The sequence below is a fragment of the Lepidochelys olivacea genome, assembly GCF_965140295.1.
Source record: "Lepidochelys olivacea isolate rLepOli2 genome assembly, chromosome: 17".
NCBI lineage: Eukaryota > Metazoa > Chordata > Testudines > Cheloniidae > Lepidochelys > Lepidochelys olivacea.
Genome location: NC_140427.1, coordinates 12719916 through 12943052, shown reverse-complemented (window position 1 = coordinate 12943052; position 223137 = coordinate 12719916). Strand labels below are relative to the sequence as shown.

At 41.5% G+C, this 223137-nt stretch overlaps 4 protein-coding genes and 1 long non-coding RNA gene across 13 annotated transcripts; all 5 read left to right on the top strand.

Annotated features, from left to right (window-relative positions):
• Nucleotides 1-3940: 3940 nt before the first annotated feature.
• Nucleotides 3941-45144, top strand: CRCP (CGRP receptor component). The gene is made up of 6 exons (XM_084650667.1): nucleotides 3941-4244; nucleotides 9299-9335; nucleotides 15369-15467; nucleotides 18322-18416; nucleotides 36730-36787; nucleotides 44699-45144. The coding sequence occupies exons 1-6, from the start codon at nucleotides 3976-3978 to the stop codon at nucleotides 44843-44845; spliced, it is 705 nt and encodes a 234-aa protein (XP_084506793.1). The 5' UTR covers nucleotides 3941-3975; the 3' UTR covers nucleotides 44846-45144.
• A 10151-nt stretch (nucleotides 45145-55295) lies between these two features.
• Nucleotides 55296-78576, top strand: LOC311532570. The gene is made up of 8 exons (XR_014714406.1): nucleotides 55296-55414; nucleotides 56814-56944; nucleotides 57330-57461; nucleotides 63155-63240; nucleotides 69460-69522; nucleotides 74714-74879; nucleotides 75710-75763; nucleotides 76663-78576. It is a non-coding gene; the product is annotated as an uncharacterized lncRNA (long non-coding RNA).
• A 9034-nt stretch (nucleotides 78577-87610) lies between these two features.
• Nucleotides 87611-150778, top strand: TPST1 (tyrosylprotein sulfotransferase 1). Of its 5 annotated transcripts, none has more exons than XR_014714404.1 (7): nucleotides 87611-87807; nucleotides 105028-105968; nucleotides 120320-120518; nucleotides 140431-140481; nucleotides 145380-145439; nucleotides 149073-149120; nucleotides 150568-150778. XR_014714404.1 is itself a non-coding variant. In XM_084651139.1 (6 exons), exons 2-5 carry the CDS (start codon nucleotides 105124-105126, stop codon nucleotides 149088-149090), a joined length of 1113 nt encoding a protein of 370 aa, XP_084507265.1. In that variant the 5' UTR covers nucleotides 87611-87807; nucleotides 105028-105123; the 3' UTR covers nucleotides 149091-149120; nucleotides 150568-150778. The 5 variants fall into 5 exon arrangements, 3 of the variants coding, with proteins under 3 accessions (XP_084507265.1, XP_084507266.1, XP_084507267.1); XR_014714405.1 differs by having other exon boundaries at nucleotides 145380-145455; XM_084651139.1 differs by lacking the exon at nucleotides 145380-145439.
• A 5136-nt stretch (nucleotides 150779-155914) lies between these two features.
• Nucleotides 155915-183048, top strand: KCTD7 (potassium channel tetramerization domain containing 7). Of its 3 annotated transcripts, XM_084650884.1 has the most exons (8): nucleotides 155915-155990; nucleotides 158575-158716; nucleotides 166293-166476; nucleotides 167150-167319; nucleotides 170499-170677; nucleotides 171847-172219; nucleotides 173948-174076; nucleotides 175926-177566. In XM_084650884.1, the coding sequence occupies exons 3-7, from the start codon at nucleotides 166342-166344 to the stop codon at nucleotides 174030-174032; spliced, it is 942 nt and encodes a 313-aa protein (XP_084507010.1). In that variant the 5' UTR covers nucleotides 155915-155990; nucleotides 158575-158716; nucleotides 166293-166341; the 3' UTR covers nucleotides 174033-174076; nucleotides 175926-177566. The 3 variants fall into 3 exon arrangements, with proteins under 3 accessions (XP_084507010.1, XP_084507012.1, XP_084507011.1); XM_084650886.1 differs by lacking the exon at nucleotides 173948-174076 and having other exon boundaries at nucleotides 175926-176514; XM_084650885.1 differs by lacking the exons at nucleotides 158575-158716; nucleotides 175926-177566 and adding an exon at nucleotides 178880-183048 and having other exon boundaries at nucleotides 155932-155990.
• A 6688-nt stretch (nucleotides 183049-189736) lies between these two features.
• Nucleotides 189737-221681, top strand: RABGEF1 (RAB guanine nucleotide exchange factor 1). 3 transcript variants are annotated; one of them, XM_084651350.1, is made up of 10 exons: nucleotides 189737-189858; nucleotides 191391-191460; nucleotides 204053-204249; nucleotides 206127-206293; nucleotides 214703-214869; nucleotides 216561-216642; nucleotides 217881-218013; nucleotides 218437-218528; nucleotides 219292-219548; nucleotides 220791-221681. In XM_084651350.1, exons 3-10 carry the CDS (start codon nucleotides 204071-204073, stop codon nucleotides 221187-221189), a joined length of 1476 nt encoding a protein of 491 aa, XP_084507476.1. In that variant the 5' UTR covers nucleotides 189737-189858; nucleotides 191391-191460; nucleotides 204053-204070; the 3' UTR covers nucleotides 221190-221681. The 3 variants fall into 3 exon arrangements, with proteins under 3 accessions (XP_084507476.1, XP_084507474.1, XP_084507475.1); XM_084651348.1 differs by having other exon boundaries at nucleotides 214700-214869; XM_084651349.1 differs by lacking the exon at nucleotides 191391-191460 and having other exon boundaries at nucleotides 214700-214869.
• Nucleotides 221682-223137: the final 1456 nt, after the last annotated feature.

Here is a 223137-nt window from a genome sequence, read left to right as displayed (position 1 = left end):
AGCTAGTACAGAGTTTCCTTATGACAAGATGAGTCATGTAAAGAAGGCACCTTTTGTGTGCCCACACGTGTTGCACTGCCCCGGCACCGGCTATGTAGAATGTATACAACCCTTGCAAGGATAGTCCGATGCATCCGATGAAGTGAGCTGTAGCTCAAGAAAGCTCATGCTCAAATAAATTTGTTAGTCTCTAAGGTGCCACAAGTACTCCTTTTCTCTTTGCAAGGATAGTGTCTCCCTGCAGGAAGGTGATGTGGGAAAGGACTTTCCCAAAGTGAAAGGTAGACTGGTGATCACCCCCCCATATATGTCAACCAGGTACTGGTTATCCATTGACTTAATACTATATGTTTTCCATGAGTTATCAAGTGACTAGACCTGCTCCCACTTAAGTTAATACCAAAACTCCATTGACTTCAGATGGATCAGGACTGAGGCCAAATTGTAAATCACTTGAGTATTATCCACCATCTGCATTCTAACTGAATTTATTTTATGTTCTTTCTTCTCTTACATGCCTCAGCACAAAACCCAGGTGATCTAGTTTTGCAAGTAAAGTGCCTTTGGTGTATGTTATCATACAATATTTTTCTTATTGATCTCATCTTCACAGGCATTTACATGACATCCATCACTGGTGTCCAGGTGCCTGTGGGAGTGATGTTATTTCTGATTTATTACATTCATATACCTGCCTGTCTCTAGGAGCTGATTAATCCTCTGTCCTACTCTTCTGGATGGAACAGCTCAAAAACGGTCCTTTTCATAGTGATGAGAAACCAGGAAACTGCAGAAAACAGAAATGAAACTGGAGGTCAAAAGAGAAGTTTCAGGGATTGGGCCAGGCAATGAGCAAGGTCTTCTATGGAGTGCTTCTGAGCGAGGAAGTTAGAGCTCTGCAGCAGGCAGTTGCGAAATAGGACTACAAAATAGGGCTTGACCAGAAACTCGGATCTCAGTTATTTTTTTCATTCTGTTTTTTATTTTATTTCTCTTTCTGTTTTATTCTTTCAGTCTTTTACTTGCTTAAGTGACACAGAAGCATTTAAAAAAAAATTAAATACAAGGTACTTAATTATTTAATTAAATGCAAGGTACTTCTTTGGCCCTGATGGAATGGCAGTGCCAGAGCATAGCACTATGTGTCCCACACTGGGGAGGAAGAGTGGAGCATCACCCCTTTACTGATGTTTCCTGCTATACCCTTTTCCAAACTGATGTACTTGGGCAGCTCTGAAAGGGCATTTTGCACATTCAGCAGCATGGACGTGTTTAATTTCATTTCACTGCATTTCATTGCCCCTAGGTACTAGACATTTGAACCTTAACTGCGCTTGCTTTTGTAAATTAAGGTCACAAACTTACTATTTCTTAACTGTATTTTTTTGGCTGAGGAGTGTTTTTCTAGTGGTGTTCAACTTCTTTCAGTGTTTTGAGTGGTTTCCAGAAATATGCTACAATAATAATAGGCCTAACTGTAGAAGCTCGTTGACTCACAATGCAGAGCAGAGGTGAAGAAAAGTGCTACCTTTCAGCTTCTTCAGAAGGTTCTTTTTGAACAGTGACTTTGCTTTAAAAAAAAAAAAGGGTCCATTCGCGATATGGACTGAAACTGCTAGTCAAATGCACTTGTCAGCTGTAGTGGTGTGGAGCAGAGTTGACATTTTTGTTAAAAAAAAAAATTGCTTAATTTTGAATGCCAAAAAGACACTATAGGGTGATCAGCAAAATGCTGACTACGCCAAACATCTTTCATAACAAAGAATACAAACACTGCAGATCTGCTTTCAATAGCAGTTACAAGGCCCCCTGCTTTCAATAGTTAATACCAAGGCCCCCCTCTCACTGAGGCTTAGCAGTAACAATCAAAATCCTATGCTTAGAATGTTGACACACTGAGCACATTTCGAAAACCCCACATCTGTGTTCTCTATGGATGTTCTATTCTGTGTATCTCATACTCCTAGTCCAATCTAAAGTGTAGCATTTGGAAACGCTGAGCTAATCACTGCTTTTGTCGCCTCTCCTGAAAAGTTGTTTGCAAGACCCATAGTGGTAATTTTGGTAATGCATGAGCTCCTAGATTCAGCAACTGAAACAAAAAGAAGCTGGGGTAGGGTGTAGTTCCTAAAGGTCCATCAGCAAAGCCTTGGAGGGAAGTCATGGGAAACTGAAAATGCAGATGATTAGGAATAAAATGGAATTCTGGGGAGAGAGATAAAAAAGAGATGCCATGAGGAAAAATTAATATGTTGAAGATGTTGAATCCCAAATCTAATTGTATAGGAAAGGTGGAGGGCAGGGGTGAACAGATCAGTCGAAAAAACTTTGAGAAATGAATACAATCTGGAAGCACTGTATTCCCAAAAGAAACATGACATTCTTCGTCCCCTTCATCAAACTGGGAACAGATGAGCACTTAGGGTCGCAGGCAGAAATCCGGAGACTTGCTCCAACCAAGAAAGAAGTTACAAGGCATCTCTTTGCCTGTTTAGCATTATTATGACTTTTCGAGACCTCCATGACTTCTACAGCTGGCAGGTACGACTGACCACAGGGCCGCTGCAGTAGCTCGGGCAGCCCCAGGGTCAGCTGCACTGATTTCCCCCCACCCAAGCAAGAGTGGCGGTCCTGAGCTGCCCCCACCAGCAGCAGTGCATCGGTCCCAAGCTGGCGAGGCTGCCCCCCGCCAGCCGTGGAGGTCCCGGGCCGCCTGCTGCCAGCCGCAGCGGGGGTCCCAGGATGCCCTGCGCCACCAGCGGTGGCTGCCATGGTCCTGGGCTGGCAGGGCCATCCCCTGGTGTGCTACCCCTGCCCCCAGGCAGTGGGTGCCCCGGAGGCCCCCCCAGTGCACCAGCGGGTGCCCCAGAGGACCCCATCCAGCACAGCAGCTGAGCCCCCGGAGCCCTGCAAAACGCCAAAATTTAGTCAGGGGTTTATAGTAGAAGTCATGGACAGGTCACAGGGCCGTGAATTTTTGTTTATTGCCCCTGACCTGTCCATGACTTTTACTAAAAATGCCCATGACTAAATCTTATCCTTACTTATGAGTTTGAGTCAGTGCAAGACTGTGCATTCACTATGCAGCCCCCAGAAACAAGCACTTTGTGCCTGTTATGGGAGGAATCACTGATGTACTGTTTCTACATAGATTCCTGAATGGCAGATCAATAACAGAAGAAACTGTTTCTTGTATTCATCTACTCCTGCCTCTCAGCCAGTTTGGTCAAGGCAGAATTTTGCCTGCCCTAGCCAATGGGATTTTCAACTGAATCCACTCAGCAGAGTGTACAAAATATAATAAAATATATATACAAAGCGGTGCAAGAGGAGGGAGGGGAGAAAAGGGGATTGAGAGTGCTTATGACCTGGATGGTGAAATACACATAGAATTGGGCGGGTAGGTGGGAATAGGAACAGATTTTATATATTTGTTGCAGAACTAGCAAAATTTCCTTGCACGTAGTCAATAATTTTTTTGATGGACAAGTGAGATATGTTTCCCCCCCCCCCCCATTTTTATCCTGGTAAAAGGTAGCCAAGAGTTTTGGAACCAGAGCTAATGAAATTCCAGGACACTTTTGCAAGGCTTCTATATGTACCGAGTTCTCTGTCCACAGTGCCTAATTAATTTTTTTAATAGGCAAGTGGAATATTCTTCCCTCCCCTGCCCACCTTCCCCCAAAACTTGTGTCAGGCTAAAGGGCAGACAAGTACATTTTTAGGGCATTTGTGCAAGGCTTCTATAGGTTGGACTCTCTTGTTCAGTATATGTGGAAAAGAAATACAAAAAAAAATACTCATTTAATCTCTTTTAAATTAAGTACCTGGTAGTGAGCACTGTCATCATCACCTGCATTGGTGGTTCAGTGGTAGAATTCTCGCCTGCCACGCGGGAGGCCCGGGTTCGATTCCCGGCCAATGCAAGTCTCGCTTTTTTGGCCCCCGTTTTCCCCCCAGAATAACTTTGCCTCCATGCTTTTGCCTCGGCGATGGGGATGCGCCCCCGCCGAGGCCCACAACCACAGAAGGGCCCCAGGGCTGCGCGCCCTGAGTCAGGCGGCCTCAGCGCCGAGCTCCGTCAGGAGGCCCGGGCGTGCGGCAGCTCCGCCCAGAGGCCGGGCGGCCCCCGCGCGCGGCTCTGCCGGGACCAGAGCTCCAGGGGCGCGGGCGGCCTGGGCGTGCAGCTCCGCCAGCGGGCAGGCGGCGGCGGCGGCGAGGCGGCGGGTGCGCGAGATGGAGGTGTAAGGAGCCTCGGCGCGCGCGTAGGCCGCTCCTGGGGCGTCGCGTGGGCGCGGCTGAGGGACCCCCCCACTCCCGCGCCGGCCGAGTACCCAGCGAAAGGGGCGTCCCCTCGGGGGCGGGGGGGTCTGGCTGTGACGGGGGAGCCCCTCTGGGGGGGGTCTGGCCTCGGGGAGTGTTGGGGGAGGGGAGCCCCTCTTGGGGGGGGCGTCTGGCTGCGAGCGGGAGGGGAGCCCCTGGGGGGCGGTCTGGCTGTGAGCGGGAGCCCCTCTGGGGGGGTCTGGCCTCGGGGAGTGCTGGGGGAGGGGAGCCCCTCTTGGGGGGGGCGTCTGGCTGTGAGCGGGAGCCCCTCTGGGGGGGGGTCTGGCCTCGGAGAGTGCTGGGGGAGGGGAGCCCCTCTTGGGGGGGGGTCTGGCTGCGAGCGGGAGGGGAGCCCCTGGGGGGGGTCTGGCTGTGAGCGGGAGCCCCTCTGGGGGGCGGTCTGGCTGCGAGCGGGAGCCCCTCTGGGGGGGGTCTGGCCTCGGGGAGTGTTGGGGGAGGGGAGCCCCTCTTGGCGTGGGGTCTGGCTGTGAGCGGGAGGGGAGCCCCTGGGGGGGGTCTGGCTGTGAGCGGGAGGGGAGCCCCTGGGGGGGGTCTGGCTGTGAGCCGGAGGGGAGCCCCTGGGGGGGGTCTGGCCTCGGAGAGTGCTGGGGGAGGGGAGCCCCTCTTGGGGGGGGTCTGGCTGCGAGCGGGAGGGGAGCCCCTGGGGGGGGTCTGGCTGCGAGCGGGAGGGGAGCCCCTGGGGGGGGTCTGGCTGTGAGCGGGAGCCCCTCTGGCGGGGGGTCTGGCCTCGGGGAGTGCTGGGGGGGAGCTCCTCTTGGGGGGGTCTGGCTACGGGTGGGAGCTGGGAGAGGGGAGCCCCTGTCTGGGGGGGGGTCTGGCTACAGGAGTGGGATGTGGACTTTAGAAGTTATGGGGACCCCCCTATTGGTTGGGATCTGCCTGAAGGGGGAGCTGGGCATGGTATGTGAGGTGTTTGCAGGGGGCTTCCCTTTCAGTTGGGGCTGACTGAGAATCTTGTGTAGGAGGTGGGATCCTGACCCCACAGGGCTGCTGAGGTGAGGTGAAGTGAAATTGCCCCTTAAACCTGGGGGAGTGAGGGTTCCCCTTCACCCATTTGCCAGCTGCTTCCGTGGCCAACGTCAGGGTTGAAGAAGGTGGTGGTGTTTGCACTTTGACAGTGTTGTGTCCTAAAGTCGCAGGGGTCTGTACTCTCCCAACGCTGCACCTCGACATCTAGTGCTTCCCATCATGGTACCACATCAGAATAATTGTGTCTTCTCACCTCATTGGTGCTATGTAGTATCATCCTGTACTGATCCAGAATTGAGGTGGGATGCACGACATGGCTGCAAAGTACCATACGGACCCATGAAATACATGAAGGGTAGCGCAGTGCTTTGTTGCACCCCAAATCTAATCATTACTTCACTTTCTCCCTCTGTAAATTTAAGAGGAACATTGGGGAGGCAGGGAGGCTAAATACTTGGAATATGTTAAAAACTGTAATTATTTAGGTATTGATACTCCAGATCAGGCCAATACTCTTGGACAGTTTAAGAGCTTTCCAATGAGAAACTGCATTTTTGTTTGCTTAAAAAATATTGCTGAAGTTATTTGAGTAAAACACTGTGGGAACAGTTTTAACCCTCTAATAAAACCATCCTCTCTGGTCAGACGTGCATGGACATAATATTCTCCCCATCTTCTTTCTCTGTTCTTGCCATAAAGTAAAATCCAAAGCCTGCTTTTCGGGATCCTTGGGGACCTTTATGCCTGCTTGCAAGAATGGAGCAGACTGGCACAGAGAGGGTGGAAACATAATATGCATGCACCTACAATTCAAAACACAAGAGGCAAGTCAAATTCTTGCCTAGCCTACTAACCTTGAAAGCGATTAAGACAATCAATCAAACAAACAAAAATAAACAAACAAAAAATCAAACAAAATTAAACATCAAAACAAACAAACCAGGAAGTTACTACAGCAGAAGAGTGCTGGTTCACGGCAGCAGTGCTAGGAACTCCAGCAATTTGTTGTATATCTGGGTGCTGTGCATGTTATAAAACACAAACCTATGTATTTCTAAATCGACAGTAGTACACACTTCCAAAAAGTTAAATGAAAAATTAGATTGTGTGTCTCAGAGAGTTTAATCTATTTTGAATTTTAAAAATGAATTCTAGAGATAATAAACTATTATTTATAGAAAGCAAGTTTCATAAATGTTGACTTGTGCTGTTATCTATGTACGTACAGCACTGATTTCTGAGAAATATGGGTATTAGGTACTAGAACCTCAGCTGATGTATGTCAGCATAGCTTCTTCGCTGACATCACTGGAGCTAATGGTGTTCTATACCATCTGAGACGCTGTCTCTCCATTATTATAATTGAAGCTACTTATTGAAATTCAGAAGTTGATACTGAAGAGGGGTGTTGTTTTTATTACAAATATAGGATTGTATTCTGTCAGCCTTAAACCGAGTAGCAACTTTTAGAGTAAGGCCCCTGCCTTGCAAGCTACTGTGCTTGGAAGGACCTCTGTGTATGCATGAAGCAGTTAGCAGGATCAGGACATAAGTGGCAATTCAACATGTGACAGGATCTGGCTCATTGAAAAATTCCTACTCATTCCTTTGATGAGTAGGGCCTATCATAACTGAGGGTCTGATCCTGCAAACAAACACTTATGCACATGCTTAACTCTACAACCGAGCGTGGCCCCACTGATTTCAATGGGACTGCTCATGGTAGTAAAGTTAGGTATGTGTGTAAGTGGTTGCAGGATTTGGGGCCTAGGATCCTGATCCTGCAGTGAGCTCCGTGGGAGTGGACCTTTGCCCAGTGCTGAGCCCCACTGAATGTGGTGGGAATATTGTGCAGTCCACCCCACGTAGTACTCTCAGCCCTGTTGGGGCCTAGTGGACAAACACCCCCATCTTGTTCGTCAAGCAGTCCTCAGAAGAGGAAAATCTTCAAATAAAATTGTCACAGCGCTCTAGAGGTTCAAAGTGAAAATCTGTTTACCCCCCCCACACCCACCCTCCAAAAAAGTTCACAAAATGTTTTGGTTTAGAAATGGAATGTATTTTTCAGTGTTAAAAGCAGAAGGTGCCGATAATATTTTTTTTAAAAGAAGGGCTCCCATACAGTAATGTAAATAGTACTATATCAAGAAACATCTTTCAGTAATATTTCACTTAGGACAGCAATTAAAGCCATTAATATCTCTCTAAGGGACTCTAATACATTACAGAGTTGGTGTTAAAATCAAGTCAGTTTTCCTTTTCCATTAATCTCTGAGTCTCATTACAGTGGAGTGCTATATGTTTAGACATCTGATATGAAACTACATATTGAACTGATATAAAATAAGTTCTGGTATTTTATGTACATTCTTTTCTTTAAATCTTTTGGTTGTTTTTTAGTACCCATAAGAGGGCTGGGACTGACGTGAAAACTGAAATCTGTACTTTATAAACGGTGCCAGTTTTTCATAAAGATATAACTCAGCATGAATAAGCACACTAGCAATAATGTTTCTGTTGTTCAATTTAAAATCCTACTAGCCTGGCAAAATATAAAATGTTGAGATGATCCAAGGTCTGTATGGGTTTAGGTTTGGCACACGAAAAAAGTGAAAGCCCCTGAACTGTAGAGATATACAGTTTTTAAAACAAACCAATCCTTTGACTTAAATGTAGTTTAAAAAACTTATTCTCCACAGACTCATATCCTGTAAACCTTGTGTTTACTGCACATAATCATCTCACTTTTTTAATTGGATGACTTTATATGTGATTCTTCCATGGCATTATTATTATTATTTACAATAAAGAATGTCCTCATCCACAGGGATTTCTGTGGAGACTGACTGAATGCAAAGATTCTAAAGAACTGCATTTACCAAATAAACAAAAGTGATATGGTTCGTAAAACATGAATGAAAACTGATGTGTGTGAGCTTACTTACTGAAGTTTCTCTTGAGTCAGTTTAGGAGGTCCCTTTCATTTAAAAACAATAGTAGAACCTGTGGAAGTTTGTGGAAGGCATTTAGCTTGTTTGAATTTGATGAATGTGACAGTTCTATTCAAACAGTTGACTGCTTGACAATACATTCTACCTTTTTTATATGGTGCAACACAGACGTCCGAGAAAAGCCTTTTTTGTTGTTGTTTGTTTGTTTGTTTTGTATGTTAACTTTCTGTTGTTGTTACTACTGTCTGCTCAGCAGAACATATTGTTCTGATGAAGTATGGTGCTCTTGACTAGTTTTTCTACATAACATTTATTTAAAAAAATAAATTACAGTATTCTCTACTTAGTTAGGGCATGCTTAACTCAGAGCAAACCTGTTTAGCATAGTGAATGTCAATGATTCTTGGTTAATTGGGACAGAATTATTATATATTTCACTTAATAGGGAAGCATTTGGTTGGTGTTAAGTAATGGGAAGCTCTAAACTTCAGTCTGCTAGTATAGAACTTGTCAAATAAACATTAAAAGAACAAAATAAAGGTGAAGTGCAATGAATATTATTTTATTCTTTCATTTGTATTCTGTATTGTATATATTTTTCTTTTTTATAATGGTCTTCTGTCATGGTTCTGCTTATCACTCTTCACTCAGACAAAACTTCAGGGAGTTTTGTCTAATCCGGGAGTAATGGGGCAGATTCTTAATTAGGATGATAAGCCATTCAGTGGGGGTGTGCAAGTTAAACACTTCATGATGCTTTGTGTGCTGAGTTGTAGCCAAATATTCTTACACAGTTAGTTTGTGTAATGGCTGCATTTGAAGTGTGCAAAAATAAGTAACTCCTAAAGGCAGCAATAGCCAGAAATGATAGAGGATTTAACAGAATTTTGATCCTGAAGATTTTATAAAAAAAAAAAAAAAAATCTCTGCAATTAACAAAGTGTCCCCTTTTTTAGTGTAAACACATCAGCAAAGAATAGAGAATAGATTTCTGACAGTTTTGTTTGAGACACGCATAATTTTCTCTTTTTCAGGAAAGACGCAAATGCTGCCTTGCTGAGTAACTTTGAGGTAAGTTTATTTGTACCATGATTTTAAACTGACAACTTATCCTTTTGATGTCAGTGAGAGCATGTCCCGGTCCAAATACAAATAGTGTCTCCAGGGAGTTTTAAACAGGATATCAGGGAGATTTGTGTATGACTTGATTTTTCAAGTGTTGAATTTTTTGTTTTTATAAGTTTGGTAGAATGGTATTCCTGGCTTTAAAGGGGACCTAGAAATGCTGTTGTTTGTACTGTTTGCATGGTGAATGACAGCAAGGTTTGATCCCAAATCTGAAGATGAAGGAAAGTGTGGATCCACTACTTGGTGGGGAAGGAGAGTTAAGAATGCATGACATCAAGAAAGCTGAGGTGTTTAATGCCTATTATACTTCATTCTTTGCTATTGAGGTTAATAGTGACCAGATACTTCACACAATTAATATTAACAGCAAGGGGAAAGGTACACAAGCCTGAACTGTGAAAGAACAGGTTAAAGAATGTTTAGATAAGTTAGATGTATTCAAGTCAGCAGGGCCTGATGAAATTTACCCTAGGGTACTTAAGGAGCTAGCTGAAACAAACTCAGAACTGTTAACAATTATCTTTGGGAATTCTGGCGGACAGGTGAGGTCACAGATGTTCTGGAGAAGAATAAACACAGTACCTATCTTTAGAACGAGGAACAAAGAGGACCCAGGCAATTATAAAGCAATCACCATAATATCAATATGTGGAAAGATACTGGAACAAATTTTTAAACAATCAATTTGTAAGCACCTAGAGGATAATAAGGTAATAAATAGTAGCCAACATGGATTTTCAAGAATAGGTTGGTCTGGCATGATTTGTTTTCCTTCTTTGACTGAGTTAGTGACCTAGTAGATGGGAGGGAGCTGTAGATATGATATATCTTGATTTTAGTAATGCTTTTGACACAGTTCCACATGACATTCTTGTAAGCAAACTAGGGAAATGTGGTCTAGATGAAATTACTATATGGTTGGTGCATAATTGGTTGAAAGACCATACTCAAAGAGTATTTAATAATGGTTTACTGTCAGTCTGGGAGGATATATGTAGTGGGGTTGCATGAGGTCAGTCCTGGGTCCAGTTCTAGTCAATATTTTCATTAATGACTTGAATAATGGAATGGGAGTATGCTTATAAAATTTACAGATGGGAGGGATTGCAAGCACTTAGGACAGGATTGAAATTCAAAAGGATCTTGACAAATTGGAGAATTGGTCTGAATTCAGCAAGATGAAATTCAAGAAAGACAGTACTACACATGGGAGGGAAAAATCAAATGCACAACAACAAAATGGAATAACTGTCTAGGCAGTTGTTAAAAATGATCTGGGGTTTATGGTGGGAAAAGCTAATATTATTCTGTCGTGTCCTGTATGTGAAACATGGGAGATAATTGTCTCACAGTACTCAGCCCTGGTGAGGCCTCATCTAAAATATTGTGTCCTGTTCTGGCTGCACAGTTTAGGAAAGATGTGGACAAATTGGAGAGAAGAGGAGAAGAACAAAAACGACAAAAGGTTTAAAAAGAAAGTAGGCATATTTCATCTTGAAAAGAGAAGGCTGAGGGGAAACCTACTAAGAGTCTTCAATATAGTTGCTATAAGGAGGAGGATGATCAATTGTTCTTAATGTCCACTGAAAATAGGACAAGTAATACTGGGTTTAGTCTGAAGCAAGAGCCATTTAGGTTTGATATTGGGAACAACCTTTCAACTACAAGGATAGTTAAGTGGTGAAACAGGCTTCCAAGGGTCGTTTTGAACCCCTGTCATTGAAGGTTCTTAAAAACAGGTTAGACAAATACCTGTCAGGAATGGTCTTAGGTATACTTGTTCCTGCCTCAGCATGGGGCTGGACTAGATGACCTTTCAAGGTCCTTCCAGCCCTACATTTCTGTGATCAACTGCTGAATCCATTTTCATGTTGCAGAGAAAAACAGAATTAGAACTGGAGGAAATCTTTGCAAAAAAAAAAAAAAATCCAGATGTTTTCTGAAATGGCTGCTGATAGCAGGGTCACTATTTCATGCTTAACTTGAATGATCCTGCAGCTCAGAACTCTCAAATACCTACTGAAATTAAAATAAGTGCTTTAAGAAAAAAAGCGCTTTGTAAGTCTCTCACAGCTTGGTTTTAAAAGATCTTGGAGTAAGTCCACACTACAGAAAAAATGTGTTTTCTTAAGGTGGTAAAATCTTAGTAATGGCCAATAGTTTGTTGTTTGGAAATGTGTTAGTGGGTCCAGGTAAACTCTAGAGGGGAGCCTAGGGTTTACCTTGACCTGCTAACACATATTAGAACTACAACTGCCTTGTCTTCATAAAGTTTTTACCATGTTAGCTAAGAAAACACGTTTTTTCCTAGTGAAGAGAAGGCCTTACTGAGTCACCTCTTTTACAGTCTTCAGAGTGAAAATGCCTTTTTGGTGACGGTAAGATGGAAATGTGACATTAGTATGAGGTGTAAATTCAACCAGGTAACTTGAGGATTTCAGTGCTTTTTTTTTTTAAGGCTTTAAAAACCATACATCTTCCTTCAGATTATTTCCTTGCTGAAGTTTTGGGGTTACATATCCATTTCATCCTGACTTTGAGCTAAGTCTTGAAGTGTTTGACGAGGCCAGAGTATGCCACCTGGCAGTCATTAGAAGATCTTTAATTAAATATTTGGAAGGAATCTTACTGTCTAAGAAATAGAAAATAGCCTATGGTTTTATGTCAGAGGATGTAAGTGTGGTATTAAATGTCTATTTAAAAAATCTACCATTTCAGAATGGAAAGCAAGAAGTATTGAAAAGATTATTGCTTGCAGAATCAGACCTTTCTAATACTTCTCTGTATTCCTTTTCAACATGCAAGGATGTTATGGTAAAATTGGGTATGGATCCTGTCTTTCATGTACAAGAAGAATTCTTGCATTGTGTAAATCTTCTGGCACCCCAGAACAAGGGCCCAGTGCAGTGAGGTGCTGATCACTTTGCATGATCGGACCCTTAATTATAAGCACTAAATATCTACGTTTATTAAATCCACTTTCTGTCCCTAAGTCTGCACCATCATCATCTTAGCGTCAGTACCTCCCCACTATTGCCATATATACCCATATGTGCTGAGTGAGAAAGTGAAAGGAAGTGGAAAATGGAATTACTGATCAGACTGCTCATTCACCATTTCCCTTTCTCAGCATAGTTGTCTCAGCACATATAGCTTTTTAATTCTTTTCAGGAAGGGATTTGCAGTGTCTGCAGCTGTAGGCATTTTAAGCACATTTTTTCAGCACTCTCAGTTTACAGATTCCTCTAAAACTAGTATCCTATTTCCCATCGGCTGCTATTTGTGCCTTCTTTTCTCTGTATTGCAGTTTGGCGAGGGTGTCTAACTCAATCAGTGCCAAGCTAATATTTTGCTCTAAAAATGTTTGAATAAAGCACAGGTCTAAGAGTTAAGAGATCTGGGTTCTATCCCTGATTCTTTAAAAGATTTCCTTGGGCTAGTTGCTTCACCTGTTTGTGCCTCATTTTCATAATCTGCAGACAATACTTTCCCGTCTCAGTAGTGTATTGGTATGGTCTACAGTTAATGTGTACACAGTGCGTTGAGATCCTCAGGTGGCAGGTGCTATAGATGTGAAAAATTATAGGAAATGATATCTCACCTAGGATTAGGGCTAGTCATGTTTCTCCTGACCACAGTTAGAAAAATGCCAACTAGTGTTGACGGAACTGTGCTGACGAAGATGAAGGCAGGGGGACTCTTGCACAATATGCTTTCTTCCCTATCTCCTTTTAGAAGAGAAAATATTACAACAGAGTAGTGCATTGGTTAGAATAAGTAAAGTGTAAATACAGCTATAATTCACTTGCCCTCATTTAACCTGATACTTATTTGTATGTAGGTTTGTGGAATCAATGTCCTCTTTCAAGTCCCAGTTTGGTTATATTTATTTATACTCTATTTAGTATATAAAGACTGCATTTTGTTTGAAGATCTGTTATAGCAACATTTGCTGTAATGGCAGAGTTAGCATTAGTAAACTGGTAACATTGCTCATCAGATTTCACTGTAGTTTTATGAACCAGTAATTTTTACAAGGCCATGGGATTTATAAGTGGAACATGAGTGGGGCTTGTTAAAAATTAAGGAAGCAGAAATAGAAGGGTGTCCATTACTTAGATTTTGTTATCAGCTTTGGACATATTGTGAGGCATGAGGTGAAGGCATTCACAGTAATTGCACAAATAGCTAAGTTGTTCCCAAGCAATGCAGTTGTAGTTTAATATGGTTCTGTGGTTATGGATCCAGTATTTAAGGCAGCAAGTAGCATTGCTGTTATGCTCAAATAAATTTGTAAGTCTCTAAGGTGCCACAAGTACTCCTTTTCTTTTTGCGAATACAGACTAACACGGCTGCTACTCTGAAACCTGTCATTGCTGTTAAAGTAAGTTTAAAAATTACAACAGGCAATTCAGAAATGGGGCATATAAGCAGTATTTATTTTTGGTTTATTACAACCTTAAAAATAGTACCATCTGCTACTCTGGGCTCAAATATAGTGAGTACAGTATAAATGCTTAGATAGAGAAATACTGTTTTAACTAAATGTTTAGAGAATTCTTTTTAAAGTTTACTCCCTCTTCTGAGCTCATTAGTGACGCACCAGAATGCATTATTCCAGGACAACACATGCACCAGAAGAGTCGGTGCATGGAGACTTTTGGTATCAGCAATGACCCATAAGGATGCATTCTGGGGGGTCTCTGTGAACACAGAACCATCAGTGGACTTTCACAGTGTATAAAAGGAATTTTAAATAGATGATTTAAAACCTTTCTGTCCTGAATGCCTCCCACAGCCTGGCTGGGAGCACTTAAGCGCGTGAACCACTGAAGCCTAAGCGCTTTGCTGCATTGGAGCCGAAAAAAATAACAGAAGTTGTCTTTACATTTTACTATAGTTCTGGCTGTCATGCAAGAAGATGTAGCAACAGTGTAGTAGGTTTGTCAATACTGTATTTTAGAAACTGAAACATAATTTATTTTGAAAAATTCTTATTACATAAAACATTGAATAGTTAATTTCATTCCTACAGTTTTGAGTATTCAAAAACGTGGAGACATCTTTATTACCCCTTTTTCAACAATTTGCTGCTTGTATTTATTTTTTCTAAGGAACTTGTGTACTAATTAAATCTATTGAGGTTTTTATACCATACTTATCACTGTGGCATCCGAGCACACTGCTAAGCTGATCCCAGAAATGCTTACTGTTAAGCATAGTGCTTACTGCAAGCAGCCCCACTGAAGTGAATTTATAGTAGCACCGCTACACGTAGTCGTGTTTGCAGCATCAGGGCCTAATTTTGTAGGCTTGTTACAGAAACACAATTGTAGGGCACGCATTCTTCTTGCACCCGCAGCACACTTGAGTTTCTGTAAAACAGAATATTTTGAATATTTTTCTTTTAATATTGTAGGTTAATGTATACATACATTACACACTATAAGATAGGGCCATATCTTACAGCCCTTATTCCAGCAACACTCACATTGATTTCAGTGGGAGTTTCAATTAAGAACTGCAGGGTGTGGGACATAGGCAGCAGTTGCACAGAATAAAGTAAGTGGCTGATTCATTCTGGTAACCACTTTTTCCATTGGGGCTTTTGGGTAAGGCTTCAACAAGTGCTGATAGTCCATTCAAATATCTACAGGCTTTGGTCCAACACTTTCTACATCTTTTTGTTCAACATAATTCAAGACCAATAACCATAATTTAGAATGATCTGCTGTCTCATCATTTCTTGTATACAAATAATTTTTCCGTTACCAAAATAGAAATACCATTTCCGTTACCAAAATAAAAATACCATTTTAATCACCCAGTCAGTCTCCCAGTCAGGGCAATCTTTTGTATTTGATTGGTAATATTTTAATAACAAATGTTTAAAAAACAGCAGTAGAAAAAATGCTAAACTTGTTCAAAAAATCTTTTAAAGTATTTTAGTAATAAAATACTTTTTTTTTTTCCCAGGTGTTCCAGTTACTTACCGATCTTAAGCAGCAGCGCAAAGATAGTGGAAAACACAAACAGAGCTCTGGCCAGCAGAATCTGAACACTATCATGTACGAAGTGAGTAGAGTTATACATTCCCTTAGCACGTTAGCACAAGTCAGAGGCTGGACTGTATCACACTGTTCATCATTTACAATCACACATGCAAAATTAAGTCTTTGAATTTTCCTACTGATAAACGTTGTTTCAGTAAACACAGATTTTACTTTTGTAATATAACTTTCCTCCCCAAAAGAACAGCACAACTGAAATACAACCACCTAGGTGGAAAGTGCTGGCTAGCTGGTGCACACCATTATGGAGGAAAGGAGCAATTTTGGTCAAGGACAAAGTCCTGCTCTTATGAAAATTGCCAAAGGATTTTTAACGTTAGAGAGCAGACAGGCTGTGGCTCTGGTTTTGAGGTGTCATTCAAAAGACCTCAACACAGCAAACTACATTCAATATATTTTTTTAAGCCTGCCAGCACATGCTGCCGGTATTTGAATCTGTACTTCCAGGGAGTCTAGGCATTTCAGACCTGAGGTTTAGAACACACATGGTCTATCGATTTCTCTGTTAAAAACAAGTAAATTAAATTCTCCAACTAAAAAAGAAACTACTACCTGGGATTACACAGTGTAACTAAATTATACATATACATTCAGTCACTGGCAAATTCAGTGTTAAATGTTCGATGTGTTGTTGGAAAAATCTTTAAAACTATTATTTACTGATGGTTAATGTGGATGAGATGGTTTTGAGTATCTTAAATTAGCAGCTTTATCAAATGTAATTAATTTTAAAAATTGTCGTCTGACCTCTGGTGGCCGTGGAAGAGAACTGTCTTTAATATCACCATGGTTAATACTGGGCCAGTTCCAGCTTTCCTGGCCTGTATGAATAGTCCCATTGACTGCTGGGGAACTATTCATGCGAGCAAGATTTCGTCCAGGATTTCTTTTTTGTTTGTTTTTTGTCTGAAAGGACAAAATTGCAATTTATAAGCCTTAGATTTGATAAAACAGAAGTTTACAAAAATCTAGTTTAATTTTACATTGAAATTTACTATCTCATTCTCACGTGTTGCAAATATATGGGGGAAAAGATCATTCTGTGAATATATTTACATCTAAACATAATTTACAGTTTAACTCTTTAATCATATTGTTGCCTGTGTATGCAATGCTTTCCCATGCATTTTCCCATCTAGACATTTATTCTGTGCCAGTAGAGAGAGACTAATTCTAGGTGTACTTGCTTTAAGTAGTTGACTTAATAGAATTATTTCTGACCACCACACATAAACACTCATAAGTTTTGTGCACGCATGTACCCCCTGGTATTGTAGTCGCTGGATCTAGCTTAATAAACAGGAGCTGAATTTTGATGTGACCATAATATGACATTTTTGTACTTCTTAATTTTTTTTAATGGAAGAAGCAGCAGAGTTTTGAAAAGAAATCACTACAGAAGTGAAATAGCGCTGTGTTCCTCTAATAGAAAATGGTATTTTAATGGGGAAATTGGTAAATAATAGTAATGTTTAGTACATTTTTTATTTCAGAAAAATGCAAGAATTCTCTAGAATCCTGTTATGATCCCAATTCCTTATAGTGGGTGTTTTTCAAGCAACGTCCACAAAAGCTCATAAGTTATTGTCAAATTAAAAAGGGAGCTGTAAAGTGCAGTCTGCATATAGTTATTTAAAACTAAAGCAGGGATTCTTCACTAAGCCTTCCATTTAGTTAGGATGACAGGCTCAGATAAGTTGAAAGATGTATTATAATGTCATCTTGGATTCTCATTCATTTAAACAGAGAAACAAAACATAACATATCCTTTCAAGATTATTTTAGTGTAAAAGATAACAGAGCAGGGAAGTGAATTGTCTCACTGAGAATATCTGAATAAATTACTACAATGTCCTTGCAAAGTTTTTTTTAATTATGCTCTGCATAAATAACTTCTGAGCTCTTTGAGAAAGCACTGCCAAATATGCTGATTACAGCATGCTTTCAGCTGTAAAAGATGAAAACATCCTTATGCTGGAAGGCTTTGTTTCAGTTGTGGAGCTCAAATTAGCTATTTATGGCCTGGGAACGAGAGTACCACTGGCAATGAATTCATGAACACTTGGCAGAAAATAACTTTACATGGTCCCAAGGATGAATACCATAAGGTGGTTCTTCAGTTCAGTTTTAACAGCAACTGGATCCCTTTTTAAACAAGGTTTTGAAATCCTCTGTATTGTTAGAATTATACATATACAAAACATTCTAAATCTCTGATGTTGTTAAAAATATCTTGGTCCCAATTTGATCTTCCAGTTAAGATTAGTTCATTCAAATTAATAAAGAAAATGTGTTACAGGTGAATACCCTTTGAATTGCATGTGTTTAAATGCTTAGCACTAAAAAAGGACCTTTCATCCATACACTTCAGTGCACTTTCCAAATCTGGGTAGCTATTATCCCGATTTTACAGACGGGCAAGTGAAGTTACAGGGAGGTTAAGTGATTGTTCAACACTACAGAGGGAACCCTCAGAGTTGGGTTAGAACATAGGAGTTCCTGTCTTTCAGCATTAGACCGTGTCTCTCTGTATGGACCAACTTCAGCAGGGTTTCCTAGATAAGTGCTGGCATAATTTCCATCACATAATTACTTTTTTAGGTACTGCCTGTTGCTTATACTTTCAGAGCAGAAATGAATATGGTCTTCGTGAATCAAGGGAAATCCAGATGACTGTGCCAGTTATGACAGCACATTCCACCTTCTGAACGAGGTTAAAGAACTAAGTTCCCCATTCAGACTTCTCTCAAAAGGAGTGTGGAGATTTTTCACAAAATAACTTGTTTCATAGAGATCTCATATGACTCATAAAGCAAAAATAAATGTGGAGTAACTTGTTTTTTTCCAACTTTGTGCAGACATTGAAATACATATCCAAAACACCATGCAGATTCCAAAGTCCTGAGATTGTGAGAGATTTCCTCATAGCAATGAAAGGCCATAAACTAACCAAGTAAGTAAAGATCTCCTTTTGAGTATGTGTATATGAGTGCATGAGAATATGCAAAACCAGTTCTTCATAAAAATAATTTAATAATTTGTCTGCTTTTGCTTAACTTGTCTAACTCAGTTCACGGAAAAATGAAGGACAAAACTAAAATTCTCTGTCTAACCATCCTTTTTTTTCAGATGAACACCTACACACATGCACATTTGGTTTAATTTGATGCTGTTTGCCAAAATTTTCTCAAACTGTTTGCCTGTATTTACCTTATAGTGTTCAGCATGAGTTCTCATAGTCAAAATGCAAAGAAGTTTTAAAAAATATGTTTGCTGAGGTAGAAACTGTGTGAGGTGGATGGATTTTCAGCAAAATAAAAAGGGACACTAAGAGAAACCTCAGTGTGTTGAGTCACCTTGCTCATTTCTATCCTCAGAAAAATAAATCCATTCCTAAAAAAACCTGATGTCTCCCCGGCAAAGAATAGGCATAATAGTGTGACTGAAAATAAGGTCCCCAAAGAGATGTATGGGAAATGTGTAATCTGTTGAAGAAACTAATTCTTACCTGAGTCTGTGAGTTGTAGATGCTCAGCAGCTTCCCAGAATTGTACCCTCTAATTAATTAATGTTCAGCAAATTAAAATACTTCTTTTCCCCCTCTGTTTTCCTTGGACACTAAAGGTGTGTCTGCTGTGATTTTCAGGAAATGTGTTTTTGTTCACTTGAATCAACACCCAGACAACAGCCTTAGTCTCTTCTGGGGAATTCAGAGTGGAAGTTTGACTGGCTTCCCTCATACTTCCAACAAGCTTTAAAAACATTTTTTCTCTTAGGCATTAGTGTGAATGGGTGTTCCTAGTGCCTGAAATGCCTAGGTCTCCTGCACACCTCATCAAACTGTGAGTGAAGCCTGTCATACATTTTTAAGCCTGTCATACATTTTTAAGCTCATGAGAACTGGGAGGAGTGAGTCAATTTTCTCCCTCTGCATAGCTTTAATCTGTTCTCTTTTTCCATCCTTCCTTTTTCAAACACAGCTTTTCACAAAGGCTCAGTTGTTTCTAAACCACTCGCTTAACTCCACAAGTGAACAGTGTACTCCCCGTGGATTCTCTGACTACTTTTTTCTCCTCTGGAGATTCCGTAAAGAAATCTTGCTCTGGGGAGAAGACTAACTTGGTTCTGTCCCAAAAAGACACAAGTTAAGATTATCTGTCGTATACAGTACTACAAGGGAAATGCTTACTTCTCTGGAAACAGCAGTAACTTGGGCAGAAAGAAAATTCATTCAACCCATGTGTCTTGTGCCCAGAGTGTTAGTGACATTTTGCTGATCATTTAGCATCACTCTCAGTGTTGACATTGAGGTACTAGTACTGAGAACCCACCTAACTTAAACATTTCTGCTTTTATTCATTTCAATGGTAGTCAACATTAATTGCCCAGATACAATGCTGGCATACTATCTTACAATGGAGTACTTTACATAGATCCTGTAAACCACATTCATGCAACAAAATTGAAAGCACTCTAGGGATTTCTGAGCAAATTACATAATCTAGGAGGACAATTTCACCTTCAGGCATTCAGACAAGGTCTCCTAATCCCTTCCAGGTCTGACACTGAAGTATTAGTGTGTATGAGAAAAGTCTTTACTATAAAGAGCTGACACTGAAAGTGAGAGAGTTTTTCCTGAAATCCCCATGGCAGTCATTTTCTTGTGTAGGCAGCAAGTGACACTGAATTATATAGTGTACATTTCTCCCTGTGCTGAAATACAGTATTTCTCAGGTGGACTATGACTGTTTAACATGTGTTGAATGACAATCATGGCCCTTCTTGGCCTAGCTCCACCCTGCCTATCATCTTTCATTTGCTATCAAAAAATTGACTTCTGCCTCCAATCAACCCATGATGCCAGCTTCCATAACCCACTCGTTAAATTTTCAAACAAGTGATTTCTCCGATGCTGCCCCTCACACTTGGAGAAGCTCTGGATGAACATCAGCAAAGCTACTTCATTATCCTCCTTCAAATCCTGTCTCAAAACGCTCCTCTGTTGTGATGCCTACAAAAAACTTGACAGTGGTCAGGGTACTGGTGAGCTGAGACCACTGCCTGTCATGCTTACCAATATTGTTTCATTGTTTCCTTGTGCTCCCCCATCTGTCCGTATCCATCTGTTGTTGTCTCTTGTCCTGTACTTAGATTGTAAAGTTTGGAGGAGCTGTCCATCTGTTCTGTATTTGTACAGCGGGTAGCAAAATGGGGCCCTGGTCCGGGGCTGAGACTCCTAAGCACTTTGATAATACAAATAATATAATAATCTATGATAGGAAGAAAGAATGCTGTACCAAAAGGAAAATGCTGGGGAACTTTAGTAAGGCAGGATAGCTGGGATTTTCAAAAGCACCAGCATGAGCACAAGTCTCATTAAAAGTCAATGGGATTTTTGCTGCTAAATCACTTAGGCATTGTTGAGAATCCCACCCAGAATAATTGTCTGAGTTGGAATGTGAATAGGACTTCAGGGTTTACACTGCTACTCCTACAAAAAAAAGTCATTCAAGTTCTGTTTTTGCATGATCTTGGGACTTGTTTCCCCTCTGATCTTTTCTGTTCATTTTGTCCAGGCCAGATTTACCAGATCACATCTGGCAGCCACTTCTCCAACTTTCGCCAAAACATAGAAAGCATATGGTGATGTTGCACTTGTAAGAGAACGGATTCAATGTGATTAATCTTATCTCTTAACTTCCACGATTCTATAAATTAAGGAGAAATAACTTTGTTAAATATATTACTCTATTTAAAAAGAAATCCACAGTATTATTTTACTAGGATAGCATTTGCCTCTTTAACCATGTAACCATAGTGTTAATAACCAGTGAGCAACTAAGATTCCTTAACCGCATTTGCTGTTTTTTCACTCTCCTCAGTGCTATTTTTTCACTCTCCTTACAAGATACTTCTGATTGTACATCCCCAGTCAACTGCACTGGTTCCTGTTTTGGTAAAATTGAGCTATTCTTTACTCTCCCATCTGATCCTAATCCAGGAAGAGGATTGAAGAGTGAATGATTGACAGATTTTTATCTTGAAGACTTATTTTAAAAATCTTATATGTCGCAGCCTCTGTTACTAGTTCACAGGTTTAGTCAATAGTTCGTGTTTTGGGCCTTTAATATATCTGTTTAACATGAGGACAATAAAAAGGTGTCCGTGGCAATCTTGTGGCACTAGTTCTTTCACCTGTATTTTGTACCATTGCCAAAAAAGGGTGATCTTTACTTAATGTGTGAACTGAAGAGGTATTGTATTACTATCAATCCCTGGGAAAGTATCGACTACTGTCATGATGAATAGAATGAAGACCTCAGTGGATGAAATATTACGAGAAGAACAGGCTGGGTACTGTCCAGGTAGATTATGTTGTGAACAGGTATTCACTCTTCTGCAGATCATCGAAAAAGCTACTATTTGGTAAAAATGGATCTTAATCAACTGTATTGACTTTAAAAAGCATTTGATAGTGTCACAGAGAGACTCTGTGGAATATTGCTAGAAGCTGTGGGATATCAGACAAGCTGATCAACATAATGAGGAGTTTGTATGATGGAAGTAGATGTGCAGTAAGATCGGATAAGGCCCTGGGTGAGTAGTTTGATGTTGTGACTAGAGTTAGATAAGGGTGTGAGTTATCACCAATCCTCTTTGCATTAGCAATAAATTGAGTGACTAAACAGACAACACAAGGCATTGTGGATGGTGTAAAATGGGTTAGTGGAGATGAGTTATGTGATCTTGACTTTGCCAATGATATTGCTTTACTAAGTATGATGTGGAACAAGAATGATCTTACTTCAGAGGTAGAATAGGAAGCAACAAAAATGGGATTGAAAATAAATGCTGAGAAAATCAAGATTATGAAGGTAAGAAACTGGATAACAGATGCAAAAGTGTATGTGGATTGAAAAGAAATTAAACAGGTCAAAAGAGTTCTGCTATCTGGGCAGCGTGGTGATGTTTGAAGGTGTCTGTGATAAAGATATTCATACAAGATGAGGAAAAGCAAACATCATGTTTTGAAAGGATGAACAACATCTGGTCAAACAGAGGTCTCCCCATCAAACTAAAGAGAAGATGATACCATGTGATTGTACTGAGCATGCTACCGTATGGAGCAGAGACTTGGCCAATGACAGAGATTGGAGGCTTCTCATCACAGATGGCTGCGGAAGAGAGAATACATTTTATAGAAAAATAAAATAACAAACGTGAGAGGAAGGGAGATGACAGAGCAGGACATGTTAGAAAATATCATCAAAGAAAGAAGGCTCAGATGGTTGGGAGAGGTACATCGTATGGAAGTTGGGAGATGCACTAAGCAAACATTCAGCTGGGTATTAGAGGGAGGGAAGAGAAGGTGAGAAAGGATAAGGAAGATCTGACAGAAGACAGTGACAGGAGAATCTTGGATGTGCTGGTATCACCAGGGAAGAAGTAACATAACTGGCAAATGACTTAGTCAATGGAGGAACTGTACCGTCTGATGCGTCAATGGCACAGGAAGAACTAAGGTATGCAATTCAATAGAACTATGTGAGAATGAGAAACTTTTTCCATTTGTTGTTGCGCCCATTGAACACTAGGGGGAGCTGTTATATAGCAGAATTTTAGATAGGTTTGTTAGCTCAGTGACTGTCTATGGAGAACCACCTAACCTACTGCTTGAGGTAGCGCTGCATGAAGAAATAGGCCTCTATCAAGTAAATTATTTTTATTCTGCCTTCCCTCTGCAAACCAACAAGATGAGTAGCCATGGAAGCGCATTGCCCTTATGGCCAGTCATTGTGTCCTAATTTCTTGTAATAGTTTTATAGTTCAAAGCATTTTAATGCTGGCGTATGGTGTGATCCCAGTAAAATAACTGCCACAAGCCTTTTCTGATTCCTCATAGTGGCCTTGCGGGACTGGTGGTCTGATCTGATCTAAGTTTCTCATTATTGCTGCTGTGCTCAGTGATGTTGATGCATTTTCCAAAACACACTTGTTGGGCGTTTAGTGACCCCTGTAAGTTTATTTTTCAGTCCTCTCTTAAAGAGAGAACAAAGTAGTAAAATATACTAAAACAATTTAAAACCTCCAGTTTTTAGTGCTTTCAGCCAATTGGCTTGCCAACGGACAGTTTTTCAAAGCCATGCAAATACCTAACTCACTGATACAGTCTGACATGAGATGTAGCCATACTTGGGCCTCAGCAGCATTGGATGAAATTCAAGGCTTGGAACAGAGAATTTAAAAGTAAAAAAAGCTATAAGCTAACATCACAGTAAATTATATAACTACCTTGTTGAGGTCTTATGCTTTAATTAATTCATTAGTTCGTTAGCAAATCCAGAAGTGTTGTATTTGGAAATATGAGGTCTAGCCTGCTTGCTTGCTTTGTTATTTCCTTTCTTATGGGTTTGTTGATAATAGATTTATAGCTTTGTATTTGAGTATTTTGGCAGTAACTCAAGGAACCTACAGGCCACATCCAGTATGAGCTAAAGCAGGTTAGCATACATATGTTTGTAACCTTTGACATAGATAAGTGGCCTACCGATTGCCTTCTATGCACTTAATGGGTACACCACAAAGAACATGGAAATAACAACCACCGGTTCAGGCCAGAAATAACTGGATGTGAGAATGAGTTAATTGTTGTTAATACGTATGAATATGTCAGCCTATAGAGTAAGCATACCTCATAGTATGTGGGTGAGGAAATTAAATTTGGACATGGAAGGTGGGTACATAGTGGTCAGGCGCTAGAAGAGGGGCAAATCACCATGTTTAGTTAGGTTTTAATTTAGTTTTTCTTGGGTCTTCCTATAGCTTTCTAGCTCTCTAGCTTCTCCTAAGTCAGGAATGGACAAACTTTTTGGCCTTGAGGGCCACATCTGGGTATGGAAATTGTATGGCTGGCCATGAATGCTCATGAAATTGGGGGTTGGGGTGCAGGAGGGGGTGAGGGCTCCATCTGGGGGTGTGGGCTGTGGGGTGGGGCTGGGGATGAGGGGTTTAGGGTGTAGGGGGGGCTCAGGGCTGGGACGAGGGGTTCGGAGGGTGGGAGGGGGATCAGGGCTGGGGCAGAGAGTTGGGGCGTGGGAGCGGGGTCACGGGTGCAGACTCTGGGCAGCGCTTACCTCAAGCAGCTCCCGGAAGCAGTGGCATGTCCCTCCTCCAACTCCTACTCAGAGGCGCGGCCAGGCAGTTCCCAGCCAATGGGGTGGGGGCAGTGTGTGGAGCAGAGCTCCCTGGCTTCTCCTACACGTAGGAGCCGGAGGGGGGACATGCTGCTGCTTCCAGGAACTGTGCAGAGCTAAGGCACGTGGGAGCGCCAGAGCAGGGCAAGCCCTGGACCCCACTCCCCGGCGGGAGTTCGAGGGCTGGATTAAAACATCTGAAGGGCCAGATGTGGCTCCCGGGCTGTAGTTGGCCCACCCCTGTTCTAAGTTTTTCATCTTCCACTCGAGAATTGAGGAACCTGGACCATTGGACTCTTTTGGCATGCCACTGTCGAGGCTAGTCCTTTGCCACTTACTACCAGGTTATCAAGGAAAGGTGTGAGTATGTTAACCTAGGAAGTTTTATCGTAAATGATATCACATATACCTCTGAGAGAACGTATTATTTCCGTTTTAATTCTGATTGATTACTTTTCCATTTGATTACTATTCCATTTATGTCAATAAAAGTCTTTTATTGTATTTTGTTCCCAGCATGAGTGTCCTTGTCATACGTCCCGAGGGTCCTTGCAAGACTCTGTGTAGCCTGATTCTGGGACAAGAACCTTACTAAGTTCTGATCAGATCAATTGGCGAGCCTATAACCTTTATTAAAATAAACAATAATATTAATACCCTAAAATTAGGCAACAAGGGGAAGATACTGTGCGGCACTCTAGATTAATTTTCCAGGCCTAGTCCTCTTTAGAAGGATCTGATATTTTTCTATGTGGTTGTTAATGCCACTTCACTTAAAAGAGCATGTATCAATCTTACGGTTTGTAATTGAGCTTAAATCAAAACTGACTGTTCTCTCACTTTTTCTTGCCTGTATTACCTATGTAGCTTTTATTTTGGGAGAATCAATTTTTAGATATCAGGTGGACCTAAAGATTTGAAAGTATATTACGGTTAGGACCCAGACATTATCCTTTTAGTTTTTAAACCGACAAATTCAAAGAAATTTGGATCTGAAGATCAGTAGCACTTTAAAATGTATTTCATCCTGATTTTACTTTTCCCTTGTCGTTGACAAAAACTATAACAAAGCAAAACCCTTAAAATGTTTAAGGGCGGGCTGTGTGTTTTGTCACTGCTATCTCCTCCAGAGTTTTCAGAATGAAAACATTTCCTGGAAGACAAAATGGTACCACTTAAGTAACAGCATAATTTTCTAGCTTCCTGAAGAATATCCATTGTACTTCCCATGCTTCAGTGCAATTGTAATTGGGCATATTATCTATAGAGCAATTCCTGTAATCTTCATTCCAGCCAGAGGCCTACTGGGGAGTCTTGGCTGAAGTAGGAGGATTGGATTTAACCCTATGAGTTTGAAGCATGTGATAAAATATAAAGTAGTGGTAGCATATGCCACAATATGATTTTTCTTCTAGCAGCTAGAAAAATCATGTTCCTTAAGTATAAATCTGCCTCCATGCAGCGGGAGGAAATTCTGATTTTTAGCTCTGAGTGGTGGACCTTGGTGCTGTTAGGCTACTCTGCCCACTTGTGTAGATCTCCACCTGTGTTGCAAGAGGAGACTACCAGAGCTCAGACCTGCTGTACAACAGTTGTATTAGACTTTTTTTCCCATGAGAATGTGGAGAACTTGAAAAGGACAACCTAGGGTGGTTCTTCGAGTGATTGTTCATGTCCATTCCAAGCAGGTGTCCGCGTGCTAGGGGAAAAATCTTCTGGCTGGCGTGCACACGGCGTGCACCCAGGGTTTTGTCGACTCCTGCCCTGGTCCCCGGACCATCTGGTGGACATATAACCACCATTCAAGGCGGCAACAGACCTGATGCACCTCAAGGTGCCGTCCCCTCTCTCCTCCCCCCCAAAGGAGAGACAAATCTCCGGCGACCGTATGCCCCCTGTTCCACTCCAGGGGTAAGCCAACCATGATGGCCCGTCGGAAGTGCACCGCTCCCCAGAATTGGGTCATCGTTCGTTGGCCACCCAGGGGACTGCTCCTCTATGGTCTTCTTATTTGGAGACCTCTCAGTCGGAGGTGGACTCAGCTCGATCTATCAGATTGCGGAGCAGAAGGTCCAGGTCCCAGCACAGTCACCAACCATACCCGGCACCATGGCAGCAACAGTGGCAACCACCTGCTCAATGGCCCTTCTGGACACCCTGGTCCGCACTCCAGAACGGTGTTGGTGTCCTTGGCGTCGTTCGTGCCACAGTCAGCACCGGCACTGCCGATGATGGCATTTCCCTCGGGCAGAGTGGCCCCACCGACTCCCATGGTTTCGCCACTGATACCTCAGCCAGCTCCGGCACCGGCTCTCCAGGAAGCCTCAGTTCCGTCCCTACTGACGCCGATGGTCTCAGTCCCACCGGATTCATCTGCCCCGGCACCGGCTGTGGCGCAGAGTTCTTCATCGGTACCAGCTCCACAGCCCGAGTACCGCGTGCCAAGGGACCCCGGGGGGGCCAAAGGCAATGAACTTGGCCCTCTTCCTCACCCGATGAAGCAGTCGCAGGGACTTCGACGGCCCTAGCTTTGGAGGACAACTGGGTTCTTTAACAGCTTTTGAGGCAGGCCGCCCAAAGCCTGGGGATTCAGGCAGAGAAGGTGGAAGAGGATTTAGACCCTGTCATAGACATCCTGGCTCCCTCCGGCCCATCCAGGGTTGCATTGCCATTTATCAAGTGGATAACCGAAACATCTAAAAACTTGTGGCAAGGATCCACCCCATCTAAAAACAGGGATGCCAAGAAACTGGACCTGTTTGGCCGGAAGGTCTACTCGACAGGAAGCCTGCAACTTCGTATAGCCAAGGCACCCTGGTGGGGCTGAAGGCAGTGAACTGGGCCCTTGTCCTCATTCCAGGGGGCACCCAGGCCAATCCTACAGATGCTGCTAGGGGGAAAATCTTCCGCCTGGCGTGCACGCGGCATGCACACACCTGCTTGGAATGGACATGAACAACACATCTCGAAGAACAATAGTTACGAGAAAGTGAGTAACTGTTTTATTCTCACTACTTAAAATATCTGTATTAAAGTTAACGTTTGATTACAAGGAGTTGGTTAAAAGTGTAAATGTGCAAAATTCATTTGGTTTGCTATTGATCAAAGTTGGTGCTCCCACTTTAATTTTCACCATAATACTTACTTATTTGTATTTGTTGTTATTGTAGCATCCACAATAGGACTTAAATCTGCAGAGGCATTGCAACAGTGTGCTGTTAATTAGATATCTTAGTTAGGGCATGTGCTGCCTAAATTAGGTATGCTATAGGAAGTTAAAGATGGGTTGACCTGAGTTCCAAAGTTCCTGGCTCAAAGTTCTTGTCTGATATAACTAATCATGAGTTCAACTCAGACCCTAAATTCTTTGCTGTGTATTCATGTTCGTGCAAAGGCAGCATTAATTGTGGGCTCAGACTGAGACTGGCAACACTGGCCTCTTGTGAAGATTATTTTTGATCGAGTTTATAATAATCAAGTTCTCTGTGTGTGTGTGTGTGTGTGTATATATATATATATGCTAGCAAGGAACCCTACGTACACTTGTAGGGCATGATCCTATGTGAATGACATCTGTGAGAGTTTTTTGACATTGTCTTAGATGGGAGCAGATCAGTTTCTGAGCTCTTTGCTCTAAAACAACACAGTGGCTGTTCGCTCCCTGCTTATATAGTGAATAGGGGGTAGCCTACCTATTGCTAGTGTCATGGGGCTGTGGGTTCTTGTTCCGCCACGGCATACATGCATTTTTTTCTATCTTCCCTTGCATGCTGCAGGAGTGACATCATAGATACAGAAAGAAGCCACACTGTTAAAATTTTAGATCTTTGAACTGCTTTTTTAAAAGTCCAATCCTGCTTTTTATCCCTTGATGGAAATTTAAATCTTGGAAGCAATGTACAAGTGGAGAAGGAAGTGCTAATAGTTCCCCAGTCTTGCAGCAGCATGCAAGAGAAAAGGAGAGTTCTCCTCTGTTTGTACCACTCAGTTTGAGGAAAGGGAGGTCAGGGGCTTGCTGTTTATACAGAGGAAAGAGGAGCTTTCATATTTACAGCCCCTGTGGTGTTCTCACAGCTCACACTTAGGCTGGTCTACACCTAACTCTTAGGTCCACCTATCTTTGTCATGCACACTGTGAAAAATTTTGCCTCCCGAGCACTATAGTTAGGTCAACCTAACTTCCGGTGTATACAGAGACCTAGTTACCTCCTCTCAGAGAGGTGGATTACCTACGTCAGTGGAAAACCCCCTTCTGTCAATGTAGGGAGTGTTTGTACTACAGCAGCACAGCTGCAGGCTGTAGCTTTTCTACAGAAGCTGCTGTAGTGTAGACATACCCTTAGAGTACATCTGTGCAAACAGGAGAGGGAACTGCTAACGTGGACCTCCCATGCCATAAGATGCAGCTATATTTATTACACTTCTGTGCATGCTGATTATTTGTTAAACAAATCCCTGCCTCTGGATATTTCCTAAACAAAGAGTTATCAGAGAACATGTTCTCGCTGTAGGTTGCTGAATGAAAAATAACCATGGGAACAAATATTCATACTAATATCAACACACACGCAGCCTAGTTTTATGATCAACCCAACCAGTATCATCCGAAATGCTTCACCAACAGAAGATAACCTACAGTTCTGATGGTCAGAACAGTATTTAGGTCAATCAGTAAATAGATGACTAATTACCGGTAATCAAATAGCTATCTCTGTAACTTTTGATATTTTCCTTTGTGTCTCCGGTTGAAGCCCTGTATATTTTTTTCAAATGCATTGTTTGCAATCTTAAATATCCAGTGTTTGAAAGACATTAACACTCACGCCTGAGGTTTCTAATTTTTTTCAGTATAAATTAGTATTTGCAGTTTATAACCTGGTAGGACCTGTTCAGGCATCTTAGGATGAAAAAAGACATGCAAACTGTTCATGTTGCTTTTTGATTTTTGTAGCCTGCTGCTAATGCTTTTTTGATGCACTTAGTCATTTTTCTGCAAGGAAGCACTATGATCAAAAGCTCAATGAAATTGCCCAGATAAAACGTTTTTAATGACTTGCTACTTTTTCCTCTTGTAAATTATCCCCTCATTTTTCTGCACATAAATTTTGGAAACTGAGAACAGTCTGTATGATTTCATCTTTTGTTGAAGCATTTCTCATTGAGATTATATTGCATTGCTGATAAGCCTTCTAAAAAACTACATTACAGGTTATTATGTTTTCTATTGATGACATTTAAGTCAAAACACCCTTTGAGAGATGACATTGCTTTACACTCTTGGAACCTATATTCCTTGTCTCAAGGAATGATGAGTATTTCTGCTTACTGATCACATTAGATGGTTCTAGTTATGATGTACATTTGTCTATAGTTGTTGTTGTTGTTGCCTGTTCTGCCAATAACACGGTACTGTTAACTGGAGATCTGTGTCTTTTAAAATTGTTCTAGAAGAATCTAGATAAATAAGACTGAAATTTATAAAATCTTTAATATTCGAGATGACATAGCTTTGGTATGTGACCAATATTCAAGGCATAATTGGGGAAAAAACAAACAAAAACTATTATGATTATGTTCTCCTTAGTGAATAATTATTTGGTAAAAAGTGAGAAAAACCATACTAGGTTTTTCTTTTCCATAATGAATTATGTACCTCTGGGAAGAACTGATGAGGGATTTTTGTTTTTCACAGAATTTTCTTCAAACAGCTGTATTTTTAAAACATCCTTATTTCCTGACAGGTTCAAGGAGATGGAACTATTGCTCTGCATTGTTTGGGGGAATAAATAATTCTAAATGTTACAGATATCAATGTTAGTTGGAAAACCGACATGCTAAAGATGGTTTGTCAAAACCCAATCTCCCCATTAATAGAGTTTTTACTTGCGGAGCAAAAATCGCTTTCCAAAACAGCTTCTGCTTTCTGGTAATATTTTGATCCACCATTTTGTTTAGTTTTCATAAAATATATCCTCGTGCCATTCTGTTCGGTGCAGGGTACAACTTTTAGTGACTTCTTTTTGGCTAGATGCTATAAATTAGATTGTTAAACCTGTGTATTTTTCAGAATTATATGTTTACAATGGAAACCTTGACATCTTACTTACTCACCTGATCCCAGCTGTTGTTTTTTCTGTATTAAGTTCCTTGCCCCTTTTATTATAACTTTACTTTCTAGAATAAAACTTGTTCAGAAGCTAAAAGATGCTTTTAAATGCAACCTTGGCAACTAGCTCTCCCACCTCAAGGCAGCCATCTCATCCAAACTGGGGCTTAAACTGAGTTAAGAGACCATGTTGAAACATGGGTTCATCATTCTAAACCAGCTCCTAACACAACTGGATTGACAAATATGCACGCGGCCAGACCATGTTACAACTAATACATATATTTAAATATTCTAATCTAAGACCCTATGGCTAGCCAGCATTTTGTTAGGATTGGTTCTAGCTAGACATTTGTTTAAACACATTTTTCAAACTCATTTTGAAGTCGAACGCAGAGAGGGTCAAAATCCAAGGACATCTGCTCCTTCCAGCCTGAAAAACAAGAACAAGAGCCATTGTTTACGAATAAACAGTTTTTTCCCTTTATTTAGTCAAGGATTTTTTTCTTGATAAAGGTGATTGGGTCACCTGGATGGACTGAATAACATGCATCTTGCAGCAATGGGGGGAGGGGGAAACAGCTAAAAAGGCTCAGGTCTAAACATAGCCCGAGAGTGTAGTGTGAGGAACTTGCGGTTAGACTATTGTCATTTAATATAAAAAAATAATTTTAACTGGTACATAGAGCTTTTCTTTCTCAAAATGCTTTACAAATATGAATCTCTACAACTCTTCTGTGAGGGAGGCAAATGTTATCCCCATTTTACAGCTCTGGAAACCAAGGCACAGAGAAGTTTTGGCTTGCCAAAGCCACACATCAAGCCAAATTGAAAGCCAGGATTAGAACATGGTATCGCCCATCTCTCAGGCCTGTGCTCAAACCACTGGATCATCCATACTGCTTCCCAGCTCTGGAAAAATTCATCTTATATGATTACTCAGGTGAGCCATGGCCTAATCCAATACCAATTGAAGACACTGATTACCATCTTTTCCCCAAGCGAGCCAGGACTTCTTTTTTAGATTGGGTAGGGTTGTTTGTTTTTTGTTTTGCTTTTTTTATAGTATTATTTTCTGAGTGTAGGTTTTTTCCTTCTGTGATTGTTTTTCCTATTTAATTGTAGCATTAGAACATTTTATGCTAGTATCTTTAATCAGCATTCATTCTTACATGTCTGTGTCTTCAGCTGCACACAATAGTAATGAACTCCAACAGAAATAAATACTTTATCTTTTAGACAGAAAGCAGCCAGCAATGTGACCTCAGCTCAGTTCTAAATCCAGCTACATTCTTAACACACACTGTATTGTTGTAAACAAGTTTGGGATTATTGGTAGAGAAATCTTCATAAATGGCTAATATGGAAAAACAGTGGAGGTATATGCAGAGTTCCCAGAGGCTAGCATATTGGACTCTTATCCTTGACTTTCCAAAAACAAAGCAAAGTTATGGGTACAGGGAATGAGTCTAATACTGACTCCTGCATGTCTTTTGTAAACCATCATTTTCTTCTTGCGCAATCAGTCTGACTTTAGAATTAAAGAGGCTAAATGCTGTGCTGCAAAAAGGATTATTGATGGGAGGAAAAAACCCTGAACAATTACTCTGACAGAAGAGAGAGTATGTAGTTGCTGCAGTGGACAAACTGGGTTAGATACATTGGGTTAGATTGTGGCAAACCCTGCATGGGAGGACGTGGAGCAAAGAGATTTCTCTTCTTCACCCCGTGTAGAGACTGCCGTGGAAGGACAGGCCTTTTGGACAGGCTAGGGACACTAGCTGATCCCTATTTCAAGGGAGATGGTATCTTTGTTTGTTCTTAAAATATTCAAACAAAAAGCATACAAAAGAACTCTTGCCAATTAATCATTGAGTGCCTCAGTTTTCCTGTCTGTAAAATTGGGATTATGATCTTTACCTGTTTTGTAAAACGTTATGAGATATGCACCACCACTGTATAAGTAGTGAAACAATAACAGGCATTTCTAAAAACACTTTACCTTTCCTCTGAAGAACAAATCTTGGTAGTTGTACTTAAGGGGATGCATACATGTCCATGCTGTCATGGCAAGTGCTAAATTCAAAGGACACTGATGATTATAGAATGGAAGCAAGCATCTTGTTCCTTAAAACAAAAATAATTTTGTACATTTACAGAAGTTGATCCGGATGTCAGACATCTTTTATTCTAGATTCTTGCTTAAGGAATGGCGAATGTGTCTGTTTTGTGGGGGTAGCGGGGGAAATAAATTCTGTTCTTTGTAAATATGAGAGCAAATTAAAATGAAAGGGATGGTCAAAAAGTGGAGTAGAAATGGTTTCAATCAAAGATTGTCCTGATTTTTTTTTTTTTTTAAATTTCATCAAAATTTGAAAAATTTTGACTGGTTCTAGTAAATAGTGTTCAGCACATTATTCAAATATTAAGCAAATGTAGAGTTTTTTGTATGGTTAAATATAAAGTATTTCACAAGTGTATTATTATTAAAAACTGTATTGTGAATGTATTAAAGTTGAAACGTATTTTAGAACAGTTTCCAGTGCTTTTATAAAAATGGTAACTGAACGGCTTAAGGAATTAGGTAAGATAAGATAGTCTTTCTCCTTTAGGACATTGTTTTTGGCCAGATTTGAAATGAATATGACATTTCTTTGGAGGCTCCTGTGAAATAAGGAGGTAGTCTGAGTTCTTAATGGGTATGCATCCACATCACAAAAATCACCAAACCTAATTAACACTGTTGTTTCAGCCTCAGCAGCATGGTTCAGATTTGAATGAACCATGTTGTCTCTCATAGGAATACTCTGTTCATAGAATCATGGACATCAGAGATGGTAAAGACCTGTCAGGTCATCTTGTCTTTGGGAATGTGGGATTTTTCCTTCAGGTCAAAGTAGAGACATATTGGTGGAGCAGCCTGGAAAAGTTTGTACTACGGCTGCTTATGCTGTGTATGTTCTTTGGATAAACAGAGGGCTTCAGTCTCCAGGGCTGTCATTCAGGCTCCTTTCATGAGTATTAAGTTCACTCTTTTTGCACGCACACAAACCAGAGCAGCACATCGCTTGTCACTGTTTTCTCATGTAAATGCCTTGGCTGTTGAATGGTTACTAGGGTGCATACATAAGTGATAAGGCATTGAAGTGTCTTAAATATTATAAGGTGTTTGTCAGCCTTTGAAATCTGGTACTATGTCTGAGGACCATTTAAAACTGAAATGGTATCTGGAAGGGATGTAAATATAATTTTAAAAAGTACCTGTTTAAATTATTAAAATTTAATCGGTTAACTGGTTAACCAGTTTGGACCTCACGATGCCTAGGATGGTGCGTCTCTCCTCCCTCTTTGCCCCGGACAGACTGGGAAGGGCAGCTGAACTCATACTGGGGGTGACACAACAAGTCTAGCCAGGAGAGCCTGGGGCAGTTGAGTGATCCCAGCACCCCCCTCGCATCATCAGTACCCAGGGAAAGAGGCCCCAGGTATCTAGTTTGTCCCAGTGTGGCCTCTGCAGATGCTCTGTGCCACCCCAGCAGCAGCTTCCCTTCCCTTCAAATATCAGCTGAAGCCACAGCACCAGTGGCACAGGCAGAGGCGAGGGGCTACTTTACCCCCCGTTAATATCGACCCAGCCCTTTTAAGAGGGTGCTGGCCTCCCAGTGGCCTCTTGTGATGCCTGCCCCTTCCTGGCTGCCATAATTACCTCCTGCCAGCATCCCAAAAATGACATCTCTGCTTCAGGAAAACCTGTTCGAGACCTGGCACAGCCCCCAGCTGGACTTCTACCAGCTGATTGTCACCCGGAAGGAGGTGGGTGAACGAGAGAGGGTTAATGATAAGACTGGTACTTATCAGTCAACCGTTTAATATTTTATTTCCCTGGTATCTGGAGGGCATAGGCATGCAGACAATGACCAGCTGGTTGCAAAGGCCCAGACATCTGAGCACAGTTCTGTGAGTTTGGCATTTCTTTCCTCTTGAAGAATGTGAGGTTTCCTCTTTCTTGAAACCTCCTACAGTTCTGAGAAACTGATGAGAAGCTATTTGGAGTTGCTATAAATATACATTTAAATACTCTTTGGAATTCTATTAAATAACTTGGAAAGAAGCTTTAGTCCTTTTAAAATGGGAGGTTGCTCCTAGATGGCAAACTAGTAAAACCATAAATATTAACTGATTCTTTTTTATTCTAGTTTACTAATTAATAATAAGAACAATAATGAAATATTGGGCAAATACAGATTGCAATAAAGAAATGAGATTCCTCTAATTTTAAAATAGTTCTTGAACAATTACTTTTATTCAAAAGGGGGGTGAGGGTTAAAATTTTATCTTAACTCCCATTTTCATTGTATCTAAACTTACTAAATTACAACTACTGACCTTTTATTATAAGATGTCTTTATTACTGCTGCAGATTCCCTCACCAGTCGTACCAGTTCTATCTCTAGCAGTGTGATATAGCTGTGTGGTTCTCCCCTAAGCCATTAAGGCGGGCTCAGATCACTGCTACTTTGATATCGTGACCTGGTCAATAGGACCAGAGTGATAAAATATAGCTTTTGAGAGCAGTGAGAAACACATTCTGGCATATGACAGCACCTTTGGGCTTAGCTGTTGGGAAGATATGTATTTCACTAGGATGTAAAATAAATACTGAAATATGTTTTCTTCCATTCTTTCCACTTCAGTAATAAAGCTCTTAAAGGAGGAAAAATGTGTAATTTTTTTTTAATTTGTAGATTAATGAGTAGAATTATTATGGAGAGTGAATCCAAGGTATAGTAAGGCTTTATGGGTGCACTCTGTATTGAAGTCAGTGGGAGTTTTCCATTGACTTCAATAGAGGCATTTACATCAAGGCTAGACAGTTATGTGTTGATGGCCAATTAAGGACACTTCACTGTAACGATGGGCCATAGAAGAAACTTATCCTGCCCAGATAGCTCTCCCTGAGGATGCCTCAGACACTGAGTGGCCAATGGCCCACCCCTGTGATCCAGCCAACTATGTAAGGACATGTGATCCTGGACTCCATCTTTGGCCAGTCACTTTCCACAAACAGCGGCTGTGGGCTTTGATTGGGACAGTACAGTAAAATTCCAAGCACATGGCAGAGGATATAAAAAGACACCTGAGACATCTCCTTTTTGTCTTCATTTCCTATTTCATTTCTCTGGATTGGATTTTTAACAAGGAAGCTCTAAACAAGGACTGATGATCCCCAATCTACTTGGGTGATTCTAGAGAGACTTTTGCAAGCTAGCAGTTCATTCCATCACTGCTATGATCCTGATCTATGAACACTGAAAGTACTTGTATGTATATGATCTGTTAACCATTCAATAACACTCTTCTTTTAGATTATTAAACCTTTAGTTTTTAGCTACTAAAGGATTGGCATCGGCATGATTATTGGGTAAGATCTGAGTTATATATTGACCTCGCTAAGTGGCTGATGCCTTGGGATTGGAAGGATCCTATATCTGATTAAATTGGTTTTCAGTAACCACTCATCATAAAGTCCAGCGTCTGGGTGGTGCTTTCCTACCTCTCATGGATGTTGAGGCTTAATTTCACTGATTTTTGTAAAGTGTTTTAAAATCCTCAGGTGGAAAGTGCTATAGGAGTAGTCCAAAGTATTATTAATAAATTGAGGCAGAGACAAAGCATTGAAAATTCCAACTCAAAAGATTAATGCTTCAGTAAGTTATGCATGTGTGGAAACAAGGGATTGTAATGGAAGCTGCTTTGCCACGTTGGTCTACTAAATACCAGTTTGGGTAGATAGCCAAAGAAAAGACATCTACAGAATTATTGTGACAATCAAGGTCAGAGACCATGCATCAACTCTAGTGAAAATGACCTCTGGAAATAACTCTGTTATTAGGGAAGTGTTTGCATCTGACCATTCATTTGTTCAGAATTCTATGTAAATATATATATATATTTCTTTTCAACAGAGCAGAAAAGCTACAGTTGCTTAACCACAGGCCAATGACCGCAGTTGAGATACAGCTGGTAAGTTACAGTTCTCCTAACTGCGTAAATCCATATATTAATGCATCTTTAATCTTGCAGATCAATTGAATAATCGTTTGCTCATGGTCACTAACTGATAGGACCTCTGTACACATCTTTATATTCATGTTTTCTGATTTTGTTTTCTTTCCTCTCTGCTTCCCCTAAGAGACCTCTCTATAAGACTTACCCCTCTTCCTCTCAGAACCCACAGCAGGGGCAACTCTTCACTCTCACGTTTGTGTCAATGTTTCAGATGGAAAATAGCCATCAGAATTGTTAAATGGAGGTATAATATCATGTCCTAGGAATACATTTACCTAAGGGTTTCTTCTGTTGCTTTGTAAAGTCAAATACTTTGGAATATGAAATTTGATTTAGAAAACTACTGTGGTATATTCCTTTTCATTATTTTTCTAAGGTACAAGGAAGGCAAACATTTGGGAGAGAACAATAGTTAGCAATGTCTGCCGCTGTGCTTTTGAAGTGACCGTGTAGCATGAGAACTCTACAGTGGGAAGAAGAAAAGGAGTACTTGTGGCACCTTAGAGACTAACCAATTTATTTGAGCATAAGCTGGGAAGCTATCAGTTGGAAGTCATCCATTATCAATCTGCTGGAACATAACGTTTGGATAAAGGAATATTACAGATAAAAAGGGATAGATAGGTTAAATGTTCTCCAGAGCATCGTGTAAAGAACACAAATGCTGTATTAATAAGGAGATTATTGTAACAAGGCTATTCCTCTAATAAGGCTGTCTTGCATGGAGAACATCTGTTGATTGTGTAATAGCCGGATTGTATTCTGTTGCAAAAGTGTATGGGTTAGAAGTGGATGCTAATAGGACTGCATCCTTACTTCTCATATTCCTTGATAGCCAAGAACTAGCATTTCTAGCAGTGAAAACAGCTGATCTGATATCCCAGGAACTGCTATTGTCAAGTTTATCTACAAGTTAATGCCACTTTCTGCAGCTGCAAACAAGAGTATGAAGGCTTCACTCGTTTTGTTAGGCAGCTTTTCAGAAGAGATGAAGTAGAGCCTTCAAATGTTTTAGAATTTCTCTCTATTTCTGTTAGCTTCCTGTATTGCACTTACAATTCATTAGGTTTCAGCACAGTTCACATTCTATCTTCTCTTCTTCTTCTTAAAATGTACTCATCTTATTGTCACTTTCAAGACATCCTTTGTATTTGACTGCTTCCTCAGTCACTAATTCTCTTGTCTAGCCACATAACATGAATGCATCTGATGAAGTGAGCTGTAGCTCACGAAAGCTTATGCTCAAATAAATTTGTTAGTCTCTAAGGTGCCACAAGTACTCCTTTTCTTTTTGTGATAACATGGAGTGTATCTGTTTATGCTCCAATATCCAGCTATCAGTTTCAGCTTCAGGTCCATGAGGCAAGTTAAGCAAAATATGACTTTTGAGTTGGAGTAAAGTTACTGCACTGGTACATCATTTGTACCTCAATTCTTTCAAGGTTTAGCAATATAAAAGTTAAAATTGCTCTATTAAAACTGATGAGTTGCGGCAATAAAACAAGTTAAATGCGAATTCACCAATTTTGGTACGTAACCATTCTCTAAGTAACCCAAAGCAATCTGTTATATAATTAGAAATTGCTCTTAGGAGGTAATGTGATGTTACAGTTGGCAACTAATCTTGAGTTCATCCCCAAACTGTACCCCAGACTAGACAATAGAATGAATTATTGATGTATCTGTGCAAGTTTTTCCAACATCAGAATAGGTTAAGATGAGTGGATTGCTCATATGTACACATGGCATTGCCAAAGTAAGTCAGCAGAAAACTTAAACTACATAGATCCTTCATTAAACTAATCAATCTTTGGGGAGTAACAAATATTAGGCTGTCACAGGCCATTTTTGTGAAGGTTGCCTTTGGGATCTGTGTAATGAATGGCTGTTTACTGATATAATGGCAAGAGTTAGTGTTACAGCATCCTCAAGCAAGTAGAACCTCCATGTATTTATAAGGAATTTAATTCATAAAAACAGAAGCCACTGGGAGTTTTGTCATTCACTTTAGGAGGACAGGGATTGTCTATACACAAGTTTCCATGAAAGCAAGTCTGTTAGCTGGATTAGAGGATTTGAAAGGCAAAATATACAAGTAAATTAATATGAACTCTAAAATGATCTTGATTGCACTGTGAACTTTTTTTTCTTAAAAGCTTTGACTCATCCCTGGCTACAGATCTGCAGCAATAGATACAGAACATTTTTAACAATAAGTTTCACAAAAAGCAGGTGAATTAATTCAATTTTAAAAAGAGACACCTTCTGGAACTAGTTATAAAACAAACCATGTCCCCAAAAGTGTGTTTAAGTATGTGTGTGTATGTGTAATTTCCCCAATTTATTTTGAGTAATTTATGTAAAACGGTATTTAGTACTATTTGTTTTCTTTTTGGCTTCAAGTCTTTTTATCCTCTCCTGTACAATTCCTGCCCTGTAATAGTGCACAAGATATAAATCAGGGTAACTATATTTAATCTAAAAGACCTCTCCACAGAAAGATGCATCTTTTTTGGTTTAATTCAGGTCTTTTTTGTTTATGTCCTCCTCTTGCATAATCATTCCACTTTGTTTATAGTTGCCTTCTCCAGATTGTTGCTGAGATAGTTTTTAAACAATAACAACAAAAGCAGCATGAAATTCTAATCCTTATCCCACTGGATTAAACACTGTATGCAATACAGCTATCTTGACCTCTAGCTTTAATCTCAAACATATGTTGTTCATGGCTCAGTGACTCACACAGAGAAAGAAAAAAGAAAGACAGTAATGTTGATCTAACCATGACATGGGTTCCAACTTTATGTAACGCTTAACAATGATGTGGTAGAAGAGTGAGGAGCTTCTCTTTAAAGAACAGATTGTTCCATATCTGTCTCTCATTGGAGCAGTAGGTGTTAATTTTGCATATTTTAAAACTAGACTTCCACACCTGGGAGTTCACTGCCTCATGGTATCCACTCCAGGCAACCAAACTGGCAGATTGTCATTTATTGTTGACCAGAGAATAATAACACCTATTGCTCTGGAAAATGCAAAAAGCTGGAAGGTTTAAACATTTCATGTTCTCAACAATGTACTTTGCGTACTTGTCTAGTTTCCTATCACAAGGAGATGAATCCAGCCACTCAGTCTTTTGCTGTATTTCTTTTTCTTATGGTCTGTCTTATTTGTATGTTTGTGCTGAACATCTTGGAATTACTCTACATTTGAGGAAACTGCAAGTATTTCCTTGCTTAAAGTGTCTCCTACATTCGAACAAAAGAATATTGTGATTGGTAGCTCTGAGAAGTACCAAAATGCACCTTTTCTCTTTTTCGTTATTGATTTTTGCATTTAATAGTCTTGAAACTATTATCTACAAAAAAACAATAATGTGCAACCCACAAATTGTTCTCTTCACTGGCACTAAGTCTTATTAGCACATCAAAAATTGTTTACCAGTGCAGGGTATTTTAAAGTTCCTTGTATTGTTTATTCTCCAGCATTTGCAATATATATTTGTGGATCAAATGCCTAAGGAAACAGCCGTTTTTCAGCTGAAAATATTTTATTCAATCACATTACAGAACAGTGCTCACTTACAATATCTTTTCTCCGGACTCCTGCATTGAACCTATCATAGTGACCACTGCTGAGCAGGAGAAAAAAATCGTGACTGTTGCTCATAGTATTAACATATCACATTGGAATGTAATAATTGAATTGAAGTATTTGTCTATGTCAAATGGGAAGCATGATTGACTACAGCATGGCAATACATTTGATCTTGTTAGCCCCACAATTGCATTTTCCTGAAAAAAAAAACCAGACCCATGTATTCATATATATTGTGACAGGGTCGGGCCAGATGGCTATAGGAGAGTGATTTTTTTTTTTCTCACAAGAAAAGTTGATTTTTTATTTATTAGGCAGACAGTACAAAGAGATTCACTTAGATTTCTGACTCTGTGCTTGTGCCTTCAACACTTTCACAACAATCTCCTCTTCAATAAGGAAAGCTCATTTGATTCTGTCATGGACACATTTAGCACACATGGAACCGCCATGGGCTCTGCTAATATGCTTCTTTGTTTTTGACAACCTCATAAGGACTTTAGGGCACACAGCACGAACACCGCGAAGTCTTCCTGGACACACACCACATGCAGACTTCGGTGCCTTGCCAACTTTCTTAGTGTAAAGAAGGCAGATATATTAGCCCCAGGTTAAGTAGGTCTCTTTTCCCTGGGTAAGGTAACAGAGAAGGTTCCAGAACAATCAGGAACTTTCTGGAAACAATTGAGGCAGACAGGCTGATTACAACACCTGCAGCCAATCAAGAAGCTGCTAGAATCGATTAAGGCAGGCTAATCAGGGCACCTGGGTTTAAAAAGGAGCTCACTTCAGTTTGTGGTGTGCGTGTGAGGAGCTGGGAGCAAGAGGTGCAAGAAGCTGAGAGTGAGAAGGCGTACTACTGGAAGACTGAGAAGTACAAGCATTATCAGACATCAGGAGGAAGGTCCCGTGGTGAGAATAAAGAAGGTATTGGGAGGAGGCCATGGGGAAGTAGCCCAGGGAGTTGTAGCTGTCACACAGCTGTTACAGGAGCCACTGTAGACAGCTGCAATCAACAGGGCCCTGGACTGGATCCCGGAGTAGAGGGCGGGCCTGGGTTCCCCCCATCCTCCCAACTCCCTACTTGATACCGGAGGAGTTGACCTGGACTGTGGGTTCCACCAGAGGGGAAGGTCTCTGGCCTTTTCCCCGATCTACTAGGTGGATCAGCAGAGACTGTGGGGATTGTTCTTCTTCCTTTCCCCATGCTGGCCAGTGATGAGGCTAACTGAGTGAATGGCAGATTTGAGCCACGAAAGTGGCCAAACTGAGGGCTGCCGTGAGCCTCTGAGGTGAGAAAATCTGCCAATAAGTGCAGGAACCACCAAGGCAGAGGAGGAACTTTGTCACAATACAAATGCAACTCGTATGCTACAGCATCCGCAACAGAGAGATTTTACAATGATTTAGGGTAGCGAAAAGGTGAGTGCTGAAATGCAGCAGCATCTTTGGAATTATTTATTAGAACCAGTAGCATAGACACTATGATTTATTGCATTTCTTCCACTTTGATTTTAATTAGGTTCTTACTCTGAGCCTTGAGAGAGACACGTGTCTGTCTGGTTGTATTGGAGAGTGTTTTTTAACTTGTACCTTCTGTTACTGTAATGCCAGGTGCTTTACACTAGTCACATGAAGCTTTTTTAAAGCCCACCTGTATCTCCAAACACAATATAAACACGGAGAACATAGTAAACATTAAAAATGTCCAGTCCAATTGAAATGTTGGCTGACTATGCCATGCTGTCGACATGGCATCATTTGCTGAGGTAATCTATCTCCATTTGGATTGTGTGGTCCTGCCAATAAATACACTATATATAATCCATTGACCAAAAAAAATATTATTTTTCCCAGCGTGAAGTTTTGCATTCCCTTCTGCTTAGAGTTTGTATTTGTTGCTTTTACAACTTTAGCTAGTTGCAGGATAGAGGTTAGCAGGACTGCTTTATAATCCATAAATGATTTGGTATTTGTTCCTTTGTTTGTGAACCTTTAGATATAAATGTTAGTACTTAAAATGTTTGTTTCTTTCCCTCCTTTTGTGTTTTTCCTTCTATATTATTTTTTCTGCGAGGTTAGTGTTTCCTCGAGAGACTACTATACAGTAATCAGGGAGCATTTTGTCGTCTTGTAAATCAGGAGCCTGTGTGTAAATCAGAAGACTGTGTGCTAAAGTCTGGAGCACTTAGAATGAGCCACTGAATCTCCTTCTGTTTCCTTGGTTTGATGTTTTTATTTGACTCCTTTCCATTTGTCTCTTTGTCTGTATCTCGGTCATGCTTAATCTTTTGCATTTCTCCTTTAACATGTTACTTTGCTGTTTTCTAATTGCATAATACATTTCATGTCATTACACTTATGTTTTTTTTTTTTTGCTGGGGAGGAAATCTAATTTTCTAGTTTATTCTTTTGATCCTTGAACTCTTTGGTTATACTGCACCTCTGCAGAAGAATGGACCTCAATAGCAAGCGCTCAGCCCATCCCAAACACAAAGACTTTGTGTGTTGGCCCCATTCCAATATATAAGAACTTCTAAAGAAGAACGAGGGTGCATGCTTAAGTCACTGTTTGGAATCAACCAGTCCTACAAGATTTCCTTATTCAAGTATTATTATTAATGTCAGCATGACTATTCACATGAGGAGTTGCAGCAGGATTAAACACTACAGTTTACCAAATGAAACAACACTCTGGACAATTAATGCACTATCATTAGCACTGAGAAATTAATCATTCAGTCTTAACTAGCTCTAAGGAGCAAAAGATCTGTCTCTTTTTGTATGTTTGTACAGTGCCTAACACAATAGGGCTCTGGCCCTACAATAATACTTACTAATTGATAATGTAACACTATAATATGGTGCACAACCAGGTAGACCAATCTCTCTTTCTACAGCACTGTTAGTAATAGGATGACAGGTCAGTTGTTTGAATTCAAGCCTTTTCAGTTGCTTTAGCAAGGAAAAGTAAACTGAAAAAAGTTTCAAAGTTTTGAGGATCTTAATTTTGGATTTAGGTGCCTAAAATGGCAATTAGGTGCCTAAATCCCTTTGTGGATCTAGCTTATTGTGTCAACAGATATGAGTGGCCCCCAAGATATCATTTATAATTCCCATGGAAATTTTAACTTCAGAAAAAAAATCAAAAGTATGACAGTCTGGAAGTGAATAGTTAAGAGATGCAGCCATTTTCTTCCTGCCATATGTGTCTCCAAACTTGCTATCAACCCATGCAAGTTACACCCTCCCACGTTGCCAGTACTATATCCCCCTGTGTTGTGTTCTAAAATAATAATATGTTGTTGAATGCATGCAGGAGAATTAATATACTGCTCACTCCTTTAGAGCGAACTGTTTCAAAATTAAGTACTTAGCGGGCCTTAGCGTATGGCAGAGCTCCCTAAGTTTTCTGCTAGTGCAGTGTGTTGAATTAATAGTTAAACTTTTTATGAATAAAAAGAAAAACCGTAAAGGTGGGACTCTGCGAAGCATTCAGTGTTGGCCTAACTGTTCCCTTTGAAGCATGGCAAAGACTCCCATTGATTTCAGTCAGAACAGAGACCAGTGCTGAGCACTCTTAAAAATCCCCCCAAAATGTTTATTTAAAAATAACACCCCTAAAAACTAACAAATAAAACCTAAAAGGCATTTCTTTCCTCCACAGGCTAACAGGAAAAAAAAGAAATTTGGAATCTCTATACCAAAGACAACATTTGCAAAAGCACCTAAGTTCCTTTTTCAAAAATGATCTAAGCACTTAAGCGCTTACGCCTATTAACTTTAGGCACCTAAGTCACTCAGACATTTTTTGACAATGTTATGCCAAGTCACGTTAGGGAGGTCCTGAGCCCAAAGTCTTAGAAAAATGTCCAAAAGAAACTTCTGCCAAATGTTCATAACATTATAACTTTAAAACTGGCTCATTTTTAACACATTTTCTTTAAAAATACTAATGTACCCTGGGATGACATATGGAAAGCGACACTTTAGAAAATAAGTTTCTTTTTGGAGAAGATGGGGGTCTTACAAATCTGGCTTATAGTGTGGAGAGCTGGTTCCCATCATAACTATGGAGCAACTATCATTCCGCAGTACATTTTTTATCATCAAGATTCAGCTTTTTAAAAGCAAAAGTTTGCATAATGAGCTCAGACAATGTGTAATGTCCAGGTAATGCAGCACCTCCTAACTGGGTAAATCTTCCCTCTGGAGGTGAGGGAGGAAGTGTGGATTTTACAATGACAGTAGGTTGTTTTGGATTTGCAGATGGTAGAGGAAAGTGAAGAAAGACTAACAGAAGAGCAGATTGAGTCACTTCTTCAGACACTTTCCAGCATTCTTCCAGGAAACCCAGAGGAAGAGCTGCAGAGACAGGCGACAATGGCAGCTGAAGAAGAAGGTGACCCAGAATAGACAGCATCTGAACCTAAGTTGGCAACATCATCAAAAGCTTAATGAGAAAAGAACCAGCTAAACTTTCTGATTGCAAAGACCAGGTCTGGGGTTTTTCACCCAGGGCTTAATCTTGTGTGACATCGTTGTACAGTACGTTAATGTTTTGTTGTGTAAATCATAAGAGCAACAGTTGTTTATAAGAAACATAAATCAAAGGAGAGCTCTCATGTCAGCCTGTTTTGAGATGTGAGAAAGATAGTAACTGGCTTCATAATACAGCAGTTTGTGAAATAGTGAAAATAAACATTATGCTTGAATATTCTTTTTTTCCATTACCCATGTAACAGCTGTTCTTTTTTGAGGAGGGTATATGCAGCTGGCAGTGTTCTCATTATCATAGCAATACACTATAATTATAATTGATTTCATATGTTTTTGAATTACTCAACTGTTTTTCAGAGTGCAGTTTACAATGCAGTGCAAATTGTGTGTGGAAGAAGCCATTTCAGGGTATCAGTACACAGTTAGAATAAAGTTTAAAAACTGTTTAATATCCATATAAGATCAGTAGTAATAATAGATCCTTATAACTACTAATATCTTTAGGGTTATACCATGGAAGTGGAGGAATGTAAAGGCTGTATTGATATGGTAACTAGTCTCAAGGACACCTCTGATATGACCCTATGCTTATTTTAAATATAGGGCCAGATCCTCAGCTGATGTAAATGGACAGAATCCCATCAAAGTCAAGAGAGTGATGCTGATTCACACCAGTTGAGGATCTGGCCCATGAAGTTAGGGTTCTCAGTAATACAAACAAAAAAATTTATAAGTCTAAGGCTGCTGTTTTCCTTTGAAATCACCTGTTGTCTAGGTCTAACACAGGGGTGGGCAAACTTTTTGGGCCGAGGGCCACATCTGGGTGGGGAAATTGTATGCAGGGCTGGGGCAGAGGGTTGGGGTGTGGGGGGGGGGTGCAGTGTGCAGGAACGGGCTCAGGGCAAGGGATTGAAGCAGAGGTGGGGTACAGGGTGTATGAGGGGGCTCAGAAGGGGGTTGAGGTGCAGGAGGGGTGCAGACTGGGAGGGAGCTCAGGGCACGGGGTTGGGGTGCAGGAGAGGTGCGGGGTGCGACGGCTCAGGGCTGGGGGTTGGGGTGCAGGAGGGGTTCAGGGTGCGATAGGGCTCAGGACAGGGAGTTGGGGCGCAAGAGGCGTGTGGGGTGCGGCGGGGGCTCAGGGCAGGGGGTTGGGGTGCACAGTGCAGCAGGGGGCTGAGGGCAGGGAGGAGGGGTGCGAGGTGCAGGCAGGGGGCTCAAGGCAGGGGGTTGTGGGGGACGGGGTGCAGGAGGGGTTCGGGCTCCGGCTTGGCACCACTTACCTAAAGTGACTCCGGTGTGGCAGCGGCGCACACTGGGGCCAGGGGCAGGCTCCATGTCCCTGCGCGTCCCCTGGGGGAGTGGGGGGCACAGGGCTCTGCGTGCTGCCCTTGCCACGCCTCCAGGTACCTCCCCCGAAGCTCTCATTGGCTGTGGCTCCCTGTTCCCATTGGGGCCTGGAGGCAAGGGCAATGCATGGAGCCCTCTTCCCCTCCCTCCCCACCCAGGCCCCAGGGACATGGTGCCAGCTACTTCTGAGAGTGGTGTGGGGCCTGCGATACCATGGGGGGCAATCCTGCGGGCCGGATCCAAAGCTCTGAGGGGCCAGATCCAGCCTGCAGGCCGTAGTTTACCCACCCCCGGTCTAACATGTAGAAGATTGCACAGTCCACATGAGCTATGCTGTCATGGCACACCTGGGTGAGTTAATCATGACATGACAGCCTTAACTGTGAATTTCCCTATTTTGTTTTCAGAAGTTTAATGAGGCTCAGTCCTTGCTCAAGCAAAATCACTGAAGTCAATAGTTTTTTCTGACCACAGGATCAAGCACTTAATGTTGAAAGTGTTAAAGATCATTAAATCACAGATCGTACATATATGGTACAGGCAACGCTGTTTCTTCTTATGCTATGTCTGCAAACAAAAATTGTACCAGTCATTATAATATGTTAAAAACCGAAATAAAAAGTTTGAAAAAAACTCCTAGGAATTTTGTGGTTGATAGCAGTGGGAGTCAGAATATCTGATTTCTGTTTCCAGCTCTTTCACAGCCTGTGTTTGTGACATTGGGCAAATAATTTACCATTGCTCTGCCTCCGTTTTCCCTTATGTAAAGTAGAATGCTTCACAGGAGTGTCGTAATGCTCAGTTCATAAATATTTGTAAGATTCTCTGAGGTACTAAGATGGAAGGTGCTATTGAAGTAGAAATGACAACTACTGCTATCTTTAGGAAGTGTATAACTATAAGGTTAATAAATTCTAAGGCTGAAAGCCAAGGTGTGTGTTAGCACAAGGTACAGTGATTATGCTGTTAAAAAGAAAGTTCCGAGTTCTTTTTGTTAAATAAATGTAAATATTCATAGAGGGTGGAGGGGAAGCCCTCCAAAATGCTTAATGGACTATCAGACTACTGAAAGATACATTTTAAAATTTGTTTTAAAATTAACCTTTTTGGCTCTTATGGGTCATTACTGGTGCTCGGCAGCTTGCAGGGATGGGCCATGTCTTTTAGAATTTATTGTATTTTCTAAAAGCCAGCTCATGAAATGTCATTATAAAACTAACAGAGCAAACAGAAGCAAAATCACAAGTCCCTTTAAAATACAAGTGAGTATTTTAACCACTTTCTTAAGCTGGTTGTTCCACGTGGGAAATTGTTGATTTGTTATCATAATATATCTGTGCCAGAGTCAGTGTGGTTTTATGTTGAAAGTTGAAAATGTGTTGTTTGGATTTCTAATAAACTGCCCTTTTATTTAATGTACTTAACAATAAATCACTTCCAGGTGAATAAAAATATTTACTTTTGTACAAATACAAGAATAGACTACTTCTCTCAGTGAAGACACAAAAATGATAATTTTCTTGGAACTATTTTGCCAAATGATATTCTGTGAAAGATTATCTAGGGTTCCAACCTCTGCATTTTGTTTTAACCTGCTGCCTGTATTTTCTGAATGCACAAATACAGGCGGTGGATTCTGGAACTATAAATGGCTCTTGCTTCATGCTTGTTTTCACTCCGATTATTACTTGGAAGCCATGATCCTGAGACACAAATGGTTTATGGAAAACAAATATTACCTCATGTGTGATATCATCTTCTGGTGTGCTGTACGTTACATGAAAGAGCTGATCAGTATCTTATTTTTTTACTGCTAATCTGTTATCTAGTACTGCAAGTGTATGCTGGGTTATAAAACAGAGAGCAATACACATTCTCTGCCCCAAAGAACTTACACTCTGAGACCCTGATTCAGCAAAATACTTAAACATTTGCTTAACTGTAAGCATTTTTATAATCCTATTAACTTTAATGAGACTACCCACTTTTTTAAAGTTAGCAGCATGCTTAAGTACCTTGCTGACTCTGGGCCTGAGAGACCGGATGAAACATATCACAGAAGTTTAGGTAAAGGAGGGTGTCAGAAATACTGCTGCAGAAAATAAAGTAGGATTTCTGAAAGAGGAGGATTTTGAAGAAAGAAAAGAGAGAGCACACTTAATAGAGAAGAATTTGGTAGATGTTTCCAAGCAGAGGGGACAGCATGAAAAAAGGCATGAAAACAAGAGAGTGAGATGGTGAAAGAGATAGTAAAGGGAGAACTTGGCAGAGGAGTAAAAGGAAATTAAAGCAGAGGTGTAGGCTGGGTAAGGTTATGTAGGGTCTCAAAGGTGAGGATGGGTTTGATGTTGCTGTTAAAGACAGCAGGCTAGTGAAGGGATTCAAAGAGGGGGGCAAATTGTGAGGAGATGAAGTTAACTGTGGTCTAATGTTCTGGACAGACTGGAGATAGGATGGGACAGAGACTTACAGTAGTCAAAGTGAAAAATGAGCAAGGCCATGGACAAGAGCTTTAGGAGAGGGGCTAAAGAGAAAGTGGAATAAAAAATGACAGTGATCTTGTTTTAAGTATGTTTCTACAGAAACTGAGATATCAAGTAATAAGGTGTCTCAGGTAATGCATTTATGGCTCTACAGATAATTTACCTTCTAAACTGACCCATTCAAGTGCTACTAAATGTCAATTCAGAATGCTGCTGCAAAGATCATTTTTCTAGCCCAGTGCTTTGACCATGGCACCCCTCTCCATGCATCTCTTCACTGGCTCTCCCTTCTCATTGGGTCCAATGTAAGCTGCTTTTTTCCCCACTTTTCACCCTGAATATGCATCTCTCATTTGCTATTGAGATGCTGACTTTTGCTGCCAGTCAGCCTGTGATGCCTGCCACCACCCACTTGTTAAATTTAAAACAAAACACCTTTTGTGCTTTCTCTTCTGCTGCTCCTGATGCTTAGGAGCAGCCCCCTCTAAAGATCCCAAAAAGCTAATATCATCTTCCTTCAAAACCCTCCTCAAAATTGTCCTTTGCCATGATGCCTACAAAAATCGTAACGGTTAGATAGCTGCTATCCTGAGATCGCCTGTCATGCTGACCAATTGTTTCCTTGCACATTGTTTCCTTGTCATTGTTTCCTTGCATACCCCAATCTGTCTGTCAATCTTCTGTCTCTGCAACATGGTTGGCAGCCCACCTCTCGCAAGTTCCCCCTTCTGATGGGGCGTGTCTGCGTTCTTTAGGTTTGGAGACCCCTTTCAGTGGTTATCAGGTGGGTTTTCAGTGGCTCAGCCCTCTGGCTGAGTCACACGGTCTTCAAGTAGTCCAGCCCAGGTATGAGGCTGTATCCCCAGGGCTTCCTCCCTGGAAACACTATCTTTCTGTAGCCCTCCCCAGGCTCAGTCCTTACTCAGTCCCTAGCAGCCAGCCAGGAGCCTCTTGCTCCCCGAGTCCCCGCCAGCAGGCTTAGCTGCCTGGAGTCCTGCTGCTTGTCCAGGCAGCCAGCCTGCAGCCCATTTTTCTAGCTTGCTATGTGCATGTATACACAAAGCACACAACTGGACGAGGAGTTCTGAAAAATATGGTCCTTAATCTTGAAGGTGTAGGAAGCTATACATATTAAAGAAGCACATCCCATACCATTTCTAGCTTCTTCCCTTGCAATATTTTTTTTTTTTTGTATTCCTCATTTCTGTTCTTTATCTCACAAGTGGGCCTGGGAAGATTGAAAGCTTTGGTTGCGACAGCACTTGGGCTGTAGAAACCGCTCTCTTGGAGAGTTTACGATTTAACTGTCAAAAACCCTCTTGCATTTTGGTATTTTAAAATAGAAGAATAAAACCAGAAATCAGTTGACTGGTCACAAACCTTAGCATGTGTGCTGCGTGGGAGTTCCTGCTAGCCTTGTGACTTTCGTAGTTTATGTTCTGAGGGATGGTCTGAGGGAAAACAGCCAGGTTCATTTACGTGTCCATGCCCATCCAAAGGCTGAGCTGTGCATTTATCGCAACATTGCTATGAGAGACGGGAAGGGCTGAAATAAGATCAGTGTTTAGTCAATGTCTGTGTTGCTTCCCCTCCCCCATATCTGCACAATATCTTCCCTTACAGCTCTTTGACCCAGAGGTTGAAGGATGCTTTGCATTCCAGCTAGCAGTTGAATGGCAGCGTGGACTAATAGAGAGGGCATTGAATAGGCCACAGAAGACTTGGGTTCTAATTCTTGACCTGCTGTGTGATCTTGGGCAAATCACTTAACCCGTCTGTGCCTCTGTTTCCCCTTCCACCTTTTATCTGTGTTGTCAATTTAGACTATTTAAGTTTTTTGGGATGATCCTTTTCTTTGTGTTTGTACAGTGCCTTGTGCAACAGGCCACCAATCTCAGCTGGGTGCTCCAGGGACTACCGTAATACAACTAGCCAGGAGACAAAAAATTGTATTATTATTAGCAGGAATCCAGTGGAAAATCTTCTTTGGCATGAAGGACATTGAGAGGCTGGGATGCAGCAGAATCTTGCATTGTGTCATACATGCTGTCGCATCAGTAACTTGCAGCCTGAAATCACTGCAGGTATGTTGAAGCTGTCCTGTGTCAAAGTCTTCAGGCTTCGCATCTTTGATAATGGTTTGTCTTCCAAAGGAGGCTTGTATGAGATGCCAAGAGCATGACACAGACTTGGTTGACCTCATGAGTTACCGTATGATCACAGACTTGCACTCATGTTTTTTATTCCATTCAGTGGGCCAGATTCATCCCTGCTATCACTCTGCTGACTTTAACTTGGCCCAAAGTCTAGAACAGTTTGCCCATTTACATTGGTTGGGCCCAGTCCATTGGCGTCAATGGGAACAAGGTTGGAATCTTAGTTTAATGAGGTAAACTAAGCCCCATTCATGGCTGCGTATAATCTAGATACTGATTTGAAACCCTCACATTTATTCTGTATTGCATTTTCTGTGACTGCATTCTCTCTCTCTATTGTCTCTGTCTCCCTGAGGTAATACCTTTATCATGCCAGCTCTACGAACAGCACATTCTAATCCCAATAAATGTTTCACATTACACAAATGAAATATGCAGACTTGTATTTAAACACATGCTTTTTAAGAATTGATTTAACTGCAAACTGTTGTTTTTTTAATGCTATTTTCAAAACTGTTGATACATCCACATGCCCCTTGATGGATCCAGTTATAATCTGTAATTATTTTCCCTTTTAGGAGCAAGTAGTGTTCCCTAATGGTTAAAGCAGGTGACTCACTGGGAATAGGGATTGAGAGGTTTTGTTTCTGGATCTGTCACTGAGTCTTTGCAACTTGGGACAAGTCTCTCAATCTCCTTACTCCTCTGTTTTCCTTCTGTAAAATAAATATAAGAAGTCATTGGGCTTAATTAGCTTTAAGTGCTATGGGATCCTGCAGTGAAAGGTGTTATAGAAGGAATAACACTTAATCCAAATTGTACAAACTGTATCCTGTACCCAACCTGTTTAATACTTTTAGCCATAGTGTTTCAGCAGAGGGAGGTGGTGGTACTGAGGGGAAGTGCTAGGGTAGTATGCTCACCTAAAGCAGAGATTCTGAGCCTTTTTCTGATTTGTCATCCCAAATCTTCCTACGTGTAACTTTCAGCCACGCCCACAGGTCCTCAGATCAGGTGCTGGGTTCCATGGTGCTTCAAAGTGTGCAGCATAGAAATAGTGGATTTCTTTATGTGCTGTTGCTGGTAGCTAAAATGGACGGGTGGAATGGTTGCATGCAAGCGGCTGAGTGAATCCATTTAATCAGACACTGGCAATGGGAACAAACTCACAACTCCTCAGACAACAGCAGGTGACCCCCTCTTGACTATCTCTGGCCTACAGAGCACTGCTGAGAAAACTTCCTTTCAAAAACTGAACAAGTGTATATACACCATGACTCCTTGGAACTTTTATAGTGGGGGGCGGGAATAGAACTTAAATCCTCCTACTCCAAAAGTACAGGCCTCCAAATCTCGTTTCCAGTTTTCGGGTCTATGATGTATAATTGAGCAGTTTTAATTTCTCCAGTAGAGGGCAGCGGCAGAATGAGATTGGAGTGATGGAGAGACTGATTAGGGTGACCACTGCCCAGATGTCCTGATTTTACACAAACAGTCCTTGTTTTTGGGGCTTTGTCTTATGTAGGCACCTATTACCTTCCACCCCCTCCCGATTTTTTACACTTGCTATTTGGTTGCCCTAAGACTGATTGATTCCTAATAATGGAGGATGACCGTTGTGGCAGCATGTGGTATATCAGCTGATGCTTTGCTAGTAAGGCAAGATGACAAAGAGGAAGTTGAATCAATGTGTTTTGGAAATGAATGTTACTTCATGTTGGAATTGTATTTAACTATTATTATTAATTGTTATAGCACCCTATGAAGTGCTAATTATGTCTCAGAACAAACAGGAAGACACAATCACTGTCCCAGAGTTTGCCATCAAGTTTTAGGCATGACACAGCTAGTAAAGATAACCAATCATAGAAAGGTAGTGTTCTTTAGTGGTTAGAGCAAAAGACTGGGAGTCAGGAGACCTGAATTCTAGTATCAGCTCTGACAAAGACCTGCTAAGTGTCCTTAGGTAAGTCACTTCTCTCTCGGCCTCAGTTTCCACATCTGTACAATGGCATTCATACCATTTATCTTCTTTCTAACGCACTTTGAGTTCTATGTAAATGCGAAGAACTAGGATTGTTAAAGAGACGGTGCCAGGAAGGGCAGGGTCAGCAGCTGGGAGTCTGCACAGCCACTCATTTTAGACAATTGTGCATCCTGATGGCTGAATTAATTTTTTAACAATAACTGGCTCCCAACGATGTTGTGGCTTTATTGAAGTGTTTGGTTTTTCATGTTGTTTTGGGATTAGGGTGAAAAGTGTGCAGCATAGACCAGTCTGGTCATTTGGCAGCACTGTCGTGAACGAAGGCCTTGTCTCTACTGGCATTTTAGCCTATGCTGGTGGCTAAAAATCCAGCATACACAAGCCCCAAAATGGCTCTCAAGCTAAACAAAAACCAAGATGTTAATGTCCTGTTAATACTCTCGATGAGATTATGTACATTTTATTGATCTGTGAGGAGAGAGTTCATTACAAGGAAATTTATGTTAAAGTTATTGGAAAGTTAAGCTCCAGTCTTTATCAGCATTGGCGTTTGTGTTGCTGGGAATTACCTCCCGATACAGGCATGTTTTCCCCATGCTGGGAGTCATTTCAATCATTTGTAACAGAGGTAGCGCACAACTGAACTATGTGGTAAAATAACATTCTAAAGAAAACCCCGGCACTCTTGCTTCAGTTACAGGATCCAACCTTTTAAATTCAAGATGAGCCCGAGCCGTGGAGTCTGGGTCCAGAGCCAAACTGGAACTTTCACAAAATTATTGGGTGACCATCACAAGCTATTGAACTTGATAATATTCACTTAAACAGCAGGGAAGATCGAGTTCTTCCAATGCAAGGATTATGGGTGGAGTTCTACGGCCTGTGCTATGCAAGAGATCAGACTAGAAGATCATTGTACGTGGTTTCTGGCCATAAAAACCTGTGTTCGACAGCTCCTCAGCTGGTGACCTCAGTGGACGCTATGGTGCTTTACACCAGCTGAGTGGTTCCATCCATCTAGGGACATTCAAGAGGAGTGGGATTCTGGTGCTGCAGTTTCTCATTCGAGCAGATCTGTTTTGCTTATCTGGTGACATCAAAATTCAGTATCTCAGGGTAGGCTGGATCAGAGCTCTGTGAGGACAAAAGATTGGCATTTTTCCTCCTTAAACCAGTGGTCTGGTAGAATCCTAGAACTAATGTAAGAGGCTTGTGGTGACGTAGCGGAGACCTAGAGATGGAAGGTGGAAGGTCCTCAAGGTTCTTGGGTAGCTGGAGACAGCTAGGAAACTGGCACAGAGCAGGGACGGGCCTGTGAAGTGAAGGAAGCTGGTACCTGAAGCTCTGTGGAAAGGCTTGGATGTAATTATTCCCCACTAGTCTTACTACTGTCCCTACCCAAGAAGGTCTGCAGTGTCTTGCTGCTGTCATTTGGAAGGGCCGCTGAGAGCTTTTTGCTACTGGTTTCCCCTCAGTGGGTCCTTCAAAGCCAGTTTGGGGTGGTCGGTGGAGGAACTGGGGGGGTCGGAGGGATGCGAGAGCGAGAGAGAGATGCTGCTGCTGCCGTGTCCCTGTTTAAGATTGCCAGGACTGTTATTAACAAGGGGCTGATGGAAGCCAGGCAGCTTCGCTGCCATGTGGGAGCGTGAACCACAGCTAGTGGCCTTACGGTCCTGCAGACCCTAAACGTAACCGTTCATCGGGCAGATAACGCTCACAAGCCTGCATGTTCCCCAGGAGATTCTTGCCTGCTCTGCTCTGCATAGTACAGATTGATTTAATTAATGTTATGGGATTAATTTGTTATTAATTATTTGCAAAGCACTTTGGAAAGCAGCCAAGTGAGAGAGAAGTGGTATTCAGTCACCCCGCTCCGGCCCAGAAAGGGTTAAAGCCAGCCCTTGGAGAGGGCTGGGGCTGAGCGAAAAGCCTAGGCTGATTGGGAAGGCGGCCACGCCCCAGTCAGGCTGCAGCTGGCCCTATGAAAGGCCAGTGAGCCAGGAGCTGGCAGAGTCTCTCTCTAGCTTCTGAGAGAGGAGGACTGACTGACTGGAGAGAAAAGGGTACCTGGAGTGGGGCAGGGTTGGGGGAAGGCCAGAGGGGCTGGGGAGCTCCAGCCTGGAAAACCCGCAGGCTGCAGGCCTTGCTAAAGGCCAGAGAAAGGTACAGGGGCTGCAGAGGGGCAGCCTGGGAATAGGCAGAGGCAGCTGGTCCAACCCCACCTTGCCAATGATGAGTGGCCATGACAGACTGCAGTCTGCCCCAGTGAGTGGGGGCTAGAGGATGACTGGCAGTAGCCACTGAGGCAAGGTGGGGATAGAGGGTTGGGGGTTCCCCTGGGAGGGGAGACCCAGAATGTGGGGGCACTGCCAGGGGGCAGCACCCCAAGGTAAAGGGGCACCGGGGTCTGGGAGGGACACAGAGGCCAGCGGCAGGCAAGACACCGGCCTGCAGAGGGCGCTCTGGCTGGAGGAGCTAATTCCCGAGACAACCAGCAGGAGGCGCTGCATTGGTGAGTCATCGCCTTGCTACAGGTATCAATATTAGTACAATTATACATTACCAGACCTTCAGATTTGAAGCATTAAGCTTCTGTGTTTGCCTTTCAGCCCCAATCAAGTATATATATTTTTTCCTGATTGCCGAGGATAGATACCCACAGATGTTAATAGGGGTATTGCAGGTATGAAGTTGCAGGAGGGAAAGGGGTGTGGCTGAGAAGACAGCACTTTTGAGTTTCTCTGGAACAGTATTATGGTTTAATCTGTAGTGACAGTTTAGCCATGCGATATCATAACACAGCCCTCTTGGGCTAATAAGAATACTTTGCATGTACATAGCCTCTTTCTTCAAAGGAAGCCAGAACTCTTTACAAACATTAATTAAGCATTTCAGCACTCCTGTAAGGCAGGTAAGTGGCATCATCCCCATTTTAAAGATGGTGAAACAGAGGCCTGACATTAGTGATTTACCCAAGATTCCACAGCAAGTCAATGGCAATCTGTTTTTGGTTGGAACTGTGGTAAACCTCACAAGAGAAAATATTCTGTTACTGCGGAAAGATTTCAGACTACAAGAATTAACTGAGCTAACAGAGCTTCAGCCAAGTCGCTTTGGTTAAATGTTCAGTGCACTTAGAAGACATTATTAAACTCTTAAGTCCTTTGCATGCCAAAGCAATAGAATCTGTCTAAGCATATTGGTTGAATTAATTTCCTTACCTATTAAGAATCTTTATTATATTAATTTTACTGGTTTATAAAGTGACCTTCAAAGGTGTGTGAGATGATGTAAAAGTTTTAAGATAATAATTTGGAACAAAAGTGGCCCAGGAACCAGCCAAGCGGTGGGGGAAACTATCTGAAAGGAATATGGGAAGCCAAAAAGGATGAATAGCAAAGCCTTACTGAGCTTTGAAAATAGTCACAGCGGGGACTCCAGTTGACACACACAAGAAGAAGTCCCATAGATGGCCAACTCCCCAGTGTAACAGAAGTCACTGGAGTTGGTGGATACTGATGCCTGTCATGTACAGGACACTAACCTTTTGTAATGCTGAGCTACATCCGGTGACTGGGGTCCAGGAATAAAGAACATTCTCTTAACCTCACTCTTGACACACAGCCTGTGCCAGATTCAGCCTTGGGAAGAAGTTTAGAAACAAGTCCCGCTGTAGAGGGACATGAGAAGATAGGCACTCAGGTACATAGTTTAAGATTTTTTTTTCCTTTGGCTGTAACAAAGCCTCTTACATATTATTATCCTCTTCCCATCTAGCGTAGTGGTGCTGAGCTGGCCTTTTTCTGTGTTCACCCCAGTAGACGTGACTCCGCCTGTCTAAAAGATGTCTCAGTTCTCCTCAGGGCATCAAATATTCTGTTTTTAATTAAGTCTTGTTTTAATTCTATCAGTAAATTTTTCCTGCTGGTGGCACGTGTTGGATTGAAAGCCCTGGAGACCAAAGTGCCAGATGCAAAGAAAAAGGTAGCTGCAGTCTTCACTGACGTGCTTCAGCTCTGACTGGGAGGGGCCATGTCAATGGGTAAGACTCTCCTTGGCCTCTCTGCTGAGAACGCTACCCAGAGTGGCAGTAACTGCCCTGGTTCTGACTGATGGGGGCAGTTGTCCTCCAGGTCTGACTGAAGTCCCCTCCTCCCCCCACTTAATTTCACAGCGTTGAAAATACTCTTCTAAATAAATAACTAGGTAGAAGTAGCTACAGTGGGTTATGGATTTGCAGCGCTCTATGGCTGGATCACCCTTTCTCTCTAAACCAGGTAAGATTATCAGTGTAACCCTACCTGAACGCAAGGCAATGGGTATGATGAACCCGTTTCTTTTCCCAGCCTCTTGTCTGCAGCTCCCTGATTTGATACCATGCTTGTGAGCTTTGATACTCAGGTTGCTGTCTTGTGTTTGGATCCCAGGCATCTTCCCCAGTAAGAACCATCCGAGGCGTCTGGACGGTGGAGAACAAAATCCAGGCGGTAGCACAGCATCAGCCACCCTGGACGTGCTGCGGTTGTTCCTGGGGCTGGGCCAGATTAAACACCGCAAGGGTATGTTTGTCCCTGGCAGTCTGTGACTCGGGGTCATGGAGCGATGTCATCATGAACAGCCTGGAGAGCACATGAGGCAGATGGCCTGTCGGATAAAGCCCCACAAGGCACCCCACGTGCTCACAACAAGGCTGGGAAGACCTGTTTCTAGCTGATGACCTTCTGAGGGTGTGGGTGCATCTACAATTCGAGCTGGCGTGATTCCCAGCTCCAGGAAACATATCCATGCTAACGCCGATGGCTAAATATAGCATGTAGCCACATCGGCATGAGCCATGGGAGAGGCTAGCGGCCCTGAGTATGTGCCCATGAGTCTCAGGCAGATCATACGCCCAGGGTGGCTAGCTGCTCCTGCTGCAAATGCACTCTGTTTTTAGCGTGCAGACTCTCATTGAGCTAGTGCAAGCATGTCTCCTTGAGCTGGGAAGCGCTCCCCCAGTTTCCAGTTTAGACGTATCCTCTAGCCAGCTGGGCAGGGCTGCTGTTAGGGCAGCTGTGGGAGGGCTGCAAACCCAGCTGTCCCCGTGAAGCCAGCTACAAAGCACTGCCCCACTCTGCCAGCTGAAGAGGCAAGGTCCTGGCTGCTGCAATTGTCAGAGCAGCCAGGGAGGGGAACCGGCCATTCCCACTGCCCTGAACAAGGCCTGCTTTCCCAGCCCCTGGAGCAAGGGGCTCTGCGTGAAGTGGGCATGAGCCCTGCCCCTGAGGACAGCAGGCCAGGTGGGGCAGAGGGGTTGCTCAGGAGAGCAGAGGGCCCCACTAATCTGTTCTGCGCATTGACTTTTCCTTTATTTAACATTAAAATGATGACGACTGCATTATTTGCCACGGCAGAGCCACGGCTTCTCCCATTTCCTGCCACAGCAACTAGCTTTGCTCATCACCAGTCTCCAAAGCCATCCAGCCCCATGTACCCTCTCCCTCTGCTGAACTCACAACCCTATGGTGGCAGAATTGTTCCTCTAATGCTTGAAACCCGGTTGCTTTGATGTACTCTCTGTCTAGGCCGATGTGGTTTAAAATCCTTGTTTATAAATTCCAGTGCCAGTGCCTTATTTTAACAGACATCTTTGCTACAGACCAAGTATGTGTAATTAGTGACTTGGCCCAGCTGAGCTCTCTTCTGGACATCCTGCAGCACTCGGAGACCCGCTAAGGAGAAGCTGGCACAAATCAAATGGACCTTTTTATTTCATGGGGCCGGAGAACAGTTTCGTTGTTCATCATAACAGCAGCTCGCTGCAGTGGGAAAGTGTAGTTCAATGAAGCATTTTACCTTCCACCCCAGGCTTCCCTTAGAACAGACAGTTGGCCAGTGTGGGCCTCTCTGAGGCTCAAGGAAAGCTTAGAAGTGAATGTAAGGAACCTACTCTAGGCATGCAGCAAATCTCAGCTGATTCTTCCTGCTGTATGTGCTGCTTATGCACCAAATGCCTGACTCTCTCCTGTGAAGGATCTGAGTTGGGTATTCAAATACAGAGGGGACCCTCCTGAGGGGCCCGGGTATTTGCTTGCCCACTCTGGGCATGCTCCCGGTTCATCCCTACTTTTTCATTTAGGAAATTCAGCCTATTGCCCAGGTCCTGATCCTGCAAGGGGACAAGCACTCTGGTCCAGATCCAGCAAAGCATTGAATGACACACTTAACTGTAAGCATGTGAGTAGTTAAAGTTAAGCACGTGCTTAAACACTTTGGCCTTGATCCAACAAAGTGCTTCTCACCTTGCAGAATCAAGCACGTGTGGCATACCTAGAAGAACAGCCATGTTAGTCTGTATTCGCAAAAAGAAAAGGAGTACTTGTGGCACCTTAGAGACTAACCAATTTATTAGAGCATAAGCTTTCGTGAGCTACAGCTCACTTCATCAGATGCATATCGTGGAAACTGCAGCAGACTTTATATATACACAGAGAATATGAAACAATACCTCCTCCCACCCCACTGTCCTGCTGGTAATAGCTTATCTAAAGTGATCATCAGGTGGGCCATTTCCAGCACAAATCCAGGTTTTCTCACCCTCCACCCCCCCACACACAGATTCACTCTCCTGCTGGTGATAGCCCATCCAAAGTGACAACTCTTTACACAATGTGCATGATAATAAAGTTGGGCCATTTCCTGCACAAATCCAGGTTCTCTCACCCCCTCACCCTCCTCCCAAAAACCAGACACACAAACTCACTATCCTGCTGGTAATAGCTCATCCAAAGTGACCATTCTCCCTATAATGTGCATAATTGGATTTGTGCTGGAAATGGCCCACCTTAATTATGCACATTATAGGGAGAATGGTCACTTTGGATGAGCTATTACCAGCAGGATAGTGAGTTTGTGTGTCTGGTTTTTGGGAGGGGGGTGAGGGGGTGAGAGAACCTGGATTTGTGCAGGAAATGGCCCAACTTTATTATCATGCACATTGTGTAAAGAGTTGTCACTTTGGATGGGCTATCACCAGCAGGAGAGTGAATCTGTGTGTGGGGGGGTGGAGGGTGAGAAAACCTGGATTTGTGCTGGAAATGGCCCACCTGGTGATCACTTTAGATAAGCTATTACCAGCTAGACAGTGGGGTGGGAGGAGGTATTTTTTCATATTCTCTGTGTATATATAAAGTCTGCTACAGTTTCCACGGCATGCATCCGATGAAGTGAGCTGTAGCTCACGAAAGCTCATGCTCAAATAAATTGGTTAGTCTCTAAGGTGCCACAAGTACTCCTTTTCTTTTATCTCTCTGAAAGATGCCCATTTGGGTAAACCAAAGCATTTCCAGAGTTCAGGTTGATTTCGGAGAAACAAAAAATGATTTACTTTTTTAAATGTCAAAATAAACCATTTTAACAACACTGAAACAACCATTTTGATTTTTCAGGCTAGATTCACAAGGGGCTTTAGGTGCCATTCACAAAACTGGAGGAGGAGGGGGTGATGTCCCTATTATAGTCAATAGCTCAGTCACCTAGCGCACTCACCTGGCACGGGGGAGACGCCAGGTTTGAATTCCCACTCTGGAGCAAGGACTTGAACTTGCCTCTTCCCCCTCCCAGGTAGATGAGTGATCTAGTGACCAGGCTGTTGGGTACTTGGGTGGGAATCTTTCCTGTTGAAGCTGTTCCATGTGGTTTAAATTATTAACTGGGGCAGAGACTAAAACCTGAGTGTCGTCCGCCTCCCCCAATGAGCTATAGAGTCATTCTCACTTGCTCTCTGGCCCAACACCCATTCGAGTCTTTTATACAAAGTAGAGAGTCTTCAGTAGGAGAGAGGGAGAGCCCCCCACCCCAGAATAGCCGACATCCCAGTGGTGAGGGCGCTCACCTGCGATGGTAGGAGACTTGGATTCACATTCCTGCTCCCCAGCAAGGCGAGTGCCCTAACCACGGGAATATTGGGTATAAGGGGGTGCCACCACCAGTGGTTTTATGACTCTCAACCTTCATTTTCTTTACTTTTATTAAAGAAGGTTAAAAATGCCCCGAATCAAACTGTAACATTTCACCGCAGGTCAAATAGAACAATTTTTTTTCTTGTTTTCAGCTTCCCAAACGTTCCAGTTTCTGTTTGACCAGCGCTGGGTTTTTTTTTCCAGCTGGAACTGTGCCAGCGAACCAAAAAATCTGTTATTCACCCAGCACTTATTTCATGGGCTTATCGGCGCCCTCTCCTGGTGGCAGAATGGAAGATTAAGAAACACACAGCTGGGTGAATGAAACAGGAACAAACAAGAGTCCAGCTCCCTTTAGTATCTACTATCTGCCTTGCTCCTCCCAAGTGGCAGGGACAGCGTGGGAGAAAACACAAAGGGGCTTATTTTTTTTTAAATGTAACATGTGGGCATCGTGGGCCAATGAGAGGCCAGCTTGATTGTGAAAGAGAGACAATGGGGGTGGTGGAGACTGACCGTGAAGGGCCTGGAAAGTACAGACAAGGTAGTTGAGAAGCTATGACTCTGTGTGCCCTATTCAGCATTTCTGCAGTGTTAATCCCGTGTTTCTGACGTCCCCACCAAGGTAAATAAAAAGTCAGGATCTCTGTATTATTCATATAGCAATTTGGGCCTGAGTCTCATTCTGGCAGTGTACAGAGGTCTTAAAACAGGTATAAAGGTTTTAAGGCTCCTTTACATTTCCTTAGTCGTGTAAAGGAGCCTTATTGTAAATGACAGTATGGCCTTATAAATGCTTAGGGTGCTTTAATGATTAGAACTGGTTTAAATATTGGACCATAGGCGCCAACTTCTCCTGGTGCCAGTGGGTACTCCGCCCCCTCCCTGCCCCTATTGGACTCCTTCCCCAAATCCCCGCCCCAACCCCGCTTCCTCTCCAGCCCTGCCGTGTTCCCGCTCCTCCCTGCTCCCTTCCACAGCTTGTTATGCTGTGAAACAGTTGTTTTGCGGTGGCAAGTGCTGGGAGGAGAAGCAGGGACGAGGCATGCTCAGGGGAGGAGGTGGAGGTGAGCTGGGGCGGGGAGCTTGGCTGCTGGTGGGTGCAGAGTACCCACCAATTTTTCCCTGTGGGTGCTCCAGCCCCAGAGCACCCATGGAGTTGGCGCCTATGTTTATTGTTAATGACAGTATGGCCTTATAAATTCCTATGGTGCTTTAGTGATTCGAGCCAGTTTAAATTTTTGGACTGAAAAATGTTCCTATCAAAATCAATCTTGGTGGGGGCTTCACAAAGAATTTGCACATTGCTCTCTGCTGAAAGTATTGTTTTCTGTGGCTAATCATAGGTGATCACCACCTAAGAGCAACCTTCTGACACTCACACACAATACGATTCTCCAGTTTCAAAGCACTGTATCAACTTACCCAGGTGAAGAAAATTAGCATTTGCCACTTTTGAAAGCCAGACATTCATTCTTTGTTTCTTTATGCCATAATCTTTAATGTCTTCAGTTTGACATAATCCAGCTGTGCTTTCCAGCTCTGGGTTTGTGTGCTCTGTAAAGATGAGCACTAACAGGGCCTCAGTCCTTTAGGATCTTCTGTCATGAGACGTAGGGATTGGGGAGCTGATCCCTTTTGTTACAGACCAGGCGCTGTCAAAGAAAGAGCATCCAAAAATAGAAAGTCTGAACTGTTAAAACAACCCAGATATGTGGAGAACATTATATTTTTCGTTTCTTGTGCAGTTCATCCAGGAGAAGAATTGGATCCAAATCCTTGCAGTTGGGTGGCAGTAACAATCTTGAACCTGGAGCTGCTTTTCACTAGCTTTATCTTTGTAGTGGGCTGACCCAAAATTCTGGATCCAAACATCCCCGAACTTTGGAGAGTTCCAAATCCAGATCCAAACTTTGCCTCTTCGGCATCTCTCTGCTAGTTTATAGACACTAGTAAGAGGCATAAGGGCTATTAGCCACATTCTGTGATTTTTCTGTCTTTGTTCTCATTGCAAAGGCAGTTTGTACACTCTAAAAGTTGTGAAGTGCAGAAGGTCAGAGCTTTGGAGAAAAGATGGCAAGATATGCACATGCCTAATTCTAAAAAATGGGTGGCAAGAAAGAAACAGTATCGATTTCCGCAAAAGCATGTATTGCATGATGTTGCTTTAGTTCTTGTTCCAAGCCTTCCTTTCGTCACACTGCGATGGTCCTCACACCTGTGCAGCCAACCCAGTTTTAAGACCGTTCATTCTGCCTAACCTAGACCTAAGAACTGACACAATTGTACTTTCCTGTTTGTGTGTTTGGAAGGCAGCCTTCTGGGATCTGTGTGGATATCAAGGGAGCGAGGAACCCTGAGTACTTTCTCTGGAGCAAAGAGGATTAAGAATGAGAAGGTAAAACTCCAAACAAGGTTCTCTAATGAATCACAATAGTCTACCCAGCATCATAATAAAGTAGAGAACGGGTTCCTATTTGGCTCTGGGTGTGATTCAGGATGCTGATATTATTATTGCTTTATATAGTCATAAAGAGTGGGAGCCAGTGCAAAACCAGGGCTCCACTTGAATACCCAGAACAGGGGTTAAGTGGTGCATAGCCTCATGCAAGCCCTCTGTATGGAGGCAGATTTCACAGTGAGCCTCCAAGACCATTGTAGGTGCTATACAGACAATTTAAAAAGCTACAGTCCCATCACTAAAGAGTTTACAGTGTCAGGGCCCTGATCCTGTGGACACCAGGCACATGGGACCTCAGTGAAGAGGTAGCATGAAAAGAGGCAGCAAAAGAGAGGGAGGGGGGTGGGGGATAAGGGTGACCAATACAAACTGATGAGTTCTCTTAGTGGTAGGCATTCCTCAGTAGAAATCACAGAATGGAGTTGTGGGTCGTTCTTGGCAAAGGATTGGGGTCTGCATATCTATGCATGTGTGCTCATTGGTAGGGCAACACCCTGTATGCATCCCCCTAAAACAGCATTAGGAATAGATTATTTGAGGAGGGGGGTGCTCACTGGGCTCATCATGGTTGGTATTGGCCCATGTTAACCTTGCTCCCATTTGCGAGTGGTGACTCCTGTTTCCATATGCCAGCCCTTTAAGTGTTTGACCATTTTGGACGGACTATGGCTCCCTTCTAGAAATCCTGTAAAATGTGCCATAGCCTCTGTCTGAGCTTTACTTCTGAACTGGCTTGCACAGTGGAAATGATTTCAAGGAAAAGGAGTACGATTTTGTTTTTCTTTTTTAGACTACTCCTATTCAGTTGATTTTTCAGACAGTTCAGTTGTTTTTGATTAGCAAATTTAGTGTCAACTCGATGAGTTATAGACTAGATGACCCTTGTGGTCCCTTCTAGCCCTGTGATTCTATGAATTGTTGCTTGACATAGACTGTTGGATAGATTAAACAAGAATGCAAGCAAGCGTGCTCCAGCTAAAGCCTGAAGAGATTTCAGTGTTTTCCTTTCATCGGGATTGTTACGTCGTTACACAGTGAAAATTGTCAGACCCACCAAACTGTTTCAGCTTCCAGCTGCAGACACTGCAGAATTAATGAACTTCTCTGTAAACTAGTCGGGGCTGTTTCCAGGGGTGGGGGAAAAAAACAAACCCTTTAGGCCAGTCCTGGCTGGGGATGGTGGAGGGGGATAGTGGAATTTGTAATCCCGGCCAGTATAAACATTTAGCTTTTTCCTGTCCAAAGCCCTACCCCCAAGGGTCCACTTCAGGGTTCTGTGAAAATTAACCTCTTTGCACAACTTCCAGTCAGGGCTGCCGGGCTGCAGCAGGCATGGAGATGTTGCTCAGAGAAGGGACAGCCAGGCCAGGGCTATCCCTGCCAGATGTTGCAGTATTTTAAAGGCATCCTGGTGGCTTAAACATTCAGGAGAACTGAAAAAGGCACAAAACAAAAAAAACCCAAATTTGGGCCTTTGGTTATATTCAGGCCCCTTTATGCCTCTCTGGTACTAAAAAAGGCCTTAAAGTGAATGGAAACAGTCCCCTGAGAATACCCCTCAACAGAAGGCATTCCCAGGTGGCGCAGGGATGGCACCAGGCTTCTAGTGTGAGAGATGTGTTGGGAGAATTGTAGGACAGATATTCTCTGCTTTTCTAGACCCATAGGGGCCATGGGAGCCAGTGTGTAAGTTAGTGCAGTCCTGAGGCTGCTCTACCTTACACCGTGGACTAGGATGGGGCTTGCATGGCGCTGCACAAAGATGTTTTAAAGCCACCTTTTCCGCTCCGCCCTTCCCCTGTCCCAAGCACAGTAGCGGGGTCTCTGGAGAATCAGACCCCTTGTGTTCTTATTTACTAATTGGCTTTCAAATTCAGAATCTGGGGAGGATTTTAACTCTGCCATCTCTGGCGGTCCTTCATGATACCTTCACAGAAGCTCAGCCGTGCTAACCCTCCGCCTTACCCAGAGGTCTAACTCTGGCACCCACCTTTATAAAACAGGCCAATCCTAACAAAAAGCCTTTAACATCTGAAGAGCCACGTTGACACTAGCTGGATATGGCAAAGAGCCATGAAAATGAAACTGATTTATCATTCCGCAGAGCACATAAGGAGTTTATAATAAAAATCACAGTTAATACATCGAAATAGCTGCAGGTTATGATAGAAGCAGTATTATTTAGAGCTTGCAGAGAGATCTGGCAGGTGGAGTCTGCCAGCAGCTTCAGCAGAAGTCTGGGTCTAGAGATGTCATTGCCACCCACCCACATAATAATAATGTTTAGCACTTTTAATCTTCATAGCTCCTTGCAAGTATTAACTAATTGAACCTCACAACTCTCATGAGGGCTAGGGCTAGTAGTCAGCTAGCAGCTAACTGGTTGGGCTTCTGGCTCTGCCACTGGCCCCCTGCACCTTGGATAAGTCACCTGGGGGTGAACTTTTAATTTTGGGTGTCAAAATGTTTGGGTGCTCAGCCTCAGGTAAGATGGGTGTGCAGCCTACGGTAAAGCCTGATTTTCAGAGTGCTGAGCACCTGCAGTTCCCACTGGTTTCAACTGGAGTTTGTGTGAGTTCTCAGCACTTCTTCAAAGGGGCACCAAGAAAACCGAGGCCACTTTTGAAAATCGTCCCTTTGCCTTTCTGTGCCTCAGTTTCCCCACCATGGGGCTAATCCTACCCAACTCACTGAAGTATGTGGAGGCTTCATTCATTCATGTTTGTAAGGTGTTTTGAGATCGCCAGATGGAAGGTGCTATACAAGTGCAAATTATTATGTATTACCCTAGTGGATTTTTTTTTAGTTGTATCCTTAAGAACCCCGTACAAGAGTTAAGGTGGCTGATCAAAACTGGGAGATTTCTTTGAAGTCATCCACTCCAACTATGCAAGCGTTACTGTACTAGCAGGATTTTTCTGAATGTGTTTTCTGTTTTGAGGCGCTGCCAATAAGGTTAGACTGGCACAAGATGAAGGATAATTGTGTTTTATTCTGTAGTTTCCTTGGTGCGTTTTCTAGCTATAATTGATGTCAAAAGATATATTGCCTGTCCTAGTAATCATTGGATGTAGTGAACCGAAGGCTTTTGGCCTTTATATCCAGCCCAAATTGTGGCCTCAACTACCTTATTGCTAGGGCCCAACCAAATTCACAGTCCATTTTGGTCAATTTCATGGTCATAGGATTTTAAAAATCATAAATTTCATGATTTCAGCTATTTAAATCTGAAATTTCACGGTGTTGTAATTGTAGGAGTCCTGACCCAAAAAGGAGTTGGGAGGGGTCGCAAGGTTATTGTGGGGGGGTTGCAGTACTGCTACCCTTCTGCGCTGCTGCAGGGGGCAGTGCTGCCTTCAAAGTTGGGCAGCTGGAGAGCGGCAGCTTCCGGCCAGGAGCCCAGCTCTGAAGGCAGAGCCCCTGCCAGCAGCGGCGAAGTAAGGATGGCCTGGTATGGTATTGCCACCCTTACCTCTGTGCAGCTGCCTGCAGAACTGGGGCCTCAGTCAGCAGCCGCCGCTCTGCAGCTGCCCAGCTCTGAAGGCAGCACTGCAGAAGTAACGGTGGCCTGGTCTGGTATTGCCACCCTTACTTCTGCGCTGCTGGCGATGGGGTGTTGCTTTCAGAGCTGGGCGCCCAGCCAACAGCCACTGCTTTCCAGCCACCCAGCTCTGAAGATAGTGCAGAAGTAAGGGTGGCAATACCATGATCCCCCTAAAATAACCTTGTGACCCCCCCCCCACAACTCCCTTTTGGGTCAGGACTCCCAGTTTGAGAAACGCTGGTCTCCCCCGTGAAATCTGTATAGTATAGGGTAAAAGCAAACAAAAGACCAGATTTCATTGGTGGGGGGGACCAGATTTTACGGTCCATGACACAGTTTTCATGGCTGTGAATTTCATTTGGCTACTCATTGCCTTCACCTGGCCTTCATGGGGGTGACTGAAGGCAGAATGTGGGACAAGGCTTAAAACCCCACTGAAGGTAACAGATGCTGTATAGTCAACTATTTCCTCCTCTGCTGCTGAGCAAGGCGTTCCTGGAGGTTGGCCCAGCTTTTGAGAAATACAGAGAAACTGGAAACTGTTTATAAAAAAAAAAAAAGAGAAAGAAAAGGGTGGCTCATGACATCTGTGGAAAAAAGTAGTATGAAACCTGAACGCCACAGCAGGAGCGGCCTTCATCAGTTCCAGCCAACTAGAAGTAGGAAACTGTAGTCTAGGAAATGTGCCCAAGTGAGTCTCTGGGCCTGATTCACTGCTGTGTTACTCCACTTCTACCCCATTGGCACGACACTGATCTCAGTGGACTCACATTGGTGTAAAATGCACTGCGGAATTAGGCCCCTTGTGTTGGAAGGAAGAAGTGTCGAAGCTGTGCTCTGAGTTACATGGATGTAGCTCACACTGATCTCAGTGGGACCTAGACATGTAATTCTGGCCAGACTGAGCCTTTAAATTGTATCATTGCCAGCCCTGCAAAATGCTGTGGGATAGGTTCTGGTCTCATGTACCACTGAGGCAAATCCAGAGTAACCCCACTGAAGTCCGCAGGTTGCACTGGGGTAACTGAAAGGCAAAATATTGCCCTTGGTCACCCAGTTGCTAAAGAAGGATTTTTCATGTTTGTCAGAACAAAACTCTAAGGAAAATGTATTACCTTTTGAGTTAGCAGGCACCATGCCCGAGCCTTCTCTGAGTTACGGTGGCATGAATCCAAAGGAACTCTATTGACTTCAGCGGAACCGTTCTGGGTTTATTGCTTTACCAGCTAGTCCTCTGGCCGACAGACTTCTCTGTGTGTTGTTCACTGCACTATATACACAGAAAGCTGGTTTTTCACAATGTGGGTTGCACCAAACCGTTTTCTTATTTTTGTGTAGGCTCGTGTAAGGGAAAGAATGAATTGAAAAAATTAACAGAGTAAGGATTTATTTTGGGGAGGAAAAGGGGAATTGCAATAGGGCCAGCCCCTAAAATCATAAGTCAGACCCTAAAAAAGTCATGAAATGGTCTTAAAAAGTCATGAGATCAGGGGTGCTGGAACAATTGTTATAGTGGGGGTGCAGAGAACCATTGACCCAAACTGTAAACCCCGTGTATGATGAATCCACTTGAAGTCCGGGGGTGTGGCAGCACCCCTCGTTCCAGCATCTATGCATGAGATTAAAAAAAATAGGTTCTTTCTATTTGCCTTCTGGTTTTTAAGCTTTTAGGGTTTGTTTTCAAGCTTTTGTCCGCAATCACTGGCTTTAATGAAAGCTGAGACTAATCAAAGGATGCCAGGAACTGGAGCTTTAAGAAAAACACTAAATATTGCAAGTCTGGTGATAAAATTGTGAGACCTGGCAATGCTAGAAATGTGTGTGTATATCTTGGTGAGTTTCTATGTTTTGCATTTTTTTGCGGGCCCCTTAGTGAAGCGTAACACTTAATGATTAAAATGTGATTGTATCTAACTAATCTCTGAAAGACAATTAATTTAGAAATTACGTAAAACGGGTCAAATCAGACATAATATTGTCCAACCCAAGCATTCTTCCATTCAAACCAGTAAACCAGAAGACCCATGTTAAAGTGGAATACTAAGAGCTGGAAACACATAGGCCACAAATGATCAACGCGTGAGTGGAAAGATCGGGAAATGAACTCTGCTGTAGTTCAAATGTCAACAATCCCTGCAGCCACCTTTGGTGGCTCTGATATCTGGGAATGGGCAAGATCTGAACAAATCAAATGCTAAAGGTTGCATTGTGGCCTCTCTCCCTGGGTTCAGCTGCAGCTGATATTAACCAGAGTTTCATGCCAGAATGTGGGTGAGTTCACCCATGACATAATGGTGGTCCAAGTTACTCAGGTCAGGTGTGAGTGGATTAGAAAATGGGTGTGTATAGGAAAATAGTATAACTTGCATCAATGGATGTGCCATCTGAGTGCAGCTTACAACAAGTAAGTATTCGTTGGGGACTAAACTAAGCCTTGGCATAAATATTGAAGTCAGGAGCTGCATATGCTTCTTATAGCCTGGCTCAATTTGGCTCTGCAAGTGATGGCGATGGGGTAGGCATACATTAGATCAGGGAGGGACTGCTCTCCCTCTGTGAGTTAAATTATCTGCTGTAACAGCCTGTTTACTCTTCTGCTTTTGTTTGCACAGGTTAACTCTGCTTAACTCTAGAATAACTCCATTGAAATGAACAGAGTGACACTCCACGAAAAGGTTAGTGAGATTAGTATCAGGCCCCTAGTGTACAGATTATTTTTAGGGTACTGGTCCAGTTTCAGATCTCAGTTTCCCTGGTGTACATCTGCACTCATTCCAGCAGCTTCAGTGGAGTTACTCTGCATTTACACCAATGTTATTGAGATCAGAGCCTGGCCCACTGAGATTCACACCAGCACACTTTGGGTTTATTTATCCTACAGCCGGAAACTGTGTTGAACCAATTTGCAAACATGGCTCTTCCCAAGCACAGTTGCAGCCTGGTTTGCCACCACTTGCACCACACTGCTGCAACTCTGTTCGGAATCTGTGCTATGGAATCAGCAGAGGGAAAAGACACAGCACGGTTTCTGCTAACTTGGTTGTTTTCTTAAGAAACCTTGTCCACAGTAAACATGGACACTGCTCAAATAGTGTTGTGAACAATTGTCAGGTACAGGGTACTTGTGACTTCGCTGCATTGTTATTTATTTCCGCAGCTGTAGCAATGCGTGAAGATATGCCTGCCACTGAATTTTGTGATAGGAAGTTAATTATCTTGCCATCTCTATAGCTCAATCTCATTCATTTGCCTCTGGAAATCTGTGGAGATGCATGGAGCTTTGGGAACTGAGCTCCCAGCTTCTTCCATGAAAGAAAGATGCAAAAACTTATCTCACTCCATTCCAACAGAAGAATGAACATGAAACCATATGAGCTGAAACATCTGATGTTTCCACTCCCCTGAGTGCAAGTAAGCCTGGCATCCTGAAATGAACAGAAACATCAGCACTGAGGTTTAGCACATCATTCTTCCCTGACATCTGGATTATGACTGCGAGGAATGCAAGAAAATGGCAGGTCATGTGACAGTCCTTCCACAAGGGGTGGAGGAATTTAGCTCTGATTTACGTACAGTTTTTCATAGAAAGTATCTGAAGATGTGTGACTGCTATGAAATTCCTCTCCAGCTAGTATGCCTTTCCTTAAGGAACCTGCACAAAATAGACATCACATGGTGTTCTTCCAAACTAATCATTTGTCACATAGAGAACGCCAAGCTCAGCCTGCAGCCCGTGGTTCCTGTCAATTGTCAGGGCTTACGATCTAGCCCACAGGATTCTTTTCACTTTGTGGTTGCTTCCTGCTTTGCCAGAAAGATTGCTGTTTGCTTACTTGTTAACCGCCTTGCTAGGGTTGCCAGCTTTTGGAACAGGGCCTGAAGCGTCATAATGTAACGTCATGGCCTTGCGCCACAACATGAGGATGCTGTGCAAAATCATCATCGTGTCACAAGACAGTGTTGTGACTTGAAGAGATTTTGTTGGCCTGAAATAATTTTGCAGACAGTCAAATCATCAGGGTTGCCCTGGTTAAATAGGGACAATCCTCTAAAGCCAAAACAAGAGGCAATCCTCTTCTTTCTTAGTCCCACGGAGGGCAGGAGGAGAAGCAATCATCTTAGTTTGCAGCAAGGGAGATTTAAGTGAAACATTAGGAAAAACTTTCTAACTGAAAGGGTTGTTAAGCATTGGAACAGGGTACTTAGGGAGGTTTTGGAATCCACATCATTGGAGGATTTTAAGAACAGGCTAAGTGAACACCTGTCAGGGATGGTCTAGGTGTACTTACTCCTGCCTCAGCAAGCAGGGATGGATCAGATGACATGCCTCAAGATCCCTTTCAGCACTACTGTTTTTATGAGGCTATGATTATATGCTTCTGCCAATGGACATAGCCTGGAAGTCTATGGAGCTCCCTAGCTCAGGCTTCTTCTCACAGTTATGCTCTGTCAACCTGTTCCTCCCATGGAATGACACTGCCCTTTAGTGAAAGGAAGTAATCACTCTCCTTAAGAGGCTTCTGCATTTAAAAGCAAAGGCAGTTGCTATACCATCAATCATTAGCCAGGCAAGACACGCCAATTGTTCTGACCTATTTACCACGCTACAATGCTCATATTTTAAAAAGTGATATGTCAGCTGCTCTTCCATCTTGTGTGGTGTTTTCTGTCAGGTTTCAGAGTAACAACCGTGTTAGTCTGTATTCACAAAAAGAAAAGGAGTACTTGTGGCACCTTAGAGACTAACCAATTTATTTGAGCATGAGCTTTCGTGAGCTACAGCTCACTTCATCGGATGCATACCGTGGAAATTGCAGCAGATCAGCGGCACTGCTATGGGTACCCGCATGGCCCCACAGTATGCCAACATTTTTATGGCTGATTTAGAACAACGCTTCCTCAGCTCTCGTCCCCTAAAGCCCCTACTCTACTTGCGCTATATTGATGACATCTTCATCATCTGGACCCATGGAAAACAAGCCCTTGAGGAATTCCACCATGATTTCAACAACTTCCATCCCACCATCAACCTCAGCCTGGTCCAGTCCACACAAGAGATCCACTTCCTGGACACTACAGTGCTAATAAACAATGGTCACATAAACACCACCCTATACCGGAAACCTACTGACTGCTATTCCTACCTACATGCCTCCAGCTTTCACCCTGACCACACCACACGATCCATCGTCTACAGCCAAGCTCTGCGATACAACCGCATTTGCTCCAACCCCTCAGACAGAGACAAACACCTACAAGATCTCTGTCAAGCTTTCTTACAACTACAATACCCACCTGCGGAAGTGAAGAAACAGATTGATAGAGCCAGAAGAGTTCCCAGAAGTTACCTACTACAGGACAGGCCTAACAAAGAAAATAACAGAACGCCACTAGCCGTCACCTTCAGCCCCCAACTAAAACCCCTCCAACGCATTATTAAGGATCTACAACCTATCTTAAAGGATGACCCAACACTCTCACAAATCTTGGGAGACAGGCCAGTCCTTGCCTACAGACAGCCCCGCAACCTGAAGCAAATACTCATCAACAACCACATACCACACAACAGAACCACTAACCCAGGAACTTATCCTTGCAACAAAGCCCGTTGCCAACTGTGCCCGCATATCTATTCAGGGGACACCATCACAGGGCCTAATAACATCAGCCACACTATCAGAGGCTCGTTCACCTGCACATCCACCAATGTGATATATGCCATCATGTGCCAGCAATGCCCCTCTGCCATTTACATTGGTCAAACTGGACAGTCTCTACGTAAAAGAATAAATGGACACAAATCAGATGTCAAGAATTATAACATTCATAAACCAGTCGGAGAACACTTCAATCTTTCTGGTCACGCAATCACAGACATGAAGGTCGCTATCTTAAAACAAAAAAACTTCAAATCCAGACTCCAGCGAGAAACTGCTGAATTGGAATTCATTTGCAAATTGGATACTATTAATTTAGGCTTAAATAGAGACTGGGAGTGGCTAAGTCATTATGCAAGGTAGCCTATTTCCCCTTGTTTTTTCCTACCCCCCTACCCCCAGACGTTCTGGTTAAACTTGGATTTAAACTTGGAGAGTGGTCAGTTTGGATGAGCTATTGCCAGCAGGAGAGTGAGTTTGTGTGTGTGTGTGTGTCCCCGGGGAAAAAAAAAAAAAGAGGGGGGTGGGGTGGGGTGAGAGAGCCTGGATCTGTCCTGGACATGGCCCACCTTGATTACCATGCACATTGTAGGGAGAGTGGTCACTTTGGATGGGCCAGCAGGATAGTGAGTTTGTGTGTGTGTTTTTTGGAGGGAGGTGAGGGGGTGAGAGAACCTGGATTTGTGCAGGAAATGGCCCACCTTGATTATCATGCACATTGTGTAGAGAGTTGTCACTTTGGATGGGCTATTACCAGCAGGAGAGTGAGTTTGTGTGTGGGGGGGTGGAGGGTGAGAAAACCTGGATTTGTGCTGGAAATGGCCCAACTTGATGATCACTTTAGATAAGCTATTACCAGCAGGACAGTGGGGTGGGAGGAGGTATTGTTTCATATTCTCTGTGTATATATAAAGTCTGCTGCAGTTTCCATGATATGCATCTGATGAAGTGAGCTGTAGCTCACGAAAGCTTATGCTCAAATAAATTGGTTAGTCTCTAAGGTGCCACAAGTACTCCTTTTCTTTCTGTCAGGTTTGTGAACTAAGCAGAGTCGCACTGAGTCATTTCTTAGATGGGCGACTTCCACAGAACGCCTCGGTAGTGTGGTGGCAGTCCTTCCAACGAGTCAGTTTTGAACTAGTTTGGAGACTTTAAGATGCTGTCTTTCAAATTAAATGTACAACCGGCGCCTATGGCTAGTACAGATCTTATGGCAGCTTTTGTCAGAGTAAACCCAGTGCCTTGATGACATTACAACTTGAGTAATTATAGTCTGCAACCTGAGTTCCCCCGGGAGAGTCCCCCTTGGATGCAGCAGTCTTCTTTCTTTCTTGTTCTAATGGTTGTGCCATGCAATGTTGCTGTCAGCTGCTGAACAGCAGCTGCGGTCCAGAGGTGGTTGCATCTCACTGGTAGGTGAAGTGAGTTGCATATAAAGCTTGTATATCCATTTAAGTTTGTAAATTATTTGGGATGAACGATCAGTATTTAATTGTAAGGCTCTTTCATGGTGCACTGAGCTTCCAGGATGAGCTTTTCTCCCATATCTTGACTCTGATAGAAAACTGCAGGCTTATAATGACCTAACTGTGGAAGAGATTAATTCAAGGATAAAGCCCTTAGTAGTTTCTACTCCATTATACATACATATATATATATATATATATATATATATATATATATATATATATATATATATATATATATATATATATAAACGCCACTAAAGAAAGCATTCTGTGATTCTACCACAGATAATTTTAACATTAGTCAGTGCATCACAACTTGACTGAAAAAAAAGTAAAAATTTAAATTATAAACAGTTGATTTGTACTGGAAAATACATTATATAAACTCAACTTGTTTTTCCCCTTTGATCCATATTGTCTGTGCTTCTAAACTACAATATTTGTGAGATGTTTTGCAGGAGATACCCATCCTCACAATGGATAGTTGGCAACTGATCCGGAAAATAAAGAAGAATCTGTTTCCTGTTAAATGTTGCTGGTCATATTAATTTACATTGTTTGTCTCGTGTTTTACTGCTTCCGCATTGATGTTGCATTAAGATGGCTGTAGTTGAGGCAAGAAATCAAATGCAGGCACTGGCAAAGATTCTCTTACACTAATAAGGTTTTTCATGTCATCATTTTTTTTGTATGCATTGAAATACAAATACTGCAGCTGTCTCTCTAACTTCTTTAATTAGTGTGTGTTAATGCAGCGCTGGTGAAATTGCTGGATTGAAAAACCCTGGAGATTCAAGCCTCGGTACAACACAGGCGTTGGCCGTGCAAGCTTCTCCCGCTGTTGGACTTCACTTCCCTATGGGTTCATCTTTGGCCTTTCTGCTGTGGCTGTTGACAGTGGACTTAGTAAGTGCCAGTTGTGTTGATATTAGCTTTTGAGCCTGTCGTGTGTTTACTTGTCCCTGGGCAACTGAACTCTGACCTAAATTTCTCCCAAGCTATCAAACGGTGAATGGAACTTCCAATCGCTATCTGCCTTTCTGGATTTGAACCAGCATCCCACCATACGGGAAGTGTACAATATCTTATTAGCTGTCCTCTGAGTCTTCTGTCCCCCATAAGCAGTCTTGTTTGCCTTCAAACTGCAGCAACAAGTGATGGCATTGAAGGGGATTATTTCATCAGACACACCCTGCTATGTAACCACCGTTATGCGTCCTCCTACCCCAAATGGGACTGCTCACTCTGATTATTTAAAGGGAATTTAGAACGGGTGGAAGTTGCCAGTTTGACAATCCTGGAAACTAGAGGAGGCAGGTCAGTCCATGGAGCAGCTAAATGTTCATGTTTGACACTGAATGGACATTATATGCTGGGTCAAAAAATATGTGAGATAAAATTAAGTTGAGCACAGCGTCTTGTTGGGATAAAATCTGACAGGATCCAGTTCTTTTTTCTTCACTGTCAGCTTCTTTAGATTGCAGAGCTGCCTACAACCCTACCCCTGCATCTCAGGGTTCTTAAGATAAAGGCAAGATAAATTAAGCACATGGGGCAAATCCCGGTCCCATTGAAGTCAGAAGAAATTTTGACATTGACCCCTTTAAAAATGGGATCCTCGGGTTTTTAAATAAATAGGTCTTTGATCAAAATCGGCCTCTCCTCATGTGCCTGCCAGAGTCTGAATTGTCTAGTGTCCTCCAACAGCTAAACTGGTCCTTATTGTGCTGTCGTAGGTGGCTGCGGTGGCACTGGTTTGATGGGAAAACCCAGAACTCTGAACAGAACAGGTAAGTGAAAGAGAAGGACTTGCTTGTCTGTATGAATATGTATAGTGCAGATCGGGTCTATCTGGCTGTAGTTGTTCGGTGTGTTGCAGATTGGGGGCCCTGAGCTGTCTGATGTGATCATTCATGTTGGCCGACAGGATAAACTTCTGCAGACACGTCCAATAGATAATATCGCACCTGTGATATCTCTGTACATCACCAATAGCCTCATGCACCCACATCACCTCATTGTCTTCAGCAGAGCGTTGGGGCTTCAGCTGGTGTGGGTCGGGCCTGAGACATGCTGTACAAGCAGGCCCTTAAGTAGCCTAATGATGCCCTCCATCCCTCCCCCATCCTTCACTAGCCATCACCAGCGCTCTCCTTTGGTCCTCTTCCCTCGCCTCTCTCCTTGACTCCCCCCCCCCTTCAATCACTCCTGCTTCCTGCCCCTTCTTTTTTCTTCTTGCTGTTCCCTGGGGCTTTCTATTAGGACTCTTTTCCCGACGCTGCTCTTTCTTCTCCTATGGCTCCCCCTCTTGCTCAATTAGTCTCCTCCTTTGGCTCCTCCTCCATCCCCCTGGCTCCCTATCTTGCTCCTCATTTCCTCTGCTCTCTTCCCGGTCCCATTCACGGTTGCATTGGGTAGCAGAGCAGCACTCCCCATAGCCTTTCTCTGCGTGCATGTGCGAACGTGTGCACCCACTGGCAAACTAGCAAGTTCCATGTAAGGGGAAATGGTTAACAAATGCCAAAGGGAAAAGCAATCACCACTTGTCACTGATAAGTTGCATTGTACTGCCAAAATGGTTGCCGTAGTCTCCTGTCCATTTTTTCTCTTGATGGTCTGACTGACTCACCAGCACTTAATATAACTCAGGTCATATGAAATAATTAATTTAGCTCATGTCTGTCTCTAGCAACACGAGTGCTGCACCTGATACAGCTGCTAACTGCTGCCAGCGTTTGCTGTAGAGAACTGAGCTTCCATAAAGAATCAACTGCTTTCCACCAGGCCCAGGTTACCTGAAGGCTGTCTGCAGCAACCCTAGAAAAGGCAGCAGAGCAAAGCCGTGATCTTGGCCCCAACTGAGCCCAAGGACTTGGAATAAAAAGGCCGGAAATAAGGACAAAAGCTTCTCACAAGCCATATTCATAAAGAGCTTTACAAGAGCTGTCAGATAGCATTGGCTTGGAAGTGTTTCTATCATTTTAAAAACTATTTTTCCCTATGGCAACATTTTATAGATTTTAATGACAGGGTAGAAACCAGTGGGGTTCTATAGAAATCTCTCTAAATCACCTATAGCCAGGGGTTCTCAACCTTTTTCTGTCTGAGGCCCCCCACCCCAAAAAAACGTGCTATAAAAACTCCACGGCCCACCTGTGCCACAACAACTGGTTTTCTGCATATAAAGGCCAGGGCTGGCATTAAGGGGTAGCAAGCAGGGCAGTTGTCCAGGGCCCCATGCCACAGGGGGCACCACGAAGCTCAGCTGCTCAGGCTTCTGCTTCAGCCCCAGGAGGTGGGGCTTGGACCCCAGGCTTCAGCCCCACGCAGTGGGACTTCGGCTTTCTGCCCTGGGCCCCAGCAAGTCTAACACTGGTCCTGCTTGGTGGACCCCCTGAAACCTGCTAGCGCCTTCCAGGGGCCCCCGGAGCCCTGGTTGAGAACCACTGACCTATAGAATGTAACAGAGAAATTTCAGCTTTCGGCAGAATTCTTAAAACAACGTATGGAGTTTAAAAGGGATCCAGTGCACAGAATACTGGAGTCAGGAGACCTTGATACTGTTCCAGACCCTGCCACTGAGCTGCTGTGCAACTGTAGGCAAGTCACTTACCCTCTCTGTGCCTCAGTTTCCCCACCTGTAAAATGGAGATAATGCTCCTTACCTTCCGAAAATCTTTTGAAAAATGCTACCAAGAGCTAGATGATTATGTTGTTTTATTAATTATATCTCTTCTTATGGACTAAAAATTGTGCCTCTCAGCTCACGAAATCTAAGGACAGAAAGTAAAATATTTACCTCATTTATCCCTCCCTGATCCCCTTCCTGTGGTGTTGATGCCAAATTTAGCCAACAGATAAGATTTCAAGTATTCAGAAAAGCTCATTGGATGCAGTGTCCAAATGATCAGAGTTTCACAAGGATATCAACATTCACATCAGAGCAAAACAAAGATGAGGAAAGGATTTTTTAAAAAAATGGGTGTTCCTCTTCTCTATCTTGTCCTCTGCAGACTTCCTCTTGTTCTCTCAGGGGATGGCCCGTAGGCGAGAACCTCACTCATTACATCAACCAGTGTCCTCATGGTGTGCATTGAAGACCTGATTTAAATAGAAAAGGCAATAAACCCTTCTGGTAATTACTGAGAACTCAGCTATTCTCCCCAATGTGTATTTATTCCTGGGCAGATCACTCCCGGGTGAGGGATGCATACTCCATGTTGAGTCTTTTTCAGAAAACTGTATTTTTGGAAATATTGCTAGGGAGCATCAGGCTAACATCCTAACATCACCCCAGTGCTCAGGGCAAGGTGCAGTTACTGAAATGCCCGTACTTGCCATTAGCTATTCCACAAGCAGCAGAACAGGAATGGCAACATCTCTGGAAAGAGTCTGAATTTGATTCTTTCATTTAACACTTGAGCTCATTCAAAAAGAGAAAAAAACAGCCTCCCCTATAAACACTGGATGTTGCATTATGAGAGGAAAATAGTCTTTGCATGCAGTTTCATCCGCTCTTATTGTGCTAATTATAATCCAGCCAGAAACCAAGCCTATGTGTATGATCACTAGTGTTGCGAATAAAGACAATGTTGTTCTTTCAGTGCTTTAAAAAACCAACAATATGTTCACACTTTTACTGTTCCTCGAAAACTAGCCAGCTAATAAAAAGAAGAGTGACTCACTGGACACACATTGTACAGTCGCTGCTTTTAAAGGAACGTCTGTGCCTCGTAAGTGAGTTAGATGCCAGCGTATTTAGATGACAGGACGTTTTTGTTTTCAAATCTGCCTGAGTGGCAACTGGAAAGTGATAGTCTCTGATTTTTATGCTGGAGATGCTGGCACTGCAGAGTAATTCATCAGATGGCAAGCAAAGTGCAGCAGTAGGAAAAGGTTTTCACAGATGTTTCACTGCCATACTTGCAAACAGAGCTCAGTTGAATAGCGTTAAATTGATGCAAACAAAATTCCATTTCTTTGGCACTGAAGTTTTGAAACCCCAGAGCTGAGGGTGGGCCCCACTGACTAACACCCCCTCATGCCATTTCCAAGACTCAGCTGAGATCATTTCTGTATTACTGGCATTATAATTAAACTAATGGATACTTAGCTCATTAACTGGCCATTACATGTTCTACAACCCTCCATTCATCTTACATACTCAAGGCTTGTCCTGCAAAGTGCTGAGTATCCTCAGCTCCCAAAGAACCCATGGTGAACTTAGCATCTTGCAAGATGAGGCCCTTAGACAGCACGTAACTCATTTCCACCTTAGAAGGGCAGGATGGAGTGCTGGGCTGCTTCCCCTTGTGGTTAGCACTCTGCACTAGTAGATGAAAGACCCACATCAAATCTCTTGTCTCCTGGGCCAGCTAGTACTGGGGGGGGAGGAGCTTTGCATAAGCAGCCCTAGAAGTAGGGGGTTCTAGAGATAGCCCTGCAGTTTGCCTGCTTGTTGATCTAGTAGCAGCCCAAAAGACTCCTAAAAGAGCTGCAGGCCAAAAGGTCTCTGTGAGGTAGAATCTTTACAGACAGAGGAGTTAAAGAAGGGGGGCGGGGAAATTGGGCCAAGGAATCTTCATAGAAAATGCCCCCCGTCCTCCAAAGCAGAATAGCATGCAATCTGTGCACATCCATCAAGCCACATAGGCAGCTGTTTGCAAGCCAAGTATATGGAAAGATGCAAAAGAGGGGGAGCATTCACTCATGCTTTGTGAGTGGAAACATGGCTATTTATTGAACAGCTAAAGCTGCACAAAGACTGGGAAAAAAGCACAACTTCATACATCCCGAAGCACTGTACAGATGGGCGGAAAAAATCTCCTAATGAAATATATTAGATGTCTAGTTCTCCATGCCGACTCGAGCAGAGATGAAAGTTGCATGAAGATATCCATAGCATAATTATTTTTCCAGCTTGAAAATGCTAGACAGCACACGAAAAGACCAATTTTTAGCTGTCTCATATATAAGATGAGTGACATGAGATTGGGGACAGATGCAGGGATACAGAGCCTTTAGTCCAGTGGTTCTCAAACTATTGTACTGGATGACCCCTTTCACACAGCAAGCCTCTGAGTGCAACCCCCCCCCTATAAATTAAAAACACTTGTTTATATATTTAACACCATTATAAATGCTGGATGCAAAGCAGAGTTTGGGGTGGAGGTTGATAGCTCGTGACCCCCCCCCATGTAATAACCTCATGACCCCCTGGGGGGTCCCGACCCCCAGTTTGAGAACCCCTGTTTTAATCTGTAGGCTGCTGGCTGTCTTGGGTTATTAGTGAGCGAAGGTCACTACCAGCCAAAGGGAGTTTGACGGTCTATGTGTCGTGAGCTTGGTGGTCTCAATCCAGTTCCTATTGAACTGGTATCCACATCAGAAAACCCATCATAACAGGTAGTGCCCCTGTTGTTGTCAGTGTGATCAGAGACACCAAGGGCTAAACAATGGACTTGGAGGCTGAACTATCCGCTCCTTTCCAGAGGTATCCTCAGCCAACAGGTTGGTTAGTATGCGGGTGCTTGCACGGCTGCTGCTCGTCAGATCTACAGATGATAAAGCAAACAGGCCTGATTCTCTGTGGCCCCACACCTTCCGCGGGATGCTGCATTTTGTGTCCCCTGTGCCAGGAGTGGGAAATTGTGCCCATGCTGTGACCTCGGTGTAGCTCTGCAGGGCATGGGATTGGAGGCATTTTAGTGTTGCCAGTACAGACTTAGCTGCCAAGGTGATCACTACGAGTTGCACTGGGCGCATAATCAATACACAAGACGGTCAGACCAGAGAAATAAAATGGGTAGCTGGGGGAAGTCATTTAAAAAAAAAAGTCCATGTGCCCCTAGAAACCAGGGAAAGACACCAACATTCTTCCATGCCAGACAGCATTTCCTAGGGTTTAATGTCTGGCAGGTTTATTCTGTCAGTAAGATGGGCTGTATTAGGCCTACGGCATGATTTGAGGCGTAGAGATGTACATCTTTAGCAGACGTTAAATGTCTTTAAGTGTGTTGTGAGGAGGTGTGGACAGATGTCCTCGAATTAATGCCTGTTGTGCCAGTTATCCCTGAGCTTAGGAGAGCATGAACACAATTCTCCAACTTTGGAGCTGATTTTTGGAGCCTGAGTTTTTCCATTGACTTCAACGGGCTTTGGACCAGGTCCTTTGGGAGCAGCCTCCTCTTCTGACTATATCTTAAAGATGAACTCAGGGTCTAGTCTCCTTGCTGAGTCTCAGGTACTTCCACTGTTTGCTTCCCTATGCTTTCTAACAAGCAGCGAGTCTTGGGGTACCCCAAATAGCAGCGCTTGCCTGATTGTGTGATTCTGGCATCTGGAGAAACCAACAGAACTTACAAGTAAGTTCCTTGGGGCAGGGATTTTCTTTTGGGGCTGTGTTTGTACAGCACCATGCACAATGGGGACCTGCTCCCTGACTAGGGCTCCTGGGTGTTCCAGTACCAAAAATAACAACAGTCCATGGCAAAGTTAGTGTGTGCACAACCGAGGGGCAGTTTAACAGGGTCCACTATAAAACAGGAAGCAAAATGTATCATTCAAGCCCCGATTCAGCCAAGCACTTAGGTGCATGCTTAACTAAAAAACATGAACTTAAGTCTATCCTTATTTGGCGAAGCATTTAAATACATGCTTAATGGAGTTGACTTAAGCATGTGCTTAAAGTTAAGTATGTGTTTGGGTACTGATTCAGCCAAGCAGTAAGACAGAGTTATGCCAGAGGCTGGTGAGTGATGTGAGCAGGTCCAGCCAAGTACGAGCGGTTCAAGTCCAAAGCAGCGATATTGGTACATATGCAAGTGGTTTGGAGCTGCTACCCTAATGCATCCTGCATCTTCGGGACAAAAGAGTTCCCTGTGCTTATCGAATAAACCAGGCCCAGTGCCAAGGATTCTCAACACCATATCGTGCCAGCACCGTCCTTCAAATTTCTGACAGCTGAGAATCTGGCCCCCTGTTCCTTAATTGTGCCTCACCCCTGGCTTGGACAGATCAGCTGCAGAGATGAGGGGAGTGGAGTTCGGTCTCTATGGACCACTCAGGCCTGGATTCTCTGCTGAAACTGACAACAGGGGCGTCAGTTGTAAGACTGTTCCTGTGCTATGCATACTTGTCAGTTAGGAACTAAACTCATATTATATAGGCCTCTGAACTGCTCTTAGATGGCAACAACTTTCAAGGGTCAGTTCTCCCCTGCAGCTGATCTTTGCTAACAGAGACCCAATCCCACTTCCCTGACTGCTCTTCTTGGCATTGGTGAATCTGAAAGCTGCAGGGCGGCGACTTGAACTTACACTGCTGCGAGGCAAACCTTCCATCAGCAGAGAATCAGGTATAGCGGAGCCTCGCTCTGCCAGCACCCCTCCATTCTCCTCCCATTTTCTCATTGACTTGAATGAAGTGAGGATTTCACCTAAAGGCTATGGCTAAACTAGGCATAGCCAAACCCAGCTTTCCTGACTCTCCCGGTCCTTTGTGTGAGCCACATGATCATTCTTCCCCTTCGCACTCATAGTATCTGTGCATAGCATTGGTGCACGCTGTAGAACCCCCAGGCTAGAGTACTTTCACATCTGTTCAGAGGCAAAAAGAAATAAATAGTAGCCCCAGATTATTAGGTTTGCTGTCAAATAACGAGCAGTGTTTTTCTATAATTTAACACAGTGTTTATACACTGGCTTCAACAACTTCTTTGCTGAGCGTTAGAATCTCGGTTAGTATGTCTGCCTCTTGGAACAGGGCAACAGGACTTTGTGTGTATGCTGTATAATGAAACGTTTAACAGCCTAATTGACCTCTGGCTCCACTTTCACTGCAAGTGTTAATTAAGGAAGGGAAACATGGGTCAGTGTTTGGCACCAGCCATGTGCAGCGGCATTTTCATTTTCCTCTTTCCCTGGGAGGATATTTATTTTGTTTTGGAGGCACTGCTCCATTGCAGCAGACAAGCAGTCTTTAGAGGGACTGAGCATGTGAATCACAATGAATGCCGTTAAAAAACCCAACAACAGTAAAACAATAAAGTAAACTGAAAAGAGCTGTTTAATGGACTGAAGTGAACTGCCTGGCTCAGGGGACTGGTAACAGGATACTGAGTGTTTCAGCTCTAAAACACCAGTTCAAATCCAGCCCTGATTGGTTGTAAATAACATTTATTATGGCCTTCTGATGGCTGCGTGGGAGCCCATGTGAAAGGAATGTATGGGCTCTGTCCAGTTTTTAGTGGACATGTGTCTGTATTACAAAAATCCCCAACCAAACACCACAATGCCCCAACTCTGTAGGTGCAGTGTGGAGACCGAATATCTAATTTCTCTTGCTACTAGTGATGAGTTCTGCTTGTCATCATTGTGTGGCAGATGGAGGAATGGCCCTGCCTGGGCACTACCTGTCCTGTTGACAAAAGAGAAAACGTAGGGATGGCAGGCTTGTCTGTACAATGCCATTCCCCAGAGTTAAATCAATTTAAAAACAAGGCAGATTTTCAAAAGTGGCTAGAGTTTCAAAAGTGCTCAGTTCCCATTTATCATCATTCACTTGTTTGATCTGTGGTAGTGTCTCATGGCCACGCCTTCATTGTAGAAACATACAGTAGAGACAGTCCCTGCCCAGAAAGGTGCCTAATTGAAGTGGTCAGATTTTCAAAAGTGATCTGCTTCCAGCAGTGCCCTGGGATCTAGCTGTGGATGCTGAACACTCGAAAACCTGGCCCTCAGTCGATGGACCCTTTCCTAATATCAGCCTATTGCAACCTTAAAACGCCTCATTCTCTGGCATGTAAGCACCTACTGTTGCTGCTATCCTTGGTTTCTTTTTTCACAACTGCAAATAAAATGCATAGTGCCACATATTAACCCAGTATCAGTAAAGACCAATTTTGGGGCTCATTGAGGGCTCTGCCTGCTGCTGAGCTTTTTAAACACATGAATTTCAGTCGGATGTGCCTGGTTCTCCTCTCCCTTACAGCAGTGTAAACCAGGAGTAACTCCATTGACTTCACTGCAGTTACAGCAGTAAAGCTGATGCAAGTGAGACTAGAATCCTGAGCCCTGGGTATTATTATTTGTTAGTGGATAGGGTCTCATAAGAACAGCCACATCAGTTTGCAATCTGGTTAATAGTCTCAGCACATCTGAAGAAGCACAATAAAATTAATCTCTCAAAAATATTCAAGAGAGTCCTCATTTTCTACCCCTGGCAAGCAAGAGGAAAATTAGGCACACTCTTATAAATTCTTTGGGCGGCATTGGCAGCAAGAACTGGCTCATTGCTATTAATGGAAAGTATGTCCCTTCAGGCTCATAAAAGTTTTAAGACATGCTGTTGGGAAGATCTACGTTAACGTTAAATCAGATAATGGTATGTTATTAATTTTTTCATCTTCTCCTTCTTAATGGCATCAGCCAATTCAGTCATCAGCCTTTTACTGTTTCATGAGTGTCAGCTGATAGTAAAATGTGTTCCATTACTGTCTTTGGTTTTTTTTTCCACTGAATGCATCTGATGAAGTGAGCTGTAGCTCACGAAAGCTTATGCTCAAATAAATTTGTTAGTCTCTAAGGTGCCAAAAGTCCTCCTTGTCTTTGGAGTCTGTCAAAGGAATCTGTATCCTCTCACTGGGAAATTCAGAGAGTAATGCTTGTGAAACTATATTAGGGGATTTCAAATTGAAATGGCTGCATTCTGTAGGAGATGGGCCACTGAGGATACAAATTTCAGAGTAACAGCCGTGTTAGTCTGTACTCTTTAATGATGACTAATAACCATCTTTCAAATGCTTAACTACTTAGCGCAGAGAGTGGATTTCATAGATCAGGTTTACTAGTTTTTTTATACAGGAATCTTGTTAAATCCCTCCAACCAATATTTCCTTTTGCCCAGGAACATGAATTAGGGCAGGGGACGGGGATGGGGGACGGGACATTCCCTTGCCCTTGGTCCCCGGACCTGAGCAGCCTATAAACCTGTTTCTTCTTAATATGATTCTGCAGCATAGAGTGACACTTTTGAGATGTGTCTGTGTCAGTGTATGGTGGAAATCTCCAAGTCACCTGGACTAGGACCTCTAGGGATAGAGAAGTAACTAGCACTGTGATTGTGTTACTGAGCCAGATTCCAATCTTGTTTCCTCTTCCTCGGTGGTGTAAAACCTGGCTTTATGTATAGGGTAGTGATGGCAGAATTGTGATCAAAAGGTCCCAGACATGATGGACATGTGGTCTGATTCCGGTTCTAAAGGGCAATATATCTATAAGCAGCCAGAGAACACTTGAAGAACCTTTATGATTAGGGCTCTGCCAAATTCATGGCTATGAAAAACGCATCATGGACCGTGAAATCTGGTCTTTTGTTTGCTTTTACCCTATACTATACAGATTTCATGGGAGAGACCAGAGTTTCTCAAATTGGGGGTCCTGACCCAAAAGAGAGTTGCAGGGAGGTCATAAAGTTATTTTAGGGGGGGTTGTGATATTACCACCCTTATTTCTGCACTGACTTCAGAGCTAGGTGGCCGGAGAGTCGCAGCTGTTGGCTGGCACCCAGCTCTGGAGGCAGCGCCCTGCCAGCAGCAACGCAGAAGTAAGGGTGGCAATACCCTACCATGGCTTCTGTGCTGCTACCCTCAGAGCTGGGCAGCCGGAGAGCGGCGGCTGCTGACTGAGGGCCCAGCTCTGCAGGCAGCAGCGCAGAAGTAAGGGTGGCAATACCATACCGTGCCATCCTTACTTCTCCGTCTCTGCTGGCGGTGGCTCTGCCTTCAGAGCTGGGTTCCTGGCCAGCCGCCCCGTCTCTCCAGCTGCTCAGCTCTGAAGTCAGTGCTGCCACCGGCAGCAGAAGTGAGGGTAGCAGTACCGCAACCCCCCCTACAATAACCTTGCAACCCCCCACAACTCCTTTTTGGGTCAGGACCCCTCCAGTTACAGGACCCTGAAATTTCAGATTTAAATAGCTGAAAAAATGAAATTTACAATTTTAAAAATCCTGTGAATGTGAAATTGACCAAAATGGACTGTGAATTTGGTAGGGCCCTATTCGTGATGGAATTAAGCTCTCTTATACCAGTTCTCTTATACTCTTGCTTATACCAGACTTCTAAGAACATTTATGTGTGTATCCTTTTAATTTCATCCACCCACTATTGCACTATGCTTAGAAATGGACTGCTCAAAAGGGCTGTTTGTTTTGGGAAGTTTTTCACATCTGATTTATATGTCAGCTGTGGAACATTCAGAAGAGAAGCATTCAATGCCCTTGCAACTTTCTTTTTTCCAGGCAAGACTGGAAATGGAATGGAATTCTAATGGAATACAATGGAATTCTAAGCTTTAGACTTTTTTCACCTGCCTGTTCTATTCCTGTAATTAACTGATTGTGAGCTTGGCAATATCTTAGCCAGGCAGCACATTCTACTTGGCGTTCATAAGTATCTATTCACTTGTGGTTTCTGTGGTTGGAGCTCTTGCACTTTCTTAAAGATTCTTGTAATTCAAGTACACATTATAACTTTCTTCTTCGGATGTGGTAGTATACATTTGTAGAGTTGGTGTGGGTATATTTAGAGTAGGTGAAAACCTTTGTCATACTATCTGTTATTTTCTTGCAATGCTGGGATTCAAACATTCTAGACATCACAGTAATAGGCAATTTGTCTATAATTTTTTTTAGCAAACAGTAACACAGTTTTTCAGGATTAGTTGCTACTGGGGTGATGTTTACGCCAGCCACTTTTTGTGAAGTGGAAAACCTCTTGTGAAAAAATAAAAATGAATGAGCAGTTCAGAGGTGAATTAACTTCAGTGCTGTGATAGGTGAAGTGATTGCTGTACATGTGCCATATGCTACTTCTACAGCTTGCCATATGTTTATGTTTTAAACATTTTGGAATCTCTTGGACTGAAAAGCACTGTATAAATATATGTTATGTGATTATTACAGGAGGCTGTATTTAACAAGGTCTGAAGTAGCTGGCAAAGTTACATAATGTTTTGATATCTATTCATCCACAAGCTTTTAAACCCAAACTGTTTACCTACACGTTGATTCATATGTTTGTCCAAATCTAAATGTTGTCATCAAATTCTAGATGTTCTTCACCACAGTCATTTGCCTGTAGGCTATATTCCTGTTCATAATAATTGTGACAAGTGTCCAGGTGCTCACCCTGACCCAGCTGTTTGCTTAGATATTCATCCCAGCAAACCCAAATCCAGCTGCGTACCCAGGTGTTACATCATGGACAGATGTTGACCTAGCTGTTGCTCTAAATCCAAATGTTTTTGCCAAAACCAGCTGTTCAGACAGGTGCAGTGAGGTGCATGCTTCAAAGCCCAATCTGCAGACAGGTGTTTCACTCACATTCAGCTGTTTTCTTGGGCATTCATCCAAATCGAGAAATGTATCCAGCTGTTCACACTGATACACATGTGCCCGTGCTCCTCCCACGTGCCGAGGGACCCTTTTTTCTCAATCGCCAGAGGGCGGCTAGAGCCACGCCCACGACCCTGGGAGCCCCTCCTACTCAGCTGTCAATCCACTGAGTCTGGCCAATCAGCCCCCGCGACACAAACCGGCCCCGGCCCGGCGTGTGGCCAATCAGGGCGTGTTTGTGATTTCCATGGCAGCCGAGTGGAGCCGCGCCGCGGGCTGAAGGGCAGGAGCTGGCAGCGGCGGGAGCTCCCCTCGGCGATGGTGCCGGCCGGGAGCAGCGGCCGGGGCTCGGCGAGGGAGGCGGCGCCGACAGCAGCAGCCGGAGCCGGAGCCGTGACCCAGCCGCCTGCCTCCCTCCCGCCTCCTTCCCGGCGCAGCGCAGGTGAGGCGCTGACCCCGCGGGGGGGACCCCGACTCCTCCCTCCGCGGCCAACCCCCCCCCGTGACCCGTTATTCCCAGGCCGCCCCCCTGAGCCAGCCCCCCCGTGACCTTCCTCCCCATTGTGCCCCCGTGACCCATTCCCCCCCCCGAGCCAGCCCCGCTCGCCCCCCGTGACCGTTATTCCCGATCCAGCCCCCCCGTGACCCCCCTCCCCATTGTGCCCCCGTGACCCATTCGCCCCCCCCGAGCTAGCGGCGCTCGCCCCCCGTGACCGTTATTCCCGATCCAGCCCCCCCGTGACCCCCCTCCCCATTGTGCCCCCATGACCCATTCCCCCCCCCCGAGCCAGCCCCGCTCGCCCCCCGTGACCGTTATTCCCGAGCCAGCCCCCCCGTGACCCCCGCCCCCATTGTGCCCCCCCCGAGCCAGCCCCCCATGACCCCGCTTCCCGTTGTGCCCCCGTGACCATTTCCCCCCCCCCGAGCCAGCCCCGCTCGCCCCCCGTGACCGTTATTCTCGAGCCAGCCCCCCCGTGACCCTCCTCCCCATTGTGCCCCCATGACCCATTCCCCCCCCCGAGCCAGCCCCGCTCGCCCCCCGTGACCGTTATTCCCGAGCCAGCCCCCCCGTGACCCCCCTCCCCATTGTGCCCCCGTGACCCATTCGCCCCCCCCGAGCTAGCGGCGCTCGCCCCCCGTGACCGTTATTCCCGATCCAGCCCCCCCGTGACCCCCCTCCCCATTGTGCCCCCGTGACCCATTCCCCCCCCCCGAGCCAGCCCCGCTCACCCCCCGTGACCGTTATTCCCGAGCCAGCCCCCCCGTGACCCCCGCCCCCATTGTGCCCCCGTGACCCATTCGCCCCCCCCCGAGCCAGCCCCGCTCGCCCCCCGTGACCGTTATTCCCGATCCAGCCCCCCCGTGACCCCCCTCCCCATTGTGCCCCCATGACCCATTCCCCCCCCCGAGCCAGCCCCGCTCGCCCCCCGTGACCGTTATTCCCGAGCCAGCCCCCCCGTGACCCCCGCCCCCATTGTGCCCCCCCCCCCGAGCCAGCCCCCCATGACCCGGCTTCCCGTTGTGCCCCCGTGACCATTTCCCCCCCCCCGAGCCAGCCCCGCTCGCCCCCCGTGACCGTTATTCCCGAGCCAGCCCCCCCGTGACCCCCCTCCCCATTGTGCCCCCATGACCCATTCCCCCCCCCGAGCCAGCCCCGCTCGCCTCCCGTGACCGTTATTCCCGAGCCAGCCCCCCCGTGACCCCCCTCCCCATTGTGCCCCCGTGACCCATTCGCCCCCCCCCGAGCTAGCGGCGCTCGCCCCCTGTGACCGTTATTCCCGATCCAGCCCCCCCGTGACCCCCCTCCCCATTGTGCCCCCGTGACCCATTCTCCCCCCAGAGCCAGCCCCGCTCGCCCCCTGTGACCGTTATTCCCGAGCCAGCCCCCCCGTGACTCCGCTCCCCATTGTGCCCCCTTGACCCATTCGCTCCCCCCCCCCCGAGCTAGCGGCGCTCGCCCCCTGTGACCGTTATTCCTGAGCCAGCCCCCCCGTCACCCCCCTCCCCATTGTGCCCCCGTGACCCATTCTTCCCCCAGAGCCAGCCCCGCTCGCCCCCCATGACCGTTATTCCCGAGCCAGCCCCCCCGTGAACCTCCTCCCCATTGTGTCCCCATGACCCATTTGCCCCCCAGAGCCAGCCCCGCTCGCCCCCCCATGACCATTATTCCCGAGCCAGCCCCCCCATGACCCCGCTCCCCATTGTGCCCCCATAACCCATTTTTCCCATCCTAGAGCCAGCCACGCTCGCCCCCCATGACCATTGTTCCCGAACTAGCCCCCCCGAGACCCTGCTTCCCATTGTACCCCCCAGAGCCAGCCCCATTCGCCCCCCATGACCGTTATTCCTGAGCCAGCCCCCCTGTGACCCAGCCTCAGATGTCTTCCCTTCCCCCCCTCCCGTGACCTAGCCCCCAGCCAGCCCTTTTATACCCCAATATGATCCATCCAGTCCCCTCCCACACCTCTGAATCATTCCTCCATCACCCCACCAGTACAGAGGCCCCTTCTCCCCCTAAAACCAGCTCCTGTCAATCACTCACTGCCTCCTCATCCCTTTTCTACCCCTCATCGCCAAATCCTGGTTTAGCCCCCCTCCCCAGCCAGTCTTCCCTCATTGCATTCTGCCCCCATCTCCACATCCTGCTTCCCTCTCTCTCCAGCCCCTGCCACCAATGTCTTTCTACTCTCCCCATGTCTGTTTTTGGCCATATGGGACTGACAGCGTTTCATCCTAACAGAATACACGAAAGTGTCAGTGGTTGCAAGGGCCAGGAATCCGGCTTGCTTGGTGTCTCTGTTTGCCTTTGGTAGCCAACCTGTGTGTGCGCACCGTTTGGAAATATAGGTGGTGCTGTGAACTCTTTCTACAGGAGGTGATTGCTCTTTCGCCTGGGAAGAAAATGTTCTATAATTATGTATTTATTATTTGCTGGCCAACACAATTTCAAAGCAGGAAAAGTTTAAACAATTTAAGATTGTTTCTTCGAGGAAGTATACAAGAGCTAGAGCTCCATTGCTGAGTAACTCTAAGGACCATGCTGGGCAAATATCCCATCTTAAATGATAAAATAAGGCTTTCTGGAAGTTCATGATTTGCAGTAGGAATGCCCTGTTGTTCTATGTCTATGTACATACAAGACAAAATACATATGCATGTTCTCTGTTTACTAGCTTTATGCTAATAAAGCTTTGTAAATTTCATCATACAATGTGTGCACATTGTCCTTCCTTTACTCACCTAATTGAAAAGGGCTTTTGGCTTTTCAACTTTACAGCCATTTCTTCCCTTCCAGAAAAGGCTGGGATCAACCATTAGAAACTGCTTTCAGTATTAACAGAAATGCAAATGATTTTCTAACAGGATTTGGCCTCCTAGTGGCTGTCTTTGTTTTCTGTAGAACTGGTTTCACCCTTGAATCTGAATTTTATACAGCATGTTGAAACAGGCAGGAGAATGGAATTTAATGATGCTACCTTTCCATAGCTGTCGGATGCTTAGGGGGAGGAAAGAAGATATAGTTAGTAACTTGGGTCATTTTGGAGAAGGAGCTTTACTTCTGTGTTATGGAGCCAACATTATCAATTAGCAATATTGTAAGATCTCTCCTAAAATTACAGGTTCAATTCCCAAAACAGAGTAGCTGTTTATTTCTTGGTTCCTTATCAGGACAGAAATCATCCTTCCCTGACATTCTAACTTTGAATTTAACCTTTACAATTATACATAAAACAGAATATTGTTATAAAATCTTTGAGTAACCTGTATATTGCAAGACCTCTGCTGGTTCAATGTTAATACAGCAGGGAATCCTAGAATATGATACTAAATAATAATAATAATAAAAATACTCTAAAAGTAAATTGATTTATTTTAACCAGTGCCTTAGGCGTGTGGTTTTAATCTATAGGACAGATGTGACTTATTCTAATCAGGAAAAAATTCCTATAAAAATTGATTAACATGATCCTAAAAGTGCAGAGCTGTTTTAGACTGTTTGGCCAAGATTGTCAATTAAGCTGTTTAGTAGGAAGACTGTCATATAATATTGATCTGTGGGTATTACTTCACTATCTGAAGTTGGTATAAATGTATGCATTAGGGATGTAAAAGGCAGCTTGTATATAGCTGTTTCATAATCTTTTGCAGTATTACACTTATGTGGGCATAAGTCAGTACAATTCCAGAAATTATTCATGTCATTTGTATCACTTTAGAAATGACCTAATTACAGTTACATTTATTCTGCAGACTCAGGGAAATGTACTATATAAATACAGCCCTTATAAAATAAATTAATAAACTTCTCCGGCAGAATGGAACTGTATGGTACGGTATTTGTGCACCTGGGAGCTATGCAACAAACTACAGTTTTGTAGTCGCTAATGGGTATATTGCAGGTTTACTGTTGGAACAAAATGTAATATGGGGGAGTATGATAAAAAGGAGTGTGTATATAGATGCTGCATGTAAAATATGAAATATATTTCTATATATTTTTAAATTGGCAGTAGGCAACTGTTTTAATGTGACAAGATGCAATTATCATACTATCTGATAACTTTTTTTGGAATGTAAGCATAAACAATGTGTTCTAGAACACCCAAATATGTTCCTGAGAATATGCAATATATATAAATATGAAGTATATGTAATTATAGCGGAGACTCTCACATAATGCTATAGTTAACGCTGAGTCACAAATCGCATTATATTCTTGTCTTAAATATATTAATTAAATGGGCTTATCTGCTTTCAGATGAGAAGGGCAACTCCCCCTGATCCTAGTACAGTAATCTTATGTTTGGTGCTCTGTTTGGTACTTTTGTAGTTGAATGGAGAAATCATTCGGGTTAGTTCTTCACTCTTGTTATCTGGGAACAAATAACCATAGGTAACGATGGTTGTCACAGAGTTAGTAGAAGGTAAGGTTTGTTACCATGACAGATTGTAGGATTGGTGGTGGAGAGAGATTTTATGTTACAAACTGAAAAAAAAAAAAAAAAAAAGGAAAAGGTCTCACTTTGTCCTTAACCCACCGATTGACTTTTTATGTATCTATAGCATATGTGATACATGCACCTTTTACAGTCCCTGATTGTTATGGGGCAAGTTACATTTAATGGAATCTGGCTATTTCCATGTATGTGTGTGTCTTCCACAATATGGAAATCTCAAATTCAGCGGTGATATAAATTGGCAGTGGAAAAACTTAATTCAGGTTTTCCTAGTTATGGTCAATTTTCTCACCACTTCAACAATTTTAAGAAACGTTTGTCTTGAGTATAAATGTGGTACTTGGATCTCTTTTATGTATATTGTAAGAGAACTAGGAGATTAGAACAATACATAAGAAAGTGATGGAAAGAGGCCATCACTTTTGTGTGTGTGTGTGTGTGTAAATTAGATAGTTTTCTCACTAGGAAACTGGATTAAAGTGGTTGTTATGTACTAGTCCTTTAAGTAAACAAAATGCCAGTGCCATGTAAATGGGGAAAGAAAATCAAAAAGGAGAGACGACAATATGATGGAAACAATCATAGAGCTTGGAGAGTCTGTATGGTCTGGAAGCCTGAGCATAGCATTAGAACTCAGGATCTCCGTATTTCTAATTCTGGTTCTGCTTTTGATTTGTGACCTTGGGCAAATTACTTAATTTCTCTGTTTCTGTTACTCAATCTGTAAAATTGGGATAACACACATTTAACGGCACTGCAATGATGTCATGAGAATTAATGTTTGTATAGTGCTTTGTACATGTATAATGCTACTGAAATATTTATTTTTTCAGAGTGAAGGGGAAGGGTGGTTTATAATGTCCCTCATTGGAATGGTCTGTTAAATGAGCCTTTCTTGAAAGGAGCAATTTGTGCAGCTGTTTTAAGTGGTATACAATAAATATTTGACTTATGTTTCTCAGTGTAGTGCTATAACATTTTGTTTCAGTTAACTTGCCTATACATTCTTCTTTGTGGTGAACATACATGAAAAATCAAAGGCAGGTCAGCTGATTGAATTAGAGGATCTGTGGAATTCCTTTAAGCCCTTTCTTTAAGTGTGCCTTTTGGAAAGGTTGCTATAAACTCATACAGATATGTGATTGTTCCTAGCATTTCATTACTGTTTAAATGGGTTTAATCTAGATCAGTGGTTCTCAATCAGGGGTACGCGGAGGTCTTCCAGGGGTACATCAACTCATCTAGATATTTGCCTAGTTTTACAACAGGCTACATTAAAAGCACTAGCAGAGTCAGTACAAACTAAAATTTCTTACAGACGACTTGTATGAAATGTATGTACGTTATTTATATTTCAACTGATTTATTTTATAATTATATGGTACAAATGAGAAAGTCAGCATTTTTCAGTAACAGTGTGCTGTGACACTTGTATTTTGTGTCTGTTTTATATGTATGTAGGTAGTTTTTAAGTAAGGTGAAGCTTGGGGTACACAAGATGAATCAGACTCCTGAAAGAAGTACAGTAGTCTGGAAAGGTTGAGAGCCACTGATCTAGATCACTTCCACTGATACCTGTAGGTACCTTTTAAAAACAATATTCCAAAAATATTTTTGTTTCAAAGGGATTTCTTAGGGATCTTCAGTATTTCTTGCAATCCTAATGGTCTTACTGTGTGGTGATTCCTTATACAAAATACTGAGTCAATAGTAATGATCTGAGGCAAAGTAGGGAAGCAAAAGGCTGGCTGTACAAAGGTACAAAAATAAAGAGCCAAGTTCCAGAAATGAAATGGCTGAGTTTAAACAAAGTGTAATTTGGATGAACGTTTTTCCTTTGGAGATGTGTTAATGAGTTCTGGGGAAGGGTGAAGCATGGTGGGCAGAAGAAAACGTGTCCCAGTCCAGTATTTTACTTCATGTTAAAATGACTAATGCTTGTAATTAAACTCTTTGTAGATGTCCTAGCTCAATACAATCTACATTTTGGTTCACCAGGTAACATTTTTGTTACATTAGCTCGGTGGTTTGAGCATTGGCCTGCTAAACCCAGGGTTGTGAGTTCAATCCTTGAGGGGGCCATTTGGGATCTGGGGCAAAAATTGGGGGTTGGTCCTGCTTTGAGCAGGGGGTTGGACTAGATGACCTCCTGAGGTCCCTTCCAACCCTGATATTCTATATTCTATGAACTTGTTAGTAATTTTTTTTGCCTATTGATTAGTCTAGTGCAGTGGTTCCCAAACTTTAACAATCTGCAAACCCCTTTCACAAAAATACCAGACCTCACGAACCCCATCCTAAAAATGAATATTTCCAGGGATTTTCTCCCTTACTTAAGCATAAATGATAGAAGCAGTGATCTTGGCAATAATTTGTTTTTTTTATGACACGCTTATTACACACTGTTTATTATTATTTATCATTACATTATGAAAACGGCAACACTCTTCCAAGATTTCACTTTTGTAGCTCATATCACTTTGATTAAGCCTCCTACATGTTTCATCAAGGAGTACCAGACGTGAAACAGCATGAAGGTATTTAAGAAGCCAACTCAAATAAAGAGTGCCTCCCACAAGCATTTGGGTCTTGAGCAGTCCAGGCAAACAACGCATGACTACAACAAAGCTTAAACTTGTTCTGCAAGGAAGTCATGGTCGCGGAGGTCGGACTGCTGGCCTCCGCGCCCAGAGTTCCTAGGGACAGTTCTATACGCCATTACAGAACTTTTTTCTGAGAACCCTGTGATACATTTCACAAACCCCAGTTTGGGAACCACTGGTCTCGTGACTTCTGTAGTGCCTGATTTCCTGCTGCCCACACAGTATTTGGTGGTGGGGTAGAACCTTTGTTCTGCACAGGAAGGTTTAAGAATCCTTTACAATAGGTTTTTTGCTTGCAGCTTAAAGGACAAAACTGGACTTGGGCGGGACTGGAAGAAAGGGTATGATCCAAGCGGCTGAGGAGCCTGCCAATTCTTCTGTGTTTGTTACCTCAGCTAGAGGCAGGTTTGACTAGATAGGCTTCGGCTCTTTAAGTAAAATAAGCAAGGGCTGTCCCAGCCAGGGATTACTTAAGCCTCCCTCTGTTGAGCAGGGAAACAGGCTGGTTCAAAGAACTAAGTGTCAGCAAAGCAGAGGCTTCTGGGGATTCCTATCTCATTTCCTCTCCTGCCTTCCAGGAGGTCTGGCAGAAGTAAGTTGCTGTTAAGTTGGATGGAAAGAATGCATAATTGCCCAGGCATATATCATCAGCCATTGCTATCCAACCGTCTCTTTTCTTAGCTCCAGAACATGGAGGAAAGGGTGGGAAAGCAGCTTGGACCTGAATGACCAAATAATTGGGGCACTTGGCCCAGCTCATCCTTTCAATCCACCCCTTCCTGCTGTATTTTTACCAGGAGATTATTTAGCTCCTTTATGATGTCACTCTCAAATGGGTTTCCTTTTACAGCTTCTATGGGAAGGTTTAGCCCAGCATCTCTGGGTAAAAGAGGTTAACTTCACCAGAATGGTCACCGGACTGCTCCTTGACCTCAGACCTTGCAGGGTTGAGATTTGTAACCTCTTGGGATGTGGATTTGTGGGCAAGAGCAAGTCCTGTTATTCCTCAGAGACACAGGCCAGGAGACTAAGGAGCAGGGGGAAGACCTCTTTCTAAGAAGGAAAGTGAAACTTTAGGGTGTGTGGGGTAGAAGTTTTCCAAGACAAAAGTAAATCCTCAGAGAAGTTGGAGAGCCCTATTTTTCCTTTGCAGTTGGAGTGGAAATCTAATAGGCAGAGACATAAACCAAAGAACTGCCCAGAACAGGGCAAAGCTATCTTGAATTGTCTATACCTGCTGAGGGAGAAACTAGTCATTGTTCTCCTGCCTCAGTCCCCTTTATCTGAGTCATATCAAGGGAATGAACGGGCTCCAGGGAAAATGACCAAAGGCTTGGTGGCCTGATAAAACAAAGCCAGATGCTATATGGCAAACCCTCCTCCCAACAATTTTCTTCAGAAGCACCTTGCCAAAAAACTATAAAGCATACCACTCAGGAAAAGCAAGATAAAACCCATAGAAATCTAAACAGTCATAGACGGCAAGTTATATGTCGTTCCTGTGCTCCACCAATACTTAGGAAAGTGGGCCCGGCTCCACCAATGTTTGGGCTTACCACGCTTCAGGGGGACGCAGGTTCCAGGGCGGCCTGGGGGCACTAGTGGGAGGCCTGGCGCCAGCAGTAAGTGACCCGGCCACAGCCCGCTCCACCCCGCCAGCTCCCAGTGTTGCTCAGGGGAGGGGGCGGAAGCTGGACATAGGTGGGGTGGGGGCTTGGGGGAAGGGGTGGAATGGGGGCAGGGAGGATGCAGAGTAGGGGTGGTCTGGGGCCGGGTCACTCGCTTCTGCCGGCACCATGCCCCCTCTAACCCCCAGGCTGCCCTGGACCCCGCGTCCCCTTGAAGCGCAGGGCCCAGGGCAGTTGCCCCAGTCTGTGCTATGGATGGGATGGCTCCGTTCTGGGCACCACCAAAAATTATATAAACCTGGTGCCCATGAGTACAACTACACTTTGTCTTTTTGGGAAGAGGCCCAGTTATCAGAATTTGATCCAGTGGTTCAAAAGAAGGAAGTGGAGGACAAGCTAACTGTTCCAGAATATTTCATAGAATCATAGAATATCAGGGTTGGAAGGGACCCCAGAAGGTCATCTAGTCCAACCTCCTGCTCCAAGCAGGACCAATTCCCAGTTAAATCATCCCAGCCAGGGCTTTGTCAAGCCTGACCTTAAAAACCTCTAAGGAAGGAGATTCTACCACCTCCCTAGGTAACGCATTCCAGTGTTTCACCACCCTCTTAGTGAAAAAGTTTTTCCTAATATCCAATCTAAACCTCTCCCACTGCAACTTGAGACCATTACTCCTCGTTCTGTCATCTGCTACCATTGAGAACAGTCTAGAGCCATCCTCTTTGGAACCCCCTTTCAGGTAGTTGAAAGCAGCTATCAAATCCCCCCTCATTCTTCTCTTCTGCAGGCTAAACAATCCCAGTTCCCTCAGCCTCTCCTCATAACTCATGTGTTCCAGTCCCCTAATCATTTTTGTTGCCCTTCGCTGGACTCTCTCCAATTTATCCACATCCTTCTTGAAGTGTGGGGCCCAAAACTGGACACAGTACTCCAGATGAGGCCTCACCAATGTCGAATAGAGGGGAACGATCACGTCCCTCGATCTGCTCGCTATGCCCCTACTTATACAATATACTTATACTTATTTGACGACACCTTTAGAAGGGCAGCAGCAATGCTGTTCCCCTGTTAATTCACCTTTGTAGAAAGTTGTCTCTGGCCAAAGAGTAGCTGCAGCAAAGGATTAAATTTGACGCTCACTTGCTCCTTTCTCCTAACTAAGGTTTGAACTTTAAAATGCACTGGACTGCTTAAATGCCTTAGTGAGCACCGGCAGCTCCACTTCTCTTAAACAAGGAAAGTATTATTTTTTAAATTGTTCTAATGTAATACAATGGGAAGTGAAACTTTGTTATCCTACTAACATTAACTTGCCATGTACTGGACTTCGTGGAGTAACTCCACTTACTGTGACTGAATTCATGACTGCACAGAATTTAACTGACTTCATATTTGTAGATATATTCAGTAAGTGCAATGTGAGAGAGTTAATCACTCACTTTGCTTTGTTAGCATCCCCTTGTGGATTCCTGGCTCTGGTGCTCTCTGTGAATAAATTCATTTATTTGTACTTCTGGCCAAAAGTACAAAGTGTGGCTAGGATTACAGGGGAGAGAGTTAAAATAAGCTCCACAAGTTTCAGCAAAAATTGTGGAATATATTCTGCAGTAGGCTTGATGTATATGTGGGTTTTCTATAAATAATATTCCAATTGAAGACACCTACAGCAAACTAATGCCTCCGATGGTTCGTATTATGGTAACCAGAAGTCCCTTAGGACAATCAGTACTCCTGACATGTAAATTAGACTATAACCTAAACCTTAAATAGCACTCATTATTCAGTTTGTGCAGGGCATTTGGCATACTATGAATATGAAATATTTTACATTCTATTTTTCATATTTAGATTTTCTGCTAATTTATATTTGATTTACCAAATCAATTGTAAAAGTACATGTAATGAGTCTCTCTATATATGTATATACATATGTGTGTGTGTATATACATAAAAACTTCCGTACATAAGAATATATTGTATATGTTCTAAAAACCAGTGGTATTTACTGGGTAATATTTTACTTACAATATATTTTTGAATTTAGCAAGGTTTAGACTATTATTAGATATAACATAGGGAGGGAAGGAGTGGTTGGAACTGAAGCCATCAGGGATCTGAACAGGCCCACACTGGCTTGTTTTAAGTCTGTTAATTGTTTTTGTTTTCTGTTACAAACATACTTTGAAAGACACATGATATTTAACTATAGATCTTTTTGTATATCTGACACCCTGAGAGGCTCAATTGAAGGCATAACTTTATTCAAAACTAACCAGTATCTAATATGTATAAATAGACACACTTTGTGACTTTGGGCAAATCATCTAACCTCTCTGCACCATTTTTCCTTCTTTAAAATTGAAATAACAATTCTTGCTTCAGAGGTACTGCAAGACTTTAAAGCTAAAACATTTTAAGATCCTTAGTTGACAGACATTATATCAGTGAAAAGAGTTATTTACACTCTTTAAAATTTGACTTTCCATAAAATTATAATCTGGAGAAGAATGTGTTCTGGAGTATATATCTTTAAAAAGAATTCTATCTGAGTATTTTACACATCTAATTGGCTTTCAAGAGTTGAGTCATAGTATGACTCGAGAAAATTTATTAGAGCAATTGAGGGGGAAACAAGTATCTAGCCAAACCACTGTTGCTTATGTACTGGTACTGCAAATCCAGCCTGGGAAGTAAAGTTTAACTGTTTGCCTGCAGGACTGGGTAGGGTCCTTCAGTAACACTGGTACTCAAACAAGAAAGTAAAAAAGAGAGCCAGTTTGTAACAGGGAAAATATCATTGTTTATCCATCTCCATTTGGTGAAATCGTTACAGAAGGAAATGATGCCTTTAAGAGGGTGTTTAAAAACTGGATTGTATAAAATATTCAATACATAGCATGTTTCCGAACCAGAAGAGGGATTGCGCTGTAGTGCGTTAGTTTAATCTGTTTTGACAGCATTCATTTCTGTACCTTGACAAAAGTGAAATGACTTAAAAAAAAAACCAAAAAAAACCAAAAAGGAAACTCCACAAATAAGGGCTTTCATGCTGTCTTTAGAGCCTGGGGAGATCTGTCAGTGCTCTTGCTGCTGCTGGGCTAATTGGTTTTCTCATGTTTGTCATATGGGTGCTTGCCCGAAGATTTAATGAAAAGCAGCCATGTATTCAGATTGCTAACCTTAGGTGATGGATTTTTGGCAACAAAGGGCCCTCCTCTCTTCTTACACGTAAATAGCATGAATGTGCACAGATGTATGTACATGAAGCTCAAGATGGGCTAAAAAAAGGAAAGAACTTGCAGGTGCTGTTCATAGAGAATCTGAACATTATCTGATATATCTTATTCCACCCAGGGCTCAGCTTCACTTTCTGTTTTGGTAAAGCTTTATTACATAATTAAATATTAAAACATTATGCAAGGTTTTAGCTTTTCATATTGAATGCTGAATCTTACATCAGGATTTATTATACATTCTCCCCCTCCCTCATTTAAATAGCTGTTTAATATTGTAGCTGAACCTCAGCTGAAGTTTAATACATTCCTACTTCTGTAAGTAGTTTTTCAACTTGCAGCATGGTCAATTGATAAGTTTAACACCAGTGAGAATATAAATATATAATTTCCCTGTACATCAAGACAGAATTCAAAGCTTTGAAGATAGTAGAGGAGTAAAGGACAGATTTAAAACCTGTCTAGTGAAGAACATTTTAAATAGAGGAGGGGGAAATGACTTGTTCTAGAAGCTGTGGATGTGCAAAGAAGAAAAAAATCTGAATATTGGGGTGGGTGGAATTCTCCCATTTAAAACCTGAAAAATTATTTAATCAAGGGCCAAGTCTCACCACATTGGCACACCCAAAGTTCCCCTTGAAGTAGGATTTGAGTGCTTGTTTACTTGTTGCTGCTATGTTGCCTTTTTTTAGTGCCTGGAGGCCCCAAACAAAACTGAAGCCCCACTCTGCCAAGGTGCTAACACAAAGTAAAAGATAATCCCTGGCCTCAGAGCTTTCAGTCAACAGTATTGCAATCAATTAAGTCAAAACTTGTATTTTGTGATTATTTAACAAATAAATCTGACTCACTAGCACAGTTGGAAATGTAAAATGGCTACATATTTTCTTTATATTTAAAAGTAGTTTACTGGATCTATTATTTCCATAATCTTTTGTTGATAAAATAAACAATATATTTTTTTTAAAATTACGATTTTTTTTTTTGGTACAAACAACAAGCATACATTTGTAAATAGATGTGTGTTTACATGTACCACTTGAGATGGTTCCAGTTCTCTCTCTACCTCACAGATAGCGAATTAGTTAAGTTTCTTCTTCGTTGGTGCCTGAGCCTTGGTACTAAAGCTGTTCTTTGCTCCTGGCACTTTCTTTCCTGAGGTCAGAATTCATTTGCGCTGTCTGAGTCACCCGTCAATAACTTCTTCAGTTGAGAGGTCCATTTCAGATTCTCATAAGCAAAAGAATACTTATTTTAAAGTTTATGGAAATAGAGCACAAACAACAAAATAAAAATAAAGATATTTGACGTTCCACATTCCAAACCCAAAAAGAAATAGAAATATTTTTGTGGGTGTATTTTGTTTTGACTGCTTTATGAAAGTTCTTCCTCTTTTTCCCCCTCCAAAGCAGTTTTCCTGAAAGCTCTAGAATTTTTTTTAATTGCATTATTTAAACGCGTGTTTTTATTAAGGCATTTGCAACATGTAGAGTTGCATAAACTTGACAAAATTGTTGACAGTCAATTAGTGCCACTAATGATCATTGGTTGCCATTTTCTTTAAATGATAATATTAAATTTATGCTCTTTTTAATTGGGAGCATGCACTTTACGTTCAGATTGTATGCTAAAAATACCTTATGTCTACTTCTAAATTGATTTGATTCAAGCTCCTTACTGAAGTATAAAATTTAATTTATTTTTACCTGATGTCAGTTTTCTGCTGATCATTTCACCTTAACAATTTTATTTAGCTTGGTCTGTTAAACAGATATAATGCAGTAGTTTCTGTCATTGTTCGGACTGATTACATTCAAATTGCTTTGCTGATAACAGAATCATGTTATGAGCCCATTCCTGCAAGTCTTCTATGCGTGAAGCTCCCATTTATGTCTGAGCTCTCATCTTGGAGGGTTTGCAGAATCAGGGTTTTTATTTGATTTACTGAAACATAAAACTTGCTTCATTCCACACAAATTTTACTCTTCTCAAAAAGAGTAAATGAAACTTTCACATTATTTCTGTTGAAGAGGGTTTCCATTAACTTGAGGTATGTTTTAAATTTTTGGCTGATAACAACTGGTGTTGATGCCCTGGCAGCACTCAGGCTTGAGTCCAGTGTTGACCCTCATCCTGTGCCTTGGTCCCAGATCCCCACTTTGTTGCCTTACATACAGTAGAACCTCCTCGGGAATGGAGGTGGTTTGTAACTCTGAAATGTCTCTAACTCTGAACAAAACGTTATGGTGGTTCTTTCAAAAGTTTACAACTGAACATTGACTTAATACAGCTTTGAAACTTTACTATCAGACCCATGAATAAAATGCAGAAATTGAGCTTGTTTTTGGCTTAATTGGCTTGTGAGTTGCTTGTTGGCTAGTTTTTGGCTTGTAACTTGTTGATTGTTTGGCTTGTAGTTTGTTGCTGCTTTTTTCGATCTGCTCCCGGCAAGGAGGGGCAAGCAGGGGCAAAGGGCAAGCAGGGGCAAGGGTGGGAAAGAGTCAGGGATGCACAGCGGGCCCACCACAGTCCCAGACTGCAGGCCGGGGGGATCTAGTTACATAGAGTGTTGGGGTTCTTAGGGATTGGCTTGTTTTAAAATGGGATTAGCTTGTTTTTTGACTTATTATGAAAGTCGGGGTGCCTGTTTATTGTGTGAAAGTTGGCAACTGTGTTTTCTATGTAGAAGAAAAATGCTGCTTTTAACCATCTTATTTTAAATTTAACAAGCACAGAAACAGTTTCCTTACCATGTCAATTCTTTTTTTAAACTTTCCCTTTATTTTTTTTTTTTAGTAGTTTACATTTAACACAGTATTGTAATTGTTTTGGGTTTTTTTTGTCTCTGTTGCTGCCTGATTGCGTACTTCTGGTTCTAAATGAGGTGTGTGGTTGACCGGTCAGTTCGTATCTCTGGTGTTCATAACTCTGAGGTTCTACTGTACCTCAGACTCGCTTAACCTCATCTTTTCTGTTTCCAAGGAAACAGCCCCTGTACCCTAAAATCACCAGCCAAATACAAACTATAATTGCATTTTAACAAGTCTCTTATTCGGCTTAAAGAATATAATGGACTCAGTTGTACAGTGTTGTACAGGTGTATCTCCACTGACTTCAGTGGTATTGCACCAATGTATCTGAGAGCAGAATTTATTTCCTTCTCCTTTCAACGTGTATGCAATACTCCAGAGATGCGTGGAAAGACTTCACTCCTATCTGTACTGGGTAAGATGTCTGAGTGAGTCATATATTGTATCTCATATGGTCATAAATATTGTCTATGCAGCACTCTTCTCTCTCTCTGTCTCCTGCATTGAGATATGTAGGAAGATTTTTAAAAAGCTGTATAGGATTCCATGCTTATATCAGTGGCTCTATATTGAATTTTAAAACTTTGCAAGTATAAGAACATTCTTTCCTGTCAGCCCTCTAAACTCAACATGGAATCTGAAAGTTGCATCTTTATGAGTAATAAAGATGTTGCCTCTGATTTATATCTGTGCAAATCCACTGGAGGCAATGGGGTTTCACAGATATGATAGAAGGCAGAATGTATTTATGTATCTGGAAATGAGACGTGACATTACCTGTATATCTCATTCCTGAGACCACATTTTCTGCCGTTTATCCATCAAGCCAAAATTATTCTAATATTCCAAATTTTTCAGCAGCTTCCAACAGCTGGAGCCCAGTGGGCCAGCTTACCTGTATTGTATTTATTGCTTTATCCTGCTTTATTATATTTAGTAGTAATGCAAGGAACTTACAGGCTTTTATTCTGTAAGATGTGGCTTTAGTAGATAGTGTGAGGCTTGAGATCTATAACCTTTGGTATAGATAAACTTAAGTAACTCATAAGTTATAGGGAACTGAAAGTGGCATGCCAGAGGGGGAATTTTGTCCAGAATACTGACATCAGCCACTCACAGAACACAGGTGACCCCAGCACAGAACATAGCTGACACCAACATCCAGAAAGTTCTGGACAGGACCTCTGACCACAAAGCTGCCATGACAGCAAATTGACGTGTACGTTAATAGGGTAACATCATACATATACTAACCTATAGAAAACGGACAGCTTAAGGGGAAAAATACAAATAAGGACCTCTATTGTATATGCATTGGTCATGGCAGTGTCAGCGTAACCTACTATAAAAGTAACATCCAGGGGCAGCAGGGAGGTTGGAAAGATATAGACCTTGGGAGGGGCCAGAATGATGGCCACCGGGGAAGATGAGGACGATGACGGTGATGAGAAAGATAATGGTTAAGTATGAAAGATAAGGGTGTAAGTATGGACGTCCAAATGTACTTTCTGTATTATCTCTATCTGCTTTGTTGAGTTTAAGTGTGTGAATAATCTTTGCTAAATTATTAATAAATCACATATATATATATATATATATGGAGAGAGAGAGAGAGAGAGATTCCTATAGTGTGAGTGTTGCACCTGTGCACGTCGGGGTTCCCAAATTATATAACTTTACAATAATCTTACTGGGACAAGAACCTGTTAATCCTCAAGTTAAAATTATATTTACCCAACTTTGGGTCAGGCTACACAGCCAACTTACATTTCTATTCAGGTTTGATTTAAATTATATCCTGCTTTCCCCAAATGTGAAATTGTATCTATTGATTTATTATTTGTTTTTTATCTAGACAGTTCTTGCCTCAAGGAGCTCTCAGTTGCTCTTTTTCCCCCTTTTTTTTTGAAGTACTAAGCACACTGTTAAACTTCAGCGAATAATAATGAAATACGTATTTTGAATATTTTTCCTTTCAGTTTGCAGACACTTACATAAGTGACATCTTTGCTTGACCATACCTTTTAGTAGTAGATATCCAGTGGTTCAATTTATTCTGAATATTTTCTTGATAATGGAGCTGACTATTTGTCTTACTAAACAGTGATAATACAGTCATCTGGCTGGCTGTAGACCACACACCGCTTTGGCGCTATCACAGAGAAACAAAAGAATTGAACCAGTCCTCATGGAGTATATCCACTGGAGGAGATGATGGGGACTCATTAATATAATGGAAGTACATGGTATAACATGGAATACATATTCTGTTTCAAGAATTTCTATATATGTACTACGTTCAGTGGTATTAACATCACACCATGGAACTTGTAATTTATCTCCAACTGAAATAGCTGGCATCGTGATAGATATATGTTAATCTGTAATAGTTCCTAGTGCAGTTGTAATTTTTTCTTTTATTCCCACCAGATCTTGATCATCTTGGACTATAATCTTCATGGCGTGAAAATCTGAAGATAATCCGGAGTAAAAGATTGGTTTATTTAAAGTGACTATTGTATCAAAATGGTTGGAAAACTCAAACAAAACTTGTTATTGGCATGTCTGGTGATCAGCTCAGTGACGGTGTTTTATTTGGGGCAACATGCTATGGAATGTCACCACAGAATAGAAGAACGCAGCCAGCCAGTGAGGATGGAAAGTGGGAGAACCACAATAAGAACTGTCTTTAACTTAAAAGCAAATAAAACCTTTGCTTACAATAAAGACATGCCTTTAATATTTATTGGAGGGGTGCCTCGAAGTGGCACTACACTAATGCGTGCCATGCTAGATGCTCACCCCGATATCCGCTGTGGAGAAGAGACTAGGGTAATCCCTCGAATTCTGGCAGTTAAGCAGATGTGGGCCAGATCAAGTAAAGAGAAAATCAGACTGGATGAAGCTGGGGTGACAGATGAAGTTCTGGACTCAGCCATGCAAGCCTTTTTATTGGAAATCATTGTTAAACATGGGGAACCTGCTCCCTATTTGTGTAATAAAGATCCTTTTGCTCTGAAGTCCTTAACTTATCTTGCCAGAATTTTCCCCAATGCCAAATTTCTTCTAATGATACGGGATGGTCGTGCATCGGTGCATTCCATGATATCTAGAAAAGTCACCATAGCTGGGTTTGACCTTAACAGCTACAGGGACTGTTTGACCAAGTGGAATCGTGCCATAGAGACTATGTATAACCAGTGTATGGAGGTTGGTTTTGAAAGATGCATGCTGGTACACTATGAACAACTTGTATTACATCCTGAAAGGTGGATGAGAACTCTATTAAAGTTTCTCCACATTCCATGGAACCAAGCAGTGCTACACCATGAGGAAATGATTGGGAAAGCAGGTGGTGTCTCTCTTTCAAAGTGAGTACAAGTGTTTCTTGGTGTCTTGTATCGATCTAAACTTCACTGTTTAGACATGGCTTGCATTTTGATGCCAAGTATAATTACAGGTTATTGTAGAAATACAAGTGCTGACAAGTCTCAGCAGTAGTGTATTTTCTTTAATCACTTTTCACTATGGCCGTTTTAATGTTCCTGTAGATAAAGAGCAGAATACGCTGCAGCAAGTTGGACCTAAATTCTGCAACAAAGCTCTGTGTCACCAGAGTGGCTGACATGAAATTTTGCAGCAGCTTCATTTGGATTGAAGGGTTTTACTGGATTACGTAGGAAATGAAATAACCCGTACAATTGTCCTTTTTTAGTCTTTTAATTTTGACATTAAATTCAGTTTTTTTCATTGGCCTCAAAGTGTTGTGTGCTTCAGATTTTTATATTGAAAATGCATACTTACCTTGTAGAAGATATCAAGGAAAGTTGTAGGATTTTGCTCTGGGTAAGGGGCAGTTTGGGCTTTTGACCCCCAATAAGGTATAGGAAGTTGTTTGGGATTGTGAGATGAGCATGCTGGATGTTTCTTCTAAAGGTCCCATCACCACTACTAGTACAATCATGGTTTTTCTAACCAGTTGGTGACTTGACTTGCTAAAACAAACACAGAGTAGTTTGCGCAGCAGCATCATTGTGTCATAGCTGTAGCTAACTGTATATTTGCACCTGCCATATTGCCTAACCATGTTTGTATTAATGCATTCTGGGAAAATGTAGGCAGCTACCCTGTTATGCTATACCTCAGCAAGGAATATAGGGTACCTGGACAATGCACACTGAGTGGAACCAGTGCACGTAGGTCACTACGCTCTGGAATATCTTCCTTCCAGCTCCCTGTGCAGTAAGTAGGCCTGGCTACATTGGATTACTTAGGTACAGTTATGGGGGGTCCCATCTCCACTATAAAATGTGCTGAACTGTTCACAAGAAGCTATTGTGACAGCCTAGGCCTCTGGCAGTAGCAAAACACACTACAAGATGCCACATTTACTATTACTATTTATTTATCATAGTTAATGTGAACACAAACCATGTATAGAGCAAAGAAAGCATTAACTGGTTACAAACTCAGTCAAGAATTATGTGGACAGGCTGAAATGATCAGCAAGGAAATAGTTAACAATGGATTACAGCTAAATTATTTAGATTTCAGAATTCATGTCCTTGGATGACTGAAGCAGTTCACATCTCAGAGTTTTTGTTAAGGCTATCTGCAGTTTGGGAAGATTATGTATCAGTTTATATTTCACTTTCTTAATTTTAAATATTTGGATAAAAGCTGATGATGAGCTATGATTACTTAGGTATGAAATCCATCTTTGCATCGGATTAAAGATAATGCCTATCTTATTGACAGTATATACATTTTTTAAGAGATTAGTTATATCTAGGGTTCAATCTTAAATGATTTAGTAATTCCTCAGGAAGCTGAGTCCTAATGTAGAGTGTCTCAAAGAGTTTGTCTACATTAGAGGGGTTTTTTTTAACCTCAGATTCATGGATTCTAAATCAGCTTGAGTTTGTTACCACAATCCAATGTGGAAACTCCACAAATGTGTGTGGAGTGTCTGCGCTAGCCTCTACAGACAGAATGTATACCTCACATTAATTAACAATCTGTCAATTAACTTGCGGTTAAAAGCCTCTCATGTAGACAAACCCAAAGGGAAAGCTGACCTGCTCTATTTGGCATGGCATTATTTTGTAAGTAGTTTTGGTTCAGGTACTGGTTAGTATATTGTCAATACAAGAAGAGTCCTGAAGATATATCTGCCAAGAATATAATCTTTCAGAAAATTTGAGGAACTGTTGTTCCAGTGAAGTAAGACCCAGAATTGGCATACTTTTTCTTTTGGCACAGCCTTCTGAGAGGGTTAGTATTTTGAATATAAGAAACCTGTTGTAGACCAATCTTTTACTAATTGTCTTTCATGCACACTTTGCATTTGACTTCCTGAGTAGAGCTGGGTGAAGTATCCGGGTTTTGATATTCTTGAGGGAGCTTAAACGATTTAGTCTTTCCTGTGATGTCTAACTTACTCTTCACCGACCAGCTCTTTTGGTGTGTCTACCCATATGTGTAGCTGGAGTTTGAGAGAAGTGGAAACTCATTATTCATAATACAGAAAAGTCTTTTTTCTTTCCCCCTCCCATCCTCTTCCTAAACACAGTTCTTTCAATATGTGAATCATGTCTTTTTTGCTTTCCTGATTTTGCAAAGCTTTTACCGTATTATGTCATCTCTGTTGGACTGCCAGAGGGACTCTGGTTACTTTTTATATTAATTAAAAAGTGATGTCCTAGCTGTGGGATGTGCCCAGTTAAATTTCTTGGCCACAGTGTGTGTAACTACCTGTCTGTGCTCAGGTACTCTTGCAGTAGAAGAAAGAAAGAAGGAAGCTCCTCTCATAGTGAGTAGGGTCACTACTTTTTTCAGTTGATTCAAATAAACTAGTAAGATTAACTGAACAGTGGAGAGGATAAAGGCTAACCCTAAACAGTTGGGTAAGCCAACAGGCAAAATCCTCTCATTTACACTGATGAATCCTTCAAAAACCTAAAGCAAAGTAATTTTATATTAAAAATTGGAAACGAGCTATTAATGGCTACTTGTTAGATCCGTAAGCCAGTATTTAGTACAGAGTGGGTTTTAAAGACTTTATATTGATTTCTGGCATCCCCAGTAAAATATCAGGCTACTGATGCTGCTGCAGAGGAAATGGTTGCCTTTGTGGCAAGGGAAGATGTAATGCAAAGAAACTCACTCTTCTGTGCCACTGTCCATACTTTTGATTGTCATCATTAATGAACATTTTATATTGTGGTAGTGTCTGAGGTCCAGTTTGCTTGTGGTCTTTATTGTGCTAAGTGCTGTACAGACATAATCAATGACAGCCGGTGGCCCAAATTGCTTACAGTCTAAAAGGTTGGATAATACTTTTTTTAAATATAAGAGCAGAGATATTTTGACATGAGCCCTTTTATTTATTAAAAAGGGTTATCATGTTGATTGGAAAGATGGGTATACAAGTTTGCAAAAACCCCGTTGGTCTGAGGAATAAGCTAGATATGGGAAGTGGCAATGGGATGTTTTGGGGAACAGGCCATAAAAAAAATGCAATGGTAAACTTACACTACCATTGAACTAATGGTTTGAGTCACTGGCATGTGGATTGCATAGGTACTCTTTGCAGATGCCTTCAGGTGGCTGATGGAGACCAGTGGTCCATAAAATGGAAGATAATGAACTGGGAAGTCCTCCTCACATAATATACAGTTGGTTCAGAAACAAGGATTGGAAAAGATGAGATTGGTATCTAAGTGCCTCATAAGTATTTAGAAATAGAAAATAGACAGCTTTCTAATGAGTCCCTGCTTATGTTGGAACCTTGGGAAGCAATTGGATTTTTCAGGCCCACCTCTGTTTGTTCTGATACACTGTAATGACTTTGAGTCAACAGTAACGTGCCTGAGTCACAAAAACTAACAAACCATTAGAACACTCGTGTCTTCAAGGGTGTTAGTCTCTATAGTAAAAAGAAAAGGAGGACTTGTGGCACCTTAGAGACTAACCAATTTATTAGAGCATAAGCTTTCGTGAGCTACAGCTCACTTCCTCAGATGCATATCGTGGAAACTGCAGCAGGCTTTATATATACACAGAGAATATGAAACAATACTTTTATATGAAAAATATAAAGCCTGCTGCAGTTTCCACGATATGCATCTGAGGAAGTGAGCTGTAGCTCACGAAAGCTTATGCTCTAATAAATTGGTTAGTCTCTAAGGTGCCACAAGTCCTCCTTTTCTTTTTGCGAATACAGACTAACACGGCTGTTACTCTGAAACCAGTCTCTATAGTATTAATTTTACTCTAAAGGTAGTCGTTGTATTTTCTGTTGGAATAATGATTTTTAAACTGGACACTCCTAAAAATGTGGGAGGATCCAAACCAGCTTTATGTGCAATATCACTTCAGTGTACTGTGCAGGGATTGATTACTTCTTATTAATGTAAGGATTCTGACTTCTCTATCTCCCTTGCACTGATTTATTTAAAAAAAAAGGGGGGGGGGGCTCCAGTGTGATTTTTATTGCTAGTTTTGTTTTTGGGAGTAGTACTATGTCTCTTAACCCTGTTTCTTATGAAGTATTTATACTTTATCACTTGATTACCAGTTCTGTTCATTCCCTCTGGGGCACCTGGGATTGGCTGCTGTCAGAAGACAGCATACTGGGCTAGATGGACCTTTGGTCTGACCCAGTTTGGCCGTTCTTATGTACCAACATTTATTGAGCATTTGCTCAGAGGTGTAGTTAATGCAAACATTTAATGTGTAACTTCCAAACATTTGCATGGGTGTTCTCCTGACTCAGACCTCTCCACAAGGGATTGTGAATTGTGTACATGTTTGTAATAGATTGAGCGGGTGCAGATGTCAAAATGCTGCCGGAACACAAAAGTAGACTGCCACCTGTGACTTCTCCTGAAGTAATAAACCCCACCTAGTCTTTCGGGCAATGGCAGGATGGAACCAGTTCCCCAGCTCCCTGTAGCTAATCACTAATTCTTCAGATAATTTCCCTCTCTACTAGATCACCAGTTCCAAATAAAATATTAAATTATTTTAATGTATAAAATACAATTTAAAAACCCTGGATCCCTGACCAAGCAGTCTACAATATCAAACTCCAAACAGTTTATTGCTCAATGTTTTTCCCCAAAACTAAATTATCAATCTTATCTGATGTGATATTTGATCCCATTCACTCATGTCATTGGTTGTGCCATTTCAAGGTAGTTGAAACAATAAACACATAATAAGTAGTACTGATAAGTTAATCTGTGTCCTGGTCACTTAAATAAAGTAAAACAAATCAATACAGTTCTATTGGCCATTTTCAATTGTATTTAGTTTTATGGGCTTTTTTCCTGTACACTGAAATACTGAGTACAGTAAAGTGTGATCTTTCCCTTGGCATATCTTCCATTGTAATTGTTGTAGTATAACAGCTTTCTCAAGTGTTTGATTTCATTCAATATTAACATTACCTACTATCTCTCATTTTATCTTTTTTTAGTTAATGCAGTGATGTAAATATAGGGCAAGTGTTCTCTGTAGCAGCTGCTATCAAGGGTAGTGACTTTGGGAAATGTGCAGACCATTGTGGATGGCTTTAATACGCTGGGGTTCCCTAACTGCGGTGGGGTGATAGATGGAACGCATATCCCTATCTTGGCCCCGGAACACTGGGGCGGCCAGTACATAAACCGCAAGGGGTACTTTTCCATGGTGCCGGTGTTGGTACATAGGTAGCATAACTGAGATTATCCTTCTATTCTGTATAAGGAAGGAGTTTCTGATCCTTCACAGAATTAGGCCATATGCACAAATGGAACCCCATTCTTACTTCAGTTCTGCCATATATTTCAAACTATTGTCTGATAATGCTCTAGAATATAGTAGTTTCCTTATTGATTCTCTTGTGTCAGTAAATATGTTTGTGCTTTTTCTCCTTTGTCTTATCTTCTAGCTATTATTTAACAGCCCCATTATCTTATTCATAAAGCATCACATCCAGTAATGACTAACCATCTGTTCCTTAAAAAATGACCAATGGCTTATGTTAGTAGTGAACAAACCGATCAAACGTCAATATCTTTGTGCATTGATTGGTCTTTTACTGGAATATTTTCTTGGCCAGAACAACACAGATGGAACTGGTAACGTGGTCTTGATTATTACAAAGGCGTTCATATAGGCTCTGTAACAGTTGTTTCCCTCATAAGTCAAAGTTAGTAAGTATGTCATGGTTTGATTTACTTTTTTATTACAACATTGTGTTATGTACTGTTAAAACTTTTTTGCTTGTCAGGATATTTGACAGTATGTACTACTGCACCAAAATTGAGTGCATGGTGCGTTGTAAATTGGCAGTAATCAACTTTTGTTCCACTTAAGAACTGGCTCAAAACCAAATTATTAGTATTAGATAATTATTCTGGAATTATAACTGAATTGCAAAATCTTGCAGACTCTATCTCCTTATCCTAAACCTTCTGATTGAGTTGGAGTAAATCAGTGCATCGCTGTCTGTATATCAGCAAATTATGTTTACTGTTGTGACCTTTGGATTTTAGGTTTCCATTTCATTTTGTTACTTCGCTAACATTGCTGCTTAATTGTGGGATCCAAAAAGCTTCCTTTTATCAGCAGAAATATGGGACTAACATGAGCTTTGAATTGGGAGGGAGGTTCCTAATCTGCAGAAAGGAGAACGAGGAGGTACAGAGCACTCATGCACCCTCGATGCCATTATTCAAGATTCCAATTGCACATAAATGAGGCACATGGATATCTGCAATGCAGTGTACACCCACATCATCTTAAAGAACCAGTTACTGAAGGATAAGTAAGAGTTCTGTATTGAAGGAGACTATGGCGTTGTCTACATGGTGCAGGAGTGTGCGCCAGTGGGGCTCTCCCTGCTAGAGCAGGCTTTCTTCGAGCGCACGGAAAGACTACTCAGAAGCCGTCGTAGCCGCCTCATTGATATTGTGACTTCCTCTTTCTCAGGTGATCAGTCTTGGAGTTCTGGAGCTTCAGTCTTCCCTTAGGGGGTTTTTCAACCTGAAAGGCAAACCTTCTCGCCCATATCCTTGATTTCTATAGCTTGTGAACTTCGCTTACCGAGCCTTGTAGCATCTCCTCCAAGATCTTTGGAAAAGTCAGATGCAAGGCCTACCAAGGAGCCATGTAACCATGTCCAATCAGGTTAGAATTAAGTCCTTTTTAGCTAGTTGTCAATTCCAGAAAAGTCCCATTTAAACAAAGTATTTGGGGTTTTACATACCACAGAGACTGAAAGTCCATGATATCCCCATTCTGTGTCTCATCCCCTCAAAAATCAGAATTTGGACATAAAACCTCTTTGAGGAAGAGGGTGCACTTTGGGTGAAAAATCTGATGATGACACATCACTACTTTACAGAAAGTTCAATTAGCAATTATTCACCCAGCAAAAAAATAGGAAATAAATTGGAACTTACGACAAATTTACAGTAATCTTCCTGTTTATAGAACTAGGCTACGAGTGACATAGGTTATCTCCTGAAACTTTCACCATGATAGAGGGAGCTTACTTTAAAACGTCTGAATATGAAACTCATTTAAGATTTTCAGTTTTATATAGAGCCTGTATTCTCATGAAGGCTGTTTCTCTCTCACAGATATATTGGTCACTTTCAGATAAGTGGTTTGCAGAATCCTGAGGCAAGGACATTTTGCCTTCACGTTCTTTTCCCCTCCTAGTTTTTGGCTGAGTTCCATCGTCCATGCTCCGCTCTACTAGTGGTAACTCGGGATACGAGATGCATCTAATGAATATTCTGACTTTTTGTTTTGGTTCCGCTGCCGCCTTGAATGGGCAGTGATTATGGGTGTCTTCGACTGCATTTGCTTAATAATCTTCATCTTCATTCTTTAGTTTCTTATGCTGATGCTGCTGGAGCCTCATTATTATTAAGAGAACAGGAATAGCAATTTTATTTCAGTTTGGCTTCTATCTAACTAAGGCCTTTAAAGATGTATATTGCAGGATTTGTAGTAGCACAAAACATTCTGTGGTTTGAAGTGTAATAGCCAGCATGGCTGTTGAAGGAATGTATTGTAGTATGTAGTAGTCTAGCCATAAGGAGTATTGTTAATATATCCCTGGCATTTGCCACCTAACTGAAAGCAGCTGTAGTGACCACAAATGCAAAGAAATGCCATTCCTTTTTCAATGAGGATTTGGCAATGGTTTTTTTAAACAAATATTTTTTAGGTTATTGTGAAAATAGCTGAGTAGGCAGAAATAGTACTGGAATATTCTTTTTTTGCAGATCAATTTTTTTTTCTTTGTTGCTGCCATGCAGAGACAGAAGTGCTTGTGGTTAGCTCTGGATTACATGCTGTCAGCTGTTTCACTATCTCAACTATTACTGCACTTTTCAAGTAGCACCTGGAACTGCTATCGTGTGTGTCTGTTTCTCATCTCCCTCCCTCATTTTCATGACTTCCTGCTCAGATGCTCTAGACTAAGGTTCTTTTCCTGGTTTTGTCCTCTTTTTCCTGTGTTAAATATTTTTCTGTGGAGACGTGATTTACTTAAGCAAAAACAAATTTGGTACAGTATTTTCTGGGAATTAATGATTTCTGGGAGGTGCTAATGTGCTTCTAGCATTAGCCCAAAGCAGTTGTTAACTGCCAGGAAATGTCCTGTGCTGATGTTATTGCGGTAAGCGATGAAAAAGGCAAGGGGCAGGACGTGGATTTTTTTCTTTAAAGTTTGAAGTGCTGTTTGTCATGTGCAGGGCATTCAGTAAGTGCCCTGTATGTTACTTATATTACAATAGCCCTCTGGGGCCTCATCTCTGATTGGGGTTCCATCATGGTTCTGTACAAACAATTATTAGCCAATCTGATTTACATAGATCTTATTGCAACACTTCTTGTTTTGTAGAGTCAGAGTGCAAACACAAGTGCAATCTTTGCTAATTTTGAGAGGGGCATTTCAGTTTTGATCTGTTGTGTTTTTTTCGCTCTGTGAGTCTTTGAATGTCTGAGAACCTTCAAAAGTGTAACGCTAGTAAGAGTTGACTTCAGTGGTTGTGCTCATCTTTTGGGTCCTGTCCCATCTCTGCGGACTTCTTTTGATGTCATGACGCTTTGTGCTGTATTCGCTTTGCCATCTCAGTCCTCCTAAAATCCAATTCTAATGATTCTCTAAGGATATGTCTACAGTACGAAATTATTTCAAAATTATTCTATTCGAATTTTCGGAAGCTATTTTATACATTTCGTCTTCTGTGTCCCCACTAAAGCATGTGAATTCAGCAGATTGCGTCCACAGTACCAAGGCTAGCGTTGAATGTCGGAGCGGGACACTGTGGGTAGCTATCCCACAGTTCCCGCTGCCCATTGGAATTCTGGGTTAAGCTCCCAGTGTGTGATGGGGCAAAAACATTCTCGCAGGTGTTTCTGGGTGTGTGTCGTCATAAAGCTATGGCAGACAATGGTTTCGCACCTTTTTGGCATGCAGACGCCATACTGCTTTCAGCAGACGGTGCGCCGCTGCTCTCCATGAATCCACCTCTCCAACTCAACTGTGGTTGGCCATCGTGAACCGAGCAGCACAGCTTCCGCCGCCAACTCTGCTCTTCCGCTATTGCCACGCTTCCGAGCTTCTCCATGTTGTCTGTCCTGGGCTCCCACCTCCGTGAAAGCCACAGAAGACAACCATTTTCTGCCGTTGTTCGGCTACCATGAACCGAACTGCACAGCTTCCGTTGCCACTGTGATCTCCTACATTTTGCCCTCTTTTCCCAGGATTACCCGTGTAGGCGCCATAGCCATGGAGCCCGATCAGATCTCCGCTACAGTTTTGACCATTGTAAATACCTCGCGCATTATCCAGCAGTAGGTGCAGTACCTGCAAAACCGGGCGAGGAAGCGACAACAGCGCGATTACTATACTGATGAGGACACAAAAACACAAACGTTCCTAGAAGCACAACATGTGGCGATTGGGAGATTGTGGTGCTGTTGGGCCAGGTTCATGCTGTGGAACGCCGATTCTGGGCCCGGGAAACAAGCACAGACTGGTGGGACCGCGTAGTGTTGCAGGTAAGGGGTGATTCCAAGTGGCTGAGAAACTTTCGTATGTGTAGGGCCACTTTCATGGAACTTTGTGACTTGCTGTCCCCTGCCCTGAAGCGCAAAGACACCAAAATGAGAGCAGCCCTCACAGTTGAGAAGCGAGTGGCCGTAGCCCTGTGGAAGCTTGCAACGTCCGACAGCTACCGGTCAGTTGGGAATCAGTTTGGAGTGGGAAAATCTACTGTGCGGGCTGCTGTGCTGCAAGTAGCTAACATAATCATTGACCAGCTGCTATCAAGGGTAGTGACTTCGGGAATGTGCAGACCATTGTGGATGACTTTAATGCGCTGGGGTTCCCTAACTGCGGTGGGGCGATAGATGGAACGCATATCCCTATCTTGGCCCCGGAACACTGGGGCGGCCAGTACATAAACCGCAAGGGGTACTTTTCCATGGTGCTGCAAGCACTGGTGGATCACAAGGGACGTTTCACTGACATGAACGTGGGATGGCTGGGAAAGGTGCATGCCGCTCGCATTTTCAGGAACTTTGGTCCGTTTGAACAGCTGCAGGAAGGGACTTACTTCCCAGACCAGAAAATTACTGTTGGGGATGTTGAAATGCCTATAGTTATCCTCGGGGACCCAGCCTGCCCCTTAATGCCATGGCTTATGAAGCCGTACACAGGCACCCTGGACAGTAGTAAGGAGCAGTTCAACTATAGGCTGAGCACGTGCAGAATGCTGGTAGAATGTGTTTGGACATTTGAAAGCGCGCTGGCGCAGTTTACTGACTCGGTTAGATCTCAGCACAACCAATATTCCAATTGTAATTACTGCTTGTTGTGTGCTCCACAATATCTGTGAGAATAAGGGGGAGATGTCTGTGGCGGGGTGGGAGGTTGCGGCAACTTGCCTGACGGCCAGTTTCGCACAGCCAGACACTAGGGCGATTAGAAGAGCGCAGCAGGGCGCGTTGCACATCAGAGAAGCTTTGAAAGCCAGTTTCATGACTGGCCAGGGTACGGTGTGAGAATTGTTTGTTTCTCTTAAAGTTACCTGCCCCATATATATATAATATGAAAGGAAATAAAGTCACAATTGTTTAAAAAACGTTCTTTATTATTTGTTGCACAAAACATTGAGAGAAATCAGAAGCTAGATGGGGGTGGGGGTTGGGTTAGGGCGGTGGAGAAGGGGGGAAGGACAAGTCCAGAAACCAAATCAAAATTTCGGATATGCCAGCTTTCTGCTGCTTGTGCAATCTTCTGGGGTTGACTGTGTGGGTTCCCGTAGCCTCCCCTGTTGTGTTCTTGGGCGTCTGGGTTAGGAGGCTATGGAACTTAGGGAGGAGGGAGGGCGGTTATTTGGGGGCTGCAGCAGCAGTCTGTGGTCTTGCTGCCTTTCCCACATTAGATCCACCATACAGCGGAGCATGTCAGTTTGCTCCCCGATGAACTTGACCATAGCATCCTGCCTGCTCTCATCGTGTGCGTCCCTCCTCTCTTTGTATTCATGTAATGCTTTATGCGACTCCGCAATTGTTTGCCTCCATGCATTCAACTGGGCCCTATCAGTGCGGGAGGACTGCATGAGCTCGGCAAACATGTCGTCCCGAGTTTGTTTTTTCTGCCTTTTACTCTGGACCAGCTTCTGGGACCGAGTAGACAGGGGCCGCATTGAAACGTTTGCATCTGCTGCAGGAGGAGAAAAAGGGAGGGTAGTATTTTAAAAGATACATTTTAGAGAACAAAGGGGACACTGTTTCTCAGTGAAACAGGCAATTCATAGTACACAGCACATATTCTTTCTGTACAAGGTCTCATTTTGCCTCCTATACTGAAGTGCCTGCCACTTTGGTGTGAGTAAGCCATCACATGCGGCCAGGCAACAGAATTCAGCTTGCAGGCAGCGGCCAGGCAACAGAATTCAGCTTGCAGGCAGCCTGCGGGCTCTCTGGGATGATCGCTCCATGCAACCCACCCCGCCCCCACACACACACCGCGGGGCTCTGATGAGCCTCTGAGCAGGGATGAGCTCTTTAAACTAAACGCAAACAGCCCAGCGTGGCTGGGTTTTCCTCCACCCCCCACCGCGTGGCTCCGATCAAGCTCTCGCTCACCAGAAGTGCCTTCTCCAGGGTCATGGCCCGGGAGCATACTTTGGGAGTAGGGGGAGTCTATTGGCTCCAGTGTTAAGAATAGTTCCTGGCTAGGGGGGGAAACAGATTCCCCACTTGCCGCCTGTGCACTGTCCTCCTCCTCCTCCTCTTCGTCCTCCAAAAACTCATCCTCCTCGCTCCGTGCTACTCCCCCCTTGCAGGTGTCCATGGACAGTGATGGGGTAGTGGTGTCTTCACTACCCATAATTGCATGCAATTCACGGTAGAAGCGGCATGTATGGGGCTGTGACCCAGAGCACCCGTTTGCCTTCCTGGCTTTTTGGTATGCTTGCCTGAGCTCCTTGATTTTTGTACGACACTGTTCTGTGTCCCTGGAGTAGCCTCTTTCCGTCATGGCCCTGGAGACTTTAAGATACGTATTTGTGTTCCTTTTTTTGGAACGTAGTTCTGCCATAACAGATTTGTCTCCCCAACATGCAATGAGATCCAGTACCTCCCATTCGGACCATGCTGGAGCTCGTCTGCGAATCCGGCACTGCGTGGTCGCCTGTGATGGTGGACTCTGCATGGTTGCCTGTGATGGTGTACTATGCTGATGGTCACTTGTGCTGATGGTGACCAAACAGGAAATTCAAAAGTTCCCAGGGCTTTTACTGCCTACCTGGCTAGTGCATCGGAGTTCAGAGTGTTGTCCAGAGTGGTCACAAGGGAGCATTCTGGGATAGCTCCCAGAGGCCAATATCATCGAATTGCATCCACAGTACCTGTAACCCGGAACTGTGATCTCGATTTTAGTGCTACTCCACTTGCCGAGGTGGAGTACAGAAATCGTAGTAAAGAGCCCTTTAAATTGAAAAAACTGGTTTGGTCGTGTGGACGGAACCAGTTTTATTTCGAGGTAACTCGGCTAATTCTGAAATAACTGCATACTGTAGTCCAGGCCTAAGTGGGAAACTCATGTACACTCCATTTAAAACTGCAGCAAAGTAGAGAAGGACCAAAACCAACCTGTTTCTCACTGGCATCCCTTTTGATGACTTATTTCAAAACTAGAAGGGATTCTCACAGCTTCCACTTGAAAAAATAGACGTTCATTAGTTTTCACTGTAATCTGTGGGAGTGCTTGGTGTTCAGCGTCACTGAAAATGAAACTACTTATTTGGTTGCTTGAGTATGAAATTAGTGGTCTCGTTTTTAGGCATGTGCTTTTGAAAACTTTGACCTTGGACCCCAGAAAATTGGAAATTTTAATAGAATACTTCTCCAAACCAGACATCCTCAAAGTCAACTAGCTGCTTATGAATCAGTAATTATAATCATTACCTATGAGGCAAAAACTGTTCAGTCTCTTCTCACAATTATCAGGTTAATTAGATACGCTCATTATTGTTGTAAAGTGACTTAAGTCAATGAAGTTATGGCACTTTGGCTCCCTATCTTGAAGCTACAGGGACTATTCGATCAAATTTCCCTTTATTTTTCTCAAGAGATATCTGCTGTCTTAATTCTGAGTCAGTTACCAATTGCTGAGTCTTACCTGGAATCTCCATGCTTCATTAACTTGCATTGTTTCCTGTTTGTTCTAGTAGAGAGGAGTCTTTTTAATAAAGCAAGAGTTTGGCTAGTGTTCTTGTGTTTTGGTTTTTAAATGTAGACTAGAACTTGGTTTTATGGCCTATGTGATGATCATGGGCAAATCCCTTTGCCTCTTTGTGCCTCAGTTTCCCTACCTGTAAAGTGGGGGGAATGATAATTACTGTCTTTGTAAAGTGCTTTGAGATCTACTGAAGAAAACTTCTGTAACAAGAGCTAGGTATTAGAGCCTAGGTAGAGCCTTTTGTGCTTAAAATGCTTTCCATCAGTAAGTTAGGTACAGGTAGTGCATTGACTGTAGGCAGACATGACAGCTATGTATTTAGCAATAGTTCCCCTACATGTTTAGCTATTCAGTTGGAATTGCAGTTGTATGATGACATACCACGTGGTGTTACTTATGGTACAGGAGTTAAATATCCCCCGAGGGACTTTTTGTGGAAAGATTTTGATTTTAATCTGTTTTCACAGAAAAAAGATGAATACTAACATCTAAGGAGCTGTGTACTTTTCTAATTAGGAAGAAAGTTTGGAAAAATGAATCAAAGTATTTTACTTCATGGTAGAGTCTAGAACTATTCAGTCTGTGCTGTGGACCATATATTAAATAGCTGGGAGTCAACATTTTATTAGCACATAGTGTGTCAATTTTCCTAAACCCATAATAAAAAGCTGAGTTGTACATGATCTTATCCAAGGAAGAAGTGACCATAGAAAAGAGTGGGTAACACAGGATTTTAAAAAAATCCTTCTGAGTCCTACTTATAGTCCAGGAGAAATGATAAACAACAAACCCTGATTTTTCCCTGTTTTCTTGCTGTCCCTGTGTATGTATGGACCAATGTCTTATCTCCTAACAGCTTTATGTAAACATGCAATTATGAAAAGACCTAAAGATCTCAATGCCAATTACACAGTAAACAGTGGTTGAGTGAAAAATAGTAGCTACTTCTTTTTCTTTTTGCAGAGTTGAAAGATCTACAGATCAAGTAATCAAACCAGTCAATGTGGAAGCTTTGTCCAAATGGGTTGGAAAAATACCTTCAGATGTTCTACAAGACATGCCAGTGATAGCGCCGATGTTAGCAAAACTTGGCTACGACCCATATGCCAATCCACCAAATTATGGAAAGCCAGATCAAAAAGTTCTTGAAAACACACGAAGGGTAATGTATTTTTGTATATGAAATCTAGTTGGCTAAAAGTGTATCTTCCGTTATGAAAGAAATGTTGAGGAGATTTTGTGTTAATGTGGACTATAAAACAGTAATTTATTGCTTTCCTAACTGCAACTTTTTAAAGAGCTTTTGGAGGAGATTTTCATAGGCACTATGAACAGTTAGGCCTCCAACTCCCATTGACTTTCAATACGATTTGGGTGCCTAATAGCCCATTATGCCTTTGAAAATGACTCCCTTCATTGCTGCCTCCAACATACTGGCATGCATGGAGTTGTTAAAGAGCTTCAATGTTGAGTATTATAGGAAAGCGTATAAGACTATGAGATTTACCATTGCAGATCAGACCATTACTTCTGCCTCCCAATGGTTTTAGAGAAAGTGAATCACTCTCCCACATCCCATGATGCACTAGCTAACTGAGTATACTTAAGGGAAGAAGGAAAATCCTTCCTGAGCTCCTCCGTGACTCATCTGCAAAGCAGGAGAATGAAATACTCCTGTTTTAGGTTTCTCAGATACAAATATTCATTGATATAAATATTTCTAGCTCCTCTTTAAAGATCAAACTACAGAGATTTTTTTAAAACTCTTGTTTTTCATTAACCATTTGTTTCTGTACTATGGTGAATCTATTGCTGTGTCAAGCTTGGAATTGCTTTGTATCTTTTCTTTTGCATTTTCCAAATCTCAGAAGCAGGAAAAAAGTTTCTTTTCTCCTTTCTCCTGTTGGCACTTTATAGTTTTGTGTGATGAAGTGTAAAATGAAGATGCTCCCAAGACTCTCCAAGCTCAGTGGCAGAGATTTCCTTAGGCTCTCTCTCTGAGGGCCATTTTTCCTTAGGACTATTAGCCAACTTTTCCCTCTCGCTCCAGTTTGATCTGACTGGCAAGGGGTGGGGCTTTGGGGAAACACTTGAAGAAAGGCTTTGGACTTCCCTAATGTAACAGTAGATTCCCAGTTGATTCACTGGTTGAGTAGGGTCCTGTTTACAACATTAAGGGACTCATAGAATCATAGAAATGTAGGTCTGGAAAGGACCTCAAGAGGTCATCAAGTCCAGGTCACGGCACTGAGGCAGGACCAAGTAAACCTAGACCATTCCTGAAGGGTGTTCATCCAACCTGTTCTTAAAATCCTCCAATGATGGGATTCCACAACCTTCCTTGAAAGCTTCTTCCAAAGCTTACTTATAGATAGGTTTTTTCCTAATAGCTCTCCTAAATCTCTCTTGCTGCAGATTAAGCCCATTACTTCTTGTTCTATTTCAGTGCATGTGGAGAACAATTGATCTCAGTCCTCTTTATAACTTTGATTCCTGTGTTTGGTTTCCTCATGTAATTTCAACTCATCTTCTACATCATCACTTGGGAGTCTTCTCTTCAGCAGATACTTGTCTGTTGGCCATATTCCCTGCTCCTCTGCTCCTCCTGTTCCAGTAACATGGCAAACAGGAAACTCAGGTTGACAGTTGGAGAAGACGTGGGCAGGCCCCCGAAACTGGCATGATGGTTGGCTTCTGTTGCTACGGTTAAAACTGATCCTATGTGCTTTGTTTAGCCTGATGTGCGTGTCCCTACATTCACTTATGTGTCTTCGGATGTTGCCTTCACTCAGAGACCTTTAACCTGCCTCCTTCTGTCCTCTCTTGCCTTCCCACAAATTCAAATTATTCAGAGATCCTTGGTCTCCGATACCTCCCTACTTCCTTGAATAGTTTCCTTCTCTCCTTCTTGCTCTAAGCACCATTTTAGGATCACCTTTTTCAGATGGTCAAACTAAGGTCCATAAATGCCAGCCTCTAAAAAGGAAACTGTTCTTTTCATAAAAGAGTTTATCCTAGATTTAGCAGGTATTTGCCCCAGTACTCTAGCTTCTTCTCACACTTAAGTGCTCCAAATGAGATGATTTGAGTTACCTATTTGCTAATGAAGATGTGGAGCACTTGGCTGGATTAGTTAATTCCGTTTTCAAGATAGCCAAACCAGCAATCCAGTCTCTCATCTGCCAACCCCCACCACAAAACAGGTATTTGCTTCCAGAGAACTTGGTTCTGGAACCCTTTGGACTGAAACTTTTTTGGCAAGTCCCTAGCAATGGCCCTAAAGGACTCCTCAAACCTGAATAGAATTTCCAGTCTTGCCCAATCCTTTTGATCCACCTGAGCCAGGAAAATCTTCACCAAAACTAACCGTAGAAACACTCCCAATGAAGGATTTTTTATTTTATTTTATTTTTTTTGCAAGATAGTGGAGCTCTTGTAGCTCAGCTGTACTATTTCCCCTTATAGGTAGGCTCAAGAATTTTTGTCTGTCTGAGTCAGTACCACTATGAATGAGCCTGCTCTCAAGACTTTTAAAGAAGGAATTTCAAGAGCTATTCCCTGCTGTCTCTTTGTCTGTTTAAAAAAATGAAGCTTTCTAGACTGTAGCAAAGTTTTCTTTCTCTTGAAGCAATATTCCCAATGTCCTCAAAAGACAGACACTGATTTCTGTTCTTGATTCTTCACGGTGATGAAAAGAACATAAGGTTTTATCCATTCCATCCTCCATCTCTCAGTATGCAAAACGTACTTCAGAATGGAGACGTTGAACCAAGAAACAGACTCTCCTCCTACTCTCCGTCACTCAAGCTGTCTTATGCTTCACAAATCTCAAGAAGGCTTATCTTCATGTGCCAGGAATTCCATGCCACCAACATTTCCCACACTTCACAATTGGGAATCACTTCTCAGTTCCACACAGTACCATTTGACTTATCTCGTGCTCCTCCATTGATCATAAAAGTTGTTGGTCATCCCAGTAGCCAGCCTGAGATGTGGGCTTCCAGGTCTACTGCTAGCTGTATGACCTACTGATGAAGGTACAATCCTATGTGGTGACAATTTGCCATGCCCTCTGACCCTACGTGTTCCTGGGACATTGTGGATTCATAATGAACTATAGAATAGCTGAAACTGTTGTTTAGGCTTGGAAGGATTAGCTTTCTATCAGTAAACGACTGTAAACTTTGATTTCACCATACACATACAAGGACTGAGTGGACTTGTAGGCTCTGAAATTTTACATTCTTTTGCTGTTGAGTGCAGTTTTGTAACCAAAAAAAAATCTACATTGGTAAGTTGCAGTTTCACAACAAAGAGATTGCACTACAGTATTGTATGAGATGAATTGAAAAATACTATTTCTTTTGTTTATCATTTTTACAGTGCAAATATTTGTAATAAAAATATACACTTTGATTTCAATTATAACACTCAATACAATATATACGAAAATATAGAAAAACATCCAACATATTTAATAAATTTCAATTAGTATTCTATTGTTTAGCAGCGCAATTAAAACTGCGATTAATTGCGATTAATTTTTTTAATCTCAATTCATTTTTTTGAGTTAATCGCTCATGAGTTAACCGCTTTTTACCTGCTGCTTCTATAGACTTTCCATTTTTTGGAAGATGCACCACATTCAAGAAACTCCTTCACATTCTCTCATTGCCTAGAAAAACAATGTAGTATTTCTAACTTCTACTAAAATTGTATTTTCTGACTCTGAAGTTTGCCCATTTTTATCCATCATGTTGACTGAGAGGATTAATAACCTTTGTGGCCATTTCCATAAAACAGTATTAAATTTAAACTTTCCCAGTTACAGCAGTTCTGAGGTGTGCAGTGGACTCTGCTAACACAGAATTTCTCTTGGGAGAAAATACCTTGTCCTCTTTTTGTCAAGATCCCCCTTTCATTTTGAAAAAAACTATGTACTCTCGGTCTGGTAAGGACAGTAAACATTCTACTTGCATAGAACTAAACTGTGGAAGAAATCTGATGCTCTGTCGGTACTACACAGGGAACCTAGAGGATTTGGATACTGAAGCACTACTTTCTGCCTTCAGGCTTATAAGTAGGGCCCTACCAAATTCACGGCCATGAAAAACGCATCACGAACTGTGAAATGTGGTCTTTTGTGTGTTTTTACCCTGTACTATACAGATTTCATAGGGAGAGAAGTGTTTTTCAAATAGGGGGTCCTGACCCAAAAGGGAGTTGCAGGGGGTTGCAAGGTTATTTTGGGGAGGGGGGAGTCACGGTATTACCACCCTTACTTCTATGCTGCCTTCAGAGCTGGGTGGCCAGGGAGCAGCGGCTGTTCGCCGGGTGCCCAGCTCTGAAGGTGGTGCCCTGCCAGTAGCAGTGCAGAAGTAAGGGTGGCAATGCCATACCATACCATGCCATCCTTACTTCTGCACTGCTGCCTTCAGAGCTGGGTGGCTGGAAAGTGGTGGCTGCTGACTGAGGGGCCCAGCTCTGCAGGCAGCAGTGCAGAAGTAAGGGTGGCAATACCATACCGTGTCATCCTTACTTCTGAGCTGCTGCTCGCGGTGGCTCTGCCTTCAGAGTTGGGCTCCTGGCCAGCAGTAGCCACTCTCCAGCTGCCCAGCTTTGAAGGCAGTGCCACCAGCAGCAGTGCAGAAGTAAGGGTAGCTGTACTGTGCCTGCCCCCGCATCTCCTCCCCCCACAATAACCTTGCAACCCCTCCACAATTCCTTTTTGGGTCAGGACCCGTACAATTCCAACACTGTGAAATTTCAGATTTAAATAGCTGAAATCGTGAAAATTATTATTTTTAAAATCCTATGACCATGAAATTGACCAAAATGGACCGTGAATTTGGCAGGGTCCTACTTATAAGGCAACAAATCAAGAACTTCCCATAAACATAGTTATTCACTCCACCAGGAGTACAGTGCTGAGTAGTAGTTGTGGTTTTATTTGCCTATTAAATTTAAATGTTTATTGGAAGGAATAATCTCCCCTAAACTGAAGCCTAATAAGGTAGTTAGTAAGTTCAATTCCAAAAGCAGAGCTAGAATGGACTGTTCATATTACTAGAACACTGAAATTAAATGACCACCTCTTTAATTTATGTGCATATTAGCAGAAAATTAAATAAGTATAATTAAAAAGACTAATCCCTCATGCTCTGTCATATATATTTGCTATCTCACGTTTCCTTCTTTGCCTTTCTGGCCTGCCTCATGGTTTCACTAAGGCTCGGCACTTTATTTTTAAGCAATTTATACTGCAAAGTGTAACTTATATATTAGAATACTGATATCTGTTCCACCTATAGAATGTATGTATACGTGCATGTATATGTATCTGTGTGTGCATATCTATATAATGTAAAAATGGCATAAAAGTAAGCCAGTTACAGAATTGCAGGTCAGAAGACTATATTCCTCAAATTCGGAGCTTAGTAGAAAGCAGGAAGACGTTTGACTACTGTGAAAATTTGTGAAACAATGTATTTTGTTAAAGATGAAAAGGCATTTATATGTAAATATTTAGGTAGTCAGTTAGGATTGTTTGTACAGTCTCTGAACTAATAGGAAGAACCTTTTTCCTTTATAAAATAAGTGAGGCATAGTCCATAAACCTGGCCATTTACATATCTGAATAAGTGGTATTTTTGAACTTATACATACATTAGATGGTAATGGTTTCAGTAATATTATATTGAAGGAAAATTTCTTCAGAAGCTTTCCATAGCTTTCTCAAGAATAAATCATAAATAGCAATACAATTGTGTAATATTTGGTGATCTAGAAAATATTCCATAAACATACTCTAAATATCTTAATATACACAACTTATTCTGTTGTTTGGTATGAAATTAACATGAAATACTGTTTGTTGTTAGAAATAGTATGCAGTGTGGCCTGTGTAAATTACTTTTAAGACTTGGCTAAGTTAGCCAAGAAATTCATGAGTAGAATGGTGTTAACCCAACTCTGTGTCTTATTTAGACAAGGGCTTAGTGATTTAGGTGTGAAAGGCACCCCCCTTCAGTAAAAAGCAATTATTTGGAAGGCTGGTGCTCCGTTTTAAGTAAATAGACTTTCTTTATCTTTATCACTTAAGAAAAGTCTATCAAGTACTGATACTTTGTGACATTATTATAGTTTGTAAATCAATTTTGTTCACAATTGCTTCAAGATTAGATTTTTTTTAAAAAAAAGCCTTTACTGTAATTTGGCAGCTCATTTTTTTTTCTCTTCTGTCATGCATGGGGTTTAACTTTCAAGCTTTAGCTTATTTCCTTTGTGTAAGTAACCAGACTTAAAACTAGTTCACTAACTTTAAGGACTGTAATCTTTAAAGCTGGCTGGCCTGGTTGCCAAATTTGAGTTTTGAACTGAGTCTTTTGCCCCTGGTTTGGCAGGAGTAGAGTGCTACAGATATCCTATGTAAATTACTTGGGGTGGATTTAAAAAGCAATCTCTGGAAAAAGTCCCAGGATGACTGAAATGTCAGGTTATCATATGCTTTGCTGTCTTTTTGAAGAATAAACAAAAGATGCCACAGAATCTGAAGTTGATTAACCCAAACACTGGGATTTTAAGTTTGCCTGATGATTTTGATTCTGTTGGAATGTAAGTAGTTAAATTAAGTAGTACTGCTTATCTCTGGAGGTACCTGGTTAAAAATAATTACAGCTGCTTGTAATAAGAATAATTACCTCTCTACTTCATGCTTGTGATAATTTACATTGTTAGAAGAGGGTGGCTTTGCTGCCCCAGTGACTTCTTCTGTTTGATTAGGATTTTTGCATTGGTGACTCTGAGGGCTTTTGTCTTCATGAATAGTAATGCCCACTCGCCTTTTAATATCTAAAACCCATTTGTCCATATGGCTGAATAGAACAGATTATAACTTGTGAAAAGTTATTTATTCACAAGTTAAGGTTAAGAGAAACCCGAGAAAAGTTTCATTTCAACAGCAAGAACTTTGTCCTGTGTACAGTATCTGGCAGCGTAACCTCAATGGCAATCTATTCCAGTTGTTGGGAAAGCATCCAAAGAGCGACATAGGAAATGGATGTTAACATTCCCAGCAAGTGAAGAGATATGGTGAAGACAGAGGATTCAGTTGTAGGTGTTGCTGAGCTGGATGTGAATGATTCATATTTGTATAAGGAGTTTGGAAATGAAGAAGATATAAAAATTGAGGATGATTATCAGCCTTTCAGTAATTTGGGATGCCCTTCTCTGACCTACATCAGTTGAAAGAAATAGATTATTATTAGCACATGCTAAGAAAAAAAAGTTCTGTGAAGGAGCATTTACTAGGACGGACAAGACTACAAACACATCACATCTACAGGGAAGAAATAAGAGTAATTTAACTTTTACAAATCTTAGAAGTTTTGGTTTTTTTAAAAGTTGCGTTTGGAGAAGCAAAAACCTTCCATAGCAGTTTTTCAGTGAATTATAATTTGCCATTCCTGGCAACGTACAGCTCATTTGAATAACATTTCACAAGTTATGAGCTTCCCTTAAAATAGCTTTATTTTAAGATATTTCTGGTAATAATAAATTATTGGTCTTGCAAGCAACTGTTTTTCATTGTGGACTAATTGCTTCATTAATTTCATGTTGGGCCTTGCATGCTTGTACTGTACTGTGTGGATGCATGCAAGATATCCATTCTTATGCAGGGCATTGGGTACGGAGGTGGAAGATGTGTGTCACTAGAGTCTGAATAGTGCTGGATATAGATCAGTGCATGCAGAGGGACAAATAAATAAAAATACTTCTGTCCCTTGATGCATACGTGGCGCCTACTGACTTCAACACTTCAAATGCCTTCTGGGCATTTACGCAGAATTTTGCGCTTTATTAGTGTTTTTTTTATAATATAAGCAAATCTTTTGGTATTCTTGTTGTGCTCATCCACTTTACTTTAAGGATCGCCTCACAGTGACTCAAGTTTGGTGTGTTAATAGTTAACCTTACAGTGGCTTTTTCTAGAAATATAAGCGATAAACAGATTCAGTATCCTCACACACAAAGGAATCTTTTGTAATTGTGTTCATATGTGCACATAAAATATTAATAATTGGTGTTTTCTGAAATGCTACAAACTAGTAGCCCATTTACCAAGTGAAGAATATAAGGTATTAGAATCACTTCATTATATTTTAAGAATATCTGATGTGCCTGCAGCTCAGTCAAAATAGTGAACTTGCACAGAGGCATCTGTTGAGTTGAATAGAGTATAGCAAAAACTGGAGGATTCCTTGTGACTATTAGATTTTGACTTATGCCCAATTGAAATTGGCTTATTCTTGTATTATGACTGGCTGTGCAGTTTCCTCTCACATCTGTAACATATTACTCTAGTTTTTCTTTGGCACACACTCCACACTGAATTAATTTGTGGACACAGTGTTACATATTCCAGTCATTTCTTTTGACAATTCCTAAAGGTTCTGATGTTCACCATAAAGAGATTGTGAGAAGAAAACTTACATGTGTTAGAGGAAAAAGCGTGGGGGTTCTGCCTGACTACTTACTGGTGGGCCTTCTTATAATAACTTCTGCAAACTATATTTTTCTCTGTCATGTCACAGAAAATTCTGTTGACTAGTCATAATAGCTGGAGAAAGAAATTGAGTCTTATCAACCCTTCTGTTTCAAAGACACAGCTTATCTGCAGCTTGGATCTTGAAGACATTTCCTCAGTGTTATGCTAATGTTATCAACTGAGATACACTATATTAGAGATCATGTGTTTGTCCTTTTTTTTTTTTTTTTTTTTTTAAAAAGGACATATGTTCTGCAATAGTGATCTGAAAGCATTATAAATAGTGCATATGACACCAGTGTGGTTGAGCAGCTCTCTATCTTGTATAAGATGTAGTGTATATTTGTGTAAGGTATGCAGCAATGAGATGTAGCTGTGGAACAGACCAGAATGAAGGCCATAATAGTGCTATAGCTAAGCTGCGAATGGATGGTGTTGGTGACCACAGAAGCGTTTTGCAGTGTGTATTTTGGCTTGTGTTCTTTGCTCTAACTTTTAAATTGGAAAAAAAAAAATTCCATCTTGGTTCTTGTATTATAAGTGGTCACCCATGAGAGAAGGGTTTCCTTGAAGAGAACCCACAAATCTCCCCTGTGACTCCTTTGGTAGAGTCTTTATAGTCTGTGTGTGTGTGTGTGTTAATTTTCTTTGAGCTTTTTAGATATAGGATACTCCACTGCCTCCATGCTCTCATTTCTCTACAGAAATGTCTGTATGGTTTGAAAAAAATTAACACTGATTAATAATAGGAATATTGAGCTATTCACCACTGGAGTATAAGTTTGTTAATTACTATAAGTTGCCATCTGGTGACTGTTTAGTGACCTATATTAAATGAGTTTGCTCTCTAGTTCCTACTTGGAGTCAGCAGTGTGATTTTTTGCTTTTCTAAAATAGTTTCTTTAAATGTTTGTAAACACCTGATTTTTAAAAAGGTGAAAAGGCTTTGTTATAGGTATGCTTTACAAGACAAATTCTACAATGGAATTTGCAGAAGTTTATAAAATAAAATTAAACAAAATCAATTTTCTTTTACATGTAAATTGCTGCCCTGCTGTTTTGTATTGGAACAGTTGTTTTCTGAAATTGCTGCAGGTACAGCCCCAGTTTGTGGATTTTATTATGGAGATGTTTATCCAGAAAACAATCCATCTCAAAGTGGAAGACTCAGTATATTTCTGAAAGTTTCAGAAATATCAGGTGCCAATTCTCTTCTTAACTTCTTTAATATTCTGCTGAATATTAGTTTCTTGGAAATCTTAACAGTGACAGTGATCACACAGTTAAAATATTGCATAGTAACAGATTTAATTTAAGAAAATGAAATGATTCCATTTAAAGTAAAACATGACACCCTTCTCTAATGACCCCACATGACTGAAGAAGTGGTTTTGACTGGCATTTGAAGGAGATTCCCAAATCTCCTTGCTTAGTAGTTTGCCATTATACAGGGTCTTGATCAAGACACACAGGTGAATGAACCACAGACACACAGGATGGATTTAGGAGGCAGGCTACAACTTTATTACTAGTGGGGAATGTCACTATGTGCCCATATCCCGCTCTCACACACCAGGCATTTAACTGGTTCCATTGTGGAATTACACGGCTCCCACCATATTACCAATAGCTGGGGGTAGACCTGCCTAGACCAGTCTCTAGAACTTAGTTTGTTTCTGAACCCTGTCTGCCTCCCCTTGTGTAAAGGAAGGTGCGTGGGCAGAGGTTACCAAGGGGTGAGGGCAGCTCAATCCACAAAGACTTCAGGTTTCCCCTTCTTCTAAGTCTCATCAGCTAAATCCCAGGTCTCATTTACCTTGGGAGCTGACCCTTCTAGCTTATCTGCACTGGACACTACCACAAATTGCGACAAACTAAGCAGTCTTACCTTTCCTAATATTAAAATTTAAAGTCTTAATGCCTACAGCCCAGCTGTGCCTCCATGAAGCTGAAGGGAAGGTGAAAAAACCCACCAGAACTGTCAAATTTGTCCAACAGGAAAAATTCCTTCCTGATCCCAAAAGAGCTGATAAATCACATCTGCAGTGTCCTAAACACAGCTCCAATAGTACAACTAAGATGACAGCGGGCTGAGCAGCTACCAGAAGGAAGAGGCTTTTGAAAAGTCTGAGAGTTTGGCTCCCTCCTTGTTCCCTACATATTTAATTCGCTGTCCCAATCACCCACCCCAGCCAATAGAAAGGTGGCTGAGCGGGGGAGGGAGGTTATATGAGGTGAATTGAGTTATGATGGCGTCACAATTCTATTGTACACAACATTGCGTTTAAGTACATCATTTTGGTCGTCTCCCGAAAATTCATAAACTGCAGAAGAGGACTGAAATCTAACGTGATTTAGACTCGGCTGACAGCATAAAGTAAACAATCTTTTTCTCATCACAACTGTAGAACATAATTTCCACAGTTTTACATTGACAAAGTAAGTGGTATGTTTTACTTCAGAACATACTTCCTTCCCATTCTAAGCAGAGTAGTGGATCCTATGATGAGAACAGGTGAAATTAGTTCCTTGCCTATCATTTTAACTTTTTGAAAGCGGGATCCACTACTCGGGACAGAGTTGCACTTTTCAGGTTTTGTATTTATAGCTGTCTCAAATTAAATGGCAAGGAGAGATGTTTTTTCTAGCACTCTTTTCTATGTCTAATTTAGCTGATGGATAAAAATAAGACCATGTTACTCTCTAGTCTTGTTTATTTTCTATCGCTCTCAGATTGTCTGCTGCAAACCTGTTGGTAGAGCTGTTGGCTTGCCAGCAGGGGAAGTTGACAGTGTCTGGAGAGTTGGTGAAAGGAGGTCTTAGGACCTGTCCCTAAGATAATGGAAAGGGCAAATACCCAAAAGTAATAGCTAGAGCACTAGTGTTAGGTTATAAATAGGTAAGAGAACTAAGTTTGAATGCCTTCATTTATTGCTACTTGCCCTAATACCTACTGCAACATACAGACATTTGGCCACATCTTTGTTTTAAATCCCTGTTAGTGGTATGAGAAAACCTGTTAGAAAACCCTGTTAGAGGGTGAGAAAACCTGGATTTGTGCTGGAAATGGCCCACCTGATGATCACTTTAGATAAGCTATTACCAGCAGGACAGCGGGGTGGGAGGAGGTATTGTTTCATATTCTCTGTGTATATATAAAGTCTGCTGCAGTTTCCACGGTATGCATCCGATGAAGTGAGCTGTAGCTCACGAAAGCTTATGCTCAAATAAATTGGTTAGTCTCTAAGGTGCCACAAGTACTCCTTTTCTTTTTGCGAATACAGACTAACACGGCTGTTACTCTGAAACCTGTTAGTGGTATAATATTTATTAAATCTGCCACGGGTTCTATCACATTCTGTGCTTTCTTGTATCGTGTGCGTTTGTGTGCACACATTCATCCACCCAGCCAACCCCATAGCTGAATGACTTATTTCCATATAGCATCACAATAGGGTCAGAGTGAAACTTATGAAGAGTGGGCACTTTTATTTCACATTTTTGCTAATGAACCTTGGAAAGTATTACTGTGGACCACATACCTGCTTGTGCTGGGTGCTTCTTTTGGTTTTACAAAAGGTAGATCGTGCCAAACCAACCTGATTTCCTTCTTTGAGAGAGTAACAGATTTTTTAGATAAAGGAAACGCAGTGGATCTAATTTATTTAGATTTTAGTAAGGCGTTTGATACTGTGCCACATGGGGAATTATTAGTTAAATTGGATAAGATGGGCATCAATAGGAAAATTGAAAGGTGGATAGGGAATTGGTTAAAGGGGAGACTACAACGGGTCCTACTGAAAGGTGAACTGTCAAGTTGGAGGGAGGTTACCAGTGGAGTTCCTCAAGGATCAGTTTTGGGACCAATCTTATTTAATCTTTTTATTACTGACCTGGGCACAAAAAGTGGGAGTGTGCTAATAAAGTTTGCAGATGATACAAAGCTGGGAGGTATTGCTAATTTAGAGAAGGACAGGGATACCCTACAGGAGGATCTGGATGACCTTGTAAACTGGAGTAATAGGAATAGGATGAAATTTAATAGTGAGAAGTGTAAGGTCATGCATTTAGGGATTAATAACAAGAATTTTAGTTATAAGCTAGGGACGCATCAACTAGAAGTAACGGAGGAGGAAAAGGACCTTGGAGTATTGGTTGATCATAGGTTGACTATGAGCTGCCAATGTGATATGGCTGTGAAAAAAGCTAATGTCGTCTTGGGATGCATCAGGAGAGGTATTTCCAGTAGGGATAAGGAGGTTTTAGTACCGTTATATAAGGCACTGGTGAGACCTCACCTGGAATACTGTGTGCAGTTCTGGTCTCCCATGTTTAAGAAGGATGAATTCAAACTGGAACAGGTACAGAGAAGGGCTACTAGGATGATCCGAGGAATGGAAAACTTGTCTTATGAAAGGAGACTCAGGGAGCTTGGCTTGTTTAGCCTAACTAAAAGAAGGTTGAGGGGAGATATGATTGCTCTCTATAAATATATCAGAGGGATAAATACCAGAGAGGGAGAGGAATTATTTAAACTCAATACCAATGTGGACACAAGAACAAATGGATATAAACTGGCCACTAGGAAATTTAGATTAGAAATTAGACGAAGGTTTCTAACCATCAGAGGAGTGAAGTTTTGGAATAGCCTTCCGAGGGAAGTAGTGGGGGCAAAAGATCTATCTTGCTTTAAGATTAAACTCGATAAGTTTATGGAGGAGATGGTATGATGGGATAACATGGTTTTGGTAATTAAATATTCATGGTAAATAGGCCCAATGGCCTGTGATGGGTTTTTAGATGGGGTAAGATCCAAGTTACCGGGAAAGAATTTTCTGTAGTATCTGGCTGATGAATCTTGCCCATATGCTCAGGGTTTAGCTGATCGCCATATTTGGGGTCGGGAAGGAATTTTCCTCCAGGGCAGATTGGAAGGCCCTGGAGGTTTTTCGCCTTCCTCTGTAGCATGGGGCACGGGTCACTTGCTGGAGGATTCTCTGCTCCTTGAGGTCTTCAAACTACAATTTGAGGACTTCAATAGCACAGATATAGGTGTGAGGTCTTTTTTAGGAGTGGTGGGTGAAATTCTGTGGCCTGCATTGTGCAGGAGGTCAGACTAGATGATCATAATGGTCCCTTCTGACCTAAATATCTATGAATCTATGAATCTTCTCTGTGGTTGCAGAGGAAAAGAAAAGAGGGATACTGAAAAGAAAAAGAGATTCAAACACAGTGACAATCTTAGTTATCAAACCTATGCTCCCATGGCAGGTGCAAGATAGCCTTACTCTTCATACAAGTTCTTACCACTATTTCAAGTCTTCATGCTTACAACCCAACTGTGTCTCCATGAAGCTGAAAGAAAGACACACCCCCTTCCCTCCAGCATCTGGCAAGTTGGTCCATCAAGAAAAATTCATTTCTATCCCCCGACAGGTGATAGATGGCTCATTATTTATTGCTCATTAATCAGTGAGAACTTCTGCTTTCTCTAAGTCTGCGAGAGAAAGGGTAGCTACCAAACATTGGTTTCTGATCTGCTTGTGAAAAGGGTTTCTAGTGAATTGTTGCTCAATGTGGCATGTGTACAACTCAGAGTAAATGCACTCACCTAAAAAACGGTCCCTACGCTGCTGTCTCTTGTTCTACTTAAGAATAGTGAGCTCTGATTTCCGTGCATAATAAGTAAGGCTACGATTTAGTCATGGGTACTTTTAGTAAAAGTCATGGACAGGTCACAGGCAATAAAAATTCACTTATACTATAAATACCTCTGACTAAACCTTGGGCAAGGGTGGGGGGTGGAGGTCACTGATGGGGAGGCGCCCCAGGAGGGTCGCTGCTGGGAGGGGTACTCAGGCGGAAGGCCCCGTAGCATAAAGTGCTGGGGGCTGCTGACAACAGCTGCTTTGGCCACCCCAGGGGCTGCCGACAGTGGCTGCCCCTGGGACCATTGCTCAGGCAGTCCCCAGGGCCAGCCGCACTGGTGCAGTTGGCCCTGGAGCTGCTCCAGCAGCAGCTAGTGTGGCTGGCTGTGGGGCCGCCCGAGCAGTTGGCTGCAGAGCTGTTCCAGCTTGGGCAGCCTGGGGTCAGCCACACTGGCCTCTGCAGAAGTCTCAGAGGTCATGGAAAGTCATGGAATCCATGACTTCTGCGACCTCTGTAACAAACACGGAGCCCTAATAATAAGTATTATAAATCAAACTACTGATCGTTGAAGCAGGTGGTCTTCTCAACAGTAATTCATGTCTATGCAGCAGTAGCTGTTCCTAATTTTCTTTTACCTTGTGCCAGAATAACTTTTGCTTTGGTGTGCTGTTGATAGAATATATACAGCTGTTTATAGTATGGGTTAGATTTGTCTTTTTCACTGCTAAAGACGTGCACACCCAAAAGTGTGGATTTTTTTTTTGACTTGACATAATTCATGGTATAAAAGGTTTTTCATCCCCACTCCATTTCAAAAAACCAAGATGTCAATCTTTCCTTGATTCATGTGTTTCAGTCAAAGCTTTAGCCCTTTGTTTGCTTTACGTATGCTTAACCTGCTTTTTCCCATCTGCCTAACTTATGAATAGGTATGGATGAAGAATAAGGGAAATAATATTTTTATAAAAATTATGCAAATTATTAAATAAATTATTTCGCTACAACTACAGCTCACTCCCGCTTTCTTAAAAACTACTGATGGTGCAGTATGCTGACATGTAAGAAGCAGAGAAATTATAAAGAAGAAAGGTGGGCCAAACCCAGATGCTATATGTTGCACATTCTGGCCAAGACTCTTGTAGAACCGTCTGGAGGTGCAGTACCAGAGGTGCAGCTGAGAGTGACAGGCAAAGATTGTTTAAAGCCCTCTGAATTTTCTGGGCTTCTCTGGAGCCAAAATGGCACCGGATGTAACTTAGCATCTTGGCAGCCATTCTAAGTTATGGCATCTTCCTCAGGTCTGCATCTGGTTTGCTGCACAAGCCAGAATGGCCCTATATTGGGGCTTGCAGGGGCCAGAGCAGGGCTAACTTTGGCTGCACAATCCTATACCTGTGTTGGGTGAATGTCATCTGGCCCTGTTAGCGTCTGCTAGGATGGAATGGAGAATCTCAACCATTTTTATATCTAAGAAAAATTGGTGCATAAATTCGATGCTTCTAGAAAAGCTTAGCCCCTACCTCTCCTTACCATGATGAGTAGTTAACTGACTGCTCAGCTACCTCAGAAAGGAATATCTAATTTTTTCCTTTCAAGTTTTTTTCAATAAATCTTTTAAAGAACTTTACAAGGAAACTGTTAATGTTAGAGCTCCATCCTGTTTCCAAATATGAGCTTACATCTGGCTATTTTAAAAAAATTGCCAAGTTTTATGTGAAATTCAAATATACTGTTGTAAAACCCACCCAGTAGCCAGTGTGTACTTTTATATTTTGCACACTGTTTAAGTAGAATACTGTTCATGCAATTCTCCTGTTCTGTGAGGATTGAATGTTTTCTGCCATCTCCGTGGGAGAGGTTAGAGGAGGTGAGGGGCCATTTGGATGAGAAAATTGAACAAGTTTATAATAGATAGTTTTAAGGTCTTTAACCAAACCTCTAGGGGGAGAGAAAATGATATCTAGATAAGCTTCCTGACTTAAGAAGGTAACTTTGTTCAGGGCAACAGGTTCTGCATAAACTAACTTTTTAAAAATTAATACTTACAAGTGTTGTTTAAATCTTGCAGCTCTAGTTCCTTTTCGGCACTACCGCTTCAAGTGTTGAAATACAGGATTCATCCTGTTTTATTGGCTGCCTGGCTTGTAGAGTGTATGTATTAATATGAAAGAGCTTAATATATAAAAACCCTCCCAAATTCCTAATCTTTAAAAACTCCAAATCTCCTCTTGCATCATATTTTGGACTATGTTGGAATATTGGTGCTTTTTGTGTAACATCACATGGGCATTTTGGTTTAGATTATCTGTTTTGTGGATAAGAATTCACATGATCGGAAACTGACTGTTCATGACAGATGGGAGCAAAGAATCCCCTAGGTTATGAATCTTTAAAATGTCTGTCTGAACCAAAAGTAGTTTTTCTTCAGTATCTACATAACAAAAATGAAGTATGTAGCAAATTACAATATCACTCTTATCTGCAGTAATCTGATCTGCTGTACCCAATTATGCTTATGGAAAATTGATAATGCTGTGTGACTAGAGGCTTTGTTGCACCTTTGATTCTGCCATAATATTAAAATACTATCTGAGATGGATTTATCTTTGGTAGTATGTGAATAACTGCACAGCTGTCTTCCAGGAACCTGCTGCTGTATCTCTGTGCATGAGAATTTTATTTTGTCAAGTTTTTAACATTGTACACTGAACTGACCAAATAAAACATTGCAAAATATAACAGGGAGAGAATTATATCTGCATTAAAATCCTGACCCAACACTATTATTAATCCTGTTTCGATGGGCTCCTTTTCATTAAACAAATATTGAGTAACATAGTGGTGCTTGGACTATGTCGAGTTTTTAACTTGCAGGTTGGAATATTTAGTACCTCACATGAACTCAGTACACTGAGTTAATTAGTATTTGGGCATTTTAGAAATAACTGAGCTGATCATTTTGGCTATTAGTCTTTTCCTCTTTGTTGCTAATTTTGATTGATGTAACAAATCTCTGTATTGTTTTCATGAGCTATGTTTTCTTCTACTAAAAATTCACGTTAATATGGGACTTCATAGCCTAATGCTTCTGGGGGAGTTCAGTTTCTTTCATGGATATGAAATTAGCCAAAATGATTTCATGTTGTGGATAGGTGAATAAATTGTTCGTAGTATTAATGTGTCAACATTGTTGATGCATCACCTTCTTAGCTGCTGTCTGGAGAGATGAGCTTCATTTTAACAGCTTAACTAAAAGATAAAAATCTGAAGTAGTCTGCTGAACTTTACAATACATTTGGGATCTCATTGACCACACACTGAATTTTTGACCAATGAAGCTTTCATTAACGTTATTGTGGGAAGCTATGGTTATTGTGGGAATGGCTTCAAGAATGTGAATGAGAGCTGTGTCTATCGTGGATCACCATTGTTCTTCTATCTTTCTCCACTTCTTTTGAGATAACAACTTTTAAGGTTTTGCAACATATATAGATGATTCCTTGCTCCCTGATTATATTTTTAATAATGTCTGGGTCCTTGCATGTGTTTAACCAGTCTAGTTATATAAATAGAGTAGTGAAAGCTTCCAGCGTGCTTAGGCCATTCAAAATGAATCATATTGTTTAATGTTGCAGTCATATTTGTCGTGAATTATTTTGTAGACAGGAAACTCTGAGCTGACTCAGCTTCAGAGACCAGGCCACTGCAGTGTACTGACGTAGTAATTATTTAAGACCATTCTGCTCCTAATCTGAGCTCATGATCAGCGTAAGATACTGCAGACTTTATCTAGTTTAGACTCCCATTCAGAAAAGACAGAGAAACTGTCAATTCTGTAGAGACAAGATCCGTCTATTCAATATTAGCCATGTCAGGATAACCTGCTGCAAATTGTACTAAATTCCTCTTATTTTTTAAGTCAGTAATTAGTCATTGGTTTTAATTTTGGAGAGATTTTTGCATGACACCACATAGTAAGGAAAGACGGACTTAAAAAAGACAGTATTTGTGTAAGTGGTACTTTTTTGTGTGATGATATCTGATGTAATCATACAAATTATGTATCTTCATACTAAATATGCTTGTCTGCTCCTGACATTTCTGGATACACACACACATGCACACCCTTCACAAACATTACAGGAACTAAACATCTGCATTTGAGAATTGCAGGAATTGATGCTTTTGAAAAGCATTGTTGATCATGGAAAGCATTAGTTCCTATGTAAGCTGTTGTGAAGGTGCACCAAATGCAGTAAAAGCCATCCTTAATTCTAAACTGTAATTAAGCCCCAAAGAGTTGGAACTATTCCTTACAAATTCTATTCATACACTGATGTTTTAGTAAACTTTGGAGAATAGATTGTTTTGTGGTGAGTTTATAAATATTTAACTTCAGAAGACCAAATGAGGGCGTTTGTTACACTGAACTATTCCATTAACAGTGCTAATGGTCATGATGCTTAATCATAGTGTAGAGGTTTAAATTCCAAAAGTCTGTTTCTCTATGAAAACAGAAAAGTCTTATATTAGTATATACTTAATATATAGTGAATACGGTATATCGGACTTGCATCAAACATAATTTGTACCCTGAGAAAACTTCAAATGTAATGTAAGTTATAAGATTTTGCCATGTATTAACCTAGTGCATGTTTCTTAAATAAAAATTGCATTAAATGCCATTTACTTCTCACTCTAACAGAACAGTCAGTCAATATGTGACATTATTGTTTGTATTACCATAGTGCCTCTGGGCTCTAGTCATGGACTAGGCTGCCATTGTGCTAGGCACTGTACAAACATGTAACACAAAGATGACCCATGCCCCCGAGAGCTTCCAGGCTAAGTGTAAAACACGAAATAACAGATGGGTAGAGACAGATTGGGGAGCACAAGAAAATGCTACAATATTGGTCAGCATGATAGGCTGTGGTCTCAGTGCATCAGCAGCTTAACTGTTCTCAGGCTTTTTGTAGGCATCATGGAGTTATAAGCTGGAGAATGTATGTAAAGGTATAGAACTGGATCAGACTAACACAAATTCTCATTAATGAATTAAAATTAGAATTTTAAAATAAGAAGTGCCACAACCTGATGGATAAAAATCAATGATTTAAAAGATAAAATACAATCAGTTTTTTATAGTTTTATTTTTTTAAATAAACAATTTAAAATTACATTTGAACTTGACAATCCATGTTAAGGCTTAAATTTAGTATAATCATTAAAATTATTTAAATATAAAATATTAACAAGTACATGTTTGAACTTCATGACGAAACATCTAGAATCAGAGTTTACTGAAGTACTAAGCCAGTTACTCAGGAGTGTCCTCTTCTGGAGGTTCAGAGAGAATATTTTCTTCACTTCAGTTTATTCATATTCAGTTTCAGGTTCAATGACTACTACATTCAAAAATAACAAACCAATTGGGAGTTGAAAAAGCAGGAAAGCTTGTTTTCCTTTTCCAATCTATGAATAAAAACTAGTTGTGAGAATGAAATCTACTAGTTCTTAAAAGAAGCCTAAATTTAGGCTTCAAGGGCTATATTTAGTTGCAAATCAATGTTTTAGTGGTTACCAACCCACGGGACTCAACTTTTTTTTTTTTTTAGGAAAATAGCTAAAGTACAAATGCAAAACTTGATTACAGTAAATTATTTAAATCACGGTTTCCTGTTTGCTGATTTAAATCTTGATTAAAATAGTTGATTTAAATCAATGCTCCGTGCTCCAGGCATGTCTGATTAGCATGACTAGTTCCAGATGACCCAGATTAACCTCTCTTTTATTGAACAGAATTTCTGTTAGCAGTTTGAACATAACATAATGAAAGCATCTGTTTAAAGTTTTACTATGCTTTTTTTCCCCCCAGGTCTATAAAGGTGAATTTCAGCTTCCTGATTTTCTTAAAGAAATGCCACAGGTACAGTATTGGATTGTATTCCTTCTCTCTGGTGAAGTGATATGGCGAAAGTGTGCGAGTGCGAGAGAGAGATGTGACAGACAACTTTATTAACAATCACTTTATAGAGAACTGATTTTTGCATTTAAGTGCGATTATATATGGTTGAGTCATAGGTAATATGTCCTCCTATGAATAGGTGGGCCTTACATGACAGAAGTTCATTCTAATAATGGTCAGATTAGTGAAGCCACATAGTGCTTTGTTTCCCTCTGAAGGAATGCTTGAATGATCTGCGTTTACAGGGCATTACATTTTGCTTCTCTTTAGAGAACTTCCTAATCTGAATTAATGAAGTATGTGCCATAAACTGGGCATTGTATATAGTTTGTCCCACTATCTAGAGTAATTTGATTTTTTTCCCCTCTCCATGCTGGGGCCTTCTTGTATCCTACTTCTAATTTTTAGTTCCAAACCTACTTTTTCTACTTGATGTCTTGTTTGCTAGTGGGTGATAGGAAAACTATGTGCCTAGCAGCTTTCCCACGGAGCTTGAGACCTTCATTGCTCTCCTCCTTCACAGTTCTAGAGCACGTCTTGACTAGCAATGTTAAAGCGCTGGTGCGGCAGCACTTCAACTTGGCTAAGTAGTCATGGCACCAGTGCTGGGAGAGAGCTCTCCCAGCGCTGTAAAAAAACCAACTCCAAGAGGGCAGTAGCTACACTGCCACTTTACAGCGCTCAGGAGTGTGTTTTTTCACACCCCTGAGCGAGAAAATTGCAGCGCTGTAAAGTGGCAGTGTAGACAAGGCCCTAGAGAGTCCTAGCATGCCCACACTGTTCCTGAGCCTGTTTGCATCTCTGATATGGAATGTAGCATGCTAGATCCAAACTAGACAGGAGTCCAAGACACAGTGCTAGATCCAAACATTCCTGGAACCTTGGGAAACTTCAGATCTGAACTTTGTTTCATTCTAAATACCTCTAAATGGAATGTTGTGTATTACTGTTGGTAGTAAAGAAACTTAATCTGCTATCTGTTGCCTTGTTCTGAAACATTCTACATCAAGTACAGAGCAGATAGCATGGCTATCTCCAGAGTGTTCTGGCACACTTCAGGAAAGCAGTTCAGTCCTGGGCAGTAAAGATAGATTATCTCATCAATTACTAAGAACATTGAACTAGTTAATCTACTTCACAACTTCAATATTGGGTACATTAAGATACATTATTCTCATTGGCTAACTAGTTCAAGGAGTTTTGCTGACCTTGTAATGCAATTAAATTATTTATTTGGGGGGGAGGGATTATCCCCTCAAAGTAGTCAGGTGTATTCTATTCTATAGTAATATAATTATTTGTTAAGCACTACTAATAATGTGATGCTTATTCATGGCACAGTCCTGTCCCAAAGGGTATTGAAGAAGTTAGAGTAGGGGCTATGTGAGCAATAATAAGTAGAGAAAGTATTTCCTTGTTGTTTCAATAACAGACTTGAGGTCCTTCAGACATAAATTGCCAAGAGAGCACCTTATCTAGGATTGGTATCAATATAAACCCAACAAAGGTTTATTCGATCTCTATGTGCGGCATCTCAAACACTGGGTTCTGTTGCTGGTATCATTACTGGTCTTCTGATAACAATTTAATGACCTTTACTTTTAATCAAACAGAAAGTAGGACTTAATTCTCAGAATTCCATTAGATTAATATGTAGATGTCTTGTGACTACAAACAAGTTTTAAAGAACTAAGCAATATAAATCTGTCAAACAGATATATTTTTTCAACTGATGAATCTACACTGAGGAATTATTTACAATAAATGTACATGTTATAAAATTATCAACCACATTTTTTCATTGCTTTTAATATGGGACTCTAATGACAAAAAAGAGAAGAAGACTGCATCTAAATGTGCCGTGTTCTATTCTGTTAATCTGGCCTTGAAAAAGCATCATGCAGATTCTCTCACCTGGAGCAAAACATGCTCACTCACCTTTACCATGAAGATAGTAAACATATTAATGATATTTTACTTGCCTGTTTTACAAAACCAGAACAAACCCAAAAGAAAACAAAACACTGTCCCTGATGAGTGAGAATTTTACAAGGTTGGATTGAAAACAAAAATTGATCATGTTGTTGTTTGTAGGAGTGCATACAAATTATGAGCTCAGTCCTGACCTAGGTAAAATTCCTAATGACAGTTACATGAGGGAAGATTATAGGGTAGGACCCCTGTAGGCAGCACTTCTGGTGATGTATCTATATACAAAGTGCTTGAGATACCAAAGGCTGGAAGTGCTTGTTGTTGTTGTTGTTGTTGTTTTAGGGCTTGTTCATGAAAAATTAATTAGAATAATACAAAAGTTAAATTGAAAAAGATCTAATGTTAATATGATTCTGCCCTATAAAAACGGGAGAGGAATAGTCCTGGAGGGGTGGGAGATGAATTGATGGAGCCTTTGGGGCTGAACTGAGCGGGGTGGAGGCTGATGGGATGGGCGTCTGAACTGAATGAAGGGGGCTGGACTGATAGGGTGGGTGCTGGGGGTGGTGGGGAGCAACTTGTAGTGGGGTTGGGGGACAAGATTAATTGCTGGGGTTGGGGCAGGCGTGTTTGAGGCCGAGAGCTCCTGCAGCAGGGGCCAATACATTTGGCAGAATGGCCAACATTAATTGTCATGCCCCCACGCATTGGGGATGGGTAAGTGGAGTTCAAAAATCAAGACAGCCTGGAAAAACACACTATAATCTTTTCTGTAAAAATCTCTCATTTTGAGGGGTGCAAGTCATGATTTTTGATTTCTTGAGGTTAGCATTACTACAAAAATGGTGGTTCTAAGAACCTGGGAGCCATGCAGAATTGCATATTTGGGGAGGACCAGGTAATTAGGTAACTCACTAAACACTTCATCTTTTCCCACTTCCTCACACTGATGCCATAAGATAATATGTACTAATGTCAGTCAGATAAGTGGCAATTTTAAAAAGTTTGAGTGCACACAGGACATTGGTTCAGCCCAATGTGCTTATGAAATTTCATTTCACTCCAACAGTATTTCTCAAGTGGTGAGTTGTGACCCAACAGTGGGCCATGGGCAGGTTCTAGATGGGTCTCAGGTCCAGTGCTAGGAGGAGGGGGTTGGAGAGTTAGCTTGCCATGCACTCGCCCTGTAGCTGTGGCTCCTATCCCACGTGGTTGGGCCTTGCTCTGAGCGTTGCAATCTGGCGCACGGGGTCACTGCGCCACACAGGGTTGGCCCAGCCATACCTGAAGGGCTCATGTGATTGTAGCCCCATGTCTATTTGGCCCAGTCATGGTGGAGGGGTGGCTGAGTCAAACCTGAGTGGTGCTGTGACCCTGCATGCCTGGTCACAATGCCCAGAATGGGGAGCTGGGCCCAGCTTCGTATGAACGAAGCTGCCACTGTAGGGTGAGTGTGGAGCAGACTTGCTCTCCATCCCCCTCCACCTGGGCCAGGATTAAGGTTGTGGTGCCAGGTTGTAGGGAGCTGCTGCAGGCTCTGTGTCCCCTTTGCAGGGTGAGGAGGAGGACGGTGGTCTGTGATTTTGGAGATTCCCCATTCATTTGTACCCTGGGAGGGTCACAAAAATAGACAAATTGCAGTTGGTGGGTGTCCTTAGTAAAAAGCTTGGGAGCCAGCGCTCTAGAGGGGGTATTGTTACCCTGTGGAATAGTGGGGCGCTGGTAGTTAGGACATAGTCACTTTGCTCTCTTACTGAGTTTTCCTGTTTTTAATAATATACAGGAAAAGCTGAGCTATCCAGCACTCTACCAACCGAAAAGCTCTATAAACCGGCATTTCTGATCTTCATTGTAAGTCCGGTTTATAGTTCAGTTGGTGCGGGGCCAGCAGCGTGGGTGGCAGGTATCATACTTGGGGGAGGCTGTGCCTTCTTAAACAGCCAGGTGGCCCCACCCACGTCCCACCCCCAGTGCGCCACTGTGCAGCTCTGGTGCTCCTGTGCGGTGGCCTCGGCCCTCCTGGGCCTGGGGGGGGCTGGGGCCATGGCACCCATCCTCCTAGCACTCCAGGCTGCGGCTGCAGCGCTGGTGCTCCGGGGGTGGGGCGCTAGCCTGGGGCGGGGGCTGGCAGCTGCAGTGCGGTGTGGGGGGCCCTAGGCTCTGGCGGGGGGGGGCATAGAAGGGGCAGGGCCTCAGGTCGAAGGGGCAGGCTAGGGGCTAGTCTCCCCCAGCTGGCGGTTCACGTGCTGTCCATGGCTGGCAGGCTCCCTACCTGGCTCTGCGTGGCTCCCTGAAGCAATGACATGTCCTTGCTGCTCCTCGGCGGAGGTGTGGTTAGGCAGCTCTGTGTGCGGTCCCCAGCCCGCCCCGAGCGCTGGCTCTGCAGCTCCCATTGGCCGGGAACCATGGTTCTGCCTACCCGCACCTCTGCCTAGGAGCAGCAGGGATATGTCGCCGCTTCCGGGGAGCCGCCCAAGGTGAGTGCCGCCCGGATCCAGTGCTCCACACCCACTCCTGCACCCAAACTCCCTCCCTCTTAGTTAACTGGAATTTTTCACTTACTGGCACCCTCCATTGCCCCAGCATGCCAGATAAAAAATGCTTTTACTTGCTTACCTCCTAAGGTCATTGGGAAGGTTAATGTGATGTTTGCAACCAGTTTTTCAGAAAATTTACTCATGTTTTCACTGTCATGCTCTCAGGATAAGAGAATAGGCACATTTTGTAATTCCACATCCAAAAATATAGGAACAAACTATTTTTCTTAAGGATAACCTTTAATTATTCTCGCTATGTTAAAACTAGAGATTCAGGAAAATACACAGAAGAATTTCACATGTGAAAATTAAATCTTTTGACTTGCCCCATCAGTTCAAATTAAAAATATTTTTTTATTTAAAAACCAAAATTGGTTTCTTTTGTTCCAGCCAAAGAAGACAGTAGAAAGGAAGTCCCGTGGCAAGATAAAATGAACGTGGACCAGTAAAGTAGAGTAGCTGTGGTGTCGGTTTCATGTTTTCAGAGCATAAAACTCTTAGCTGTGGGCACCTTGAATCTTTCTGATAAACTTTCTTTGTGTGCCATCTCTAACCTGGGCTTTGCTCTCTTACTGGGTGTTTGCCTGTTCTGACATTTTGAACAGTTAGTGTTCATGCTTTGCAAGCTGTGCTTAGCTAATATAAAGCCATTAAGAACCTGACACCACTAAGCTAAATGTGCTGTTGCTCACAGTATTCACGGTATTGCTCAGTTCTCAACTGCTGGCCAAAGTGTCTATGCAGCTTAAAGGTGAAAAATTATTTAAATGTCTGATTTTTAGCAGTAGTACTTCAGCAAACTGATTTGAAGAAGTTTGCAGTGGTTATTTCATAGAACCAAATGATGACAAAGGCTTGTTAAGCTACAATGTTACATGTGTAGTTTTAGTATATGTAGTACATGTTGTGTCTAAAGAAAGAAAAAGTTAGCAGTACCTACCTGCTTGTTCTTGAATTTCTGAATAGCAGAAGTTAAGCTATTTAAAAAATACTTCATAGAGCACAGTAAATAGACATGGTGCTTCATAAACTCTAAATTTTCATGTTTCCTGAAGCCTACAATATCAGTTATTTAAAGTATAAATAATTCCTATTTTTAAAAAATTGACCTGGTGTTAAGTCAGCAGAATTTGGTCCTTAACTTGCAGCAAATGTCTGTTGTGTTCCAAGTGAGATGGTTAAACAGTATTCAAAATGGAACTCTTCTAATTCTTAGTAGTAGAACTGATATAGTTGCATTTAAATCTGCTTAATTTAAAAAGAAGTAATAGTTTTGGGTTTCTCCAAAAAGAGAAAAACATGTAAACTGAAGTCATAAAAAAATCTTGAGAGACGAGGTGGATGAGGTAATATCTTAGATTCACAGACTTGAAGGCCAGAAGGGACCATCATGATCATCTAATCTGACCTCCTGCACATTGCAGGCCCCAGAACCTGATTTATCTGGCCGAGTTACTGAAGTCCTCAAATCTTGACTTAAAGATTTCAATTTCAGAGAATCCACCATTTACTCTGGTTCAAACCAGCCAGTGACCCATTCCCCTTCTGCAGAAGAAAGCAAAAAAAAAAAAAAAAAAAAAAAAAACCAGGGTCTCTACCACATACTTGACCATTACATTGATTACTTCAGAAAAAAAATCAACTCTGACATTCTTAACAAACAACCCATCCACCACAATCTCTCCACTGTGGAGAGGACAGCTGTGCAGTCCCTAAAAGCCAACCACTAAATAGTGATCAAACCAGCAGACAAAATGGATGTCACTGTAGTTCTCAATTGTGATGACTTACATCAATTAGGCCAACTGACAACTCTCCGACACCACCTACCATAAAGAATTCAGAGAAGACCCCATATCAAAATTCACACAGAAATTTAAGGATCAAATCCTTCCCCGGACAACTCCAAGACAAACTCTACCACCTCATCTCCCACAAACCCACACCAGTAAATTCTACATGCTTCCCAAGATACACAAACAAGGGAACCCAGTCACACCCATCATATCTGGCCATGGCACTCTTACTGAAGGAATATCAGGACTCATAAACTATCCTCAAACCACTCTTTACTCAAAGGACTGACTTCTTCCAGAAGCTCCACACCATCAACAACCTCCCCCAGAACACCATACCTGCCGCTATGAATGTCGCCTCCCTATACACCAATATCCCTCACCATGGCTGCTTCAAATATCTGTAAGACAATGGACAACATTAAGATATCTACTTTAAACACATTGCTAAACTCATCCTTTTCTTCTTCACCCTTAACAACATTCAACAACAAACTCTCTGTCCAAACCATGGGAACAGCCATGGTTACTAGGATGGTGTCCCAATATGCCAACCTCTTCCTGAGCCAACTCAAAGAAGAATTTATAGAAAAATGCAACATGAAACAAATGATCTATCTGAGATAAATCAATGACATTTTCATCCTCAGGACAGACAACCTAAACACCCTCATAGATTTCTACCACAATTTCCACCGCTACCACACAACCATCAGACTCTCTTTAGAACACTCCCACAGCAGCACAATCCTAGACACCACAATCTACTTCAGCAGTGTAACTCTACAGATAACTATATACAAGAAACCCATGGATCACCACACTAACCTCCACAGATCAAGCAACCACCCCAAACACAGCAAAAAATCTATCATCTATTGCCAGGTACTCAAATACCCCGGAACATGCTCCAAGGAGAAAGTCCTGGATACACAATTTAACACACTTTAAAACTGTCTTCACCAAACAAGGCCACTCCACTAGAGAAGTAGATTGCATCTTGGAACAGGCCACCTTAATTCCCCAAGAAAACCTGCTTCAATACAGGGGGGAAAAATGACTCAACACCCCAAGTTGTCACTCATCACCCCAAACTGGAATGCATATGGAGTTAGCAGCTAAGAATTAAACCCCATACTTGATGGGGACCACATCCTGAAAGAAATCTCTCCTGAACCCCCTCTTTTGGCCTTCAAACAACCCCCCAACTTCACTAAGCTCCTCGTCTGAAGCAATCTCCCCACAGACCAAAACACGCCAACTCATAGTGGCACCAGACGATGCCATAACAATTGCAAAACCTAAAGCCATATCTCTACTGCTGCAATGATCAATACAGCCCCTCAATATACCTTTCAAAATCCATGGGTCATACACATGTCTATCGCAACATGTGTTGTACCTCATCCAGTGCGTCAAATGGCCCAGCTACTGTGCAGGTAAAATGAGACGCTCACTACAGACCGAATAAACTCAGGGTATTTTTGTCTTTTATCGTTTTTTCTATCATCTGTAGGTTAACACTTTTCACAAAATGATCACTTCAAATCTGATTTCTCATTCCTCATCCTTAAAGGAAACCCGCATAATACCTTCAAAAGACAGGCCTGGGAGTTTAAATTCATAACTCAGCTAGACACCAAAAATCATTGTCTCAATAGAGACACTGGTTATATGTCTCATTACAACAGTCTGCAGCCCAGTAACTCTTCTTTGCCCTATGACTGCAGAGGTTTTAATTGCCACTTCAGTTTGAATAGTTTTTGCAATGTGTTATCTCCTTATGTTTAACAATCTGTTCCACCTTTTGTTTAGCTGTAACACTCTGAGTACCTTTCCCAGATCTGAAAAAGAGCTCTGTGCAGCTCAAAAGCTTGTCTCTTTCACCAACAAAGATTGGTCCAATAAAAAATATTACCTCACCCACCTTGTCTCTCTCATATCTGGGGACCAACACAGCTACAACAACATTGAGCATAAAATAACCTTTGTGATATAGCAGTAGAGTTAGTATGTTTCATGGGCAGTATATGCTAAAAGAATTATAAAATATATATGATTGCTTCCCTTTTGGAAAATATGAAGCTGGAGTTGAAATTGCTTTTATTAAATTAGTCTTACTACTTAATATTTTGTTCTGTTGATTGAGTCTTGAGTATAATAAAAAGAACCAAACAACTAAATGGCACTATTAGTGATAGTTTTATTTTGTAACGGAAAATAACTAATTTTGTTTTCATGGGTGGTAGCAGTTTATATTAAGATATGTATATATTTTCTTTGACAGACAGAACCAGTGGAGTAGAATATCTGATGGACTTACCTTGCACATAAGGTAATAATATGGAGTATCACAAGGTTATTTATCTGCTCCAGTTATTTCAGTTAATCTGGTTAATTGTGATCTTTTTTTAAAATCTCAGATCATTAATGGAAGCTTCAGAGTGGAAAATTGTATTCTGCATTAATATATTTGGGGCTTTGGGTGGGAAATAGAGGAAGGTATTTAGTCCAGATTCAGAAGTAATATATATGAGTCAATTTGGTATAATTCAATATGGTGAAGAGTTGAAAAAGTGTAAGTTACATCATTTCAGGCTTGCTAGACAATCGTACATGATATCACCTCTGAATTTAAACCATTTTCTTTATTCTCGGATTTCTCTGCATTGTGTGTACAGCTGGAAGTACAAAGGAAGATATAAAATGAGCAAACTATTTGGCACTTTTTAGTAGATCTTCATATTTTTAATTTGTGTTAAAATTAATATACAGGTGACATTTGTACATCAAATTGAAAGGCATTTTTAACAAGACAAAGGTTTTTAGAATAAGCTTTTTATATTTTTAAAGACACTTCTTTAGCGAAAGAAGGAGATAAGACGTAACCAAAAATAAGCTAACCATATGTGTTTTGCCTATAGTGTCCCATACATCCTGAATCAGGAAAATTGCATTTCTTTGTCAGTGGACCAAACCAGGATATGGAATGCGTATTTTAGTGCACTTGTACTGGGACACTGGTGAATGGTGAAGGCATTACTGCTAATGCTATAATCAATAATGATTTTATTTTTAGGGCACTCCTGGCTTAAAATATTCTGGGTGCCCACCAAAATGCAACATCCTTCTTAAATTAAACCAAGGCAACATAGTGTTATAAATAAATAACAAATAACATATGTACATAAAAGGATTAAGTTGCATTATAAAGAAATAAATTCTGTTTGGAAACATTCTTAATTTAGAAATCTATGTGGAAAGCATTCATTTAGTATTACATAAGATAAACATTTAAAACTTTTATGTCTCAGATAATTTTACTTTCATAAATAATTGGCATTGGAGTTTGATTTAGTGCTGTTTTTTACATTTCAAAGCAGCAAAATCTCCTTGAAAGCATCCTCAGAAGCAATTTCACTGTCAATTTGTGATGGAAGAGAAAGTTAATAATAAAAAAAAGAATTTGCACCATGTAGCTAAAGGGTTTATTGAAACTATACAGAGATAAAGTTTTTCAGTGTCTTTGCCTTACAAATGACTTACTTCTGACAAGGTTTCATCGTTTAAAAATATCCATATGGGGTTGAAGGAAAGGTTTAAAAGTGGCTGTGCCTAGCTTGGATGGTAATTTTGGACCAGTTGAGATTGTTGCCATTCCATCTGTGAATTATTCTTTGTATTTGTGAAAATGTATGGGGCTGCAAAATGAATTTTAACAAAATGAGTGCACAAATTCTAACTTGTTTAATATTATTTTCTCTTTGACATGACATTATAAGGACTGTCTTACCGAGATCAGTGAGGTGTACCGCTCATGGCCTGCTTTTTACAGAATCTTCTCCCATTTGCCTTCAGACTGTGTTTTTTGTTTTGTTTGGGGCTTTTTTTGTTTTGTTTTGTTTTTGTTTGGTGGTTTGTTTTTGTTTTTTTGTGAACTTAAACCTGTAACAATAAAAGCACTTTTCTGATATGGTGAACACTTTCACTGATGATGATGTAGTACTGTGTTACATTTATACAACTGTTTCTACAGTTTGAAAATGAAATTAAAGCAAAATCTGGCCTATGTTGAAACTGCTATTCTGTCTATATCTCTGTTTAATTCCAGACCTTAATTTTAAAGGGTTTGTAAAAATGGTTTGTGAAACATTTGGAATTTAAGTGTATGAAATTTTGTAAAAGTGGCCTGTGCTTGTCTTAATTTGTGGGTTTTTTTGGTAGAACAGTTGTGCCTGTTTCAATTTTATTGACGTGGGAATTGTTAAATATCTATCTTTTAATTATTTAAAAAATCACTTCTGAGATGTTGATAAATTACATGTACATTTACAATGCAGTGATCTTTTGTATTTTATTTTTCAAAATAAATGCTTTAAATGTGATTTTTTTTTGTTTTGAGTTATTAATGTAGCTTTTAACTTAAAGTTATCAGAAACAAGGTGTTACTGTACCATTCAGGTGAATAGCTGTAATAATGAAAGATACAATCTGAGGCCCTGAAACGTCAGACATTTATGTATGTGCTTAGCTTTAATATGTGACCAGTAGGAGTACTCATGTTCTTAAAGTTAAGCACATGGAGATTTGCTAGATTGGGGCCTAATATAATGGAATTTTGTTTCCACATATGTAAATTCCGTTTTTCTAAATTTCCAGCATGAGCTAGCTTGTTTGTTGATTTTAGCACAGGGATGCTAAGCTAATAAGACCCTAGTAGATACTTATTTAACCTACTTAATAAATTATTTTCTTTGCAAAGATTCCTCTAATAAACAGTTTAATACCTGTCTTCTATAAAGCTATTATTCTCCACTCATAATAATTCAAGAACCCCTGAAATGTCATTTACACTTTTTTTTCCACTCGGAGGAAGTCATCTTGGTGGTTGTGTGACCGCTGAGTGGGAGGATCTTTGTACTACAGTTACAGCTGCTTATTAAAAATTATAAATGTCTCACCAGAATATTTAAAGGACTCTGTCAAGGCATTAGTCATCATTTTGAAAATATTTTTTCTTTTATTTAAAGTAACCCACTATTTCCTTGCTAGACAATGTTTTCCCTGCATTTCACATGCATTTGCACCCTGGGTTATCAATAGAAGATTGCTGGGGACACTTGGCTTGGGGTTTCCTTGGTAGAAAAAGACCATTGCTTCAGCTTTTATTGAGGAGAAAGAGGAAAGCAATGAAGGACTAACATGGGGTTTGCAAACAAATTTATAACAAAAGAGGTAGATCAAGTTTTGAGTCTACCAAATATGACACTGTCCCTTGAACATTAGCAGTTTGCCTCGAGAGAGGGAAATCCGAAAACACGTTTGCTTTTGAACTTTTTGTTCATAAAGTATTGAAATGTAAATTATACTGCTAAAAATAGAGAGATGATTTGTCATCAAATCTTGTCTGGCAAAGTATTTTAAGAATGATTATTCAAAGGAGTTTTGTCCACTAATTTATTTCCTGGTCAATTGACTGAAACTTTAAAGTTTGAGGACATCTTCACTCTTTTCCTCAAATATTTATTGTGGGCTCTCATCAGAATTTTTCTCTATTTAGCCTAACTCTCCCTTTTTTGTGACCGACAGGGACAGATTAATTATTTTTTATTTTTATTGGCAGTTTAGGGAGTTTCCTTTCCTTTTACTGCAGTGCAAGTAATTCAATTTGAATTGGTTAAAATGGAATCTAGTCTTACTTTCTAAAAATCTATATTGAAAGACATTTTTATAGATGCAAACAAGGAATGAGACATGTTTCTTTCACAATTGTTGAGTTAATTTGCTATGCTCGATGTGCAAGGAAAATTCTTCTGTTCCTGATAGCTTAGTAGAGCCAAAGAAAACACAGAGCATCCCCTAGTGACAGAATAGAGAAGTGCAGCTTTGTAATTTCTGGGTCTCAACAATCTATTAGCAAAGTCAATGATAAAACCAGTTTTGTCTTGAAAATGGTCTTTGTTATTTTCATATTGCTATAAAACTATTAGTCTTTTCTGGAACAAAAGCCCTCTGTTAGCCGCAACATTTTTTTTCCTCCTTTCACGAGCAACAACAGATTTATTTATTTATTTATTTTGCAATGTTCTGGTATGTATTATAACTGCTGCATTACACCCAAGTTCATGTACTTCAGAGCAGTGATCCATGACATATGTTTATTGTCAGTTTAAACACATGAAATGATTTAGGAACTTTTAGAATGAAATGCTATATAAACATAATCATTTACAGCTAAAAATGTATAACTGTAAACATTGTCATTACATGGTGTCCATTGGTCAGATAATGAATACTAGTCTATATTGTCAGATGTTTGACTTGTATGTTTTTCTTCAATTGCTTTCTCCTTTAATAGCTTATTCATAGAAACGTAGGGCTGGAAGGGACCTTGAGAAGTCATCTAGTTCTAGTCCATTACCTTGTGCTGAGGCAGGACCAAGTGTATCTAGACTATGCCTGACAGGTGATTGCATATAGCCTGTTCTTAAAAAATACCCTCCGATGATGGGGATTCCACAACCTCCCTTGGAAGCCTGTTCCAGTGCTTACCTATCCTTATAATTAGAAAGCTTTTCCTATTACCTAACCTAAATCTCCCTTGCTGCAGATTAAGCTGATTACTACTTCTCATGCTTTCAATGGACATGGAGAACAATTGATCACCAGCCTCCTTATAACAGCTCTTAATATATTTGAAGACTGTTAGCAGGTCCCACCTCAGTCCTCTTTTCTTAAGACTAAACATGCTCAGGTTTTTTTCACCTTTTCTCATAGGTCAGGTTTTTTAAAAACCTTTTATCATTTTGTTGCTATACTCTGGACTCTGTCCAATTTGTCCACATCTTCCTGAAAATGTAGTGCTCAAAATTGGCCACAGTACTTGAGCTGAGGCCTCACCAGTGCGCAGTAGAGCAGAACAATTACCTCCTGTGTTTTATGTATGACACTCTTGTTTCTGCACCCCCAGAATATTTGCCTTTTTCACAACTGCATCACATTGCTGACTCATATTCAATTTGTGATTCACTATAACCACCAGATCCTTTCCAGCAGTATACTAGCCAGTTATTCCCCATTTTGTATTTGTTCAGTCTAAATATTTTGTGGCCTGGAATGAAAGAGCTGTCATTAACCATGCAGTGAGTGATGTAGAATGTTTGACTCTACCTGATGGCTATTTAAAAAAGCTCTTACACAAAAGATGCTGTCCCCATTTGACTTGTAAATATTGTACTTATTGCAAGTGATCCTTTATATGCCTGCGTATAACTGTCATATGTAAAGGTCTTGCACTTTCTCTTACTGGAGATGGGACTGTTAAGTATTGGGGTTGAGACTGGATGGCCATTGTTTGCATCTGCTGTCTTTTTGGTGGCCTGTTTGAAATGAGGTGATGGTTTCAGCCAATGCAAGTTCCTAGTGGACAGGTGATCACAGCACAAAATGCATCACCACAGTTGGTGCTAAATGAGCATAAGAACAGCCAGACTGGGTCAGACCAAAGATCCATCTAGCCCAGTATCCTGTCTTCCAAAAGTGGCCAATGCCAGGTGCCCCAGAGGGAATGAACAGAACAAGTAATCAAGTGATCCATCCCCTGTCACCTATTCCTAGCTTCTGGCAAACAGAGGCCAGGGACACCACTCCTGCCCATCCTGGCTAATAGCCATTAATGGATCTATCCTCCATGAACTTATCTAGTTCTTTTTTGAACCCTATTATAGCCTTGTCTTTCACAACATGCTCTGGCAAGGAGTTCCACAGGTTGACTGTGTGTGGTGTGGAAAAACTTCCTTTTGTTTGTTTTAAACCAGCTGCCTATTAATTTCATTTGGTGGCCCCTAGTTCTTGTGTTATGAGGAGTAAATAACACTTATGTACTTTCTCCACATCAGTCATGATTTTATAGACCTCTATCATATCCCCTTTAGTCGTCTCATTTCCAAGCTGGAAATTCCCAGTCTTATTAATCTCTCCTCATCTGGCGGCCGTTCCATACCCCTAATAATGTTTGTTGCCATTTTCTGAACCTTTTCCAATTCCAATATATCTTTTTTGAGATGGGGCAACCACATCTGCAAGCAGTATTCAAGATGTGGGCGTACCATGGATTTAGAGCAGTCTATTAGCAATGCCAACTCCGTCTACCCCCTCTCAACCCTACTTTTTAAAGCACGTTGGCAGAGAACATACTGAAGAGAAACGTTTCAGAGTAACAGCCGTGTTAGTCTGTATTCGCAAAAAGAAAAGGAGTACTTGTGGCACCTTAGAGACTAACCAATTTATTAGAGCATAAGCATAAGAGAAACGGTCACCTATGTTTTGTCTGGACTTCAGATTACATTCTTTAAAAAAAAGGGGTAGGTGCAGCCTTTAGCCCAATGCGCATCATCAATCTGTGTCCAATTAAAATGTTTAAAGGCTGTAAATAAGGGTCTTCCATTTGTCATCTTAGTTGTGCTTCTATTACTTCATGTTACTTTCAGATGCCTCTCCGCCTAGGGGGGCTTTGAAAAGGCTAGCTGAAATCGTATTTTGAAATCCAGTTTACCATGCAAATGTAATCATAGCTAAGAAACTGTAAGTCTACAATATGGGTGTGTGGAAAGCTTGACCCAGGCACTGACTGTTAGCCAAGATGGAAAAGCAGGATGGTGGGTAAGAGCGGTAAGCAGCCAGTGGTCAACCACCTGGCAGGCAAGGTAAAGCAAGGCGCAGGTGCAGCTTTTAAAAATGTATTACGGGGCTGCCCCCCCGGCTCTGTTTCCGCAGCGCCGTTTCAGGGCTCGCTCCCGGCCTGGGGCTGGGTTTTCTCCTTGCTTTACTTCCCTCCGTGGTGCCTGGGGGCGACACCTCTCCCCAGCGCGCTCTGCAGCGAAGCCCACCCCGCCCACACGTTGAAAGAGGCACGTGAGCGATGGGGCGAGACCCTGCCCCCGCACCCCCCATTCCAGGGGCAGGAAGGGGGCTCCGGCACGCAGCCAGCTCCCAGGGGCTGCAATCCCGGCACGCGACCAGCCCCGCCCGTCGGGGGACAGGCCACGCCCCCTCCTCCGGCCCTGCCCTCGCTCGGCCGGTCGGAGGAGCGCGTGACGCGGCACGTAGAGCGAGGGGCACGGGGCGGGGCTGCGGCTCATCCGAGGCGGGGGCGGGGCTGCGCATCCCTTCGACGGCCTCCGCAGCTGGGGAGCCGCCACCGCAGGTGAGGGGGAGGGGCGCGCGCGCGCGGCGGCCGCCCCGTCCGTTGGGGGGCGAGGGGCACCCCCGGCTCTCGCTGGGGGAGGGGCTTCCCGGGCCGGGGCGCCGCCGGGCTCTGCCCAGGGGGGGAGGCCACAGCCCGTCTCCGCCCAGCCGGGGTCCCCATGGGGGCGGGGGGACGCGTGTGCCCACCCCCACCGACCTCCCCCGCCAGGGGCTGTGGCAGCCTCGGGAGTGCGGGGCTGGCCGTTACCCCGGGGCTGTAGCAGCCGAGCAGACAGCCAAGGCACATCACCAGCCCCGGGGGGGGGGGGGTTTCCTAGCTGGGCGCCCTCAGACAGGGCTCCTGAAAGGTTGGCGGCCTGGGCGGAGTCTCCCCTCCCGTCCCCAAAGCCTGGAGCAGGGACCTTTGCAGCTGCAGCCCCGCTGCATAAGGGTCACTGTTCACCTGCATATACTTGGGTTTGGTTTTTTTCCCCTGTGGTGCCCTGAGTGCCTTTCTCCACCTGGATGTAATCCGAGTCGTTTACCAGGGATGTTTTCTCCCTTGCGATAGTGGGATGCCTGCAGGCAGATGGGTGGATCCAGTAGTGCTTTTCTAATGGCTAAAAAAAAAAAAGGGGGGGGGCGGCAGCCCAAGGGTAGACACCTACACGCTGTGGTGATGGATGTCGTTTTGGCAGGTAGCTGTTTATTTTGGTTCTTAAAAAGCTGTCACTCCCAAGCATCTAAGTGAGGAAAGTTGCAATAGGGTGAGACAAAATCAAAATGGAAACTGTATAGGTCTAATTGAAATGCACAGCAAAATTTTTTAGCTGAGAGCAGTACTCCCAAAACTGCCTTAAAATTACCACCTGGCAAGTGGGGAAACACTCCCTCGAAAAGGCCTGGTAGGGCTGCAACAGGTGTTATAGAAACCAACAAAAATAGGTTCCTTTGGACTGTTGCCACCAGGTGGCATAAGAATGGTTGTCGCAGTATGCTGGCCCATTCTTACAAATAGCGCTGCTCCTGAAGACTGCAAGTGCCAATCTGTCAGGTGAGAAAAATAGTTTTGTAGGAAGAGCTGTTGAAGGGGACAATGTGCAGGCTTCTGGTGTTAGTCAGTGTTACTGTCAGCAAATGCAGAATGGGCAGTACACACAGGCAGACTTCATCTGTTCTCTGGCATCCTCTGGTTAGTTTGGATAACCTCTACTTCTAATGCAATTTCCCAGTTAGGGTTGTTACTGCTGGTGATGCTGCTTCCAGTCATATCCACCTACACAGTATGTCTTTTGTTTTAAACTGTTCCTTCTGGTCGAACCAGACAGAATTAATTAATGGTATGTGTGCAAGATACCCTTTTGTCTTTTGCTAAGCATGTCTCATGTACCCAGGCCTTTACATTTACAATCAGTTCTATTACTGACATGTTAAACTGATTTGTAGCATTCTGCTTACCACATGTCAGGGGTTTTTTTGCTGTTTGAGAATATTCTCTCTCTTGTTTGGGGGCAGCTTTCCTTTCTCAGACTAAGGTAACTCTTCTTCCCCAATTTCTCTTCTCCGCTCAGTACACACAAACCCTTGACCATATGGGATTCATTTCAAATGTTACTCCTGATCTTCCAGTAGGCTGCTGTTCAGCCATGCACAACATTCTGTCCCTGCAAAAACCAAGGTTCCCTTGAAATCTTCTAAATCCTCTTAAAATTCAGCACAGAATACTTTTTTACATTTGAATAGCAGTGCTCTGGAAATAGGGTTGTAAAATGAACAGGCTAACTGATCCCTTGTGTTAACTTCACAAATGATACTGGATTATACATTGTTTATGTCATTTTTCATGTACATAACTTCACTGACACCACATCTCTGGAGTACTCTGCCTCAGAAGCAGTTAATTAAACCAATCTGAAAAGAGCTGAGAAAACAGCAATTGTGATAGCATTTGTATGAAACACTACACATACTCCTCCTTCAATCTGGGTTACAATAGAAGGTGAGACAGTACTAGGCATGTTGTCTTCCCTAGAGAATGAAACAAAACTAGCAAAACAGGATCATTCAGTAACTCTGAGATTAAGGAAAAAAACATATCTAGGGGAAAAATGTCAGTTAACAAGTTATGGGGAAGTAATCTTGTCCACTAAGTAGAACAGCAGTTTGTAAATTGGGAGGATATTTCTTTATAATTGGATTATTAGATGGGTCTAAGGTATCTGATGTCTAATTTAGAACAATGATACATCCTATTAAGGAAGTGTCTCCATTCATTTTCTTTTCTAGATTTGGCCTTAGTATGATGTTCTAGAAAAATTAAAGGGGCCCCAGCTACTTAATTTAGGTCCAAAATTTGTTTTTTTAATGTAAAAAAAAAAACGATTTACAAAACCTAATGTGAACATACTTTTTTAAAATAATGAAAATATTTATCAGTTAAACAATTAAAGCAGGATTTTATGAAGGGAGGAGGAGTTTGGGAGCAAATTACTTATTCCCCTGCGCTTCTGTGAACCCAAACATAAGAGCATTGGATTAGTGCCTGAGAATCAGAAAGTGGAACCACCCACTCAGAAAGATTTGCTTATCTTTTTTTCTTTTAGGCAGACTTCTTGTTCCGGTGCTGGTCAACAGTGATAGTGATGTCAGTAATCCATTGCATGCAGGGGTGTCTGAGGGCGAGCAGGAAATGAAGCAGGTTTAGAGAATAACTTCAGCTGCCTATAAATGAACATCAAAATTCAGGTTAAACAAAATAAGAATATAATTTTAATTTTTTTCTTCTGATCATTTATTTGAGTATTCATCTTCTTTTACTAATGACTGAAGCATCTTACTAACAAAATCAATCTGTTCACCTTTTAAAAAAGATAAAATAAATGTTATTACAAATCCTTGTTCTTGGGCTCTGATGATTTACTCTGAGCTTCATTATAGAGGCAATTGTATTGCTGGAAAGTTCAAATGGAAATGCTAGTTTTGTAGCCAAAGTTTTCAAACTTGGGTGCCTAAATGAGAACACCAAATTCCATAATTGGGCAGTCAAACAGGATCCTGTGGAAGCATATTAAATACTCATTTTAGAGGCAGAATGGAAATAAACATAGAAATAGTCTCTCAAATATAGGTGCCCAAGTTTCAAAATTGAGTTCAAAGTTTGAATGTTATCGCTGTGAGTAATCCTATAACTAAGTAACAAGGACTAAGGTAATATCAGTATTTACCAGTTTAGAATCAACTGGGATAGGTTCTACCAATTTTTCCTTTGACTGACAAGTGAAAGCTGATCTTTAAATAACGGATAGATGGACTGTCACTGTTGGATTGCTATTATATGTCTGGATAGAAGCATACTTTTATTTTTCTCTTTCTAACATTTTTTTTCTTATAAAGTTTGGATGATAAAAGTTGATTAAAGGCCTTTGGAGATGGAGTAGGGAAGTTGCAGAGAAACACTCCTAATAATTCCTTCTTCTCAAAGCCTTACTTTATTGGAAAGAGGGAATTTTTAATGAGATTTTGTCACTATTGGTACTTCACAGATTATGATATTCCATGGTTATCCAAAATTCATTCTTTCTCCCTGAAAGTGACATTCATATAGAATCTGAATTTTGTTAATTCAAAACAAACTCCAATGATCTGAAAGATTTGGGAGTCCCCGGAGAAATGTGGATAATTATCGCTTATCAGTAATAACTGTACATTATTATCTCAGCTTCTGTGAGATAAGAACTGGCAATATAGTAGCCAAAGCACTGGCTTTCAAATGGCAGTGTTATAAATAATACATTACCTGTAAATAAGATTGAAAACCTTTCTGTGGCACAGTGCAAGATGTAACCATGCAGCTGAAGGCTCTTGCAAGCTACCATGCAGTTTTAGGCATGTGAAGAAATTATCATTGAAGGAGTCACTACCAACATTATTTTTTGCTTGAACACTCTTGTGCATTTGGGGGGGGGTGCAGTGCACATGACTTTTGAGTATCAATTGTATTAGATTAAAAATAGGTCTTTATTTCATAACAAGATTTAAAATAATTGCCAAAGCCAAGTCCTTCTACCTTCATATATTTGCCTGTGCATTTTATATTGTGATGAAAAGAGGGTTATGGAATGAAAGCTCATCATCTTTGTAGTTCTAAGATGTTTTTCTAATTACAGTCAGCGCCCATTTCTACCATTTGCAATGCAAATGTTTCTTATTGTGCATATGAGTAATATGTGGCATGGTCTCTAGGCCAGTCCTGTTTGTCAGACCAAGAAACGCGTTACAATCTGATAAAGCAACAAACCCATTTTCTGTTCTCAGAGGCCATATGCTCTGGGTAAATGAGGTTGGATCGTCTTAGTTTAAAAAAAAAAAAATCATCTGATCAGCTAAACACAGATAGATACCACTGCCAAGGAAATGAAGTATAATTTGTCTTTGCGGGGTCTGTCTGTAAACTCTGCCAGTGATGGAAAATAATCTATTTTAGGGTTTTATTCTGCTGCCCATCTGCTGAGTATCTGAGCACCTTATGTGTAAGATCAATAGCAATAATAATACTAGCTCTTACTTATCATTTTTCATCTATACATCTTGGAGCACTGTACAAAAGAGGTCAATATCATTATCCTCATTTTGCAGATGGAGCAAACTGAGACAAAACAGAGGTATCCTGATGTGCTCAAGGTCACTCAACCTGCCAATGGCAGAGCCAGGAATAGAACCAGGTCTTCTGACTTCCGGTCTAGTGCTATATCCATTATACAACACTGTCTTGTAGTGCCCAAAAGTGAAGTCCCAAGTGGACTTCATGGACTCATTTCTCCCTTTCAAGGGTCAAAATTCTCTTAGGAGTAAGGTTTTTTTTGTGGGGGTGGAGGGTCATCAGAATTTGGGAATCAATGTGGTGTTTGAATTGCGAGTTTCATTTGTACGGAAAAATCATTTACAAAATTTTTTTTTTAATGTTTCCTGAAGATGGTCAGATTGTGGATTCATTTGATCTCCTCTGGAAGATTGTTGCATAGTTGTATCCACTCTGTAATGGTGGTTTTATAGCAGCTTGAAAGAAGGAACTTGGAGTGATGCAGAGCTGTATAAAATATTAAAGAAGTACATTTTCTTTGTTGGGATGATATTGTGTAGTCAGATACACCCACAGCCCTGCAAACATAGGGACCTCTGATTACACCAAAATGTAGTAGTAAAGGAATAGCAGTATTTCTAGCAGAAATATAGGATCCTCTGCTCTCTATTTCTCACATTCTGCTGATTACTCTAGTTTGCAGTTTCCTGGCTTGTTATTAACCTATTCTTTACCACGATTGATGCTTCCCCTTTGTCCACCTCCACAGCCTGGGCCAACATGCTTTTCTTCCAAGCTCCAGAAGAGGTAACAAGATATTAGATGACTAACTGCCTCTGTTTCTACCAGATTGTGTCCAATTGTCCAGATCGCTCTTGGTCCTTGAATGACTTCATAATACTTTGCCTCTGTGCTGCAGAGCCGTTTTGTCTTACGTTTACTGAGGCAAAATATTTTGAATCCAAGCGAAGATATTGTTAAACTTGAACAAGTAAAGTCACAGGTTGTTATGATGCTTTGCTCCATGTGTTGACCACATAGGGCAGCCCAGAGCATCACATGGCACCTCAGTGCTGGAAGCTGAATGTAGTTCTTTAGTCTGGTCACTAGTGTCTCAGACTAATGTGTTTCTCTCAGGTGTTGTCAAGAATGATCTCTAGCCACTAGATAATAGTGACCGCAATATAGTTCTTCATCCTTGGACGTGGAATCATAAAACAATGACACTAAACTTTGGAGAAAAAAATTTTTTAAGTGGAAACTATTGAAAAAGAATCTAAAATCAAACATAAATAGATTAAAATCCTTGGATTTAGCATGGAAGCTACGATATCTTTGCAGAGTTCCAGAAGGAATGCCTAGCCCTAAACAAAAAAGGAAGCTGCAAGGCAAAGACATCACTAGAATGCCTAAGTGGCAAGATTCAAGAGGTAACTCAAGCCCAACAGTTACCCTTCAGATAATGGAAAACCAATAGGAAAGAGCATAGACTATTGCAGGTAAAATGTAAGATGGAAACTGGAAGGGTTAAGAGAGAACAATTAACCGAAGACATGAAAACCAATTAGAATAAATTGGCTCTGGACAAAAGACTAGAGGTTGAGGATAGTTCCCTTGATTACAAGTCTTCTGAGGGAGCTGTTCTCCAAGGAAAGGGTTCCTCTTATTACTTTCCCACCTTTTGTTGCAGGACTCTCTGTGGGAACAGTATATAAATCTCAGTAATTCCAGCTCCTGAATGTTACTAATCCCAAATCTCCCAATGGAGCCTCTACCATGATTTCTTCTTTTACGTTTGCAGTGTTTGAGCTGCAGAGAGCAAACACAATGTTTTAGGGTCCCAGTCTGATCTGCTCCATTAGGCAAAACTGATATGCTCCGTCAGGCAAAATCACCTGGATATTCAATATTGATGTAGGGTCTAGGACTGCTTTTAGCTATCTTCATTACAAAAAGGGCATCTGCTCCATTGCTTTAGCTTTCACAGGTCTTTAATTGAGGATGCTACATTTTGTTTGTTCGGAGATCTTCTGCTAAATCATCTTGCCCATTTCCTGGCTCCAACAGATGAAACTTTCCCTGGCATTTGTGGTGAGTGTGGAGTTAACTCTGTTCCTGTTGTGCCTTTTGATGTAAAACACATTCCACTAGCATAAGACACTTGTTATAAACCTTTATGCTGTACTCTTTAAAATAAGTTGTGTATCTTTTTGTAATACGCACGATTGTAATCTGTTATCTTCAGTACTGTATATTTCCTCCCTAGGATGTTTATGGAAAAGAAATACTGACAGTTTTTCCTATAAACATGTTAAAAATATGTGTAGTCACTAGGCAAGAAATGACCTTGTTAATGTCAACATCCAATAAAATATTGGTGGTAGGATCAAGCAGTTCTTAGGGAAATCTGATTAGGGAAAATGGAATATTTTCAAGATAAGAGGCTACAAACAGTGGAATATGAAAATATAGTAGCTAAGTGACCTTTTAAGGTACTTACCCCTCCTTTTGTGCTAAAAGTGAGTTGGGAGAATGGTTAATATCCCCAGTGGAATGCACATGCAAAGTATTCTGGTGTGTGTTGCTTTTGGAGTAGTAGAGAAGGGAATTCTTTGCAGTTAATATAGCTGGAGCGTTCAAGTAAAAAAATATTTGGCACCAAGAGCTATTCCAAAGCTAAAAGTTGAGAGGTTTATTAATGGATAATACAGTCTTCTGTTAGGTCTGTATTTCCCATCATGAATAATTAAAGATTTTTATTTTGGGGCTGGTTGGGGCTCAATTCTGCTTGCGGTACATCAACTGGCAGAAAAATTAAACTGTTTCCTTTTCAGAAGAAATAGAGGCCAGTTGGTTGCTTCATGAAACGCTTGTTTTGATTGTTTTCATCTATTGCCGTGTCTGTCAGAAAGACACTGAGGTGGCTGTTGCTATTATAAGCCATGCTTTCCTTTTTGTTCAGTCTTTTTAAAAACACTTTTTTAGGGGGTTGGGGATTAATGGAAGCTAGGGCCAGTGAAAGGTGTTGAACTGACAACCCATGGAGACTGCAGTTCTCCAGCTGCAGGACAGATATAGTATGGGAGGCTTTCTACCCTCAGCATTCCTCAAATCTGAGCTGGATGTATAGACTCACCTCTAGAAGGTATTTTGGTATCTATGTCCATTAAATCATTAGTTGTTAATGTTAACTGCCCACTGCACCTTGAATAGTCTCTTGCAACATGTTAACTCATTATTTGTTCCACCCTTGTATTAGCTGTGACACTCTGAGTACCTTTCCCAGACCTGAAGACGAGCTTTGCGTAAGCTCAAAAGCTTGTTTCCTTCACTGGCACTAGTTGGTCCAGTAAAAGATATTACCTCACCCACCTTGTCTCTCTAATATCCTGGGACCAGCATGGCTACAACAAGGCTGAGACTGCCAACAAGATTGCTAGTTTTGGTGATTTTTTAATTTTTTTTATAATGTTTAAATTCTATTCTCTGTGGGTTCTTATGCTGTGTCCATCACTGTAGTGTCTGATGGGATCCCCCGGAGATCAGGAGTTAGACCACCAAACTCACTTCACATAGCCTGCTAAGTAACCATTGATGGTGGTTGAAACTCTCCTATAGGAATAATGTTTCAGTGGTTAGGATGCTAACTTGGGAAATCTAGCTTCAATTACCTGTTCAGCCACAGACTCCCTATATGATCTTGGGCAAGACACTTAGCCTCTCTGATCCTCTGTTTCCTCTGTGTAAAATCGGGACAATAGCACTGCCCTTCCTCACAGGGATATCATGAGGATACACACAGTAAAGATTGTGAAGTGCTCAGATTCTTTGGTAATGGGAGGCCATATAAGTATTGTAGTACATAGCTAAGTTGAGAGTGCTGGTGTATCTGACATTGGGGGTGCTGATGGTTGCAGTTTTTTTTAAAAAAGCTACTGTAGACATACGTGGACACTATCAGGGATAGCTGGTCCAAAATTAGGGTTTTTTTGGTCAGGTGGCAGAGGGTAAAGTCAATTCTCTCACTCCCTTTCAGATAAATGATTTGGTCATATTATTACTATTAATTTATTTTTTTAAATAACTCAGTGCTGGTATCTGTTACCTGTGAGCAGCCTGGCTTTGATAAATAAGTGACATCAGATAAGGAAGCAGATCACTGTTAATGTAGAAGCTTAAAAACAAGAGACACTTGAAGTGCTAGGTTTTGAAGGACTACTGCAGACGGGATCCGAGAATGGAGAAAAGACTCCAGGAACTCATGCTCCTTCAACCAGAAAGGGTAGGAATGTGGGGTGGAAGCAGATGGTAGCTAATTACAAAGAGCTAAATTGTTGTGGGAGAGGCTACTGGTAGCCTGTTTTCCTGTGAAATGGAAATAAAAACTGCTTAATAATACAGTTCACAGGTTGGTTATACTAAAAACTGTAGAGTTTCTTTATTTTACTTTCTGACAGACTGAGAGCAGTGGTGATGGGTTTTGAAGGGAATTCAGTCCCCAGGCTGGAGGGATGATGAGGACACCCTGTGGATGTGTTGGAAATGAGGCTAGAATGCCAATGTGAGAGAAAGATAAGACCTGTAAGCAAAGGTCCTAATATTGGAGTGATGCTTGCTGCTTTGAGCAGTCCTGTTCGTGACAAAATACCAGTGTCCAGCCCAGAGTAATAACGTAAAAACCAGCTGCAAACTTAAGTGAGAATAATAGGATAACAAAGTGTGCATGCACTGCTAGAAATCTAAAAAGTTGTTTAAGCTGTGGTGTTTTTCCACTTGCAGAATGTACACAAGTCTTTTTAAAGGAGCAAAAGACCACAGCGAGAAAACAAAGTGTAGAGAGTGGTGGCAAAAGAGGAGGATTCAGTGCTGCCTGCTGTCTTCCCTGTTCCCTCCCTTACTAATTCCCCCCCACACTGCACAGAAGAGAGCACAGTATTTCCACCTGGTTGGCCTCGCTTTTCTGCTACATAAGATGGGCCTTTATTATCCACATCATGCTGCATCGGTCTAAATTCACAACAGTGTGAGACTCAATTCACAGGAAAACTTCGTCAACGTGTTTGTGGTTAGAATGCTAGATTTGTAGCTCGTTTTTTGGGGTTAATATTTTACATGAGTTGGTAGAACTGCACCAGAAGCCTTCAGGTAAGGCACAATGTGCAGAAAGCCCTGCTATAAGCATCTGAAGCTACTGCACTAACACACAGCAGAGCCAAAACTGCTTTGAAAGATGCAAGATGATTAAATGACTTAACAACATTATTGTAAACAATGATGGGATTACTACAGCACAGTCCAACCAATAAGAGAACAGCTTTCAGAACACAACTCTGTAAACAGCCAATTGCAATTTAGCGGCAGGTGAACCAATAGCTAATTGGAATTCAGCTGGGAAATGACAGCTCTGCTGCTGAAAAGAACTAAGCCAATCAAACACTGAATTGGGCAGCGTATGAAAATCAGCATTTTATTCAGCCAGTGACAGGGGTTCTCCTGCTCTGAGTCTGACAGGAGATTTCTTGGCACTGCTGGGCAGACTGCATTCCTCCAGATATATGTGCATCTGTGAGCTTGACTCACAGCACAATAATAATCATCCCTCTAATGATTCACTTCCCAATAATAACAGTGTCCTAAATTATTTGTACAAAGCAGTACAATTATGTCTCTCTGTCAGCCCTGTGATTGTCTGCAGCTGGTAGGGAAAGTATCCAGATAATTTGGGTCTTGTCTCTCATTTAGCATTGCCACGGCTGTCTGCCCGGCAGACCTGGTTACAAGAGCCAGAGGGATGGTGGTAGTCACAGCGCAGAACAAAGCCAGTGGAAATCTGGACGATGCCATGTCGAGTTCAGATGCAGAGGATGATTTCCAAGACCCTGCCACTCCTACTGCAACTCAGGCAGGGCACTTGCTGCCTCAGCAGGTAAGAGTGGTGTAAGACTGTTCTCCTCTGAGCTGGTGAGGTGCTTACATTTGAGCCTCCATTGTACAGTATCAGGGAATCCATTATTTCTCATGCTGAAGTCTCAAGAGTTTCTAGTTTAATTTCTATTGCCAACTAGCTTGGTGAAGGAAACTGAACTCCTTTTTTGCATGATAGCCAGGCGTATTACCCGCGAAACCCATACCCTCCCCTCATCCACATTAGGATTTATCTGCTGTCTTCTACCCTAGAAAGAGAAGTGCTTGCTGCCTTATTGTAAATATAGGTAATTCTTACCCTCTAAACTCAGCACAACTCTTCCTTGACCTATATCTGCCAAAAGTTGTTACCCGCTCATTTCTTTCTCTGAACTGCTGCCTTCATTACCTTGTTTCACTCTTGGGTTATTGCCTTTCATGCAGCGGCTCTATGCTTGGAACAGTCTCCTCCTTCCTTTGTGCCAGGAGGTTCCCTCTCCCTATTCCTCCGCTCTTTATGAAACCTTCAGACTTCGATCTCCTCGCAGACTGTGTCTTTGTGCCATCTTGGATCTGTAATCTTATCCTGTGTTTCGTAGAGATTCTCCTCTGTGTGGGTCAAGGGATCTTGTCATATACATGTTTGTGAAGCACCACAGAATAACTTTTAAATAGTGATATGATTGCTTTTCCAGTTCCCAGAAGTTGTTCCGCTTAATGTAGGAGGCATGTATTTCACTACCAGGCTGTCAACACTAAGACGCTGTGAAGATACCATGTTGGCTGCTATGTTTAGTGGAAGACACTACATTCCAACAGATGCTCAAGGCAGATATTTTATTGACAGAGATGGAACTTATTTTGGGTATGTGCACTGTCCTTATTACTCTAATTTTGAAACTGTTACTGTGTTAGGAATCATTAATTTTAAGAATGCAAATGAATTCTTGCCTGTCTTCTGATTCAATCCCATTTGAATTGCATCTTTTTATCAAAGATTGGTGTGATTAACATGCAACTACAGTTTTTAAAACTTCTTCCAGAAAACTGTCAGATTTCTTGGTATGTTGTCGTGCAAAAAACCCTATTATTTAAAAACTAATTATTGTAACTCACTTTACAAAAAAACCTGAACAATGTTTTAGTCCTCAGCAGAAGTGTGTGTACATACAAACACACAAAAAAGCTCCATCCAGGGAGCCAAGTTGCTTGTACATTAAAAGTTGAGTATTTGACACCATTTCTTGTAATAACATGATTGTGGCCTCTTTTTTGTGATTTTTGTTGGTATTATCTTGTTGTTTTTACCCTAAAAGGGGATGGCAGTGATGTTCCTAGGATATTTGATAAAGTCCTCTTTTTGGTTGTTATGATTTTCAAATGTTTTATGGAACATTTGTAGAGATTCGTCCAAGTTTAGAGTATAACAGTGCTGTTAAGGAAAACACAATGCTAGTTGTCTGACTAATTTACAAGCTTGACTTCAGTGTAAAATATTCTTCCCTGTTAATCATACTATAATACTTAGAGGGGCCAAATCTTGTTTTGGATAAAATGGCAAATTTTTATCTTTTTTTCTTCCTCTTTTCTGTTGTCCGCGTTTTTATTTGCCTGAATTTCACATATCTGAATTTCAGGTATATGTAAATTCAGGTGAACAGATTAACACTACATGCTGATGAAATGTGTGGCACTGTTTCAAGCCTGCAGATATTTATTCACCTCCAAAATTGCCAGATTTTCTCTGAAAGAGAAATTGTTGTTTGAAATCTGGCCCAGCTCTAATTATAATGCACTTTAGAAAGCTGAAGGTTTAGGTAAAATCTATGCCTTTCGGGGATTTTCACTTTCCAACAAATAAATTCTGCAAAATGTAGTAGGATTAATCTTTGTTTTGCACGTGGACCAGCTACTCCCTGGACCAGTGAGAAAGTAAGCATAATAATTTTTTATTGTTTTAAAAAGACCTGTTTACATATTATAGGTGGAAAAACAATGCAGGGGTCAAAGAACTTCTTTTAAATTGCTGATGTCTGGTAGTGTTATATTCAGAGCTCTGTTATAATCCTTCTAAAGGTCTCAAACAAGATAGTAGCTTTCTTTTTATTATTTATTTATTTTATTTTGAGCATGATTCTGCTAATATTTAGTTCCACTTGTTGGCAGTAATTGCTACTCCAAATAATAAGCTTTTTCATGATCAGATCTTTGCTTGTAGAAATATATATTGGACATTCTAACCTCATTTCCAAAATACTTTTCCCAGAGGGATGTTCTTCATCTATCCAGTTGAGGACCTAATTCTCTTCAAAGCCAGTCAGTGTTTAATCCACCACAAAGTGCAATCTATATCAAGACAGAATTTCCTAGTATGATTAAGCTGATTTGTTTATTTGAAAACAAGTGTTGGCATTTGTGAGTTTCTTATTGCTGGCAACTGTCTTATTGGAAATTGAGTTAATTGTGATATACACTATCGAACCAAACCAGCACTTTATATATTTCCTGCAACATTATAAAGAAGGGCCAAGTAGCAGGTGTGTTCTTTGTTTTAGGTCATATGTTCACTAATAGGATTAATTAGTGAATGTTTGTAAAGTGGTTTTTCCATCTTCAAAGCATTCTGATCTAAACCATTGTTAAACACATTCAAATGAAACACTCTTTCTGTTGTCAGAATAATTGCAGAAGGCCCTAATCCTGTAAAGACAACTCCACAGCCAGACATTACAACCCCACCTGGAGCTCTTCAATGTTAGTGAGGTTTTCAGTGGGCCGAGGGATCTGCCCACATAGTTCTTTAGCAAAATCGGGTACTTAATGAATACAATTATCACTGTGAAAAGAAAAGGAGTACTTGTGGCACCTTAGAGACTAACAAATTTATTTGAGCATAAGCTTTCGTGGGCTACAAAAAAACTTCAAAAACAGACTCCACCGAGAGACTGCTGAATTGGAATTGGGGTGGGATCTGAGTTACTCAGGAAAGAAATTTCTGTAGTATCTGGCTGATGAATTTTGCCCATATGCTCAGGGTTTAGCTGATCGCCATTTTTGGGGTCGGGAAGGAATTTTCCTCCAGGGCAGATTGGAAGGAGGCCCTGGAGGTTTTTCGCATTCCTCTGTAGCATGAGGCATGGGTCACTTGTTGCAGGATTCTCTGCTCCTTGAAGTCTTTAAACCATGATTTGAGGACTTCAATAGCTCAGATATAGGGGAGAGGTTTTTTGCAGGAGTGGATGGGTGAGATTCTGTGGCCTGCGTTGTGCAGGAGGTCAGACTAGATGATCATAATGGACCCTTCTGAGCTTAGTATCTATGAATCTATTTCCCCATGTTTATTCCCCCTCCTCCCCCTCAGATGTTCTTGTCAACTGCTGGAAATGGCCCACCTTGATTATCACTACAAAAGGTCCTGTCCTGTCCCGCCCCCGCTCTCCTGCTGGTAATAGCTCACCTTACCTGATCACTCTGGTTACAGTGTGTATGTTAACACCCATTGTTTCATGTTCTCTGTGTATATAAATCTCCCCACTGTATTTTCCACTGAATGCATCCGATGAAGTGAGCTGTAGCTCACGAAAGCTTATGCTCAAATAAATTTGTTAGTCTCTAAGGTGCCACAAGTCCTCCTTTTCTTTTTGCGGATACAGACTAACACAGCTGCTACTCTGAAAATTATCACTGTGTTCTCAGTGAGAGACTATAATCTGTGTCCTGTTTCAGTTTAAGAGATTAAACCGTCCTGAATGTTTTGTTTGCTGTGTTTTTAAACTGGGATCCCAACACTCCTAGCTTCACATACATCACATTTTCCTGCTGGAGGCTCAAAAATGCCAAATGCAACTCAAAATGTGCATTTGAAAATAGAGTTCACAGTTCATATAAGAATGAGAGCTGCTGCTTACCTTCTGAATTTGAAAATTGCTGGACTGAGTAAAATGGTGTCTCCATTTCATGTCAGATTAACAATTAAATTCTTTTTTTTCCCAAAATTTTTTTGAAGACTTGTTATTGAATAATATTTTCCCCCCTTCTGTTTAGAGACATACTTAACTTTCTGCGATCTGGTGACCTGCCTCCGAGAGAACGGGTGAGGTCAGTTTACAAGGAAGCTCAATATTATTCCATAGGACCATTGCTGGACAATCTAGAGGAAGTCCAGCCTCTTAAAGGAGAAAAAGTTAGACAAGCTTTCTTGGGCTTAATGCCATATTACAAAGGTAAACTAAAGAATATTGACAATGTATATTGTATCTTAGTATGTGTAGTATAAATAATGCTCAGAAGACTGAGTTTACTTTCTTCCTGTTCATGAAAACCCCCTTTGCGTATTTACCTCAGAACACTTAACACTATTAGAAAGTCCTGCGGTTCTGATGCTATTTCCTCTACACTGGAGTAATTTTGACCCAGATCCTCAAACTTATTTAGGCTTCTGATTTCCATTTCCAAGCTTCAGTTTTTGGCTTTGCTTTTGGGTAGTTACGCTCTAACATCCTAGCTCTTGACATCTTTGAAGCCCCCACACAGCACTTCCACCTGCATCATTCAAGGTGATGAGTGTTTTTCCTTAGACTTGAATGAGAGCAGGATCAAGCCCATAAAGTGTGAGAAGAGATTCTTGAACAAAACTATTTCTTTGAATCTGCATTGGTGGTTCTCTTGAGGCCTGCATCTCTTTCCTTGCATAAGAGGTTGTGCGTTCAAGGTCTTTAGGAAATGTTTCAACAGCTATTTATTATTTCATGTATTGTGCCTAAATGGGCTAAATACTTTATGGACATACAATAAACAGGCCCCTGCCTCAAAGAGCTTACAGACGACAATCAATTTTTTTGAGACAATAGCAAAACTACTGTGTTTTGCATTGTTCCTTGTAGACACATAATAACATTACCAACAGATCTTATCTGAACACAGCTTATATTAAAAATACGCTAGTCTGAGACCAGCCTTGAACTGAAGAGAATAATGCCATACATGTGACTTCACACCTAACTTAAAGACCAAAAAACCGGAGTTTTCTCAGTCTTGTGATTCTTTGGTTATTTCACAACTTGAACTTTTGGCATACTGCTCAAGCAGTCGTTATAAAGCTTGCAATCATAAGGTTGTGTATAACTGGAATTTAAAGTAGGGGTATATACATGCACACATAAGATATAAAATCAATATCACAGACACTAAACTCTCAATATGAATATGGATAATTTCATTATTGTAGGCCGTATCTAACTGCAAGCAACCCTTGAGTATATCTTTTGTTGCCTCTGGCATTGTTTTAAGAATAATTCATGCCACTTTGATGCAGTAATTAGATTCCACATGAAAACATTGTGTTCTGTTCCTCGCATGACATTCACTGTTTGTAACTTTTGTTGTTGTTTAGAACACTTGGAACGGATAATTGAAATAGCTAAGCTTAGAGCCATGCAGAGAAAAGCAAGATTTGCAAAGTTGAAGATCTGTGTTTTCAAGGAAGAAATGCCCATCACCCCATATGAGTGTCCACTTTTCAACTCTCTACGTTTTGAAAGAAGTGAAAGTGAGACAAAACTGTTTGAACATCACTGTGAAGTAGATGTATCTTTTGGCCCCTGGGAGGCTGTAGCTGATGTATACGATCTTCTGCATTGTATTGTGACAGACCTGTCAGACAAGGGAATTGCTGTGGATCATCAGTGCATTGGTGTGTGTGATAAACATCTGATAAACCATTATTACTGCAAGCGCCCCATCTATGAATTCAAGATTACTTGGTGGTGAGTTATTCTTTTCAGAAAGTGCATAAAAAGTCTTTTCTAGACAACAATTGCTTTTAATATTATCTTTTGCAATATGTCTCTGGAAGTGCATTGCTGCTGAGATGCACTGGAATCGACGTGCTGAAATGTTGGCTAATGCTTAGCTGTTCAGCAAATGGGAACCTGTTACATGATAATGTCTTGAAAAAACGAGCCTGAAACAAGATTCTTGGCTCAGGTATCTTAACTTGACACCTTCTGAAAGGTCCCCACCTGCTTGGTGCCTTTTCTGTAACAGCAGGGTCTGAAAAGTGGACAGTGCAACTTTCACTCTCTTTGGAGCAAAGTCATGGCTCCTGGTGGTGCTAGCACCATTTGAGAACATCTGTGGCTTCAATTTTACCAGCTGGTGTAATGGTTTTAGTCACTTCTGCTAGATTGATCACTCTATAAAGCCAAATACCACTCCGGTACAAAGATATTGATAATGCAACTCAGAAATACCTGATAGTTTAAATAAATAAGGGAAAAATGTCCTAAATATTAATGTTGGTTGTGATTATTTCAGTTTTTCAAAAAATAGCTTTATTGAGACTCTGCATTACAAATATGTATTATAATAGTTCAATTATTTCCATTTTTATGACCAGAAGAACATCTAACAAATTCAGGCTACGTTCCTTAATACATTTAGGACAAATTACAATTCACAGAAAGCCTGTTCTCAGCATTAGAAATTCTAAATGTTTATTACACCTACAAAAAAGAAGCTATACAGTATACAGTAAAAGTATATATATATATAAAAGTATACAGACGGGTCATTTGGAAAGGTTTTTGGAAAATGGGAGAACCCTACTGGTATGCCCCAATTAGCAAAGATAAAATGGGCACTCAAATATATGAATTACTGTAAACTTAACTCTTCCAGATCCAATGATAATTCCACATGATTCTGAAATGGAAGCTGGATGGTGAGACTTTATAAGCCAAGCCCTGAAAAAAAAAATTAAGTTACATGATGAATTTCCCTGTTTGTAGCAATAAGAAGTGTAATTGTTGACTTTGTAATTAATCTTTAAAGATTTCTCCGGCTACCAGCTAATGTGTCTCTGTAGCAGATTTCCTTTTAGACTGAAAGAGGCTATCCCAGGATCATCTTTCTTCCCTGAAAGTGATAGTTGAAATACCGAAATTTGTAAATGTCTCTCTTGAAAGCTCAAATACATCATTTTATCCAAAATGTAGGAATATATTTAAATCCTGGAAATATTACTATTAATATGGAGTATCTCAAATCATCTCCACTGTTTCAGGAAAGTCACTTGGGTTGGCCTCAAAATTTAATCTTGGAAATATTTATGTAAATTGTAGGCTGCTGTGTTACATTTCATTGGGTTGATTAATCTAATTTGTTGACCAGAAAGATCTTTGGGAAGGCAACTTGCATGTAAAATGTTTATCAAGAATTTCAGTAAGAGTCTTTGAATAGCATGTTCTGAACAAAAAAAATTGATTAGCCCTCATCCATACTGTTTAATTTAAGAGATTAGTGTAATCTCTTCTTTATAAGGCTGTACTTGGGGGGCTCACGACTTTGTATCTTTGTAAAGGAACAGTGTCAAGTGCTTGGGTTTAGGACTAGAATTTAGGTTTTGGAAAGGAAAAGGGGGAAGGGAGATAAACAGATTTTGTCCCCCTTTTTTTTTTTTTTTTAATTTAGTTGAATCTTTTTTTAAATGTTAGGATTTCCCTTCAGTCTGAGAAAAACACCACCAACCTATTAGTGCATGAGAATCTGAAACTGAAACAATCTAGAAATGGCAAATGAAACTAACCAAGGTAGTTCACTAAGGCCTGATCTACACTGCAGAGGTAGGTCGAAGGAAGCCACCTTAAGTTGACCTGTTAATGTATGTGCCTACGCTACCGGGTTCTTTATGCTGACCAAGTCGCCTCTAATGTTGACTTCTGTAATCCACCTCTACGGGAGGCATAGCACTTAATTTGATTTTCATGGGTCGACTTCAAGGTAGTGCAGACGAGGCATTGTGTAATTCGACTTAATTGGCCTCCAGGTGGTGTCCCACAATGCTCATCTGTGACCACTCTGGAGATCATTCTCAATCTGCTGCACTGCAGCCAGGTACCCAGGAAACAGCCCCTCCCTTGCTAGAGCACCGGGAATTTTTGATTTCCCATTTCCTGTTTGATCAGCATTGGGAGCATGCCAGCTTAAGCACAGCTAATCATGGAGATTACATGCCCCAAACGTGCTCCAGCCTGGTCTGCACAGGAGGTGGTGGATCTCATCGCTGTGTGGGGAGAAGTCTGTGCAGGCAGAGTTCTGATCCAGCAGAAGAAACGCTGACATCTATGTAAAGATCGCTCATGGAATGGGGGAGAAGGGCTACATGAGGGACACACAGCAGTGCCGTGTGAAAATAAAAGAACTTCGCCAAGGGAGGCAAACAGTCGTTCTGGTGCTGAACCCCACACATGCCAGTTCTATAATGAGCTGCATGCGATTCTTCGGGGTGACCCTACCAGTTCCCCCACAAGCAACATGGACACATCACAGGTGTGTGAGTCTAGGGACAACAAGGAGGACAATATGGTGGATGAGGAAGAGGAGAATGGGAGACAGGTGAGCGGTGGGTCCATTCTCCCCAAGATCCAGGAAATATTTTTAACCCTGGAGCCCTGTGGGTTGCAGGACATCATGGTGACCCACCATGATGCTGGGGAAGGCACCTCTGGTGAGTATACAGTTACAATCAAAGTCCAGTTAAACTTTAGCGGGCGCACACATTCAGTGGTATTGCATATTTACTCTGAAGAAAAAGTGAGGTGCTGTGGCTCTTTGCTTACAAGAGGCTGCTCCAGCTACGCAAAGGGTGGCCCCCGGAAGTGACTGTTTGTGTGGACTGGGCTAGCCCGGGAATCATCCATGGATATCTCTAGGACACTTTCATGGAGGTACTCTGCAATCCTTTGCAGAAGATTTCTGGGCAGGGCAGTCTTATTTCTTCCACCACAGTAGGACGCTTCCCCATGCAACTCCTGAATTAATTCTGCTGGCATCATTGTGGTACACAGCATAGCAGCATAAAGACTGGGTACATACCCAGACGCTTGCAGCATCTCCTTCCTTTCCGCCTCTGTTACCCTCAGGAGACAGTTAGCACATAGGGTCACCTAGGGGAAACCGTTGAAGTTCTCAGTAAAAGTGCTCTTACAAGGGGTAAAAAAGAGCATGTAGACCTCCTCCCCCAACCCAGATGCCAAATCGCCAAACCACATGGCCGCTAATGTGCCTTTACTGTTCTCGGCATGGACTGACAAGTAGTTTAAGTGGCTGATAGAGGATTGGGGCCCACATGTGAGATTCTGCAATTTGAGAGTGAAAATGCGCCCCACCCCCTGTTTGTAAACAGCTTCCCGTGGTGCTATGGGGAAAGGCCATTGTTTGACTAGCTACCTCTGCTTCCGACATGAGCCTGCCATAAACTTCATTAAAAGTGCGGTCACCCGTGACTTGGGGGGCTATTCACCATGGCTGGAACAGCAAAACGCACAGTTATGGATTTTGATTGTTCTGGCTTGCACCTAGTGTAATAAAAGTGGGTTGGTTTGTTTTTTTTTAATGAAAACAGCTTTGCTATGGAAACATTTTATGCATGTACAATGGCTCCTTTTTTTTTTTCCCATGACTGACCCCCAGCTGGAAATGTGTCCTTTGGCATGTCATCAACACCTGAAAGCAGACTTTCGCTGATTAGAAGAAGGTGAAAGAGAACACGGGAGGACATGTTCACCGGGATAATGAACACCTCCGGGACAGCTGAGACAGAGCTGAGAGCGTGGAGGATTTAACTGTCTGAGAAGTTAGACGTGAACATGAAGAGCAGGAAAGCTTCCAGTGAGCAAGAGTGAGCGGTGCAGGATGAGATGCTTTGGATTATGAGGGACCAATCAGACATGTTGAGGCATCTGGTTGAACTACAGGAACAGAAGCAGGAGGGTACAGTCCCTCTGCAGACTCTAGTGGACAGCCAGCCAATATCGCCTGGCACAGAATCACCCTCCGCCAAGCGTTCCATTAGTCATGGGAGAAAAGTCCATTGTCCCTTTCACTTACCTCAGGAGGAGGGTACAAGGAACAGAAGGTGCTCGTTCACAGATCTTTAATGGTCTAGAATGCAGTGTTATGTTAAACAGCTAAAAATTTTACTCCTGTTCCAACTTTACAACCCCTTTTCCCCAAGGCTAACTTTTTTTTCTGTTTTCCATCTTTACTTATGTTTGTTAAATAAAGTAAATGGATTTGAGAAATACATGTTCTTTATTGAGTAGAAGGAGTGGGTGGGGGGTTGGCTTTGCAGGGACAGTGATGCAAGGCAGGTGAAGGTTTGGGAAAGCACAGTGCAGACAAGCAGCTCACATTACTGTGCCTCATTATTGAAACGGATTTTCAAAGCCTCGTGGATACGCAGCACCCCATGCTGTGCTCTTCTTATTGGTGTGTGGCTCTTCAAAAATGGCTGCCATGCAATCTGCCTCAACTGTCCACCCCTGCGGAAAATTTCCCCTCCTTTTTCCCCCACAGATATTATGGAGCACACAAAAGGCAGCTATAACCATGGGGATGTTCTCTTCACTAAGGTCCAACCTGGTTAGTAAACTTCTCCAGTGCCCTTTTAAACGACCAAAGGCACATTCAACCTCCATTCTGCACTTGCTGAGCCTATAGCTGAACTGTTTCTTACTGCTGTCCAGACAGCCGGTGTATGACTTCATGAGCCATGGGAGCAAGGGGTAGGCTGGCTCCCCCAGGATAACTATAGGCATCTCAGTGTCGGTTTATATACTCTCTGGCAAGGTGGTCTGGTTCCAAGATGGGAATATGCATGCCATCTATCGCCCCATTGCAATTAGGGAACCCCATCACGGCAAAACCATCCACTATGTCCTGCACATTTCCCAGACTCACTACCCTTCGTAGCAGAAGTCGATTAATAGTCCTGCACACGTGGAACACAGCAGCTCCCACGGTTGATTTTACCTACTCCAAATTGTTTCTGCACTGACGGGTAACTGTCTGGCATTGCAAGCTTCCAAACAGCAATCGCCACTTGCTTCTCCACTGTCAGAGCAGCTCTCCTTTTTGTGTTGCTGAACTGCAGGGCAGGGGAAAGCTCTGCACAAAGTTCCTGGAAGGTGGTCTTCTGCATTTGAAAGTTCGGCAGCCACTGCTCGTCGTCCCATACCTGCAAAACGATGCATTTCCACCAGTCGGTGCTTGTTTCACGGGACCAGAAACGGTGCTCAACAGAGTGTAGCTGCTCTGTGACTGCCAGCACCAACTGTGAATTTTTTTTTATTTTATTTTTTTTTAAATTTTCAGTGGCTTGCAGCAGGGCTGCTTGCAGGACATCGCGATGTTCCGCGTGGCGGACCCTACTTCAGCTCTGGAAATACTGCAGGCAGAGGCGTGAGGTTTTTGAGATGCTCACAGCAAGAGTGCACAACTAAGCAGGCTCCATGCTTCTGGGGTTATGGCTTACGCGTGGCAGTTTTAAGGTGTGAAAACCGCTGGGTTGTTTGCCATTGATATGAGGGAGGGAGGACGGTGCATCATGGGATGCCGACGCACTGTTCCCATTCTCCTGTGCAACATTTTGGTCCCATGAGGCATTGCACAAAATTCCCAAAACACACTGTTGCAAGTTGCACTTTGGGATAGCTCCCCACAGTGCACTGCTTTGTGCATCGATGTAGGCGCTGCTAGTGAGGGCGCACTCCATCGGGACAATGAGCATGGTGTGGCCACACACAATTGACTTAATTTGGAGGCTTGAGGTTGAATTAGACAAAGTGACTTAAATTTTGTAGCGTAGACAAGCCCTAAGTTGAGTGAAGACTTGAATGAGTTCTTCACTTGTCAGCTCGCTCCTCAACTTTGGTTTCTTTGTAGGGGAAGGGATCCTTAAGCCACAGACAGAACTTTTTACTAAACAGCCTCCTTCAGATCCAAAATACGAAACTTATGAGCCTAAGCTTCTTGTTAGGAGAAATGCTTTATTTAATGACTAAGTAGTCATCATGAACTGGGTAGTTCAGTGGTGCTTGCCCAATTCTCATGTCTTTGTATAAATGGAACATTGCTGTGCTCTGAGTTTCAGCATTGTTGACAGAAATGGGAATCTCAGCTGCAGTGATTAAAAGCATACTTTTGGGCTTGACTATCTTCTGATCACATTTTAGAAATTTCCAAGAGAAGCTATGATGGGGATTTTGTTCTTTTTGATCATGTTTATTTCATGAGGTAATATTCTGGCACTAACATTTGTGCCAGTAGATTACATGCCAACTTATTCTGGTTCACTATATTAAAAAGAAATGGACAGGAGGAAGAAAAACTTGTTCTTGTATCATTTGTAACTTAATTAAAGCCCTACCACATTCTCTACTAGACATTGAAAACTTTAAGTCCAGTTTAAAGAAAAGCCCAGACATAAGAACCATTGTGCTTTCATTATGAGCATACTTTCTGTGTCTTGTGATTTTAATTTGTGAGAGTTGACAATATTGCTATTGGCTGGACTTGTTCTAAACAAAATCTTTTACCGTGATTTAGATGTTGTTACTGCCTAATATGTGTTCATTTTTTGACAGAAACTGAGAAGAATTGTGCAGGAGGATGTCAGGGGAGTATACTCCGATAACTGCTTTAAATAACTTTATTGACTTAACTTTTCTTGGCAGATACCATCACATTTTGCAAGTTCTAAATTTGAAAAATAAAACAAAACAAAACACTGATCAGCTAACCCTCATATATATTTAGTGAATGATGTGTAGTTGTATAATGACTCCAGACATCTGCATAACACTGAATTTTTTTCAATGACTTTAGAACCTTTCTTAGGGCTTATACCCAGGCACATCCAGGAAAATTCATCCAGATAATTAAAGGTGTGATTTTAAAGTGGATTAGTTAAACTTCATTAAATCTCTTTGTGGGCGCTGTTATTCAGAATTAAAGTGGCCTTAATTCAATTTAGTTTAGTTAACTTCCAAACTGAATTAAGGCCATTGCAAGTTTTGAATGAAGAGGTTCTTGCAGGATTTTAATTTGGTTTAACTAGTCCACTTCATATTCACAATTTTAGCTAATTCAAATTAATTTTTCCTGGATGTCCCTGTGTAGACAAGCCATTAGTTAAACACTCTGTCTCTATTCAGTTATGTCCCTGCACATCTCTCCGCCTATCTGCCTATTTCTCTATCTCTGCCTAGTCTAAAGGCTGGTCTACACTAGGAACTTACATCTGTATAGCTACATCTCTCAGGGTATGAAAAATCCACACCCTTGAGAAACATACTAACCTAACTCCAGGATAGATAGCGGTAGAAGAATTCTTCTGTTGACCTAGCTACTGCTTCTTGGGGAGGTGGATTACCTATGCCATCGGTGTAGGTAGTGTCTAAACTGAAGTGCTGTTGCAGTGCAGCTGCAGCATTAAAGTGTAGACATTGAGTATTTATACCATTCTGTCACTGCAGTATCTGAACACTTATAAGGTATATTTCCTGTGCAGAATCTCTCGCTTATCTGGATAAACATCAGGGCCTCTGTTCCATTCTGATAAATGGATCATGTGATTGTTTCATGTCATCAACATCGTTTTGTTATGAATGTCATGCTGCCCTGCCTGTTGTCAGAGGAACGGTAAGTGCAGCCTGTTTAGCCCCCAAATGTATATACCTAGAAGTATGGTGCATCTTTCGCAGCATCTTTGGAGAGGACGACTATCATTTTTTCGTTCTCCAGTGATGCCGAAGGGAACCTGCTAACAGTGAGTGGAATATTTCATGTAAACCTTCCAATTGTTTTCAGTGTGCAAATTGCAAAAGCTGGATTACAGTGAAATCTCTGCTAATTGTGATGACTTAGGGGAGAGAAATTGTTAAGAACTGAGTTCTGTTTAATTATTTTTTAGGTTGCTGCATGCTCAAATATTTGCATTAAAATTATTAGCCTCTTAAAAACCTCTGTATATGCATTGGCTAGTGGTCTGAACAGAGCAAAGAGACCTGGATCCTGTTATTGGTTTTCCAGCTGACTTGTTGTGTGGCCTTGGGCAAGTTGCTTAACCTCTTCGTGCTCCAGTTTCACATCTGTAAAAAGGGAATAACGATACCTCCTCATCTTTGTGACATACTTTGAGAGCTTAATATTAAAAGTGCAAAGTGGTACATTTTAAAATGTTGTATCTATGAAAGGCACCCGCCAGGAATGGGATGAGGTTTATTTTACTTTAAGGAAGGTATGTTTTAGTGTCCCAACTAGTTGACAATTGCTTCTTGAAAGGTAACTACAGATTCGTAGGACCTAAGAATGTAACAAAACGAGACAATGAGCCTTCCTTGTGCTGCTCATAATGGCCCTTTTTGCCTATATACCACAATACTACATGAGGGTTGCCTGGCTATGATACAGAGCAGAACACATTAGCTGTATAGGCAGCTAAATAGTGGATTAAAATAGGTGGTAATTAATAGTTGGAATTTTTTGGGACATAAATTATACATTTTGTCTCATGGGTGTAGAGATTTTGTTCCCCTGGTGCTGGCATCTTTGTTGATTAATGATGCAGACTGGCTAACAGCCACTGGCACAGTTTACTTCTTTCCCTCCGCCCTTCCGTGTTCCTGTTTTTCCTTTGAGACCCTTGATTTGTTTTTGTAAACTGTTTTTAAACCTAGTTCCTGATCTGTTCTTTACACTCAACATAGCATGTAACTTTTTTTTTTTTAAGTATTGCCATTGGTAGAAGCAATAAGATTCAGATTTGCACAGCAAAAATGTTCTGGAGTCGCCCTGACAGATTGAGTAGAAATGTAGGGAGTCTATCAGGGGAATACTGTACAATCTAGTAACAACAAAGAATGAATTCATTAACCTGAAAGCTGTAGGTAGGCATCTTTTCTTACTTTGGCTTTCCCGGCTTCAAGCACTCACTGGAGCGGAGACTAGCACAGGGGCTTGGGGACACTCTTGCCAGACACTCAGGGAGGACGTTTATAATTTATTTTTTCCACAGGGGACACCAATGAACCCTAAAGCCCTCCACATAGCAAGCATCAGTGTTGTGTGTGAAAGATATTTCAATGTATCTAAACTGAGCTGCACAAAAATCCACAGTAAATGGTGTGTGCATTTGTTTGAGGGAATAAATGAAGAATGGTGCATTGACCGTAATTTTGTATTTCTAGACTTCTTATCTTTCTTTTATTTAACACAGTTATTATATACTAGGTCTTTTCTATAAATATTTAGCTGGGTCATTGAGAATGAGCAGAAGTATCAATTTACATTTGCAGTGTAATTCAAAAGGGGGTAAATGTGTCTAAAATGTAATTCATGTAGGCCCCAATCCAGCAAACAAGCCTATAAACTTTGATGGGATATATTTGACATTAAGAACGTGTTTAAATGCTTTGCTGGATCAGACTCAGACTGAATTTTAAATGTGCTATTGTGACTTTTAAATATGTAGTTCTTAGAGCCTGGTATGGACATTTCGAGGTCTCTTGTTTCTACACATGCATTACTCCTGTTACTGTCAGTGGGAATTGTGCGTGTAAAATAATTAAAATACATAGCCCTGAGTAGTGGTGTTTAACCTTCAAAGCAGTTTACAAATATTGACAACTGAATTCTCACAATAGCCGTTTCATGTCACGAGCTAGCCTTTCTGTTTTACAGATAGGGCAACTGAGTCAGGTAGATTAAATGACTTGTCCAAGTCCACAGATCGAGTTTGAGCTGGAGTGAGCATGTAGGATATCCTGGTTCCCTATCCTTGTGCTCATACCTATCCCTAGACTATAGACTATCCCTATTTTATTTAAATTGCTTGTGTATGTCAACATTATTTGAAATCTTGATCACTGACTTTCTTCAGTAACAATTTTCCTTTTGAACGTAGTTAGCCAAGATATGCTGCAGAAACTGAACTTTCTGTATCCTAATGTATGTGTGTTTGGCTGGTACAGACACTTAAAATATTCCATATATGGTCAATTGTAAAATATAGTTCAACTAATCATCCATTCTGGAGTCTCAGAAGATTCAAATGCGTGGCACAGATGAGCATGTGGATATTTGGGACTAATTGGATTAATGCTAACCCATGAAAATGATTGTGAACACTTGCCAGGGGAATGCTTTTTAGAGCATGTCTCTCCTGTGTTTAGGAATGTTATGTGTGGAAAACTTCCATTGAATTAAGTAATTCTATCATGATCATCAGCAATTGGTTTCTGGATTCTTGCAGTGAGGTTTGCTTTAGCTTATATGCCCCCCCCCCTCTTTTTAGACAAATAGGCATAACCTGAAAGCATTCCAACAAATACAAAGTTCAGTCTGTTATTTACAGGAACTCTTCCTTGATTCTTAATAAGCAAGTCCCTAAAGAGGATCTAACCATGTACTTGGCAATCTAATTGAAATGTATTTCGACAAACCTTTGCTTAGAATGATGATTGATTAAACCGCAAGACATAGCAGTCAGCATAGTGGAGCTGGGTAATACAAGTCCTTGAAAGTAAGAGCCAAAGCCTCCTGTGTATCCAAGGATGCATTAATTTTACTGAATACACAGCCTGGCTAGCTTTAGTGCCATTTTAACACAGACACTTTGCTAAACTCAAAGGGTTAGTGGTACTTTAAGGTTATTTTTTTTAAATGGTTACTGTGTTAAACAGTAATCAAATTTTACTGAAACTTTTGGGGGCAAATTATCCTGATTTATACCCTGTAAAAGTCATGGCAGAAATTAACCAGTTTTCTTGTTTACGGTTTCCAATATATTTTTATGCTTCATGACTGAATATCTATGTTCTGATGTATTTTTCTATAATGCATCCTTCCCAGTGCTTTTAGCATTTTTAGCATTTTAGCACTTTTTATTACAAACACTGGAACTGGGAAGGTTTTTTTATTTCATAACTTATTTCCCCACTCTAGTTATGAATGACAATTTCAGTGAGATACTGCTCCCCTCCGCCCCCCTTCCAGTTTTCCAGCTTTAAGAGGCATAAGGAGATCAAGTGACTAGCCTGAGGACACACATGGAAGTAATGACTGTGACTGGATTCTTCCTTGTTCCCTGCTCTTTGTTCTAACCTCTAAATCATACATATGTAGTCTACTTAAATGCTCTAGGTTTAGAAAGTTTATCTTGTATGCAGGAGTTTCAATATCTACAGTGAGAGCCAGAATACACCTTAATTAAAAAAATCCCTGAAGTTATCGGTTGGCAGTTGCTATAGAGACACTGAAGAGGTGTCCTTGAGTCAAACAGTGTCATCTTATTTCTGTTGCGTCTCCCTTTATTTCACCACTCTCCTTTTACTCCCTATAGAGCATTAGTAATTTTTTAAAAGTAACATCAATTTACACATAAGCGAGTTCATAGTTTTTGGAGGTTGTTTTTAGTAACGTAAAGAAGTTAGGCCAAGGATGCCCATACTTTGGGATTCTGAGGGGCTTACTGGTGGACTTGCCAGATCCTGAGGACTACATCATATGTGAGTGTCTCTTCCTGTTGTTCATCTTAAATTAGGACTTGATTCTATAAACATGGTGGCAGGTCATGATCTTTTGGCCTCAGTCAGCAATAGTGGTCAACGAGGCACATTCTTCCCCTAGCTTTATCTTCACAGGTCACCCTGGCTTATGGATGACCTGGGGAAAATGACATGATAGGGAAGACAGATGCACTGGTGGTGAAAGTCTCATGCCAAAGCTGATAGTTTGCATCATACAGACTTTTTGAATTCTCATGCTGTGGTAGTGCCGGAGGCAAAGAAATGTTTGTCTCCATCATAGCATCTGTGAAGTCTGTCGGTGGATCTGTTCCTGGTGGTGGATAGCTTGGCTAATCTGGGTTGTCTGCACCTGGTTGCCAATGTGAGTCTCTTCTGTTGTAAGGTTTCAGAGTAGCAGCTGTGTCAGTCTGTATCTGCAAAAAGAAAAGGAGGACTTGTGGCACCTTAGAGACTAACAAATTTATTTGAGCATAAGCTTTCGTGAGCTACAGCTCACTTCATCAGATGCATTCAGTGGAAAGGTAATGCAGGTTAGTTTGGGGGCGAAATGGATCAGATTTAGACTGAACTATGTCCATGGAGGCAGGGTTTCCCCTGCTTGAGTTTCAGCCAAGGTCGCTTAGAGTTTGTGGATGTGTTGGAAGAACTTCATGCCATATCCTGTGCTTAGGATCCTTGTGCTTCCTGGGTGGCAAAGATCAGTGCAGAAGTACTGGGTCATACAACTGATCATCAGCCAGAAAGGGCAATGATACAAAGCACAGAATATAGCATGAAGTTCTCCCAACACATCCAGAGCCTCTGTGAGCTAGTGCCCGGGACACTTTGGACACAGGTGGCTTTAAGTAAGCACTGGAAGTACTGAGCCTTGTAGTTATGCTGATCTATATAGTTACTTACAGCTTCAAAAAAGAATAAATTTTTGTAATGCTTTTTAGATTGTCCCTTGCACTATAGAGGAGATCTAAGATGGCTTTAAATTTTCTAATTGTTTAACATTTTTAAAAACAAACCCTCAAGGTTGTTTCATTTTTCTTTCTGTGAATGAGCTGAGTCTGATCTGGGAATTCTATTTATTTATTTTATATACAGATCTTCAGATGGATGTTGCTTTCCAGGACAAGAATTTTTGGTCATTTTACTTTCACAGGTTTAGTATGAGTTTACAGATAGTGCTTTTATAAGGATTTTTATTTTGTCATGTTTTACATTTTGTCAGCAAGATGTTGTCTCTATGCATTATAATCCTGAATGCCTTTGAAAAACCAATCCTAGATACTGATTGAAAGTTGGAGATATTCAGTGTCTGCAAATGTGTGGGGTTGTTTTTACATTTTAAATAAGTTTGTGAATAATGTTAATTTAATATTGTGGATATTGTAGCACTTTGTCTTATGTATTTTCAATTCCATGTAAACTATGTAATCTATGTATTTCATTTAATGTGTAAAAGAAAAAAAATTATGTATAGTCTGTTGTGAAATAAAATATATTAACTTGTTTTTTTATAATCTGAACAAATATAGATGTGCACAAAAGCCTCTCAACCAAAATCTGATTTCAGAAAGTTTTGAACAAAGTATTAATCTATTGGATTTTATCTACAGTAGAGACAGAAATGGCCTTGCCACACACTAACTAAAACATTAAAGGTATTCATAGGATAGGTAGGGTTTTTCTTTGACTTAATGGATCCAGTGCTGCTCCTGTTGTCGTCTTTCTGGATATGTGTTTGGTTTGAGCTCTGGTATCTTGGGGGAGGGGGGGATCAATGGCTGAAGTCATAGCCTTGGAACTCTGCCCCACTACTCACTACTACCTCCTGAAATATTGTTGAGCATCATGACTAATTGACATCAATGGCCTGCTTTCCTCTCTTTGGTATGCCTATGTTGGGGCTGTTGTGCATGAGAGATGCTTCCCTTGCTCTGTTATTGCAGTGCCTCCTTCCCCAGCTTATCAAGTGGAGTGGATGGAACCTAGGGTCCTCTGTGTAACAGACGATTGATTATGGGTGAGAAGTAAGACACTACACAACCCGTTCAAACTTACTTAGGTGGTGGCGATTCCCACTAGAAGGATTAACGCAGTGTTTACAGTCTCACTTTGTGATGGAAAGAGTTTGCCCTTGTTTCAATTAGACATTTACAAATCCCTCCCCACCACCTCATTCAAATTCAGTTGATAGTTCTTTTCCTACCTAGCCACTTGCAGCTCTTGCCACATGCTATACAACGCTAAAACTAGGAGCAAGAAGCTTAATGGTAGTTGCTGAGCTGCATGTACTCAATAAGTCAAATGCAGCTCAATTCATTTAACCGGAATTCACCAAAAAACCCACACCCCATGCACAACCAACCCAACAAGCACTGCTCATGTCTGTGGTGAGAGCTGGACGGTTTCAGACCCAAAGGTGAAAGTTAGAGCCTTTGTCAATGAAAGGCAGTTGGGGAGGGAGGGAGGAAACTGTTTTTGTTTGAATAGAAGTAATCTTAACTATTTTTCTCCCTGAGGCAAGCACCATAAATAAAACATGCCTCCTAAGCATTCATCGGGCTGCCCAGTCTGGAAAATGCCAATGTTCTGATTTAAAGGCTAAGCAGCTGTGGGAGTAAGGCCAGTTGCAGACTGTAAGGGGAGCAGGGATGCCATTTCTGATGGTTTTGGAAAGAGAAAAATGTGAGCTTTGCTCCTGCAGAGAGGTCAAATTCTGAGTGTGGGTCTCTTCCCTCATTCATACACTATGTAACACATGTAGAATAGCATCAGAGGGGTAGCCGTGTTAGTCTGGATCTGTAAAAGCGGCAGAGTCCTGTGGCACCTAATAGACTAACGGACGTATTGGAGCATAAGCATTTGTGGGTGAATACCCACTTTATCGGCTGCGTGTAGAATAGTGAGAGGTAGGTCTCTTGACGTTATCACATTACAAGTCAGACACAAGCCTGGGGTCACCTCAGTATTATCGCAGCAACAGGCTGTTCATGATGCAGCAGCCAGGATCATCCTTTCCCACTTCCCTCACCATGTCTTTTCTTACTTGAATCTGCAGTGGCTTTTTTCTCCCCTCTGCATGAGTCAAGCTTCTCCTTGTCTACATTCATTTTCTCCATCTGCCCTCCCTTATCTGTGACACCCACTTCTGCTTTCTTTCATGTGATCCTTGGAGAAATTTCCCATTAATGTTCATAAAGCAGCCCTCCTTTCCTTAGTTCAGCAATCCTTTTTTAAAAACAAAAAACAAAAAAAATCAAATATGTTTCCTGAAGTGTAACAGCAGTTCTCAGAACATGGTCTTCTGGGGTCTTTCATGCTGGCCTGCAGAATGAAACATTTTGAGAATCATACATTGTGGTACTGGATTGGTGGGAGAGGGACGTGGCCCATGATGGGATCTTTCTCTTATAAAATGGCCAGCAGTGTGAAAAACGGTAATACCCTTTCAATATTTGTTTGTTCATTCTGTACTGTATTTCACCCACTTGTGATTTTAGACTGTAAGCTCTTGGGATAAAGACTGGTTATTTGCTTGGCACAGTCCATCCAAACTGCAGTGCAGCATACCCTTCTGCAGCTGTTGGAGTAAGTTACTTATGTCAAAAATGAATATTCTTTTAATGAAAGTAATCATTTATAGGCGCGTGTGTGTGTGTGAGAGACAGAGAGAAAATTTGGTACTAGTGAAAAGTGTGATGGCTTTGGAGACTGAAGCACATTTATTCAAAGAACAGATACCAAACTGGCAGCCTGGAGCAATCACTATTAAATGTTGGATGAGGGAAGTAATTTTGTCTCCAGGATCTGTTCATGTCTGGTGAGATGGTCAGCAAGGAGGCTGATTAGCCCCAGCTATGTGCATGGCTTTCATAAGGGGGACACCTTGTCCAATAGGAAAGAGAGAAAACTTAATGTATGTTAAAGAAACAAATCTGGCATCAATTGAAGCTACTACTTTCCTGATTTTTTTTTTCTCATCACTTACTTGGTTTTGCAGATAGTTGAAAAGTAGAGAGAGCAGGAACTCAGCATTGTTGGTTATATTGTCAAGATTCTGATATCAGTGTGGGCTTTAATTTTGGCTGCTTTGTGGAGCAACAGAACATGTATTTTTACCATCCATTCCATTAGCTAAATTTCACTTAATATTGTAAAATATTATTTGAGTGGTTTTCTTTCATAAGCTCTACAAGGCTTAAATCTATTAGCAGTTGTCATGTTTTATATCCTTTTGTCTTCTACAGTTTTATACAGTAGAACCTCTGAGTTACGAACACCAGAGTTACAAACTGACCAGTTAACCACATGCATCATTTGGAACTGGAAATATGCAATCAGGCAGCAGCAGAGACACCTCCCCCCCCACCCCCACCCCGAAAAAAAGCAAATACAGTACAGCACTGTGTTAAACATAAACTACAAAAGAAGAGAGAGCACCATTTTTCTTCTCCATAGTAAAGTTTAAAAACTGTATTAAGTTGATGTTCAGTTTTAAACTTTTAAAAGACCAACTATGATGTTTTGTTCAGAATTATGAACATTTCAGAGTTATGAGCAACCTCCATTCCTGATGTGTTCTACTATATAAACTTTTTTTTACTGGTGCCCCCTTTCACCTAGACAGCCTCTGAGTGTGACACCCCCCCTTCATAAATTAAAAACATGTTTTTATGTATTTAACACCATTATAAACGCTGGAGGTAAAGTGGGGTTTGGGGTGGAGGCTATCAGCTCACAAACCCCCCCCCCAATAGACTCGTGAACCCCTGTACTATACACTCCTTAACTGGTGGGCTTATGCTTTTAATAGTTTAAATTACTTTAACTATGCTGCCTGACTATACTGTAGAAAATAACCCTAGGTTCAAATTGCACATGAACATTCTTTAGAATTACAATAACAATCTTACAGACTGTTACAGCCCTTTATTTCTGTCCTGGTATAGCATATGCAGCAAAAACAGTAGTGACTGACCTCAGACTTGAAAAGCGCTGTAATAACACGCTCACTCTGGTAAATCGGATATTTGTGATGTGAGCATTTATGTCCACACATTGCAGCTCGGAAACAGTCAGCAACCACGAGGCTTTGTCAATGGAAGGATCAATATTCCGCATGATCTGCTTGGTAACAGTGCTAAACACATCCTCTTTTATAGCCCCGATGAGCTATTGTGGCAGTCCTCTTCGTTAGCTCATTTGCCACCGTTCCTTATTGAGATACAGATCTCAATGAAACTGTCTCCATGTCTGGCACATCAATGAAATGTCTAGGGGATTGTTGGCGCTCTTAGGAGGGGACAGATGCATCACACTATGGTGACATACATTGTGATACAGAAATTCTTTGGGGCAGCTGGAAACCACCCTGTGCCCCCTGAAGGAGTAAGACTTGAGTAATAGCCTCATCCTTGCCAACACCACGCCCATCACAATCGGACTCTAGGCCAGCCGTTCTCAAACTGCTGCAGGACCCTCACGTGGATGGCAACCATGGGGTCCCCAGGGCTAGCATTGCATGCTTGGGAGCTGGGGCTGAAACCTGAGCTCCACTCCCACCCGGGGCAGCGGGTCTCAGGCTCCAGTCCCCTCTGCCCCCACCCGGGCTCATGTCGTAATGGTGTTGGCCAAAGGGGGTCATGGTGCCACCACTGAGCTAGGCAGCCCCGGGCCCGGCTGGCTGCAACATCCCGTTGCCAGTGACAGGGCTCTGCAAGCAGGGCCAGTCCTGCAGGTCCTAAATGTGTGTGGGGGGGAGGGCTTAACCCTCCCCCCAGCTGGGGACAGGGCCTGCTACCCCGATTGCCCCCCCCCATTCCCTCTCCCTCAGCCACTGCCCCAGGTGCTCCGCCCACTCCTTAGCCCCGCCCCCGCTCGGGCCCCGCCCCGCCGGAGCTACCCGGAAGTGACGGCGCCGCCGCACGCACGCGCACGCGCGCTGACGCAGCGGCAGAGGCTCTGCCGAGCTGGCCTGAGCTGAGGCGCGTCGCGTTCGCAGGCGGCGCAGTTGGAGGGGCCGGAGCGGGGCTGAGACGCAGGTGGGGCGGCCCCCCCTCCCTCCCGCGGCGGGAGCCGGGTGCCTCCTCCCGGCCGGGGCGAGCGTGGCGGCGCGGGGCCTTGCCAGCCCCCGGGGCGGGGGGGGAGCGGGGCCGTCCTGCCTCTTGCTGGGGGCGTCGGGGGGTGTCAGGGCAGCGCTGAGCCGGTCCTGACCCAGTTACCGGGGGGGGCGGGTTCTCATCCCCCGACCCCGTAGGGCGGCCCCTTCTTTTCCCCCTTCCCCTCCCCCGCCGCGAACACGGGTGTTTCCCCAGGGCCGTGTCAGGAGCTCGCCCTGATCCCCCCCCCCCGGCGAGCCCCTCCTAGCCCGGCCCGGAGCGGGGTCAGGCAGGCGGGAGGGAAAGGCCGTAGACCGTGGGGTGGGGCTGTGCTAGGAGTCCCTGGGGTAAAGGGCCCCCCGGGGCTGCCCGCTCCAGCCCCACCCCCCGCGCGGAGAGGCTGCGCTCTGAGCCGGTGAGCGCAGGACAGTGGTTCTCAAACTTGTGAACTTGGGTGACCCCTTTCACATACCAAGTCTCTGAGTGCGACCCCCCACCCCCCCCTTATAAATGAAAAACACTTTAAAATATGTTTAACGCCATTATAAATGCCGGAGGCAAAGCGGGGTTTGGGGTGGAGGCTGACAGCTGGCGACCGCCCCCACGTAATATCCTCGCGATCCCCTGAGGGATCCTGACACCCAGTTTGAGAACTGCTGATATGAGAGGAGGGATGGGGTGGTGGTTAAGGCACTAGGCTGGGGCTCGGCAGCCCTGGTTTCAATTCCCAGTTCTGCTGCAGACTTTCTGTGTGTGATCTTTGGCAGATCTCTGCCCAAATCTTGTGTCTCTGTGCCTTGGTTCCCCATCTGTGAAAGGGAAAAACTTCCTTTTTTCTATGCTTTGTCCATGTAGACTGTAATCTCTCTGGGATAGGAACTGTGTCTTACTGTGTATGGTGCCTAGCACACTGGGGCCTCTATCTTAGTTGACCTCTAGGTTATATGATAATATAAATAATAATTTGTGACAATACTGGTGAAACATAGTTTGATCTTTCTGGTTGACTGCTGTTCAGTTCAAACATATTTTATTGGCACAGCAGGCTATACAAGTCCTGTCAAAACATCAGGGAAACCAAGGTTTGTGTGTCATGGGCGTATATCAAGCTTCTGCCTAGAGCAGACTTCACAGACATTTGGAGACGTTGTGGCAGTGGGGAAAGGCTCCAGCAGCTCCCTGTTGTGGGGAAAGGCTCTGGCAGAGAAGCAGCAGCGGGAAGAGACTCCAGCATTCCTCTGCTGCTGAGCGTTTCCCCACTGCCTCCCCCTTGCCAGAGCTTTTCGCTGACACTTGTAGCTCCACACCACAGCGCGGACGCAACTTCTCACTGCTGCATGTAGCTACGCATACCCTACACATGTTGCTGCAGGTGGCATGCAGTGTAGCCATAGCCTTTATGTTATTGCTGTCCATTTCTGTTTTTTGACGGGCTGCTCTATAATGAGGTGCTGTGCCTTTTTTTTCTTTTTTAGAATATCTTGTACTTCTTATGGACGGACTGGTTTATAGGGAAACATAGAAACTGCATGGAATAACCTTCAGGTGATTTTTTTTTCTCTTGCGTTAACTCTGGCGGGATGGGAGAAATAAACTTGTTTCACTCATTGCACACTTCAGGCTATTTCTTCATGCTGACTTCCCAAGAGCATCCTGGAAAATTTGTCTACTGTCTCTTCTACTTTTGGTTAACAAATAATGTAGCTTAATCATTCAAATAGCAATTGGTCCAGCCTTGAAAATGTATTTTGAATGCTTACTAGCCCAAACAGTCTACTCACCTGTCCATTTCTATGATAGCCATTTTAATATAGTTCCCTGGGTATCAAAGGTTTATTATTTTTGTTTGTAACTTACACATGCATTTCGTGTTCATAGAAACTATAGAATGACAGCTCTGGAAACTGAAGTTATCTGTTTAAATACAGGCCAAGTACAATTTGGGGCAGCTCCAGTAAAAGTTTATACAAACAGTACTGCAGGTACTTCAATCCTGACCTTCAGGAGAGCACTTCTAGGGTTGAAAGAGTAGTGCAGTCTTAATGGCTAGTTCACTCCATTGCCAAATACTTAGTGGCAATGCCAGTGAAGTTACCAGTAGTTGTTGTGGCTTTTACAATGTAAACATGTGTGACCATTGGAAGCAAGACTTGAACCATTACTGATCTGGACCAAAACTGAACTGGTGATCTCAATGTGAAAGGCTCTGTATCCCCGTGACCATTCCCCTGAGTTTTTGTTTAGCGGTCAGGTATTTTAAAAAGACATACAATGTTAGCATGGATTGTGACACTTTTTTGGTTAGCTCACTCATTTGAAAGCAAAGTTTGGAAGGGGTAAATAGCATAATTAAAATGGCATATTAACAATATAAATTGGTTATGTAATATATTTTTCAAGCTAATCATTTTTCATCGACATGTCTTATTTTAATTCAGTACTGAGTGCTCCTGGACAGCAAGACATTTTGACCCATTGTATAAGGGAAAACAAGGTAAACTTGGATATTCTGAACCCAGCTAAGGAGTCCTGATTAAGTTTCCACGGAGAGCTAATGCTTAGATGATGGCAGTTGTTAGAGGTCAGAGAAATTGAGATTGTACTACGTCATATTCAAATGCTTTCAAGCATAGGTATAGTAGTATAATTTGAGAAAGTTAAAAATTCTGTATTAGGGACAGTGGGTAGGTTGGAAAGTTTACAGTGGTGTTTGATCAATAAAATAATACTACTAAGCATGATCTTTTGGTGGTTTGGGAGATTTTGTAAGGTATTTATTGAGTCTTGAATCTTAACGTTATACATAGCTAGGAATATGTATGGAGTTTAAAAACAACTAATTGGTGGATTCCTACAAACATTTGTTTCCGGTTAGTTCATAAAATATTTATTCAGTGATAAGTGAATAAAACTGTGCAAAGCAAAAATGTTTTTTTCCATGTCTCTCAGTGTGTAAAGTGCTTGTCATGCAACGTGTGATAGTATCTTAATTAAAATGGCTGTTGTATTTGCTATAATTAAAAAATTGTAACTTCCTCAAAGTTGGCAATAACAACGCAAAATAAAGTCATTTTTTGTGATGAAGGGAAACCTTGGTGTTATCGAGAGAGTCCATTAATAGACTCCCCTTTGTTCTGATAAAAAAGCATAGCTGAACTGGAATAGCTCATTTTCCTTTACTAGAGAGCTATATTGCAGTCCACATAAGGAGCTTTCCCTTAAGACTATCCAGTTCAGTGTATAGCATGGCTCCCATATTAATTTATTTTAAGTGTCTTTCTGTGGCTCTTGTCACCATTGTATCTAAGCATTTCACAGTACTACTTCTGTAAAATCAGGAGTAGTAATATTCCTGTTTTACACAAAACTGAGGCACAGAGATTAAGTGACTTGACCAAAGTAACACAAAAAGACTGAGTCCTAGTCCAATACCTTTGCCATAAGACCATCTCTGAGAGGTGCTTCTTGCTGCAAGCACATTACATCAGAACTTTGGGGTCTGTGCTGGCTTCTTGTTGGCTTTCAGATTGAGTTTAAAGTGTTGATGTTGATCTACAAAACCCTGACGGCTGGTTTACACTGGGAACTTACATTGCCACAGCCACATCTCTTCAGGATGTGAAAAATCCACCCCCCCTGAGCGATATAGCTATGCCGACCTCACCCCTGGTGTAGACAGCAGGAGGTAGACAGAACAATTTTTCTATAGACCTAGCTACTTCCTCTTGGGGAGGTGGATTACCTATGCTGATGAGAGAACCTCTGCCGTCAGTGTTGCTAGTATCTACACTGAAGTGCTGCAGTGTTACTTCTGCAACATTTGAAGTGTAGACCTAGTTTAAGTGGTCTGGGTATCTCACTCCCTGAGACATCACTTCTGTCCACGTGTTACCGCATCGGTTCCACTAAAAGGGAATCCAAGCTTGTGGCCCTATGGCTTAAAAGGAAATGGTACCCTCAAGGAAGGTTACTTGACTGTAGGAAGCAAGTCCTCCAACTAATATCTGTAAAAACTTGAAATTGTTGACCACCTGGGCATGCTGTAAATCCCATCATTAGTATTTTGTGGAGTGGAAGTGGGGCAAGAGGACTGGGAAGAGATGTGATGGCTAGATCAGGAGGGTTTTTTTGTAGAATGATATGATGGAGCAGATATTTCTATTTAGGATTTTTATCGTGTGTGTGTGTGTGTTTTACATTGTGCAAAAGGAAAACTCAAGTTATGGATGGGTGCTTATTTTAAATTTATTTCAATTTGTATTACAATCTAGTCTGTAAGTCTTCCTTAGCTTCCCCTTTCTCTTGCTGCCATTTGTCATAAACTCCTGTTATGCTTAGTCTCTCTGTATATCATTGATGTACTTCTTGTGACCAAACAAGTCCTCAGACTGTAACATATAGTCACGCTTGTGATACTGACAACACTTCAGTCAGGTGCAAGTTTACACTAAGAATTGGATATCAGATGTCAACTCCTTAAAACTGCTTCTCTCTGCCTTCAAGCAGGCAAGCAACATAATGATCTAGCATTTTGATAATGTATATGTGGAATAGAATAACTGATACTTCAGAAAGCTTACTTTCCATCTGGATTTTTGGATCAAAATTTATTTAAAAATGCATATTTAATGTGATACTGAATAACTTGTTTCCTTTCTTCTCAGTCATAGCAGGAAGCAATTTTCAGGTATATATTGCATGGGATTTTATTTGCCTCCTTTTCTGTATGAGGCACACAGGGTCAAGATATAGACACCTGGGTGTGATCTGTTAATTCACAATGTTCATTGCCCCCTGTGATGGATAAAATATTATCATTAAAGATGGTAGCTGAGAAAGATCTGAGATTCCATAATAAGATATACAGACAGTGGGCATGTGGACAAATTAAATTGTGGTTTTAGTTTGCACTGTCAGCACTGCTGAGGGTGGTGCTTTACTTGCATATAACATTTAAATTACTTTTTTAGAGTTGGAACAAATAGTGAATTATGTTCACTAAGATTTATAAAACTTGTAAAGCCTGGTGACCAGGACATTGGATTCCAAAAATGCTAAACAGTGGATGTAACTTCCTTTGCCAAATATTGTTACGAAATCTTATTGTGATGTTTCATTTCCATGTTGTTACCAATATTCTAACCTGGCATTGTTGCTTTAAAGTAGTGTTTGAGCAGTCGTTTGAATTCTGAATAAAAGATAAAACAATTTTACTAAAATCTTTTGACTCTCTTCCTAATGAACATATATTTAATAGGCTATAGTAAATATGCAAGAAAATAAACTTGTATCTAATTTCTTAATATTTTTAGTGTGAATTGGTTGCTGATTAAGTTTTGGGGATTAAGTGCTGGTTCTGAACAAAGTGGTTACTGTATGATTGGGTTGATGTTAGCTTGTTTTGAAGTTATTTGTTTTCACAGAATCATGGATGGAAAATATTTACGTCATCTTGTCCCTCCCTTTTCTATGGGGGAAACTGGTTCCTAGTTTATTACAAGTACATACTAATTATATGCCTAAATGATTATTGTAGAGTAGTGTGTGAATCATGAATATTTAAGCACTTACATGACTTATAAGAAATTTATGTGCCATTCAATTCAGTGATTGCTGTTCTGAATTGAATAAATATTTGAATAGTGATTGAAAATAGAATGGTTAGTTACTTCAGTCTCATAAAGACTTGTGGCATTTAATTAAAAGAAAATTACTTGAGGTTCGTAATCACTCTTCTGAAGACGCTACTGGTAATAATGACATTACTGTTTCACTCAGGCGCAGCCAAAGAAATGCTTGCTTTCTAATGGACGCCTTTCTCCTTTTTGAAAATTTCCATTTTCGTTGCCTTTGCTCTGTTTGGGAATGGGTTCATGTGGGAGCGTGTCATTGTAGCCTCACATACAGTGTTTTTTCCCCCTCCGAAGTTATCCACCATCACAGTTGTACTGGTACAGCTGTACTCACGTGAGTGTTAGTGTGAATCTGCTGCTGGCAGATACCGCTGTGTCATTTAGATCTGCTCTGGGCAGGTTGGACAACTCGATGGCTAAAATCCAGAGATGCCATTCTATATTAGACTGGACTTCGGAAGAAGTCTTTACTTTGCAGTAAAGACACCGAGGTCCATCTCGTAGATTTGTACATGATTGTGCCTGGTCTATGCTAGAAAATTAGGTCTGCTTAACTACGTTGCTCAGGGGTGTGAAAAATCTATACCTCTGAGCAGCCTAGATAAACCAACCTAAACTCCAGGGTAGCCAGTGCTAGGTCCACAGAAGAATTCTTCCATTGACCTAGCTACTGCCTCTCCTATGCTGATGGAGAATCCTTCCCAGTGGCTATGCTGAAGCGCTACACAGCTGCAACACTATAGCATTTCAAGTGTAATCAAGCCCCAGGTGTTGAAAGTGTGCTGTGAACTAGAGGTGAGCCCTACCTGAAAGCTTTCTAATCTGATGTGGAATCAATCGGTCATTCCTCCACTAATAAAATTTAAAGCTTCAGCTGATATCTTGGCAAAATGTATACAGTCTTCCTCACCTTCCCCTTCTCATCCTGCTCTGAGGTTTAATGCTTAGCACCCAGAACATGACAATCGGGCAGTCTTGATGTTTGTTTTTGCTTCAAGAGTTCAAAAAACTTCCTTTGAAACATTTTTTGACCAGTTCTAATTAAAAGAATTAATAATGCCCACCATGAAATTCATTCCAAAGCATGAATAATAGAGGTTAGACTTAAAATAATAATAATAATAATCTGGATCTTGGGCAGATCAGTCTGATAGAAAGAGCAGTCTGGATTGTCGCGAAGGAATGTGGTGGAATTCAGGAATACTTCTGAGTCTCTTTGCTTGCTTCTGGAGATAGAGGATAAAAGCTGGAAGGGAGGGATTCAGGAGTCAAATGATAACCATGTTGGGTCACATGGCATTTTACTGCTGTTGGTCATAAATTATAAATGCTGGCATACGCTTAGTGTGCCTAATTTAATATGAAAGTGGATGACTTACCTTTTCCTACTAGCCTGTTTGGGTTTTTTGGACTTTCATACATATTTAAAAAAAGGAAACATTTGTTTGAACCTGTGTAACTGAAATATCATTGTTGACATTTACTGCAGTCCTACAAAGTCACTTCTTTAACCTTCACAAAGTGCAGTTATTGCTTATGTTAAGGAACCATTTTTCATGTGTTGTAGTAATTACATCATTGACTTGTACAGATGCTATCCCAGAAGTCCAGGCGCTCATAATATGTGTTAATTTCTGCTTAACTCTGCCAGATTTCTGGGTTAGTTTTTGTTCTGCTATGCAAAGATGACCCTAAACAGAATTTACATACTGTTGTATATTATAGGAATGTCATCAGTTTCATTGGCTGTGAGGATGAATTTATTTGCCTATTCTGCTTCTTGGGAGGAAAAGGCTAGGAGAGGTGGCAGAAAATGTGACTGAAGTACTGTATGACTTTTACATGATAAATTCTAGACCTAGTATGGATGTGTTAGTTAACAAACAACAGTTTTCCCTGAAGTCACAATTTTGCCTTCAGTCCTTGTAAACACTGATGTATTCTGCAATTTATTTTGATTACATAGCTGAAAAGGACGCCATTACATAATCTTAGTCTTTTATGTGCACACTAAATAAATTATGCGTGATAAATGCTATTTTGATGATGAAGGTGCCCTTTCTTTACACTATATTAAGGCTGAGGTCACAGCATTATTTTTTGTAGTCGTTCTGGTAATTTTAGTAGCTCCATCATGGGTTTGGTGCTGTGTGTTTGTAGATATTTTGCAATCTGTGTTCCCTATGAAAACTGATAAAATATAGCCTCTTGTTCCTCTTGAAAGAGCTTTATTCTTAGCACAAGATGTACAATTTCCCAGGAGAAGGATCACTGCTATTTCTGTGCCTGTTGTACAGGACTGACAAATATGGCCTCGGGGATTTATACACATGTGATTGGGGGAGGGGCCCTTTTTGGGTTTAAGGCTGGCCTTGTATGTTATGTAACTGACTTAGAAATAAAGCTGTTTGCTGTGGTGTTGTAGCCTTGTTGGTCCCAGGATATGAGAGAGACAAGCTGGGTGAGGTAATATCTTTTATTAGACTAAGTCAGTGGTTCTCAGACTTTTGTACTGGTGACCCCTTTCACATACCAAGCCTCTGAGTGTGAGCCCCCTTATCAGTGAAAAACACTTTTTAATATATTTAATACCATTATAAATGCTGGAGGCAAAGCGGGGTTTGGGGTGGAAGTTGGCAGCTTGCAACCCCCCATATAATAACCTCGTGACCCCCTGAGGTGCCCTGACCCCCCGGTTGGAGAACCTTGGACCAACTTCTGTTGGTGAAAGAGACAAGTTTTTGAGCTATTCTTCAGGTCTGGAAAGGTTTTCAGTGTCACAGCTAAATACAGAAAAGGAGGACTTGTGGCACCTTAGAGACTAACAAATTCATTAGAGCATACGCTTTCATGAGCTACAGCTCACTACAGAGGTGGAAGAGATAAGGAGTGAACACGCTGCAGGAAACCATTCAAGATGAAGTGGGCAGTTAACACTTCTACAGTCATAGAACAAGGAGGGTTAGTGGATTATACGTTGTAATGAGCCATAAATCCAGTGTGTTGTTAAGTCCATAATTTTTAGTATCTAGTAGAATGAAGTTAAGTTCCAGGTTCATCTTTCAAAAGTATTGTGCAGGTTTCAGTTGGGGGTGAGGAATAAGAGGTCAGGAATAAGAATGATCCTTTTGTGAAAAGTGCTTACCTGTGGTTGATGTGATTGGTTTTTTTGGTCTTTTATAATTTTTCTGTATGAGTTCTCCCACTTTGTCTCCTAGAAATAAAGATAGTGTATAGATTCAAGCATATGAAGTTTGTTTTACAAGGTGCATTCTTATTATTATCCTCACGATTGTATTGTGAAGCAGTGTTCATCTGAGGGTTGCATGTTCAGTTCCATTAAGATTTTAATGGAAGATGTTTGTGGAGATAGGTTTAAGATGCGTAAACTGATCACCGTAGACTTTCTTTAAAAGAAAGTAAGACAAGAAAATCATGTCGTCCTTCTGGTTGCACTTCCTATTTTACTGTGAGCTAGCTAGCCTCGTATCTCTGTTGCTGATCAGTTCGGTTTGACATACAAATAACTTAACTGTCCAAAAGTTGGCTAATTTCTAAGACCAATATTTTCAAGAGTCCACTAAGTTTGGACATCCAACCTGAGACACTTCAGAGTCTGAAGGCAGGGGTGGGCAAACTTTTTGGCCCCGAGGGCCACATTGGGGTTGTGAAACTGTATGGAGGGTCGGGTAGGGGAGGCTGTGCCTCCCCAAACAGCCTGGCCTCTTTCCCCTCCCACTTCCTGCCCCCCTCAGAACCCCCAACCCATACAACGCTCCTTGTCCCCTGACCACCCCCTCCCGGGACCCCACCCCCCTATCCAACCCCCTCCCTGTCCCCTGACTGCCCCAACCCCTATCCACACCCACGCCCCCAGACAGGCACCCCTGGGACTTCCACGCCTATCCAACCCCCCCGTCTCCTGACTGCCCTGAGCCCTAGCCACAGCCCCGCCCCTAACTGCCCCCCGGGACCCCACCCCCTATTCAACCCTCCCTGATCCTTGACTCCCCTGCCCCCAGACAGGGCCCCCCCACTCCCTTCCGGGACTCCCACGCCTATCCAATGCCCTCTGTCCGCCCTCCCCCCCCCAAACCTTCGCCCATCCAACCACCCCCTGTCCCCTGACTGCCCCCCAGGACCCTTTGCCCCTTATCCAACCCCGCCCTTACCATGCTGCTCAGAGCAACAAAGCCCTGTTGCCTTACCAGAGCCAACCACGCCACTGCTGTGCTGCCCGGCAGGAGCAGCGAGCCAGACCACTAGCGTCACCTCCCGCTGAAGCTGCAGGAGAGAGGGGACAGCTGGGGAGGGGCCAGGGGCTAGCCTCCCCGGCGGGGAGCTCACAGGCCTGGCAGGATGGTCCCGCGAACCTTAGTTTGCCCACCTCTGAGCAAAGGGGTGGGCACAGAAATATGCTATAATGCACCATAACACTGCCCCTTTCCTCATCTTTATACTCCCAGGTAAATCCATTCACCTCCCCCTAGTGCTCTGGCACCTGTTTGTCACATCTCTCAACTGTATTGTGTATGGAAGTTCGGAAGGGAGTGGATTCAGCCTATGACTGGGTCACAGAGGATGCCTCCTTTCTGGAGTGTGCCCGAACTATTCCTATCTTCCTCCTAGAGGGAAATGCAAGAAAAGGAAACCATAAGTTTATCTACAAAAACAAAATAAACAAAATAATGCACAAATATAAACTGCATAACTGAGCTATCACTATTGTCTGTAGTACATAAACTTGTACAGATTACTATACTCCTGAGAACAGGTCATTATTGGGATTACATAGTCAAATCCCTTTGTTTTGTTTTTCAAGATTTCCATTTAAAAATTTTAGTTCCAATCCTCCAGTGTGCTTCTATGATAGGGTCTTTTCTTTGTATTTAAATGAATGTACTACACACAAGCAATAGTTGTCTGGAGCCTACATCTGGAGGAACTTGACTTAATTAGTTTGTTGAACAGACTTAATTCAGAAGTTTATTTTAATTGCATTATTTTGTTCCTTTTTTGTAGATAAACTTATGGTTTCCTTTTCTTGCATTTCCCTCTAGGAGGAAGATAGGAATAGTTCGGGCATACTCCAGAAAGGAGTTGTTTTGGTCCTTCCCCCCGGTCTAGAACTTCTTCCTTTAATAAGGATTCATTCAGCTACTTCAAATCTAAGTTGCTGAGTTTTTACATTGAAAAGAATCTGTTTTTTTTTGTTCTGATGTACAGAAGAGCATTTGTAGCACACTAAAAAAATCTTCTTGGCCCTAGTATCTGGCTTTTCTCTTTTCTTTTTAAAGCAGTTAAAGGTCTGTTTCGATATAGGGAGCCAGATTTGTCTGTATCTCTGAACTTAGAGTTGCAGAAAGCTGTGGTAGGGTCTGCATCACTTGGATATAAAAGCAAGCCCTTTCATAAAGCAAGAAATGATGCAAGCTCATAAGTGGTTTGAGGGTTTTGTGTCTGTGGGCACTTTCAATTTGCGTCCCTTATTTCCCCAAATTCCTCCTTCATTGTGTCTCTCAAGCACCATCCTGCTCTTTTTAGCCAAAGAAATTTAAATATCTAGATAGTCAATGGACAATACTGAAATATTATTCTTGTTACAGTATGGAATGTAGGTGATTGTGTGTGTGTCGGGGAGGTAATAATTTGAGATGACAGTTGAAAAATATATGGCTTATTTCCTATAATGGTTAAGGCAGTCTTATAGAATGGATATAGAATTCATGTTGTTAGAATATTCTATGTAAAATCTCTTCCTTAAAGCTCCCAATAACTTACAAAATTGGCATATTTTTCTTCAAGCTGATCCTTCCATTGACAGTCAGCTCAGCATTGATGGAAGCAATTGAAGTGTACATTGTCACTTTCAAATAAATCTGTTGCTGATGCTGTGTGAAAAGCCTGTGGCTCTTAAGAAGTTAACATGCAGCTCCTTGTCTAGGCACCAACTCTGGGGCTGAAGCTACAGGCGCCAGCTTTCCAGTGTGACGGGGGTGCTCACTGCTCAAACCCTGGCTCTGCCACAGGCCCTGCCCCCACTCCACCCCTTCCTGCCCCCTCCTCGGAGCCTGCAGTGCCCTCACTCCCCCCCCCCCCATTGCATGCCAGAAACAGCTGATTGGGAGGTGCAGGGAGGGAGGGGGAGGTATTGATTGGTGGGGCTGAAGTAGTTTGGTTTCTCTTCTGCATCAGGTCTCTTAAAATCTCTTACCTAAGTCATTGGGAAATGTCGAACATTGTCATAGTTTCTAAAAAAATAGTCTATTATATACATTTTAACCTGGTACAAAATGTGTGTGTCACTTTCCATACTATAAAACTGTGTTCATGGATGGTAATGTGGGGGAATAAATTGGTTTCTTATTTCTTCCGAAGTGAAATAATACTATGTTTCTCTAGATACTTTAGTTGCTGATTGAGCAAAATCAAACAAGCTTAAAACATGTTTTATTATCCACAACCCTTGTATGTGTGAATTTCAGAGGAAATGGAAAGATCTTTTGTCATGTTCTTTTTCCCTTTCCAGTTAAGGGCTACTATTGAATTAAAAATCAGTTCAAGAAAACAAAACAAAGCACCATAACACCTTAAACTAAAACCATTTTTAAAGAAAAAATATTTTTCACTATGCTAGTTTCATTTTTGCATTTAACTCAGTCTAGTCCATATCAGCTGTGTGTGGTCCAGTTCCTTTTTCATGTTCCCTTGCAATAGTCAAACATATTTTGGGGTGGAGGTGTGTGTATGTAGGAGGATGTTCAAATCCAAGCTTTAACATTAATATATGCATAGTGCTTTAATGCTGAGTTGCTTATGTTTAGAGTCATAAGTGAATTTGTTTGTTTTGTCATAAATGGAGCCAAGCAATTGAAATTAGAATGAAGCTATCTGGCAGTTAACTGCTCCATCACTGTGAAACTGTCCATGGGACAAGCTGTCCTAAAAGAGTAAAGACATTTACACAGTTTATTTCCAATCTGTGTATTTGAGTCAAATTTAATTATTTTCAAACAATTCAGAGGCTTAGGTCAGTAAATGTAGTTTCATTTGTCTTGTTCGGTACTGCATCAAATAGTTTAAAATTCTGAAAGTTGAGACCTACTGCTAGATAATGAATACCTGACTCTCTAATACTATGAGACATTGGTGCAAATACTGATTCTTACTCAGTTGTATAGACTCGTTGAAGACAAAAATGAGAAAAATGATCAGGAAACTAGGGATCTGGTTGCTTATTAAATTCTTGGATCAGTGTTAGATGGTTGTAAATCTGTTCAACAGAAATATTGCCTTACTTGCCTCCATGCTAAAATGGCTGACAATATTGGATCTGTCATGTCTTATTACCATGGCCCTACCAAATTCAGGGTCCATTTTGGTCAGTTTCGCAATCTACAATTTTTAAAATCCTATAATTTCATGATTTCAGCTATTTAAATCTGAAATTTCACTGTGTTGTAACTGTAGGGGTTCTAACCCATAAAGAGGCAGGGGGGTTTGCAAGGTTATTGTAGGGGAGGTTGCGGTACTGCTATCCTTACTTCTTTGCTGCTGCTGGCGGTGACGCTGCCTTCAGAGCTGGGAATCTGGAGAGCGGCGGCTGCTGGTCAGGAGCCCAGCTCTGAAGGCAGAACCACCGCCAGCAGCACCGCAGAACGAAGGATGGCACGGTATGGTATTGCCACCCTTACTTCTGTGTTGCTTCCTGCAGAGCTGGGCCCTCAGTTAGCAGCCACCCAGCTCTGAAGGCAGCCATGCAGACGTAAGGGTGGTAATACCAAAGCCCCTCTTCCCCCCCTAACTCTCTTTTGGTTCAGGGCCCCCAATCTGAGAAATGCTGGTCTCCCCATGAAATCTGTACAGTATAGGGTAAAAGCACACAAAAGACCAGATTTCATGGTCCGTGATACTTTTTCATGGCTGTGAATTTGGGGTAGGGTCCTACTCATTAGTTTGACTTCTTCAGAGATGGTTAGATCCTAAATACAAATCTAGTAAATACAAATACATCCTGTATCTGTTCATTAAGGAGCCATGTATTTTACTATGTTTGACATTCTCCTGCCTGGCATGTTGTGTAATCACTCGTACCCACACACTACCCTGGTGAGAGTGGAGTGTTCTGCTTTGGTAGCCTTTTACGTTTTTTTCAGAGTTGTATGACTACACAAGGTGCAAGACAGTGAAGAATCAGACCTCCTGTATTAAGAGTTGACCTGTACATAGCACTTTACATTGACAAAAGCTGTACACATTTACATTCATCCTGTGACTGTTTTGGTACTGTATGATTGTATAACCATCAAATGATGGTGTTCTAACTAGTGAAAATTGCCCTGGATCCTCTAGCCTTTGTGTTTTTACTACTTGAATTATCGAATAATTCGAGAGAGGATAGCTTCTCTCTGTAAGACAAATGGACTCTTCAAAATATTTACATTTCTTTATCAAAGTATTTTCATTGGATTTCTTTAACTGTCTGTCAACAAGTTTCTCTTCAGTTCTTTAAACAGGAAGAAATGAGCCTAAAGTCTGAACGCAGAGGAATTCACGTTGATCAGTCAGAACTACTGTGCAAGAAAGGATGTGGTTACTATGGAAACCCTGCTTGGCAGGGCTTCTGCTCCAAGTGCTGGAGAGAAGAGTACCATAAGGCCAGGCAGAAGCAGATTCAGGATGACTGGGAGCTGGCAGAGCGGTAAAGATGCCTCTTTATTCCTTCATCCCTTGCAGTCAGATGGCTTTGCCAAACAGTATGGCCATCTTTTATTTTATAGTTCTTTTTACCCTTCTTGCCTTCAGTTGCCAGCTGTGGGCTTTGCAGGAGGAGACCGAATCAAATTTCTGATCTCGAGGAAGAAATTTGTCATTTGTGACATTTTTGCATAAAAAACACTTCAGAAGAGCATTGCTATGTGGTAACTAAGGACAACAAAACAAAACCCCAATAAATATTCTGCATAATCTACATGATAAAGTCTGGAATTCCATGACTAATCCTTGGCAGTGTACAAACTCCTTTTATTTCAGTCTTTTTTTCTTAGATGCTGATTAGATTAAATTACAGTTGATTATACTTCTCAGCTAATATTTTTGTCCTGGCAGTAGCAAGGATTAAAAATGCCACCATTTTCAGCATTAACTGAAATTTATAGTTCCTCTACTGTGAAACATGATCAGCAGCATCTTGGGTTTAGCCAATAATTAATATGAAGTTTCAGTTTTAAGTACTTTCGTTACTTTATAAGCAAAATTGGCAAAAGTACATCTTGTTTCTTTAATATAGGCTTGTGTCCCCAGGCAATTATTCCTGATTAGCTATTTCTGTTTAACTCCGCATGTGGACATTCTTATTCTGGAATAAGAGCATCCACACGTGGAGATAATCAGAAATAGTTAATCTGTTTTAAATGCACATCCTACCTTATTCCAGATCAAATTTCATGTGTAGTCAATCCTAGCAGCAAAGATTTGTTTTTTACATCATGGGTGAGATGATGTTTTTGCTTTATGCCCATTCAATAAATGGCATTTTAGTAACTTCTGCTATCTTCAGCTGGCCTGGAAATGTCCAGCTGTGATTTCCAATGCATACTGCACCACAATTATCCATGCCTCCATTACCTACAGGCTGCAGTACTATAATGCTTAAGTTTACCTTTGAAGGTTGCTTGCATGTTTCACCTAGTGGAGAATGTGGCCACATCTGTCATTAAGGGTTTGTCTACACTAAAGTTTTTTTTTTTTTAAAACTTTAGTTGATTGCCAGTTAACTTGCATTTGCTACTCCACAAACATTGGTTCCAGCAATTGAACATTTGTGGCATATCCTAGAATTCAATCTGGAATAAATCTCAAACTTTTTTGGAATGTCCAGGCTAGAATGTAGACACTTGTTAGCTAACTCAAGTTAACTGGCAATCAATTAATCAAGTTCTAAAAAAAAAACTTCAGAAAAATCTCATGTAGACATACCCTAACTCAGTGGTGGGCAACCTGCGGCCCGTCAGGGTAATCCGCTGGCGGGCCGTGAGACAGTTTGTTTACATCGACTGTCCGTATGCACGGCCACCCGCAGCTCCCGGTGGCCACGGTTCGCTATCTGTCACCAAGATTGACATAGATGAAAACAAATTTATAACCTCTTCAGGAGGGAATAAAGGGGGCAGGTAATAAGGGTGGTGGTATTTTTGTAACTGTCCAAGTACCATGGTGTTGGGTCTGTAAGAAATCCTTTTAATAAGTGATAACTTTTCACTGTGGATGTTGAAGCAGCAGATAAGCTCTTTATGATTATGATTAACTTGTTTAAAATAGTAAATACAATCCCTGCCTTGAAGAGCTACAATTAAGGTGAAAGGAAAAATGTTTTTACTGTGTTGACCGTGAGGAAAGGAGAGATTTATATAACGACAAAGAAGTGATGCTTGGAAGAAGAGTTGATAGAGGGGTGAGGGAGGAGAAAAGAGTCTGGGAACAGGCTTGGGGGGCAGAAAGGATAGTGGATTTGACAGTGCTTATTAATTTTTTGTTGGCGCTAACTAGCTACACTGTCCCAAATTCTTTTAATTTTAGACTTCAGCGTGAGGAGGAAGAAGCCTATGCTAGTAGTCAGAGTACACAAGGGGCACAGTCGCTCACCTTTTCCAAGTTTGAGGAAAAGAAAACCAATGAAAAGACACGCAAGGTGACAACCGTCAAGAAATTCTTCAGTGCGTCTTCCAGGACAGGAGCTAAGAAGGGTAATTCTTACATTTCTTTAACCATTACTATATAATATATCCTTTATGGATTTTTAGAAGGCTGTGTATAATGGTTTACCAAATATAAGCCAATAACTACGTTGTATATGGACCTCCATCCTATACTTGTATAATTACAAGGTCAGAGTCATCGCCACTGTTAAAAACAATACTGATAAAACTACTGTTTTGAATCTGCTCCATTGTTTTCCAGAACTACCATGCTGTTTTACAAACTGTATGCCCAAATAAAGCCTCTAAAACCTTAATTCCCACTGAATTGTTAGTAGTTCCTCTGATCAGCATACAGGGGAAATAATACCATCAGATGTGACGGCTGACTCTGTATTGATGGAACTCCTGGATCACTTTACACTATTGACAAGAGTTATCTGTGTGAATAGTTTTAAGTCTTCCCAAGCTATTTGCCACTAAAATAAGTTGTGAAAGGGACTTGAAATTCTAGGGTCTGTAGACAGTGCATGTCTGTGATTAACTCAATTTAAAACAAGTTTTGTTGGTCTTGGATTAGTCTAAATTAGTGGTTTTCAACTTTTTTTCATTTGTGGACCCCTAACAGATTTTGGATGGAGGTATAGACCCCTTTGGAAATCACAGGTTGAAAACCACTGGTCTAAATGAGCAGTGGTTCTCTTTGCAATATACTCCATGTAATTTGGCCAAGTTGGGTGTCCAAACTGAAGCTTAGACTAGTTAACAGAAAATGAGTTACCTGTCTTCCTAAAGGCGCTGGGTGAGGGTGCCACACGCTTGCGTCCAAGGCACTTAAGTTTATTAATTCAAACCTTTATTTGAATGAAAAGCTTTTCTTGCAATAATAATTACACTATTAAAGCAAGATACAACAGACATACAGAAAAAGATAATGGCCAGTTACCTTCTCCTGGGTTATAAGTCACTCATGGTGGGTTTCCCCAATGAAGCTCCAACTGTCCCCTCACGTTTTAAGACACTTACACACATCCAATTACATATTCATTAGTTCTTTTCCCACTCACCATTAAGTATCATCAATATTATGTATCTTATGTAATTCATACAATAGGCATGTGTAAGCTTCAATTTGCAGGACTTTTGCAACCTGTGCTATTTTCATGTGGTTTCTCTTTTCTAATTGGGTTATTACCACTGACCATGCATACTTTGACCAGGTCACTTTATCTGATATTAGGGACTTTTTCTCTAATTGCCTTTTGGCAGCACATTTTGTTTATCTGTTGTCTTCCAATTTAAGCCCATCCTGTGCTCAAAATATTCCTTTTGTCCTGTACAGCAGCAGCTGTAAGCAAGTTCACTTAACAAATTAGAGCAATGCTACTCTCATTCAAACAAAGCTGAGGCCAGCCAAGTCATAAGTGTCTTGATCTGTCCAAACTTTTTATATAACCCATTCTTATGACAATTCCCAATAAAGGCCAGTGTGCTGACATTAGAAACTGTTCAGAAGATCTTTGTTCCCTTCACCACTTCTTGTGTTAATATATCCCTGAAACAAAGCAAATGGAATTTTCTCCTGGTATCACTGTTTGTAAAAGATCCTATAACTACAAAGCTGTGCTAAGGAAGTTTGCAGCTAAACTTCTTGTGTTTTTTATATTGAGCATGAGGAAACTTAGTATTCTTTCTGGGTTGCTTTGTCAGTTAAAATCACTGTGAATAATCCTATAAAATGTAACTGAGGCTTCTTTACGTATGTTTTATGTAACAAACTATATGGAGCAGCATCTGAAGTCCTATAAGTATTAATTAGGGCTTCTGATTTTCAGTTTCAATTGATAAACATGAATAAAACACTCCTGATACAAAAAAAACCCCCATACTTTTATCTAAGGCCTTGTCTAAACAGAGCAGTAATGCGGAGTACAGGAGTGTGATTTCTAAAATGCACTAACCATGTAGATGCTGATGGTGCACAATAAAGATTCCCTACTGCACCTTAAGATAGCTCAGCTGGAAACGTAACTATGTTAAAACACATTGGGAAACATTACAAAGATTACAGTAGTATACACTGTAATGAGTAATGCATATGATTTACATTACTCATTACAGGTTTCAGAATAGCAGCCGTGTTAGTCTGTATCCGCAAAAAGAAAAGGAGTACTTGTGGCACCTTAGAGACTAACAAATTTATTTGAGCATAGTGAGCTGTAGCTCACAAAAGCTTATGCTCAAATAAATTTGTTAGTCTCTAAGGTGCCACAAGTCCTCCTTTTCTTATTACTCATTACAGTATATGCAAGAGAGCTCTGAAAAACCCTGATTTTTGTACATGTACATAAAAGTCAAAAATTGCTAAAAATCCCAAAAAATGAAACAAACCTTAAAAAAACCCAGAAGCCCTAATGTTGTAATGATGTAAATAAAGTTACTAGTTAACTGCCAGGAGTCATAAAAGGTAACCATAGATGATACCATGGTACACTTCAAGCAAAGTGATTTACTTTATCAGAGCAAAAGCAAACCATGATCAGCACTTGCAGGGAACAGCTATGATACACTTTAAAGCAAGCACCTTGACGAATGTCGGCTCCAGTAGAGGTGTAACAAGGAAATGTACATATTGGTCAACCAGTGTAATAAATTCCTTCTTACACAGGACAACAGTCTCTTCACCCAAACAGTTGTTTTAAGAATTAGCCTTATTAAAAGTGACTTTCAAATCATTTAACAAAATGACCTTTATGTTAGCAATATGTGCTTAATGTTTACAACAGCCAGACTAATAGAAAATTCAGTTTAAGACTAAACTTTACAAAATAGGCTAAATGCAGGGACTGAATGAAGCATATGTTTGAAATGGCTGGAGTAACAATTGTTTCTGGCAAGCTCTCCTCAAAATCTTTTCAATAAAGATGCATATGGACATGGGTATCTTTTTGACTATATATAAGGTTTTTTTTTTTTTCAGAAACATAAGTTTTTAAATTAGTGGACAATATACAGTTTAGAAATAATGTTGAAAGTGGAATGACTTCAACTCATGTTAAGGGAGAAAGCTTTCAGGAACCTTATTCATCAAAAATGCGTCCAGCTGGAAGTTCTATCACAACTTTATTGTAAATAGCTGGGTGGAAGGGCCCTGTGACTTCTGTGAGACGGGTTTTTGTTGGAACCAAGAATCAGCCACATTTTCAGTGTGATGACTGTATGGTTTAGGAATTGTAGGGGAATACTCTATGAATAATAATAGATTATAGGGCCCTGAGTTTTAGTAATATTCAATAAACAGATGTCTAAATGTTGTGGAAATGCACTTTTGAAGCAGTAAGCAACACGTGTTCTGAAGACTTCAGATAATTTTGTAAGGAAAACCAAGATTGTGTAACCCGTGTATCCTCAAGGAAAATAACGTGAATAAACATTGTTTTAAAAAAAACAAAAAGGGAGTTTCAGGAGGAATACAAAGTTTGTTCTTCACTAAATATTTGTTATCCATTGTAGAGTCTGTTGAAAGAGAAGAAGAAAAATTGCATCATTGTCTTTGCATAGCAATAACTTAAAAAAAGAAACTAATTTTGTAATTATGCACTTTGGCTTGGGTAGTAAATGGCTGATAGAGAACTTGACTCTTGAGGAGGAACTCCAAAAAGCATGGAGTATATTTTCCTATAATGGAAAGGTGACATTGCTGGGTCTCCAGTTTTGTAGACACACTGCATATTTCCTTGCGATAAGAAATTAAATATACTTTGCCTTCATTTTGGAGTGTCTGCCTCTCAGTGCATGAATGCCACCTGGTTAAACACAAAAGCATCTCAAATCACTGATGTCTTAACTCCTTGTCCCTGATCCAGAATAGTAACATTCATTCTTCTCATTCCCATGTTCTTCCCCTCCCCCTTTTTTTGGGGGGGGGTCCTATTCTCCTTACCACTTGACACTCTTGCTGTTGGTGTCTTGCTTGCTTTTGCATTTATTCCAGTGGCTCAAGAGAGAAACCTTAAGCAAGGACAGCTTGGGAGGGAACGAAATGCTGATAACATTCTCAGGGACTTGAAGGAGATTTTTACTCCCTCCTGGGAGCTGGCTTCCCCTACTGAAGGTAACACAGCACAGCTTGGAGAGCTGTCTGCTTGTTCTAGTAAGCTTATTTAGTTGGGCTTTGCAAAATCCAAACTAGGGTTGTGCCAGCTATAACTTAGGCCATTGAATATGATGACGACAAGAAAGGCAATGCTTTGAAATCATTATGTACATTCTAACGCTGGTTTATGATATATGAACTTTGAACCAACAAGTTGCCTTTAGGGGAAAAAAATGAAACTCAAATTTCTTAGAAGAGATTTGTTTCGTTGCACAATACTTCAGGAATCAAACTATGAAAGAAGACAAATTTCCACTTTTTAAAAATAGTGAATGAATCCGTGCTGCTTCATCTTTATTTTTAAAAAAAAGCCTCTAAAATGCTGCACTAAAAATAACTATGCTAGAAATGGGACTTTAGTTTGTGTAAATTTGCTTGAATTATACCCAGTACATTCTCAAAATGTGTCTTCAGGACATAGTTACATAAATCAGGGGAAAGCAATTTTATGTTATGAGAGAAGCGACATTTTTATAATCTGAGTTGAATAATAGCAAAATTGACCAAGTAACTGCTTTAGGATCTTGTCCAAAATCTTACCTATAGCATGTTTGGCATTCTGATGTTCTGGTCTCTAAAGAAATTCTAAATTGCAAAGTGTCTTTATTTTACAGAATATATCGGGTATATACACATGTTAAGGGAATTTTTGGGGGGGAAGTACTAGAAAATACTTTTTTTTCATATTCTTATTCATTGACTTTAGTCCAAGTAATGGCACAACCATAGTGTGAAGCAGCTGGAATGCTAATGTTCTGCTGGGGCACCCAAACGCCACATAGAAATGAAAGAAAAAGGAGATATTCATGTAGATGATGATTATCCTCCTTGTAAAAATTATCCTTAAATCCCCACACTTCTGTTCTTTGTATTGTGTTGATATAGCTCCTCTTGCAGGCTCTTCCTAACCTGCTCAAATGGGCTTTATTCCTTTTCTGTGATTAAATTATCAGTAAATATGCATGCTCACTTACTATGGAATAAGTGCAGTAAGGTATATAACTGAAATTACATATCTTACAGAATGTAGTGAGCAATACACAGTATGCTGCTTCACATGTCTTAAGCCAAAATTTCTGTGTAGAGAGTAGTAGCAAATAAAATTGCAACCTCCCTGATTCATATTAAATCATTACAAATTTGGGTGCTGTAACTATTAAAGAGTGAAGTTATTTTAAACTAGAGAGCAAATGAAAACAGCGCTCAAATTTTGTAGCCATGTCTGTAGTAACTGTATCTAGATGGAGGCTATTAATATTTTACCTTTACTAAGCTAAAAGTGTCTCAGATGAAGCTTTCTAAACTGAGCTTTTGTAGTCGTTAAACAAAAACTAGAAATAGCAGAATGAGGGTGCCATTTTTATGGATATCTAATCAGCCAAATGTCATAAGAATAGATGGATGATAAAACTTCATGCTGATAAATTTGAATATTGAAGGAAGCCAATTAGCTAATACTCCACATTGATTTAATGGTGAATTAAAATATATCATAAGATTATTTGATATAATTTAGAGCGAATACTTTTTCAAAATTATTGCTTTTTTTCTTTTTAATTGTATCTTATAAAGTGCATATTTGTAACCAACTAGTTATGTCATACTAAATTTAGTAAATTATTTACTCTGTTATGGTAGTCTACTAGATTGCATTTAAGTAGTATTCAAATTACTATGTAGACTCAATCTTGAATACTGCTTTGAATCTTCAGAATTTTTTAAAATTCCTTTTTATACTTAAAGAACAACCTTTGGGTATAAATAGAAATGAATGGATTTGCTTTAGCAATATTGATCTTAACTGATAGAATTCAAATATTTCTATTTATATGGCTTATAAGGAGTAAAATTTTAACACACACCGGTACAGTAACTCCTTGTTTAATGTTGTAGTTATGTTCCTGAAAAATGCTACTTTAAGCAAAACGATGTTAAGCAAATCCAGGTTCCCCACAAGAATTAATGTAAATGGGGGGTGGGTTCGGGTCCATGGAAATTTTACATATACACAGTATAAGCTTTAAACAAACAATTCAATACTGTGCACAGCAATGATGATAGTGAAGCATGGCTGAGGTGGTGAAGTCAGAGGGTGGGATATTTCCCAGGGAATGCCTTACTGCTAAATGATGATCTAGCACTCGGCTGAGCCCTCAAGAGTTAACACATTGTTAATGTAGCCTCACACTCTATAAGGCAGCAGGAATGGAAGGAGGAGAGACAGCATGTGTGTGAGAGAGAGAGATGCATTGCCCCATGAAGTATGCTGACCCCACTCTAGGTACACTGGCGTTTTAAGTAGATCAAAAAGTTGAGACAGCAGCTGCTCCCTCCATCCTGAGCCCTGTGGTGTCGTGTCTCTCCCCCCACCCCCCCATTCTGTGGAGATGGGGTAAAGGAGTGGGGGGATGGGACATCCTGACATTAGCACCCCTCTCTCCCCACCCCCTGCACAGTAAGCAGGAGGCTGGGGGAGCAGTACACGGCAGTGGAAGGAGGGACAGCTGAACTGTCTGGCTATTGATAGCCTACTGGGCGGCTGCTGCACAGGGAAGTTAGGGGAGCTGATGGGGCGGCTGCCGGCCCACCCTGGTTCCAAGCCCCCCACCGCCAGCTCCAATGGGCTGCTCTTCCTGCAAGCAGGGACAAAGCAGGCTGCTGCCAAACAACATTATAAGGGAGCATTATGCAACTTTAAATAAGCACGTTCCCTAATTGATCAGTGATGTAACAACGTTAACTGGGATGACGTTAAGTGAGGAGTTACTGTAACTGCATTACTGCTAATAGTGTCCATACCGGGGGTGGCCAGCCTGCAGCTCCGGAGCTGCATGCGTCTCTTCAGAGGTTAATATGTGGTTCCTTGCATAGGCGCTGACTCCAGGGCTGGAGCTATAGATGCTAACTTTCCAATATGCTGGGGGGGCACTCACTGCTCAACCCCAGGCCCTGCCCCCACTCCACCCCTTTCCCCAAGGCCCCTGCCCCTTCCCCGAGCCTGCCATACCCTCCTTCCTCCCCCCCGAGCCTGCAGCTCTCGCAAAACAGCAGTGTGGCAGGCAAGAGGCATGGGGAGGAGTAGGAGGTGCCTGATCGTTGGGGCTGCCGGCGGAAGGGAGTCACTGGGGGCTGGAGGGGGGAGCTAATGGGGGCCTGCTGACGTATTACTGAGGCTCTTTGGCAATGTACGTTGGTAAATTCTGGCTCCTCAGGCTCTGGTTGGCCACCCCCGGTCTATACTGATTTCTATCAAGAGAAGACTATATTGCTAAGTGAGAAGCCCTTGAAGAGTCTCTCTCTTAAACATTGCTGTTCAAATTCATCACTGGTGTACAATTCCATTGAAATATGTGAAGTTAAAAATGAGAGATGAATCTGAGATAGTGTTGAGCCTATAAAAAGTCATATTGAATAAGAAACCAAATGAAATACATGAACTTAATGGACAAATTATTTTCCTCTTATTTAAAGTCCTGCATGTATGGCTACTGACACAGTGCATTCTCTTGTTCTGCATGTTATAAATGGGTTTGTTTGCGCTGAAAATCTGCTTATTAAGAATATTTTCATGTTTTTTCTCTCTTTGCTTTTTGCTTTTCATCATGTTCATTTACATCATCTTGCATTCAATCATTCATTTTGACAGTGTTGGCTGGCAAACTGAGAGGTGGGTGTGCTAAACTTGGGTAGAGAAGATCCTATCAAGTTTGTATGACTGTCTTGTAAAGTGCAACCAATATTTTCTGAAGTACATGTTTCCCGAAGAGAAATGTTTGGAAGCCCCATGTTAATGTATACATTTCCAGCTTTGTAAACTTGCATACACAACTGGAACAAATTCCACTAAAAAAAGGGGTAGGTTTTTTCCCGTCTGTTGTTGAGTTCCATGTAGAAAACTGGACCATATTTGGTGTTTTTGCTCTGATTCAAACATTAAAGCCAGATTCTCATTTACACTAACACTGCTCTAGCAATATAAGGGGATTTTCAAGTGAGCATGGAACTGTAACTTGCACCCACTTTGTCTCCTTTATACTGTCAAAATTAATGTATAGGGTCATTAATGTAAATGAGAATCTGGTTTTAAATATTTGTGACTGTTAGCTTAATAAGCAGTTTCATATAGTTGTATTTAGTGATGGTTCAACATGTCACTATTTAATCCTGTTCTCTTCAAAAGAGAAAAATTCATCTTTATGTATAGAAGTTTAAATTAGGTTTGTCCTTCTATAATTTTTTTAATCTGATACATTAATTGATTAGTACAATTAATCTCTAATTGTTTCTAATTTTCCCAGCAGAGATTCATGAAGCTAAGGCTCCTAGCCCTTCAATAAACAGGCAGGTCAGCATTGAGACAGATCGAGCGTCCAAGGAGTTTATAGAGTTTCTCAAGACCTATCAAAAATCTGGTCAAGACATTTATAAGCAGTGCAAAATGTTTTTGGAAGCAATGCATCACAAAAGGGTTGGTATATCACATGCATTATATAAGTGACACATTAAAAACGAGGGACTTAGGCAGAAACAAAAGCTTTTAATCCTTTATGCAAAAGCTGAACCGTCAGTCCTCCGCTGAAGTATTGATGTGGCTATGGTGCCACCTAGGGTTGAAATGATCCAGCATTCAAAAGGCCCTTCCGTTTTGGTTTTAATTTTGTTTGAAATTTCTCAAGAATGTATTGGTGTTTGTTATAAAATTTGAAAGGTTTAAAAAAAGGTGCAAAAAATAACTTCACAGATGTCTGGGTGAATATTGGGGGACAGGAGGACAGAAAAAGCAACAGACAGAGAAAAGTAAGAGTATCGAATGTGAACACGGTTTAATGCTGTGGTTTATTTCATGGACTATACATTAGCAGTACACACACTTACACAAGCACGTGTTTGCATATATTCCATTACATTGGACTAATTTATTAGCATAAATGCATTATTGGATTTTTCTCAAGATAATCAGTATTTTTGTGTACTCCAAAATTTGGGGAAAATTGATGATAAAAACAATAGCTTTTATAAAACCTGGGAATTTTTTGGTAATTGTTTTGTTTTTTAAAATGAAGGGCTTTAAATATTGAGTATCTACTGTTAATACTATTTTCTTCTGCTTCAACTATAGCAATACAAATGGCAACCTGAAAATTAACTGGAATTTTAGATTGTCACCATTTTCATTACAGTCCCCCTCCCTTTCTCTCATTTATAAGTCATAGGAAAATCAGAAGATTTGTGAACCTGTCTCTTTATTTTATATTTAAAGTAAGTTGCGTGTAAAATGCTTTTAGGGCTCATGGAACTTTAAAATGTTAAAATTATTCCTTTTGTCATTCCAAAATATAAGTCATTGCGTTTGCTCCTTTGAAAACTGAGGCCACCCTCAGCTTTCTGTTGCCAGTTTGCCTGTGTACTTGCACGTTCATGTACAAACACCACTGAAGCTCCAGGAATTGGTCAGCAGCTGAGGAAGACTGCTTCTCTATTACTACCTGTGCAAATGGTTCTGTCATGAAGTTTTCCCTCCAAGTAATACTTATTACCTTCTTACAGCACTTGTTGCTCTTTCTGTGCACACAAAACATGTAAGCGCATGCTTAAGTTCCATTGACTTTAATGCGACTTGAGGACATGCTTAAAGCTAAACAAGTGCTTAAATGCTTTGCTGAATAGAAATGGCTTGCTGAATCATAGTCCAACACTAGAAATTAATCTTGTAGTGTTCCAAAGTGCCATTGTCAGTAGTAACAGCACTTGGCACTTTTGTAGTGCCTCCATTTCAAATTGCTTTAAAAATACTAACAAAGTAAGTGTCACAACTTCTCTCTTAGGTTAACAAACTCTTTCCATTTTACAAATGAGAAAATTGAAGCATGAAAAGATTAAGTGACTTTCTGCAGGTCACACAGGAAGCCTCTTGCAATGCCTAGCCCCATACTTTAAATACAGCTCCATCATTCCACCCATTCGGGTTCGTGGTATTGTGCAGAACAAATAAATATAGTCTTCAAATCACAATACGGAGAAGATAATTTGTCCTGTGTTCTGTACAACTCTTGCTGCTGTTAGATATTTTCCATGAAAAAATAGGTACATGACTACTTCTATGTCATTTGCATGGCACCATGCTGTTTTTTTTCACTTAAGATCAGTGTTCTGTCCTAGGAATTAAGTATTGAGGAACAATCTGAATGTGCCCAGGACTTCTATCAAAATGTAGCGGAGAAATTACAGACCCGTTGGAAAGGTATCAGACTCTTCTTTCTCTCACACCTTACCATTGAAACAGTATAATGTTTGGGCCACTTGCATCTCCCGAATCTCTCATGCGTGTGCTCTCTCTTTCTCTCTCTGTCCCCATGTGACATTGTTACTTTTTAGTAGTAAACACTCTAATTAGAGCTATTCCAAGTAACATCACTATATTTAAGATTCTGTAAAGTTCTGCTATCTAAATTGATTGTCAGAGGGTATTTAAATATTTTAAAGAAACCCTGCCAAGTAACAGTTCAGTTCACAAAACATTTGTTGGTCCAAAACTTAAAAACAAAAACCAAAAAAACCCCTTAATTGTTGCTGTTTTTAAACTGGTATATTCAGTCCCTTTTTAATTTTCTAATTTTCATACCTATGCTTTCATCTTTCTTTAAACTGTTCTGCAATTTAACTTGTATTATTTGTATGTAATCTAACTGTCTGTTTACCCAGTATTTGGTGTATTCCCTACTCTTGGAGTGGGAAATATCCCAGGGAGTGTATTTTGAGTGGCACGTACCTTATTGTGATTATTCTCAAAAACTTTAAGCCGCCTTGCCTCTAGGTGTAGTTACATGTGCATGGAAGTGCATAGTAAGTTCATGAGGCCTCTAGCTCAGATATTTCATACTATAAAATGCATAGCAGCAGAACCAAAATTAAAATTCATAGTGCAGAGTAATACTTCAGTCCACTTCTATGTCTCTCGAGCATGTCTACAGTCAGTACAGGTCTGACTGTACAGGCATGACTATTCTGACCCTTGAAACAAGCCCACTTTCCTTTTGGTTCCTGAAAGGCAGAAACTCCAAAATTGAAAGCAGAGTATATTAAATGTCTCCACATTGTAAACTGTGTCAAGGACCATGTCTGTTCAGGGGTTTAAGTAATTTTTTTTAACCTAGATATTAAACCTCTTTGGAGCTAGGAACCTGTTTGATCTTCAGCTTCATGCCTTGCCTTCATATGCCTAGACATATGGTTATCTCAGAGCATCCACACTTGCTCCTTACTGTTGTATTATTCTTTACTTCTGAAAAGCATTAGATTCAGTACATCGGTACCTATTGTTTAACTCACATTTGACTTGAGCAGTAGAAGGGAATAACTCATACCTGTGCTGACTCAGTGGTTATTGTGGCCAACTGGCATTAAGTCTTCACAAACAATCTTATGGGTCCGTAAACCATCTAATTTACTATGTTTGGGGGATGGGTTTGTATCTTTCAGTTTCCCCAGAAAAAGTTGAGAAAGCAATGGACCAGATTGAAAAATATATCATGACTCGATTGTATAAATATGTGTTCTGCCCTGAAACAACTGATGATGAGAAGAAGGATCTGGTTGTCCAAAAGAGAATCAGGTAAGGATTTCTGAAGAGAAATAATCTAGAAGTCCAAAATCGCATGAGTGGTGTCTGCCATTCATGCCGAAACTAGCATGCTGAAATCTGGTGCAAGAGTGGCACTAATTTATTAACTGAAGACAATGTTTTGGATTAATTCTTTTGTAGCTTTTTGTTAAGGTAATAGAAATGACTACACTGGGTTATTTCATTTGAAATAATCATGCACTCACTTGTAGCGTATTAATTATAATATAAATGTTTTTCTGGGTAGTAATCTAGTTTCCTCAGTGGGTTGAAGTGCTTGCCTTGTCAAACAGAAGGCTCCTTATATGATAGCTTAATTAAAGAAGCTGTTAGCATACTGTTAACCTTTGCCGCTGACCTCAGACGACTTCATTGCTAGGGGTGGTGTGTGTTTTCATTTGTTTCTCTTGATAGGGCTTTACACTGGGTTACTCCACAAATGCTGTGTGTTCCTGTTAATGAAGAAATTCCAGAGGTCTCCGATATGGTTGTGAAAGCAATTACGGGTTTGTGAACTATAAACTAGCTTATCTTCTCCAAATTAACTATCTGAAGAAGTAAAAAGTATAAACACTTGCTTTTTCATAGAGACTGTATTTTTTGCTTTAAACAAGTGGCTACAATCCTGAATATTGTATACATAAATTCATTCCTCTGCAGAAACGCTTTGGACAAATTTGCTTCTGTAACTCACATTTGTTCACTGGTATCTTAAGGGGTAGATATGCCTCACTTAGGCCCCAATTCAGCAAAGCACTTAAACCCAAGCTTAACTTAAAGGATGAGAGTAGTCTCATTGAGAAGGTTGAGATTGGTAAAATTGAGATGCTTAGCAACCATACTGAATCAGGGCCTTGGAGCATAGCTGTTGTCATTCTTCTGTGAATCCTAATATTTGTACTGTTTACTTTGTCAACTATTGAAATCAAACAAAACTTAGTTCTGCTTTTTGGGAAATGGGTTCAGTTTTTGGATCTGCCACAGACTAGTAGAGTGATGTTGGGCTAGTTTCCCACCTATAAAATGAGAATAATATTTCCTTACCTCATGGAAGTGTTGTGAGAATAAATCCCAACAATGTTTACTCTGGAACTAGGTTGAAGTGGGAGGCATATAAATACTTAGTTTTCATACAGTATCAAGTGGAGTAAATTAAACACAAATAGTGCAATCTGATAGCAATCCAGTGGGTCACCCTTTACATATGGATTTACTTTTGTGGGCTTCTGATGAATGGAGATCTAACTATATAGGGTTTTTATTTTACAGATATTATCGAAATGGATTCAAAACGTGTCCCTCGTGATAAATTAGCATGCATCACCCAATGCAGCAAACATATCTTCAACGCTATAAAAATCACAAAAAACGAACCAGCTTCTGCTGATGACTTCTTACCAACACTTATCTATATTGTTTTGAAGGGAAACCCACCCCGTCTGCAGTCCAACATCCAGTATATAACCCGCTTCTGTAATCCAAGCAGGTTAATGACTGGAGAGGATGGCTACTATTTTACCAACCTGGTAAGTTCAAGAACAGTGTTGAAGCTCTATACCATACTATCATCTGCTGTTTGATCAAGGCATTCCCAGCAAAGGTGAATGTCTTAATACTGAAGGAAACAGAAAATGTAGTCGCAAGATAATGTGAAACTATTCTTATGAAACAGTGTACTGCTGTTCAGTACACTCCCTTCCACTTTTCATTTCTTCTTCTCCCCCCCCCCCCCACCCTTCTAAGTTAGGTGAACCTAAGAATGCCTTGGTTTCCTAGCCACTTCTTTAACCAGTTCAAGCCCTTGATTCTGACCAGTATTTTGCCCGTGCAGACCTGGGCAAGCTTTTATTATGTAAGAAAAGTGAAAGTTCAGCTACCACTTGATTTACGTTAACCTCAAGGTTCAGGCATTAAAGATATAACAGATGAAGAACCATTAACTTGTAACAGTTTTGAGAAGGTTGACTTGACTACTAGCTATTCAAAATCTGCTGAGGCTCGATTATGCAGCGCTTGTGCATGCTCGGTTGCCATTTGAGTTGGCAGGATTTCATCATGTGAAAGGCCTGCAGGATCCAGCCATTGATAGAGAGGGACAGTCCTATGGAAGTATCCCTAGAACAGGGCCGGCGTGTGTGTGTTTGGCTGAACAAAACTATGAATTTGGATACCCTGGAATTTGCATATGTAACAATTCTACAAGAAAAATGAATTTTTTTCTTAATATGAAATACTTCAGTGTGTGTTCTAAATAATGCTTTCAGAAGGAGAACGCTTCAAGCTGAGATGCATTCCTCCCATTTACTTTTTCAGAAACAGATTAGAGGTGTAGCATGAAATTATGCTCAGTACATAACTAAAACAAATGCACCTAGTATAGAGTGCTGCTGTCAACTGTGTCTTTTCATTCTTTCACTTACTGTTCTTTTTCAAAATGCAGTGACCCCATAGTTTGCAATGGAGCTTCCTCATTCAGTCAGCACACAATTGCTTTGTACAGCCAAGATGACCTGCTCTGAATGGTGTTCTGCAGTTTCTTAAAATGTTAGTTATTTTTATTTTTTGTGAACGGCCTTATTTTAACCAGGCTACGCTGAGAGGCTTTTCAGGAGAGCAGCAATTTGCTGTCAGGTGATCTATTGAACCATTAAACCAACCACCATATTGTTTGTATAACAGCACGATTAAAATGCAGAACACTTGTTGTTTTGGGTTATGACTTGCATCATGTACCCTGCAATGACACTCTCTCTCTGTTCTGTGTGTAGTGCTGTGCTGTGGCCTTCATTGAAAAGCTGGACGCTCAATCTTTAAATCTAAGCCAGGAGGATTTTGATCGCTACATGTCGGGCCAAACGTCTCCAAAGAAACAAGAGTCTGAAAACTGGTCATCAGATGTGTGCCTAGGTGTTAAACAGATGTATAAGAACTTAGACCTCCTATCTCAATTGAATGAGAGACAGGAAAGAATTGTCAGTGAAGCCAAGAAGCTTGAGAAAGACCTTATAGATTGGACTGATGGAATTACTAAGGAAGTCCAAGATATTGTTGAAAAATATCCATTGGAAATAAAACCAAAAAATCAACCCTTAGCAGCTATTGACTCTGAAAACGTAGAGAATGATAAATTGCCCCCACCATTGCAGCCTCAGGTTTATGCTGGATGATAATTTACCATGAAAGTATTAACTTCAAAAGGAATTCTTACACACCTATTACTATTTGCTGCTTGGAAAGGGGAATAAGTTTGAGGCTAAAAAAATCAAATGAGTTTAAATCAGTACATTTTTAAAGGTACAATTATTTTGTTTAGAGTGTAATAAATTGTATTTATTTTAGTCAAAGTAGGTTTCTATTAGGCTTTTTTGTTTTTTTGAACTGAATTTAAATTTTCTACACAAAGCCAATGTAATTTTTAAGCAACACTAGTCCATTGACAACTTTTTCCTGAAAGCTTTCTTCTGGGCATGCACTTATGTGTTTTTAAATAATGAGTTTAATTTAAATTTAAGAAGAAAAAGATTAGCAGTACTTCTTGAATAATGCAAGGCTGGGAGTTCTAGCAGAAACTCAAAGGTACCAGTGTTCCAGGGTCTGAATTTATTCTGTAGTTGTAATGATGAAAGATATAGTGTAAAATAAATATGTAGAATTGTAAATAGGTTTAAAAAAGTAATGTTTCAACTGTGCATGGCACCTTGTGTATTAGTACAAAATGATATATAAAAATGTCCATTTTTAGCACCTTTTATTTAGTTCAATATTAACTTCACAGTATATAAGGAAGTACACCATTAATGTATTTTAGCAAGCTGGATGGTGCAACGGAATGAACTGCAGATTTGAAAGCTTGACAGAATTATATCATAGTATTCATAGCTTTTAAACGCATTCTTTATAATAACTCTTGGGATCTGAAAATTGAAATATTTTTTCATCTTAACATTTCCCTCCATTTTTGTCAGTATACTGGTGGTCTGTTGAGTTGCAGGTAGGTGCTGGTGTTGCTTATTTCTAAGAAGAAAGAGCATTGAAGCAGGTTTTGGAAGGAGAGGAAAATGACAGACTTGGAACCCGTGGTGATAGTTGTGGGGGAAATGGCTCAAATGCTCAGCCAACAGTGACTGACTCCCTTTCCTAATACAGTGAGTTTGTATTGTTTAGCCATTTCCCACTAATGGGTTGGGCCTTGACCACTTTCTCTCCTCCTTCTCCCCCCCAATCAAGGCATGCATCATATGAACCTGTTTTAGAGGCTGCTTTATTAAGAGCATGACCCTTTGCTGTTAGCAAGAAAGAGCACATTTACTTTTACAAAATTGCACTATTCTGGGCTTTAGTGATTTTTGAGTACTGAAAGTGAACAAGCTAAGCATCAAGGTTAATACAGTTCACTTCCCAAAAGCTTTAAATCGCTGTGTACTGTATTTCATTTGAAAAGTAACCCGCTGGTTCACTCCACAAAACGTGTAACCATTTGCAGATTTTTTTATATTCCGGTGAAACATTTTATATATCATTTTAAATATCTTCCAGTTAATTTAGTCTGCCATGGCTTCTATGTGTACCTGTGATATTTAATGCTTTTCAGAGATACGTTCCTTAGCTTGGCTAAGGGCTGTTCTTAAGCAACTTTAAATTTTTTCCATCAAGGGGAGGGTACCTACCTCTTCATTGTATTCCATTGCTTTAAAATTACTGATACTTCAAAATTTGCACTGCAATAATTTCAGACCAAAACTGTGACTTGTCCTATTTTTAATTCTCAAATTGCTGTGTTTAACGGTTTGAACTATGCATTCCTAGTGTTTTAAAGATAACTAATTACCCACATTTCCCTGCAGAGATGCAACAATGAGTCAGTTGATCATAAGAAATTACTCTGAGAAGTTACTGTTCATTGATGAGACTCTGCTCCTAGACTGTTCAAGACCTTATCAATGCTTGTAGTGAGCCTTTATTTTCTCTACATACATTAGGTGCTAATTCTGATATCCAGGTACACATTTGTCTCTTTCCTAAAAATAAATAAGTAAATAAATAAAATGTACACATCTTTTAGCTACTGCATACTAAATTGCTGTTAAATAAAAATATGTGCATTCTTCCTTTGTT

What these genes read in the sequence shown, in the direction of transcription:
- CRCP (XM_084650667.1), top strand. Translation starts at nt 3,976, where the DNA reads ATGCTTTTGCCTCGGCGATGGGGATGCGCCCCCGCCGAGGCCCACAAC. An exon ending in CGGGTGCGCGAGATGGAGGT is followed by an intron (nt 4,245 to 9,298) that starts GTAAGGAGCCTC and finishes TCTCTTTTTCAG; the next exon opens with GAAAGACGCAAATGCTGCCT. An exon ending in CCGCAGTTGAGATACAGCTG is followed by an intron (nt 36,788 to 44,698) that starts GTAAGTTACAGT and finishes TTGGATTTGCAG; the next exon opens with ATGGTAGAGGAAAGTGAAGA.
- TPST1 (XM_084651140.1), top strand. Translation starts at nt 105,124, where the DNA reads ATGGTTGGAAAACTCAAACAAAACTTGTTATTGGCATGTCTGGTGATC. An exon ending in TTCTTAAAGAAATGCCACAG is followed by an intron (nt 140,482 to 149,072) that starts GTACAGTATTGG and finishes TTTCTTTGACAG; the next exon opens with ACAGAACCAGTGGAGTAGAA. An exon ending in GGACTTACCTTGCACATAAG is followed by an intron (nt 149,121 to 150,567) that starts GTAATAATATGG and finishes TGACATTATAAG; the next exon opens with GACTGTCTTACCGAGATCAG.
- KCTD7 (XM_084650885.1), top strand. Translation starts at nt 166,342, where the DNA reads ATGGTGGTAGTCACAGCGCAGAACAAAGCCAGTGGAAATCTGGACGAT. An exon ending in AGAGATGGAACTTATTTTGG is followed by an intron (nt 167,320 to 170,498) that starts GTATGTGCACTG and finishes CCTTCTGTTTAG; the next exon opens with AGACATACTTAACTTTCTGC. An exon ending in GAATTCAAGATTACTTGGTG is followed by an intron (nt 172,220 to 173,947) that starts GTGAGTTATTCT and finishes TTTAAATGTTAG; the next exon opens with GATTTCCCTTCAGTCTGAGA.
- RABGEF1 (XM_084651349.1), top strand. Translation starts at nt 204,071, where the DNA reads ATGAGCCTAAAGTCTGAACGCAGAGGAATTCACGTTGATCAGTCAGAA. An exon ending in AAGCAATGCATCACAAAAGG is followed by an intron (nt 214,870 to 216,560) that starts GTTGGTATATCA and finishes GTTCTGTCCTAG; the next exon opens with GAATTAAGTATTGAGGAACA. An exon ending in ATTACAGACCCGTTGGAAAG is followed by an intron (nt 216,643 to 217,880) that starts GTATCAGACTCT and finishes TGTATCTTTCAG; the next exon opens with TTTCCCCAGAAAAAGTTGAG.